The sequence below is a fragment of the Chlamydotis macqueenii genome, chromosome 3 (genome assembly GCF_036417535.1).
Source record: "Chlamydotis macqueenii isolate bChlMac1 chromosome 3, bChlMac1.mat, whole genome shotgun sequence".
NCBI lineage: Eukaryota > Metazoa > Chordata > Aves > Otidiformes > Otididae > Chlamydotis > Chlamydotis macqueenii.
In genome coordinates, this window is record NC_141558.1 from 3,081,386 (window position 1) to 3,354,058 (window position 272,673).

The 272,673-nt window shown below is 48.1% G+C and overlaps 1 protein-coding gene across 1 annotated transcript; it reads right to left on the bottom strand.

Moving 5' to 3' along the window:
• Positions 1-19,596: 19,596 nt before the first annotated feature.
• XKR6 (XK related 6) lies at positions 19,597-207,687 on the bottom strand. Its single transcript, XM_086745647.1, has 3 exons — positions 206,981-207,687; positions 44,350-44,546; positions 19,597-22,002 (listed from the first exon to the last, which is right to left on the bottom strand). The coding sequence occupies exons 1-3, from the start codon at positions 207,685-207,687 to the stop codon at positions 21,038-21,040; spliced, it is 1,869 nt and encodes a 622-aa protein (XP_086601773.1). The 3' UTR covers positions 19,597-21,037.
• Positions 207,688-272,673: the final 64,986 nt, after the last annotated feature.

Consider the following 272,673-nt stretch of genomic DNA (forward strand, 5'->3'; position numbering starts at 1 on the left):
GACAATTCTGGTGTCTATCTCACATCTCAAAAATATCACTTAAATGGAAAAGTAACAGAAATAATAACCATTCACTCATGAACACAATATCGATTCCAGTGTACAGGAAAATAGGATCCAGACAGGATTTTACAACTAAGAAGGGAACATTACAATAAAGATTATGACATTTTATGAATATTTGTGTTATAGCTTTGAGCTTTATTGCAAAGCAAAAAATATATATTTGTATATATATATATATATTTTTATCTACATATCACCTCTGACATTGTATACAACACTAAATCACAAGAAATCAAAGAAATCATAGTGAGGTAGATACAAAACAAAGGGATGTTGAAGAATCCAGCTGCTAAATTTGGCTTAACGCAACTGTTGTTAACATATGCATATCCAACACAGCAGTGAGCTTTGATTCACAGCTTAATCAATGGATCCTACTAACATTGATATTGATATCGATATTACAGCCCATTTAGAAATAATGCCATTTGGGGGCAAAAAAGGAGAAAGTAAATCAGAAGCTTTTCCTACAAACTAGTCATCTCCAAGGGAAAATTTTCCATTGATTTTTCATGATTTTTAATGTTGATAAAACAACTCGAGAAATAGCCTGTGTTCTAGGGGTACTAGTAGTGCATGAGGGCAAACAAAGGAGGAGGATTCTACAGTAGGGGAATCTACTGGGGTTGAACATAAGTAAAAGACAGATAAGCCATTTCCCCTCCCTTTTTGATGGCCACGGGAAGCAGCACACCCTGGGAACGCTTGAGGATACATTCACCAGCGTATGCTCATGTATAACAAATTGGACTTGTTGACGATGGCCAACAAAACAAGGCTTTGGTAGAAAGGCAGCCCCTTGATGGATTCTGTTGCTCTTTTCAGGCAACAGCAGATACGTGGCAAGAAAGACAGTACCAGTGAAGTGACCAGGCATTGGTGCGACCGGTGTTGGTACCTGGTGGGATCTGGCTGCTTGGTCTGCAGTCCCACAAGGAGACTTGTTAAGGCACCTGGATGACTGGGGCTCTTCAGTTAATCCTCATCAGAATAGCTGGGAGGGATTTGCAATAGCCTTGGGCTTCCTGGCTTTTAAATTTAGTCTGTCAATCCAGGACAATGTGTACCTGGTGCTTCCACAGGAGAAAAGGCATGAAGATGAGAAACAGAGGATTTAACTATAGCAAGGAGGAACCAGGTTGGATACAAGAAAATCTGTCCAATAAGATTGACCATAGGGATGGTTGGGAGAAGCTTTTCTTTGGGCCAACGGACCATCCTCATCCATGAGGTGGTATGTGCAGCAAAGGAAGGGCATGACATCCTCATATCCCAGGATGCAGGAGCCACATATTATCAGGGTTGTGAGGAGCTCTCAAGTGCTTGACATGAAGCACAGACAAAACCAAGTTTGATGCTCTGGATGAGGCAGCCCCTTTGCTGCTGCTCAAACATCTCCTGATCTTGGAAAGGATAGGAAGTGATGCGCTGGAAGGACTAAAATTTCCCGGCTGTTCTGTAAACAGTGACAATCTAAGCTTGACAATCTCATGTCATTTACAATGTCATGGCTGAATTAAAGAAAATGAGGAGAATTGGCCAGAACAGATTGATAATGAGCAGGAGAAGAAGCCAATGTGTTTGTTACCAGCTCGCTGTGTGAATCTGCTAAACAAGTCACTGTTATAGCTCAGATTTTACTCTTTGCTTTTCGCCTAGCTGAAGAATGACCTTATCCTTTAGGAAAACACACAGAAAGTTATTCCTTGTGCATTAATTTTCAAGGGTTTTTTTTTTTTGTGAACCCCTAGAGTGACTAGAAGACTGTCTCAGAAAGTTTGTATCCCTTAAGAAAACCAATTTCCTCTCTTTCTTGGGTGGTTCTGACTCTGAATTGCAGCCTGATACCCTTAGTCCTGGGAGGGGAATGTCTGATGTGGATGTGCCGCTTGGGCAGGGGCTGCTGAGCAACCACGGAGCTCTGCTGAAGGAGATAACTGGGAATGTTTGCTGGCAGAGCAGAAAGAAGACAAGTGTCATGGTAAGGCATGGTGGGAAATGGTTTGGAAGAGCGGTAAATCTTGGCCACTTTTGGTGGGATTCCACTCACCTAAATGTAACCAGCTAAAGGGCACACAACTGATCTAAACTGGAAACCAACTGGGATGAATCCCTACCTGGAGGTATCTTGAGTATGGAAGGGTCCTTGATAATTCACTGGATACCCAACTTTTCTAGCTAAATTAGAGAACTGGATCCCATACTCATAAAGCCAGTGGGCAAAGTACTTTGAACAAAAATCCCCAACCGGGGCAGGGGGTGTGTGTCAAGAAATACACTCCCTCTTAGGGACCGAAAGCTACAAGTGGCTTTATACTTGTCCACAAAGTGAACATCTCCTGCTGTTTGCCACACTCTTAAAGATTTGGTTTTTTTCATGTCACAAAAAGGCATTTTGAATTGAAACATAGGTCTGCTTTCATTTTATCTCTGATGGGTGCATTGCTTTTTTTTTTTTTTGAAGGGGCTGGGTAACCTGGAGGGGAAGAATATATTGCCAAGCATCCTCCAGGTATTTCTTTCCCTTACATAGATTTTCTTGGTGAGTCATGAAAGGAAGAAGCCTTTGCAAGTTACTCCCTTTAAGAAACTAGAGTGTATGAACTTAAAAGAGTTTAGCTGCAAGATTATAGATTGAGTCAAAGTTGCCCTCCAGGTTCTTCCATTTGCTGAATCCAGCAATTAGAAAAGTATCTTCTTCTTCTTTTTTTTTTTTTTTTTTTTGCCTTAAGGTTTTAGTATAAACTGCTAACTGGGGCAGAGGATGACTCCGCTTGGCCTCCTTAGGCAGGCACCTCTCAGCTCTGCATTTTCAGGGAAGGAAATTAGTTCTGCCTTAAAGTGAGCCAACGGGTGGAAATACTGTCTTTAATCTGTGTGTGAGATTGACCGTTAACACAACCCACAGACACCAGCATCCTAATGGCAAGTCCAAGGGACAACTACAGCTCCTTGCAAACAGCAGCCACAACCAGAGCCTAAAACCTGTCAGTGCTGGTAGATGGAAGAGCCCACGTTTGTGCAGGAAGAGCCGATAAGTAGACACTTGAGGCAATACAGCTGTTGACTTATTATAGCATCAGATAGACAATGTGTAACATGTAAGGCTGGCTGAGATGTCCTGCAATAAATTATTTAGGTGTGAATGTTGCATTCTAGAGGGCTGAGTTGCATGAAGTACTCACAGGAGCTTTCTGAGCACAGCTGGATTTACAGATCAACAAAGTGACTGCCAAGAACTGCAGCTATGAGGTTGTGCAAGACAGGAAGACTGCCCCCAGCTTTTTCACTACAGTTGTTTTCAGATAAATGTGGCTTTAACTTCATAGGAAAGCTGACATGACATTCTTGTTAAGGACTCAAGCCCAAAAGACTGGCTGAAGAAGCACCCATGCTGCCACAGAGTGATGTGGACAATTGTGTTCCCACTGACACATGGAAGAGATGCCACAAACCCATTCCCTTCATCCTTCTCACTTTTACTGGCTCCAGTAAAAGCTCTTTCTGTATCCACAGCTATGTACGATACCCAGCCCAGCTGTCCCTTGGTCACTTGGAAGAGTGTCACTAAATCAGGTGTCCACTGAGTCAGAAATGGGGTTTCATCTGCGCTACCAAAAGATACTTGAAGTCATAGAATCACAGAATATCTCAAGTTGGAAGGGAACCATAAGGATCAGGACCATCAGGTCTACATGTAGAATGTAGGGCAAGAGTGGGCTAATGGCAGCAACCCAGGGATTTACCCTTTTCCAAATTGTTTTGGTGCCTGGAGGTACCATGGCTGAGGAGAGTCTGATAAAGGGATTTGAAGAGTGTTAGTGTGGTGGACCATGGCTCTCAAGAATGAGGAAGCCTTGAGTGGAAGGAAGGAGAAGCACAACAGTGCTCATTTAAAACATAACGGTGAGGAGATGAAGGTCAAAGCATGGCCCAACGATGCAGTAGTGGCCTTCCTGAACAGAAGAGAGATGGATGACAAAGGGTAGATTGGTGAAGATCTCACCGTAAACTGGCCGGAATCACCTCCCACTGGTATCAAGGGGGACCCTGCGATATTTGCAGAGAGGGACCATGAGTGCAAAGTGCTTAAAGGCTTGGTAAGCATTAGCAACCCCGGTTTGACAGGCACAGAGAAGTGGGAGCGATGCGCTGTAAGTTGCATGGTGAGTTGGTGGTGGGTGGGGGACACGGCAGCCACATTTCATGGTCTCATCATTTCCTGAGCTCATCACTGGATGACCCTGTTTCCTCACGAACACTTTCTCCTTGTCACCTGCTGATAAACTAGGGTGGGGAAATAAAGGTTATAAAGGCAAAGCCCCCCCGGGAACCTGCACCCCCCCGGGAACCTGAACAGGGGAGGACAATTTTCTACCTTTCATCCAAGTTTACCCAGTAGAGCCAGGCTATTTATTGTAGCTTGAAAATGTTAAAGAAAGACAAAACCCTCTACTTTTATGGTATAGATGGGCATGATCATGTGTTTGGATGTGTGTATATATTATACACACCCTAACGTGGACATAGGCTATTATATATTTCTATAATATATAATACAGTATATAATACACACACACACACAGGTGAGATACTCAAACATCTTAACTCTGCTTAATCAAAACTCTCGTCTTTGAAGGTTGGGTAACACTCACTACATTTTCTATATAGACAACTTTGTACATACAAGTCGTAAAGTGCGTTAAAAAGCGCGTAAAATTTTCTGTGTAGAAAACTATATACATATAGCACACACATGTACTGAAACACTTGAAGTTAAGCCAAATTGCACCTTCATCTTCACATCCCCAATACTTACAATACAAAACCAGAATTAAAAAAAAAAGAAAAGAAATACATAAGGAAACAAATAAGAAGAAATTTTTAAAACCCAAGAGAAAGAAAAATAAACCAAGAAACAAAACCGAACCCAAAAACGATAAACAGAAGCCTGGCACATGTAGAAAACATCGATTCACTTAGAGAACACAAAGAGGGTCACATCCGAACCTCCCTTTTCTTAAAAACAAAACCAAACCAAACCCCTTTTGTTTGTCTGTTAGCTCTTATCATTTGAGAAAAGTCACAGTAGCACTCTCACCTTGAACCAGAGTTTGGAACTTTTTGTGTTTCTTTGTACAAAAGAAAAAACGGTTTAGGTTATGGAAAATAGTTGGGAAATTTGAGGTTGGAGAGAGGAGATAGAGAGAAACTGGAAGATTGCATAGTTGTGAACAGTGGCTTCTCATCAAGGTGAAAAAGTGCATCATCTGATAAAATAGCATTTGAATATTATTTTTTGTTCGGTTCCATATGTTTTTTTTTTCCTCAGTCAACTGTACATGTCACACATGAAAAGGTATATACAGCACACACACATGCTAACATTAAACGTCTGACATTGAAACAGCCATTCTTTAAATGTTCCATCAGAGTTTTTTTCCATGCAAATTTGTATTCTTTTTAAATACGTTTTTTTGCTACATCCTAATACCACAAACTTGTCTAAGCCCATCTCATGTAATTTTGATCATTAGCAACACAAAAAGGGGAAAAGCACCAGAATGGCTCGGTTTGATCACCAAACCTCTGCTTTGACTTCTTTCTTTTTAAATTTTCATTCCTTCATTCACTGCTGGTTGTTTTCTTTTTTTTTTTTTTTGTTGTCATTTGTTTGCTTTAATTTTCCAGAGATGGGAAAAAACAATTGACTTTTTTTGTAAGCGTTCTTGAGGTAAGAGTTATGCTCAGCACCTGGGGCAGGCAACAAAGCTTTCAAAAGCATTTGAGAAATGAAGTGAATCCAAACGCTGGTGCCAATCTCATAAACTAACAATAAAACAAACAAAAAAAAATTCAGATGAATATTCCAGGTTTCTGTGCTACCTAAACCTCCCACCCTCTTTCCATCCCTCTTTCCTTTGCCCAAAAATCACAAACAGAAATAAAAGGAAATAAAAGCGACTTGGCACACTCTTGCACCAGCCAAATGAAAAAAAAGACAGGTGGTGTGCATTAAAAAGGATACTTCAAAAGCTTTTCCTGCTTGCTGCCTGCCTCAAGTGCATTTTAATATATGTCTGATCATTTACATTTATATAGGAAAGTCGTATTTGTTACACTTTATACAGGATCGCTTCATTTTCGTCCTTTTTTAACCTTTTCACTTTTTTTTTTGTTTTTTTTTGGATAAAGAGTTGGTTATAACAATCTACAGTAAGGCTGCACAGGAAGAATTCTGTGTATTTTTTTTTTTCTCTAAGAACCAAAGTATATAAAATGAGGTTTGATTCTAGCACCTTTAATAGTATTATTGGTGTTGTTCCCTTTAGTAGAAAATACCTTCACTCAACATCCGTTCTATCACCAATCTATAGTTTCAGCAATACTTCAAAGGTAACGGTAAGGTGACGATTGACCCAACCCAGCAGCCCCTTGACAAAAAAAATAGTCTCCCCATGAAGTCAGGCAGAACTACTCGTGTGAGCAAAGCAAATCGCTTTCGCCAGCTTTCCTCCTCCCTGCCAGCGAGGGTTGCGGCACTCGGCTTGCTCAGAGCAGCGTGGGAAACCGAGCATCCGAAGAGGAGAAAAAAACCACCAAGTTGCTGTCTCGCTGGGGAAGCTGAGATGGAGAGGCTCGCCAGCAGATGGTTTTGCTAGTGGGGGAATAACGCTGCAACCCAGGTTGCATCGCCTCGGTGCAAAGAAAAGGCAAGGATACTGCTCCGGGATGCCACGCCGGAATGCAACCCCAGGATGCCGCCCCGCTGGCCCCATCGTCCTCCTTTCACGGCGAGGGGAGACCTCCCCATACCGTGGCAGGAGGAAGATGTCGCCTTGTGGCATAGGCTGGCGATGGGGAGAGCTATTTGGAGAAATTGCTACAGTGCGAAACAGCAGCTTTCACAGAATGCGTTTCTGGGAGCGGGGAGGAGAAGGGCTGGAGGAGAGAAGGGAGCCGGAAAAACGAATGCAGGAAAGAGAAGCTCCTTGCCAAGGTTGTAACGCTTTACAGGACGTTGAGCTGTTGGCTTCACTCGAGCAGTGTGTAATCCTGCAGAGGAATAGTCCATTCCCCTTACAGCGGCATCAGAACCTCAATTATATATATAATTATAACTATAGCAATATATCTATCTATCTATCTATATTTATATAAGTATATGTTAAAGTCTGTTACTGCACTGGCACGTAATACAGAGGAAAAGTACCGGCGTTGCTGTTTGATGCAAGTGGTTGCCTTGACTGAAGTCCTGTGAAGGGTAAGCACCACAAGAAAAGGCACCACAAGGTTTTGAAAATTGAAATGTCGCTGCCCTAACATAGCCATCGTCAAGAAACACAAAGGGCTTTTTGGAGTTAATGAGGGCAGGTGGGGCCAGACCAAATTCTGGCCTCGCTGACGGCAGAAAAACCAGGGCGTTCCCAGAAAAAAAAATAGTGGGGTTCATGTAGAGTGGCTGGTGCCTTGGTGAAATCAAGACCAGAATTTGGTCTTTTAAGGGGCACGTGGATTTTGCCAGCTCTTATCTAGCATTTTGGGCACTTTTTAACAGCCTTCCTAAATTAAAATGACCACATCTTGCCATGTTCAGCATGCTTGCACCGGTGTAAGGAAAGCAGAATTGAACTTTGAATGCTCAAAGCATAATCAAACATAAAGAGGGCACAAACTGACGTGGAATGCCTCCTGGGATGTGCTGGACGCCTTCAGCTTCCACTAAAACAGAAGTGAGTCTGATCTCATCCCTCTGCAGAGCCCTACCCTGAATATCTCAATCTGTCACTCCCTGGGAGCCCAGAGAAGAAATTGTCCTGGACACAGACAACGATCTTGATGGTTTTACCTAAGTCCTGCCGGACCAAGACGGAGATCAAAATCTGCACGTCTGGTCTTCTGAGGTCTTAGCCCATGCTTCTCATTCACTCCTTACTCAGTCAAAAAGTCCATTGCACTAAACTTTTGGGCTGGCTCTTGCTCTTTTTCTTTTGCTCATAATTTCACGCTCAAGCATACACACACACATGCACACCTTGCACTCCAAGACTTAGAAATGAGAGGAAGAGCTGGGCAATAAGAGAGGAGACGTACTCAGAGCCCTCCCATGACACCAGAAGTCAGTGCAGACACTGTCTATAAACAACAGGCTTCCCATGCGTAAGGTAATTGCTTGGTGATCGAAAAAGAAAAAGAAGAGACTCACAGGCACTCTATGCCAAGTTAATAGCACCAGTTTTGCATCGTGTTGACACCTGTCAGCCCATCCCATCTAAACCAGCCTAGCTCTTCAGACAGCTGCGGACAAGCAGCCTGCCCCTGCTCTCAGCAGCACTGCACCAAATCAAGGGCAACAGCACCACTATCAGCAGAAATGTGCTCACTGGACATGAGAAGAGGGTCAGGTTGGCCCTTGGCCACTTCTCTTGGCCAGCTCAGAGCAGGGCTTGTTGGCAGTCCTTGTATCTCCCAAGCACCACGTGTGTGGCTTGCTGGCAGAAGTTAGAAATGGTGTCGAAACACCACTGTGGAGGAGAAAAGCAGTTGCCTGTGACAGGACTTGAAATAATTTTCCTTGTTCATTCACATCTACTTTTGGGCGTCTAATACGGATCCCAGTCTCTCTAGACCCCCAGTAAGGATGACTCAGGTGCAGAAGTGACCTAGGAAAAAGTTGAACTGGCAGATCCTTGATCCTAACTTGGAGGGATGGGAATCTTCACCTGCAAGCCACTCTGCTTCAGAATGGCACTGGAAGGACAACTTCAGATGTATGACCTGGGTCCAGAATGGGCTGAGCTCAGTTAATAAGGCAAGATTCAAGGCATGGGCATGACTGAGTTTCAAGCTGAGCTAACAAAAAATGTACTTCTTACTCAAAAAGCTTAGACCATTAGGGTCTAGGGTGAGCAGACTCCTTCTTTGGAAGATTTCCAGTGAGATAGGATTTAGGGTGGGAGAATAAGACACAGGGATGTCTGTGGCATTAGCTCTTGGGAATGCACCTGATGACCCACGTGCTCTTTCCATCTCTGCTTTCTCCAACTCCATCATCCAATGGAACTATGCTAAATCCCTGGCTTCTCAGTTGGCTTCACTGAATGCTTTCCAAAGGGAGAGTAGAGCACTTCAGGGGATGGAGAAAAGCACTCCCCAAAATCTTAGTGTGGCATCTTCAATGGGTTGTGCTGAAACCCAATTTCAGATCAGCCTGCCTCTCTGTCTCTGCTGGGCTGCGTGTAGACAGGGGGAAGGTGACATGATGCATTGCGTTGACCTGATCTGCCCAACACCACCGCAGTCCTGCAGCGCTTTTGATGTTAAGATCTTGAAGCACTTCATCAACACTGATTAAATAATCCTCACATCATCCTTTTGAGGTCGGCTTTACACCTCCCATTTTACAGATGAGGAAACTGAGGCACAGAGCAGACTTGCCCAAGGTCACACAAAAAAAAAAACCTGCAGTGAAACGGAAGGCTATTTTGGGGCAGGTCCATGTCTCTCTGTGTTTTGATAAGGTGCTTAGCACAAGAGCGTCCTAAGCCTGGTTGCAGTCCTAATATGCCTACTGGAAGGCAGATGGACAACATTCAGTGGATACAGTTTATTGCACTCAAAAACATTAGAAAAAGCCAGGTGTCCTGCTTTAATAGCTTATTTTTACCATTTTGTAGTGATTGGGAAATTTGTTCTCCTTGAATAAGGTTTATCTGAGGAATCGAGTGCAAGAGTATTTTTCGGGTTTTGAATGTTAACGACGAGTTCCAGCAGTGATTAGTGAAATTTCAATGTTTATGGGAAAAGTGGCACTTCTGAAATATAAGTATTTAAATTGTGCTATTCTCTATGGCTGTGCCAATTTTCCAGTACTATCAAAATTCACTAATCAAAAATGCTCCTAGGATGAAAGCTAATTTGAGACGATATCCTGAACTTTCGGAATTCTTTTCAATCGGAAGGTACTCAAGAGCTTTGCAAGAAGTATGCATCTGGTCTGTTGCGCCAGCACTTTCATAGTGTAGACAAGGATCTTTAAACCCGTGTTGCAACACCTGGGGCAAGTATGGCAGGGCTGGAGGATGGATTGGTGGTGGGAGCCAGGCAACAGCCTGACCATTCCCGTATCACATGGCCTGGGGCACAGGCCAATGGTACTAGGGAACATATTGCATCTGCCAGCAGAGACAACCCCAAAATCCCCTTGGCTTTGCCAACCAACAGCCCATGGCAGAGATGGAGAGAGAACGTATATCTTCAGGCACCATGATTTTACCCTCCATGTACAGCAGTGCATCCAAAAATACACACACCAAAGGGATGATATTTCCTTGCAGTCAAAAAGTCTTTCAAAGCCTCCAGAATATATAGCCTTTCTGTGAAAATCCTATTTTTAGGGCAACAAGTCCATGATGGGGCATGCCATGTCAGGTTCCCAAGCACATCACAGTTAGTTTGTGATAGGAAACTCGGAGGAGACTAACGCAAGGGACTCACCACAGCTATTATCTCGTACTGGTTTCATACCATGGGTAATCACATCGGCTTTAGCGGAATAGTCTGAACTTGTCTCGATGACGTGAGTGGAAGTCACCAGACCTAGATGTGAAATAGTCCTTTCCTGAGTAATTTAATCACTTTTGAAACTACTTCCCATTCCTCATTGGAAGAAAAGGCTGGAATGGTAAAACAATGTGCAGAGTGGAAATATTAGCCAAAGTTATTGTTTTTTTTTTTTTCTCATAGGAAAATGTTGTCCACCAAAAAAAAAAGGTTTAGATCCATTCTGGGAGGGCACACATTTGGCAAACTTTGATGCTGAATGCCAAATCTCTTCCCTCTCACTCTCTCTATGTGGAGAAGATGGGGGCCAATGGATTTGGCCACTTTTTTAGAAAACATGCATCACAGCTCTCCTCCAAATGGCTGCAATTACACCCAATTTAAGGCTTATTTAATTGCTCCAGTACTACTAAGAGGTCTACAGATAAGTGCGAACCAGTCCACTTCCCCTACTACTTATCCATCGTAAATTTGTTGACTGATACCCAGCCTTCAGTAATTATTGAAAAAAAAACATTATGGTGTGAAACTGTAGTAATTTGAGGGGGTTGCCTGGGGAACACTGGGTGTATGGTTTCTCTTGCAGCAGTGTCAGCTCAGACCAAGTCCATTGAGGTCAAGTGGCTTTGACTTCAGGCTGCCGCAATTTCTGCAGGTGCGTGTCTCTGTGTGTGCTCGCGTGCCCTCAGAAACCAAAATAAAATCCTAAAGCGAACAGATTGCAGGTGTCATCAGCTGGCATTTGTCCTGGATCTTTGCTACTTGGGAAGGAACAGTGTTTGTTTTTAAGGTGGAAGAAGGGGAGGAAAAGATCAGGCCAGGATGCAGGCAGTGCTCAGCTGGGCCTGAGGGAAGGAGGCTCTGGCACTGGCAGCGAGTTTTATTGGTAAATAACAGCCAGAAAGCAAAATACAAGCTGCTTGTCCTTGTGACTGATGAACAGGAATGACATCTGGAGAGAAAACAATAATCATTCCCTTTGAGTGGCATTTGAATTCTAAAAATCTGAGTTCTTTTAATGGGATTTGGGGAGTTTAATCCCTGCAAAGGAGGGTGGGCCTAGTTTGCTGTGTGCGTGAACAGAGCTGTTTGGTGATACTGGTGGATACTGGTGGAATCTCAGCTAAGGCTGGAGATTACAAAGCCCCCATGTAGGGCCAGGGTATGCCACACTCAGATGTCTCTGCTTGGAAAGAAACTCCTGATTTTGTTGCAGTTTTGCCTGAATGTTGACAACACGGCCCAGTTTGGGCTCCCCTGGCACCAGCAGAAATGACTATTTTTATCAAAGGGAATGTCAGGAGGCACCTGGACATCGATGGAACTTTACTGATTTACACTGACACTGTGTTTGGCCCTCATTTTTGGTCTGATTTTGGCTTCCAAATTTCTTAAGAAGTGGAAGATCAACTAGCATATCATTTCCTCAGACGAACCTTAAGTTTCTGATGCTCTTTTGTCCCTGTTTTTACTTTAAAAAAAAACATACAAGGAAGATTTATTTCAACTCTGCTTGCAAATCCCAAATTGCTAGCACCTCACCCCAGAAACTACCTTCCTCATCTCAAAAAAGCCCTTTGGAATTCACAATATGTTCCTATATATTAAAACATATATACTGTTGCAGTAACATGGCATGTATGCTTTTCTATATTTCCACAGGACTGTGTATATAGACACAGACATACATGTTGATTAGTCCCTTTAATTCTGAAAATTCACAGCCACTCACTTTTCATCCGGCCTAAGATATAGTTGGAGGAGGTCTCTCTCTCCTCCCACGTTTTGACTTTTGCAGTTAAAATAGCCACTGCTGCTGAAGTGAGTCAAAGTAAAGCAACCAGGTGCAAGCACAGCCAGGTGTGTTTACTGTTGAACGGTACATTTTCAGGAAAATTAAAGGGTGATTTATTGATAAGGTGAAATTTTTGTCTTTTTTTTTTTTAAAAAATACATACATATATATATATAATGCCCTCAATACCTTATAGTTACTTCCACAAGATGGGCGACAACTAGCTTTGAAAGCAGTCTGCATTTACATCTTTTTTTTTTTATCTACTAGATACACATAAGACTTTAATTGCTTTCAAAACTGCACTTGCCCTCTCTCACCCCTCTCAGTCCATCCCTGTTCAAGACACAGATGTGTGGTGCTTCCTAGGACAAAGAGGGATATGTTGGCCAGCATTTGGTTGGGTCGAACAAAGCAGTTAGCATAGCACCGAAGGAGTTACATTGCTGTTTTGTTTCCCAGCTTCGATCTTTTTGGAACAGAAGCAGTAAAAAGAATCCAGAAGCACTGAGATGAGTGCTTAAAACAGGGCAAATAAACGGTTGGGGATAAGAATGGAGAAGGAGCAGACCCAAAGCCGATGAAGAAGAGCAGTGACCCATCTTCAAGAGCAAGGCTTCTGAATTTTCTCTGCCCCAGTGGGAAGATATGCAGCTGCCTGGTTAGTCGTGTGGAAAAGCCTGGCCCATGTAGCCAGAAGATTTTGAACTACCTCCCCATGGTGGATACAGAAAAAGGACAGGGAAGGTACGTGGCAGATCAAGACGGAGCTGGAGGAGGAGGGTTTCCTAGCTTCGGTCTTGCTTCATGCAAGGCAAGTCTTGGGTTAGAGGAGACAACAGCCGCCTGAAACGCCATCTGGTTATCCAGAACAGGCCAGATTTCACAGTCCTTACTCAGGAGAGAAAACGAGACCCAACAACAAAACCCAGGAGTTTTGCCTGAGTAAGGAGTGCATGAGTAGGCTTCAAAAAGCTTTTCTAAAAGGGAGCGGGGAGTCTTGCCTCACATTACATTTCCAAAAGAGACATAATATAATGGTCAGGACACTTCAACAACAAAAACACTTGGCTCAAAACAAAAAAAAAAAAAACCACCCAGGCTTTCTACCCCTTTTGAATTATCTGACGAAAATTATCCTGGGTTTCACCCGAGTGTCTTGGGCTTCAACCAGGGATGAATCCACCTCGATGGACACATAATCGACAGTCAAAACTCCCGTGGATGGCAAGGGAAGTTTTGCCTGTGGGAGGACGGTGAAGGCAGGCCTGGTCTAGTATCTCTGGATGTGGCTCAGATTTTTCTCCAGGAAAGTGGGTACTTTGAGAAGAGTCGCGCATGAGCAATGTTGAGTCTAGTTTATCCTTTCACAACCCACCTTGGCCCTCAGCATAAGGAAACAGTTCAAAAAAAAGCTACTGTACAACCAAGTAAGCTGCAATTATTGTGCTGTCCTAGGCAGACAAGAAACTTAAAGGCAAAAACAAAAAGAAAAAAAAGATTTTTCATGTGTTTATCAGTTGAGACTCTAGTTTTCCCATGCCTACAAGAGTCCTCAGCAAACAGCATACCAGCCTCCCAAGTAAGGTCCAGGCTATTCCAAAACAGCGTGAGCAAATTTTTCACTGTATTCAGATGGAAGCTGATGACTGAAAGATTAGTGCACATTAACCGTGGCGGATGAGAGCAACTTTTAAAGAAATTCAAGTATTCACCAGTAATCTGTTCGGTTCAGAAATACTTTTGTGATCTTTAGTTTCAAGTTTCCAGAAACAGAAAGGAAAAGGGAAAGGTCACCTGTTGTGTAAGAAAATAATATTGCAAACAGTGCCATTACATTTGACCAGGAAAGCAAGGTTATCCAGTTGGCGCACAACGATTTTCTCCATTCCTTGCTTTTGGGGAGAGAAAAGACTTAAGACTTTCTCGACACACGCTTGCACCAGCAGGTTTTCCTTCCGCGTGTTGTAAAAAACCCCTTTTCTGCTCATTCCCGATAACAGCACAAACCCAGCAAAAATGAAATTTTTACGGCGCGCTTCCAGCACCTCTAACACGCAGGTACTTAAGCCTCACAACACCCCTGTGAGGTAGGTAAATATTATTATACCCATGTACAGATGGGTAAACTGTAGGCACAGAAAGGTTAAATCACTTGCCCAAGGTTACACAGCAACTTCGTGGCACAGCTGGGGTCGAAACCCAGCAAGTACTGTCACCCAGAAATCTGCAATGAGTTTTAGACCGTGGCCACTTTCTATGCTCTCTGTAAAAGACCAGCTGACAAACACAGCGTTGCACAAATCCAAATAACTCCGCGAATTACAAAGTGCCTGGTTTTCAAACAGTTGCCTTGCTGCATGTGTCCCAAAGCGGCGGAGGGGGGGGGAAGTAAAGTTTACGCTCTCAAATAATTTTTGTCTGCTTGCAATACTTTGTTTTGTTGTGGTTTTGTTTTGGTTTGGTTTTTAGTTTTTCAAATATACAACAGGAATTGATAGTCCACATTATTTTATCAAGAACATCACTTTCCAATTGGGTTGCGAACATACATTAAGGTCCAGATGGATTATGCGGATTTATTTTAATTGTCACCGATTGCCGCCCTCCTCGTCAATGAAGAGCCAGTGGAACATATGCAGCTATTTGTCATCTCATTTTCTCATTTTTCTCATTATCCTACTGTCTGAGCTTCAAGCAAGGAACAAAGGTTGAACACAGGCAATATCTAGCACAGCAGGAAGGCTCCTAGCTTTCTTCACATCACAGCTCCACAGAAAAGAGTCACCACACCGTTGTTCCCAAGTTCAAACACAACAGAACAATGAAGCGATTCTGAACGTGCTCATGGAGAAATAAGCGGATTGCAACCATCTCTAGCGGTACCCAAAGGTCTGGAAATGCGTTCTGCACACAGTGAAAGGTTTGCCCACGTCTATTTGGGATAGCCTCAAATCTTCTCCTTCAAACCAGGCTGAGATTCTCTGCACCAGAATACACCTGAGCTCCAAGGAAAAAATAAAAACCAGCAATCATAACCCTGGGAAACTACCATCCCCAAAGCCCCAGGGCTTTAGACTACTGCCAAAATAACAACATGCAAGCTTCAGCAAGCCAAGGGTACACAACGGAGTTCACATCATCCCTACCACCTAACATCAACTACCTCAGCTTCTATGGGGATTGGCACCGACCTTATTTTGTTGTGGTTATTTGGGTTCTTGTTTTCTGGGTTTATTTTTGTATGATCGCATTTGATCTGAACAGAATCCGGAGAAAAGCTAACCGAGTAAAAGAGAAAAATATCCTAGAAAAGCCTGTCTCCACAATTTTTGGCTGACTCCAGCAGCTTCCAAATTGTCTCTTGCCCAAGCTGCCCAGCAAGCAGGCACTGAAAGGTTTTGCAAATGCACAGTAGTTAAGTTTTCCTTTTCAAAGCACCTCTGAGCTTCAATGAAACCACACCAGATGGACCTCAGACCACATTTTCTTCAGGAGGTTTACTCATGCTGCAGGTTTGTGGGTGACAGGCGTGCCATGCATTTCTGTGTAGGGGCGAGGAGCAGGGATAAATTGTGAAGTGAATCTTGTGTGTACGGAAACGTATCTGAAGAGCGCAGGATGGCTGCTCTCTGAAAGTCAATAGCAATGCTCCCCTCGTGAGCAGCGTCAGCCAGGTTTTAGCAGACCACTGACTAAAGCTAGAAATTAATTTTGTCCTGTTTCATCTGGTCAGCTTTAAATAAAAATGCGTGCGAATGACTACTGACTTTTGGCGGGCGCAGAGAAGGACAGGATGAGGCAGACAATTAGCCTCAATGCAAAACACTGAAAAAATATATATCTTTACACTCAAAATCGATGGCTTGCTTGCACTTTCCGCTGGTAATTATACAACATTTGCTCCTCTTCTGCGGGTCAGGTTGGTTATGCCTTGTCTGGGTGGCAAAGCATGACAAGGGCATGGGCAGGGACTTTGTAATTCCTGTATTTCCATTGTTGATTTGGTCTGGTCTGAATCATTCTTGTCTCCAAAATAGCTGCCTACAGATGTATAACGCTATCACACCAAGCATGCCAGCCACCTGACATGGGTGGAGGGACGGATGGATGGGTTGCCATCAGCACGGTAAAAATGACGCTGTTTGCAAAATTACCTCAGCAAAAAGAACAAAGTGAACTGAAAAATACCTTGTCCATTGAATCGGGCAGAAAAAAGAAAAATGCCAGATTTGAGCCGATGTACTCCACCAAGCCCTGAATCCTGGTCTGTGGCATATAGTTACATCTTTATTAGCAAATAAAGCACTGCCAGGATACATTCTGGTCATGAAGCCAACTGAGAAGTGCTGGCCACATCCAAACTACTAAAATCTTTCACTCTCAATCCAGGACAGCTGCATCCAATCTGCCAGTTGGGGATGGTCTCTGGCCAGCATCAATGCCTGTGTGAGCTGTGCCCGAGCCAAGGGCTTGTTGGAGTGGGTCAAAACCATGCCAAGGAAGGTTTGAACAATATAACAGTGGGGATGGCAGAGCCCTCATGCTCCAGCTTTGCCCTGGCATGACATAGTTGGCTGGTTTAGATGATCCCAGGGTAAATCCAGCAGCACAAACGTGCCAAAGAAGTTGCCCACTGATCCTCTGACGTGAATAAATATGGACTCAATCTCCTTCACGACAGTTTGAAAAACTCCTCATGCAGTATCTTCTGGTGAGAAGGTGGGACATGGTATAACTAAGCTACCAGTAAGAAACTGAGGAGTTAAAAGGCAACTGAAACCAAAACAAGTCATTGACCATCCTGCCAAAATGCACACCAAAAATCAAAGAGACCCTGGGCAAAAAAAAAAAAAATACAACAAACAACAGGAGGCGAAGACTGGACTCAGCATTGAGATTAGTACCAATAAAGAGCTGGGGATAAATTTCCTCCCCGAGCTTTTGGCTTGGCAAAAGGCGCTGTTTGGCAACAAAATCACAGATAATCCCAAAAAGAAATGGTCACCACACCAAACTGTCCACCATGAACTCGTTGGGTGTAGTGGTAGAGTACGTGCTTTACATTAAGGCTGTAATGAAGTCCTTCAAAGAGAAATAATTCTTCAGGGTTGACACGGGCTCTCACTGGAAATCTTCTGCTAAATCAAGATGCCAGTGGATATCATTCAAAGCAAGGACTAATAGCAGAGGCAGAAAGTTTATGCAACTAGGTGTAATGAAAAAGTCTTTACAAGCAGTGGAGGCACCTGTCTTCCTTGTTATCCATACTACGAGCCAAGAAGAAGGAGGACTTTGGAGCAGAGATGTGTCAAGCCCTTAGTCAAGCTGGTTTGGCTGTGAGAAATTAGCACTGCATTGAGAAGTAAGGTCACTTCTAGAGTGTTTTGCCCCTCCGCTCCGGTAATGGAATGGAGAGGACGGCTGTTGGTGTGGTGGTCTGGAGCAAAGGTCCCGTTCCTGAGGGAAGTCAGGCTGCAGATGCTCATGAGAGGCAACACTGAAGGGTCTCCTCCTTCACTCCAGATAAGTGTGCCTTGGCTCGTTGACTCATTTCACTGTCCCGGTTCAAAGCGGCAGGGTCTGGCTGTTCAGTGGGGCCAGGGAGTGGAATCATATCTCCAAATCAGACCTCACGGTTGACAGGTTTGGGGAGGGGGACCTTCTCTTGGTGCTTTTGGAAATGAGGACGTTATCTCCTGGAGGAAAGATCGCCAAGGAACAGAAGGGCTGTTTGTCATCCATTCCCTTCTCATGCTTATGCCAATGAAATGCAGATGTGTAGAGGAGAGGTCTTCGAGAATGGACCAAGGAGAGTCTTTACACAGGGTGTGAGTCTCAAAGAACTGGATCAGAGTAAATCTGTACTAGTATTAAAGGTAAGTCAAAAGAAAGTCCTAGGAGGAGAAATGCAGGCCTGTTGCTGGAGGATGGGCACGTCTGTGTTTTTATGACTCAGTGGCTGAAGACAGCAAGTTCACTTCACAAATTACCTCTTTTTATGGAGACAGCATACTGATAAGGGAAGAAACAGGGTGAAATGTTAGTAGGACACTTGAGAAGGGACTGGTTATGGGACAGAGACAACGGAGAAGGGAAATGAAAGCCTTTCACAAATATATATGTGTGTGTATATATATTTATGTGCACAGGAAACAAGGGATTGGGAATTTAGACAGGGGATGACAACACAAAATTCCTCCCTTTGTGTGAAAATGTGACCATCATATCAGTTGTAATCAGAGCCCAGAAACATTTGCCTGAAATGGAGTTTGACTGGGAATTACAGTACCAGTGACAATTTGGCTTCTTATAAATTTTGCCGTGTGTCTATCGTTTGGTGTAAATGGGTCCTGCCCTCCTTAAAAGGGACAGGCACCAGTTAAAAGTTTTCTTTACAAAACAAAATGAAACAACAGAAGAAACCCCAACGCTTTCACAGAACACTGCAAAGGATCACTGACGGAAAAAAAATGTTTCTCTTCAGGTATATTCAGGCGAAGAAAGCATTCAGCTTCTTTTAAACTGTTATATAAAATTTGTACTAATTTCTTTAAAGACTATTATAATTAAAAAAATCAACTGATTCCTCAAATTAAAAAAAAATCATAATCATAATTAAAAAATATCCCCCCCATGCTGATCTTCTTGTCAGAACAGGTCAGCATGGGAGTTTTGCACCCTAGACAGTTACAGTATTTCTGGAATAAAAAATTGCAATTGCACACAGAAAATACTACAGCATTCACTTAAAAATATGTCATTGTGTTGTTGTTGTTTTTCCCCTCCCAAGCAGAGGGATGGTGGGATTGAAAAGATGCCCTGAAATGGGAATATTCCTTTAAAGGAGCAATACTCTCGAAAAGGAAAAGGGTGTTAGATAGACGCGAACCCATGATTTAACTCGAAACAAGAGATTCCAGCACGGAAACCGAATTCGAGAGATGTGAATGTTCAGACACCGAGCGGGTTATTTGGAAATGTCAAGACAACCACACAACTCTCGGCAGGTGACCGTCTAGGCTTTGCCATCATCGGAGGTGGCAGCATCTCCTTGCGGTGAGAAGGCTAAGCTAAACCACGATGCTCTCGCTAGGCTCTTGAATTTCCTCTGGTGGTGTTTCTCGCCATGTACTTACAGTAGAGGGTGACACGAGACAGTTTTTATCAGCAGTTCCCCACATGTACCGGGTTGAAGAATTCTCAGCTAAATCACAACAACAACATCAACGAAAATACAAAGCACCAAATCATCTCAAGACATGAGTCAGTTTACAGGTTATTACCGTTTGAAGAAGATTGTTGGTTGTTTTGTTGTTGTTTGCTTTTTTTTTTTTTATCCCGATTTTCATGTTTTGTTTTCCTTCAAAACAAAACAAAACAAAACAAAAATCAAAACCCCCAAAAATCCCAAAATGGAACGAAGGATGCTTTACAATCACTTTAAGGCTCGCACTGAATGAGACATGACAGGTCTTACACGAGAATACAAATAATACATGTATGCCTTTCACAGCCTTAAAATGATACAGTAGGTCAAATTATTTTGCCAGTCACTGATCAAGTATTGTGCCTTTAAATTGACTCGCTTTTTGCTACTATGCTGAGTTTTATTATTACTGAAATAGTTATTCGATATGTGTAAATGTACTTTAGGATAACGTTTTTGGTATATCGTTTCAATGCTCGCAGATTTCTTATTTTCCAGAAATCAAGGTGGCAGGCCTTATTCTGGGCTCGGACGGTGGTTATTTAGCGTGTGCGATTGTTCAAAACAAGATCAGATGCTGTATTACCACATTAATCTGGTGCGAACCGACCGTTGCGCGTGGCCCATTTGCACCAGGAAGATGGTTACATGGTGGGACTGCGTTTATAACATGACTTGGTCAAGGCTTGCAGGCTTGGCCAAATGGCGTTATAAATGCATTGCCAAATGGAGTTACAGACCTGATTTTGTCTTTCAACCGGTGGAAAAATCAAACTCCATTGGGGGTGTCTTAGCTTTGCTTTCTTATCTTTAGACATTTGGGGTTTTTTTTTTCTGCTAAATCCAATCAGAGCAACAAGATTTTTTTTTCATACATTTCTCTCTTTTTGTTGTTGTTGTTCATTTTTCTCTTTTCTTTTTTTTTTTTTTTAGTTTAATTTTAAAGTTTACATTTCAGTTGGTTGTTTTTTTTTTCCTGGCATATAATCATCAAAGAGTTTTGCATGAGAAAGGTGACAGTACTTAATGAAACTCAGCACCTAAGGGCATAAGGCAGTTGTAGGTTTGTTTGTTTGTTTTTTTTATTTTTCAATCAGCACCAATCCCATATATAATGTTCTACACTTGGTGTACGGTATAAAACTGACGTGGAGATGCCTCCTTCTCCACCTGTGAATCCTAGGTGTGGAAGTTGAAATACTGTTTCTTGTGTGTAAAAAACAAAAGAAAAGTTTTTCTTTTTGTTTTTACTTACAAAACATAGAGAATATCTTTTTTTTTTTTTTTATACATACAGCAACCAGAAAGAAAGCTTATCTGAAGGTTTGTGTTTGTTTCATGATCTGTGTTTTACCGTAAACAAAAATAAGGTCCCCTCTTTTAACTTTTGCTTTAAGGAGCTTTTAAAGTGAAGATTCATATTGTAGCAACTCATATAAGAGAGGTCCATCTCTATACCTAATACCTACAGCTGTGGGGGTGACATACTGGAGGATGTTGATAGTTCTTCTTAACCTCCTGTCTACAAAATGAGCATCCCATGCAGGATATCTTTTTCTTGGGATGTCAATCTTAATGAGAGGCCCCTCGGGGGGGTAGGGTCGCCCAGATGGAGTAGATGGTACCATTGCTCTCACCTGGAAAACGGGCAAGCAAGTGTCAGCTGTGAGTTCCTCCTGTTGCTCCGTGACCGCTCTGGTGGGCGTAGCCTGGGCCCCCCGGTACCCAGGGGTTTGGGGTGCCATGGGCTCAACATCGGGGGGCAAAGGAATGCCCCAGAGCAGCTCGGCGCAACAGGAGCTGACAAGGATCTTAGCTCTTGGCCCCATGGGATGCAGCACACCATAATATAACAGCATCAAAGCTATCCCAGCAGCAAAGCTAAGAAAGACACAACACAGTGCTGGCACGGCATATGAGTCAGTAGTGTCAGGATCTCTGTAAAAATACCAAAGGAGCGTCAAGGCAGCGTTCTCCGTCAGGACTACCGTGTAATACGCAAACATTCTGTATCGAGTCCGCCCTTCCTTGACATTAAACCAGCAGAAAATGTACACAATCCCTACCACCATGTTGAAGAGGATCTCCTCCCACTTAGACATGCAGAAATCTGTTCCACCATGGATGATCCAGAAAGCCATGGCACACCAATGGACCACTACAAAGATCCCAAAGTAGAGCTGGAAGATGGAAGCAAAAAGAGCAAAAGAAATAACTCGGGATGAGATGGTGAAGAGGCGCCAGAAGACATGGATGAGGGCCCCTCTGTAGCTCATACTCTTCTTGTCGTCCCTAGAGTCCCGAAGAAGCTTGTGATAGGAGGCTAGCACCCAAGCCAGGGACATCAGGGAGGCCACAGAGGACACACCTGCCGGAAGACACACAGATCCACTGAGTTAGACAGGAGGTTTGGTTGAAAACATCATCTGCTCACTAAATTATTGCATCTGGGTCAGGCTCAGTAGCCCAAAGGTTCAACTCACGTCAGGTTGTCCTTATAGTCTAGAGGAGAGAAATACAGAAATATCAGTGCGCGAATTGGAAACGATGCTGTATTCAGGAGATCTCTGACATAGCCCATTATGCTTATCTTCATGAGCTGTTGGCTCTGCCACCCCATCCCACCTCTGCTCTTCTTACAGCAAAGAGCCTCCGTCCTCATTCTGAGGAGATCCACATTTGAGAACTTGAAACCCAGATCCCATCTAAATGCTCCAGCCCAAGTATGAAGGCTACGTTCTGCAGAAAGGGGTCTATCTTGGAGTGCACCCAACAGAAGAGCAGGACATCTATATTCCTTGTAACTGAATGAATCTTTTTTATTCTAAAATATTTTCATACGAGCAACATTCACATTGATTTGTACTTGATTCTGCCTTAATCAGGAATCCCCATTTGCATTCATCTTTGGGAAAAATAGATAGTTGGTCAGGTTTTTTGCCACCCTGTCATCACATGCAGATGCATATATAAATATAGGGAACATCAAGACTCATCAATACCGTCCAAATTGTCCCAAAATAAAGAGTCTGATCCCTCCAGCAACTCCCCTGCCCTGTTTCCAGGATGGAGCGAAGACCTGTATGTGAGGTAGCGTATCTCCAGTCTGGTCTCCTGAATGGACCACAGATCTGAGTTGCAGCCCTGTGTCCAGCCCTGTCTCATTCTGCTCCTGGTGTGACCCCCTGGAGCGACCTCGGATCTGGTCCATCCCCTTGCCTTATCTGACACTGCTGAGGGAGCCAGTACCAGAACTCAGCTCTGCCCCATGCACTCAGACCCTGCAGCGCTGCTCCCATTCATGAGGGCATCACCTGCCTTGGGGTCACCCTTGGTTCCCAACTCACCCCCCTGCGCCCTGGCGTGGGGCAGGCATCCCATGATATTCCAAAAGGGCCTGATCTTATTCCCCATCACAAAAAAACACTTATTTGCTCCAGTGGATAAAATAGTGCCTCATCACACTTCAGGAGCTTTTAAATTATCATTGATTATCATAGACATTGATTATCGCAAGGGTAAATTGACCAACTCATTGAGCAAAGCATCATAATAAAAATGAATTGACAGATTCCCAGGAAAAGAAAAGGCCACTGGCATCTCATTCCTTTGCTCCCACTGCTGCTCACTGGAAAACTGCTCTGCAGGTGAGGGAACAGATCATAGAATCATAAAATGGTTTGGGTGGGAAGGGACCTTCAAAGGCCATCCAGTCCAACCCCCCGGCAAGGAGCAGGGACATCTCCAACCACATCAGGTTGCTCACAGCCCCGGCCAACCTGGCCTGGAATGTTTCCAGGGATGGGTCATCCACCATCTCAGGCCACCACCCTCAGTGTAATAATTGTTTTCCTAATATCTAGTCTGAATCTACCTCCTTCTATTTTGATACCATTACCCCTTGTTTTCTTACAACAGGCCCTACTGAAGAGTTTCTCCCTGTCCTTCTTGTAGACCCCCTTTAGGTACTAAGGTCCATGTTTGGGAAGCTAAATAATTTGGTAGCTATACTTTGGGCCTTCGCCAAAGATTTCTCTGGGAGCATCACCTATAAAATCTAAAGGAAAAAGGCAGCAGTTTCAAGTAAAGCAAACAATAACAAACACCTCTCCATCTCTGATATGTAACATCCTGGAAAACAAATTCAGCTCTATTTTGCTTCTACTATTTTAAGAAAATCCAAGGAGCAGCTTGCTGCAGCTGCTGAGGATTAAAAAGCTAAAATGTCTCAAAATCCTAAATTTCTGCTGCTGCTGTTTTCTTCTCACTCTTCCCTCTGTCCACAAGGACCTGGCTCCCATGGGGATGGAAGGAAGATCTTTACGGGGATAGAAGGAAGGCTCTTCAGACCTCACTCTAGAGACTTTATCTTCTTTTTGAGGAGCCCACCCCACAGTACGGTTGGGTTAGATTTCCACCCTTCCAGCCTTGCTATGTCTGAAGGAGAGTTCATGGAAAAGGTAGCCAGGAAGGATGGCAGACCTCCATCTCTGCCCCTCATTGAAATTCACCCAGCCTGCAGGTCCACCGAAACTATGCCTTTCCGCCAGCTCTCAAGTGTCTCTCTGAATACCTTGCTTTTGGGCTCACATGTGCATTAGCATTTCAGACTGAATTTTAAAAACCAACAAACCACAAACCAGTAAGATCAGTAGACTTATCAAAGAGAGAAGCTTTAGGCCACCATATTTAAGAAAACCACCATTTTCCCTAAGTTTTAAGTCCTTAATAAGAAACACTTGCACATAAGACTTGGGGAGTCTGATGGATGGAAACTTCTGAAAATAGCCTCAGCCCTAAACAGATGTAGATTAGATTTATTTTTAACCCATCAGATGTGTTACATTTTTGGTAGACATAACAGTTTTGGAAAGCTGAGCAATGCCACACGATTTTTAAGTGATGTAAGGTAAGTGTACAAGTACTGTTTGTTGCAGTATCTTCTAGTTATTCAGTTTTAAAACTTTTCACGATTAGCAGGAAAAAAAAAAAGTCATACATTGTCTTCTTTTAGTGCTGTTATATTAGAAACTTGCATGGCATTGGATGTACCTGCATACTGAAACTCAAGCAGCGCCAAGCCACAAGAGACAGATGTGTCACACTGGCTTAAAAATGTTTCTGTTGGGTTCATTTATTCAGGAATAGAGAGAGGAATAAAGTACATCAGAAACAAAAACCCAGTGTACACATAAAGGCTTTTCCCACTGTAACGTTTTCAGTGCAGAAACCTACACTAATCACAGTCTTTGTGCGGAGCTGGCTGAGAGAATGTGTGTTGAGTCACTCATATTGCATGGTACCATGACTGCTGATAGTCATCTGAACGTCTCCTCGAGTCAATAGAGAGAGGCAGACACCCCCAGAAAGTGACTCACCCTGTCCTAAGATCCATGTGTGGGACAAGGAGGGGTTGACTCACTCCCAAAGTGTGAGTCTCCATCCCTTGACAGGGGAGTGCAGGGGCTTGCGAGCACCAGCAGTCAGGCGGGATGAGTCCTACTCTTACAAAACACTGCGTTGCCTCCTCATTTGCACGAACATCTGAGGGGGGGAATGAACTGTCTCTAGACATTTTGACACATTCCTGCCGTTGTTTAAAAATTCATGACTCTGTGGTGAATGCGAATTTTGGCATCTTAGTGACGAGCAGGATCTGAACCCAGGAGTCAAGGGGATGCGATCAGTAGGTGGATGTCAACAGGAACCATGGAGCAATATGAAGATTTCTGCAATACTTCTTACTGTGTTGCCACAGAAATTATTCCCTGGCTATTTCATACAGACTTAAATGACAAAGTATGCCTTGGCTTTTGTCATCTTGACCATGAGTTTCTTATTCCCATCCTTCCCTGTTACTTCTAGCCTGTGACATCTTCATTCAATGTACAATTCTCACAGACTGTGGGATAAACTGTTCCTTTTTGTTCCACTTCTCCAGACCTTATTCCTAAGCAACTATAGAGGTCTCTCCAATTATAACTAGAACAAAAAGTCCTGGTGAGTTGGAACACAGGGAAAGTATTTTTTTAATTTTGATTTTTACTTTTGCACATGGTGACTGACGCACCTTCATCTAGCATGAGTGGGTTTCAACTCCCTTCCAAGGTTTGTTTATCAAAGGGTTGGAGTTGGTTTAAAACTGAAGTAACTTCAAAAAACCCACTCCCACTCCTCCCACTCTGTGCTTAGTCTTGGGAGTGGAAAATACCTGCCATGCACTGCCACATCTGTGTTGAGCCAGCAGGACATCACCTACCATGGGGCTGGAAGCCCTATGGCTGCATCTCTGGGATCTGTATCCTGCCTGCCTGTAACAAGTCAGAGTGGCATATATGGGGTTATCTTCAAACTCTCTGTACCAAGCTGTATGACAGCCCTTGAACTCCTCCTGTCACCTGCTAGGAAGTAATGAGTGACTCACAGGCCATAGTCACTACCATTGAGGAGTCAAGCCCATGTGTCTTGAATGACACATCACAAGAGTTAGTCCGCCAGGTTCTTTTAGTAATGTGTCCTGAAGTCCTTATGGTGAGACATCTCCTAACAGACACTCAGCATGGTGAGGCAGAGCTCTATAATGTCCCCATTTGACAGAAGAAGCACCAAGATTTGAAGGATTATCCAAAGTCTCATATAAAAACCATGCTATAGCAGGGAATAGATCTTAACATCACAGACAGGATTCAGCTCTTGCTGTAGAGATTCACTTCAGGGTGTCCATGAGCGACTGATGTCTCTTACTTTACTCAATGGAGAATTATAACTTAGTGCAACCATCACAGATGGGAATCCAGCAACATCTGAGAAGCTCTAGGATATCGCAAACCTTCATGTGGAGCTGGCAGATGTGACAAACTTGCACACAGAAGACAAGAGCATTTTTAAGCTGGCAGCTGGAGTGAGGCAGGGTACTCAGGGCATCTCAAATGACACAAGGCAAAAGCCAGCCATATTGGTTCCTTAGTCATCATGGCCGGTGCAGCCAGAGCTGTAGGAAGGTCATTGTTTAGACCCTGTGGGTGTATTGCCTGCATCTCCACTGAATACAAGGGAAGCTTGGAGACTTTCATCAAGTGGAGACACCTCCATCAGGGACACCTTTGTTTAGGTGTCTGAATCTGGAGCTGAACTCGCCCATCATCTTGAACTGCCTTGATGCTGACTTCTTGCCTTAGTAATCCTGCCTGTCTCAGGAGGACCTACTGAACAGTCCTCAGTGGTAAACACATGTGGCACAGAGACTGAGCAACAGTAAATAGTGAAGAAAAATGAGAAAGCAGTGGGAAATAAGGGAACATGTCGCCCAGAGAGGTGGTGGATGACCCATCCCTGGAAACATTCCAGGCCAGGTTGGCTGGGGCTGTGAGCAACCTGATTTGGTTGGAGATGTCCCTGCTCCTGGCAGGGGGTTGGCCTGGATGGCCTTTAAAGGTCCCTTCCAACCCAAACCTTTCTCTGGTTCTATGATAAGGCAGCTATATAAAAGATTAAATTTTCTGAGAAGAGTGTTGGACCAAGGAATAGAGTCTATGAGAAGGGGAAACAAGAGCCATTGCTTGGGATCATGAAAACATGAGTGGACTAGACTATAATGCAGGTAGTGGTCTGATACTGGAGGACAGGGGCATGAACCACTCTGAGTTCAAGGGAAGCTCCTCAAGCCCTGCTGAAGCTCGCAGGGGCAGGCTGAATTTCAGCCTGTTTCAGTTTTCCTCCTTTAGTTTCTACGGATGGCCCAGAAAAAGAAAAGGCTACGTCAGAAATATAATGAGAGTCTTTGAAAAATCCACATCCACAAGAGAGACTCAAAACAATGACTCCCCTTAAATTGCCATTGCTGTTTTTAAAGCCCATATATGTGGAGGAATAAAAACAGCGCATGGGAAGCCATCCCAGTCTCTCTGCTCTATTCATGCTACGCGATTACACATGGGTTTACAACTAATCTAATAAAAGCTGTAGACAAATCACAGACACACACACAAAAATGAATATTTAAAATGAACAATCTATCCATTTTTCCCTTGCTTGCACTGTTGTTCGGCTGAGAGGAGAGGTTTTTCACGAGGGGTATGTACAATTTCCATCACGAACCCAGCTGCAGGTTATTGGCTGTAGGTGATTTGAATGCACTTACTGTAGGATATTCCCTAAGTATTTACTGTGGTGCCTGGCCCTTTAAAGCTGAAAAGGATGCTTAAATGGTGCTCTATTTCTTTTTGTGACATTAATTCTCCTGAAGACTCCACTAAAATAAAATGGGAAGATACCAACATTTCTCCCGGGTGAGCTGGACAGGAAATATTCAGCGCGACATGAAACCTTCCATCAACCCCCGTGCGAAGGCAGCGCTCGCTGAATGCCAATCTGTCTGGGTTCCTCCCCGTCACTCGCTGGCTGCTCAGCTCTCTGTGCTGTGAACCCTGTTATTGTGTTTTCCCCTTTGGGTGGCACGTTCCTCCCTGAAGGTCAGCGTGAACCCAAGAACGGGTTTTCATTTTGGTGCACACAGAGTGAAAATGCGTTTATATACAAAAGGGAGCGAGCCAGATTCTGCTTTTGTAACAACACTGCCTGAAATTTGCTCCCTCTTTCTTTTTAATCTGTTTTTATTTATTTGCACCAGAGTAAAAGGGGTCAGAATCAGACCCCAGGCCTGATTTGATTTGTTCCTGCTGTAATTTGATCCTTGATCTTTCTTTTTTTCTTTCCTTTCAGAGGAAGAAAAGACTTCTGTTGTCTTTCCTTCATTCTCCCTCTTTGTTTTTCACTTTGAACATGGAAGAACATGGATCATTACCATTATATAAATAATAAAGGACTGCATAGACTTTTTCGACATTCATTTTCCTTATAGGACTTCAGGACATTTCCTTAACCAGTTTCTCCAGTGTGCCATCAGTTCATTACGGTAGTTGAGGACTATTCCACCTACGGAGAACATCATTTGTAAGTCTGACCCAGGAATGGCCTGCCTACATCTATGTGCCCCCTATTTCTGCAGTCACTTAACACTCTGCAGATGCTCTGTGGGTGAAACCAAGCCCAAAAGATGAGCTGAGCAAAATTTCAGTATTTTCAACTTCTCCGTTCCTATGGAAAGGAAACTTTCCATCATTCCACTAAAGCTTTTAATGGAAAGAATGGGGTTGGCTAAAAAACCAGACCTCTCCTCTGGGGCTGACTTATCTCACACATCTCAGACAACAGAAAAAGAGGCAAGTCATGTTTATGGAGAGTTGTCTCTACCCAGTGACTACAAAGAGAGTCAACTTCATTTAGACAGTTTAAGGTAAAGTTTAAGCTGTCTAAGATGAATTCAGATGCTTAGTGAGGAGGATGGATCCCATCCTCAGGGCCCGAGAGAGCTGAGGGATTTATTCACCTTCAGGAGATGATTGATAAAGGATGGGGATTTGCTGAAACAGTTTCTGGAGATGAACTTCTCTACATTTGTTGTGGGAGTCTGAATCTATTTGGGATCTGCTTTTGGATACAGGACTGCCAGTTTACCTCCGTACTCCACTCAGAGCTGGAGCAACCAGCGATGAAAAACCAGAGGCTGACACTGGGAAGAGACATGACTTGGACACTGGATTTTCTACTGGTTACACTAGTGTCTTGTCCTTTGCTCTTTTCTTATGAAAAATGCTGTGGTTTCATTGGACAAGATGTGAGTTTCAAATCCTCAGCATCTGCTTCTTTGCTAGGGAGCTCTTCTGAGACCTTCCTCCAAGGAGCATGCACAACCCTGTTCTCCCCAAGACCTGACTCCCCCAGGACACAGCCTCACCAGTCCATAAGAAATAGAAAACTGCTGGTGACAGTTTGGGAAAGGCAGGAAGCAAAGGTAAATAACTAAAATCAGGGATCAATCTCCAAGTAGATCTGGACAACAAGAAGAGAGTCTTCTACCACTGAATCGCACTGGGACATCCTGACACGAGGCTTGCTTTGAGTTTCTATACAGGACAGTCCATATCCGAGCTAGAACAAGGAAGGGTCTTCCACATGAGACCAGAGGAACATCCATGTTCCCAAACCTTTTATTGTGATGCTGCGAAAGTCCATAGCAAGGCAACTTCAGAACGGCTTGCTCACATGGAGAGTTGCTCTCCCACCCCTTGCCAGTTAAAGGCTGGCTCGTGTCCTGAAATGTGAATGCTTCCTAAAATATTTTCTTTTTGCTCAATTAAGATGTCCTTACTGACCCCAGAAACATTGGACCTCTTTTTAGTTCCCCTCCAGCCTTCGTCTTAGCACTGCCTGGAGGAACTGAGGTCCACAGGTTCACTACGGATTGTGTTTCAAAAGGACTTGCTTCTCTCCCCTTTCATCCTGCTGCCTTTCAGTTCTCCCAAATGCCCCTTTTTCTCTACTGCTAGAAGAGGTGACCAGCCACATTTGTCTGATCTGTGCTCTCATTATCTCCACTGCTTCTGTCATGTCTCCTCCTATTCATCTCCTCTGTGGACTCGGGAGCTGCCAAACTGCCTCAGGCCCTGGGGCCATCCAGTCTTGTATCTTCTCCTGGATGCAAGCCAATGACTGATCCTTCTGTGAGAGGCACAAGCACCTTAGGCCAAGCAGAAATGGGATAATCTGCCCTCTGTTTTGGACTGTCCTTGAGTACCCTCAGCAAAGTGTCAAGTCTCCTGTTGAAAATGTTGGCTATCACCCACTAGATAAGGATTGGCAAAGCTTCCTCCTGTTTTAAAACACTCTTAATTAAAAGATCTTCCTTGCATCAAGTGCCTTGGTGTTTGTCTTACCCAAGGAGAGCTGTCTCAGACATAGGATGAGTTGCCCTCTGGAAATGCCTCTCTATCTCTCCATTGACTCTACATAGAGTGCGGATGATCAAACTGAAATGTCCAAACAAGGAGAAGTGGATAAGATGAAAAGTACTCTAGATAGCAGTGGTTTGGCATCCACCAAATCCCCACAAGAGCTCAGAGGAGAGCCCTGAGTCCCAGCAAGGTGAGCTGAGCAGAAAGGAGTCTTGGAGAAACCGTTCCTGGCTCCAAGATGAGCAGAATAGCTGGCATTGTCTTCTGCAGAGCAGAAGTTGCCAGATCCAGCATAATATGGGCAAACTTGAGTGATGCAACACAATGATTTTATACCACTGAAGATCTAGCAGGCAAAACATCCCCCCAACACCCTCGTGATGAAAGAAGGGTGCCATGACCAGTCAGAGGACATATTCAAGTTGCATTTCCCTGAACAGCCAGACAGTTATTACCATCTGAAAGAAAGTGGGAGCAGAAAGACAATATCCCCCTGCTATGTCAATGACAAGAAGACTGATCTCGACAGGCATATATAAACACAGTCCTCATAGGCATGCAAGTCCACTATTTGCTTTCCACAGTAGCCTTGCTCCTTTCCTAGGATGGTGACCGCAGGTATCTCAGTCTTTACCTATTTATGTAGGCAAAAAAGTTACTGACATCCACTCCACACCTGAAAAATTTCTGGTAGCACTCAGCTGAAATCTCAGTCCTTAGATATGCACAGATCTTCAAACAAGCCTCACCTCACTTAGCTAACCCAGATCTTTGATCTTGTGTAGTGGCTTGCCACCAGATTACGGCTCATAAAAAAAAAACCAAAACAGTAGAGAGGAGAAGGGCATATGGGAACCCAGGCCTTGAGAGAACCTGGGTCACTGTGGTAATGTCTAAACTAGCAAACAAAGCCAGGACTGTTCATTGACCCTGAGCCCAGCTGGCGTAGTCTACCATCTCCATACTATTAAGCTCGCTCAGACTCCAAAACAGAGTAGTTGTATCTAGTCTGCCTTTTGGGAATGGGCCCTGGCCTATGAGAACTCATTTTCCCATGCCTGGGAAAGCTATGGGCAAGGGCTACCTGGCCAAAACTGTACCAGGGGCCATGTTAACAGAATCACTGGAGTGCTAGTGCTTGGGCTCCGGCACTGTTTGCATTACATGTATAGATGTAAAACGTGGACAGCCCTCTGCCTATCACAGACATGGTCATATCACCTTCATCATCACTTTAAAAATAACATGGAAGACCTGTGGTTCAACTCCTGGAGATGGAGCCTCTCATATTACCAGATTTTCCAGGCTGGATTTTTTTTGGAGCCCAGGCATGGCAGCTAGAGCTTAGGTAGAGTGTAATACGGACGTGTAGACAGCTTTATGTTATTTTGGCAGTATAGGCTGATCCTTCTAGGAATCTGGTCTCAGCTATGTTCTCAAAACTACGTCTGAGGAAAATGCCTGCGTGACTATTGCTACAGCTGGATGGGCAAACTCTTACTGATGGATAAAAGCCCTCTTCTGAAGGTCTACCCATCCCTCAGGGTCTCTGATGGAAGTCTAATGGTGGAGTTAAAGGAAATTAACTTCAAAATCATACTTTTCAGGGGGAGCAAGGCATGACAGGCATCTAAGACCACTCAGGAATCTGGGATGAGTTTGGTGAATAGCTTCAGTCCTAAAGAAGCTGGAGGCAATCATGGAGTAGAGGAGAGGAAGGACACACAACCAGACTAATCTTTCCTTTGTAGTCCCTTTTGATGTGACATTAGTATGACATTATTTATGACATGTAGCTGTTTATTTTGAAATCACTCCTCCATTTTGAAACTTCCCCTAAATGTTCAGAAAAGAATTCACTGTCCCCCTCTGACCAAAAGCAAACAGTTCCACTTCAGTGGATGCTTTTTTTGGGGGGTGTTAATATAGAAAAGTTCTTTCCTTTGTGATTTTTGGCCAGTAAATGAGAAAACTCATTAATCTTACTAATAGGGTTTTTGATGTCAGTGTGGGGCTACGTTGGATGGTGTTTCCAACTAAAATAGCTGCTGTTATCACTTAAACTGGGGTTTACACAACCTGGTAACCCACATCCCCTGCAGTGAGGACTCAGGCTATCTTACACAAGTGCCAATATCTCTCCAGGATCTTCCCACCATGCCTCGGTGCATCCTTCCCCAGTGCATCCTCCAAAGGACATGCTGGGTCTCACGTGGACAGGGCTGCATCGAGGTTCATAGAGATGCTCAGCACCAACAACTATGCGCATCTCTGTCTTCTAATGCCACATCTATAGGAATGAGAGATGGTCTGATCTGAGCCTGGTCTATATTTATCCTGGTACCAAACACCTGGGCTAATTCTGTAGTGGAGATGTGCTGGGAGAGCAGCAGCCAGGATTTCCTGGGCACAGTTTAGGTTGTTTGGAAACAGAGCATGAGATCTCTTATACGTGTCTATTTTTGTCAAAGGCTGTACGAATTGCCACTCCATTCAGCGTGAGATACCCTCTGCACAGTCATCTCTGGAATTATAGACTTTAGTTAAATTCCTGTTAATCTGAATACCTTTAACTACTGTCTCAGAATCACACTGAACAAAACTCCCCACCTGAATCTCCCAAAGTGAAAAGCCACAGACAAGAGAGTGTGAAGCTCCTTGAGGGACATCAAGAAATTTCACTTGAAATGCTCCATCTGGATATCCTGACAACACCTCCAGCAAGGATAGGATTTAAATCTATGCACACAGAGCAAAATCTCTCTTTGTAGGCAATATTACAGGGCAGTAGAGTCTATCACAGAAACCTGGCTCAACCTGAAAGGAACACGGCCAGCAGAGAAGTGTACAAGTCATCTCTATATATTTCCGTTGCTTTTTCTCGGTGTACTTTCTGGTTCCTCTTGTGCTCACTTGTTTCTGACCTCAGTTCAGAAATCTGAGTAGCCTGAGCAGAGCCTTGTATGTACATGGCCATTAGCGTGGCCCAGAGGCATCCAAATCTTATGGAGAAAAGTTAACCTAAGCTGCCTTTATAGTTAATATGGAAAGCTAGGCATCACCATTAGCATGGATCTACCATGGATCCCTGGAGACTAAAGACACCCAAGTATGACTGTGCTGCTCTTGTAGCCTCTAGGTTGGATGTGCGGTGTGTGTGGTTGTTGATTGCCGAGACCTAGTTTTTTTTCCCCTCCTATTTAAAATACTCTTTCCCAGAGCAACAGGAGAAAAAACCCCAAACACATGATTACATTAATTGGGAAAAATAAGCTGGCAAAATCCAAAAAGAGTTACTCTTGGAGGAAAAATCATACTGCACATTCAACAGCTGGTTCTTTGTGAAGGACACAACTTTTAGCAGCCAGTTCTTTGTTCAGATTCTTTGAGTATATTGAATATCTTAACAGACTCCAGCAGTCACTCCCGATTTACACTCTGCAAAGATGAACGAGCCTCTTATATTGAGATTTTTCAGACCTAATGATATTTGAACACTACTGCTAGGAACTTTTAGAAGAGAAACACACCTTGTGATACTACTAGAATGCCCTGAAATGGGGAAAAAAACTTATGCTAAGGAAAAAACACACAACTTGATTTAGAGTAAAATATTTCACAGCCCATTTCTATATTCTGAGAAGGGATAGTTGGCGTGAAACAACACAACTCCGCAAACACATACAACATACTTGCATTTTAACACTGTACGTTTGATATTTCTTTCAGCATCTTTATCCTGGCATTCTTTTTTAATTCAGATGAGAACCGCAGCCATTGAGAAGAATTTAAATCTGCCTAGTACAAGCTGAAAGGATGTTGTAATCTTGCAGATGGGACTAAAATACTTTGAGAAAGAGGGGAGCACATCAACACTGGAAAGGAGAGCCCTAGGAGTTCTGCTGTTTGCTTCTGAATGTAACTTTGAGAATCTCTTTTCACTGGCAGATTTCAGGCAGCTTTTGAACCTGTGACTCTGTGCCTACAGATCAGTAACTGTGCAAAGCCTAATTCTGTTGACAGTTACATCCATTATTCTCTCTTGGCCTCCAAAACAGGGTGGCCCAATCCAGACTGCTTGTTGGGAGTCATCCTTGGCCTGTGCTAACACCTGAGCCAAGCCTGGGAATTGTTTGGGTTGGTGTGAGCTGCCGTGGGCTAAAAACATGCCAAGGACTGTGCTGATAAAAGAACCACGTGGATGACCAAGATCTGGTGGCTGTGCTCATGTTCTGATGTGTTTCAGTTTATTCGCGCAGATGAAACCCAACAAATTTGTCACCAGATTGAGAAAGCAACATCTTCTGCCAGGGCTTAGTGAAGGAACTTCCTGCTATAAATACAGCTCCCATGCCAGTTCCTTGGAGACGAGGCAGCATCAAGGCAATGTTTCAAACAGTCTGTGACGGTACCAAACATGGGTCCTGCAAACCACCTCTGGTTAACGGTTTGGCCTGGACACAGAATGAAAAATAACTTTATCCCAGTTCTGGAAGTGCTTTTGACTTGACGAGAAAGAGGAAGGAAACCCAACGTGGTTCACACTCACTGGCCAATGTAAGAGGTCTTCATTCAGTGTGTTTAGAGGAGATGTGTCAGCAGTGCACACACTTTGCTAACCTTATGGTTTGTAAATCTTTGTTATCGTGTAGGAGGCCATTGGTGGAATTGTCTTGGCATAATTGCATGTGGGGGGACTGGTGTCCTGAAAAGAAGGAGCATCTCAGCACTTCTGGAGAGTACACAGGGCTGGCATCATTAGAGTGAGTCTGGCAGAGCATTTCTGTGCGGGGGAGTGACAAAGTGATAAAAACGGATGTGGTGCAGCTGGTGCTGTCTCGCAGTGGGGTAGCTGAAGGCACCAGGGACACTGATTTCCAAGGATAACAGCAGGAACCTGTTTCTTCCTCTGCTTCCCATGTTTTGTACGCTCTGCAAAGATCTAAGTGATGTGTAGCAGGCCAGAATTCAATAACACGCCAGCATCCACCAGATAAGTCACGCTCGGGTTGGCTTGTCTCTCCTGGGTCTTTTTGCCTTCTGAGAAGTTCATGTGTGTACAAGATGGAATTGAGACTGCCTCTTCAACAGGTTAATGAACATCACCTTCCCCCAGGACAAGCTGAGATCAAACTATGCATCCATTCCCCTACTGCAAACGTCTGTTTGCACCTTAGGGTATTTCAGATATGGGCTCCTGCGATAGGGAAACGGCCGTGCCTGGTGGACATCCCCCATCAGTGAGTGTCCATGCAAAGACATGGACATACTGAGGGCACTGAGAGCATGAGGTTGGTCAAATGCCACTTAGGACAAAAGTCATTTCAGGAGATTTTCACTGACTCAGTAAATCTGCTGCACTCCCAGATTCAGCTAATAATCTGAAACAACTGATAGTTTCTGAAACACGAAAAGTTCTTTCCTTCAATATGCAGCAACTTTGAGCCAGTTGCATCAACCTGAACTGCTCCATCTACATCAGATTTAGAAACACCAGAGAAGTCCCTGCCCAGCATGCACCCTGCATCTTCCCCAGTTTTTTTGCACACCTCAGTGGCTATGTACTCTCCATTTATCCAGAGTTAGCATGCTCTTCTAGGTGCCTGGTGTGAACCCCAGAGCTACACACTAGAGCAACCTGAAGATGAAAGAGTTGAATTTCCATGGATTTTACTAGCCAATTGCACAGCAGTGTGCAGCCACCTTTTCCTACGCTCTAATCATGAATCTGCTGTGAGAGGTATGCCTCCAAGAAAGTCTGCAGCATAAAATTACCTGAAAAAGCCTTAATTTCCTGCCTGGAATCTGTTTAGCATGAACTTGCTCCCCAAGAACCTGCAGTGTAGAGATTCTCCCCAAGACCTGAGGCTACTCAAACCTCTCCGTCTGTGCCTCAGTTTCCCAGCTGGCCTGCAGCTCCTAGGAACAGCATGGGCTGATGCTTGTGTGGTGCTCTGATGATGTAACCCCCCTTCCAATGATTACCACAGTCTTAAAAAACCTAAAATTGGCAGCACTGGCTACCTGCCAGTGCTGTCCCGTGAATGGTGACTCATCTTTATTGGCTGTGGCATGTCATCTGCTTGGTGGTGGCACGTGATACGGAACAGAAGGGTTTTTATCAGCGCTCCAAAATAACGGAGCAAGAGCTATGGCAAAGTGGTGGATGGAGAAGCTGCAGGTGGGGGTAGGCTAAGAGATGACGTATCTCTTTGGGCCTGCTCCAAAGCCCATTGGAAAAAAAAAACCTGTCGCTGGCTTCAAAGGCTCCTGGACCCAGTCCTTCCCCACCGCGCTGGGACAATACGGCTGATGATAGGGCAAGCTTTCCCCATGCCGCTCACTGCCAGCATGCCTCGGGCTTGGCCTGCTCTCAGCATGCCAGAGCAAGACATTGTCAGTGCCCAGTGCCAACTGTGGAGATGGCTTTTTGATGCTGCTGGGAACTGGCCCGGGACCAGCGACTCATTTCAAGCAGGGCACCAAATTGCTATCTGTCATCCGGCTTTGGTGAGAAGGAGGGGACGGCAGGAACCGAGCCATATGCCCCAGTCTGGCAAAGCACTCGAGTCATATGAGTGGCCTCCCAGGCGAGCTGCTTATGTGTTTGGAGCTATCTGGGCGTTTTGTGAGATGCCTCCTTGGTCTGCTGATGAACATTTAAAGGGAAACTGTGGTTGAATCAGGGCAAAATTTCAACACAGATTACTCTGGTTCCTTCCTGCCAAGCCCCTTCAGCAAGCACACAACTGGTGGGGGTCGTTTTCCCTTGTCCGCAGGACAATGAGCAACTGCTTTTCTCCTCATGCCTCTTCTGTCACAAGGAACCAGGGTTGGCTGATGGATGCCTCCCATTTCTTTTACTCCCAAAGGAATGGCATGAGAGGGTGAAAGAATATGCCTTCAACCCCATAGGCAAAGTTTTAAGGTCTTTTTTCTTTATGATTTGTCTCACAGCCCAAGCCAAAGCCCAGACTGTGACTCTGATAGACCTTTCACCTATCCCAACTCCCGTTACCAAGGACTCTATGAGCCAAAGACTTTTTTAGGCGTATATTGCAGTTATCTTACTGGTTCTAATGAAAAATAGACTAGACAGAAAAGGGAGGAGGATTTCTGCTTCTGCAGGAAAAGGACTTTGCTTGGGCCTGCATCAGTGTCTCACCCATCCCAAACAGAGGGTGTAGACAACGTGTCGGTCTTTTTTGTACTGAGCCCTCTGGAATCTGACGCCTGGGTAGAAAGGGTGAATCACGGCTTATTTACTCTGGTTATGGGGCTCTGCACAAACAGGGACAGTTTTGTGTAGAGAGGTCACAGAGATTTGAAGTCGGGGTGCTGGACTCACGTTTCAGCACTGTTGGAATGTATGTATTTAGTTACACCCAAACTAAAAGATATCTGTGGAAAATAGGCAGCAACGCCCCAAAGCGAGCACTTTCCCCTACACAGGCTCTTCCATCCAGCATGGCATCTCCCACCCATAGTCCTCTGTGGCTACATCTCCACTAAGAACCAAGTATTTGCAGGGATTGTTCTCCAGCCCCGAGGCCAGCAGGCACATCCTGGCCCCATCTGTACCGCATCTCTTGCCATCCAACTGCCTGTTGGTCCTGGTCTATGTTTACTTCCAAGCAGTCCCTGGGGATTGTTTGGCTCAGAGTTAGGTGGCCCAAGCCAAAATCACATCAGGCCCAGGCCAACAGAGCAACAGTGGTGATGATGGCTGCCCGTTGCCGGTGCCTGTCCACTTGCACCTCAGAACTGCATTTCTGCTAGGCTCTCCAATGGATGTATCTGCTCGGCCCAGGCCAGCATGAAGGATCTTGCACTAACTTTTAGTGCTTCTTCAAGGTTAGCAATGCTACTTGTAGGATTAATTTTCAAACCTAATGAGTTTCTTCTCCACTTCCGGTAGATAAGGACATTATAGTCTCTCGAGTTACATTCAGGCCAGTGTTGATCACACTTGAAAATCACACCCTTGGGCAACTAAAGGCTGACGTCTCCCTTTCTAACTTGGTGAGAAGGCTCCATCTTAGAAGGTTACTTTGACCTTTGGGGCCTGAGTGGGAAGGGGATTGAGTAAGAATCAATCCATTCATTCTCTGGCCTTTAGATATGGCTTTTGTTTTAGATCTCAAACCATTCCTCGACAAGTTGTGGTGCCTTGGGATATTTCCTGCCCTATGAACATATCTAACGGGACATTTCAGACAGGATATAGTTCACAACGTATCCATTATTCACAGCACATTATTGGTTAACTATCACCCTGTCACTGGGGGAAAATTAACTGGGAAATTTATCTCCACATTAGACTTAACTCATTATCACCGACTCAGGAATCCTCTCACTCAGGTGTAGAAATGTTTAACTTGAGTTTGGCTCATCCCGAATCCACTCAGCTTGATGGGGAATACCTTCTTGGGGAGGTCAGGACAACAGCTAATGCACTTTTGCTCCTTGTCCTCCAATATCTCACAAAGACCAGTAAAATTTTCTAAACTAACTGACAGAGAAAAGCACCTTAGAGTGCCCTTGCAAAAAAAGGATGAGCCCTGATCATAAATGGCCTCCCGACATAGTACAGAGTGTGATGAACTGATAGGACTTCACTTTAGGAGGGACAACAAGATTCAGCTAGGTCATCTGCAAATGCCACCAGGATATCTCTGCAGTCAACACACACAGAATCACAGAATGGTTTGGGTTGGAAGGGACCTTCAAAGGTCATCCAGTCCAACCCCCCTGCAAGGAGCAGGGACATCTCCAACCAGATCAGGTTGCTCAGAGCCCCGGCCAACCTGGCCTGGAATGTTTCCAGGGATGGGGCATCCACCACCTCTCTGGGCAACCTGGGACAGTGCTCCAGCGCCCTCATTGTAAAAATTTTTTCCTAATATCTAATCTGAATTTAGCTCCCTCTATTTTGAAACCATCACCCCTCGTCCTGTCACAACACATCTGTAGTTGAGATGTCTAAAACCCTGTTTAGTACCCAACTTGTATCACTCTGCTTAAAAAAGTGACCCCCCCTAGACAGGCTGAAGCTAATGTTGCTTTTTCTTAAAATACACGAGCAGCTTCAGAGTACTTATTGCCGGCTGCAAAGAGTGCAGACACCTCGCAAAATCCCAGAGATTTCAACAGGACTTTGCATAATGAAGGCTTACGCTGCAAATCTCTTTCAGATCAACAGCAGGGTTATAGAGGAGACGGGGACGGCATCTGTGGATAGACAGTCCTTTTTTTTTTGTGGGGGAAAACCCTGCACTGAAAACTGCAGGCTCATGCAGGCTAATTCCCAGTGAAAGCGTTGCTTAAAGCATTCGTGACATGAGTGGAAGGTCGTTAGATGTTCTGCTAAATCTCATTAAGTCTTAAAGTAGCCACATGAAAAACATGAAGTAAAAGGAAACCTCTTTAAGAGGAGATTTATGCCGAAAATCTGGAATCCCTCTCACTTCACCAACTGCCTAGAAGTTAAGTGTCTCCTTTAAGCTGGTTCTACGTGCTCCTCTCCGTTCAGTGCAGAGGAGCAGGCACCTCTGCAGGGTGAAGTGGGTTAAGGATGGTTTGTCCTGCAAGAAGTGAGGAGGATTATCTGCTAGGAGTGATTATGAAATGAAGATTTGCCTGCTGGGCTTTTTTTGTTGTTGCCATTAGTGTTATGTTTCCCCTGACAAATGCATCATGTTATTTAAATCAGGGGAAGTCTTCTGGCCAGCGCTGTCCAGGAATCTGAGATAGATGGCCATCCTTTCATTCCATCATCCTCTAAATCTCAGAGACAATTAAGGTGAGTGAGGGACAGGGCTGTGTCCTCTTCAGAGTCCTTTCACCTTCTCTTGCCTAACTCTAAGGGTGGGTCTAAATGCATCACCTAGGTCCTGTCTAGACCTGAACATGGGCTGATCCATGTTTTGGAGGCATCCTTCCTCCCTCACCTTCTGTCAACTCTGTTGTGGATCCAGACAGCTGTGGTTGCAGCAGATGACTTGCTTGCCAAGGGCCTGCATACCAATGCCAGCTCCTTCCATGTGCGTATTCAGGAGCTGATGTTGACCGATTTGTCCCAGTAGCCACAGCACAAAAGACTCCAGCTCAGGATCTCAGCATGCGCCTTCCAGGTCAGATTTGCTCACCGGACGGAGTACACTGAGTTCTTACCTCTTTTCTCTCTGTGCTATTTTTTGCTCTTCCCAAGTCATCAAGCAATGGCAGCTAAGCTGGGTCTGGTCTGCCTTGTGCTAGGGATATGCTGAAAGACTGAATCCTGACCTTCATGAAATCCCAGGGCTGTTGTCCCAAGCTGTACCGAGGCTGGGACTTGACCTAAAATGTCAGCTCCAGCACCTCTGCTGCTGGTGGTGTCAGACCATGCAGGAGATGCTAACTCTTGGGTGAGCAGGGCACTGCTAGTGAAACTGCTCCATTCTTTGAGCACTGATGGAGCAATAAACACAGGTTCTCCCCAACCGTTTCAAACAGGTACCTCTCAGGATACAATGGTTCTTGCAAGGCATGGTGAGGCTTTTTCCCATCTTCTGCCCAACGAATAGAATCACAGAATGGTTTGGGTTGGAAGGGACCTTCAAAGGCCACCCAGCCCAACCCCCCTGCCAGGAGCAGGGACATCTCCAACCACATCAGGTTGCTCAGAGCCCCGGCCAACCTGGCCTGGAACGTTTCCAGGGATGGGGCATCCACCGCCTCTCTGGGCAACCTGGGACAGTGCTCCACCACCCTCATTGTAAAAAATTTCTTCCTAATATCTAATCTAAATCTACATCCTTCTATTTTAAAAACATTACCCCTTGTCCTATCACACCAGGCCCTGCTGAAGAGTCTCTCCCCACCTTTCCTGCAGCCCCCTTTAGGCACTGGGAGGCCGCTCTCAGGTCTCCCCGGAGCCTCCTCTTCTCCAGGCTGAACAGCCCCAGCTCTCTCAGCCTGGCCTCACAGCAGAGCTGCTCCAGCCCTCTCAGCATCTTCGTGGCCTCCTCTGGACTCCAGCTGGACCATGTCCTTCTTATGTTGGGAGCTCCAGAAGTGGACACAGTACTCCAGGTGAGGTCTCACCAGAGCGGAGTAGAAGGGGAGAATCACCTCCCTTGACCTGCTGGCCCAGGCTGCGGTTGGATTTCTGGGCTGCAAGGGCGCATTGCTGGCTCATGTTGAGCTTCTCGTCCACCAGCACTCCCAAGTCCTTCTCCTCAGGGCTGCCCTCCTTCCATTCTCCGCCCAGCCTGTATTTGTGCTTGGGATTGCCCCCACCCATGTGCAGGACCTTGCACTTGGCCTGGAAACCAGGAAATTAAACATAAGCCTGGTTGCATTCCCTTCTGCTAGTCCTTGCAGTGCTCCCCTACTCACCGCAACCACAATAGGCAAGACCAGCCCTTTCTGTCACCATGCTCCTAAACATCTCTGGAGGAGATGCTCTGGGTTTGAGTAAAGACCTCGAGAGTCTTCATCCTTCTTACCTCAACAGCCATCTTAATATGGGGACTAGGAGAAAAAAAGCCAAACTTCCTGGTAGCTATTCCTTTCTAAAGCTCCTTAAAGAGGACAAAGAGACATTAGCTGACCCACTGGGAGAAGACTGGAGCCTGGCTTGGCCTTGCAGTCTTAGGGGCAGGGAGGAGTGGGGCTTGGAGGATGGATGTATGCCATACCAAACAGTAAACTGACCTTGTTCTAGCACTAAATGAGTTTATAAGAAGCTGTGTGAACCATACAGATACAGCTGGAGTCTGGACACACCAGCATGGGCTGTACCGGGGTTTATAAGCCCTACTGTGGGTCATTTTTCTGGCGTGCATCCCTCAGCGTCGCAGCTGATGCTGTCCCTGTTCAGAGGCACAACAGGCCTCTTTCTGCACTGTGTGACAAGCCACGCTCACGTAGGCACGATGAGCCAGGAGAGGCTTGATTTGATTTTTAAACACACTGCCTTCCTAACAATATCCATCCTACTTCGGTTTCTGCCTGCTTTAAGGGAAATCTTTGATGCTGCCTTTCATAACGGCTCCTCTCAGCATTTAATTTCCTTTTACATAATTACGCGCTGGCCCGGAGGAGGAGGGAGACAGAAGCACCGAACGGGCATGGAGGAGCTCTAGGAAACCTTGCACCTAAGTCAGGGAGCTCCCAGCAAGCTCCGCCGCTTGTATCCATCATCATCGCCTGCCGCTCAGCCCCGAGATGCGTGACCGCCTCTCTGGTGCGAAGGAGGAGGAGGAGGCAGGGAGAAGGCGCGCAGGGGACCCTGAGAGCTCCGCTGCTGGAGCGTGGCAGGCAAAGAGCCCCGCAGGGCTGGGGGAGGCAGGCGGGGGGACGTGCGCGGCCTTGGAAGAGAGCGCGGCTTGCTCGGTGTGGTGGAGGAACAGAGGAACTGCATAGCTGGAGAAGGGGAGGGGTTGGAAAATGATGCAGCTTGTTCAGTGGATTAAGCAGCCATGCCTGGAAGTGGCAAACTGAAAGAGCCGCAGATCCAAAAGCCGAGAGGGATTATTCGGCTGTGTCCTCTGACTCGCAGCACAACAGAGGCCAGAAAACTTCTGCAGAGTCGAAAAACCTGCATAACACAGTGGCAAGCCTCTTTCTTAGGTTATGATTTAGACACCTTCAGTAGAATTAATAACGTCGGAAGCAGCAGGGAAAGGGTGCTGGCAACTGTGAGCAGTTCTAGCAGGAGCTCTGGAAAAGCAGGTTCATCATGTCAACACTTTGGAGGCCTGGAGAGCTGGTGGTGAGCGGTTTCAGGAAAATATGGCATAAATAGGAGAAGGGAGGCCTCTACACACAACTGTGATGGACACGCCTAAAACACGGAAGAAGGGGAGAGCAGTCTGACTTATCAATGCTCTACACAGTGGTGACCCTGGTTGGTCCAACCAGCAAAATTTAACCCTGAAGAACTACCCAGTTCCAACCCTAGCTCCAAGGAACTCCTCCAGATTGCCAGAAATGACACACCACGAACAGCCTGTCGTTGGGAAGCATCATCGGAGTGTTGCGGATTGAGCAGGGGCTGGATAAGCCAGCAGTTCATCAGCTGATACCACTGTTGGTCTGTGGAAAGGACAATTCTCCCTTGAGCTAGTGACCCTGAGGCAGCCAGCATCCCCATGGGCATGGGCTGGTAGAGTTGCTCACCCCAGGGCTGGGACAGAGCTTCTTGACTGGGGTGCTCCAGGACATGACTGCAGCAAAGGACACCAGAATTGGCAAACTCTTCTCTGTGGTTGCTTCCAAGCCGCTGCTCATCTACTTTTGCAATCTTACATGCACTACAACATCTCAGTCTCTCCACAATCCCCTCCACTACCTTACCTCCTCTCTTTTCTTAGACTTGCTGAGAACCATAGTACCAACGACTAAACCTTAGTTCCTGGGCACCCTTCAGAAAAGGTCCTACAGCATTTAGCTATTAAGAAACCCCCTTATACTAATTTTCACACCATCAGAGCATTGCACAAGCATTGAACCATTTGTCCTTGCAACACAAATTCAAATCTGGCCAATTTTATCATCTTACTTATTTAAGGAGGGAAACTGAGGCAGGGAATCATTGTGTTCGCCCAGTGCCAGGTGGCGAATGAACGGTGGCACTCGCCATAGCAGCAGAGACTGCCAGCCTCCTCCTGACAACACTTTAGACTCGACTGGATGTGGAACAGCTGAATCTGATCTTTTGACTGTTTTGGGGTTTTTTTCCCTCAGCAGAATGTGCAGAAATTTTACCCAGCGAACGCAGCGCAGAGCTGGAATGAGATTTGTCCAAAGTGGCAGCCCCTTGCACACCAGGTTGCATAGGGTGGAGGGTTAGCAAAGCATCCATTGGCAGTTGAGCAGGGGATCAGAGGGGGGAGGCCAGGAGGACAGGGATGGGGGGGACGATGGGGGCCACTTACATGGTAATGTTTCTGCACGGTTCTTTTGGATCATTATGCAGAGCTGTAGCACCAGTTGAGGGGCGCTCTCAAGGAAAGTTTCCAGGAGGCGCAACATATTTACGTCTGCATATTCGTACATCATAGCCCAGTAGAAACGCCGCTGGTGTTCCTTCCGCCGCTGGCTCTGGATCCCCAGGTACATAGTTCGGATATACCTGCAGGAAACAGGAGGGAAAGCCGAGCATGAGACTTTGGCATGAGTCAAAACCCGAGGGGGACAGGGCTGTGGGCCAGCTGTATGGGTAGAGGCAGGTTGTCTGGGTGAAATGGAGTCTGGCGTGTCTACGCAGCTCTGACACCATCTCCTGTAATATTTTGTACTGGAAACTTTTCACTTGCACCACTCGAATGTGAAGCATGGGGGTAGGAAAAGCTCATGAAACATTTGCACAAGAGAACAACTCATGTTGTTCAACAACATGACAACAACTCAACTTTGTTCTCATGATGAGGAAAGGCTCATGGACAAATGCTGGTCATGACACTTGGTGGTGGCTTGACAGATAATCTAAGCCCCTTCAGCACTCTAGTAAGGAACTTTCCTCACAAAGTCCAGAGATTTGACCCCATTTCATCACAGGTGGAGCAATGAAACACCACCTTCACTGTCAGCATGTGTGTGACCCACAAATGTAAAAGGCCACAGCTTGCCACGGGTCAGCTATTGAGTATTTGGGCAACATTGGACTAGAAGGAGGTGTCTCATGCATGGACAGGTACTGCTCTATCATGTTTCCATATCAAGCATGTGAGGAGACCTGCAAACCTCACCCTGAGGGCACAACTTCCTCTCAGGGAACACTTGGCCAACTCTTGTAAATGGAGATGATCAAGTTAGGGTATCACAAGGTGCCTAGATGTCGCAGAACTCATGGCATTTAAGAAAGGAAGCATCTCCTAACAGAGTCCTTTCTAATGCTTGCTGACAGCCTGAGTGTGGCTGTAACCTTATGCTCTGATATTTGGGATGGGACTCATTTCACCTAATGGCGACCCTGGAGTTGGTGATCTGAGCTAGTCAATGGAGAGAAATGTCCCCTCCTGGGATTGTTCATCTGTCCCACCTCAGCTGCCAGCATGACAGTGGGACGAAGTGCCTTCTGGAGGCTCTGGAAGGGGCTCAACAGCACAAACTGAGCTTTTGCCAAATCGATTAGGTCATCCCTTGCCACTCGGGGCGAGACTGCACAGCAAGGAAGAGTAGGAGGAAAGGACATAAGCCTCGAGAGCCTACGTATCTCCAAATTACACCCAAGGACAGGGAGCCGGGAGAGAAGCGGAGGTAGATCTGCAAGCCCTGCCCTTTCTCAAGCACCTTGTCCTTCCCGTTCTCAGTTCACAAGCGCAGAAGACGAAAAATCCCGAAAGAAGGCACAAAATCCCGACAAGACACAAGGACACACACAAAAAAAAATGACGCAGCAAAGCCACCAGATGGGGCTCGACACTCGAGAAAATGCTACACCAGTCACATACGACACTGGTGACAGTGGTGTGACATCCCCAGCAGAGTCCGAGTGGGGTGGAAATGTCCCAGGAGCCACTGGCTCTCCCATGGACACCAGTCCTCCTCCCACTCCCCAACTCGCCCAAGGTCACTGCCTGTACTCAGCACTTCCCTGGTTTTTGTAATATCAGCAACACAGATCGCCAAAACCCAAGGTGGCGGTGCCCATAAGGTTACTGCCCATGGGCAAAGACATCATCACCTCTGCCAAACTCTTACCAGAGGGATATTCACCGAAACCATCCTATAGTCTTGTGTGGCCTCCCCTTCCCCCGAGGCGTTCCCATTCCTGCTAGTACATGAAAACTGAACTCCTCCTCTGAAGGTAAAGCCACTAATTTCTCATCATCCCAGCCATGGACAAGGAGAATTTATTCATTTTCATCTTGCAGCAGTCTTTTTACCTGTTTGCACCTACTTACCATGTAAACCCTCAGTCTTCTTTTCTCCAGACTAAAAAAATCCAATTTCTTTCAGTCCCTTCTCACAGCTCAGATTTCCTAGACCTCTACTCTGCCATACTGCTGTCCCCACCAACAGTCTCCAGTTTTTTAGCTATTTTTAAGACTGTCTTTACTTTTCTGAGCACTCCAGGTTGGCAGAACCAAACTATAGCAATGGCATTGAGTCACTCAAAAAGATTAAGAAGAAACTAACAGAAGGGACACCACGTCCTGCACTGGTTTCTCCTTGATCTTGAGGGATTCACCACCATCGACAGAGTTTAGGTATGAATGTTTCTAACTGGCCACAGTGAGAGGACATGCCATGTATTCATGGAGGCAGCACGCATGAAAGGACATGAAAATGCACTGGATGAATGTCATGCCCTGGTCCTGTCTCCATCAATGGCTGGAATGGCAGTAACACCAAATTCCATTGGCTGTTGAGCCCACAGCCTTTTGCAAAGTTTGACTGCATTGTGCCTCTTCCATAGATGGGGAAACTGAGTCACAGAGCACCAAGAGGGCTCTACCAGAATATTCTGGCATCAGAACCCAGATCTTCTAGTGCTGTCCTTGGCCGCTAAATACCACAACACAAACCCAGGAGTGGAGTACCGCTCTGGTCCTTCATCCAGCATGGACATACTGCCTTGACACCGTAAAGTCCAGCCCTGCTCAATCTGCTCTGTGCTGGAAAATCCAGCAGGACAAATACTTCTATCTAATAATTCTATACATCTGTCTCTACCTAGCTGCCACACTGGATTGCAACCTTGGGAATCTCTTGCCATAATTTTGGCCAGCAAAAGGTCACAGGCTTCCGAACAAACAGCGCATGAGCAAAACAGCTCCAAGGACCATTTGGAGCTGAAGGGAAATGAACTTCCCTTTGTGCTCTCTTTTTGGTCCATGCAGAAACACGGTGCTCTCTCTTTAGCACCCTTCGGACCCAAATCTGACAAAGAGGGGAAAGGGGAGAGTAAAAACCCATTCCTCCTTGATGCCAGTCAACCTGAGGGGGTTTTCAGCAGAGAAAGAGTGAGAGTAACTGGGAAAAGCAGTATTTCTGCCTGGTAGGCTTTCAACAACTAATAAATATCTGTCTAATTAATCAGTATAAAAATTCACCCAGCTGTAATATTGGTGACGCTTAACCCTATTTCCAAACACAAAGGTACAGCACCGCTGCAAGAAGGTTTATTCCAGTATATATGTTTCTCTTTCATGGTACTTTACTCAGTTCTTTGAGGGCGTTTTCCTACCTTTACTAGTTAAGTGTAGACAAACCCTGAAGAAAAAAAAAATCAATGTCATTTCACCTGAAATTTGTTGTTCTCGGTCAAGCTGGTAGCAAACAGGATTCTATAATTAGACTTTCAAATCCATATTCAGGCCTGATCTTCAATCTTCAGCAACATGATGCTTCCTCTTATGTCAGTGGAGGCCATTCACTGCTCCATGCTTTTGAAAATCAGGCTAATTTATTTATTTAAGAGCTTAATTTTGGATACAGGAGCCTAACTTTGTGCTTTTATTTGTTTTTGAACACTGGCTATTTTTATATACAAGTGTCTGCATTTGTGTGTTTGTATGTATTTTTAGTTCTGAGTCCCATCATGGCTTCAAGAGATAGAATTAATTTGAGGCTCGGAGGGGGATTCGGGGCAATTTCCTTTAAATGCACAAAGGATTGGCTGTCCCCTCCATTCTGGCGGGGTTCCCAGAATTCCTGTTGGTATAAATACCCTCACGCTTATTTACTACGTATGTTGCAGTAGCGCACAAACTGCACGGAGCAAAGTCACCGCTGTCCCTGCGCCAAAGCACGTATTTAAGGAGCCAAAGCCATCGGCTCCAGAAATGTGGTCAAATAACCTTTGGAGAGAGCCCCAAGATGTCATCAGGAGGGAGAAGAGGAGATGCTTCTACTGTAAAAATCTCGCCATCCTAAGAAAAGATGCTTCGTGTGGATGACAGAAGTTGCTCAGCTGTCTCAGCAAGGACTGTAGCAGAAATGTCCAGAGACAGGATTATGGAGTCAGAAGCTCTGTCTATACCATTAAACAAAGCAGATCAAAGATCAGCCTTTGTCCTTGGCCAGCTGGCGTGACTCAACTCCACGTGGCCACGTCCACGCTTGTTGGCCTTGGCCAAAATTGCCAGAGACTGTGCTGACAATTTAGCAGGGTGAACTACTGCAGGATTGTTCCTGTGCCTTGGCACCGTTTGATTTACAGAGGTGGCTCTGAATATCACCAGCAGAAAGTGTAGGAGGATGCCTCAGGCAACAGTCTGGCTTGAAATGAAGAGAATGCTGATGTGTAAAAGGGTTGCAGGAGCACAGAAAGGCACATAAGTACAGGCCCTAGGCTATGTTTTGAGGGAAGAAGAGTCCTGATGGTCTGTTCAACGCAACCACAAGCTGACCAAGGTGAGGAATCATCTCAGACTATACAACAGTCAACAAAAGACAGGGGTCTGATCACTTTTCCTGAGGCCAGTGGGCCAAGACTGACCACAGAAATGAACTCTCTCATCCTCCAGAACCACGTAGCTGCCTTCAGGCTCAGTATTGGGAACGATCTCTGGCCCCTGTGGAGTCCTGAACCTTGCCCAGGTTATGATTACTTGGGAGAGTGCAAGTAAACCTTGACCAATCTAGTGACTATACTAAAAGTTTAGCAGCATGATGAAGTTACAGTGCCCAAGAGCAGGCCTTGAATTTGCCTAGTTTGCTAGTACAGGTATGTGAAAAGATGGAAAAGAATAGGATTTGGGGTACTCAGAGCACTTCCAACAACTCCAGGTTGGGAAACTGTTCTTGACCAAGCACAGCCAAGCCTACTACTGCTTTCCAAGAAGCAAACCCTGGCTTGAAAAGTGGGAGAGCAGGCTTGAGAAGCCGGAAACAGACCTCTAGGGAAAGGAGGAGCTCAGAAAATTACCTTTGCTGAGTAGGTTGCAACTTACACCTGCAGCACCTTTGGATGAGTAGGGTTTATCAAGACCAGGAGGGCAACAGGTACAGCACCCTTCCTAGTATCTCATTAACCTCCACTCCTCTGCAGACAACTCTGCTTTGCCATGGTTATGTCCTAGGTGTCATGGTAGCAACACACACCATATGGATGGACACCATCTCCCTCACCATCCCATGCACCAACCTCCTCCCTGGTGCTCACTCCTGGGAGAAAAGAAGTGGGATGGGGCGAGTTATTCACGCTGTCTCCTCCGCAGCACTCCTGCTAACTCTTGCAAGGGGCCATTATCCTTATGCGCTCGAGGGTGTTTACAGATTAAAAGCCCACTCCTTGGAAGGGAGGAAATGAGGACACGTGTAACGGCTCGGCTGGAAGGCTTGCAGCAGAGGCTGCCTGAACGTACCCTTAAAACGAGGTTATGTGAGGCCAGATCTCAGCTGGAGCGAGCTGGCATCCACAGGGCTCTAGCAATTTACACCAGCTGCGGCTTTGGCCCGCTTTTTTAATTTTAATGAATTATTTCCATTCTAACAGATATAAAAGGAATATAAGATGCAGCGCTCAAGCAACAGGGGAGCAGGAAAGTAAAATGCTGTCTGTTAAAAAAAATAAAAACCAAACTTGCAGTTGCCATCACAATTAACATGCTCAAGATCAACATTTGTCAGTGATTTTTTTCCTTCTCACAATGTTGCATGTTAGCGATAAGGATTCACAGATGGATAATTATTGTTCCTAGTTCGAATATCAAAGCAGCAACTTGGGGCCCCATCCAGGTGCTGATATACCACAGCTTCGTCTGGCTGCTTCCACGGCATCACACTCCTCCAGAACAAGGATGCTGCATCCAAGGTACCTCTGGGAAACGGTTCCTGGCCTGGGCTAGTCCTCGAAGGGTGTGCAGGGCTTATATACACCACTGATAGTTGTCTTGGGCCAAAACCACACTGGAGACCACAGCTAAACTGGGAAAGATTGACTCGACATCTCAGAAGCAAGCAAGGACAATTTAAATCTTCTCACAGGACTAAGCAAGCAGTGCACAAACCTTGCTTTTAATCCAGCATCCTCACAGGTCATCCCTACCACGTATGACTAAATCTCTCATCGTTTTGATGGGCCCTGATTGTCAGAATTGGGATTCTCAGAGCTTTCTGAAACCCTGCCTTTTGCCATTTCTTGATAGAGTTTATACTTAAGAATGAATAGAATGTAGCAAGAAGTGTGCTCATCAAGTATTTCAGTCTTTCTGCCTTGCAGTTTCTGTCCTCTCCTGCCTGATAAACATGCTCTAGCATACAGCTACCCTCTACTTAATTAAGTGCTTCTATCAGCTCCTATTAAGCAATTATTAATCTCCATTCCATGCCTTGTCTTGCTTATTTGAGGAGACTGTTGCTGAACACAAAACAAGCTCAGTCTATGCTTTAGAGATGCTTAAAAAGCTTAAATGTGTGGCATGATGTCATCCATAAGTTTTGTAGACTAGTAGGTCACAAAGATAGTTTCAGATTACATAGCAGGAATTTTTTTTTATGCTGAGTGTGGTAGAACCCTGTCCCAGGTTGCCCAGAGAGGTGGTGGGTGCCCCATCCCTGGAAACATTCCAGGCCAGGTTGGCCGGGGCTCTGAGCAACCTGATGTGGTTGGAGATGTCCCTGCTCCTTGCAGGGGGGTTGGACTGGGTGACCTTTGAAGGTCCCTTCCAACCCAAAACCTTCTGTGATTCTATGATTCCAAAGGACTTCATATTTATTTGGGCACAGAGTTTATCATCATCTCGGTGCCAAACCTGGAGCTCCAATATGAGACGTTATCCACCTTCTCACTTATCACAACATCACTGTGATCCAGGATCAGGCTTAGGAGTCATCCACAACAAGATTACACAACAGTGATTTCATCAAGGTTAGAAAACTGGATTACCTGGCCTATATTAAGATCTTTTTGAGTTAAAGTGTACCAGTGCCTGCTTCCATCTGTTTTCACATTTTCTAGCATCCAGACATTCCTGTTGACTTGTTATTTCCTGATGCCCGTTTCAAAACATCTCTGTGAGCGAGATTCTCAAAAGCATCAGCCAAGATCTGCTCCCTTTAAAGCCACAGGGTCAAGGCACGTCAACCCTTCTGAATACCCCTCGTTTGTAGACATGATAACCACCACTTCAGCGAAAATGCTGATCTTTATGTGAATTCAAACCCCTGTTCTTTAAATGCACTTATTTGAGAGGGGATGATACTTGAATGTCCACTGATATTAGAAAATCTTGCTTTTTGTGAAATACTATTTGAAACTGAAATATTGACTAGAAAGAATGATAGCGCCAGTCTTCTGCTGCGCAGGAGAAACTATAATAATTTTGTATTCTAAGCCAGTTTAAAGCTGTTTTAAAGCACAGATGGCTTTACTATACACCAACTATGAAAGAGGCATCTGATTTATTTTGTAAACCGTACATTGGAGAGGATCGTATCACAGCGTGATAGAATAATTCAGGTTGAAAGGAACCTCTAGAGGTCTCTGGAGCAAGCCTCCCCTCTAACTTTGACGTTGGAGAAGGTTCATCATGGCCTTGTGCAGCTGAGTTTTGAAAACCTCCAAGGATGGAGACTTTACAACCTCTCTGGGCAACCTGTTCCAGCACTTAACCGAAATCATTGCAGAAAGGGTTTTTAGCCTGAGGTAATTTTCGCTATTTAAAGAAAGTCTACAAATCAACTCCTCCTTGAAAAGAGTCAATTCTATCAAATAGTTGGAGAGAGACAACGAAATAATGATGGTGTGGGATTTTTAGGATCCAATTCCCGTAGTTTTGATTTTTGTATGCTGATTTAACTAGTGACTGATAATTTGGGGGCTCTGGTACACAAAACGGAGCTGAGATTGATAATTTTGGAGTTACATTCCCAGCTCCTCTGAAATTATTGCTTTGGTTGCAATGACAGCCAAACAGGACGTACACCTACATAATCTCCTCCGGGATATCGTTCAATTTCCAGTCTTTGTTCAATTCCTTTTTTAAGGAATTTAAATAGAATATTTGGGGTTTAAGTAGATATTTGGGGTTACGAGACCTCACGGCAGAGCTGCAGGTGTGCTGATGAGACACCATGGTCGTAACCTCCAGCATGGAGCAGAGAACTGGGGCAAGGGCATCGCTGCAGCTAAAGCTCCGCAGACCAAAAATGCATGAGCTGCCCGTACCCGTGTTCCTCAGCCTGGGGGATGTTCCTGGGATTCATCTTTGTGACTGTTCTCCTTTCCTAGCTGCTGACTCACAAACAAATCATAAGAAAGTGCCAGCCCTAAACAGCCCCACTTTTTGGCATTCATTTTCAAACTTTCCCAAATCGGGGCTGTTACTGGAATATCCACGCTTAACCAGAGCCTGGCTAGCATTTATTGATTTGGAAAAACAGCCAGGAATGTGTCCTTGGTATATTCACTACAACCTCAAATTTGCAAGCAGCTCTGCCCAGGCAGCCTCTCCTCGCCTGCGTCCCATGGGCTGTGGGACTCCCCTGGATATCCAGGCTGCAGAATTCCTATTTCCAGATCTTTGCTCAGTAAATCAATGCAGTATCACAGAATTGCTTTGGAGCAGGAGTTTTGAGCCATGCTCGTGGAAATCGCGTTTATGTTTTTACTTGTCAATTATTTTGTGAGGTCTAGAGTCCTAAAACAGAAAAAAACCACCAAAGACCTCTTTAGCACCAGAGTATCAATGCCCTTTTCTGGATTTAAATGTGGGAAGCATCTCGGTGCTGCGTAAAGGGGCAGGCAGGGTAGCAGGGGCTGCGGGAGAGGGTATCCAAGTGATGGGTGCTGCAGAGACACGTCACAGCATCTATCACGTGTGGGATGGTCTCGTGTCCTAGCACTCAGCCAAATGCCCTTTTTTTATTGCAGATTCCCCCCCAAATTAGTTATGAATACTTCATCCCCAGTCCCTCTCCTATTTTACACACACTTATTTACTTAACATATCCTCCAACACCTAGTGCTATCGCCTCCGGCAAAGCCTTCTGTTTTAAATCAAAGCTGTTAAATAGCTTTACACAGAAAGAAATAAGTTGAACTCAGACTGAATTTTTTGCTTCAAGTGTGTTTGAGGTAAGAGGGTTTAATGTCAAGGCTCTCCTTTCGAAAATAAAACTGGTCCCAGTCCAGTAAGCCCTACAGGAACAGATGCAGCCAGCCAAAGGCCTTGAAAGGAAGTGGAGATCTTTTGAATGGCTTGTCCTGGCTCCAAGCAAGGGAAGTGTCGGGGCAAATCCAGAGAAATGCCTGAGGGCTCCCAAAATGTGAGTATTCAAGGGCAAGATGCTACAGGGACACATAGGAATCGTCACCTTGCCCTTTCTGTAGGATGGTCTGCTTTATAGTACCTAACCCAGATGGTCTTGAGAGGTGATTTGGCATCACATGGATTCACCAGAGCCGCAGGATATCTCAGGAGAGAAGTTTGCGTTGCTCTGGGAGGCCAGTCAAAGACAGGGACATGTCTCCATCTCCTCATGGCTGTCTGCAAGCCTCCAAGATGCCTTGGTGGAGAACGCAGAGGAGCAGAGGGGAAAGCAATGGCTTTAACTAGCTGTGAATCCCCTGGAGATAGAGACATAATCTGATTTTCCAAGGATTTTCCACTTTCTGAGTGATTTAACAAACCAGTTTGGGGTAGCAGGCCCAAAGATCTGAACAGAAACAACAGGTTGTTTGCAGTCTAAACCTTCAAAAAGTGATGTGGATCCCAGAACCAAAGAGAAATACAACTGGGAGCTGGTCCTTGCACTCAGAGGGAAACATTTCCAACTCCCAGGCTGCTGGGGAAGACGAGGGGGCCTTTTTCTGGGAGATCAGGGAACTGATATGGGAACGGGTACGGATTCAAGAATAGTATTCATTGAATTTACAGTATTTGCTCTCCCTGGCCATCAAGGGCACTGATGCTGAAGCAGGATCTGAAATCACCGGGTAAGACTTTTCCGTACAGCAAAGCTTCTGCTAACCCCCATGGACTGACTACACGTTCAGCAGCGCATCCTTGGCGCATCTGTGCCGCAGGGGTCAAAGGCATTCCTGGAGCAAGTCTCCCGACGCGGCGGCTTCACACGAGGGTTGAGGCTGTCGCCTTCGTTCTGCCATCCGTTTGAGAAGAAGGAGCTAAAAATTGGGTGAGTGCCTGCGAAATCCTGGAAGTACAGCCTCAGATCCCGGCTATTTTTAGTTTCGCAGAAGCTGCACATACATTATCAAGGGCCTGCCTTCCTCTCCCAGTGCGCAGGGCTCTGAGAAATCACACAGCGTCTTCCCAGCCTGCCAGGAAAGAGTTTAACCCTTGTTGTCTCACCACAGTCGGCCCCATGCCACTGCACCTTGATATGGACCCCGACAGGGACCAGAAAAGGGGGTAGAAAGGTCTTCATGGCCATTTTGGCTATAGTCAGGCGGAGGAAGACAGTTCTTCCTAGGGGGGGTCTTCGCCCCATGGTCTTTGTATCATTATATCTGGCCGGAGAGCAGGGATCTTTGGTATCAGCCAGGGACTGGAAGGAAACTCCAGCACAGCAGTGTCATCTGACTCTCAGCACCATCAACTCTTGCTAGGAAAGAGCCACAATATGGGCAGGGATGAGGTCAGATCATTGGCAGGACCCAAGAGTTGAGGCCTCCACTACAATGACCTTTTGTGATGGCCATGATGGATGTCATTCATGAACCGCCACCTGTCACCTTCAATGCACCCACCATAGAATCATAGACTCACAGAATGGTTAGAGTTGGAAGGGACCTTTAAAGGTCATCCAGTCCAACCCCCCTGCAAGGAGCAGGGACATCTCCAACCAGATCAGGTTGCTCAGAGCCTCATCCAACCTGGCCTACCATGAGATGCTTAATCCGAATCTGTGATCTTTCAGCCGTGCAATCTCCTGGGAAATAAGACCTCATCAGCACATAAGCTCCTCAGATACTTGGTGTTGCATCTCCATCCTCCCACTGGCTGTGTCTCCACTGGTCCAGACACATCATGCCAGGAAAACCATTGCTTGGACCCGTAAAGGGATGTGGTATGAGATCACAAGCTCCCTGAAATGCACGATCCCTTTCAAGACGCTATTAACAGAAAATAATTGCAACGTTTATTTCTACTTTTCTTCCTTCACAAAAGGATGCAAGGTGGACGCGGACGCTCTCCGCACTTCACACCCACAGTGTGTGTCAGCTCCGGTGCCCGTGCACTTTAACATTTTGCAGCTCTTTAATATTTATTACCTCTGCCGCTTTGTATTACTCATCAGCTATTCCTGGCCAGAGGAAATGTACCGGCGGGTTCTGGAGCGTGTACGCGCGCTGTTCTTTACGGGGGCTATAAGTACAACAGCGGTCCTGCAAACACGCACACGCTGCGCTGCGTTTGGGCATCGCAGTCTCCTGGGGCTTCTGAGGCACTGGGTACAAGAGAATTAAACGAGCCAAACCATCTCCTCAGAGTGGCTTTTCAAAGGCCACAGGGATCTAGGAAGCCATCAGGAGATGAGACACAGGGTTTCTGGAAGGTACAGGAGCCCTTACCTCAGCGTATTCCTGCTGATCCCTGCAAAAAGACCCCTTTCCCCCTCGGCATGCTTAGGAAGTTCACATGAGCATCCTTCCCTGTATTTTATTTTACAAGTCTCCTCCCAGCCCCATGATTAACCACCAGCCTGCCAGCAGCTTTGCCTATTTGCAGTATTTCTTCCAGCTGCTGGGGGCTCCCAGTAAGGACATAATGCAACGAAGCCAGTTAAGCTACGCAGGAGCCTACGGGTGGCTGCACTTGCAGCTGTCTCATTTAATAGGTAACTCCTAATTAAGACTGACTCTAAATAACATGACAAAGAGGACTACTTTCTAGAGGTCATATTCAGGAGAAGAAACAGCCCAGGTACAGTATTACCCAGCATTACAGTAATTTTTCTTTTTTCTTCTTCTCCTACTCATCTAAACTGAACTTTCTGCTTGGAGTTTAATAAAAGTGAAGCCACCTGACCACGTCCTCGCTCTACCACCCTCCGGGTACAGCTGACTCTTCTCGTGCTGGCAGACAGTTTATCCAAGTGACACAAATGCAGTCGCCGGAGCTTTCTACCAGTGAATAGCATCTGGGCTGAGAGGTGTGGGATCCTGCGGCGTAGCCCAAGGGACTGATGTTCATGCACAGTTAGGTGCAGAAATGGAGGCAGAGAGGTTAAGTGACTGTCCCGGAGCTAAGGGGGGAAATCAGTGTGCGAGCTGGTGTTTTTTTAAATAGAATAGAATAGAATAGAATAGAGTAGAATAGAATAGAATATTTCAGTTGGAAGAGACCTACAATGATCATCTAGTCCAACTGCCAATTTGAGAAGTCCTTGTCTCCCTGTCTCTGCTGGACGGGCTCCTCGTCTCCTTTTGGAAGCGCAAGGTGAGCACCTAATACAAAAAAAAAATAAAGCCTTTCATTTTCACACGTGTCCTTTCGACCTCCTGCTACTCAAAATGCTTCCCCAAGCCCAACCGAATGCCTCTCGCATGCCTGACACAGCCAACGCAGCTGCCCTGCACTGCGTGGAGGATGTTGCATTAACATTGACTATCGTCAATGCCTAGACGAGATACATCCCAGAAGCACCCATAAACTGCTGAATGCCTTGATCTAGATGTGACTCAGGAGTCACCACTGAATAATCTCTTTAGGCACCTTCCTCTGGCTGAGCCCCGGCAGAGTTTCTGCTCTCATCAGCAAAGCAATAGAGATCTCTTCCATCTTGCACTTCTCCAGCTTAAATGACACGTGGGGGCTATTGATTTCTGTAACGAACGGATGGATTTTCCCCTTCTGTGCTCACACCCCCTCCCTCTCCTGTGGAATAATTCAGCGCCTCTGTCATTTACTGCCCAAACGCCTCTCCGAAGTGCAAACATGCAACCTTTCCCTGGTAGCATTGCACGCTGTCTTCAAAGTTCTGTTTTCTCCTGCCTTCTATGATCTTGCAGAGCGTTGGCTCCTGGACGGATGATTTAACCTTGTGCAGTGACACACAGATCCCAGGCAATGGAGAACATGGAAGTTTTCTTCCCAAGAAGGAAGGCGTGTGGCCAGAGCGGTTGGGTAAGCTCAGGACGTGTGTCAGATGCTGCAGAACTGGCTGGGAAAGGTGGTGCAGCTGCCTGGTGGGATGGGCCTGGAAAGAGATTCCTGCACTCTAGGGATCTCCTCTTAAACAGGAGCAGAGCTGCTGTTGTGGTCATTGAGGAGGAAATACAGCTGGGGGTTTTGCAGTTATGGGTTGAAGTAAAAAAAAAACATGTACCCTGGGGTCAGCGGAGAACCCAAGGGATGTCCTCTCCTGGCTACAAGGAGTCTCACTGCTGGCCCGAAATGTCCTTTCTTCCTGCCTCCTCCGGCTCCTCTCTGGGTAACCCGCTCCCACCAGTCCACTTCTCTCCAGCCAGGTCTCCCTAACTTATCTGAAGTGCCACCACCAGTCTCCTGCTTTTGAGACCCTGGTCTTCACATCACCCCACGTTCCGGGGAGACCTTAGAGCGGTCTTCCAGTACCTAAAGGGGCCCTACATGAAAGATGAGGAGAGACTCTTCAGCAGGGCCTGTTGGCACAGGACAAGGCATCATGGTTTCAAAATAGAAGGAGGTAGATTCAGATTAGATATTAGGAAGAAATTTTTTACGCTGAGGGTGGTGGAACACTGGCCAAGGTTGCCCAGAGAGGTGGTGGATGCCCCATCCCTGGAAATGTTCAAGATCAGGTTGGCCAGGGCTCTGAGCAACCTGATATGGTTGGAGATGTTCCCTGCTTCTTGCAGGGGGGTTGGACTGGGTGGGTCCCTTCCCACCCAAACCATTTTGTGATTCTATGATCTCAAACATCATGGGACATAGCATATGTCACCTCCTACATTTGCAGAGGCGTTGGAGACCTGCCATTAGTGACCAGTTAGAGCAGGCTCTGAGAGAGGCCCTGCTCATAAAACTGAGATCGCAGAGCTCAGTGTCCCACCTGCCATCTTAAGGAGCTGGGATTTGCCATAACCCCTCCAGTACAAACTCTGAGTCTGACTCAGGTTGCCTTTTGCCTCTGAAGTTAAGCCCTGGCTTGTTAAAAGAATGCAACTGACTCTAAGCATCTCAGTCCAGGATGTAAATCTCTCAAATCCTGATCCAAAACTTCAGGCATTTGAGTCCCCTAAGGAGGTAAGCTGCAGCAGGCAGACAGAGGAAGGCCCGTCCAATACTGGCGACAGGTCTAGACCACCAAAAATCCATAATTTCCTCTTCCATCCTCCCCTGCCTCCAACACACCATCCCACATGTTGGCCCAGTCCTCAACACCCAACTAGGAACAGTCTCTCTGCCCTCTCTTGCCACCCAGGGGAGTGCCTAGGTGGGTTCAGATCCCTTCTTATAGGTTCAAACCCCTTCTTGTGGGTTCAAACCTCATCTTGTGGGTTCAAACCCCTTCTTGTGGGTTCAAATCTCTTCTTTGCTAGATGTGAAGGAAGGGCCTGACCTTGGCCATCGAACATCACAGGCGAATCCATTAACCACCTTGAGTCAACTGAGGAGACAAAGCTCTCAGATTCTTGTGTTGGGGCTGCTGTGCAGGATATCTAACACTTAAACATCTCCCAAGACACAGCAGCATGTCAGGAAGACTCTCATCTGCTGGCCTGAAGGATGGCCCGGAGAGGATATAGCCGAGGCTCGATTCCCTGCAGCCGGAAACGCTTCCTCAGCTGCACGGGGTGGCCGGGTGCCAGCGGGCTGGGTTACGAACATGGTCTCATGTGGGTACGCTGTTGGAAAGAGGATGCTGCAGGCTTGAGTTATCTCCAGGCTATGAAGGGAACTAAGTCTCCAGCTTCTACCCCGCCTCCCTGCATGCCCAGTCTCTTGAGGTGACAGCTAAAAGCCGATACCAATCCTCTGCCTTTTAAAGCAGCTTTGTGAATGAATCCCTTTCCCCTTACTTTCCTCACACAACCTTTTTATCTGGGCTGTAAGGAATATTTTGTGTCAAATGTTTCCCCCTCTGATACCCCCAAGCCTCTGGGGTGGTCCTAGATGCAGTAGGAGTTTGCTCCAGTTGTTTGCAGCTTTTTGTTGAAGCTTAAGTTCATGTGTCTAAAAATATTTTCTGGAGCCGCAGAAGAAGACCCAGGTCTCCTTGCATGGGATTCCCTTTCTTACTTCAGCTACCCAAAAGTGGGAAAGCTAATTTCAACTCATCATCTCGGTTCCATTTTTATCAACGGAGAGAAAGAGAGAGAGATTTCCGGAAAGCCATTCATCCCATCCCAAGATAAGTGTCTCCAACACCTCCTACAGATTTCCTGTCTCCTTCCCTTGACTACAGAAGGGTCCAGACAACTAGCTGAGATCTGGCGGCTGATACCAGATGTCTCTCATCTCCTTGGCATCGCTTTCCTATCTGATGTATCTCATTTCCTTGCCATCATTTTGATAAGTCATTTTGAGGACTCACTTACGCTGGATGCACATACTTCCCCATGGAAAAGCCTTGAGGGACATGGAGACTGGGGTAGTGCCAGGGAAAGGATTTTTTCCTGTGGGAAGTAAAGTTCACACTAAAATCGAATGCATTTCCATCTGGAGTAGGAGCTCCTAAAGCTGACTGGGATATTTTTTTTTCCAGCCATTTCTTGGCCTTATTTTTCTTTGTGGAGCAAATACACAGCCTTGGGAAGATGACACATGCCACAAATAGCTCTCATCTAGAATCAACCCTGTCCCATAGCTTCCATGTCCTTCCCCAGTCAGAGGAGTAGTCCTGCTTTTCAATGAAAGCCCTCATGGAGGACAATCCCATGCATAATCCCCTAGCTGGCTTCTCCAAGGCAACCCTGAAGAAGATGGAGACCAGAGGCAAGACTCATAGGCATCTGGGACTGTTTCAGAGGGTATCAAAGATATCCAAGGACTGCTGGCAGGTAGGATACAAGGCATGCAGAAGACCTGTGCCCTTCTAGACCCACAGCCGGGAGTGCACTGGGACACCCCACAGCATCTTGAACGGTGCCGGGTGCCTGGTTTGGACAACAAAACAGAGCTCCTGGGTCTCAGCCCAGAGCGAGAATCTCCACAACAACAGGCCACCAAGCCAGGCAGGCCAGCTCCACCCTGCTACAGACAAGAAAGCAGGCTCTCCTCCTCCCCATGCTATTAATTTCTCCATCTATGGGGAACCACTAAGTTTATTTGCCTCATGCCTGGAGATCTTGCCCGTCCCTGGCCCCTGCTGCCCACTGCATGCACCGGCTGGAAGAATCCCTCGCTGTGAGACTGACAGCAGAGTCTGCATGTCCCTGCAAGCCACAACTACCAGGACCCTCTGTCTTTGCAACCTCCAGGGCTGCTAGTCCTCCTGTCACCAGCTATGCCCTTTGACAAAGATGTCACCGTTCAGTGCTTAGAAAAGAGAAGCAGCATATAAAGGAGGTTTTGGAGCTCACTCCGCAGGTTGGTAGGCAGCAGAGAGAGGTACACGGGCAGAATGCATCTCTCTAAACAGCTTTGTTTATTAAGGCAGCAAAGGGAGAAGTTTGTGAAGAGTGACGGAGCAGGATAGCAGTCATGCAGTAGAACCAAGACACTGTCCACAAAGCCTTGGCTCCGGTATTGGATCAGCCCTACGAGTAAGTGCAACCCCATTTTTTTTTCTTCCATAGGACTACTGATCAACTCTGCAAGAAGCCAAATCCAATTCATATTGGTTATTCACAACTGGTTCATAGAATCACAGAATGGTTTGGGTTGGAAGGGACCTTTAAAGGCCACCCAGCCCAACCCCCCTGCAAGGAGCAGGGACATCTCCAACCACATCAGGTTGCTCACAGCCCCGGCCAACCTGGCCTGGAATGTTTCCAGGGATGGGGCATCCACCACCTCTCTGGGCAACCTGGGACAGTGCTCCACCACCCTCAGTGCAAAAAATTTTTTTCCTAATATCTAAACTAAATCTACCTCCCTCTGTTTTAAAACCATTACCCCTTGTCCTGTCACACCAGGCCCTGCTGAAGAGTCTCTCCCCACCTTTCCTGCAGCCCCCTTTAGGCACTGGGAGGCCGCTCTCAGGTCTCCCCGGAGCCTCCTCTTCTCCAGGCTGAACAGCCCCAGCTCTCTCAGCCTGGCCTCACAGCAGAGCTGCTTCAGCCCTCTCAGCATCTGCGTGGCCTCCTCTGGACCCTCTCCACCAGCTCCACGTCCTTCTGCTGTTGGGGGCTCCAGAGCTGGACGCAGCGCTGCAGGGGGGTCTCACCAGAGCGGAGCAGAGGGGCAGAATCCCCTCCCTCGACCTGCTGGCCACGCTCCTCTTGATGCAGCCCAGGATGCCGTTGGCCTTCTGGACTGCAAGGGCACGTTGCCTGCTCATGTTGAGCTTCTCATGGTTATTCAAATCTGGCACCCCATGAAGTCCACACTATTCATAAACAGATCCTCTTTTCCTCTCCCATTCAACCAGTCCTTCTGACCACTATTTTAGAGATGCTTTACTCTAGCAAGGGGTAAAGTAACTTGTCCCTGGCTGTAGGGCAGGGTTGAGAGACCTGGGCACAGAACCCAGGAGTCCTGGCTCTCAGGTAGCACTGTTATATGATAGCAACGTTAAAAGGCTTCTGCTGAGATCAGAGTTTGATTGTTCTGAGTCCGGTTCATACACATAGTAAGAGATAGTTCTTGCCCTAAAGGATTTACAATCTAAACAGACAAGGACAGAAACGCAGCAAAGGAAAGGATGTGTTATTAACAGCAGGGAGCTGAGGCTTTGAGAGATGCAATAAACGGCCCACGGTCACAGAGGGAGCTTGTGGAAGAGCCAAAACCTGATTCTTGGTTTCCCACCCACGCTGCCTTGTCTCAGCCATCAGGGAAGGTACCCGCCGGGAATCTGGGGAAACTGGGAACTTCACTGATGGTTCAGGTGAAGCCAAGACCCCTGCCAAAACCAGAGCCCAGCAAAAATGCATTCTTACCCCTACCCCATCCTTATTTGTGTATGACTTGGGAGGGAGGAGAAAAGCCCCCTCTGATATCACCACCCCTGGTGTCATCATCATCCCCTATCAATGGCTTCAGTTCACCCAGACAGGTCCCCTCCAAGCCCTGTTGGAGGAGTCAGGGCCTGAGGCTGATAAACCAGTCCAGGTGCTTCTACAGACTGGCAAGAAAGAAAGCTGGAGCTGAAATCACTTTTCTTCAAGGGAAACCTGCCCAAAGGGTAGGCTTCAGGGGACACATGCCTAAAAGAGTGACCTCAGCAAGTTTGCTATGTTGAGCACAATACCATGCTAAGACTCTGATGAGACTTGTTGATCATTTCTGAGTCTTGTCCGGAGCTCTCAAAGCATGGCGAGATGTTCCCACCTGTCTGTGCATGTGTGTCATACAACACTCCATGTCTACATGTGTGTGAGAAAGCACATGAAGACAAATAAATTTACTTTGTCTACTTAAGGAGAGGCTGGTACTACTTCTGTAGACTTGGCCTCTGACATCAATTCCTTTTCCATTCGCCTACCAAAGCTCCTTGACTCTCAGGGATGGATTTGAACCACAGCAGTGACGCAAAGGAGATTTATACGAACAGCTATTCAGTGCAACCCCCAAATCTGAAGAGTTAAGATTAGATATGGAAGGATTTTATTTCAGTTGATAAGCACCAGTAAATTTAAGTTTTCGCCTTGTCACATCCAGCCCTATGTCTCTTGTAGCTACTCATCGTCAATCTGATCAATTTTGGCCCCAGAGTGACCCAAACTCTCTAACTGTCCAGAAATTGTAATAGTCAGGTCTGCACGGGAGAAAGATGCAAGGAAAAAGCATTGTGGGGCTGTGGACTCTTCAGGAGTGACAAATACCAATAAAAATGGCAACCAAAAAATAAAATGGTGGTGTTAGCAGTCAGAACTGGTTTTTAACAAAAATAAAAGTCAAGTCCTACCGAGACAACTTAGAATTTCAGTTGTTCAGCCACACTGCATAGGAGAGGAACCAGAAAGAGAGAAATACGTAGGGACTGTATCTGCACCTCTCATGGCTGTGCCCCAGCATCCCTGGCCTGTGCTGCGCATTTTGTGGTCATTCCCCTGGTCTCTGTTCTGAAGCCATAATCAGCAGGGGTTTGGCCCTCAGACAAGCACAATGTAGGAAAACAGGGTAATTTTCCCACAGACATACGCAGCAAAACCCATATTTCTGAGATCATCCTGCCTCCGTTTGGTCATAGCTTCATCCTGTTGTGTAACGGCTTTTCTTTCCTCGCTGCCCTAGAATCCGTGCTGGATTAGAAATGGTTATGATATCAATAAATAGCTTACTGCTGTGGGTGCTCTCAACATTTGCGTGTAAGCCCTCGTACGCAGCCACGGCGACGGGGAATTCAAATGATCTGTCTCATTTCATCTTCTCCTTGCAGCACGCCGTCGCGGGAGCAAACATTCCCATGAATTATTTGTGTCAAATCATAGAGTCCTCGCGTGCTCCTGAGTGCAAACAAGCACTTTCCTTACGCAATGTTTACGGAGCAGAAGCATTAGGTGAGGAACGAGCGGTTTTAGGGCTCATGCCATTTACCGGACCAAGAAAAGGAATTGTTTTTTACTCTGAGCTTTGCTCCAGTCTCTAGGGCTGCATATAAAGTAATGAACTAAACACTTCAGGGTCCTTCTCTTGCCCTGAGGCCAACAGGCAGAATCTGGCTGGATCCATGCTATTGAACCCTCTGAGCCTTCAGACCAGGGTGGGCACATCCAGCGTGCGTGGGGAACGGGATGAGCAGAGGGGATCCAGACGGCAGGGCAGCTACGCCGTAGCCACAACTGTGCAGCATGCTCTCATAAACCAGGAAGGACAGGATGCAATAACGCCTTACAGCGATTTATTGTAAACATTTAATATTGTCAGTCTTCTCCCATGGGAAAGCATCTCTGATACCATGAGCTTAAGCCAGTCTGAGACAGCTGTTGCCTCTACAAAGCCTAAGTCTTGCACAAGTTCCCATCCCAGGGCACTGATAGCCCGCTCGCTCCTGGACAGTCCCCTGAAGAAGGGTAAAGCCTTCAGGTTGGGACCCAACAATTCATTATTATGGCTTGAGGAGGATACTCAGCTCTAATTTTCTTCACAACACAGACTGCTTATTTGTGCATCGCACTCCCAATGCATCCCAGCATTGAAAAACACCACCCTAGCTCAAGCAGACGTTGTGTTTGAGCTAGAGCCCTTGGGCTTTGCAGTCTACCTACCTCCTTCTCCCTTGGCTTCAGCCACCCTTGGTGAAAGTTCATTTAGGATGCCACCCTTCGAGTGAAAAATGGTGTTCGTTTGGGAAGCACCAGACTGAGGATCTATGCAGAGAGGCAATCGCAAAGAAGGGTCAATCCTTGCTTTTAGGAATATGAAGGACAAGTCCCCAAGAGGCAGAGTTGTGCCTGAAACTCTTGCTGTTACATTGACCAAAGTCAGAGATCTTCTTGGTGATCTCCACAGCACCATGCCCACCAACTCATTTCAATAAAACACAAAGCAAACCAAGTTATGGCCACATGGCTTTTCTCAAGGATTGGATTGCTCTCAACCAAGGTCTCTTAAAAGCACGTTCCCTAATAATAGGACTCCACCATAATGGTCTCACCAAAGCCTGGCAATGCCACTCAAGAGCCTGTGATCTTAAACAACGTGTTTTCCTTCACAGCTGTGAAAACTGCGGTACCTTCACCCGTTCTACTCAATAATGGGAGTGTTTCTGCAAGCTTGCCATGGTAATTTAAAATCAATTTTATCTTCGTATCACATTATAACTTCTGCTATAGGAAATTAACGCTTTAGTAAAACATATAATGTCTGCAAAAACAACAAAGCGCATTAAATGGTAGTACTGCAAGATTTGGTTGGTCTGCCATGAAAAACACCAATGGATATAAGCATCATAATTTAAATATGTACTTTTGTAACACATCAGCTATGAGAAAAACATGGAAAGTAGGTGAATCTGGAATAGACCACAACATCTGCTCAGTGATGGAGAGGAATATGCCCAGTTACTTAAAAATTATTAGTGTGGTCCTGCCACAGCTGTGTGCTAGGAGAATTAGCCTTCTCCAGACAATTCCCAGGCATGGATGAGAAATTAGCCAAAACCAGAGACCATGTGCAATAAAACATCTGGGATGTTGCCACATCATTTTGGTGGCTGAGAGATTTAATTGTGCAAATGCGAGCAGACCACGCAGGTTTGTGAAACACAGCCACAAAATTTGGGCTTCAAGTCCCATGTTTTACCTCATTTTCAGTTGAAAGCCAACAGAGAGAGCTCCTCTCTAAAAGATGTGAGGTTTATTGAAACTCCATGTATGGCTCTAGAAGACCTTTCTCCATAAACCAAAGAAAGGACGTAGGGGATGGAAGCATATCTTTGGGTTGACAACCAACTTCTTTTTCAATTTTCCAGGTGGCTATGTGATACGGTCATCAGAGACTGTGGTGAGAGATGACACTGAGCCTACCTAGGTGGATTTAAAAACCCCACTAAAATCACTATGGTGCTCTTTCTACTAAATAGAGGTCTAGTGAAGCAAGTTACACACTTTTTTTTTTTTTTTTTCTGATTCACTACTGGAACCAAAGAAGAAACTAAAAGAGAGGTGATGCTGAAGGCAGCTGGTGAGAGCAGATCCTCATGGGGTAGCCCATGGTGGGTGAGGGCTGGAGTTCAGATCCCAGCTCAGGAATCAGACTGATGTGGCAGGGGTGGGTGCACGCCTTCGGGGGAGCATGGGCAGATCCAAGGTTGTCCCCAAATGAGGCCATGCCCAGCCTGCACATGTGGGTCAGGTAATGGGGCTCTGGGAGGACAGGTGCTACCTGCACTTACAAACCCTTTGGAGAAACCAGAATGGCCAAAGCATCACCCTGCTGTGCATGATGGTCATCAGCCTCATGGAGGAGGTGATAAAGCTCAGATTCAGACTAGATATTTGAAAAAATTTTTTACAATGAGGGTGGTAGAACACTGTCCCAGGTTGCCCAGAGAGGTGGTGGATACCCCATACCTGGAAACGTTCAAGGCCAGGTTGGACGGAGCTCTGAGCAACCTGATCTGGTTGGAGATGTCCCTGCTCCTTGCAGGAGGATTGGACTGGATGGCCTTTAACGGCAATCCAACCCAAACCATTCTGTGATTCTATGATAAGCTCACTTCAGCCTGCCACTCTGCAAATCATGTTGGATATAATCTGAAACCAGGTCTTCTGCTGGCTGTCAGTTGACATGATCAACTGATTACAAGGTGCGGTGGAGGACCCTATTCATTCTCCTGCATTTGGAAAATGATGCTCAGATGCTCTGGTGACACTGACGTGAAAGCCAGAGCTGTATCTTCCGTGGCAAATGAGCTGCTCCAGTGCTCCCAGACTTACAGGGCTGGTTTTCTGCCTATTTTCGCACCAGTGAGCAGAAATTGCAGAATGTATCGGTTACCTCCGTCCTTTCTATGACTACCACTTCAATAAAAAACATGCTAAAAAGAAGAAGGGAAAAAAAAATTCACCTGTCATTGAATTCCCACATTTAAATTGCTACAGCCATTCAAAAGCGAGGTGCTTCATGCTGTCCAAACCTCCAGATTACCCAGCCCAGCTCTTTAAACGCAAAGGATGAAAAAAATAAAAGAAAAGGTATTAGGCTGGGCCTTCATCTTCTTTCCTGATGATGCCTGCTTTCAGCCCTTGCTGTCAGCAGTCCCCTCCTACCATCAGAGGAATCAAAGGTGAATCTGGCTCCGACGTGACAAAGAACAAAAGCACCGGCTCCTCGCTCCCGAGCCGCGAGTCATTAGGAAGTTCCTGCCTCTCTCCCAGTTGCGCGTTAATGAGCGGAGGGAGAGCCGTGAATGGTTTTGCTCTGTGTTTGAGAGCCATCTCGGGAGATGAAACCTGCCGTTCGGTGGCTTTCACAGGAAAACTGCTCCCCTCCCAGGCTCTAAAATCCTCATCAAAACTGACAAGCGCAGCCTGATCCAAAGGATGGAGGATGAGGAGGGCTGGGGATGGCCGGCTCCTGCAGAGCCCGGTTGCAGAAAGTCCCTCTGATCGGCCCATGTGTTGCCCCTCATTTCCTCAGAGGCGTTTTGTAGATGGGGAGTGAATTTTAAGCACAAGATGACTTTGAGATTAACGCCAAGGGTGCAATCGGCAAATGGGCAAGCCAGGGTAGACTTAACAAAAAGCTCCTCAATGGTATGGAGATCCTGGATCTGTATCAGACAAGAGATCTGGTTTGCTCTCCTTAGCTTGGTCATGTTTGTAAAATGGGGGCAAGCAGGTAAAAATGTGACAGGTGGGACAGAGAGGCTATGTCTACACCGGCAAAACCTCCTCCAACCTCTTGGTCGCCCTCTTCCTCATACATGCCAGGCTACGGGAGACGCACCCCATCCCTATATGGACACGCTTAGCTACTCCAGAAGATGGGATATAGAGCCAGAAGACCATCTTGGACCCAAACTAAAACCCTTCCCGTGAAAGCTTTCCCAACACCAGTGTTTTCCCACTTAAACCAGTTGCTTTTGACAAATGGGCACTTTCCTTTGAGGAAATAGTAAGCAGCTTCACTGAAAAATGCCTTGCTTGTATTTTGCGCAGGTGCAGACATTCAGGGATCCCCACCCCTACCACGTCCGTCGGTGAAAGCACAACGATATGCTAAGAGGTCTGGGCTCTGCAAAGCCTCTTGGGAGCTGGCAGGGTGTCCTGTAGGCTTCCCAGCGTACAGTAAACCCTGAGGGATTACTCATGCAATGCCACACCATGAGGAAGTTGCATAGGCAGGCACATGGAGAAGGAAGTACAGTAAAAAATTAAACCTTCCTTACCCCATCCTCTATCATCCCAAATCAGTGAGCGGCTGCCTGCGCCTAGGGTGCAACGTCCAAGACAATCACGGCTGACAGTGCCTTCAAGGGATACTGTCAAAGAGTTTTAGGCTCACCATTCTGTGAGGGAAAGATTTCCTGACCGACTTCATGGGAATGAGCCCCTTTGCAGACATGGTGGGAGCTCAACCTGCAGCTGGTGCGGCTTAACCCCTGGTTCCCACAGCCCAACAGTGCTGCAGGATGCAGTGTGGGGTCTCCGTGGAAAGCTCTTATGAGGTGGATGGTAGCAATGTTGTGATGCAGTCTGGTGGGATGGGGCAATGCCCTTCACTTCTCCTTCTGGTCCATGCTTTTCTAGCAGTCACCAGCTTGACATGAGACATTGGCCGCCTTGGGGTTTGAGGTGAATGGATGTGCAATACGTGCTCAGGGCATCAGGCTATTCGTGTCTCCAGCTTTAGATGTCTGATGTCAACCGGGCTTCCTCTGTGGCCAAGGGAGAGCAAAGGGGCAACTGCAGAGGGTGACTCATCTCACGGAACCAGCCTCCTCCATTGAGTCATCCTCTGGAGGAACCTCTCTCTCAGACGAAGAGAGGGAGGATGAGGTGGCCACAAAACTCATGGGTGGAGGAGCAGCAGCGGCTGTCAGTACTTCCAATGGCTGCAGGGGGATGAGGCTCCTTCCAGGTGGCAGTCAGGGACCCACTACCCACACGTCCATCCACGCTGGTAATGCACAGTGCCCTTTACATTTAACAGGAAGAAAAAGTTGTGTTTTTTACACTGATGTGTTTCAGAGGCCTGCTTTAGGCTGAGATTAAGGATCAGTTTAATTATAAATTATATAGCTCATTTGGAATTATCTCCATTGCCAAAGCACCAAGGCAGGTGAAGTGAATCCCATCCTTCTGGTCCAACCACTCTCCTATTTAGAAATCGTCTACATATTCACCCCAATCCGTTTTCTGACACTAGACCAGTGCCCCACTTTCATCTTTCCTGGGATTTTGCCCACGAGTCTCTTTACGTAAGGACTCTGGAATGAATTTTTAAACAGCTTTGATTTTTTTTTTTTTAATTTATGAGCAGCACACAGGACTATGTATCCCAAGGAAAAATATACAATGAATAAATAAACCACATACACATATACATGCCCTGACACATAGATATAGGTTCATATATATGTACAAACCTACACATATATGTATCTATGGCTTATTTTTTCATTATATGTGTAAATAGACATATATATACGCACTCATAGCAGTATATGAGCTACCTGGTCTAGTGGAAGGTGGCCCTGGCCATGGCGGGGGGTGGAACTGGATGGTCTTTAAGGTCCCTTCCAACCCAAACCATTCTATGATTCTGTTCTCTATGATATATATAAATGAATGACCTAAAACTAATTCATGACCTAGATATTTATATGAAAATAAACAGTGTGTATATATTTCATATATATGACCATGTACATGTTTTTTTTTTAATTAATTTATAAATTTATACAAGCAATCCTCTACTGGTGGAATATGTCAAACCAGGAATTCCTGTCTGATGTAAATATGGAAAACTAGCTTTGAGGCCAAGCTGGAATAAATAAACGAGTATTTTAAAGATTTTGTGTAAAAGACCTTTGGAATGATTTGGGAAAGCTCTTTTTAGAAACCTAGGAAATGTCACTTCTTGGCAGAGTTGTTCTTCCAGGTTGTATTTCACTTTTTAAACTTCATATTCAGTGTATGCCATCTGTCTTGCTGGGTGGGATGACCCATTGCCATATAACACATTATCACGGTAAAATGCTATTTCAAAATAAAATAAAATAAAATAAGGGCAGATACAACTTAATAGAGATTGAATAATTGTCTTTGGAAAGGCAAAGGGTTTCTGACTGGCAATTCAAGGAAGCAGCTAGGTCTTGGTATCCCTTGTTCCAGCTAAAGATGAGGAGAAAAGTCACTTTATTGGGTTCCTACTCCACATGGAGGCATCAGGAGACCATGGCCAAGCTCTCGCTGTCCTTCCCCCATCCCCACACTCTCTGAGGCACTACATGAGCTGAACTTTGCTCATCTGGCACCTCTTTCCATCCTTTCATTACTCCCATGCCTTTCTCTGGTTTCCCTCCTGAGCCGCAGACGATGGGTCTGGACAGAGCCTCCCCGGAGCCACTGAAGCAACGCCGGCAGCACAGATCATATCGCTGCTCCTGGCTCGGGCGGGATGGAGGAGCCGGTCCTGTCGTGGCCGTGCGATGGGGACCAGCGCTCAGCCACCCCATCCCTGCATCCCTGAGCTGCATCCCCTTCCCCTCAAATAGCATCTCCCACTCTTTGTTCTGGGGGGTGTGACATCATAATTGATCTACAATTGAGGATGGAAATGAAAAAGAAACAACCAGGATACAGCCCTTTGCCTCTCCTAAAAAAATCACAAAAGCAAGGAATAGCAATTGGAGGGCTACTTGTAAACTGGGCATCTTCTCCCCTGCTAAAAGCTTTGCCTATAGCACTGAAGGAGCTGCTTGTGACAAATGTATTTTTATATATATATTAAAAATATCTGCTCTGACAAGCGTGAAGCTGGAGAGCAGAGAGGGAGGGGAGGAGGTAAGGCCGGTAGGAATCATAAATCAAAATGTGTGCTGCTTCTAATTAAATCCACCAGCCTGTTTGTAATGAAACCACTCTAGGTCAGTGGGAAGAGATGGGGACAAGAAGCCGCCACTGCCTGATGACCACGGTGGCCAACTGCTCCTTCTGTAAGCCCGAGCGTCACACGGGAATACGGTGGCCTCGGTGTCTTTATGCTGTGTTTTCAGCTTCAGAAAAACCTCCAACCATCTGCGCCAGGCAGAGAAAGCAGGAGAAGGCAGAGCAATTGCAGCTAGGCAGAGCAGAGAGGGAGAAAAGCGTTGCAGGCTGTAGAGGGAGGGCTGGAAATCTTCTCAACCTTCTCACCGCACCGTGTCCTCTCCAGCCGGACAGCTGCAATGTGCTTCTGCCAGCCCTGCAGCCACCGCGGCTGCTGCAACCCATGCAGCCCAGGAACAGGTCAGAAGAGCAATAAAAAAAAAAAGACCAAGATTCTTCAGCCCCAAAAAGGGACAACTGATGTGATAGAAGATAAGCAGGTTTAAAACAATGAGTGACTTGAAAATAATGAGTGACCTGCAAGGAAATATTTTCCTAGCAAGAGTGAGGAGCATCATATGACAGTTGTCTGATGACAGTTTAAGCCTAGCAAAAAGAAGGCTCTTTTTTTCTTATACAGCACAGCTGAACTGGGCAGCTCCTCCTCACGCTGCCAAACATTTAGAAAAAAATAATAGACAAATTCAACCACTGAGGAAAATTCCGTTATTAAATTGGCAGCACCACATGTATCTCAGGAAGACCCTTCAGGAGCATCAGGATGCAGCATTGTGTGTTCTTGCCTTGTTCTTACACCATCTTGCTGTTGCTCAACCTGCGCTTGGTGGACTTCAAAGCTGGCTGGCCCAGCACAACTGTTATTTTTTTCAACAACAAGCCACATTTCAAGTTTCTCAGCAAATTCCATCCAAAATTTGAGTTAGCATCTGCAGGGCAGCCTCCGCCGAGCCTGGTGCTTGTGACTGCAGCAAAGGTACTCAGTACTCTGAAATCTTGGGCAGGGATGGCTTTGCCCAGCTTTCCCAGGGTTCCCTCAAAAGCTGCCCCTGTTGAAGCACTTGAAGCCCCAGAGTTGATCAGGGAGAAGATGTGGGGGCTAAACTGTGATTTGTCCCCGTCTCATCTGCTGCTTGCCAATGTCATCACACGCTCATTGCGTGTTGGGACCACACCATGGCAGGAAGGTGGTGAGGGGCATTAAAGCCTTCTACTAAGGTTTCTTCACCAGGGAGTGATGAAGTTGGCCTACGACCTTCTAAACAACATATAACTCTTTCCACTTACTTGACCTTTGCTCTCTGCCGTGCGCGCTGGCTACTGAACGGATTAGGGGATCTTTATGGGAGGCTGATATTTTTCTAGCAATCGTATCGATTGCAAGTAGAAATCTGCTGAAGGAAAGAAGGAGGAGGTAAAAGAGCAAGCTCTGGAGGAACACACTGAGGTTGCTACTGCTCTTCAGTCACCAGGCAAAATAAACACCGTGAAATTTCCACAGGTTGGTTGAAGTGCTGTGTTAGTGCTAAATATTGCTGTGAAGTGGGCAAAGTGAAAGTGACAATTAAATACTTAATAAATGACTGTTTGGGTTTTTTATTCTTCACGGATGCAGAGGTGGTGTAACAGAACGGTAACGAGCGTCTGGAGTCATCGCCCTTAGCACCTGGTGTAGGGAATTGCACTTGAGAATGTCATCAGATCCCTGTTGTGGGTTTTGGCTTCCAGAAAGCTACCCAGGTTTGACTTACTCATGCAAATAATGGAAAAAAATAAATAAATCATGGTCCCTGCTGGTGATTTGTTCCCATTACTACCTACCCACACTGTTCGAAGATGTGAAACTTGTTTCAAGTTGGAATTTGACTGACATCACTTCCCAAACATGGGAACTCACTAGGCGATTTTATCTCCTACGGCAGATTTTGCCTTTCTGCGTGTGAGTAAGTAACGGTGCCCATTCAAGAAGTGGCTGTGCTTTTAGAAATCAAAAGTTCACCCACTGGGGCTGTTCTGACTCGGGAGACAGGAGCCATGGGAACCATTATTAGCATTTCACAGCAGAGTGGGTTGATATTTTTTAATCAACTTTTGCATGCTTTAACTTCACTTCTATTTTATTTTTATCCATCTCCTTTCTCCTCATATTTTCAGAGGACAAAAGGAAAGAAAGAAAGAGAACTTTTTAATTAAACTTCTGGAGAAAACTATAGTACAAAGCTGTTCTTTATATTACAGGAGATAAATCACTGCAAACATTTTGAAGAGCCATGCCTATCCTACCGTCTTTGGTGCTTTCTGTCAGTGCAATCACACCTCAAAAGTGATCTGAGATCCAAGTTTGGCTCCACTTCGAAAGGGGGCCACCAGAAGAAAAAAATTTTTACAATGAGGATGGTGAGACACAAGGACAGGTTGCTTAGAGAGGCGGTGGATGCCCCATCCCTGGAAACATTCCAGGCCAGGTTGGCCGGGGCTCTGAGCAACCTGATGTGGTTGGAGATGTCCCTGCTCCTTGCAGGGGGGGTTGGATTGAGCGGGCTTGAAAAGTCCCTTCCCACCCAAACCCTTCTGTGATTCTATGATTCTAAGAACTTAGTTGTCACTACCTGCTCATCAGGCTAAGCAACAGAGCCAAGGCAACGTGATGTTGGACGTGTCTTGGATACCTCTGGCAACCAACAAGCGTGCCACAATCATCCTGTCCTCATGAGCCACGCAAATATGCAACAAATCCTCTGTTTGGGCCCAAGATCTCCTGGACAGACAGACTACATCTGTGTTAGTAAATCAAGGTCTTAAGAATCACATTTTTTTCATCTGAAATTCTTTAGGATGATTCCTGCTATAGTTTTTGCCCATTCTTTTAAAAAAATTTGGCAAGCTTCAGGAATTAACATGGGCAGGGACAGCAGTCCCGATATGGCCACTCTGTTTTAGAGGGTAAGAGAGTTTAATAAATTGGATGTGGCCAAAAGACTCTATTTTATTTATTGAGTTTGTATGTAGCCAGAATTTCCTGACCTGCAGTTCCACGTGGCTGGCTTTCTTCTAGGAAATATTTTCCTGTAGTGACCGGTAGAAATTTGGATTATAAGAGGGACCAGGAATGGGATACACCTCTCAGCTACTAAAACCACTAAAAGTTTTGGGGTCTAATCCACATTTTTTTCAAAGGAAAATTCAACTTTGCATAAGAGAAAGATTAAAACCCCACAGGATTACAGAAATGTCATGATGGGTTTTTTCCTAGGAGCTGTGATTCAGATACTCCATATTTTCAGTCTCAGTAGGATAAGATTTCTGGGCAGACCTGCATTTCCAGGATGTGTCAGCATTCTTCCCTCCGTATGTGAAATTATGGAGATAAAATCCAGTGTCCTTTTATGAAGAAGACATGGAGACGCTTAGCATGTGCTCCTGCTCCTGGACCACCCAGACTTTGTTGTCTCTGTGCCTCCAGAAGCAACTGCCAAGACGGTCATTTGGGAGCTGACTGAAACCTTTGTGGGTAAAATGCTGGCCTTGATGCGACTCTTTGTGCAAGCAGATGGCCATGGTCTATCCCTAAGGACAATCCCACACTGTAGTCAAAGAGGGGAAAAAAAAGGAAAAATGAAGGGAATCTGCAAGAAACCCCTCAAGAGGAAGGTGTGAAGGCAAAGCGCTGCTGTGGGGTGGGAGCTAGGCTACAGCCACTGCCAATGAGAAGAAAGGTCTGACTAGCCCAACATCACAGAAACTTGCCCTGGTTTTGGGCTCCAAAACACCCTCCTGTTAGACATCTGTGAGGAGGCATCTCCCTGAGGACCTTGTGGTCTACCGCTTGAGATAGCTTTGAGGATGTCACCTAGCCACATGCTGCTGGTGCAGAAGGACATGGGGCTCCCATAGGCATCCAAGCTGCCATCCCCACATGGATGTCTCTGAGTATCTCAAGCCACCTGTTTTTATCCAAAATGCTGAAGCCGGAAAAGCAACAAGTAATGAATAACGCACCAAGATGAACTGAACCTTAGGTGACTAAAATATATGTGTCTGATTTTGAGTTAGTTGCCCCGGATCCTTTCTGTAATCAACTGAGAGAAATGCATATCTACTCCTTTAGATACTTGTTTCCCTCCATTAACCCTAAAGGGGATCGAGGTAGCAGCTCAGAAATAAGTGTCTACATTGTGAAGGCTTTCTTCTAGTTAGATGGCTCCCACTATTTATATCTTCTTGTTTTTCCCAAAATTAGACGCCCCTTTGTTCTGTTCATGCGGTTTATCCAAGAATCCCAGTTATGTTGTAGCCACCACGGCCTATATATAAAAAATACAAATGCTCTGAGTTATTATTTTAAAACACTGAGAAAAATAAAGCCTTGATCTTGTTCATAGTGGAAGGGATGGGTTCCTACACAAGACAAGAAGGTATCAGCTATTAAAAATACCTTACTCTATCACACCTCTCACTATAGAGTGTCACTGTGAAGCTCCTACTGGTTCTGCTCTGCTGTCAGCAACGGGCCAAGTCTACAGGGGCTGAATCAACACTTCCCCAGAACTGGGATAGAGAGCTATAAAGACTTTGAAGAGGGATATTTCAGGAGAAAACAAATAAAGAACAGCAACAAAAAAGAAAACCTCTGCTGCAAACTAACAGTAGGCTAATGACAAAGGCTTCGTCAAACCCTCCTCAGTTGCCTCATTAAACACCAATGAACTGACAAAACACTGGTGCCAACGAGGGTCTCGTCATGCTTCCGTGGGCTTTGGAGCAGCATTTTAGTCATCAAACCCAATTCTCCTGAGCGGTTTGGCAGCGGTAGCGTAGATAGCAGTCAGTCCAGCTAATGGGCAAGACAGGGAGGGATGCTTCCCTTGCACCCTGGCAAGAAAGATCCTTGGGTCTAATGGTTCACATCCTGGCCTGCTCCCCCTTGCACAGGAGCATTTGCCTGTCAGATTAATAATGCCGTCAATGCAGCTTGTCACCATGCATAAGGTGAGCCATGATAAGCCCGGCATCCGATAAAGCTGTCTTCAATACTGACAGCTGCTGTAATTTCCCAGACTCTTGGCAGTGAAGAAATAGAAGGACATTTAATGGGTCTCTTCCAAAGTATCTCTTGGGCTTGCTGATCCTGTCACCAGTGGGGTGAAAGCAGGGAGAGGAAGACCAGGATCAGTAACAGGGTGCAGTGCGCAATGGCAACCTGAAATCCCCACGACAAAATCTCCCCATCTGTCTTTGCTCCAACACGGGGTTTTGTTGATAAGGGTAGCCACAAAGGACTTCTGTCAAGTACTTGGCTTTGTGTCATGCGATATTCAGGTGGAAAACCAGCCCTACAGATCTCCTGTCTGGTTGAGGTTACAGAGAAACAGAGGGTAAAATCAGAATCACAGAATCACAGAATCACAGAATCATAGAATCATAGAATCACAGAATGGTTTGGGTTGGAAGGGACCTTCAAAAGTCATCTAGTCCAACCTCCCTGCAAGGAGCAGGGACATCTCCAACCAGACCAGGTTGCTCAGTACTGATTGGGTCAGTAATGGCATGGGCTAACCAGGTCTTAACAGCCTCCAAAGATGGAGATTTCTCCCACTTCCCCAAGTTCCTCTTCCAGTGCTGCACAACCTCCTGTGAAAAAGCTTCTCCTGACATTCAGCCAGAACCTCCCAACATCTTGGAGAAACAACACTTAACTGAAAAATGGCTCGAGCCAAGGGAAGTGATGCATGAATCCAGGTAACAATTTTGCATTAGAAATAAAAAGGCACCAAAGAAAGAGCAGGGAAGTATAAGAATCTGAGTCTGACATTTTAAAAATGAAGTGTTTCAATCTCCCGTGTCAGCAGTTAGCTCAAAATAAAACAGAAAAATCACCCTGAACAAAGGAACTTTTTTTTTGTTTTAATCTCTAAAAGCAGAGGGTGAGCTGCATTGGGAATGGGAGGGTCCATCTGCCAAACACGGAGCGCTCAAAATCACCTAGTAAAATCAGAGGTGGATCCCCCTTCGTTCAGTTTCCCTCCTGAATTCCCACCCCTGCTCGAGTCCACCCCAGCACCTTTAACCATCGTGTGGGTGCACCCCTACCCACGCTGCATCCCAGCAGACCCCTCCCCTGCAAACCATGAGTTCACAGACCACACCACGCATTATGTCATCCTGCGAGGAGGAGCTGGGCAATTCTGCAACGACTTCTTTCCCAGCCCTTTTACTCAGCCCCTCCTCTAACAGCGCTGCTGAAGATCCAGAAAAAAAAAAAAAAAAAAAAAAAAAAGGAAGCCTGGCCACGGGGGAAAGAGTATTACAAGGGGTATCCTATGCCAGGATATCCCGATCGGCATCCCAAAATTACAAGCGCTGCGGTGCAGGGGTGAGAGCGGTTAAGCTGCCGTACACCCGCCACGCGTAAAAGCCGGCTCGCTCGTGCTTGCAAGAAAACCCGTGTGCAGCAAAAGGTGATGTCATCCTTTCCCCGCTCCCGAAATCCAGCGCCTTGCCGAACGGGGCATTATTAACAGTCCCTTTTGACACATCCTGTGCTCTGATGATTTCTTTTTTTCTTTCTTTCTTTTTTTTTTTTTTTATTTTCCACTCCACTTTTCTCTTTTTGCTGCGCAGTGGCCAGGCTCCCGAGAATCAGGTTGATTAAATTTCTACACCTAGCAGCTTCCCTGGAGTCCACGTAATTTATGTAAATACGAGAGATAAGAAACGAAGGGGAATCACGAGAAAAATGGAGCATTAAGCTGCCAAGACCCATTAAATTCTCCATCACCCTTCTCAGAATCTCAATGCTCAGCCGTACCGCCCCCATGTTTTCCCCCCGCCACAGCAGCGTGGATCAAATTAACGCTCATCGGGCTGAGGAAATCCGCGGGATCAGTCCTACCTCCTGCCTAACGTTTGGATTCAGCCCTGCCTGCCACGATTCAGCGCACAAAACGAGCCCTATTTGTAAAACAGGTGGTGCAGCTGGTTGCAGCCTTCTTCTGTATCGCGATGCGATGCTGAGCAGCTGGAGCTCTCTCCAGGCAGAAACGACGCAGGGCACATCCCAACGTAGACAGGTATTTGCCAGTGAAGCAAGATGTGCAGAGCTTCTCTGTTTTAGGGTACTTGGGAGATCCTCTGTGCTCCTTTGGGGTGTATCCACGCTGTCAGCTAACAGAGGGTTAAGTCTGAGCTTGCTGTCATGACCAGACCTAGCAGTCCCTGACGTTTGGCCAAAACCAGCCCTTCAACCCAAAACACTGGAGAGCTGTGCTGGGAAAGAGAAGAAGGTCAACAGCTTGTTGCCCGCCCTTCATGCAGGCTCTGCCCCATCCTAAACCCTTCCTAAGGACCTTGCTGAGTTTAAACCCCTTCTCCAGCCCATTCACCACTTAGTTGTGTAGGGAGACCTTCACAGCCAGCAAACATCTCCATGAAGAAGTGCCAAGACATTGGCACCACAACTTGGTGGTCTATCCTGTTAAACTGTTCCTAGCACTGTTTTGGCCCACACTAAGAAGGAAAGGCCAAAAAACAATTCCTGAGGTTGGTTTGGGAGGTGGCCTGGATGGGGGATAGTTCCCAGTTGGTAGTCTGGATGGAAAAACTCAGTTTCGAGAATCATAGAATTGTAGAATCATAGAATGGTTTGGGTTGGAAGGGACCTTCAAAGCCCATCCGGTCCAACTCCCCTGCAAGGAGCAGGGACATCTCCAACCACATCAGGTTGCTCAGAGCCCCGGCCAACCTGGCCTGGAATGTTTCCAGGGATGGGGCATCCACCACCTCTCTGGGCAACCTGGGACAGTGTTCCACCACCCTCTCAGAATCTCATCTCAGTGTAAAAAATTTCTTCCTAATATCTAATCTTGATCTACCTCCCTCTATTTTGAAACCATGACCCCTCGTCCTGTCACAGCAGGCCCTGCTGAAGAGTCTCTCCCTGACATAACAGTAAGGGCATGGTAATACCCTTAGTAATTGCACCAGTTGGCCTCAGGGCCAGAAAGCACGTCTGGAAATCCATTCCTAACGCACACAACCACTCAGTAAGCGTCATCCCAGGCACAAGGCAGCTGTCTGTGCGCGTACACACATATCAACCACCTCTGCCCGCTTCCACGCTTGTGGATGAGAGTCACCACGGTCACAACATCCACAGTCAACAGCGGTGCTCAAACCTGTTTTCACAAACGGCAACCGAGACCACTTCCGACAGCACTGGCAGCCTCGGGGCTGGCTGTCGCCAGACCCAGACACCTCCTCTTACACACAGCCACCTGCTTCGCTGGGATTTTCAGTCCTCCACAGAAAATACAGTTGATCACAGCTCTTCAGAAATATGTTTTTTTTCCCCTCTCCAAATGGATGGCATTACTAATAATACCACAGAATTTTTATTTAAGGTTTGAGCTCACAGGCAGCACTTGAATTGCTTTTCTTAAGTGTGACAGAGAGAAGCATCCCTTTAATGGAAGCACAGACTCCAGCAACAACAGGATGCTGGAGCTTGAGGAAAAACATTACAAATCTGAGTGGTGATGAAGTCCTGGGAGCAGAAGTCACCAGCAGTCCCTCAGCCCTGTCCCTAACGTAGATGCTGAGTCTATCTTTGGCGCCTGTGCCCAGGGCACAATTAACTCCTCCAATAATCAAATATCAACTTATAGATCTTCCAATAGTCATCCAGGATCAAGATCTAATTAAGACTACAAATGAGTTAATCATGTGCAAAGTCTCCTAAGAAAATGACACCCCAGATTTACGTTCTGTCTGACCTGCAGACACTTTTGACAAAGCCCCAAAGCAGAGACTGAAATAATGAAGACTGGATGGAGTGATGAGTATGAAAAAGCAAAACTGCACAGGTTTCAAAAAAAGAAAGCTACCTATAATCTGCAGCTTGGAGTGCTGAATTATTTGAGACAAATGTGATTTGACAGATTTTCTTGAAATACCTAATAATTTCACAAATCACTCTGCCTCAGCACTCGGTGACCAGCAATCGAAAGGGATCTCTTGAGTCTCTCCCTTTGCCTGAGCAAAATACCCGGTTTGGAACTGTGGGCAAATGAAACAGACTACCAAGAGCACCCTTGATGACAGCCAAAACAGGCCAAGGAGAAGTGACAAACCGTTTGAGCTTCCAAACCAACAACGGGAACAACACGGCGCCGTCTGAAGTGCCCTGTAAATAATATGTGTGCCTGACATCTAACAGGGTTTGAAAGGTCTGTTCCTTGGCTTCATCCTGTCCCATGGATGCATCATTTGCTGTGCTATCATGCTAAAAATGACTACGGTCATTAGGAACAATTTATGCTTAGGAAAATAATTACAGTCATTAATGGCGCTGAAAGCAGACGCCATTAGGAAGCAGGAGCGGAGTTGTGACAGCCGACCGTGCATGCGATGTGATTGACGTACACGGCAATTATGGTGTTCACATGATTAGGCATCCCGACTAACTCAAGTTAAGGCTCGGAAGGGAGCCAATAAATGCTATGTCCAAGGGATGCCTGAGAAAGGCCAAAGGGATCAACAGCAAGACAAGCCACAGCAGCGTCTTGGAAAGCATGGGTGGTAGTCACCAACAGTCTCCATTAACCACGATGGTGTCTGCAGTTTTAAATCTATTAATAAAATTCAGTGAGTGATGTCAGCGGCTTCTAAATGAGGTCATGTCTGGCTATTGGACTATAACTTCACAGAAAAATGATGTCTGCAAAGAGACGTCTGAGCCAGTGGGTGAACTTTGGGCCCGCTGATGGCATAGGTAGGACTAAGCACAGGTAGCTGCACGGAAGAGATGTCTTATCCTCAGGTCTAGCTCTTCCAGTGGAAAACAGTGGTGAAATGAAATCCATAAGCATCCGATTGGGATCACATTTTCAGGACAGGTCACATGCTGTGACCCAGGAAACACTGGTCTGAGAAATTCAACGAGAATGAGAAAGTCCTGCCTGGATTTCCTCAGGCTCCGTCTTTCTGTGAAAAGCACGGGATTATTGGCAGCTGGCTAATAAAGCCCATTTGGGTTGTCTGGCCAGTCTCCTGAAGATGTAATGTATTACTTAACAAAGGAGTGAATTTGGAAAGGATACTGGTCAGCGAAATTGGGCAATGGTTGATTGATATCTACACAAGTAATACAAATAGGTACTCTTCTCACTGAGACCAACCAGGAAGGGAAGTTCAACTTGGCACACGGCTGTTCATATCTATGGCAAATGTCTTCCGTCCCCAAAACAGTAGCCTGAAATCAACCTTGCTGGGTACCACACGTACGAGTTTCAGGACATGGAAGGCCATAGTTTTGCTCCATGGAGGACAGCAGTGATGTCCCAGGAGTGACCAGACCATTGCACAAAGCCTCAAAGCCACCTTCTGGTATGATATCCAGGAACAGCCACGCTCATCCAGGTGTCATCCACTTCTTTGCTACTCCTTGGTTCAAAATGCTTTCCTCTCCTTTCATTAACTCCAAATCCACAGGTCATCTGCTCCCCTCGGTGTCCAAGTTATACTCTTGAGGACCAAATTTCCAGCTGCCTCTGTAGACAGACTGAAAAATGTCTTGTCCCTTCAGCAGGGAAACAACTTATCACGTTTGTGGGTTAAACCATGACAAAAGATGCAGTTCTGTCAAACTTCCCATTCGGTTGAATTAAGCACAGCACAAAATGAATTAACTGTTTGCCAACTGAGGATGTTTGTCTCCAAGGCATCTTGGGTGGGAAGATGTAGCCATGGCCAGCAACTCTGAGGTCCCACCATCAGTAAGTCCCTTAAGTGTCAGGAGGATAAATACATTAGGATAAATACACAAATTCAGTAGGGCCTGTTGTGACAGGACGAGGGGTCATGGTTTCAAAATAGAAGGAGGCAGATTCAGATTGAATATTAGGACAATTTTTTTTTACACTGAGGGTGGTGGAGCACTGTCCCAGGTTGCCCAGAGAGGCGGTGGATGCCCCATCCCTGGAAACATTCAAGGCCAGGTTGGCCGGAGCTCTGAGCAACCTGATGTGGTTGGAGATGTCCCTGCTCCTTGCAGGGGGGTTGGACTGGATGGGCTTTGAAGGTCCCTGCCAACACAAACCATTCTGTGATTCTATGATTAAGGATGCAAAATGCTCAGATATTGGAAAAACAAAGGTGGTGGTGCTTTGGACTGCAAGGCTGACTGGCAGGAGGGGGAATTACCATGGCTGCAGCAGGCATCACGTCAAGCAGGACACAAAGGTTAAGTGGATATTCAGGCTTCGGCGCTGCCTCTCAGGCTTCAGCATTTCTATAAACAGTTCATTTAATAAATAGATTGTTTAGTTTTGCAAGCGTGGAGTCTCTTCATACTGTATTCCAGCAGGTGGCACATGAAACATGGTGGCAGGAGGCGGCATCACCAGACTTGCAGCACGGGAAAGACTAATTAACAGGCAAACAACCCAGCATCCAGAAGGTGAATCTGAACAGGCACCATGGAGAGATTAAGGCAGCCAGGAGCACAAGCTTGCCAGGGAGAAGAGCCCCCATGCAGGCATGGGAGGAAGAACTGAGGCCAACTGCAGAGGTGGACATGGATGACAACAATAGGTAAGAAAAAAAAAATATTTTCGTCACTATGTTGTCGGAGACAAAATTGTACAAGAAGGGAACAACAGTGGTGCCAATGATAACTTCCCCAAACACAGCTATTTAATGATTTTGGGATCCAAATTAAAAATGGCCAAGTCGACTAGACAATCTCCTGAGGTCCCTTGCAAGCCCAAATACTCTGTGATTCTGTGAAGAGTCTGAGGTGGAGAAGGTTGTCTCTATGAACTGCAGTCAAACCCATGTAGTCCAAAGCCAAAGAGGAACATGGGCTCAAGGCATCACTTGCAAAGCAATGGGAAGGCCTCCTTGTTTGGAAAAAGAGCCAAAAGTCTGATAGCAAAGACAAAACGCAGAGAAATTCCACAAACTTCCTTCCCGTGGGGAATTGGACAACAGCACAAAGGCAGGCCAAGAAGCAAGACTCTTCTTCCCATCGACACTGCTTCCTTGCAACATGGCCACAGAGCATGGACAGTTCACAGAGGCAGGTAAGAGAAAGCCAAACCAGCCAGGTTTGCACTAGCAAACTCTGGCCCCTGCAAGCCAGAAATCACTTGCAACTGGAAAAATATTTTTAAAATGAAAAATATGAAAAAGGAAGGTGTAACAGCCCATGTGGAGCACAGAAGAAGTCAAGTTGTAGAAGGAGAAGGGGTCCTAAGGCTGTCTCGCCACAGCTGGGGAGCTGTGTCCACTCCTGACCACCCTGCAAAGGATGTGGTTAGAGATGAATCCTCTTCATTTTAGAAACATTAAACCTTTGGCCATGCTGGTGCTCAGGGCAGAGCAGGTGGTGGCCCTTGATCTAGGTACACTAGCAGGAGTAGGGGAAGATGGCATCTCCACAAGCCTTGCGAGCAGGAGAAGGTGGATGACTCCTTGCCTTTCCACTCTGCCTCCTGTAACGATCTAAAGAGTGGGAGGCAGAACGACCTACTTGTGTCATGCCCAGAGTGCCCCTTTTTGCTCCAGCCAAGGCATCTCAAAGCACCACTCTTTCCAAGGCTCCTGTTCAGTCTACTTGCACTGTCTAAAAGGATTGCACTCTCCCTCTCCTCCATCTCCTCCTCTCCCTCACTCGTCCCCTTGGCTCTTCTGGAGCTAGGAGGGCTGCAAAGGCACTTTGAGAGATGCAATGGGAACACATAGCAGCAGTTGGACCACTCACAGGCCTTGGCTTTGCCATGGAGGAGGAGATGTGATGGAGAAGCATCCCTTGACGTTGTGCTACCCACCAGCTTCTCACAAAATGGGGAGCCAGGTGCTCCCCTTCATCACGGATGTAAATCCATTGGTATGATTAGCGTTCCTCCAGATTTAGGGCAATATTATTGAAATCATCCTCTCCTTTCTCCTCCCAAAGAAGAGTGTGAGGAGCTGGGCTTTTGAGGACAGGGTTCTTTTTTTTGGTGGGGGTATTTATTTAATTGCCTGCTTAGCCAAACATATACGATGGATGAGCTTTTCAAAAGTTCTCAGAATCAGCAACACTCTGCTCCTTCATTGATTCCAGAGATACAACCCCTGTTGACTTCAATGGGCGCTGAGATAGCCCCGCGCTGAACTGCTTTGCAAAATCCAGCCCTAAAAGCATAAATTCCATTAATCTTTTTTTTTAAAGATTTTTACAAAAACTATTGCTGCGCACATTATCGTGGGCTTTCGGCACAGCTCCCACAAAGCCAAAGACATTTTCACTGCATCTTGTGAGACAGCCATAAAGAACCTACCGCCTGCGTTATTGAGCTCTTGTAGATATTTCTTTGTCCTTTACTCGTGGCTGTAGCCTAACAGTTGTGACAGATTTCATTTAAGGTCCTTTATTTACAGCTACGATGCGCTCTCGTTTAATCAGCCCTATCCATCCCACTTCGCACATTGTCTCTGGCTAACGGTACTCTGGCTGGTTTGCTGATCTCCCGCTAAGAAGAGGACGGGAGATACAAGGAGCAAAACCTAGAATTAGGCAGATAATGGCATTTTTTTCCTGTCCCATAGGTGAATAGTGGGCATTGTCTTCCCAAATGTTGAGCTTTCCCTGGGCGCTCAAACAGAAATTTCTGAGCAGACTGCAAGGATGGGTAGATCCCATCAGAGCAAGATGTAGTCTTGAGTCCTATTGCTAAACACATCTCTCCAGTACTGGCACCTCCCCTGTCCCTACTCCCCTAGTCAAATTGGCCAGAAGTGGTGGGATGCCTCAGACTGACCTGCAGTGGGCATCTCATTGGCAAGCATTCCTTTCTTGGTCACCGAGGATGTGAGTGGTGAACACCAGTTTCTGAACATGAAACCCTGGGATCTGCAGTCGGGTGATGTCCTGGAGCACACTGGTGCTGGCGTTGTAGTGGCATCTCACCCCCGGCTGTGCAGGAAGCCAGGTCTGGCCAGCGTGAAGCAAAAACCACCTGGATCACTCAAAATTCTCCCGAACCTGGCGGCTAGGTAACGCAGGATGCCCAAGCTAGTCTCACTCATAGGTGGCCTGACCATGATGCTGTTGACTGTGATATAGCAAAACTCCTGCACGTACTCTGAACCAAAAGGACACTTCAAGTGTTTGAACCAGGGCCTTGGGCTAAACTCTTGGTGTGGTGCAGTGCCCACAGCTTCAACCACTCGGGATTGGTGCTTGGTATTCAACATATGCCACTGATTCTGGAAGCTGCCCTGACTTAGGAAGGTGAAATGGAGATGCTGATGAAGTTTTGTCCACTTTTTGTCCACTAAGACAAGGTCCTGTCAAGCCACATGCCAGATGTGTCTGCTGTGGTAGAGGAGCCACAGCATCAGCCTCAACAGCCACCAGCTACGCTACAACTTCTCCACACTGAAGTCACCAGCTTTGAAGTTTGGCCAGTCCCACACCAGTTCATGGGACAGCAGAAAAACTGTGGCTATGGGCTGCGGAGGTGTGAGGTACAGAACTTCAGTGTAGAGGGAGTACCAGGAGAGAGACCAACATATGCAGCTCTGCTTGTGAGAGTTCACACCAAGAGATGCTAAAATGGATAGTCCTATCTGAAGGACACCCGTGAGAGGTGGGTTCCCACCACAGCAAGCTACATTTGCAGTGTGGCTCCTGAGAGAAGAGCTGTAGCCTCCTCACCAACTCAGCATGCTCCATCCTCAAACCACCACCCCTTCACTCAGCAAGCATGGCTCCTCTTCTTGCTGCAGACCTGGCTGAGAAAGCCTGGCTAGTATCTCCACATTAGCATCATCACCATAATCGTTCCCTTAGGGAGCACATCAAGAGGAAGCTAACGTGAAGAGATAGGCCTCACCATCATCTGTTCCTAAAGTGACAAAGATCTCTGGTCATTCAAAGCTCTTGAGGATTGAGTCCCACAGCCGAAGGGCAGCTATGCAAAAGGTCTGACCTCGCTGCACTCGAGAAGTTCACCCGAGGCCTTGTTAGCTCCAGTCTCCCTGGGGAGCCGAGCTGTCTCAGTTGGTCACATCACGGGGGCAGGAGACAGATGATCTTACAGAGAGTTTCCCCTCCCTGACTTCATATATTTTGTATTTCACTAATCATGGTGCCTTCCCCCTGCCCCTGTGTACCACAGCTACTGCCGTTGGTTCAGAGCAAAACCTGGATGGAGTTTCAAGCCATGAAGAAGTACTTTCCTCTTTGATCTTCCACCTTTAGAGTACCACCCTAGCACTATCCCTGCCCTGTGCTAACTCCAAAAGTGCACGTAGGAACCACTTGGGCCAACGCTATTGGCCCCAGATCATGTCCTGGCACTGCCTGATTCATCCATACAGCTGTAGTCTGCACGTGACTCACTGAAATGATGGAGCAGTTGATATCTCAAGCCACTTTTAGGCACTTTTAAGTGTCAGGTCTGATAGACCCTGGCCACGTGACTGCTGGGGTACAGCTCTTGCTTCCTTGTTAGTTTTATACCATGGTCACTGGAGGCGAGGATGCCTGAAGGAGGTCAAGGCCAGGAAGTCTGAAGACCACAGGACTAGAAGAGAACATCTGATTCACAGAGCACCTCAGGGTGGCAAAGCAAAATACCTTAAAAGGCTGCTACAACATATAAACCAGATTTTACACCATCTGGAAAGCTTGTAGGAGATTCGTGGAAGCTTTCCACCCAGCTCAAAACCAGAGGTGGGCTGCTTCATGTCTACTTGTTTTCCTATCATTGATACTCCACAGTCCCACTCTAATGGAGAAATTCTCACCTTTCCCTTTTTTTCCCCTGTCTTTTCCTGATAGTGGAGTAATTTTCTTTACACTACTGTGGAGCCAGAAACCTCTGTGCCAGAGCAGGGGGTTCTGTGCTCCAGCACTTCAGATTAATTACTGACAGGATCCCTTTTCTCCATGAAGAAATCAGGACTCTGCTTGCAGTCTGCTTGGGGACTGTTCAGAAGGCCCCTTCCTGCACTCAGGCAGGAATTTGTTTCATTCACGCCAGTGGGGACTTTTTCCAACAAACAATATCACCGTCCCATCAAGAAGCATGAAAGGGAAGACCCCCTCCCCATGGTGCCTTGGCACAATGCCTGTGATAGGTGATGGAGACCACAAGGTCTCTCTGCCAAGGTCCAAGCTGGTGCCTCACTCATCAACACAACATCTGATGCAGGGTCAGAGAAAAGAAGGGTTCAGCATTGTCCCTTCTGGTTTTGCAAGCTAAATATTCCCAAGAAAAAGTTGCTGCCCCTTGGATACCCACCCTGAGCACTGGATGTTCTGGTTTTCGACAACGATGCCTACACACAGTAGGTGAATTAGCACTAACCCAAACAATTCCCCAAGAATGGATCATTCCCGCTTAGATATCCCAGAGTGCTTTGCTCAGACAGCTTATACCAGCTGGACAACATTGCTACTAATAGCTTTAATATTTTTTTTTTTCATTTTTCACCTGGATTGGTTCTTAGGGTAAGTAGATTTGTTCATGGCACCTGGGATGAAATTTCAAATTTTAAAATTCTTCAGATATAGAGAAAAAAAAATCAGCAAAATACAGAAATACTAAATTAGTGATTCATTAACTTGTACATTAAGTGGTAAAAGAACTGGTAAATGATCAGCACTACACCCAGAATGGAGCTCTTCCAACTCCTTTTCCTAGTCAGACTACCAATCTATGAAATTTTCTCTGCAGATTTACTTTCAGGGGAAAAAAAATCACTCTGATTACAGCGGTAAGAGAGTTTAGAGTAGAAGAGCTATTCGCAGCGGTGCTGGGGGCTCTTACACTATATCACATCACCGCAACTTAAAATATTACCGCGCGTCAGCTGAGACTTGGTTATTGCTCACGTGTGTCTTTTTCACTCAGAGGCAGGTATTGCCACGTGGCTTTATCCTCCTCTCTGATCTGTGAAATTAAACTGAATTCCTTTGCATTTTCTACAGGCTTGGCTGCCTATTCAGTGAGATAGGCAAAGCTCAGCTCATTTGTGCTAATTTCTTAACCTGGTTTTGTGGCGGGGTCCCGAGTGGATTGAACTAATTTGAAATAAGGCGTGTCTGATTCTGGAATAAGAGCATCAACACAGGGAATTAATTACGAACCACTAATGTCAAGTACGTAGTCCAGAATAAGTCCTTGGATAGATGAGGCTTAAGGCTATCTCTAATTTTTCTCCAAAGCAGATTTTTTTTTTCTTGATCTTTTCTGTCAGGAAATACTCACACAGATATTTTGCCTTTGCCTCATTTCAGCCCCTGAACCCTCAACATCAGCTCTGTGAACGGCATACTCAGTGTGCAAAGTCCTTCATACACACAGGGCTTGATCTTGCCCTTCAAGTGTTAGGCTTATTTTTTCTGAAATAAGTTACTTACATCACAGTCTCCACCTAATCAGAGTTCCCCGAGCTTTCTTAAAGACTGATTGTACAGGAACACCCTGAAAAAGTGAACCAAACCAATGGAAAGTGCGATTTTCAAAGCCAGTGAATTCTTCTGCTTGCAGTGCATCCACCATCTCCCAGCATTATTTTTCCTTATTAATTTCATCTCACATCTAATGGGGGCCATTTGTTCAGAATATGCACACCTGGACTTTTAACTCATGTATCTTAGAAGACATTCAGACAGACTTTCTGCTGTGTCCCCCTGTAAATTCAACTTCTTAAGCCTCCACTAAAGTTCAACCATCTTTAATTACCCTCGTTTAATTTATACAATACAGGCTCTCCACCCCTGAAAACCCTCAAGCCCCTCTACTCAGCTCTGGTGAGACTGCACCTGCAGTACTGCCATCAGTTCTGGAGTCCCCAACAGCAGAAGGACATGGACCAGTTGGAGCAAGTCCAGAGGAAGCCATGAAGATGATGAGAGGGCTGGAGCAACTCTGCTGTGAGGCCAGGCTGGGAGAGCTGGGGCTGTTCAGCCTGGAGAAGAGGAGGCTCCGGGGAGACCTGAGAGCGGCTCCCAGTGCCCAAAGGGGGCTGCAGGAAAGGTGGGGAGAGACTCTTCAGCAGGGCCTGGTGGGACAGGACGAGGGGTCATGGTTTTAAAATAGAGGGAGATAGATTTAGATTAGATATTAGGAAAAAAAAATTTTACAGTGAGGGTTGTAGAACTGTCCCAGGTTGCCCAGAGAGGTGGTGGATGCCCCATCCCTGGAAACATTCCAGGCCAGGTTGGCCGGGGCTCTGAGCAACCTGATCTGGTTGGAGATGTCCCTGCTCCTGGCAGGGGAGTTGGACTAGATGACCTTTGAAGGTCCCTTCCAATCCTAACCGTTCTATGATTCTATGATTCCATGATTTTATAATTATGCCAAGCTGGAAAGCACCAGTAGCCTTCAACTTCAGCTGCAGCTACCCAAGTGATCTCACCAGGAGTGATGGGGACCTCTGGGGTTGTAGCTCCCCTCCCCAGCCCAGAAGGTCCCTTGGTGACCTGAACAGCTTGAGAAGATCGGTGAACTAATCACAAAGCATGGCTAATCTCTGAGCCCTCTCCCCTCCTCACCCATTCTCCAAACACAGCCGACGGTCCCCTCATCAGCGATAAGCTTTGCTCGGCTCTGGGTGCAAACACAACCTCCTGTGCTGGCCCCACTGAAGAGTTCTAGCCTTGCAGCAGTGTAAGCAGGTGAAATTTAAACCTGAGAAGCTTTCTTGACATGAGGACATTGGATTGTGAGCATGCTGGCTCACAGAAACCACCCTTTTATCCTGGAAAGTTTCAGCAACCTTGTTAGAGGCCATGATAGAGACATGGCAATTCCCTTCAGTTTGTCATTTATTTGCTCAAATTGTTTTCAGTTAGAGATGAAGGGCAATTCCTAATTGCAATATAACCATGACAAAGTGAGGATAAAGACTAAACTCAGTTTGACCGGAGTGATTTGCAGAGCCTCCATGAAGCTGTAGCACACAAATGCAGTAAACAAGTCCTTAGAAAAATCCATGTGGACAGTAGATAAAATAAGGGGACCATATCGGGCAGATCCTTTGGAGATCTCCCAGATGTAAGGTGACGTTTCTGGCCTCTGTGTCAGACTGTGCAGTCTCTGGTAAACTCAACAAAGTGAATTATTGCTTTGATTTTCACAGCGAGGAAGGGTAATTCTGTGTCTTGATTGCTGCTTGAGTAAACCTGTGAGTGCCTTTAACGGTTCTGGTGTGACTAGTCATAAATAAACCTAACAAAAGTAAGAGTTAATTGGACCGTAATGCAATCTGGTGGTCAACATCTGTCTCCGCAGATAGTCACGATGCCCCACAACAGGGCAGGATGCAGTGATTGCTGTGTCTGGGCGTGCATGAGAGGATGCTCGCTCGCCACTCTCTTCTCCTTCCAGATGTTTGACGTCCTCCATGCATGATGGACATGTCATGACCTGGGGAGGTTGAGAGAGATGCTCTGATTTCACAGCAATGGGTTGCCAGTAGCAGTGCTCAACTCTCAAGAAGTCCTACCCAGGCAGTGGACACCCAGCTCCCCTGGACTGTGTTTACTCAAAGGATGCATCTGCTCCTGAGGTGGGAAAAGTCAGAAGGTGATAGGGAAGATGGGGAAGATTTTGGGTGGATGCACTTTGCTGGAGAAGAACAACTGAAAACCGCTAGCCAATATCGACCAGAGCTTTGCCCCAGATTCAGTGGGGCTGGGATGACTCTCCACCGGCTTAGTGGTGGAGCTTGGCACTCAGAGCTCCTGGCACCTAACAGCAATGACAGATTTGGTGGTGGTCACTGCAGAGCTGCGCCAGCATGGAAAGTGCCACCCAACCCTATATGGGAAGGGGCTAAGGAGAGGGTCTTCTCCAGGAGCCATCACCTGTGCAGGGAGAAGGTTCTTCCCCCTGGGCTGAGCTCACCTGACTTCCTCAGTCCTTCCATATAGGTCATGTACGAGTAGACAGAGGCCACTCCTCTACAATGAACCCAGGGTAAGTCACCTCACTCTCTCCGTGACTCAGTTTCCCCTCATTTTCTCTAGCAACCTTCTCAATATCCATACAGAACAGACATTGTCAACAATCTGTGCAGTCTACAGTTGCTTTCCATCCAGGACCCCAAACACCTCCCAATCTCCTTCAGAAATTTCATGCCTCCAGGTGACTGCCTAGCACATATGGACTTGTTCTCAAGCTTGTGTCACCATCCCACCCCAATGCAACCCACTGGCCCCCAGTGGTTGAAGGACAATGTTCTCCTACCATAAGAACTCCGCAAACTTTGATTTCTCCTCCTTTCCGTTAACTTCCTGTCTTTTTTTAAGGACCAAAAGATTGATGGAGCTTAAAAAGACGAATTACCTGATCTGCATATTCAATGAAGCTCAAACGCTTCATAAATGCGACATGAGTTTTAACAGTATTTAATGGTATGCATTAATTAGTAATTCTTTAAAGATGTCATACATTTGTAGACTTAAAAACTTTATAACTTTCAATAAATTCAGTGGGGCTTAATGAATTCCTCTAGATTTATACAGCTTCTGAAACAAGCTCCATCTCAAACAAATTCAATAACGTATGTAATTTCAAGAGAAAGGAAGAAAGAAAAGAAGGAAGGAATAAAGAAAAACAGTGGGGGAAAAGAGACAATTTATTAAGTCTTGATTTAACAGGAAATACATGTATTAAATCACTTCAGCGTTTTATTATGTTACTTGATTGAATTTTTTTGTGCAATTCTGTGGAAGAATTCTTGATGCAATAAGGGGCGAAAAGTTCACAGGCTGGTCAAATATCCTCCGTGAAAAATTTGGGGTCACTCTTTTTAAAGTGGGTGGGGTAAAACAGTCCAAAATGGGGGTTCAGCCCTGAGGAAGCAATAGACACCTGAAATGGTCAAACTGCATCCCAGGAGGCCACGGGGCCAGAGCGGACACTGATTACACAGAGCTGACCTGCGACATTTTGGTTACCCAAAAAAAAAGGTCCAAAAGATGAAAATCCCACTTGTCAAATGATGATTCACAAAGAGAAAGGTTGTTTTGCAGAACAAATCAGTACAGGATCTCAGCTCCCTTCTCCTAGTCCAAGAAGAAAATAAGAGCTGAGATATTAACGTTTGCTCTTGGATGGAGTTTGATTTCCTACCATTTCTGGAAATTTTACTAATTCAGAAGATGGCCTCTCTTCGTCTCATTTACCAGTGCGAACATAATTATTTGTATGACAATAGCAGTTGCATTCCCCTTCTTAGAAAAGGGATAACACACCGCTGGAGTCAGTCCTCCCCAGGTGATTTCTGGTTGTTTGTTAGCAGAGGAGTTTTATTTACATCCTCCTGTAGCACAGAAGCACCAAAGATCACAGCCTAGGTCCTACAATGGGATGTCCTCCTGCTCCGATCAGGAGTGGTGCACTGCGGTGCTCGGGAAGCGATGAACCATGTGAAATGGTGTCAGACCCCAGAAGAAAATCCTATCTCCCATGTCCCAGAGCTGTGCCTCGGCCTCCAGACTGCTCCTCCTCACCAAGCTCCGAAGGTCGCTACGGCTGGTGAGGTTTCATTTTCCAACTGGCTGGCTGTCCACGGGCAAGGATTGCGTTGTTAAAATCAACTACTTCATGGAATCATAGAATCACAGAATGGGTTGGGTTGGAAGGGACCTTCAAAGGTCATCTAGTCCAACCACCCTGCAAGGAATGTTCCCATCTTCAGGAATATTTGAAATCTTTTGTAATCAGAATAGGAGACCTCCTTTTTAGAATTAGGAATATTAACTTCTAAAACATTTTTTTTTTAATTTCCAGGATGGTTTTTTTTTTATTTTTTGGAAGAAGGCGGCTGCAATAATAGCAACAAAATAGCGGTAAATAGCTGCGAAATGAGGCCTGGACATCTATTAATACGTGTATGTATATGTCTCTACATGTATGTCTCTATATACATCTACGTCTCTCTCTACATCTGTATTTGTATTTCTATCCGTATCCACACAGCCATGCGCGCGCACACACACACATATGCTCGCTCTAATATAAAATTTTTTTCTGAAGCACAGCATTTCAGAAATCCAATTCCAGAAGCATATCCTAAAGGTCAACTTCTTACCTCCGTTTGGTACAAACACAAAGTCTGGATATTCCAATTCCCTCCCACACCTTTGGTAATTACCAGTTTTGGAGAAGCTCTCCGCGCAGAGGAAAGCAAAGTGAGAGTCAGGGTTGAAGGCAGAGCAGGGGAAGGAAAGAGAACATAACTCATCGTCAGGGGAGAGACATGCGTATGAACGGACTGGGATTTGTCCTACAACAACTTCCTGAGCTCACATCGTAAGAAAGACAAGAGGGATCGTAAAACCAATGAGTTTAGAGAGGGGAATGAGCTTTTGCTCTGGCTTGTACAGGGAGTTATTGATTCTTCCATGCGTCTCATCAGCCTCCTGGTTGAGATCACTCATCCCACTCCTACAACATATTGGATACATAAATCTCAGGGGACGGTCACGGAAGCACTGTCCTTGCCTTCACAAAGGCCACTGTGCAAGGGATGAGCATGTCATGCCGCAAGAGGCTGGAGAAGGAATCACAGGGGCACACGCAGTCACTGCAGGTTTGATAGGGTTGGTGTTGCCCTTTTTTAATCATAATTCCTTCATAGTAGAAGCAAAATGGCACAAAAATCGGAGCAGAGGCTCTACAAAAAATTCTACAGTGCTAACTTAGGTCAAGGTCTTCCCACAGGGACAGGCCCGTGGTCCTTCAAGGTCTTCCCCAGTGAGGTTGCCTGCCTAGGAAGGCACGAAGAAGAACTAGCTGCATTTGCAGCACACAGTAGATCTTATGCAAAGACCAAGGGCTCACCCAAAAAGCAGCACCCCTAAGAAGGTTTAAGACGCAGTGTGTCTCTGGAGAAGTGTGTGAAGGCAGGTTTGGAAAGAGCCCATAGCAAGCTCTTGCTGGTGTTCAAGGGCTTGATTCACACCACAAGGTCCAGGACAAACTCTGTTAGAAGCGTTCAGGAGCACCCACATGAAAGCTGGGGGTTACTATAATTCCTGTGCATCTTCTTGTTCCCACTGTCCTCTGAGAGGCTCATAGAAGAGATGGCTTCAAACCAAAGGTCCATCTAGAGGTCTCTTCTCTCTACTGGTGACCTAGAAAAGGCGCCCAGGGAAACTTTAGAAGGTGACCTTCTCCCGTGACCACTAGAAACTCCAAATCAGCAGCTCAGAGACTCTCTGATGCACAGGCTGCACTGGTATCCACCAATGGATGTGTTCTCCATGGACGACTTCTCCCTGTTCAAAGAGACTTCCAGTCCCAACTGCCACAGCACCAAGTGCCACCATGCAGTAACACTCTGCACTACTTGAGGCTTGTTCCTGATCATTTCACTGATTGCCCTTGGTCCTTTCACTGTGAACCTTCACGATTTTAGAGAACAGTCTCAGGCAACTCTATTGCCTTTGTTCCTTGAAGTCATTCATCCTAAAGGGAACTGAGTCTTCAGGAGGCACCTTGTCCACAGCCACCGGCTGTGAGCCCCAAATCACACATGAATCCTAGTCCCAAATTAGCTATTGACCTTCTAAAGAGTGCTGCTTTCCTTGTGTGACCTGTACCCTTCAGGACAGTGGGTATAATGTGTGATTCTGTCTCTAAAAACGTAGTGCAGGAGGGCTCCAACCATAGCTTCTGCAAGCTGCTGTCACACAAAACAAACCCTAGCAGATACCTCTCAGGTTTACCATCCCTGGTAATGAGGAGGACACCTATGCCCTCTTTAAACAGGCACAGACCTCAATGGCTGCCACAGCCAAGTGCCCTGGAGAAGAAGGCAGCAGGTCTCACTCCTCACCCTTGATGTGACACAGCAGCACCAAAGCCATTTGCTGTGGCCACCCACTCGCCGGACCTGGCCATGCACATTAGACCTGGACTTGAACCGTTGCTGAAGAAGATCATGTCCAAGGTCAGAGCACCATGACGGATTGTTTTGGCATTGATAAATAACCATCCAAGCAATGCTATAGTTGTGCTTAGAGCTGCTGACCAAGACTGGGACAAAGAGGAGATACTCTCAAGCCAGTCTACAAGTGATGGGGGAGATCTTATAGTGGTCTTCCAGTACATAAAGGGGCCTACAGGAAGGACGGGGGAAAACTCTTCAGCAGGGTCTGTTGTGACCGGATGAGGGGTAATGGTTTCAAAATAGAGGGAGGTAGATTTAGATTGGATATTAAGAAGAAATGTTTTACGCTGAGGGAGGTGGAACCCTGTCCCATGTTACCCAGAGAAGCGGTGGATGCCCCATCCCTGGAAACATTCCAGGCCAAGTTGGCCGGGGCTCTGAGCAACCTGATGTGGTTGGAGATGTCCCTGCTCCTGGCAGGGGGGTTGGAGTGGATGGGCTTTGAAGGTCCCTTCCAACCCAAACCATTCTGTGATTCTATCATTCTATGAAATTAAGCCACAGAGCAGTGACCCAGGTGTTCCTCTGGCCTGGATGATGCTGCCCTCGAGGAAGTACCTCTACACAAGAAAGGATGGTACTTTCCCACGAAAATACAGAAGTGATGCTCCCTAGAAACACTGTGACCTTCATCTACCTCCCAGCTGGGAGCAGCTGGACACCAGACTGGCCAATTTGAGGTTGTTCATCTTGCCTACATTCAAAGGGGCCACCCCATGGAAATGCAACTGGTTGGAGGCACCTAGGAAAGGAAAACTTGGAGAGCTTTTGGGAAAGAGATTAAATTTTTCCTACAGCGCCTTCTTCTGCTGTGTTCCCAGTCCCCCTTGAAGGCTTGGGTACTCGATGTTCTGAAGCTGGGGCGATAAAAAAAAGTCTGTGGCCTTTTTGGATAATATAATAAAGACTTAGATGCTTTTCGGACGTCAGCTGCTGCTGGTAATCAGCGCTTCCCAGCTGCTGAGTCACAAATAGCTTGAGAAATATTTCCAGTCCTTGCTCTCCTGAGAGCTAATCCCAGAACGGGCAGTCTTAAAAAAAATAAATAAAAAAATCCCCAAATTACCAGAATGACCCCAGAAATCTCTTTTAAGGAGATTAGTTAGATGTCAGTTCTGGATTGTCTGTAGCTCATTGCTTTCTCCCCCATGTTCTCACCTCCTCTCTTTTCCTTGGATATCCCCACATGGTTGGAAAAGGTCATTCTTCTGTTCCTCATCCTGTCCTCATGCCGGTGACAGATGTGGCCCTAACCTCTGAGCCAGCCCCATCCCCAACCCTCGGGACCTGCTCTCCTCCTGACACGGGCTCTGCTCCCTCCTCATACCTGCACTGTCCCCTTTCAACGTCTCTCCCTGCCAGAAGATCAGATAATAAAGTGCTTCACTAAGCAACAAAGAGGGTTTTTTTTTCCTGTGGGTTTTTTTTTTTTTTTCCCATTTTTCAGGAAGAACTGAGATGTTTCTGTGTGGGGTTGTCCAGAAATTTTTTAAGTCACCCTTCAAATCAAACACAAACCCTTGGCACAGCTCTCTGCAAAAGATCTTACCCTCGTGTCCAAAGGGTTCCTCTAAATTTGTCTTAAGCTCATTCAAAATTGGTTTAGTAGTATTACTAAGAAGAAACAGAAGAAATAACCAGCTCCTTTATGACATTTTTTTAAGCGAATGCCAAGCATGCTGCAAGAGTCGTCATAATTAATTAAGCAGAAAAAAGGCCAGCTGAAGCCAACATGAGCGTGTCCATGCAGCTGTTTGCATAATTTTAAATAAATAAATAAATAAATGTATATATTTTAGAGCTCCTTATCCAGATCTGGCCCTAAAACCACTTCCACACTATCAAGTCCTCACTCAACAAAGTAAGGTGGTTGCACCTGAGCTGCCTGTTGGGGATGGCCCCTGGGCTGGGTTGGGCTAACTCCCAAACCCAATCCAGCAACCACTTGGGTTGGTCCTCTTCGGCCAGGTCAAAGCTGTGTCAGCAACCGTGACATCGTTTTAGTAGTGTGGATGACTGAGTTCCCTTGCACCTTTTAATTCGCTCATGTAGGTGAGGCTGAAGCTGATCTTCATCTTTCAGGTGGGGCAGGAGATGTCAGAAGCACTTCAGACCACCATAGCCCCATGTTGTCATGGTGGAAACCACACCTAAGCAGCTTGGTCGCAGTTAATGTCTGGTTCGACTGCATAGATTGGTGTTTCCCACGTTGGAAATGACATGCCTGGAATTTCATGGCCTCAGTTAATTTGAAGCTGCCCCAAGGCTGGGAAACTGGGAGAGGAAAACTCAACCTTTAGGTGTAGGTCCATATAACTAAACTCTGGCTGTATCCAGACCATTTGATGAGAACAGGCATGGTCCCTGCCTCACACCTGGGCATTATGTGGGTCAGTGCTTGATGGTCTTGGCCAACTGGTGTCATGATAAACAAGCAACGTAGACAGTCAAATGGCAGACCCTGCGTCAGGATCCCACTGCTGCATCTACTGGTACAGACACCCTATGGCTCTCCCTGCTTTCCTCTGGATGATCCCAGTTTTTCACTCCCTGGACATCCCCAGTTCCAGAAATCTCATTCCACTTCCCTTTGCAAGGACTCAATATTTTATGTAAACCCGGGACATGGGAAGACATGAGGCATCCATAAGGAGACAGCCTAACAACAGCAAAAGCCTCTGTAACTCAGCAGAGAACATTTTTAACATTAACAATAATAACCGGATGGCCTGGCCTACAAAATCCTGCTACAGGGCATCCATCCCAACGTGGCAACGCTCCCGAGTGGCTGCTGGGACTCTCTGAACTAAGTTTAGCCCTGAAATGAGCTCAGACCCCTCGCTGAGGTCTCTGACTCATGGTCTCTTAGCTGGGCCGGTGGAAGAGGTTGCTGCTTCCTGCTCCAGCCCGATGCCGATGACTCTCCTTTGCCATGGGTGGCTTCCTCTACGCCAGAGCAGAAGACGCAAATGCACCCATGGGACGTGGTGTGAACTTCACGTCCCTTCCGTGGCCACAGCACGAGGCTCTGCTTGTCCTGAAAGCTTCAGCTCCAAGGGATCAATGACTGCCCTTGGTTGCTCCCCGCGCTGGCTTTGGCTTTGTTTTTCTCACTGTTGCTCCCAGTTGCCTGTTGCATTTGAAAAAATAAACCCAGAGGTCAGAGCCAGACCACGTGGACGGCTTGGGGCTGGGGTTTTGCCCAGCGTCACCCACCGAGGATCACGGCAGACCCTGCCTCGGGGCTGGCAGCTGGCACCCATCCAGCAGGCAATGTCCAGGCTTTGGTGTTCCTCAGTGATGCTCCCGGGTGACATGCCAGCATCACCCCCAGCGTGGGGACTCCCACGCTGCGTTCATCACCCTGTGGCTGCCCTGACTGTGATTTTTTTTTGCCACGGAGCACCAGCTCCTCCCTATCCTTCCCCTGCTAGAAATGCGACAGTCAGAGCCGAGCTCTGCCCTCCTGCCAGCCAAGCGCCAACCTGGAGGCCTTCAAGGACATCTTTACAAAGTATGACGAGACATGGATAATAAAGAAACAAATAAGGAATAAATTGCCGGGGGGGGGACACACCCCAGGAATCTCACAGCCATCACCAGGAATACGCACAGGCGAAGGGGAAGGAGGGGCAGCGAGGAGCGAGTGTGCTATTTTAAGGACAAGCTCCAATAGTAAAGTAATCATCTTCCGAGCGATGCTATTTTCTGGATCCGTGCCCCCAAGTCAGCACGAAGCCACCGCGCTTTCTATTCCGGTCACACCAAACGCTTCTCACCAATCTATCCATCTTAATCCAAGCCCCGGCAGCCACGCAGCCCCGCCGGGGCGGAGGGCTGCCCCGGGGACAGGGGGTGCTGAGCTGGGTGCATCCGTGCCAACCTGCCCGTGGGTACACCTGGCCATCCCCGCCATCGCCTTTCCCCCCCGGGGTGGGATGCTTCTTTCATCTGCATCCTCACTGCTGCTGCTGGACAAAATGCCTCCCACGTAATCAGTTCCCAGCCTCCCTCTCCTCCTCCTCCCTCCATCCTCTCCTCTAGCGCACCGCCGCTACGGATAAAGGGACGGGTCCTGCGGCGATGGGGTCATTTCAGGATGTTTGCACGCACAAAAAATCCCGTCCTCACTGCAGCATCGAGCAACAGGACCAGCTGGCCACGGGGAGCCAAGGAGATGCTTCACCCAAGTCACGCTCCTGCATCCCTCCTTCCTGACACCCCGGCACCGTGCCTGGCTGTTTGTATGTCGTGTCCCCCATCCCATGGGGGGACGAAGAGCCCCATCTGCCACCCAAACACCCGCTCGACACGGAGACACGTGCCCGGCACGAAGCCACCTTCACCCCCTCCATGAGCATCACGTCCTCCACCACCCATTCCCACCTCCTTCCTCTCCCCCCACCCAGGGCATCCAACCCCAACCAGTGTGCAGCATCACCAAAAAAAAAAAAGCTCTTCCTCTCCCTTTTCATCGGCGGCACGAGCGCGCTGCCGGTACAATCGGGCAGGAGCCGGCACTTCACGCCGCAAGGATTTCCCCGCAACCTTCACCTTCAAAGTCCCCAAAGCCCTGAGGCACAAGGTTTCCTTCTGCTGGGCGCTAACAAGCGGGCAGGAGCTTGGGGTTTTTTGTATTGTTTCCTAAATATAACATTTCTTGGGAAGCCCCAGAGATTAAAAGCCCGGCTGACTTCTGAAAAATGATTTTTATAGGGAGCACAAAAGGATGTGGACTTTAAATAAGCGTACGTACACACACACGCGCGCGGATGCAACACGCTGCCACACAACCACGCGCTTACAGAAGGACCCTCCCGGACACAAATTAACCTGAATTTCTGGTTTTTTGGAGGAATCTTTCCCTGGGGCTGTGTGTCTCCTGCCTACCCAGACAATACCTAAATGCCAATCACTGCGATAAAAAATACACTGCACTGTAAAGCCTGACCCAGCCAGGCAATTTTGTTACCCTTTGCTCCCAGAGACTTGGATTTGAACCCCTTTTTTTTTTTTTCTATCAGAGAGCACAGAAGCCTTGAGCTCTGACACGTGCCTCCCGCCGTGCCTCAGTTTCCCCACGTGCCTTACGGGCTCACTCAAAGTCAGGTGACACTGAAGTCTGCGGCATGTCCAAGACCTGTTTCCGCTGAAACAAATCGACTGCAAACCAAAAATCAAAGCTCAGGAAAGGCTCAAGGCAGGATGGTTGGAGGACTTTTTAGGTGGAAGAAATTTTTTGAGGGTTTTTTTGAGAATTTTCTGACAAAAGATATTTAATATGATCCAAAAAAAATGGCCAGAAACCAGTCACAACAGTCACAAGAGACCTAAATTTTAAAAACATGACGTCATAATTTCTCCCAGAGCTGTGGACCAGCTCAAGTAGGGGCATTACTGAAGTTCCTTCACCAAGAGGTTTGCAGGTGACTCAGATTTGGTCTCTACGTTCATTTCCCCACTCGCATCTTTTTCCCCTCTTCCCACCCCTTTGGCCTCCAGCTCAGCAGAGCATCTAACAAAGTAAAACACAGTCCTGCTCTGGAGTCCCTCCAGGTCCCCAGGACCAAACTGGAGCAGGTCCCCAGGAATCACTTGAGCAGCAGAGAACAGACAGAGCGCTGGAAGAGCCAGCGATACGCCCTGCAGCTGGCAAAATAATAATAATAGTTGTAATAATAAGCCATGTCCAATCAGCCCTAATATCCATCACCACCATCAGGTTCAGCGCAAGATTAAGGAGTGGAAGTGAATAAATACGCCCGTGATTTCCACTGCATTTAGAGACTGATTGGAAATCCCAGCGGAGGCATGTTTGCAGCCACGGATGCATTTCAGCCGCTTCACCTCGCACTGGAGGTCGTGCTGGGCTGTAGACCAAGCTAGAGGGACAAAGCCAACCGTCTCATGCACTAACAAAATTAAGGAGTTACTCCATCCTGTCTTAGTGACTCCCACTGCCTCAGCTGGGATTTCTCTTGCCTAAATACAGGCACGTAACCGAGGGCTCAGGCTAGCATCTAATATTTAGTAGGAGAAACCAGGGCTTATCCTGGTGCTGGTGAAATACTCATCCCAAGCCCAGATTCTCTGAGTTGGCCAAGATTTTGAGTTGAGCTCACAAGTAAGACCTTGTGCTGCTCTTCGTGGAACAGCCAAGAAAAGGCAGCAGTAAATCTTCCACTGCTCAGGCACCTTCTCCTCCACATGGCCCTGTCATGGGGACTTTCAAGTCCACAGTGATACAAGAAGACCATATTCTACTCCGCTCTGGTGAGACCCCCCTGCAGCGCTGCGTCCAGCTCTGGAGCCCCCAACAGCAGAAGGACGTGGAGCTGTTGGAGAGGGTCCAGAGGAGGCCACGCAGATGCTGAGAGGGCTGGAGCAGCTCTGCTGTGAGGCCGGGCTGAGAGAGCTGGGGCTGTTCAGCCTGGAGAAGAGGAGGCTCCGGGGAGAGCTGAGAGCGGCTCCCAGTGCCCAAAGGGGGCTGCAGGAAAGGTGGGGAGAGACTCTTCAGCAGGGCCTGCTGTGACAGGACGAGGGGTCATGGTTTTAAAATAGAGGGAGGTAGATTTAGATTGGATATTAGGAAAAAAATGTTTCACAATGAGGGTGGTGGAGCACTGTCCTCGGTTGCCCAGAGAGGTGGTGGATGCCCCATCCCTGGAAACATTCCAGGCCAGGTTGGCCGGGGCTCTGAGCAACCTGATGTGGTTGGAGATGTCCCTGCTCCTTGCAGGGGGGTTGGACTGGATGGCCTTTGAAGGTCCCTTCCAACCCAAACCATTCTATGATTCTATGATGACTCTGTGATTCTAAATTCATTTCCTCATAGCAGTCTCATCAACACTCCTAACGAATGCAATTCCCTCACTTTGTTTCTCGGTAGTCAAGAGCTTTTTGCAGGTTTCAGTGTCCTGCCCCTCAAAACTCATGGAAAGCAATGGGAACGTCCTCAGCAAGGCAATGTAGGTATGGGAAGATCTGGAGAAGCTGGGCCAAGGGGTGGGATCTCACTGAGGAATGTGGCACCTACCTTTAGGTGCCTGCTCCTACACCCCAGCCATGTGGCAAGAGACATGGTCACCATGGTTCCATGGCTTCATCTAGAGCCATGAGGTAAATACTGCCATGCCACTGGGACCTGACCATCCCTACCAAAACTGCTAAAATGGGCCTTGCCAGAACTCATACTGGCCCAAACCCATCCAGGGTTCAACCTGGGAGTGAACACACACCAGAGGACTCCCCAGAGTCTTGTCCCCACGGATGCACCCATGACTGCACTGCAGCGTTCCCTCTGCAACACCCCAACATCTGCATGTGAACCCCTGCTTCCCGCTATCGTTACCCTTGAACTGCAGCAAAAGGCCAGACGTGGCCTTTGGTGGCCTCCCTGCAGTCTCCCCACGAGAAGCTGGTGAGCATTCGGATGGCAAACAGAGTTGCAGAGAAGGACAGAAAAGAGGTCATAGAATCATAGGTTGGAAAAGACCTCCAAGATCATCAAGCCCTACCATCAACCTAACACCACCATATCTACTAAACCATGTCCTGAATAATTTTTGAAACCTCCATGGCCAGATGGAGGACCCTGCACCAGGACCGTGTCCTGCCCCCCATGCCGCTGGTCCTGTACCACCTCCATGGTGTGCCACCCCTCAGAGCCGCCTGAGGAGGGGCAAGGTGGGGAGCAGCCTGTTTTCTGGGGAAGGCAGAGGAAGTGGCCACCACATTCACCTTAAAGCACTTAGGTGTTGACAGATGATCCTGTTACATTGATGGCTTCTAGTGCTTCCAGTGTCACACCACAATGCAGGAATCACGGGGATGGGGTCAGTAGGAACTCGGCATTAATCCTCCATTCACCTCTGGATTCTCTTTCTTTCCTCATCAACAGCCTCCTCTTTTTTTTTTTTTTTTCCCCTTTCTTTTCTTTATTTTTTTTTTGGTGCTACAGAGAGGAATGAGTTGACTTGGAGAAGGAACAGTGCAGACAGATCCATCAATTTCATCCTTGCCAGTGGGGAGGAGCCGAGTCGGCAAGCTGCCGAGCTCTGGCGTGGAAAGTGGCAGTGAGGTGTCTCTGCCTTGGGGGGATCTCTGCATTGAGAGATGTCAGGAGAGCCCCTCGGCCTCCCTGCCTCCTTGAATCCTCCGCACTCTCGGCATCCCCTCTCCGCCTCCGCACCAACTCTCTCGTTACCGTGACAACGGTTGGCTCACATGAGCCTCTGCGCGATGCAGCACTCACCCACCCCAGTGCAAAGCACAGCCGGTGGCGCGTGTGCATCCTGCGTGGGATTTGGTGGGGCTGCCATCAAATCAACGCCCTTGGGCTGGGTGCTTGGAGGAAGCTCCAAATTGCAGATGAATCTTGGAGCGGAAGGAAGCCTGCTAGGCTGGTGAACATCTCTTTTACCCAGCCAGGGATGATTTGGGTAAGTCTGAGTTGACCAGGGCTGAAACGGCGCTAGGGATGGTGGTGGGAGCGTAAGGGTAGAGAAGATTGAACCCCAGCCCTTGTCTCCTGACTCTGTTTCATTTACAACTTACAACAATGAATCACTCAGTCATGGCAGGGCCTGGGCAAACCTGAGCACATCTCTTGGCTGCTGGCAGAACTTTGAATTCACCGGTGCCCCAGCGGATGTCAGGGCAGGTGCCCAAAGCAGCAGTAGTGACTTTTAACAAATGAATTTAGATGGTGACTCACATAACACTCGTTCGGTTGCTTACCCTCTTCCCCAGGGGATAGATTCAAATGCCAGCTGCTTTGGCTAAATGGCCTCCAAAGACATGAAGCCACCTCTATGGCCACTGCTGGGAGTGTTTGCAGTGCGCAAGGGCTACGTCTAGGAAAGTGGCCAGATGGTGGGACCAAAGAGCAGGGAGGATTTGGGTTAGTGTAGGTGGAAACGGGACCATGAAGAAGTGCCCAGGGATAGAGTTGGGACATGAAAGTTGGCTGGAGCAACCACCAGCTCTGTGCATCCCTTGTGAACCAGGAGCGAGGGCAGGGAGGAGGGAGCAGGGAACACACTCCCCTAAATAAGCACAATTTGTTTAGTTGTATTGCTGATGATCAGGAAACTTGGCAGCCCGGTAACCTGGAGCACAAGAAGACAGTCAAAGTAACATCCCACTCTTGCAGGTCTCCTCCCAGTCCCGGTCCTTGGCACCAATGACCAGCAAGATGTAGTGAGGACTTTGCCAGCATAGTCCTTGACACAGTCTTGGCCCAGACCAACAAGCGCTGTCCCAAACTGTCCCACCATACGGGTCCTAAAGAAGACCTAGGACTAAGAGCTACACAGAGTAAATACACATAGGTTGTCCCATTTGGTCCCAATCTTACATCCCCACAAATGTCACAAAAAGTCACCAGGGTGGAAAAGAGAAAGGGAGACAGACAAATAGAGGGCACACATTTCACCCTCCTCTTCCCAAGGAAAAGACTATCCCATGTTCTTACTCCCGCAGAAGACATCAGTGAGTCAGGTTGGATGGGGTTTTGAGGGACCTGGTCTGGTGGAAGGTGTCCCTGCCCAAGGAAGAGGGGTTGGAACTGGATGGTCTTTAAGGTCCCTTCCAACCCAAACCATTCTATGATTCTATGAGTCCAAGTGGGATGGACATCCCTAAACAAGCTCCAGTTGAAATCTGGACCTTTTGGAAAACTCATTGCAGTGAGTCTGGAAAATCACACTTTCTGGTTCACTTCACTTGGCCAGAAATCTGAGACAACATTTTGAACTCTGCTACAGCGAACACAGGAATGGGAAAGGGGTAAGGGCAGAGCGTGTTGAAAGGGAGGTGACATCTATAATCAGCATAAAGACATGGGTATAGGAGAGGGTGTCCCTGCTCCTTGCAGTGAGGCTGGACTAGATGACCTTTAAAAGTCCCTTCCAACCCAAACCATTCTATGATTCTGTGATTCTATGACTTATTTTCCTCATTCTCATTAATTTGGGCAAACCTGATCTGAAGGCAAGATCCCTCTGCTTTCCAGTTAGGGCTCAGGGTTGGACATCAGCAACGAGGGAGTTATATATACTGTTGCCTGCCCTGGCCTACGGAAATAAATCAATGGAGGGGAAAACATAGCTCAGTATGAACCTTGGACCATTGGAGAGGGAGCTAATTAGCCCCCCTGCAGCTAATTATTGCCATGAGATCAAGCATTTTGTGCTCTTTGGAGAATGCCAACCATTCAATGGAAAGACAAAGAGGGGAGAAAGAAAAAAAAAGCACCACACTGTCACTGCTGGAATTTGTTTGCAAGACCACTTTATCAGTGTCAAGAGAAAAGCAGGCTGTTTTACACCGCGGGAGTCCAAATTGCTCAACTTATCAAAAGGCAGCTTGCTGGGGGGTGAGAGCCTGCTGCTACCAGCTGAGATCGCTCCTAACGGGGCCTAAAGTGATGGAGACGTTACTCATGGGCAGCCAAATTCCCAGCGCATGAAGGAAAGGACTGGCATGGGCAACTCTTCTGTATGACGTGGAGCCGTGTTTTAACACGGGCTGGGAACAGAGTCCACCTCAACACCCAGACCTTTGGCCTCGGTGGGAATATTGGCACCGGTGAAATATGGGGTTGACCTCATCGACACTGAGAAAAAGGCTCAGGTTCAGTTCGCTGCCAGAAGAAACAGTGAGGGCCTGTACTTAGCGTGAAGATACAGCAATACCTTACGTACATACACGCACACACAAAGTTGTCCCTAGCATTAAAATTTCATCACAAGGAGTCAACTAGGAATAGCCATTATCAATTATATATTACACGTTGCTTTAGTCTAAAAGAAATCCAATGGCTCGGGGGTTCTGCTGCGAGAAGGAGTCTCTCTTGCAAGATTTGAAGCTGGTTGTGTTGAGGAGCTTTGTGATTCGCCACACATCTGCCACTCGCTCAGCTCCGTATCAGTACGGTGGGGATATCCAGCCCAGGAGGTGCCTCGCTGACTGTTTCCCATGCAGGTCATGCTGGATCATGGATCCTTCCGTGGGATGTCCAGGACAGGACAGGGGCTGAGGACTGGATCTAGTGGCCTTCAGAGGAGTTATTCTGTAAAGCTCTCATCTCTCTGGATAACGACACTGCGCCATGGGTCTGCAGACCTCCATGTGGCCATTTTGCTCCCTGGCCTTCATGGACAGCCTTGCTCTTGGTTTGTCGTTGTACTGATACCAGAGCCCCTCACGAGTCACCTGCTCACCTGAGACACCAGGTGCCATGGGCACCTCCAAAGGTAGCTGTTCCTGTGTGTCTTGGACACCTCTCGTGGGTGGGATGAACGGAGGTGTCTCCACTGCTGACAGAAGGCTCTTTGGTGACCACAACCTCCTCCTTTAGATGCTTTGGTCTAAGCATGAGACAGGACCTACGTGCCAGATCTGCAGCATGTCTGTGAATTTGCTCCACACCATTTCCCTCTGAAAGCAGTGACAGCCCTACCTCCACAGTTTGCACCCACCCAAATCTCCTCTTTCCCCCAACATACCACACCTGAAGGCTGAGCGGCTTTTAAAAACCAAAACAAAAGAGACAACCTCCTCTGTTCTCAGCGAGCTCCTCATCCTCGCTCCTGCCTCCGGCCATTCAGCCCCAAGCAGCCCTTGACCTGGCTCTATTGAAAAGACCGGCCGGCTTCCACGTCTTCACGTTGAGGAATAAACATTCGCGTTGTCTGAAGGCTTTTCCAGTTAAACGATTTGCAGATCCTCCTTTGTGGAAGGCAGGCGGCGAACAATCCCAGCGTCCTGACAGATGCCCTCTAATAAAAGATAATGGCAGGGGTGCTAAGCCGCAGTGGGGCAGGGGGAGGAGCTGGCGTGCTACAGTCTTAACACTGATATTTTAATCCAATTAGTGCCCCTCTGGGCACCAAGGCAGTGGCTCTTGTGGGAACCTTGGCGTAAAGGCAGCTGAGTGGGTAACAGCCAAGCCAGGGGAGGTCTGCAGGACTTTGGCCACCCCCTTGGTGCTTTTGAGGGACGATAGAGGTGGAGAAGGAAATTAAACGGCAAAGCCAGCTAGACCTTGTTCCGTGGTTCACAGGGAAAAGGACTTGGCCAAAACATGGCTAAAAAGAAATTATTTTGTTTGTTTTGAGGCAAGTTGGGGGGGTCACTAGGTTGGTAGAGACGGTAGAGCAAGCTGGTAGAGCAAGCCCAAGCCCAGTTCAGGAAGCAGGGTAAGACAGACACCATTGCCAAGAAGCAAAATGGATCTGGCCACCCCAATGGGTGGGAGATAACAGCAACGGTGAAGGGACATTCGCTGCGTGGACATCAGCTCGGTTAATGCTGAAGCAGGTCTCACATCTCTCTGCTGCCAACAAGCCCGTTGCTGCACTTTTGAAAGCCCTTTTTTGCCTTTCCCATTCAGTAGATGACGCCTGAGAAAGTGATTTCTCAGGATGCAGATTAAAGCAGAACAGCAGAGAGCCCTCAGCACAATTATGAAAAGGAAGTAATAAAAAATAGTAATTAAAAGTCGTATTTCTGCTGGGTAAATGCCTGGGCAAGGCTGGGAGCTCTCTGAGAGAAAGATGCCTGAAAGACAGAAGATGCGGTGGAGGTAGAGCTGGGATAGAAAGGCTTTGTCTGCACCAGGGAACGAAACAGGGGGACAGGGCTTGCACCATCCCCGCTGTTACCTGGTAGCACAGCGCCTTGCATGATTTTAATCCAGCAAAATAAACCCGTCGGATCCTGGTCTGTGCTGTCACCTGTCTGTGCCTCCATTTCCTATTTTATCAGCCAGGGGTGGCAACGTGTTCATTGGGATGTCCCGTCTGTGTTGATGGTGTGGCGGTGGGACACATGGCACAACTGCTGAACTGGAGGTGGGGAAAAAGCAAAGCAACTTGGATTGGATGGAAGAGATTTCTCTCACTGAAGTGAAAAGATGGGAAGAGTTTTATTTGGTTCAACCCTGAACCAAGCATATATATGACCTCCTTGAGTAACAGCCAGGCTGTAGCCCAAGGGCATCTCAGATGGCATTCAGCACCTATGTTTGGGCAGGGGAATTACTAGTAAAAGACCTCATGTAAAGGCAACTTCTGCATAGTCAAAGATGTCCCTGCTCCTTGCAGGGGCGTTGGACTAGATGACCTTTGAAGGTCCCTTCCAACCCTAACCATTCTATGGTTCTGAGATTCTATGATATGTAAACTAACGAGACCTTCTTCTCTGAGGTCCTGAGCCCTGCTTGGGCTGCCCAAATAGGAGACACTCCTCCAGACACTGATCCAGCTCTACATGCAAGGATCTTGTACAACCCATGGTGCCTCCTGCATCTCCATGGGAGATGGGGTACTTCTGCTCACTCCCCAACCTGGCGTCAGCCCCTCAGATTTGAGCAAAAAGAGACCTCCTAGCAGAGGGGTGTGCAGGTGATTGCAGTCTCAACATGGGAACTTTAACCAAGCTCCTGCCATGGACGTACAGGCAGGAGAAGCTGCCAGTGGGATGGCTGCAATGAGACCTTCCCAGGAGAGGCTTCACGCACCATCCATCAGCCAGTTTCAGCTGCAGCCAGCCCCAAAGGTAACGGATGAGGCCTCAACCGTGACGCACCTTTCAGGAAATGCTCAAAAAAACCCCCAAAGCCAACAACTCTAAAGCCCAGTGGGGCTCTTTGCCTTCCTGCCGCTGAATCACCGGCGATGCGGGCAGCAGGAATTAAACAGAAGATGTAAGAATGGAGCAACAGTAAATGGAGATTGTAAACATGAGCCAGATTAAAAACTTAATGGGTCTAAGCAGGCACCGGGGGAAAGCAGGAGTGGGAGGGAATGGGGCTGAGAGGGAGGGGGTTGCTGGTTTTGTCTGATGGGCGGAAAGAGCTGTGGGAAAATCACGCGATCCCGCTGCACTCAAGGGAGGGGAACCAGATGCTCAGGGAGCGGGAGGTGGGAATGCAATTACTCTCCCTGACACACAGCTGCCGCTGCGCTGGGCTGGGTCTCACCCAAGAGCTCAGAAGGAGCTGCGTACAAGACAAGGTTCATGACCTCCACCATCCCACCCTTGGCTGTGGTCCCCACGTGGGTTTTGGGGCACAGACCGGTGGAGGTTGTCTGAAGGATGACGGGAAATTATGCATACGGAGGAGGAAAAGGTTTTTCAGTCCTGTGTAAATGCTCCTGGGACAAGGTGGAGATCTGCTCGTGGAAAACCACCTCTTCAGCTCTCCCCATATAAAAGGGGGATGCTCAGGCCAGCCCAGGATGAACCTGGTGGGTGAGACACGTGCCTCAGATGTGGAAGACCGAAGCTCAAATTCCTGCTGTGTTTACCTCTCAAGGTGCAGATGACCATCCTAGGTAGGACCTTTCAGAAAGTCTGCTCCAGACGAAAAGAAGCACCTCTAGGGTTTGACACATCACAATCTTACCACAGAAGAACGATATTATCAACAAATCTCCATACGGCTTTGTGCCACCAATGACTCATTCAGCAGCCGTGTTTTCTCTGGGCAGATCTGGAAGCAACATGCTCCAAAAGCGCCGTTCAATCTGCCATTTTCCAAGAATGCCCAAAAGGCCCCAGGGGTCTCAGCCACCTCACAACTGAACAGTTCTACAGCTACTGTTGGAATATTTTCTGGGCCAAATATCTGATGAATTTCCAACTCTTACACTTTTTCTTTTTCGTAAGCCATTTGGAAATCATTTTCACACCAGGGATGGGCCAGACCTAGTGGCAAGAGAGTCCTTCAGAAGATCAGATGCAAGGGTTGTGGTCCTTGTAGCTCTCCTGAAAACCCTGCAGCGTGCTAAACCCAAGACTTTCCTGGTGTGACTCTTCCCAATCCAAAATGCTATATTTCTGCTCCTTCAGTCTCTGAAAACGTATCCTTACTGGTTGAAATAAGAATCACAGAATCATAGAATCTCAAAGTTGGAAGAGATCTCCAAGATCATCAAGTCCAACCATCAAACTAACACCACCATGCCTACCAAACCATGACCTGAAGTGCCACGTCTACACGTTCTTTTAACACCTCCAGGGATGGTGACTCCACCACCTCCTTGGGCAGCCTGTTCCAGTGCCTGATGCTTATTCAGAGAGCAAACATTTTTGCCAGGATATGTGGGATTAAGAGCTGCATTGCAGGTGTTGGTTGTCCCTCACACCTGGGTTTTTGGGAGCTGATCTGAGCTTGCAGATGCCCAGCACATTGCAAGTGCTGAGCATCAGATTTAGAAGAGCTCCAGCTTGGTTCCCTCGAAGCTGCTTGACCTCAAGAAAGCTCAGAAAGCGTGACCAGATGTGCAGGCTTGGAGCCCGTAAGCTGGCTGTCTTTCTCCTGCGCTATCCGCCAGTGTAATAAAACCACGATCTTTCCTTATGAACTCCCCTTCCGTTACAATTTGTATCACCACACTTTCGGTGCTGTGCATAAATACACTTTAAGTTTCACTCTGCCGTCCACAAGAGGTGATTGAAAATGAAAGCCGCAAACAATGAAGGCAACATCAGCTTTACTATAATTACAGTCATTGGGAAATTTCAATGTTTCTGCCGCATCCCAGGGTTCAAAAAACCCCACCTTTCCCATTTGTCTCCCAAATTGTTTCTTTACATCCTCTAACATGAAATCATTACCCAACCTCTCCCTACGCTACGATGCAGCTAGGAGTGAGTAAAAGCGCAAAGCAAGGCTGATTTCCAAGGGACAGTGGATTCTCTAGTGTCCAATACAGCACAACCTCCAACAAAAGGTCCCATACCCAAGGCTATGACATTCATAATGGGTGGTTTCTCTGGAATTTAAGAGGCTGTATGCTCCTGGGCTGTTTTTTCCTTCACCGAGGATACGAACTGGTCCCTCCTCTCTATCCCTGTGCCTGGTTGTGTGAAACTCGTAGGGTTTATCCTCTGCCAAATCATTATTAAAAGATGTGAGGAGTCCTTGGCTGCTAGCAGCCACCTTCCATTGCTACGTAGGTCTTGTTTTCCTAGGAAACCAATGTAAAGTTGTGACAGTCACTCTGGTGAAAGACACTACACAAATCCAAACGTGAAACCTTTGGAAACAGATTTTTGCACCTCTCACACAAAAACGGGCATCTTAAATGTCTCTGAGGTGAGATTTGACTTGAAAATTCTCCTCCAGGCTTTAACATCTAAGAGCTGGTTGATTGCATCTACTGTTGGGACAGCGACTCTGCCAGGCGGCTCAGCACTCATCTCCCAGGTGGTGGTGACCAAGTCCTCGCCCTGCCTTGCCTGTCACCCCAACCCATCTCTGAGACCACCACGGAAAAGTCGACACGTGCTGTAGCATCGCGCAGACCTCGGCCGCATCGATTTTTTGGACATCCTCTGAGTCTGTGAGCCGCCTTCCCATGTCGTCCTCCAAGAAGAGACCACAGCTCTGCATGGCTGCCCTTGGGAAGGGGGGACACGCAGGATGCCACCTTGTCTGACCATGCACGTATGTTGAGTGTGTGTTTACATGTGCGTGCTCACGTAAACTTGAGCATGTGTACACGCATTCCGGGTGTATGTATGAAGTGTGTTCATGCATGCACGCTCATGCACAGGTGCGCGTGTGCCTGCTTTTGCACCCGCACACACGTGTCAGGATGTGCAAGCTGATTTTTGCAAGTGTGTGTACACACACACGTGGACAAACTGGAGGTGTGTCTGTGTACGCAGCCCTGTGCCCTCCAGAGCGTGCAGCGGTGCCCACACGTGTGTGCAAGGGGACGCGTGGCTGCGTGCACACGCGTGTGCAAGGGGGTCAAAGCAAACCCCTCCTGTGCAGATTCCCGAGCCGAATTGCAGCCATAGCCGGGGCAGGCTGACCTGCACCGTGCGAGGTATTAACGAACAGTAACGGGATCTCGCTGTGACTCATCATCACGGATCTGACAAACTGTTGATCCCATTGATAAAAGCCCGGAGGGTCCAGGCATCCGGCCAAATCCCTCCACTTCATTCATGGAAAGGAGGGCTGGGGAGGGAAATCGGCTGGGCTCGGGTCCAGGGAACAGAAGCGCAAGCGGCTCTGGCTATTGCACAGAGTCCTCCGATAGCCATGGATGGAGGCCAGAGGCACGGGCGGGAGCTGGGAGCCGCAGCCATCCCCACGAAGAAGGCTCCAGCCAGAAGACAGCAAGGCGGCTGCGTCCTGGGCCAGAAATTCTCCTCAGGGGTGAAAGAGGAGAAGATCTTTCATCCCTGGGAAAGGCTGTGTCCTTCTGCCCTTGCGCAAATCCCTCCCCCAGTGCTGTTAACCCAAGCAGTGCTGTTTTCCCAGTCGGATCTAGAGCCAAACTCCAGTCTGACATGCCAGCAGCAAGCGAGACCCTGTCAGTGAGATGGGCAAGGGCAAGGAAGGGGCAGCTCACGGGTGCTGGGGGATGCCCAGGCTGCAAGCATCCCTCATGCAATCCCTCATGCATTCACATCTCCGTGGGTGCCCAAGCTCTCCTAGATGTCCTCTATTGTTGGCAATTACCTGTGATATTTCCTTGCAGCTTTTCCTAATCGCTGCTGGAGAGGAAGAGGCACCTGGAGCAGCCGGCCCCTCCGCCCCTTGCAAATGAATTCCCCAAGCCCTGGCACACACGGGGACACCCATGACGGGGGGAAAACCTCAAGTAAACAGCAACCTCTAGATAAGTACGCATGCCACCAGAATATTAGTCCAGAGGAGTTCTTCCTGCTGTAGATTTTACTGAAACAAGCATGCTCCCATAAAAAGGAATTTTATTTGGCTGAGCTGGTGTTTTCCAGCAGGGAAAAGTTTGCCTTGAGAAATTCCTGGCCACCTGTCTTGCGAGACTCATGAAACAACACAGAATCATAGAATCAGTGAGGTTGAAAAAGACCTTACGATCATCGTGGGCAGGGCCACTGAAGGAATGACTTATGCCTCAGTGCTATCTGCTTGGAAAAGTGATGAAGAGGCAGAAAACCCCTCCAGCTGCTTCTGAGGGCGCTGGACACGCTGCTCGGACCCATCAGCAAGGAGCTAAGGCAGCGATACCACTTTATACACAGCTGCTCTCAATCTACTCTGTCAAAAAGGCTTAGCTTAATATGCAAAGGAGTGGGTTTAAAAAAAAACCCAGGACACGTTGAAAGACTGGCCAAGAGGTCAATCACACGCAGCAATGCTCATAGACTTGAGGAAACAATCAGTTCAATCAGGGTTGGGCTATCTTTGCCGGGGGAACCTTCTCACACCTCAGGTACAACCAGAGCAGATCACAGAATTATAGAATCACAGAATCACAGAATGGTTTGGGTTGGAAGGGACCTTCAAAGGTCATCTAGTCCAACCCCCCTGCAAGGAGCAGGGACATCTCCAACCAGATTAGGTTGCTCAGTGTGCCATCCAACCTGGCCTGGAATGTTTCCAGGGATGGGGCATCCACCACCTCTCTGGGCAACCTGGGACAGTGTTCTACCACACTCCTAATATCTAATCTAAATCTACCCCCCTCTATTTTGAAAACATTACCCCTAGTCCTATCACAACAGGCCCTACCGCAGAGTTTCTCCCCGTCTTTCCTGTAGGCCCCCTTTAGGTACTGGAAGACCGCTGTGTTCCAGGGGCTAAACGCACCATCTTACGTCAATAGCACAGAAAATTCTCAATGGGTTTCTTTTCAAGCGTCAAGTCAGGAGACCTGAAAGCCAACCCTGTAATATTTTAAGCTGTGAGGATAAGAACTGAACCACAATCCTCTCTCAGAAGGCAACGCATGGAGGACCCAGGCTTGGATAGGCTGAACACAGCCTGCTTTCACCGATAGCATCTCCAGGTCTTACAGACGAACTGCAGAGTGACAACCTGTCAAGGACAAAAGACTATTCAAAAGGAGCCCACTTGGTCTTTGATCCCTAGCCAAATCTGTTGTAAGATAGAGAGAGATGATTGCTGTTTGGCTTTAAAAGCTGCAGCGGTGGCTTAAGTCAGTCCAACCCCCAGACTAGTGCTGGATTAGTCTCACTCCACTGCTTTAATGTGTCTGTAAAGGTTAAGTGCTGATTCCTGAAGGTGTTAACCACGCAACGGGGCTGTGCTGGAAGGGAAAGTAGAAACGATAGCCTGAAAGCAAGTAAAAGGCAAATTTAAAGTGTTTATGAAGACCCTTCTGAAGAGAGAGATGTTAGTCTGTGGTGCAGTGCCCAGGATGGAAGGGGACTCAATCCCACTACCCACTTACAGAATCAAAGAATGCTTGGGGTTGGAATGGACCGTTAAAGGCCATCCAGTCCAACTCCCTTGCAAGAACCAGGGACATCTCCAACCAGATCAGGTTCCTCAGAGCCCCGTCCAACCTGGCCTTGAAAATCAGCCCCAGCTTGGGGGCTGATTTTGCCAAATCATCAATCCCATAGAAGACAACAACGTAACTTTAGAAAACATGAGTCTAATGCAAGGTAGACATGCAACAGCAAGAGCAAGACACCTACAGAGACGTCGATCCCACCACTGGACCAAAGCAACCAAATGGTTGGAGAGTGATCTACAGCATCCCCTCATATCCTCACGTTACTTCCAAGCCTTGATGCAGAATTCAGGGAAGCACCTACCTAAGCACTAGTGACTAACGACATCAAGCAGAGAGGAAAATGAATACTTTGGCTGCGTATTGTAGCATCAGTCACGAGTTTCTGTGCGTGAGGGAAGCCGATCCCTGCGTTGTGCTCTACCCACACAAGCAGTCCCATTGAGATCCGGAGTTACTCAAGCGTGGAAAGTCAAGTGAAGTGAGGATGTGTGGGTAGCTTTCACAGTGCTTTTAAGGTAACATTCAAGGTTGCCATCCAATTTTTCCTCTTAAAATTCACTGAGCAATTTTCTCCCTCTTGTAACGCCTTTTTTTTTTTTTTTTTTTAAACGAAATCCACATTACGGAGAAAAATGGCAAAAAACTGTAATTGTGGAGGAGGGGAGCGAATGCAGAGAAGGGAGAGAAAGCAGCTGTATTGACCATCTGCTATACCGCTAAAAACACCCACTTAAGTATCTGTTTACAAATCAAGTTGCCTGTGTTAGTAGAAACAGAGGCACTCGCTTCAGAAGTATCAGACGATTGGCTGCCAACATGCTGGGTTTATTAGGTAACAGACTGGGTCTTTGTGAAAAATGTGTGGTAGGAGGAATAAAACCAAAAAGCTGTTCTTAACAAGGAAATATTGAGAGGCACGCGTTAGAAAACACAGTGCCTGCAAGGAGCTGCAAAGAGTGGCCACCCCTAAGCCAGTGGCCGTTGCTAGAGGAATCCTAAGCTAAACATGATGTATATCTTAAAAAAAAATCCTAAACATGAAGAGTATCTTAAAAAAAAATATAATGATGAAAAATTTTTTACAATGAGAGTTGTAGAACACTGGCCCAGGTTGCCCAGAGAGGCGGTGGATGCCCCATCCCTGGAAACATTCCAGGCCAGGTTGGCTGGGGCTCTGAGCAACCTGATGTGGTTGGAGATGTCCCTGCTCCCTGCAGGGGGGTTGGACTGGGTGGTCTTGGAAGATCCCTTCCAACCCAAACCATTGTGTGATTCTATGATTCTACGATGAATAAACACTCAGCTCCAGCTCCAGCTTTGTCTCTCTTGTTTACTAAGGGTCATGTCCAGGAATGTTGTACTGCCAGAGACATCTCGTCGCTGGCTCACAATACCATTATTCCTTAAAAAAAACCCTGAATTTCCCAGTTACTTTAATATTTCCTTACATCACTGACTTCTTGGAGTGCTCGGAATCCCTCAGGTATGTGTTACGTACCATTCAAGCATTTATCTTAAGCAACTTCCTATGAACTATTATTAAATTAATATATTTGTGACATTTTGTGACTGTTGACATCAGACATGGTCTGATACCCAATGGTATCAAAGAAGTCTGGAAGCTTTGATTCAATTCTAGCAAGTGGGTAGATCTTCTGCGACAGAAGATCTGATGGTGATCTGAAGACTGTTGTGTGAACACTGTAAAACTGCTGGTTTCAACCTGTACTTGCAGGTAGAAGCACGTCAAGCAGTAAACTTGCCTCAGATGCTGGATCCCTTCTCCACAGATGCCACTGAAAGCACATTCCTCCATTCCATGGAGTTCCCATTAAAAGCCCTGACTCCAAAACACTTCGGTGGAGACTAACAGCAGAGCTTGACTTTGAAGGTCCCACATCACCTTTATGTGGAATCAAACCTCTGTTTTTAAGAGCACTGGAAAACTGCTGATAAGAATAATGTATATGGGGCTGCACAGGCTCCTGGGAACAGATGGGTGGAAGCATGTGGTGATGGAGACCAATCAGTACAGCCCATGGATGTTGGCATATCATCAGCCACTCTAATGTTGACGCCTAAAATAAATCAGATGAACTGAGTTCACGCAGCGCCCAGTCATGCTTGCTGCTTATAGAGCAAAAGTCTTGCCTAAAGCCTATCCAAAGAGCTTCTCTCAGATGGAAACAAACACGGACACTAGCAGCACGGTTCACTTTTTCATGCATAGCCACCTCCTGCCATTTGAGATGTCCTAAGGAATTTCCCACACTCACGCATGCCATGCCTTCCTGGAGCAACACACAGCAGCCAGATGGATCCTGGTGGCATCTCAAACCTCACCAGATACTTACTGGTGGGCAACCAAACTAATCCCCAGTGATGGGAGTCAGGTCTGGATTCAGAAACCTACACTTACGTAACAGGTGTCTCCATGTGAGCTGTGAGCCCAGGCCTTCACCGCAGTGAAGGAAGAGGGGTCAGTGACCCAGGTTGTCTCCCCTGCCTCTAGCTGCTGCTCCAGCCTGTCTGGTGGTGTATCTAACAGCCTTATGAGGATGTTCAGACAACCTGGTGTGTCTTTAATGGCACTAGTTGCCAACGTGTGGATAACCACTGCTGTCTTAGTGGCACCACAGCCAAATGCAGCACTTAGGTGAAGGACCAGAGGAGGGACTTCCTGGTGAGACCATCTAATTTTCTGTTCATGTACTGCTGTTCCCTCACAGCAGGGGAACCTGAATGCCTATCAGGTGGCATTGCTTGGAATTTCACTTCCATTTTCTACATAAATGTTAAACAAAAAGCCTCCAAATACCTTCTAGAGGTGTATTTCATCACAGCAGGGATAATGAAGCATCCCGACCCCTAAGCTGTCAGGCCATCGCACATAAACACCTAATGATGCAAACAGAGTTTTAAAGACGTGCTGCTAACTGATTCATGTTTCCATTTTCATCATTGCTTGAGAAACAGATCCATGAGGATACAGCTGCATTTTGCGAAGTTTGCACGCACAGCTGAGGTTTTGAAAATAAGGGGCTGTGCCCTTCTGACACAGCCGCTTCACAGATGATGCCCTTCAGAGAACCCAAGTTTGGTGTCTAAAGGCGACCTCACCATCCCATTCCATCCTAAAAAGGGGTTTGGGGTAACAGCAATTTTAGGGTAATCCAACAGTGATGTCCTGAAGTCAACTGAAGGAAACAAAGCTTTTCTCTGATTACAGAATTCAAGGGATAGGACTTAAAAAGCAGAGAACAGTGTAGGTAGAGTTGTCCTAAGACTAACTGCATTCAACTCTCCCAGCTCCACTTTCTGGGATTCTATAAAATAGGAGCCAGTTGCTCGCGGTGTAGGAAACTTAATCAACATGGTCAAGACGTACCAGGAGAAAGACCTTTTAGGTGCCAGTCAACGAACATTTGAAAGTATTCCCCTGACTCCCAGCTTGGCCACTGATAGCACACGTGGCAACAACTGGAAACGAGATGTAAGACTAGCATTTATCTCATGAAACAGGAGCCATTTGCCTTCTCCTGAGGTTGCTGAGCGGTACAGACATCTTTGCCTCCCATGTGGTGGCATCAAGACAGTCCCTTGGTTGCAATCTTTGACTCCAGCTTTTCACCAAAGGGACTGCACGTGCAATATCGGTCTGAGCGTTTCCACAATGGTCAATCAACCAGTGGCCGTGACGCCGATGTCCAAGGCAACCACAATTGAAAATCAAAGCTCCTCCATCAAAATGAGTCAATTTGCATTTTTTTTTTTACATCCGTGGAAGATCTGGCTTGTACCCCAGCTTAGGTCAAAGCAGGACTAGGAAAATATTGGTAGGGATACTTAGAAATGTTAAGGAAGATGGCACAGCTCCATCCTAACTCCTGCCCATGGAAAGCCCTGGCAAACTCCTCTGAAGTTCTGGCTGGCGTGTCTGCAGCGACTGCTCATTTCAGACCGTATAAAATCCCGGCCACATGCCAGGAATCTTCTTCCTGATGAACAGTCCCACCAGTAGCCCATCACGTCTCTTCAGGAAAGCCCTGCCTGGCTTTTCTCCCTTGTGCTTCCCTACACAGTAGTTTTGCTGAGGAGCCCAAGGAAGAAAAGCCTGCACAGACACACAGATTTTTAAGCTCCAACGATGGCAGCGAGGAGGCGAGCCCTCTCCTGCAGCCCATGGTAGGCTGGCAAGTCTGCACGATAGCCAGACCCAGGCAGGAACCAGCCATTCATCTCCTGCAGGAGACAACATTCCCCGTCTCTTTGAACAACTGCATTTTACGAGGGAGTGAAAAGAGCAGACACTGCCGATCAGCTGTTAACGCTCACTCCAAAGATGAAAACATTTAACATGAAATCAGATCTGAGGGGAAAGGACTTTTTTTTTTTTACTATTATTCTCTCTCTCTTTTTTCATTCCCTTCCCTTTTAATTCGCTCCTTTATCTCCCAGGACGTGACAGTGTCAAGAACTGACTGATGACTACGATGTTAAGTTGCCTCTGGTTAAATCAAACATCGCTTCAAGCAATGAGTGTCTGGCTAGGAGCAGTTCAGGAGTGATGGGGAGAAAGGGAATAGGCTGTGCTCCTTTGATGGGTGGAGGGAACCACGCTCTTGGCGAGGAAAAAATTTTTTACACTGAGAGTGGTGGAGCCCAGGTTGCCCAGAGAGGCGGTGGATGCCCCATCCCTGGAAACATTCCAGGCCAGGTTGGCCGGGGCTGTGAGCAACCTGATGTGGTTGGAGATGTCCCTGCTCCTTGCAGGGGGGTTGCACTGGGTGGCCTTTAAAGGTCCATTCCAACCCAAACCATTCTATGATTCTGTATTAAAAAAAGATCCCAACGCATCCTACCGCAATGGAGCTCTGTGCTACACAACCTCTGTCTCTGCAGGAAGAACTCAGGGGAAACGTTAGGCAGGGAACTCGTTTTGCTGAGCGGCAGCTGCCTCTTCAGGGGGCTGTTAGTGACTGAACCAGCACCACCCAGTTGTGCACATGGGTCCACACGCTATAACACCATGGCAATACCAGCGCTGAACGCGTTGCCACGACTGATGCTGAACAGCAGTGCAGCCATTTCAATTTGCTCACAGATATCCAAATCTGAGCTGAGTTTTCTTCAAGGTCGGCTCCTGCCTCTGCTCCCACCAGGTGAAGCTTCTCTGAAAAGCCAGTGTGCTCCTTCCACTCCACTTTTGTGCCACTTTAAATTAGCATCAACACCACTTAGAGCAGCAAAGTCTGGAGAAAGGGCTGATTTTAGGAGCTACGCGGTCTGCAACGCATTAGGTACCAGCCAGGCTCCCTGTAGTGCAGGCTGCATTTACATGGATGCGTCCTCGGAGATGGAGCTTGTCACCTTGGCGGCAAGGTGGACTTTCCACCACAGTTTTGGATGCTGTCGCTGGGCTATTATCAGCCCCTCGGAGCCCAGACACTTCTCCTCCCAGGGCTTTGTATGTATGCTGTGCATTATAAGCTGCCATGCGATCACAATTTAAACATTCAAGAGATGCCCAAAGTGGGGTCACAAAGCCAAGTTCCCGCGAATTGCTCAAGCTGGATCAAATCATGTAAGATCTCAGAAACTGCCATGCTGGGTCAGACTCATCCATTTTCGGTCTCCAACAACTGTCAATAACAGATTCCCAAGGAGAGCGTAAGAATTGAGTAAGATGATAGTTTCCCACAACACTCTCAATCTCCTGCCATCTCCATACTTGGTACTACCTACAGAGGTGGGTGGTTTTTTTTCAGATTTTCTAATTCCAATGACTTTTCAAGCTACACAAACCTCTAACATCCACAGCCCTCATCAGCCATGAGTTCCACAGCTTAACCTACGTGCCACATAAGGACACCCTGGTGCACAGGAGGATGCTGAAGGCAGGTGTCTGAGCTCAAATACAGTCATATTCTATATTAATACTGCTGACCACCTCCCAGATCAGGAGTGATCTGCATCTGGTAAGTCCAACGCTGGCAGGCAGATCCCCATCCACCAAGAGGGCCCTCATGAGTTCCTACACCAGAGGGGCCGGCAGGATGGGATGAGCCCTTCTGAGCCCCGACACATTATTATTTATGCAGCAACCTGGTTTCTGGCATAGGTTCTACCTTGATTTGCCGAGCCTGAACTGGTCATTCACATCCAAAAGTGGTGGTTTCCAGACTGTGGAATACCAGTAGGTCAAAGGAGTCCCATGCCTCAGTTTTTCCTGTGCTTTGACTGCAAACACTCTAAATCTGGGACTATTCCTGCCTGGGTGTATGCACAGAAAACATTGGATGTTGGAGCACAAGTTTCCCGGAGAGGGGTAGCAGTCGGTGCGGTTTAGTTTTCTCATTAACAGTCCCTAAAAATTCCAGACACCTGGCAAAAGACAGCTTTGCTTGCACAGTCTGACAACGCGGCACACAAACCCAACACCTCCAGGACATGGGTATCACGTCCCTGCTAGGAAATAAGATGGGTCACGGCCAGTTCTCTGAGGGCAGGTGGCATGGCACAGCTCACATCCATATGGCTGAACTCGCCCATCCTCCAAAACAGGTTGGCATCGTGCCGGTTGGAAAGGATCCATGCTAAACCCTCATGGTTGCCTAGATATTGTCTGGGAGAGGATAGCTGGTCTGGGTCAAAACCGTGCTTGGGACTGTGGTAACAATTCAGCGGTACAGATGATCCCAGACCAGGATTCAGCCTTGTGTCCTTCTCCTGGTTGGTTTGCTGGGGCAAATACAGAGACACAGTCCTGGTGAGCTTTCAGACTGCACACACAGACCATGCCTGCAAGGAACCACCGCCCTGGGATGGCTGGCTATCTCCACGCACATCAAACAGCAGAGGCACCTAAAATTTAGCATTCCTGACAACCGATCTCCAGTGTCCAAGTCCTGGTGGTGTTTAATGTACTCATATCCTCACCAGCTGGGTACATCCTCCGTGTGCCCACCTCCCTGCCCGCTGTTTCCCAGAACAAATCAGAGGAACCTGCACTCTTGCATCCTACAAGATGCTGAAGGCAGAAGTAACCATGTAATCCACACACGTGGGCAGGGGTAAGTCTTGCTCCAAGCTATCCCATTTCAAAAAAAAAAAAAAGGAAAAACAGGGAGAATACCCCAGGACTGAATCCATGGCAGAGCCGGAGTGTATTTGAAAGCTTGGCTTTGTTAGGCTGCTCCTACGGAAGGATGCTGATGCAGGAGGAGACCCAGTCTCTCCCTCTCCATTGCAAAACCCAATTATCTCATAGGAGAGGGGAAAGATCCTAAATGTGGTCTTCCAATGTGGTCAAGCAACATTCTTCCTTCTCCCATTGCCAAAACCAGTTAAAAAGTCTTAGCCTTCACCATCAAGCTACTGACCATTATCTACAGGGCTGTGTTATTTTGTGAATTGGGAGCAGCAAGCTCCTAAGAATAAAAACCCTGCCAACTTCTGAAGCAAAACCCTGGTATGGTCAAGCCTGCAAGCCTCAGTTGTTTCAAGAAGACCAGCGTTGCAAGGTGTGGTACTGTGGTGAGACCTTCCCTGGCTCTTACCTTGCGGGCTGAAGGCTCTTACTAGCGTAGCTGCATTAAAACAGGCTTCACCCGACTTCAACTTACACCACGAAGACGTGCCTGCAGGAATAAGTGATTCGATCCCAGAGAAATGCAAGCGGAAAAAAGTTAATTTATCTGCAGAAGGACCTACTTTGCTCAGGGTCCTTTCAAAATGATTATAATTAATGGTGGTGGATGCCACACCCCTGGAAATGTTCAAGGTCAGGTTGGCCGGGGCTCTGAGCAACCTGATCTAGTCAGGGATGTCCCTGCTCCTTGCAGGGGGGTTGGACTAGATGACCTTTGAAGGTGCTTTCCAACCCTAACCATTCTATGATTCCATGACTCTAATGCCCTTAACGTCAAGAGATTTGGAGGTTTTATTGAGGATTCAGCTTCCTGGAGGTCTGGAGCCATGCACACCTGCCTGGCAGAGGAGGGCAAGCAGAGGGCTCTGAGCTCAACGCACCCAGGGCAAACAATGACCACTGCCCAGAAATCAAAAACTTCACCAATTTATAGGTGAAAAGGATGCCTGCTTTCTACCAAGAGAAGAATTAGCTACTGGCATGATTTGTCCAGGAACACAGTAAATGCCCTGTTTCATGACGTATTTAAATGAAGATTGGATGTCCTTATGAAACCATCTTTCTTGGGCTTGGCTGGGTGTAGTTATAGTGCCTACTTTTGATTTAAAACCTTCAGAACTAGCTAATTACAGATATATAGGCAGGTACCAATCCCAGGCATAAATATAGATTGGGCGGAGAATGGATCAAGACCAGCCCTGAGGAGAAGGACTTGGGGGTGCTGGTGGATGAGAAGCTCAACGTGAGCCGGCAATGTGCGCTCACAGCCCAGAAACCAACGGCACCCTGGGCTGCACCCCCAGCAGCGTGGGCAGCAGGGCGAGGGAGGGGATTCTGCCCCTCTGCTCCGCTCTGGTGAGACCCCCCTGCAGCACTGCGTCCAGCTCTGGAGCCCCCAGCAGCAGAAGGACGTGGAGCTGTTGGAGAGGGTCCAGAGGAGGCCACGCAGATGCTGAGAGGGCTGGAGCAGCTCTGCTGTGAGGCCAGGCTGAGAGAGCTGGGGCTGTTCAGCCTGGAGAAGAGGAGGCTCCAGGGAGACCTTACAAAAACTAGGAGATGCACCATTCCCCGGTCCTGAGAGCTTGCTGCAGCTAAACCCTCTTGCCCAAAAGTAAGAGGGTTCACCCAAACCACCTCTTTGGAATGGCCTACAACTCTTCCTAACCCTCTGAGCATGGCTGGGAACTGTGCTAGCCGGCCTGGGTCAAGCTTATGTGCTTTGAGTTCACTGCTTTCCTTCCCACCTTGTTCTACGAGGCCAGGAGCAGAACAGCTCCTAGGAAACAAAGCATCACTCCGCATGCTTCATCATGCAACCTCCTGTTCACATCTTCTGTGGCTCTGCAACAAGAGCGTCAGCTGGGTGAGCGGTACAGCTTTAGTTCTGCGGTCTTCTGCCCCGGCTCCGCAACACATCTGAAAGGCTTCAGATCAATCCTGAGGGGACATTTATTATTACAGCTTTCATGTTTGTATTTTTAACCTCCTTGAAGAGCTCCCAAGGATAGCCAGAGGAGGGATACTATTTTAAGTGCACGAAGCAGATGAAAAGAACCCACAGAATTAGCACTTAGTGCATTTAGCGGACTGGCAGGGGGAGGGTTTGATATGATCCTCAGGTTGGAAAGGGTTGGATTTCCTTGTACAGAAGCTGAACAGCATCCTCCTCCCAAATAAAATTTCAGCCTCCAGCACCACCGTTTGCAGGCTGTGTTTTCAGAGGATGTTTTTAGGAGCTGGGATCACGTGCCCACCCGCTATGTTAGGTGATCACGCACACTACAAGAGTGCAATTGCACAATCCAATTAGCTTAATTACGCAGCGGTGCTAGAAAAGCCCCAGTGCATGCTGGCAAAGCATTAGCAATCCAGAATTGCAGTAGCATCCGCCTCAGGGAGCTCAGGGGCAGACAAACAACCCATGCAGAAAGGCGACGGCTGCTTTTCGCACGCGATCTTCCTCTGGCAGGGACGTGCCATCAACCCTACAGCGTTGGAAATGGCCAGAGGAGGCCAGAGGCCTCCCCCAGGACATCCGGGAGGTCTGGCACTGCGTGGGGAATTGAACGCACTCCACCAGGCATTTCTAAATCGCAGGGCACTGCCTTGTGAGCAATATAAGCTGATGAACATCTAAGTGGTGGGAAGAAACAGCCCCAGCCAAGCTACCTTACAACCTGCTGTGAAATTTCCTGTGTTTTCCTCCAATCTAACTGGTGGTGGGGAGGCTGTGACAGAGGAAGGGCTATAAGCCAGGAGAGAAGGGGAGGGTTTTTTCATATCACCCAATATAAAAATTTCCTCTTCAGGTTCCCCTAGGCAGACCCACCACGCGCCACCGACAGAGCCATTCCCTCTGCTCGGGCGTTTCGGTGCTATGCTGTGGCTTTTGGCTCCGAATTCCTGGAGACGAAGACTGCAAGCCTCCATTTCCAAAGACTTTTCTTCATTTTCAAATCAATTTTGGGGCAGATCCCAAAACGTTTCACAGGAACTATTCACACGTGCCACCAAGAAGTCCAGACCACCAGCCCAGGACTCCGCTCCAGGTTAAGGCGTCTAAATGCCGGCACCTATCTGTATGTGTCTCCATTTCCACCACAGCCCATACCGTCAGCAAGGCTCAGCTCTCCCTAAAACAGATGTCTCCTCCAGGACAGCTGGATTGCTCTCTCCAAGCTCCTCTGTGCTCCTCTTACCCACAGGGAGGCATCTAGCACCGACTGTGATGCCCCAAGGTATTTCTCCTGGCCTTCAGCTGCTGTTTCAGAGAAATGCTGCAGTCCCACAGGCTCTGTGTCACGTCTGCCAGTCCCGTACACCTTCCTATAGAAGAATAATCCTTCTGTTGGGCTGCAACATTTCTTGAGAGCAGCAATCAGCTACTAAGGATGTGCAGCACCTTCAGCACCTGGGTAATTTCAGCTGGGGCCTCCGGGTGCCATCGCAACCCCACTTCTGGGAGGGAGAGCGGGCAAAAACACGACCGTGGATCTGCACTTGCTAGGGAGCATGAAGATGATGCGTGGGATGTGCTTTCCTTTTGTTGTTCAGGTTTACTCTTCTCTCTTCAGTCATTCTTGCTCCAGCTGTGATTAATTCTGCAAACCTTTTGGGGGATGCTAGCATTTTTATTAGTGTGCTGCTAATAAGAGAGGTTAATTAGTCCCTCCTCTCTCTCTGCTGCTTGGCGGTGGTAGCTGTGCTGGTGTGGGTTTACCCACAGCGGGCTGTGAGGGAAGAGCCATTGCTGGGGTAGCAGAGCCACGGCTGGTGCCTGTGCACCGGACCTGGAGCAAGGGGAGCGCCAAACTGAACTCCTGGGTTCAACCATTCCCAGGTCTCCTTGCAAAGCCTCAGCAAAGGGAGACCCCAGGATCAGAACACAGCAGTCTCCTTGCTGGTGGCTTCACACCCTTGGGGGAAACAAGGGCTGCCTCTAGCTGGCACCCCAAAACCCTTCCACTGTCCTTCCAGCTGATGCTTTTGGGATGATCTAGGCATGCCATCTCACCACGCCCTGTCCTATGGGCCCTGCCTCTGAGCTCTGCCATAGTCCAGCCTGGACTCACCCTTGATGTGCTGGGGAGCCCAGAAATAGGTGCCATGTTCCAGCAAGGTTCCAAGATATGATGAGATCAACCTGGTCTCTACTAGATACACTTCTGATCCCCTTTCCTTCTTCCACGCTACATTTTCCACCTTGCTATCAGTTCACACTTGGGTTTCTTTCCTTCTCCTGCCATTTCCAAGACCAGTCACTGTCTCTTGGCAGAAATTGCTGTAGTGAGTCCCTGGGTGCTGGTCCATCAAGCCTATGTGCCCAACTCCACCTGTTTCATGCATCGCTCCTCACGGCCAGCCAGGCTTACCTGACAGCCCTCTGCTCGTCTCTCTACATCCACGTCACGGCAGCCCCAGTGCCAGGTCTGGAGATCAGCCTAAGGTTTGTGGGGCTAACAGAAATAATTTCATTGATCTGAATCCAAAATACACCAATTTGCCTCTGTGTGAGGATCACCCTCTCTAGCCAGCACATCCTTTTTAGCTTGTAGTACAAACGCTTTTTGGTGCCAATGCTTGTGAGAAGATGCCAAAGTAGCTTCTCTGGGAAGTGACCAGCTTCAGCAGCTCTCGTGGGATGGGGCATGTACTGGTGCCTCCGCTGCAGAATAGGGCTGGAGCCTCCTGCTCTTCATTTTGGAGGAGTCTGAACTTGTGCAGATACTTTGCATTTCATCTTCTCTCTCCCAGTGAAGCAGGAGTGTTCATCCTCCTGGAGCACACAGACTTTCTCAGAAAAAAAAAGAGACATTTTCCAAGCAAGGATCTTTAGGAAAATGAGATACTTGATGAAAAGCTATCCCTTTACCTTCCCTGCCAATTATTTTTTCAGTATTATATAGATATGAAATAAAACATTTTTATTAAAATGTCAGCAAGTAAACAGAAAAATCCAAAGAGATATTCCACAGCAAAGCCAAAATCAACTCTGAAAAATCACTAAACCAGAAGAGTTAACCCCCAGACTGTAATTTCTTTCCTAGTGAGACAGTAAAGGCTCTAGAGCCCTCTGTGCAGAGGGACGACTGCAAAGTCTGGCATTATTTGATTTTATTGTTTTCGCTTCAGAGTATTAACAGCCCTTCTCTAAGACTGAGGACTGGATTTGTCCTTTTTTGTCCTGTAGCCTCCACGTAGTGGCAAAAGGACAAACTCTGGGAGTAAACGGACAAGATCTCTGGCTTTCTGCTGGTGGAAAGTCAGGTTTTATCCAGACTACTACTCACTGTCTGTTCAAAAAGGCAAAGAAGCAGAAGAAAATGGCCACATGCTGAAAACGGAGGGATAAAGTGCTTCCTTGGGTAAACAGGAGCAGGTCAGTGCGGGATGGTCTACCACAAGAGTGGGAGTGATGGTGGACGAGAAGTTGGGAGTGCTGGTGGACGTGAAGCTCAACATGAGCCGGCAATGTGCTCTTGTGGCCCAGAAGGCCAACCGCATCCTGGGCTGCATCAAGAGGAGCGTGGCCAGCAGGTCGAGGGAGGTGATTCTGCCCCTCTGCTCTGCTCTGCTCTGGTGAGACCCCACCTGGAGTACTGTGTTCAGTTCTGGAGCCCCCAGTATAAGAAGGACATGGACCAGTTGGAGTCCAGAGGAGGCCACAAAGATGATAAAAGGGCTGGAGCCCCTCTCCTGTGAGGCCAGGCTGAGAGAGCTGGGGCTGTCCAGCCTGGAGAAGAAGAGGCTCTGGGGAGACCTTATAGTGGTCTTCCAGTACCTGAAGGGGGCCTACAAGAAAGATGGGGAAAGGCTGTTCAGTAGGGCTTGTTGTGATAGGACAAGGGGTCATGGTTTTAACATAGAGGGAGATAGATTTAGATTAGATATTAGGAAAAAAGTTTTTACACTGAGGGTGGTAGAACACTGGCCCAGGTTGCCCGGAGAGGCGGTGGAAGCCCCATCCCTGGAAACATTCCAGGCCAGGTTGGCCGGGGCTCTGAGCAACCTGATGTGGTTGGAGATGTCCCTGATCCTTGCAGGGGAGTTGGACTGGGTGGGCTTTGAAGGTCCCTTCCCACCCAAACCATTCTGTGATTCTGTGATTCTATAATTCTAAAACCCATTCCTCCACACAGTGCTAAGGTGAGGAACTGAGGTAGGGCTCCGCTGGTGGGACTGGCTCATCCCTTAACATCACTAGTGAGAAAAAACTTAATTTTGTTTTCAAACACATCTGATAAGATACCTTTCCGATGAAGCTACAAGGAAAGGGAATGAACCAGATGAAGGAAACTTATTTCAGTGTATAGGAAGCTTGAAGACCTTCCCAGACAAACCAGCAGGCCTGAAATGTCAGGCAAATCCTTCCTCAAGGAGCGCATCAGTAGGTACATCAATCAGACAAGTCTTTCTTCCAGCATGCACATGAGTGAACGAATACCTCAATTACGGCTATGTGTTTCATTGCACACTGACCTTAAGAGCCCAGTGCTTTATAGGAAGGAGTTTAATTCAATTAGCACACCCTTGGGGTTTTCAGCCAGCCTAGCAACCGACCTGCTGATGTAGGACATTTAAAGGTAGCACAGGGCACTGGAGTTCAAATGTACCATCTTCTCCTGCTTTCCATTTACAGTCAAAAAAAAAGATGTCAATGATCCCAGTAGAGCTGGTATTTGTTGCAAAAATATCACAATGTTTGTTTTTGTAGTTTTAAAGGCAAGAAGTATTGGCTGCTATTCGTCAGGCTTTCAAAGTATATTCAAGCACAGATGCACACCATTCAGAGAACAAGGGGAAAGTCAAATCCGTAGCGCACCCAATGGAAGAGTCCTGCTTTGGTATCAGAAGACAATGAGAGGCCAGATGGCCTCTTCTTTGCTTGACAGCCCACTGGAGAAGCTGCTTTCCAGGTTGTAGCAGACTTGTTCTCCCATGGGTCAAACACAGGTATTATTATTTTTTTTTTTTGTACAGGACAAAGTGTTGGACAAGGCAATGCCCACGGGATCACTCATGACCTTGACCATACCAGTTGCCCATTCTTTGCTCTGTTTCTGAAGCTACAACGTGATGTCTCAAATCTCTGCTACAAGACCAGCTTAACCCAAGCCATTAAGGAGACATCTATTCCCTGACAGGATCTGACCTTGTTCACGCAGTTTGGCCAACCTGGGAAAATTGTGGCCAGCATCCTGACATCCCACTCTGCCACCAGCTAGCTCATGTTCTTCTCGACTGTGTAAGTGCCCCTACAACCAGCTAAAACAGGGCCAAGGCATAGGCTTCACCTCTGTGAAACTGATGATCCACATTGCTAACCATTAGTAGGGTTTGCGACACAGTTTTGGCTGATGGAAACTCACATTGACCCAAACGATCCCCAGGCAGTGACCATTCCCAACAGATGACACAGACAAATCGCAGCAAGTTGCCTCCCCTCATCCAGTACAGTCTTCCATCACCAGCCCAGCCACCTTCACATTGCCTGGGAGGTGCAACACAGCCCTTCAGCTTCACCCTACAGATATGTCACTCTGGCAGGCTACAACACAGCTCTCTCACTACTCCAGACCACAAAGATGGTGATTACAGCACACCATGGCTACTATTTTGTCATAGAGGAGACCTGGAGCTTGGCTCTGTGTTGTGCAGATGCGGCCAAGTTTGTGCATTGAATTTCTGCCGGTCTTCTGGGAAGAGGGAGGAAGACCCCACAGTTGTGGGGAAATACAAATGAGGTCATTTGAGGACCAGAGCATCTGCACAAGGGACACCATCTCTCCTACCCCAACCCATCAGAGGATGACTTGAGGGACGAGGCGTCATTAATCCTAATTTGGAACACCAAATTCCACCTAATTTTAAACAAAGTGGTTTTTTTTTTTCTCAAGATGAGAAAAGAAGGTCAAACTGGAAGGTCAAAAACTTTTGAAACACCAGTGACACGACAAAATCCACAACACTGGTGGCTGTGTTCCACTCTTCCCTCAAGCAAGACATGGGTAACACTGTACCCCTTCTCCTCGGCCAGAATTTGCCAGAACAGCCATGTAAGGGGTGTCCTTTACGGTCTGCACGTGTGAGTGGCCAGCAACGCCTGTTGCACCTGAACATTTGCACCGAGATGCTGCAGTGATGGTCTGTGCTCTGGAAGGCTCTGTGCTTGCAAGACTGCAAGAAAGAGAAGGAGGCAGCAGGGAGGGGAGAAAAGATCTCAGAAAGCGCTGAGGAAATTCAAGGAGCATTGGGAACTGGTGAGGCGGATGTGAGCCGAATACCTAGAGGAACGGGCAGATGGGGAAAAAAACAGCGAAGCTTTGAAAATTGCGGGTTGGTTCCCACTGCTTTTGCTCCAAGGATAGCAGGGATGGAGCAAGGGAGTGCGCCTGGGGAAGCAGGGGGAGGCAGGGGCATCGACAGATCTCATCCCTCTCCAGGGTATCTTGAAGCTGCGGGGAAAAAAAAAAAAAGGAGAAAAACCATCCAGCGACCTCGCTGAAATTAGAAACTTAACAATGAACATGCTTCACATCCAACTTGCCCGTCTCGGTAGCCATGGAGACGGCTACAAATCTGTGTCAGCCGCAATCCGCTCTCCAGTTCCTAAAATTTAAACGAAAAAGGAGGGAGTGAGGGCTGGGAGGCAGGAGTGGGAAGAGGGAATTCCTCTGCACTGTTTGGCTTTGATGTGCATCACGTTTAAAGGCACAGGGGATTATCCGAGCCTGATGCTGGATCAAGAGGCGGCTGTGTAGCAGCTGATATGTGCTGGCCACCTTTCCCTTCAGCACAGCATCTCCCCGGCTTCCGTAACGGCCGCGTTGAAACATGGCAGTGCCAAGGATGAACCCAATGCCACGGCCTTCCCAGAAGGCTGCAAAGTATCAGCATTGTCCTGGAGGCAGCGGGCTGAGGCAGCACCTCAGAGGGGATGGAGGGACCCGGAGAGCCAGGAAATCAGCATCCGAGGACTCGGTGCAGAGCTTCAGAGGGGAAACACCCAGGAAGGAGCTTGGTGGTCTCTGCATAGCAAAAAAGGCAGAACCAGAGAGAAATTCCTGCTGCCAGGACGGCAGGAGAGAAGATGAAGCAGGGAGGAGATGGATGGGACCAGAGACTTGTTTCTCATGGGCTTAGAGGTCACAGCTGGGATTTAGGGCATGAATCACACAGCCCAGGTTAGGCAGACTGTTGGCTGGCTCTGTCTGCAGAGCAGCAAAAATACAGATGTCTACATCGCTGGACAAGACTTACAGCCTCCTGGACTTGTAAGCAGGTTCAGGAAGGAGTAGGAGTGGCACACTGAACCTGTGACTACACCGAACGATCATGGAAAGCTGTCCTCTCAGCTAGGCAAGAGCAGGGGATGTAAGGAATAACAAACAGCCACTCCCCAGACCTTCATGGAGAAATTCTCCCCCATCTGTGCAAAATACAACCAACCAACAAACCAACCAACCAACCAACCAACACCATTCCCCCTCTCATCAGTCAATCCACACCCCGGACAATTATGAGAATTTGGGTCATTTTTACCTCTTCTGCATCTCCTTTTATTTGTGCTACTTTTGGTTGGTTTGGCTCATTTTTGCTACCATGCACCTCAGTCCTACTTGTGCTGCTACATGGAGTTGAAAACAACGTATCGCATGAAGCTGAAGGGCTGCGGGAAACTCAGCAGTACAAGAAGAGGTTAGAGGAGGCCAAAACTCTTACAGCAACGAAATAATACTGAAGAATACACCATCAATGCTAATTTCATAGAAACACAGAATCACAGAATGGTTTGGGTTGGAAGGGACCTTCAAAGGTCATCCAGTCCAACCCCCCTGCAAGGAGCAGGGACATCCCCAACCACATCAGGTTGCTCAGAGCCTCATCCAACCTGGCCTTGAACGTTTCCAGGGATGGGGCATCCGCCACCTCTCTGGGCCACCTGGGACAGTGCTCTACAACCCTCATTGTAAAAAATTTTTTCCTAATATATAATTTATACAATGCTGTCCTCAAACCACCCCATGGTAAGCATGGATGATCTACAGAGTTACAAAGCAAGGAAGAGCTCAGGGCTATTCTCAACTCTACGTCTCTGAAGACTCCTTGGGGGATGCTGTAGGGCTTCCCATCAAGGTCACTAGAGAAAGTTGGAGGTGTCCACGCAAAGAGCTAAGAGACACGGACTATTCTGACCAGCTCCATTTGCTCCCATGGAATTATCCACAGGTGACCAGTGCAGAAGCAGGGTGCAAGTTGAAGCCACGATGAAGGACAAAGCAAGCTTGGTCTCTCATCAATGTTTGTGTGACTGGAGGGTGCTATTGGCCACAAATTCAGGATAATTCACCAAAACCAACCTAATTTCCCCCTACATTAATTCCCTGCTCCACCATGTTGCCACAGATTTGAGATGGATAAGCTTGAGATGCAAGAAGAAGTTATCCAGCAGAGGAAGACACTCGGAAAACCATCTCTTGGGCATGGATGCCAAAGAGAAACACACCTCACAGTGACTGTAATAACAGAGTGACCTACAACTCCTAATTCATTAATCACTTCTACGGAATAAGCCTTATTCCAACAGGGGTGAGATTACCTCGCTCACCGCAATGCACTGTCACACAAGTTAGCACTTGATTAAGGTCTGAAATGCACACGGAGGATTTATTGAAATGGTCTCACTTGCTGTAATGCAATTAATTAGAGGTACATTGCCAGCCAGGTATATTTTTAATGCTATCTGATCAGTCTTCAAAAAAGGGAAAGAGAAAAGAAGAAAAAAAAAGGACAAATTTCACTCATTTTAAATCAAGAAATTAAATGCATCAGTGTAACTCCTCTTTCTAAAGCACAGAGGTTCTGCTCCTCCTGTCTAAGAAAAGCCCTGCAGAAGGCAGTTTTGCTGAATTTTGGGTGAAGTGTAGCTGAAAGCAGCACTTGGAGTGGAAGGAAGAGAGTAATCACGAACACTCGACGTCGCCTGTTGAACAGAGATATGTGAACACCCCACCCTGACTAATTAGCAGGGATGTACTCGTTATGTGCACTGCAGTAACTTTCTAATTAATTCGTTCATGTTTGCAAAGCCATTGAAAGAGGCGAAGAATTAAATATAGATGCTAAATAAAAGCGAGTAACTAGCAACCAATGCTCAGGTCTCCAGGTTCTCAGGCCTCGTCAGCAGGGACACTCACTCACTGCCCAGAGCAGACTCCTTAACTAAGGCCCGTTAAGTGCATTATTAAATTTTCAGTAGCATCTACCAGACCTAATGAAGACTCGGTTACGCTATGCATGAGTATTCTGCCCAGAAGAGCTTTAAAATCTCCAGCCTCACAGCTGGTTAGGGTCACTGCTGACCTGCATCCTGGTCATAGGATGGTCTGGGCACAGACCAGTGTCCCCTTTGTAGTCCTGAGTCCTCCTGCTGCCCATTTTTGCGTTCCCAGGACACAGACACGGGATGAATCGGACAGCAATCACCCATCCTGCCATTCCCAACCTGGACTCTTCATTAAATGGTTTTATTTTTGACTCTTCTTGCTGCCATCGAGTAAAGACAGTTGCAGCTCCAGGAGAAAACAAGAGCCAGGGACCTTTCTACAGCTTCTGCAAAACCATCCTGGCATCTGGAATAGGGTAGTCACATTCAAACTGCCTGCTGGGAATGGTCCCTGGTCCCACCAGGCATCAAAACAAGCAGTTTGGATGTGCCGATGTATTGTCTGCTGGATTGCGTGATAGATCTCAACACATCCTGGATGGCATCTGAAGTTCTCAACTCAAGATGGTATCTAAAGATATCCAGACACCTGGATGGTATCTAAAGTTCCGGTGACCAGCAGGACCCTGCAGAGCTACTCCTCTTGATGACGGTTCTTACAAACAGTTGTTTCTGCATCACAAAGTCCTTGATCTGATCCCACTGGCACTGGTTAAAGAGAAAAAAATAATCCTGTCATGATAAGGAAAAGCTTGAACACAGGATTCAAGACCATCCCAAAGGCTCTCAGCAGGCAACAAAGGCCACCCCTACTGTGGGGACATCAGTGGAGATTTCCTCTTTCAGACTAACGTGGAGGTGCACCTCGGAGCTGGATACCTCTTGCAAAGAGCGTGCTGCCAGCCTTCATTTTTAGAGCTAAGAGGGAATTTCAGCTTGAGCGCAGGGTTCTGCGTCCGTTGCACCTATAGCAAGAAGATAGCAGTTGATAGTTTAAGACAGAAAAATCACCTCCTTCCCTTGTGAATGGCTACCTTCCACAGCAGCCCACAGTTATGGGCTGAACTCCACAGAAGGTATCAGCTTCCTGAAATCCATCCCCAGATTACCTCTCATGAAGGCCAGTGGGTTCCCAAAATTGGTCCATCCACTGCTATTTCATCACACATGATGATCAGGGGAGGCAGCATTCAAAAAATACCCTCTTTGCACGTCACCTCACGACCTCCAGGTGCTGAGGAGACAGGTTTATAATCTGTGCAGCCAGGTGGCATGTTCCCTTAGTTTAGGATTACATCAATTATCCCTATTTTTAGGCTGAAGGGTAAAGTCCTGTAGTCCTCAACAGAGGCAAACAACTCCCAAAGAAAAGGTATTAACATATCTTTATATGCTAGTCTTTGTTAAGCTCCATGAGGGATCCATCAAGAACCAGAAGCCTACTGATTTCCAAAGCCTGGAGTATTTCCAGGATTCAGTTCTGCTCCAACCCAGCTGGTTTTTTTCCCTCCTTCTTTTCCTTTCCTTGTTCTGTGTTATCCGTAGGAGTTCGCTCGCCTCAGAGTACCTCCTTGTACTTCCTTGAGCTTGTGCCATTATTATCCTCCCTGCAGAAACTCTTGTACGGGAGGTTTAAAACGCGTGATGCATTTCTTCATTTGTGGCTGCATCCCCATCGCTGTTAGCAGCCAGAAAACACATCGTATTAGAATTTTCTCTTTGGTTAAGCCTGTAAGCTAATCACTTCCTCGCTGACCTGCCCCCAAGACTTGCCCCAAGACTCCTTGGGCAGATGTCCTTATTTTTCGAGTCATTATAATTCATCTCCGCAAGTGCTGTGAACTCTGTGCCAGACACCGCACGGTAAGAGACCATCGTGATGCACAAACAGGGACACCGTTAAGTAGAGGTAGAAAACCTCTGAATGACGCTCTGGACTCCCCACGTCCTCCTTTTTGACACAGCGCTATCAAGACACAGGATTTGGGAGCGTGGCAAAGACAAGTTACGCAATTAACTTCCTAAATTCGGGTTTCAATGTCACAAGAAGCTTTCTTGTGCCTTCACCTCTCCTCTGTGACATCATTTTGCCTTTCAAGGGCAAAAAGCAAACAAAAGCGGCTTTTGAGCCATTCCACCACCTGGCTGTCCTTGCTTTGTTTCCCAAGCCTGTGTGACAGGACAGCTCACAGCAGAAACAGAACAGCAGCTGGTACAAAGTCGGCACTTCAAGTGCTTTTGGACATCCACTCTCAAATGCTGCATAGGATGGGGGACGATGACGGGCCACGAGAGCCCAGAGGCACTTTTATTTCCATTTTGAGACAAGCTGTGAAGTAGGACAGGAGAGCGGGAAGGTCAGTGGTTGGAAGTGGCCTGGGACACCTGCCTTAAGATGGGATGAATAGCTGTTCTGGTTTTATTGAATGAGGTGGGGCTGTGGTGGTAGCTTCTGGAAGAAGCTGCTAGAAGTCGCTCCCCTTTGTTCAGTGGACTCGGCCGGGCCTAGGGTGGACCCGCTGCTGGCCAAGGCCGAGCCAGTTGGTAGCAGAATGTTCCCTGATAACGCCTCTGCGATAACGTATTTAAGAAGGGGAAAACAGAAAAAAAAAAAAAAAAAAAAAAGAAGTGAAGAAGCAGAAGCGAGGGAGGAGCGAGCCTTGTGGGCCTTGCAGGCCTTACCCTCTGGCCTCCCGCTGGGCGGCCAACTGGGCCTGACTCAGCCCAGCCCGGCTGCAAGAAGTGGAGAGGAGATGAGATGTGAAGAGATCCTGAGAGGTGTCTGCCTGAGCCGGTTGTGAAGAATTTCTTGTGAGAGGAACGGCTGCAGACGCCAAGGTCAGTGAAGAAGGAGGGGGAGCAGTAATGCGGCTCCTGGCCAAGATTCCTCTGCAGCCTGTGGTGATGACCATGGTGGAGCAGGTTGTCCCCCTGCAGCCCATGGAGGCCCACGGAGGAGCAGAGATCCACCTGCAGCCCGTGGAGGACCCCACACCGGAGCAGGTGGAGGCCTGAAGGAGGCTGTGGCCCGTGGAGGGCCCGCTGGGGCAGCCGTTCTGGAGGGACTGCACCCCGTGGAAGAGATGTCTTGTTATCCTGCTTTTATTTTAGAGATAAACTAATAGTTTTCCCCAAGTTGAGTGTGTTTTGCCCGTAACAGTAACTTTAAGAATCTCTCCCTGTCCTTATCTCAAACCTCAAGCCATTTTTCTTATATTTTCTCTCCCTGTTCTCTTGGAGGGTGGGGGGAGTGAGAGAGAGACGGCGTAGCCTGGTCCCAATCAGGGCTGAACTACGGCAATAACTCTACGGAAGCCACTTTGTCTCTGCTAAATACATGTATAGGTGTGCTCACTAGTAGAGGCATAACCTAATGCAGTTTTCTTCTAGGATTGCACTCGATTGAATTCAGGACTGCAGGTTTTAAGCAAAGCCAGACTACAGGTTCTCTGGGCTGCCGGGCAGTGGTTATCCAACATCCACCTCTGTGCTTTCCAACTCCACAGCCACCGAGCACTGGAATGGAGAAGGGCTGCAGGGAATGGGTGGCACAAAACACAGCCAGGGTCAACAAATACAAGTTCTTCAACAAATACTTGCGATGATAACTTAAAACAGGGAAGTGACACTGAGATGGAGCACAACTTTTAGTGGACATGGTGGCGTCAGGTTGATGGTTGGACTTGATGATCTTGGAGGTCTCTTCCAACCTTAAAGGTTCTGTGATCCTATTCTATGATTCTAAGTTTCAGGGATCACAGCCATCTGAAATACATCTTTTTATTAAAGAAAAGGCCAACATATCATTGCAATGGGAAACAGTTTATATTATGTGAGGAAGAAAGCTTGATACCACAGCAATGAGAACTGCATAGGTAAGACAGTAAAAGAAGACAGGTAGCAACAGGTCAACCATCAAAATACGTCAACAAGACCTCTCCATGCCTGGGCCATCACACTCTTGATGTGAAGGGTCCTCAAAGCTATTCAGAAACCTACTTTCAAAGAGAGCTGGCTGCCTAAATGTCTCACCCTTCATCCTTAGATGCCCAATTCCACAAGTTCAGAGCAGTCTTCTCCCATGTCTCCAGGCAGGGCCTTCTTCTAGGAGATACTGCAACTGACGAGCCTCATCAAGAGGCTCACATGGTAAAGCATATTACATTAAGACCTCTCCTGTTATCACGGGCAGTGGTTGCTATCACTGCTCTCAGGCAGGATTCATCTAAAACACGTGTGAATGTTTCCAGCGAAGGCACCCATCACTGAAAACATCTGTGGAAATCTGCCCAACACCAGGACATCAGAGAGAGGCAGTGCTGGGGCGGATGAAGCCCACATGAGGCTGCAGAGCCACACAACATCTCTGGTATTACACGACCCTGGACATGGACAATCCACCCAGTCACACTTAAGAGGGCCAACTGCTAGCCCTTTCCCTCCTACCTCCAAAAATTTGTATATGGAGTTATTTAACAGTGCTACAAAAATAACAGCCAGACTGCCCTGCTGTGCCCGACACAGCACAAACATCTAATAGGCAACAGATCTTGTCCCCAAAAACTTAGCAGGAGGTTACCGGGTAGCTGAATGCTACATCCATATGTCCCAGGACCCAGGGAAGTATTTTATCCTCTGTGCAGTGCTAATTCTCCCAGAAATATGGAAAAATATATTTTTACACACAAACTAATGTGGCAGGAACTTCTAGACCAGGAAAGCGTAATGCCCATCCTGGGTTTTTACGCTCAGACGTGAATAATCACATATTGTACCCGAGCTTCATGAGTGACACTGTTAAATGGAAAATTAATATTAAAAAAATGCAAAGCAGCCCTTTTAGCAGAAGTAATTCCTAATGCAGAAGGAAAGCAGAGGCCACGCCGCCGCTCAGCCGTCTCTGCGCTCACAGCTCCTTTTGAATTCAGAGTTGGTAGAAAAACAGACTCCCACTCGCGGCTTGCTTCCTTCACATCTCGCCCTCGCGCGAGGCTCAGCAGCGGCTCCTGAGGCCCCAGCGGGTTTGCCCTGCACGCAGATCACGGGTTGCGCGTGGTTCTCGCAGGATGCTCCCAGCTTTGCACTGAAAACCACGTTTCAGCACTGGTTTTCCGGAGCGCATCGCTCTGCCACCTAAATCCGTCACGGGAGACGCTTTGTGGACGGGGCTCCACCAAAGCAAGCGGGTGTTAATTCCCGGGAAGGGTCGCAGCTCACCGAACCGCAGCTGTCCATGTTCAAGTCCCCTCTCCAGGCTCCTGCTGCAGCTCATGCAGATATCTGCACGCAGCCAGTCTGCTCCCTTCCCTGGAGCAGACTCCTACGTGTAGGCGGAGATGAACACAATCCCAGCCCGGCTGGCGGAGCGCCTCTTTTCTATCCTTACTCGACCCCTAAATTCACGCACTGCTCGATCTACGTAAGGTTTCCCCAGCTCATCCGCTCCTCACCTGCCCCTCCGCTCTCTGCCGTGGAGATGCCTTACTCAGGACCGTGGCACGACCTGGCTTTGCAGGAGGACAAACTCATGGCGTGCTGGTTGCGTGTGCAGCCAGGGCTTTGTCATGCGTGATGGCATTTCTTCACTGAAAATGAACATTTTGGTGTAAAAAAAAAAAAAGATGGGCACAAACAACTGAGCACAGTGAAAGCGATGGGCTCAGCAAAGGTGGGAGCGAGTTGGTGTTGAATTCCCACAGGGTCTCACTGAGTGATGGGTCTCAAATTGCATTAGCCAGCGATATTCTCCCCGGAGGCCTCAGAATCAGAAAATCCTGGGACTGAAGGGACCACAGGGACCAGAATCCACCCGGCAGCTCATCGACAGCTAGGCTTGCTCTGGCATTAGTTCTGGCTGCCGTGCATTCCTGGAAGAGCTGCTGGAGCTGAGCTCCACCTGTGCATGCTTGTGTCAATGTTCAGAACTGTGCTGAGATGAAGCACATGCTTTCTTGGGCAATGCTGATGAAAATCTCCACGCCGTTCTCACTCCAGAAGACAAAAATGTGCACACATCAGGCTGCTGGCAAAATCTGAAGTTGCCTTCTCTGCCCATCGCCTCCCATTCAACTGCAAGCTCTTATGGTGGCACAGTCTGTTATCTCCTGCAAACTCAGCAAGAGACTGCTAAGTCCTAACGTAATCCAACATCTAACGAAGGAATCTGAGATGTTTCCAAGCCGTGAGAGGACTTCGGAGCTGCTACTGCTCTCCTCCGAGAAGCTGAGCATCCCGACTCACTGCTGCCAGGCAGAGAGGAGCCCCGCTGCCGCATTTTGTCCTGCTCTTCGGCACACAAGAAGCGGTCGAGGTTTACCATGGGCAGCGCAGCTGGGTTTGACGGGCCATCCGGACAGCTGTCAGGCCTCTTCTCTCGGCTTTTTTCACCAGTTCCAAGTCCCACCTGCTCTCATGTCTTTATCTGCTTGACTACAGCCGTGGGACTGTGAATCGAAGCAGCCGCATAAGATGACACCGGGAAATTTTCCCCTCCCTGGCTGGTACTTGCTGTTAGTTCTCTTAGATACCAGAAGCCTTTGAGAGTTTCACCCCGGGAATACACGTTTATTCATTTATTTGAAAAGGCAGCACACGGACAGCCAAGCGGTGGGGAACGGCTGTCTCCACCGGGCTCTAGAAGTCCCCAAGCTGCAGCATGCATCACAAGAGGCACTTCAACCTGAGCCAAGCAGCTCCCCAAGCTGCTCTACACCCTTTGGAGCTCTTGACCACAGCCAGGTGGACTCTTATCACGGAACGGTTGGGATCCCAAAGCACTGGGAAGACCCCAGTTATCACCACAGCTAAGGAAGTAACATGAAGCTTCTTTGTCAAGCTGGATCACAGCGCTGGTGCCTTCCTGTGGTCCAGATAACTTCATGGCACCATCAGAAGGCATCACAGGTCTGTAGGCTATCTCAAAGCCCAGAAGGATTTTGCAGAGAGGAGCCTGACTGTTTTGAGGGGACAGAAATCTTCCTGCCCACACAGAAAGAAAAGTGCAGAACTGCAGAACACTTTGAAAGCTGTTAAACTTCCCTCCTGGGAATTTCTCCTCAGGTTTGAGTTTTTCCTTTTGAAAATGAAAAGCATATTTTTGTGGCCACAGAATCACACGACGGAACTGTTCACACATCAAAAGGTTTCAAAACTCACTTAAAAAAGAAGGTTCATTTAATAATCACATTTGCAGTTTGCAAAGCAACTAATTTACAGTGAATCATAGAATCACAGAAGGGTTTGGGTGGGAAGGGAGCGTTCAAGCCCATCCAGTCCAACCCCCTGCCAGGAGCAGGGACATCTCCAACCACATCAGGTTGCTCAGAGCCCCGGCCAACCTGGCCTGGAATGTTTCCAGGGATGGGGCACCCACCACCTCTCTGGGCAACATGGGACAGTGCTCCACCACCCCCAGCGTAAAAAAAAAAATCCTAATATCTAATCTAAATGTACCTCCGTCTATTTTGAAACCATTACCAGTTGTCCCATCACAACAGGCCCTGCTGAAGAGTCTCTCCCCACCTTCCCTGCAGCCCCCTTTGGGCACTGCGAGCCGCTCTCAGCTCTCCCCGGAGCCTCCTCTTCTCCAGGCTGAACAGCCCCAGCTCTCAGCCTGGCCTCACAGCAGAGCTGCTCCAGCCCTCTCAGCATCTGCGTGGCCTCCTCTGGACCCTCTCCAACAGCTCCACGTCCTTCTGATGTTGGGGGCTCCAGAACTGGACGCAGTGCTGCAGGGGGGTCTCACCAGAGCAGAGTAGAGGGGAAAGAAGAAAGGATGAGCATTTTACACAAAGCAGAAGACATCCAGAGGAGAACAAGCTTCATGCAGCAGAGGACTGGTGGACATCTACCCCTGACTTTTAACATGGGCGGGGCCATCCCACCTCTCCCTTTCGGAACACCACAACGCCACCAGCAGCTTTTTACAGGCAGAAACTCCAGCCTAGCATGTACCATCATGGTGGTACTGTGCATGCACCCAGCATGACAGCAACTGCTCCCACCACTGCTGCTCACCCTCCACAGGTCCTGCAGTCCTCCCACTGGTGCAATCAGCTCAAACCATTCTCTGCAAACTCTTAATCACTCCTCCTGCCACCAAACCTACTTGTCTCTCGAATCAATTACTCCATGCCACCAAGGATTAGGTGAGTAGACTCGTGTAGCTGAAAAAGCCTCACCGTCTTTTTGGAGTGCAAGTTGTTGCTGTAAACTTACCTTGAGCTCCTGGTGCTGTTAACTCAAGTGCTTCTTCACACAAATAATCTCTTTAGTCAAAAGTGAAGGTGGTTTTAAACCAATTTGACTGGCAGGGCTGAAGCTCGCAGAGGAACCGGGGGAAACCAGCCCATCTCTACTACAAGCTCTGCTCTGGGCTGTGGAGAAGGGAAATGTCAACCTACAGGGCCGTCTTGCAATCCATCCCACAGACATCTGCACTGCTCCCCAGCTGACATCAGTGTCCAAGCCATGGGATCTTCCAGCTGGACTAGATGATCATCGTAGGTCCCTTCTAGCTGGAACTATTCTATTGTAACTTAAAAATCCAGTTTCAGGTTACCTTGAACTGGACCAAAATTTCCACAGCTCCCTCATTCAAAGCACTGACCCAGCACAAACTCATCCTGGCTTGAATTTACGAAAAAACACCACCGCTTCATGCCAGGTCTACCATCCTCCCATGGACACACAACACTGACAAAACTACTGTACACTTGGCCAATCTGACCGGACTAGGACATTTTTACAGTGACCATCATCTCTTGAACTTGGCCAAGTGGAGAATGGCACCTCAAGCACAGATGAACCCCAACAGCTCTGCAGGAAAGCCAAGAGATACCAAGCTGACCAAGTGAGGTCAGCTATGTCCACCTCCAGGATTATGCTCCCAGCTCAGTCTCCAAGGACCCAAGTTGCAACACCACCAAGGGGCTGGTGGTATAATGCATTTTTGGCAGATTCCTACCAAACTGCAACAAGGTTTTTGGATGAGGCACTATCTCAGGAGGTGCTCAGGAGGGGTCCGAACGCCACGAGCTGAACTGAACCTTGGGAGCTCTTGCATCTCCCAGGGATCGGTGTGCTCCAGCCTCTGCTGCTGCTGTCCCTCATGCAGCACGCTCACAGACCCACCTCTTCGCCCGTTAAAGCCAAGGAGCCGAGGTCTTGCCTTTGGCAGAGGGACAGGGTACAGCACTGGGACAGTAACACCTTAAGCCACCACATCTGGATGCACCAGCCCTTGCCCTCCAGACTCAAAGAAACCGGCACGTGGATGGGCAAATTGCTGCTTATGAACATTTCCCAAATAGCCAACTTTTGTTCAGTACTGGAAGTTACCACTTTTATTGCATCTTCTTCAGGAGATTTTCATTCTCCTGAGCCACACATGTGGCTCAACACTGTACACAGGGAAAATACACAAATTTTACCAGAATCGATGAGGAAACAACCTTGTACTCAGCACCACGATCCCACAGCATCCCTGTCCTGCTCTGTGTGTCCTCATTTCATGCAGCAGATCCAGCCTGAATCTCAATGTCTTCATTGGCCAACCGCATCCTGGGCTGCACCCCCAGCAGCGTGGGCAGCAGGGCGAGGGAGGGGATTCTGCCCCTCTGACCCGCTCTGGTGAGACCCCCCTGCAGCGCTGCGTCCAGCTCTGGAGCCCCCAACAGCAGAAGGACGTGGAGCTGTTGGAGAGGGTCCAGAGGAGGCCACGCAGATGCTGAGAGGGCTGGAGCAGCTCTGCTGTGAGGCCAGGCTGAGAGAGCTGGGGCTGTTCAGCCTGGAGAAGAGGAGGCTCCGGGGAGACCTGAGAGCGGCTCCCAGTGCCCAAAGGGGGCTGCAGGAAAGGTGGGGAGAGACTCTTCAGCAGGGCCTGCTGGGACAGGACGAGGGGTCATGGTTTTAAAATAGAGGGAGGTAGATTTAGATTAGATATTAGGAAAAAATTTTTTACACTGAGGGTGGTGGAGCACTGTCCCAGGTTGCCCAGAGAGGTGGTGGATGCCCCATCCCTGGAAACATTCCAGGCCAGGTTGGCCGGGGCTCTGAGCAACCTGATGTGGTTGGAGGTGTCCCTGCTCCTGGCAGGGGGGTTGGACTGGGTGGGCTTTGAAGGTCCCTTCCCACCCAAACCATTCTGTGATTCTATATGCTTCTACAAATGCTGTGTTTCTCATATAGGGTCTGGTATATGTTGAGTCTTGCTGTAGAAATCAGGCTACGCAGCTCTAAATGGCACAGGAGCTTACGAAGGGAATGACTGCACCTTAAATGCATGTGACCAACCACGAGAGCCACTCAGTTCAGAGAAGAGGCTGGTATTTAGGCTGCAGATGAAGAAAAATTATGTCAAGAGTATGGTTCAAACCACTGCTGTTTAAATAACCTCCTTCAAGCAGCTTTGGTAAACACAATGCCATAAAGGAGCCCTTCTGCTGCCCATGGAGAGACCCTGAAGTCTGTAGATGACGGCCATTGGTCATCTGGACTCCTCTGCTCGTTCCTCTCGACCACTCCGCTCCTCTCGTCAAGGGGAGATGCTCAGAGGTAAGAGAGCCTGGCTGGTAATGTTGATCCAGAAACAGCGCTGTAAATCCCAGACAGGATTCCTCGCCAGCTCCGTGATGCCATGAATCAAGGCTCAGATCTTACGCAAAACACACAATAACCTTTGTGTGACTCCTGTCCCGTCGGTCCCTCTATTTCTCTTCCTAGCCCTTAGCAGAAGGAGCAATATCCTTGACCAGAAGCAGACCTGGATGCACGCCCTGGCCCCCATAACGCACAGCTTTGGTCTCGTTAGCTCCAGCATATCATTATTCTTTTAACTGGCCAAACTTGCGTGCCCGAAATACCTTTATTTGATTACACCTGTTCCCCCCAGCGCCAGACGTGGCAGCCCGGTTTAACGTCTCCAGCTCTGAATTTACGAGCGGCCAACGACAGCCTTAGCACCACACGGCCTTTTCCACGGCGGTCTCCCTCGCCGAAGCTGTCTGAAGAGATTTCCTGTTGGTCTGAGATTTCCTATGGTCTGGAGTGATGCCGGAGCAGGGAGATGAGGGAAAATCCTCCAGGTGAAAATGCACAGCTGATGAATTTTTTGCACGCCTACTCTGTCCTGGAGGTCTCTACCTTTCCTGCAAGCCGTCCTTCGCTAGAAAGAGCCGGCGGGGATGTGGGAGCCTCCTGAGCACAAGTCTTGCAGCGGCAACTCTTACTTGCCACGATCTTCGGAAGTCAGAGCCCAAATCGAAGCAGATTGAATCGCCTGATGCTAGGAAACAACCTCCCTGCCTCGCGCACGCCCCACGTGTGCAGCCTACGGTTGGGTGCTCAGGGCAGGGAAACCTTACCAGTGCTGAGCTGGCACCCGAGGGGACTGAAGGGGAGCTCGAGGGGGAGCGTTAGGAGTCCGCGCAGGGGGAAACACGGTTTAAAGGCCAGTAGCTTGGTCAATACGTTATTTTATGTTTTTAAAACAGAAGAGCAAAAGGGACCTCCATGCTTGCTTCTGCAAATTACAGGGAGGTAGGACCCGCTCCTGGAGGGGACGGCGCCGCAGATTCATCCTCCGTTACTCGTCGGTGACTAACGAGGCTTCAGCACCTCTTCGGAGAGCATCAGTTATCACCAGGGCTCATTTTGGGGAATATAGCAGGGCAGATATTGGACAGCATTGCACTGTTTCTGCCCCATAAAACGGCACTTGGATAAGCAAAGGCCGTTCTTCAAATCCACGCTAAGGGATGGAAATAAGAGCACCTCAATTTTTGAAAGCACTGCGGCCTCGCTGCCTTCCGTAACGGAAGTAAACAACATGGTCAGTGTCTATTTTAGAGCCTATTATTCAGTCTAAACACTTTCCAAGACTGGTTTTCTTTCTTTGCAATTGCAACTCCACCTTTGGGATTAGTGATTTGATTTTACGATGGATATTAAGAGTAGGCAGCTTTTTTTTTTTCCCCAAGCCAGTATTCAGAAGGAACGGCTTAAATCATTAAATACACACAAGCACAGGAAACATTGGGAACTCTTAGCCATTATCCTATGAAGAGAATGCCAATGCAAACACTGTAATAAAATATTCTTCACTGAAATCAACACTAATTTTCTGAGGCAATCAAACCCATCCCCGCCATCCCTCCTCCTAGGGAAAACAGCCAGCACGGCTGAATTCAGATCTATGTGGCTCCATGCTTAAACACGGCTCAGACGCGCGGCCAATCGATGACTCCAGAAAGGTTTCCTACAGAAGAACTCCCAACAGGCAAGGTTTGCTACCTACACAGCAGCAAAGAGCGTGATGCTGCATCGATCTGGAGCTCCAGGAAGGCTGAAGCTTCAAGCTACAAACTTGTTGAGGCCACCTTGACCACTCTTGGGAGATGGCTGCATGTCATTCAAGTGACCGGTCTCCAAAGAGAGCTCAGCCGCGAGGAGCACCTCCAAATGCTGATGCTCCTCCAGCAGCCCAGAAAAAGCAGCAAGTCGGTCACCACGCCTCCTCCTTCCTAGTCAGTCCACAGATATAACCCAGCTAGCATCAGAGGACCAGGAGGAGAGGACACATGTCATAGTCATGGAGTGGTTTAGGTTGGAAGGGACCTTTAAAGGCCATCCAGTCCAACCCCCCTGCAAGGAGCAGGGACATCTCCAACCAGATCAGGTTGCTCAGAGCCCCGGCCAACCTGGCCTGGAATGTTTCCAGGGATGGGGCATCCACTGCCTCTCTGGGCAACCTGTTCTAGAACTGCCCTTCCCCAGCTATCTGCATTTGTGGATTGCCTATGCCAAGGGCTGTGCTCATTTTCCATACAACACCCACTTCTGTTTCAAGAATGCTGTTGGGACCTCTCTTTGATGGCCTCTAAAACAAAAACCCAATGTTTCTGATGTTCTCTGGAAGATGCTAGAAATGCTACTTTTCTTTTCACACAATAACAGGAGTCAGGGTGTGTGTGTGTGCTTCATTATGAGAACAAAACCCAGTTTATCCTGCGTTCAGCAAATCTGAAAGGACTTCCAAAAGTAATGATTATGAGAAGCAACCACACATTCACCTGCAAGACACAGAGATACAATGGGACTTGCTCCCTCACTCTTCCAAGCGACCTCCAACACGCTTTTGGTTGGTGGCAGAGCAGCTTTGGGATACTGCAGGTATTATACGAAATGTTCAGCAGCATGGGACACCCAGGGAAGAGATCAAGGACTTCTCCCAGAAGAGACCAAGGATTTCACCCAACTTAGGGTGAAACCCTGCTTCTACTGAGGTCATTGAGATCTTTTTTTTTTGGACAGAGACATGACACTCCCCTTGAATGCCCTGTATGGAGTTCTAACCTACTGAGGACTGCAGTGTCCCATGGTGTGGGATGGAGAACAGGGCAGCACAGCCCCGTGCCCACAGCTCCAAACAACAGTACATCAGCGCTGCTCTGCTGCATGGACATAGAAGCCCCATCAGACCAGCACAGCAGCCCCTTTACTGCATTTTCAACCTACCCAGCTTTTTTCTTGACAACCCAAACCCTCACAGAACAGCGATGAGTGACGGTCTCTTGGCCGTGCGGCGAAAGCTGCATAATCGGGCTCGGAAACAGCCAAGCACCTCCCGTAAATCCTTCCCCGTGACGGAGGCTGAATCATTTCTCCTTTGTGTGTCCATGGCACAGGATCAATTAACCTTTGCCAGGGCTCCTTCCATGAATCACGTAAGAGGGGGAATAGTTAAACTGCTTCATAGGAAGTGGTTTTAAAAACGCCCTGCTCTACTCTGCGTAAGATGAGAGAGTTTGCCACAGAGAAAGGGGAAAAAAAATCTCAAGCATGTTCAGTATCTTAGGGATTAATCCTAGGCCTAGAGCCAGGATAATTACTGCCAGAAGGAATAAAAGTAACATAAATGTAGGTTAACGCACAAAGGATCCCGTTCGCAAGGTTTTACACATCACCAGCTCACAAGCGGATTTGTAAATTTAATTATAGAAAGATGATACAAACAGGTGATACCCAAAGGGTTGTAAAAGTAACTTTACTATAGTGATGAGGACAAAACAAAACAAAACAAAAATAACCCAAACATTTTAAGTTCAGTAGGGCAGCTGATAGATCTCTCGGAGACCTTCCGCGGGATTCGGGGATGCGCACACAGCATCCGGCTAAAACACCCGCCACGATCTTCCAGAAAGGAAGAAGAGATAAGTCACTCTGACAGCCTTGCAACCTTCCAATGCTGACTTACTTACAAAAACCTCAGCTTTTTAGAGGAGGTACTTTTTAGACATGGTTGGGTCATGCGATGGTTGGGTCAAAGCCATGTTAAGGTGGAAGAAGACCCTTCCAAACCCAACTTTTCCACACAAATGATGTAAAATCCCAGAATACGCTGGTTCCCGTCAGGATTAACGGCATTTCTCTGCCACAAACAGCTCTGAGGGAGGAGGACGGCTCACTAAATGTCACCAGGAGGGATCTGGGTTCTACCCTACAACTGCGTTGAGCGAGCCGATGCCGATGAATATTTAGGTTATCCATTGCCTTATCCTTTATCATCCTTCTGCTCACCCTCTCTCCCTCCTAGAAATGCCGCAGGATTTTTGCCTGGTGGTGCTGTCGGCGCTCTTTAAGAAAAATGAAATAACATTGCAAGGTGTGAATAAAGGGTGAAGGCACAGGGCAGGAACAGAGACAAGGGTTCAATTCTGCGATCTCTCTGGCTTCCCACCAAAACACAGATACTCTTAGCAACTTGACATTTTAACTCTTGACCTATGAAACACATTTTTGGTGTATAAACCGTATTTCTGACCTATCCAGTACTTCCCACTCTAGAAGGCACGTCCTGAAACGTCCCTGGGACTGATCTGGGTGCTAACCTAACACGGCTCTGAACAAGTTTTTGTCAGTCCAGCAAAACGCGCTGTCATTTTTAAACGCATCGCTTGCGCACTTAAAATAGATCGTGCGCTTAAACGCTCTGCCGGTCTGCTACCGCCATGCCCAGCGTGTGTAAGGAGAAAACGTTCAGAGCACGCTGCCGGCGCGGAATGTCTCTAAAAGGCACTTTGAAGGATCACAGACAAGTATTTAAGCCTGAAAATATACATTTATTAGAAAGAAAACTTAAGATTTTACAAATTCACCATGCATAAAGCACAGTGCATTAAAAAAAACCTCAAGAGTGACCATTTAAAACTTTTACTTTACTGGAAACCAGTTACCTGCCCCTCCTCTTTGCCTCGATTAGCGATATTTCTGCACACACAGCTCTTTTAATCTTGTTTCACACCAGCTGTTTTCACGCACGACGATCCACATCGGACGCTACAAGCCCTTTTGTAGGTAAATAATTTCAACAGTTTGAAGACCTAAACGCATCACGCGCAGTTGTGTGCAAGACTGGGATTTAAATAAATACAGTTTGACGACATGTGGAGTGAGCGTATGAAATAGCATGAGCACGATAACGATCCACACACCTTGGAAATCCATACACCACAAAGCTGCAACATCACATATATGCAGCGCTGTGTCCAGTTCTGGAGCCCCCAACATCAGAAGGACATGGACCAGTTGGAGAAGGTCCAAAGGAGGCCACGTAGATGATGAGAGGGCTGGAGCAGCTCTGCTGTGAGGCCGGGCTGGGAGAGCTGGGGCTGTTCAGCCTGGAGAAGAGGAGGCTCCGGGGAGACCTGAGAGCGGCTCCCAGTGCCCAAAGGGGGCTGCAGGAAAGGTGGGGAGAGACTCTTCAGCAGGGCCTGCTGTGACAGGACGAGTGGTAATGGTCTCAAAGTAGAGAGAGGTAGATTTAGATTAGATATTAGGAAGAAATTTTTTACACTGTGGGTGGTGGAGCACTGTCCCAGGTTGCCCAGAGAGGCGGTGGATGCCCCATCCCTGGAAACGTTCAAGGCCAGGTTGGCCGGGGCTCTGAGCAACCTGATGTGGTTGGAGATGTCCCTGCTCCTGGCAGGGGGGTTGGACTGGATGGGCTTTAAAGGTCCCTTCCCACCCAAACCCTTCTGTGATTCTATGGCACGGGATGAAATGGGATGCGGTAATGGAAATGCAAATTGAATCTCAGTATCAAGTAAACAGCTCTGAATCAGAGCCTACACCACACAACTGCTTCGCAGCTGAAGTTGTGAGAAGCCCAGTCCCCCGAGACGTGTAAAACTGGATTAGACATGAACTTCAAAACCAGTATGATGCGGAATAATCCTATGCTGGCAGAAAGGGATCAAAGCTAATTTCTCACTCTGACTCGCTTAATCTTCTGCGGAGATTTCTGAACTCCAGATACACACCAGGCTGGAAGGTAAAAGCCTCTCTCCTGTATAAGGTTCAGCACTGGCTAACCGAAAACAGAGCGAGCGAAATACTCCGGAGAGCAGAGTTATTTTTAACGGGCTTTTAGAAAGGAATCCTACAGCTGGGGACAGTAGGTCTGCAGTGAAGGAAAAGCATCGTTACACAGGTTTGTCCACCTGGCAGGATGTCATCATCCAAATCACATCACATCTGATCTCAGTCCGGAAATCTCAGGATGCTTTTATTTTTACATATATAGCTATTATTTTTTTAATTTTTAGGTTTTTTCGCCTCACCTGGCTCATGCAAGCCCCGAAACACAGCTCACAACTCTCACGCCGTCCTGGCAGAGGACTACGGGCGCCAAGGCGGGGGATTTAGCGCTCTGCTGAACAGGGACAGACCTGAGCACAGGAGGAAATTAAAAGCACGCTTCAGTTCTTTGGCCGAGGGGTGAAATCCCAGCGATACCGAAGCCAGCAGCAAAGCTCCCCGCTGCGCTGCGCGGTGTTTGGGACCTCACCTGAGGCTTCCCAACCTTTAGCATCGTGAGACTGCGCTGTTCCAGCAGATGCTAAGCATGGGAGAGAGATTTCCCTCTTCCACGTCACTCAGAGCGCAGCAGAAATCTTGCTAAACCTGGGGCTAAGGCGGGCTCCAGCTGACGCAGCGCTGCCGGTGAAGCAAATCCACGACATCCCAGTTTCTTTCGTGGAAGTTTGCCTCTCTGCTTTCTCAGCCAAAGCTTCCCCCTTCCCTCTACTGTTCTTTGTGGCAGCTCCTCCAGGTCTTATTCTGGCCCGGGATGGTTTCATCTGCTCTGGGATCTGCTAGGCTGACTTATAATTACAACTTAAAACAAACAACCAAATGACAACAAAAAAAAATCCACTCCTTCCCATCATTAAATGAAACATATTGGTTCAAGCACTGGAACATCTCACCTCCACAAAAACCTTTCAGACCTAAAAAGAAAAAAGAAAAAAGAAAAAAAAAAAGGAAGAAGAAAATAATTAAATAAATACTGATGCTCAAACATTAATTAATTAATCCATTATCAATAAAATAAAGCTGAAAGGGTGAAACAAAAATTAAAATAATGCTTTATACCTACAGGAACCAAACTACTTCACAAAAACCTGCTTCTCAGTACAACAGGATTTTTTTTCCACTTGGTGTACTCCCATGTTCCCATTTATTGGAAGAAAAAATTCACGAGAACTGGAGGAATATGGTATTTTCTTGGCAAAATAAAACTAGGGGAATTCTTGGCATCCCCACAATACTTGCAGGGGTCTGGCTTTGTATTTATATGCACTGGTTTTGAGTGGAACACAACCAAGAAGAGAGGAGCTCCAGTCAGTAAGAAACAACTCTAAGGGACAGTCCTCTCCGAAAACTGAGCTTATTTGCACCCAGAACTGACCTGTCTCTGGGGTTTGGTGAGTGGCACCTTGGGGAATCCATATCCCATCACGTGTGGCATCCCAGTGGTACCGACTCCTCTCGCTACAGCACTTCATCAAGAAGATCCATAATTCATGGAAAGCGAAGCCACCGATGAAAGTTTTTCCAGTAATTTCAGTGAAGAGAGGATTTTACCCTAAAAAAAGGGGTTTATTTTTTTTCCTTCTCTCTCCTGTAAGGCTATTGCAACAGAGTGCTCTCCTGGGGTTTCTGGACGACTGGAAACAGCATCTTGAACCATCAGCTGGCTTCAAGCATGCTCTACTCATGGCCGTCCAAGCTGATGGCAGCAACGCCACACGATACAGTCGTAGCCTCCCAGGCTCCCAGGCTCCTCGACCCTGGAAAGCCCAGGTTGTTAAAAGATGGGATATTGTGGGATATTGTAGCTTACGCACCCAGGGAAAGAAATTTCAAAGGCACTGGAGGATGAGCTACTGGGAGGCAGAGTTCATCCCACCGAACGTCAGCTGTCAGAGGTGGGTATCTAGTCAAAGCTGGAGTCAACGGAGGGACAGGATCGCAAGAGAAGGACGCACCGCGGTGTCGGTGCCATCAACATGGAGAGAGCCAAGACAAGCAGCTCACATTGGACACCTGACTTCCAGATAAATGAAGTCAGCTGGAAAAAAAAAAAAATCCCAGTACGGGATAGTAACTACCCTAAAGCCTTTAAAATAAAATATTGTACAGGCAGGTGCAAATAGATTAGTGTAACTAAACCTTATACTGGTTTATACTGGCACAGGAACGGGGATATCTAGTTTGGGATGAGACATCCTTCCACGCTGTAAGGGCACTATTAGTTGTGCCGGTGAAAGGATACTTACTGCTAATTAATAAACCCAGAAGCGCTCCAAAAGAAACGGTCTCATTTCAGGTGCAAATCAACGCTTACAGCGACACCTGAAAAACATCCCGCTGCATAAAAGGCACCAAAAAAAAAATAAGTACAAAAAGGCTAGATCACATCAAGTATTAGACTTAAGCGGATACATTCCATCACACGAATATCTCGGCTCTGTTAAATATTAATTTAAATAGACACATTTAAAACGCGTAGGCTTAGAACATGGATAAGAACTTTGTGTTAGGAAAGCATCTCCTGTTACTGAGTGAGAAAGGAACAGCTACAGAGGAGAGCGGAGTGAGGCATTGCATGCAAGGAGCAGTCCAAGAATAAGAAAAATACATAGTACAGTAACCTGGTAACATATAGTTCTCTGGTACGGACAAAAAAATTCTCATGTGCACGTACTTATACGCATTCAGCGTGGCTCTTCTAAATTAATTCCTTTTTATAGGACTTTTTTTTTTTTAATCTTGAATTGCAAGCTACCTAATAGGATCTATTGCTGTCGTCCAGAACTGTAAGATTATTCCGTTTGAAGAGATTACGCTAGCAAGCGGCGCGTAACGCTGTGCTAAAACCTCCGCTCCGCCCGAAACGAGCGCTTCCTCAGCCGTGACTCAGAGCAGACAGCGGGAGCCGCACGCGTCTGTCACTTCAAAATGTCACTTTCAAAGCTTCACGCACACCCCCTAAATATATCCTGTGCCAAAACACAGCGAATACGCTCTGTGATAAATCAGTCTGGGAGGCAATTTTTTTTTTTTTTTTCCTTCTAGCTTCGAGGAGTACTTGGGTGTACTCAGACGTGCGCTCAGCTACGAAGTGAACTACCAATTTTGTCTGATTTTCCGACAAATTTGCCACATTTGCCGATTATCTGTCTATACAGAACTTTACATCACCAAGTCACGTAGGTTTTTGCTCGCTAAAATGCTGCCTGCCCTCCCTTCTGCTCCCATTTTGGAGGAGCTACAGGATACCCGGGGCTGTAGGCAAAAGCAAACCGCGCGGAGAAGTAAAGAAAAGTCGTGTAAAGAAGCGGTAGTTGGAAACAGAATCGTAGAAAATCAAGAACGACAGCACAACAGAAGCCCTTTATTTTCCCGTTACCATTTTGCTGGAAGCTTTTCAGCGCGACGACGTCCTACAGCACCTTCTATGATGCAATCAGGTGACGTCAAAATAACCCCAGTGCCGCCTTAACGCTTCACACGTCTCTCGCTTAAGCTAAAAATAAAGACACACGTGGATGATTATGAAATGGCAGACAGAAGAAACTGAAAATTAATGCTTTGTTTCAGGATTCTGGATTACCGTGAATTGTAAAATAATTAAAAAATGAAGAAATCAAGGGATAAAAATGCTTTCTCTTAAATGATGGATGCAATATATATACATTAAAATATATATATACGTTGGAACAATAAATAGCTCATCAAAAAAACATAATGGAAATAACAGGTAAAAAAATGTATTATGTTTCTAGCATGGTAGAAATGAATAGAAATCTGCTTATAGGAAGAGAAAATTAATTTGCCCCGGCGTATTCCTGATTTAGGGTAAAGGCATCCTACCAGTTACGCAGCGGCAATGGAGATCATCGGTCACAACCGGCATCGTCGAGGGGCGATTATCAGCGGCTGATTTGTCACAGCCAATTACCTGGCGTACGCCCGCGCGGAAGCACCAGCTTGAACAAGCCAAGGAGTCGCCTCCAAGAAAAGTCACCTCTCTTTTTTTTTTCCGTCGTCCTCAATTTCACAGCCAGGCCAGCAACGGCCGCCGCACGCACGGCAGCAGCAGCCGGCAGCCCGAGGAATCCGCGCTGACACGACAAGAACTAATCCTATTATTTCCTCACCGGCGTCTGAATTGGCGTTTTCCAAGTACTGCTTCTCATTGTGCGTTTAACCCACGTGCTAATTCTCTTACGGAGATCTCAAGCTGCTTTCTCCAGAATCGGGGATTTAGGGGAATAAAATCCCTTCTATTCAATTTGGTACTTCAGAGACAAACCTTTCCAAATTAAACGGGGGCTCGCAGACTGTTTGCCTTAAAAGCATCCCTGCACTTTCCAAGGCACTGAAAAATATCTCTACAGCTCATTTTAGCACATGGGAAATATTTTTTTTACACATCTCCAGTTTAAACCTGACAGCAGTTTGGGCAGCTGCCTTTAAATAAGAACCAGGACTGCAGAAACACATCGCGGAAAAGATTTTTCTGAATGATTTTAATGACAATTCGACGAGCGACCAGCCCTTAGAGTGAATTATTTCCTATGACTGCAATTCTCCTCCAATAAACCGCAATATCCAAAGGTGATCAAGTGGGAAAAGACCGGGGCAAAACAGATTCCCCGCAGTCGCTTCCCTTGGCTGGAGAAATTTTTGAGCGCATCGCGCTCAGGGGAGTTTTCCTTTCTGTAATCAAATATTAAAATATGAAGCACAAGGAAAACAAACATCTTACTCGACACACACACACGCTTTCTGTGCTTTCCAGTAAAGCTGCTGTGGATACGCAGGAACTTACAGGTAGTATATTAAATATTGATTAAAAATAAATCCAAATAATTAGGCTTAAATTTTAATACCCGTGTACATGTCTCTCTAATTCATCACGAAGGGAATTTTATAAGGTTCCATGAAAGGCTCTGGGTTTAATTTTAATTATGCATTTATTACATAATTCACAAAATTCAGTAATGTGCAACGAGTCTCGCAGCCATTCAAGTGAGTAACGAGATTTATCAGCCCGGTTTGTCACACAACAAACAGGATTCGGAGCCGCTATAAAGGCGGGTGATGAAAGACGCACGGAGGGAGGGAAGAACCAGCAGCAGCTTTATTTCCATGTAATAATGCTAATAATATGCAAATAATTCCCCATCTTAATGAATACTTCAGATGAACGCCACGTTCAAAACGGAGATCGCAGGCTGGAAGCTCACAGCGAAAGAGGAAACACGGCGGCTCGGCTGCTGGGAGTTTTCAAAGCTCTTTTGAAGCCACGAGGTTACGGCTGCCGGTACCACTGAGCATCCCTCCATCCCCACCTGCCTGAAATGACGCTGTCACGTACCAGGAGATACCTAAGGTCTTCAACTTCCTTTTGTATTCTTTTAAAGGAGTGACAATCGTGTCCAAGCTGCCTGAAAAATGGGTGTCGTTTTCAAAACCCGCAGGGATCCACGCGCACCTCTAGGGATGGAAATCTGGCCTCTGGAGCATAGCTCTTGGGGTCCGTACAAGAGGATCTTACATGCCCAAACCTCCAGTGGATTGGGACTTGCTCTCCTAAACGCTTCTGGAGGCTTTTCAAACTTGCATTTGGAAGGTTCTCCCAAATCGCTGCAATTATTGGAAGAGTGACTCTTCCTGTCCTTTTTGTTCATGCTTACACATCTGTTTTATTCACCTTCCCGCATCCACACGTCCGTTCTTCGATTTCCAGTCTCTCTGCCTTTTCAACAAACCCTTCGGAGAAGCATGGACCCTTGGGGTGCCTCCTTCCCTCTGCTCTCCAACACCCAATTCAAGGCTCAGGCCCAATGTCAAGTACTCAAATACTACAGACACTCATGGACAATACAAACTCATGTCCTCCTTACAGCTGAGACCCTTCCTGCTCATCTTCAAGTGTCCTTCAAGGGGAAACCTTCCCCCTCGCCTTCAGTCTCCAAGCCTATCTGTGAAGCAGTCCAAATTTACTCGCCTTCTTAATACTCCAAACATGCAAACTGCTGTCACTGTAAAGTTCCTTCTGAGTTTATCAGAAACATTGGCCCTCAAGAAGTTGTTTCTTCACTCACCGTCACAATTTCAAAGGCGCTTATCATAGAATTGTAGAATGGTTGGGTTGGAAGGGACCTTCAAAGCCCACCCAGTCCAACCTCCCTGTAAGGAGGAGGCCTGTTGTGACAGGACGAGCGGTGATGGTTTCAAAATAGAGGGAGGCAGATTCAGATTAGATATTAGGAAGAAATTTTTTACGCTGAGGGTGGTGGAACCCTGTCCCAGGTTGCCCAGAGAGGCGGTGGATGCCTCATCCCTGGAAACATTCCAGGCCAGGTTGGCCGGGGCTCTGAGCAACCTGATGTGGTTGGAGATGTCCCTGCTCCTTGCAGGGTGGTTGGACTGGGTGGGCTTTAAAGGTCCCTTCCCACCCAAACCATTCTCTGATTCTATGGTTCCATATTTTACACATACCTCCCTGGGTGTCTATCCCACTTCATATTTATTCACGTAAAGTTTAATACTGACACTGCATCTCCAGTTTTAAGAGCACAACAACAACTTTTTTTTTCCCCTAGGAGTTGTATTTGCCACACTGCTGCCTGGAGGCAACTGCACAGGAAAAGAACGAGCTGGCATGTGTAAGCTTTGGTTGTCACACAGGTTGTTTTAACCTTTTAATTTGCTTTTTTATGGATAGATAACTTATCGGATGATATTGTACATATGCCACATATGACACAGCAGAAGCAATCATAGAATGGTTTGGGTTGGAAGGGACCTTTAAAGGTCATCCAGTCCAACCCCCTAGTCCAACAGCAGTGTTAAGATAATTTTTGTTTATAAAGGTTTTACAGAGATAGAATGAAGAGACCCCAAGTTCAGTTTGAACGCACCAAAGATGACACTGACGCTGAACGGAGGTGGTGGACCCTCCTCCTCTCTCATCCTTGAGGATAGATCCTAGTGTGAACCTCTCCTTTCCTGAGCACTGAAGAATCTGCACAGAAACCCTATAAACGACAGAAAAACCTTCCACAGCCCTGCAATACCCTCCTGGGGTCCAGAGCAGCCGGCCGTGAGACACGAGCCCCCGGGACGCCAGGCTTCATTAGGTCTGGCACTCACAGCACTGCTCTTGAGACGTCCAAACAGGAAGACAACAAAAAAAAAGCCTTTACCAACCCGTCTCCTCCAAAATCTTCAGCTCCAATATGACTCCACTGTGAAATGACTGGCCCTTCAAATATTTTGCTTATTTTGACCTCAAACACAGAGGGTAATCTGCTGCTTTCACTGTGAGGTGGGACCAGAAGAGATGGGATTTTTCCAACATCCAATCCAGAGCTCCTCAGTCACTGAATGCACAATAAACTTTCTGAACTAAAAAAGAAACTCATTCCTCATCTTTCACTTAAAGGATGCCTTTAGACCCCAGATGATAGCGTCCTGTTCCCAGGTATTTACTGCAAAATATGGAAGTTACTGCAGGAAAGAAGAAATCTGGAATCAGGAAAGACCCAGAGACTGTATCACTCCCACTGAAAGGCAGAATTCCCAAAATAAAGAGTACAAATTTGACTGTCCTCATAACCCAGACAGCCATCGGCCTATCTGTCAGCAGAATTACCCAGGAAAGATCATGTCTGAGTCTGAAATGCTTCACCATTTCATGTATGTCATGGGCAACGCAAGGGTGAAGCAGAGCTGCTAGCTCCAGCCGCCTCTGAAGCAGCCTGACCCGGGAAAAAACACAGCACTGCCAACTCGGACACGGCAAAATTCCTCAGGCTCCAAGTGATACTGCAGGTTTCCAGTAACTCGTGAAACCTTTGATTCTTCCCCAAATCACCGCTGAGTAGATCCAAGCACGGAAAGGAAAGCAAGCAGGAACAAGGATGACCAGAGGGCTGGAGCAGCTCTGCTGTGAGGCCAGGCTGAGAGAGCTGGGGCTGTTCAGCCTGGAGAAGAGGAGGCTCCGGGGAGACTTGAGAGCAGTTCCCAGTGCCCAAAGGGGGCTGCAGGAAAGGTGGGGAGAGACTCTTCAGCAGGGCCTGGTGGACAAGGGGTAATGGTTTTAAAACAGGAGGTAGATTTAGACTGGATATAAGGAAAAAAAAGATTTTTACCCCGAGGATGGTGGAACCCTGTCCCAGGCTGCCCATAGAGGTGATGGATGCCCCATCCCTGGAAACATTCCAGGCCAGGCTGGATGAGGCTCTGAGCAACCTGATGTGGTTGGAGATGTCCCTGCTCCTTGCAGGGGGGTTGGACTGGGTGGACTTTGAAGGTCTCTTCCCACCCAAACCCTTCTGTGATTCTAAGTCTTGCGGCAGATTTTGAAGGGACTGCTTCAACTTGCTCATTACTTACAGAACCCAAATAAAACAGAAGAAGGAAGATGGACAAATAAGCAACCAGAGCAGCACATCTAAGATACCAGGCAGGGGAACATCACTTAACAAGGCAGTTTTGTGGGCAGAACCAGAGCTGGAAACCTTTATCCTGGCCTCTTACGATCACCACTTGAAGCACTGTTGACACAACAGAACATGGCTCAATTTCAAGCACCGTTGAGGTTGAGTAATTTCAAACATCTTTTAATGTTTGTAGATAGTCCAGAGGGAAGCTGGCCGAAAAGATCTCCAAGGCAGCCACGTGAAAAGAGATATAAAGCCCTTCAAATCATTATAGTGCCAGGCAGGAGGGACAGACGGAGACTGAAGAGGGAAAGGGGGAAAAGGTGAAGATCCAGACTTCCAGCTAAACTGCTTAAAGCGTTTATGTTCAGTGCGTCCATTACAAGTTCACAGTATGCCTTGGAGAGCACTAACAGACCAATTCCTTCAAAAGGAATCTTACTTCAAAAGTAAGATTGTAAGCGTAATCCGTACTCTTCTTTCTTCTCACTGTATGAATACGCACATTAGAGGGAGGTCATTCTCCTGTTTTCTTCTGGGTAGCAAAAATCATAGAATCACAGTATGGTTTGGGTTGGAAGGGACCTTTAAAGGCCAAAGCCCATCCAGTCCAACCCCCCTGCCAGGAGCAGGGACATCTCCAACCAGATCAGGTTGCTCTCCATTTGCTCACACCCAGCAGAGGAATGGAGTGAACAGCTGACAGGTGTCACAGATTTCCTAGACAGACAGGCTGGACGTGCTGCCCTGCGGGGACACCGCGCTCCACGTCAACGGCACGTTAAGGGGATCACGATCCCAGCGCTAGCTGTGTGAGCGCTACCAATAAATAGCTATTTTTCAAGCCTGATTTCTCTAAACTCCTACCATTTCTCATTTTTGATGTGGACTCTTACCAGGAGCAAACCCACCACTGTCCAGTTAACTTTGTCCATCCAGCCCAGACACCACGTTTGTTCACACAAGACTGTCACACACGCATTTTTCCTTCAAAAAATGAGGAGTGTTGGTATTTTTGGATCGCTCTTCTGGAGCAAAAGGGATCTGTTGGTGCCTGAGACGAAGAGATGCTACCACGCAGCACAAACACCCTATGCAGCAGCTGCTCTGGCAGGAGAGCATCCTCCAAGCACCCAAAATTTCTGCCTTTGGGGAAAAAAAAAAAAGTTTACCTTGAAATCAACACACTCGAATCCATCTCTCTTGCCCCACAGAGGACTGAAGATGCCAGCAAAAACACTTCATCACATGCTCAAGTAGCCCCAGCTGTCGGCACACTTAAAATCAAGACGCGCTCGAGAGTTTTGTCGAGTCAGCGCAGGACCGAACCGAAGTCCCGGCTTTCACGGCAGGCACGGCGTTGGTGGATTACTTAACAAAAAGAAGCAGGAGCGTATTTCGTGAGAACTCCACTTCATCAGGCCACGGCGAAGCTGCAGATCGGTCTGGGAGGCGGAAAAGCGGTTTGTCAAGGCGTCGTTAGGGTCGGCATCGCTGGGAGCGCAGAAGAGGATCCCGTACGCGGTCGGGCAACATCGGGCTGTGCAGCGGCTCTCTGTTGCCTGGATGTGAAGTAGTCTCAGCTGAATTTCACTAATTCCTTCAAAGGCTCTCTTACACTCATCTCCACAGATTATGCAGTAAATACGCTTTAAGAAAGCACTCTCTCACCCCAACAAGGCTATTAAAAAAATAAAGATTAACCAGTTGACCTCTGATTATCTGCAGCATTTCCCCCATCTGTCTCCAGTACATGAATTCCAGCCTCCAACAACACCTCCTTAAAGCGTTGCAACTGGATGTTAATAATTGCAAAGCTATTCGATGCCTTAAACGAGCTGGTGGCATGAAAGCATCCAACTGTCCTAAAAAAGCTCAGCAAGGGCCACGAACGCTAGACCCCTCCTGAAAGTCCCCGTGTCCCAGGTATGCGACATTTAAGCAGTATTTCATAGAATCACAGAATGGTTTGGGCTGGAAGGGACCCTCAAAGCCCATTCAGTGCAACCCCCCTGCCAGGAGCAGGGACATCTCCAACCACATCAGGTTGCTCAGAGCCCCGGCCAACCTGGCCTGGAATGTTTCCAGGGATGGGGCATCTACTGCCTCTCTGGGCAACCTGGGACAGTGCTCCACCACCCTCAGCGTAAAAAAATTTTTCCTTATATCCAGTCTAAATCTACCTTACTTTATTTTGAAGCCATGTCCCCTCGTCCTATCACAGCAGGCCCTGCTGAAGAGTCTCTCCCCACCTTTCCTGCAGCCCCCTTTGGGCACTGGGAGCCGCTCTCAGCTCTCCCCGGAGCCTCCTCTTCTCCAGGCTGAACAGCCCCAGCTCTCCCAGCCTGGCCTCACAGCAGAGGCTCTCAAGTGCCACAGTGGATAAATGAGCACCCCCCGATCAGGATCTGGCCCACTGTGAGCAAGTCTAACACTTGCATGAGATTAGCCCAAACAAAATGAGATTAACGCAAATCCTTAAATGTTAATTAACTCCCACATGATAACTTTACTGAGAAACATTTCCAGTAACCCTGTATTTTGCAGTGACAGTGTTTACAAAATTTAGGAGCTGTGAATCCAACTGGAATTGCTCAACAGCAACTTTCATTAAATATTCATCTGCAAACTTCAGGGGTATCTCAGATCTACTGGGGTCCCGCAAACTTGTCCTTTTGCTCTTCTCTCCCAGGTTATCTTTAAGGCTCACTCAGCTTTAAATGCAGCCAGGAGTTCATTCTGCCACCAAACAAGTAAGATATAAGGACGTGGAGCTGTTGGAGAGGGTCCAGAGGAGGCCACGCAGATGCTGAGAGGGCTGGAGCAGCTCTGCTGTGAGGCCAGGCTGAGAGAGCTGGGGCTGTTCAGCCTGGAGAAGAGGAGGCTCCGGGGAGACCTGAGAGCGGCTCCCAGTGCCCAAAGGGGGCTGCAGGAAAGGTGGGGAGAGACTCTTCAGCAGGGCCTGCTGGGACAGGACGAGGGGTCATGGCTTTAAAATAGAGGGAGGCAGATTCAAACTGGACATAAGGAAGAAATTTGTATGCTGAGGGTGTTGGAGCACTGTCCCAGGTTGCCCAGAGAGGCGGTGGATGCCCCATCCCTGGAAACATTCCAGGCCAGGTTGGCCGGGGCTCTGAGCAACCTGATGTGGTTGGAGATGTCCCTGCTCCTTGCAGGGGGGTTGGACTGGGTGGCCTTTGAAGGTCCCTTCCAGCCCAAACCATTCTGTGATTCTATGATTCTATAAGAGGAGCCAGAAGCCTTTCTCAATGATAAACTTATTTCCAAGTGTTGGTTTGTGGGGAGGCCACTGCCAATACACAATCCCATTGGAAAGCACAGGCTTTCCAGACCCAGAGAGCTCTTGCAGCTGCCTCCAGCCTCTAAAAAAGGTGTTTCACCCTTTCCAGCCTGGTACACATCCTATTTTAACATCTAATTTAGACACTGTAAGCAGCTTTTGCATTTGAAGGCCTTCCACTGAGTGCAAATTACAAGTTAGGTCTCTTTAGGACAAATCGTGTGTTTGAAAGCACTCAGAGATCCTGATCCCAGCAGGGGCTGGAGATCGTTTCAATTAGAAAAGGAAAAAAAAATGCACAAATACATCTTAAAGAAAATGGAAGATGGAGCAGGAGCCTTTACCTGATGCAGCTTTGTTAGGAACAGGAAAAAACCACAGGAAGAGGAAACCACCGCACACCAATTTGGGAAACAAAAGACCTGCAAGAGGCTGATCACGGCCTTGATCAGCAAGCCCTGCTCAGGGCTGGGGCGAAGGCAGCACTGGGGAGCACAGCCATGCCCAGGAAGGGCTGAAGCAAGGTCGGTGTGCGACATTTTGCGGCTTTCCAAGAGAGGTGAGCTAGAGGGACTCTTCACAAAGCCATTACCCGCGAGGAGAGAGCGCAGAGCGTCCTCTTGCCTGTGGAAAGGAATCTTGGCTGAGGAGCCAGACAGCACCGTCAGAGTGGAGGAAGCGCCTACATCCAATTACATCGCCTTAATGAGCCTAAGAATAGATGAATATTTTATCGGGTTTCATCCTGAGTATTTAGAGGGTTTTTCATGTCAGGAGAAAAGGAGGATGCAAATTCCTAGCACAGGCACAGTGGGGCATCCAGCTCATTCAAAAAGAGCCATGGATGTCGTCTTGCACCTCTGAATCCCGATAATGTAGCTGGACCATGGTCACAGCAAACGACATGAGATGTCACCCCTCAGCCCGACGCCATCCTCTGCCACCAGCACGATAAGGTCAGCCGCAATTTTGAGATACCTTCTTTTGAGGAGGACGGAACAGAGCGGGACTGGGTGCCCTTGTAGCCATCTCCTGGGTTTACGCAGCAAAACTCTTTGTTCATGCTTATGCTCTCTCCTCCTCCTAAGAAACCAGGAGATATCACAGACGATCCACCCTTTTCTGCAGAAGGATGTAGCAGTAACGGCTCAACACGCTCCTTTGTACACCCACTGATCAGGATATTTTGCCGACAGCTCTCCCTACAGGGTAGCAGGGCACACATACCTGTCCACGGCAATCAATTTGGGGATATATAGAATCATAGAATCACAGAATGGTTTGGGTTGGAAGGGACCTTCAAAGGCCATCCAGTCCAACCCCCCTGCAAGGACCAGGGACATCTCCAACCACATCAGGTTGCTCACAGCCCCAGCCAACCTGGCCTGGAATGTTTCCAGGGATGGGGCATCCACCGCCTCTCTGGGAAACCTGGGACAGTGCTCCACCATCCTCAGTGTAAAAAATTTCTTCCTTATATCAGTCTGAATCTACCTTCCTCTATTTTAAAACCATTCCCCCTCGTCCTGTCACAGCAGGCCCTACTGAAGAGTCTCTCCCCACCTTTCCTGCAGCCCCCTTTGGGCACTGGGAGCCGCTCTCAGCTCTCCCCAGAGCCTCCTCTTCTCCAGGCTGAACAGCCCCAGCTCTCTCAGCCTGGCCTCACAGCAGAGCTGCTCCAGCCCTCTCAGCATCTGCGTGGCCTCCTCTGGACCCTCTCCACCAGCTCCACGTCCTTCTGCTGTTGGGGGCTCCAGAGCTGGACGCAGCGCTGCAGGGGGGTCTCACCAGAGCGGAGCAGAGGGGCAGAATCCCCTCCCTCGCCCTGCTGCCCACGCTGCTGGGGGTGCAGCCCAGGGTGCCGTTGGTTTCTGGGCTGTGAGCGCACATTGCTGCCTCATGCTGAGCTTCACGTCCACCAGCACTCCCAAAATATATACTGGTTTACCTGATCTCCTTGGGCAAAACTCTCTCCCTCCACATTGAATTAAATCTAAGCATGAAGCAGAAGCGGCTGCATTTGTGTAGAGATACACGAAAGTGTCTGTAAAGCATTTTAGGATCCTTCAGGAAAAATGCTAAATATCTGTTCCAGAATTCAATGTATGTTAATGTATTCACCGCAAATTTCAACTCTGCAATTGCACAGGAAGAAAAAAAAAAAGAAAATAGGTGCTTGCCAAAATGTTACGATGCCAAGGGGTGGAAACGGTCCAGGGTCTCGGAATATTCAACTCCGTTTTGTACAGGGTGCAGCGAAAGACCCCATCACAACCCAGGCACAGAGCCTGCACGGCACAGGATAAGTAGAAAATTCGGCACTCACGCACGCGGGGTTTGACCCGCGAGTGCCGACGCCGCGAGCCAGACGCCGATTCACGTTTCTGCGGTTGCCAAGATCAAAACCAAAGCTTGCCTCCGTCCTCATACTGCGAGGGCCCTGGTCCTGCTTTGTTCAAAGGGACAGGTCAAGCATTCTCCTTGCTTTTTTTTCACTGCGCCCTCTTCTAAAAAGCCGTACCCGAGGTGCTTCTATCCTCCAGCGGCTTTTGCCTGAGACGACCTCGTGAGGATGGGGTTTCAGACCACAGAGCAAGAACAGCTGCCCTCCTTTTCCAGACACACACGCCGGTAATTGCTGCTTCTTCTGGACTGTACTGTATTTTTGTTCGCTGCTTGGAGCAACTCTGAGCGCATAACTGCCCTCCATTGTTCACGCTCCCCGGCGTACGCGTGAAGAAGAGAACCGACCGCTTTTCCAAGGTGCTCAGACAGAAAGACTCTAAGCAACATCGTACCTTGACAGAGTTAGTGCTATTTTAGTACCTGCTAAATTAGGGGAGTGTTTGAAAAGCACTCGTGTAAGTAACCAGCACTCGCACACCGCCTGCTTTTACACCCTTGTCGTAGTTCAGCCCTGATCGGGACCAGACTACGCAGTCTCTCTCTCACTCCCCCCACCCTCCGAGAGAACAGGGGGAGATGATATAAGAAAAACGGCTCGAGGTTTGAGATAAGGACGGGGAGAAATCCTTAAAGTTACCATCACAGGCAAAACAGACTCGACTCGGGGAAAACTATTCATTTATTTCTAAAATTAGCAGGAGAATGAGACAGGGAACAAGATAACCTCCCCCCACCCCTCCCTCTTCCCGGGCTTAACATTATCTCTACTACCTCCCCCTCCCGAGCGGCACGGGGGAGGAAAAGGGAATGGGGGTCGCGGTCAGTTCATCACACATTGTTTTACGCCGCTGTATCATTGTCGAGGGAAGAACTCCTCGCATTCCTCCCCTGCTCCAGCGTGGGGTCCCTCCCACGGGCCACAGTCCTTCGTGAAACTGCTCTGGCGTGGGTCATCTCTTCCATGGGGTGCAGTCCCTTCAGAACGGCTGCCCCAGCGGGCCCTCCACGGGCCACAGCCTCCTTCAGGCCTCCACCTGCTCCGGCGTGGGGTCCTCCACGGGCTGCAGGTGGATCTCTGCTCCTCCGTGGACCTCCATGGGCTGCAGGGGGACAACCCGTTCCACCATGGTCTTCACCACGAGTTGCAGAGGAATCTTGGCCAGGAGCTGCGTTACTCCTCCCCCTCCTTCTTCACTGACCTTGGCGTCTGCAGCCGTTCCTCACAACAGGCTGGCAGACGCCTCTCAGGATCCTTTTTACATCTTATTCACTTCTCATCTCCTCTCCACTTCTTGCAGCCGGGCCCAGTCGGCTGCCCGGCGGGAGGCCAGAGGGTGAGGCCTGCAAGGCCCATGAGGCTCACGCCTCCCCCTCTCTGCCCCCGCTCAGCTGCTTCACATCTTCTCCTCCTTTTTTTCTTTTTTCCCCTTCTTAAATACGTTATCGCAGAGGCGTTATCACGGGACATTCTGCTACCAATTGGCTCGGCCTTGGCCAGCAGTGGGTCCGCCCTAGGCCCGGCCGAGTCCACTGAACAAAGGGGAGCAACTTCTAGCAGTTTCCTACAGAAGCTGCCACCTTAGGCCCCCCCTCACTAACAAAACCAGAACAACCCTGAATAAAAAAATCAAATCAAATCAAATCAAAATCCCTGCTGCAGCATGTTGCACAAGGAAATACTCTCCTCTACAGTCCCCCTTCAATTTTCCCCAAGTCCCTGGCAAAAAGCTCTGCAATTCGTCTTCTCTCCCAGCATCTTTGGTTTCTCAGCGACCACGTAAACACGTCACTTCTGGACCCCAGCCCTTGTTTCCAACCTCCTCCTGTTTTGCTGCCGTGCTAGCGATAATCCATCGCAGCCCGACAGCTGGAGCGCTGTCGAAGAGAACTCTTGAGTGCCTGGGCAGGAGAAGCACTTCAAAGCGGAAGTATTCTTCTCCAGCAGTGAAGTACCCGTTCTTCCCGCCTCCAGCGACAGCAACTCTTCCATTCCTTTGGTTTCTAACAATATCTTCCTCCTGCCGCGGAGTTACAAAAGGCCCGACCTGAAAATCGGCTCTTAAAACAATCGTCAGCAGTTTTTAAAGCCCAGTAAGGAGCACGCTGAAAGGAGAAGTGGAACCAACTCACCTCAGAGGCAAACTCCAGTTCATAGAATTATAGAATGGTTTGGGTGGGAAGGGACATTCAAAGGCCATCCAATCCAACCCCCCTGCAAGGAGCAGGGACATCTCCAACCAGATCAGGTTGCTCAGAGCCCCGACCGACCTGGCCTGGAATGTTTCCAGGGATGGGGCATCCACCGCCTCTCTGGGCAACCTGGGACAGGGTTCTACCACCCTTATTGTAAAAAATTTCTTCCTAATATCTAATCTAAATCTACCTCCCTCTGTTTTAAAACCACTACCCCTCATCCTGTCACAGCAGGCCCTGCTGAAGAGTCTCTCCCCACCTTTCCTGCAGCCCCCTTTGGGCACTGGGAGCCGCTCTCAGCTCTCCCCGGAGCCTCCTCTTCTCCAGGCTGAACAGCCCCAGCTCTCTCAGCCTGGCCTCACAGCAGAGCTGCTCCAGCCCTCTCAGCATCTGCGTGGCCTCCTCTGGACCCTCTCCAACTGGTCCATGTCCTTCTGATGTTGTGAGCTCCAGAACTGCACACAGTACTTCAGGTGGGGTCTCTTCAGCTTCACTTAGCCATAGAAACTAAAATATATTAAAAAATAACAAACCCAAAAACGGGTGCAGGTTGGTAAACCTGAGAGCTGGCATGGCGCAGGACGGCAAAGCACAGGGTTTGTGCACAGCACACCCTCTTCCTATGCAGCCAACAGAGAAGGGCAGAGGGTCTCCAGCTGTTTCATGGAAGGACCGTCAAAAGCCTGCTTCACCTCCCTCTGTCATGTGGGGAGAGGGAAGAAGAGGACACATCTGGTAATTACAGGGCACAACGCCACCTCTAAACCGGGCACAGTCGTCTTATCCAGCTGCGAGCCCGACCCCGGAGAGCCACACAGCCTTGCTCCCAGCGTAGCTCTAACCCTCCGGAAATCCTGGCAGATCCTCACCCGTAAAAACACCGGCAGGTGTCACAGGAACCGGATGCCATCGTTGAAAGTCTTGGAAAACGGCGCTCTCAAAGAGAAAACGCTCGACCAGCCTGAGGTAACGATGCGTATCTACAACGGGGCCGCAAAGCGTCTGCGGGGAGTGGGTATGCAAAAGCATATGCTGCATTCATTCCGCTCCGAAGAGGAGAGGGTGTCTGTAAGTGTGCCGTCGACAACGCATCCAGGATTTATTTAATTTTAATACACTCACCGGCAGGGAGCCAGTGACAGTTCTGTGACCTTCATTTTCTCGTTGCCCAAGTGTGTATTTCACAGACCGACATATTATACACCTCCAGGTAACGAAAGCACGTTTAGAACCTGATAAACCACCAACCCTAGCTGAGCTCAGATGGGGAATTTAAGAACTGTCATGTTAGCATTATTTTTTTCTTTTCAAATGAAAGATTAAACCAAGAAATCATTGCCTACTCTTTCTTTACCAAGCGCTGGTGCATGTTGCACAGGATTCAACAAGTGCAGAGTTGAGAGCTTGAGAACCCAAATTCCTGAGAAAACTGAGAAATCTGCTTAAGAAATACAGCAGGGTTACAACAAAGGGCCACGGAGATGATCAGAGGCTGGAGCAGCTCTGCTGAGAGAGCTGGGGCTGTTCAGCCTGGAGAAGAGGAGGCTCCGGGGAGACCTGAGAGTGGCTCCCAGTGCCCAAAGGGGGCTGCAGGAAAGGTGGGGAGAGACTCTTCAGCAGGGCCTGCTGGGACAGGACAAAGGGTAATGGTTTTAAAATAGAGGGAGGCAGATTCAGATTAGATATTAGGAAAAAATTTTTTACAATGAAGGTGGTGGAACAGTGACCCAGGTTGCCCAGAGTGGCGGTGGATGCCCCATCCCTGGAAACATTCCAGGCCAGGTTGGCCGGGGCTCTGAGCAACCTGATGTGCTTGGAGATGTCCCTGCTCCTTGCAGGGGGGTTGGACTGGGTGGGCTTTGAAGGTCCCTTCCAACCCAAACCATTCTCTGATTCTATAACATTTTAACATTTGGTTACTTTTCAATGCCACTCTCAGAAAATGTTGCAAAACGGCCATCCAGAACCCCATCTTTATTATCTCAATGCCATCAACGCCAAGTGGATTTTGCCTCTTAGAAAACGCTGAGTAATATTTAGATGTCTTAGAGTTTCAAGAACAGAAACCCATTTCAATGCTAAGAGCCTCAAGAAGCAATAAATCATAACATTTCAAAACAGAGTTGGGTTTGACTCGGGTATTACTGAGCTAAATTACTCCCACCGTTACAGAGAAGTAATTCCCCGTGTGAGAAACGAGCGGCAGCACTTTGGCGACAAGGATGGAGAGGTATCTGTGCTAACGAGGAAACGTAAGCTCCGTTTCGACCCGGACTCGCTGCGGCTGTAACTCCGGAGCCGTCAGCGATGGCTTTCCCTTTCTCCAGGGACCGACTCGGTATCGCTATCACAGCCTTCTCTGGAGCGATGAAAGCACATTATAGGCTGATAAAAGGCAATATCTGGTATTTCTTACAGGCCTCTGAAGGCGAGCAATTTATTAAAAAGAGCTTTTTAGGAACCTGGCAAAACCAAAAAGCTCTTCCTCAACACCTCACGCCAAGTTCATCTTGCCTTAAATAAATTCCTTGAGCTGGCGCTACGAAGTCGCTCTTCCCTAATCGCCGCTGTTTCGCGTTTGCAAATTACAAGGGGTAACGCCTCTTCGCTCGTCAGCAAAGATTTATCAACCCACGGTAAGGTCCCACCAGCAAATCCGTGTTTGAGCAGGAACCTCTCCTCTCCGTCTGAGCCGTCCCGTTGATACCGGCGCACAAAACCGGGATGACACAACACGTAACGAAATAGCCTGAATAATTAAACACAAAACTATAATTATCAAAGAACAAAGCGGCTCTGAGACGTAACGAGCCTTGCTTTTCTTATTCTCTGCTCGCTTACTCGCAACAGGTCTCCCAGGTACTCCTGTGAATTAGAGTAACGAAGAGATGCTCCAGGGTTTGGTGAAAGGCTACCGCGTCCAGCTGGGCATCCTTCGTCAGAACAAAAAGAAACCACCAGAAAACCAAGCGGCTGATTCTCACTTACAGCTCTAAACCACTTCGGCAGCGTAAACGCGAGAATAAATTAAACCCACACCTCCTCTAACGGCGGCGTAAATGAGCTGTAATGTAAACGACGATCCAGCTGAAGATTTCCAGTTAAGAACTAAAGGAAATGGAGATGCCAGGTATTTTTCTTGTCTGGCGGCTTGTGCAAACGCTGCTTTCTGTTGGTGGAGTTGAACAGCACCTGGGAGGAACCCTGCTCCTCACCGTTGGATCTTGATGCATCGCAGGTTGCACCACTTGAATTCGGGCACGTTATTCTTTGGGCTTCAGCAGGGACTCTGCAGATTGAGTGATACCTCCAGTCATCTCCAGTGTTGGTCGTCACCCAACAATTCATTCCCTGTAGCAACTTGTCATCCTCCAGAGCCCCCAACAAGAGGTGACCTAATGACAACGGATTGACGGGGGATGTAGGAGATCAGTGCAGGAGGAGAAGCCTGGCACAAGCACCTTGCCCTGATGTCTTCTCACTGGGGCTCGCTCCAGCACCTGGCTGACCTTAACTGCAGCGCTAACATCAGTTTTTCCATTTCGATATTTATTTAAAACACATAGACTTAAAATAAAAGACATATCTGTGCGGCTTAAATATGACATGTCAAGTTCAAGTCACCCTGCGATTTACTGACTCTGGGACATCTCCCGTCCGTCTGGGCCAGGACATCCTACTCCAGAAATCACCATTATGCATACACGAGACTCAATCCTATGGTCTGTAAAACTTTATTCTCCTTCTCCAAAACTTTTAAGGGATTCTAGCTCACCCCTGAGACTCCAGAATATATCATCTGAGTCTGTTACAGTGGACTGAGAGCAGAAAAATGTCAAAATGCACGTTCCAGGATTAGACTATCCAACCGGATTGGGTGGGGTCAAAATATTTCGGTAGAGAAAGATTTCAGAAGCTCATCTTTTAAATTACACTGTGGTGCTGAAAGCGAGCGGCACACAGCATTTCAGTCAAAGCCTACTTCAATTTTACTCTGACTCAAAATAAGAAAACAGCACATTCATCCCAAATCCCGTAAACACAGATTTGTAAACATTCTCCACCGTCTTCCCCACCCATGCCGTGAAGAGTTGGCCCGTGTTTTCGAAGCCTGTGTGAAAGCAGATGGTAGCCACCTAATTCGGATTCCATGCAATCTGCTGCTTGGTGGGGAAAAAAAAAATCTTGACTGCTTCTCCTAATGTAAAACCTGGGAAGTTCAACCCACTTCTTGGTTTTGTGAGCTGTTTTGTAACAGTTTTGCCAACAGACCCAGCTATGCTCGGCGAGAACACATGCTTCTTGTTCTCAGCCTTAACTCGACAGCGAAAAACTCTCCGATAATTCTGGGAATGGTTACTCGTCTGCTTGCTCAGCTCTTATTCCCAGTCTGGCTTTGCTACCTGCACGTGCACCGCTTATGGCAACACGATACAGACAGACTGATGAAGATGATGAGGAAGATGCTGAAAGGGCTGGAGCAGCTCTGCTGTGAGGCCAGGCTGAGAGAGCTGGGGCTGTTCAGCCTGGAGAAGAGGAGGCTCCGGGGAGACCTGAGAGCGGCTCCCAGTGCCCAAAGGGGGCTGCAGGAAAGGTGGGGAGAGACTCTTCAGCAGGGCCTGCTGTGACAGGACAAGGGGGAATGGTTTTAAACTAAAAGATTCAGAGTAGATATAAGGAAGAAATTTTTTACAGTGGGGATGGTGAAACACTGTCCCAGGTTGCCCAGAGAGGCGGTGGATGCCCCATCCCTGGAAACATTCCAGGCCAGGTTGGCCGGGGCTCTGAGCAACCTGATGTGGTTGGAGATGTCCCTGCTCCTTGCAGGGGGGTTGGACTGGGTGGCCTTTGAAGGTCCCTTCCAACCCAAACCATTCTGTGATTCTCTGATTCTATACAGCTTATGCAGCTCTCTTTTTATCATAGCATCTAAGATCTTATGGAAAATACAAATGCACTACAGGTAAATGCTTTTTGCCTCTGAAGAAAACCACGCTGGTGGCCTGCTGATGAACTCACTCCAGAGTGTTGAAGATTTTCTTGTGGGGTAGAAAACCGGATGCAGGATTCCGTGTACGTCGAGCAAAGATGGTCAGGTCACTCCCCGCTGTCTACTGGCTGTGCTCCTGTTTGAAGAGCCTGGGATGCTGGTGGCTTCCCCTGCTGCCAGCACCCAAGAGCGCAACCCCCAAGACCTTTTCAGCAAGCTGCTCCCCAGCCAGCTCGTCCTCAGCCTGGACTATTGCAAAGGGTTTTCCATCCCAAGCGCAGGACTTTGCACTTGTTCTTTCCAAATTTCATGAGCTTCCTGTTGGTCCATTCCCCAAGCCTATCGAGGACCCTCCAAACCGCAGCCCTGCCCTCCAGTGTAGATAATTTGTGCCATCTCCAGACTTGATGAGTATACACCATCAAGTTGACAGAGATGCTAACAGGACAGGTCCCAAGAAAAACCCTGCGGTGCTCCACTTGGACACTGTCCTCCAAGTAGAATGCAACCCTCTCAGCCAGACCACCCAACCAATTTTTTTCCATTTAGCTGTCCACTCATCTTCAGCACAGCATCCCAGCTTGGATATGGAGATACTGTGGGAGACAACGTTGAAAGCTACAGCTGAGGTAAATGGCATCCACTGTTCTGTTCTTCCCTCACCCACAAGTCCAATCATTTTAACCTATAAGACAACCAGGTTGGTTAGACATCATTACCCGTGGTAAAGTCGTACTGACTGTTCCCAACCTCTTTCTTTTCCTGCCCATGCCCAGAAAATTTGTTCCAAGAGGATTCCCTCCACGACCTTCCTAGGGATCAACGTGGGGCTGACTGGCCTGTAGCTCCTTCGGTCATCCTTGTGGTCTTAGGAAGGCAGGTGCAATATTCGCCTCTCTCCCATCATTGAGGGCCTCTCCCAGTTTCCGTGAATTTTCAGAGATAACAGAGAGCGGCCTTGCTTTAACATCAGCCACCTCTCTCAGCACCCACAGATGGAGCCCATCAGGTCTCACAGACTCGTAAGCAATCCCTGACTCAACCCTTATCCCCTGCTGATGTTCCTCTGTATCTCAAACCCCTTCGCTAATCACAGAGGCCTGGAAGACCTTGCTGGTGAAGACTAAAGCACAGAAGGCACTGAGGACCTCAGCTTTATCATGGTGCTAAATCATGCACCGTGTTCAGCAACAGGCCACAATGCAAGAGCAGGTGATCATCTTGCTGCCCTTGACATCTCCTTGCAAGCATCAACTCTAGGTGAGCTCTGGCTTTCCTAATGCAAACCCTACATGCGCGGACAATGTTCCTAACCTCCGCCCTTGTAGCCAGACCCTGCTTCTGCCTCCTGCGTACCGCTTTTCTGCATATTGAAGGCAAAATGAACCACATTGTGGCGTTGTGTCTCTAGCAGAGGTCATAACGTGGTGCCTTAAAGTGAAAAATCTCTTCAACTCCAGTCTAAACTCAAGAATTTGATGGTTTTTCTCTCCAAGAGATGAAAAACTGGTGAACGCTGCTGGAGATTAGTTAAGCCCCTTCCCAGCAGCCTGTAAATAACCCTGGCTTGACACAAATGCCAGTGGTCACAAAGCTTCAAAGTCCTTCTTCAAAACTGGCAATTTTATTTGACTGCGTTTCTCTGCGCAGGAATTAATTTTGGAGTTTGATTCTATGCGATACAATCAAGATGTCTGAGTTCCTGGAGATAAAATGACACTTCTCCTCCTACCCACAGCTATAAACTTTAGAAGCATGACACAGATTTCCTACAAACCTACAAATCTTCACTTCACTACTTCAGCAGCCTCAAAGTGCATTAACTGCATGACAAAAAAAAAATCACTAACCTGAAGCTGCAACATTTCTGTGATCCCTGATGTTTTATAAACCTTACATGAAGCTTTCCAGGAGCACATTCATATTCTCACCAGCGCAGAGCTGCCTTGCTTTGGTTTTCTCTCCCGGGGAGAAACGCAGCTCTGAATCTCCCCAGGAGTGATCGCAAGGGTAAAAGTAGAAACCAGACAACCAGCCGATGAGCCGGGCTGAGCTGGGATCTTCAGTGGAATATCGAAAAATATACCAAGACAAGAGACTGGAAAGCTCTGCTAGTCATAGAGTCACAGAATGGTTTGGGTTGGAAGGGACCTTCAAAGGCCACCCAGTCCAACCCCCCTGCCAGGAGCAGGGACATCTCCAACCACATCAGGTTGCTCACAGCCCCGGCCAACCTGGCCTGGAATGTTTCCAGGGATGGGGCATCCACCACATCTCTGGGCAACCTGGGACGGTGTTCCACCACCCTCAGTGTAAAAATTTCTTCCCAATATCTAATCTGAATCTACCTCCCTCTATTTTGAAACCACATTAATTTTTATTTCAATATTAAGTTGCTCATAAACTGTCAATATCCACCTTCAAGACTTTAATGGAACTGAAAGGAAGAAAATGATTGAGAGAATCTGCTTTTTTTCCTCTTGGAGAACTCAAAGGTTAGGCTCTAATCCTAACCCTAATTTGGGTCCCAGGTCAATCCCTTTTCACACCCCTCTTCAACATTAGTTCATTAATTGCTGGCAAGACAGTTAAATTGAAGTATATCAGACCGGTGGTCCACCTAGGCTGACGTCCTGCCTTCGTAAGGGACCAAGACTCTTCAGAAGATGGCAAAGGGACCAGTCCATCAAACCACTTCTTCCACTTTCCTCTGTAGACAATAATTACTAGAAACTGCCTGCAGCCTGGAAGAGGAGCCGGAGGAGTTTGTTACCGACTTGCTCCTGCACTAAAAGCAAAGTCACAAAGCCTTTCTAACCCATTTAGATCCATCAAATCATGTAAAGACTCCTCCTCTGCAACTGCTTGATATACTCCTGGGTGAGCAGAACAAGAACATCCTTTCTCAAGTGACGCAAGGTTTTGCATTTTCCACCTGCTCTGTGTTGGAAAAAACGTCTGTGGCTGAACTTCACCCAAATCTGCTGCTGACGAAGCGGTGACATTGTGCTACAGCCTCATTCACCACCGCTCATCCCGGATTAGGAACTTTGGGGGCAAGATCTAAGTCAGCAGGTAGCGCAGACGGGCCATGCCAACGTTTAATCGAGGAAGGGTGCTACCAGGTGATGCTGCACTGGTGCCAAACCTTGCTCTGCCAAAACCGCTCTGGAGACCGTCTGCAGCGTTAACGGCACGGAAAGAGCTGAATCAGGCTCTGTTTTCTCCTTTTGAGACGGTCTAGCTGCTTTTCTTGGTGTATAAGTCATACGTCACCACTTCAGGGACTGTCACTAGATGCTGGACTGATGCCCACCCTCAGGCTCCGTCCAAGTGCACCAGTTCAGCCCTTGGCAAACCAAACCGGCACGAAATCCAGCGCAATGCCGTCACTGCTCACACCATGCACTTGAAATTCCGGGCCAGCCCTTGACCCGTCAAGTCATCTCTTAGACAGTATCAAGATCAGAGGCTGAATTTTAATGCACTGGAGTCAAGACAGAGACTACCTTCTGTCTCTTAACGGTGTCATTTCACAGAACACACCTCTCCAGAAGTACTCTCGCTCACTTTAAAGGTTAGACGTGGTTTCACAAGGTTTATTTTCATGAAATGAGATTTGTATCCTGCTTTTTATAAATTGTCCGATCTCACAGCGTACTTCAGGTACAGTATTACGTGTACAAATTCACACGTACCCGGGCAGAAATGTTACACAAGGAACGCTCAAGAAGTGGAAAACGGTCTACAGGAACTATAAGGGATACAGAGAGATCATGGAATAGAATCATAGGATGGTTTGGGTTGGAAGGGACCATTAAAGGTCATCCAGTCCAACTGCCGTGCAAGGAGCAGGAACATCTCCAACCAGATCAGGTTGCTCAGAGCCCTGGCCAACCTGGCCTTGAACGTTTCCAAGGATGAGACATCCACCGCCTCTCTGAGCAACCTGGGCCACTGTTTCCAACCCTCTGGACCCTCTCCAACTGGTCCATGAGCATTACAGCATCTTGGTTAGCACAGAAGATAGGCACATGCCACCATCTTTCACCAACCATGTGAAAAAACTTTGAGAAGGATGAATAAATGAAAGGGATAATTAAGAAAGGGTCATTTTTGAAAAGTGATTGATAACCCAACTGCATAAAATATTGAGAAAGAAGTCAGCACTTAGCCTTGACATCTCCTTCAAGAGAGCCTTCCACTTCCAGCCTCAGAAAGAAGGAAAAAAAGAAGAATATTGGGAAGGAAACTCCTCTTGCACAAAAGGTCAGCCCAAAGAGGCAGCAGACTACTTGGACACAGTGCTTTCCTCCAAAGTGTAGATCAAGTCCCCAAATCTTTCGAAGCCAAGCAGAGCTCTCCAGGCTTACCCCATCTCCAATACATCGATCTCAAGCATGCCAAAATCAGCAGCCGTAATTATTACAGGTTTCAGAAGCAGACATTTTGTTGTAACTTGGACAGAAATTACATGTCGGTGAGCAGTAGGTAAGATACTATTGCAACCTTGACTACTTGGCCTAAATAGCAAAAAGTCTGTGTGTGTCTATAGCAAAATGGGGAAAAACACAGTTGTCTAATAAGAATGCAATCCTCTGCCTCAGAGTGCAGATTTGGCCAGATCTTAATGCTGTGGAAATTACATTTGCTTCAGCAATCAAATCTCCCTCTCATTACCTCACTGCTACCAGGCTTCTGCTATAATTGACATGATCACTCGTAACGGTTAGGAAAGTTTTGATTTTAGAGCAGCCCAATTTTGCCATCTTTTTCTGTAGTACTTCAGACTCGTCCATTTATACAATCAGACTTTTTTCCCACATTAATACTCCTTTCTAGGAAAATAAATTAAAAATAGCTCAGATTTCGCAGTAATTAAGAGCATAAATAGAGTGTAAGTCACAAAAAAAAAGAGTTTCTGAAAGGACAAAACCACTTGCTTTTTCACTGAAGAGGATCACGCTTCATGCTTATTTCCCTCTGCAGAGGAGTTTGTCCCCAGCACAGCGACACGGAGCCCCCCGAACGCTCTCACTCACACCTGGCTGGCCCCACCACCCCTCAGGGAAATGCTGCCATTCTCCCCTCTCGAGCACGGGCCAGGGACACAACAGCCCAGGCTGTGACCCATCCCTGAATTCTGGCCTCCGGAAACCCTTCTTGGTGATAAAATTACTTTTATAGAAATATTTCTGCCAGCGGTGAGAACAACGCTGCTTGTTATAAAATCCTGTCCCACTAACAAACAGTTCTGGCACAAAGCCGGATCATCCTGTGCCAGCAACTGAGGCAGATAAAACTTTCCATAGAACCACAGAATCATGGAATGGTTTGGGTGGGAAGGGACCTTCAAAGCCCACCCAGTCCAACCCCCCTGCAAGGAGCAGGGACATCTCCAACCACATCAGGTTGCTCAGAGCCCCGGCCAACCTGGCCTGGAATGTGTCCAGGGTTGGGGCATCCACCGCCTCTCTGGGCAACCTGGGCCAGCGTTCCACCACCCTCAGTGTAAAAAAATTCTTCCTTATGTCCAGTCTCTTTATATCCTTAGCTCTTCTGACTCTAGGTCCTCTGCACAAACTCCTCTTTCCTGGAACAGGGACTCTCACTCCTCCAGCAGTTACTCATTCCTCTGTGCTTGCAGGCTTACTCCTGTGCTGCTCAAAACCAGGCTGGCTGAAAAGACAGTTAAAAAAAATTTAAAACAAAGAACCTAAAGCTTATACATCTGGTATTTCCTCTTAACACCTCTTCAAGCATTCACTGTTCATTGAGCCTTTCATTTCCTTCTCAAATAACCTCCCACTGAGTTAAACCAACACAATCGAAGGAGATCTCGGTAACCAGGCCGACACAGGGAGCTCACATACATCTACAAAGCGCGTCGAGATCTGTCACACGCCCTGCCGCAGCGCCGCGCTCTGCGACGCCGCGGATGCCGTCTGTCGGAGCCGGGATTGGCAGCAGCTGCAGGAGGAAAACCAGAGCCCTGGATTCAGATTACGGATTCATTTCTGCCAAAGACTGACTTTTTTTACAAGCGATGCTTCTTGGAGGACCCCAGATCTATGAGCAGAGGGGCTGATGAAGCTCAGTGCATCATGGATGGGTATCTCCGGGTGAACTCACTCATGGACTCTCCAACACAACACGTGGCAGTTTTCACTCCACGGGGACCATAACAGGTTCTTCTCTCCCCTCCGCTTTCATGGACAACTTAGTATCTTCAAAATCTCCAGTGAAAAATCTGGCTGAAATCGGTCAAATTCAAAAGTTACTACAGGGACTGCCTCCATGTCCTCTGCACACATGGTGACCACCACAATAAGCATCAACTAAAAAAAAGACTAAAGAACATGGGGCTTATGGTGTGCTTTTTCATTTTTCCTATGCACTTTTCTTAAAAAAAAAAATAATTGTAATAGTACAACACGAAAAGAAGCTGAAGATCACTACGGAAAATGCTAATCGGGTTTTCTCTTCCCTTTTTAAGAGGTAGCACAAATGCAACCGCTGTTTCCTCTAAATATTAGTCACTCTGTTTGACAGACATTTGAGGGAAACTAAATAAAATTGACAAGGACTCGCCATACTTCTCTCCTCGTACTGGAAGAAAAACTGGCACAGCAGCGACAAAGCTCCCACCAGCTCTCACCAGCGCGCTGGGTTCATTTCACACTGTGGCTGACTGCATTTCAGTTTTTAGTTCACTTGATAGCAACACCCTCTTCTTTTCACCCCTCTGCCACGTTCCTCAGGACAGGCACTGTCTGGAATTCACCGATCCAGCGCCCAGCGCCCCACGTCTTCATCTCAGCTCCGCGATGCGTCCTTCCCCTGATCTCCAACTCGTGCACGCTTTCCCATTTACCTCCTCGGGAACGCGATGCCTTCCAAGTGCTTATTTTAAGCGACTCAGGAGCTGTACAGATCTGTGCAAAACAGCAAACCAACTCTCTTCTTAAGCTTCTGCACCAAACTGGGGCACGCCTGGGATTTGTGAAAGGAGCACTGAAGATCTCACCCCCTCCTTCATGCTCCTTCTGGCCTCCATCCTTCTCTTGCACCGCTCGCTTTCCTAAAAGCTCGCATGATCAAAGAGGACACCTGTATCCCGAGAGCGTGGTCGTCTTTCCTCTCCTGCGGTCTTCACGGAGGCAAAAGTTAAACGCCCACATTTCTGTTTCTTCCTCAGCTTTACACACTAAGCAGAAAACCACAGAAGCTGAAGAACACCAGCTGTGCCTGAGGAGCGGGTGTACCCAACTTGGGAAGGCACGATACGAGCCTGATTCCCCCTCCGCGGGGATGTTCAGTGACGCAGCACTCTCTTAAGAGCAATCAGAGTTTAGAGGTGGTGGGTTCAGAGATGTCCCGAATAACCCTACGTCAATCAACACCATATTTTGAAACGCAACGAGCTATTTTCTCCCAGAACATCAAAACCACGTACAATTTAAAAAAAATTACAGCAACTTTCCCGCTTTCCTCCCATCCCACGTATCCACTGCAGAAGACGAAGTGAAAAAATACTAAATCCACGCTAAACCAACTGCAACGAGACCCAGCTCCCATTCTACCAACACAACAACTTCATGTTTTGGCTGCGAGGTACGCAAGTCTACGGGCTCCGGACTCTGCCAAGGCGACACATGGATATCACAGGGACCCTAACAAAGGCTGACAGCAGACGCTGTCCTTCTATTCTCTGCCAGATCTCCTGTGTGCCAGAATATTCAACCGTCTCTATCCCCATCCCTGAGAAAGCACCCCCCCAGCTCTGCCTTACCCCAGTCGATGGGCAAAGTCAACTCGCAGAACATCGACCAACAGCGAGCAGCAGCTCAGGTCCTTTTTATTTCGAGGGTTGAGACGTTCTGAAGTCATACCTAACGGCTGCTGGGCAAGACCTGCAGAGTCTGGCATGACGAGCTGCGTTCCTGCTTCCTCAGAAAGCCAGCAGTTAATGGCATTCCGACTGAATCTAGAATCATGAAAACATCTTTATTAAGCATGTCAGAAAACGTAGCAAAATGCCGTGCTGAACAACCGGCCGTAGCAATGCTCCTCAGTTCTGCAGAGTGAGTCTGTATCACATCCGATGTGTTACATAAAATATATGTCAGCATCTTCCTGGCAATAACAATACAGCAGTTTCTGAAAACCTTACCAGGCTGCAAAGAAAATATTTGCAACGCATTGGAAATCGCGGTCACTGCGCGGCTCAACACACTCAGCTGTAGGCTTTTCAAGGTTTACACACACCGCTGAGTATGTATATATATCCTCATACATTTCAGGGATCAAAGAAACATATTTGTATTTAGATCTATGCATCCTGCATACAAGCGTATGCCGCCTGGAAAAAAAATAAACAGGACACGAAAGCAAGGAAGGCAGGCCAGTGCAAGGAAGAAGACACAGGCAACAAAGTTTTTTATGAGGCTTGAACATTGCTGTGATTTGTTAAGCTGAGAAAGAAATCAGAAAGATTAAGAAAAAGATCATAGAATCATAGGATCACAGAATGGTTTGGGCTGGAAGGGACCTTCAAAGGCCACCCAGCCCAACCCCCCTGCAAGGAGCAGGGACATCTCCAACCACATCAGGTTGCTCAGAGCCCCGGCCAACCTGGCCTTGAACGTTTCCAGGGATGGGGCATCCACTGCCTCTCCGGGCAACCTGGGACAGGGTTCCACCACCCTCAGTGCAAAAAATTTCTTCGTAATATCTAATCTAAATCTACCTCCCTCTGTTTTAAAACCATGACCCCTCGTCCTGTCCCAGCAGGCGCTGCTGAAGAGTCTCTCCCCACCTTTCCTGCAGCCCCCTTTGGGCACTGGGAGCCGCTCTCAGCTCTCCCCGGAGCCTCCACTTCTCCAGGCTGAGCAGCCCCAGCTCTCTCAGCCTGGCCTCACAGCAGAGCTGCTCCAGCCCTCTCAGCATCTGCGTGGCCTCCTCTGGACCCTCTCCAACAGCTCCACGTCCTCCTGATGTTGGGGGCTCCAGAGCTGGACGCAGCGCTGCAGGGGGGTCTCACCAGAGCGGAGCAGAGGGGCAGAATCCCCTCCCTCGCCCTGCTGCCCACGCTGCTGGGGGTGCAGCCCAGGATGTCGTTGGTTTCTGGGCTGCAAGATGGATGGTTCACATAAGGACAGGAGGAAAAACACGATAGCAAGGGGATGGGGAAATAAAACAAAACAAAAAAAAAAACAAGAAAGCAAACAAAGAAGCACAGAAGGAGTGACTTTTAGATGAGATATAGTATTGCCTGAGGTCAGAGGAGAGGACCAGGAGTGAGGAATGCACCCTCAGAGCTCATCAAGCATGTGATTTCTGCCTGGAAATCTGTGCACTCAGAGCTCTTGTTGCTGTCTGTTAGGAGGCTTTTTGAACGCCCACCGCCGACTGCCGAGCCCACGCACCCATCAGTAACACATCTCTGCAGCACGCCTTCACCGAAGCTGCACTTGGGTGGATGGCGAAACCTCCAACTTAACCCAAGAACCGACCAAGAGGTGGCCTCTTCTCGTGATCCAACCCTATGGGACAAATTCCAGGGTTTTTTTTTTCCAAATAAAACACCAGCACTCCCACGGACTCCAGTGGGGCCAAGATTTTCGCTGCAGAAACCTCCTCCTCTAAACACACGTCCCCATCCACCCTCGTCTCATAGAATCACAAAATCACAGAACGGTTTGGGTTGGAAGGGACCTTCAGAGGTCCTCTAGTCCAACCCCCGGCAAGGAGCAGGGACATCTCCAACCAGATCATGGCCTGAAAGCTTCTGCCACCCATCAGGTCAGTGCCCAACAGTGATGCTGCTGCGTTACCAGTAAAAATCCCTCGGGCACAGCAAAAAAAAAAAAACCCACAAGAACAAAATTCAACTTAACCCGAAAAGGACCACACTGGCCCGGAGCAACTGGCAAAGGAAGAGCTGCGTACTGGATATCCCCGGCCCCATGATGCTCACTCCCAGCAGCACCGACGAGAGCAGGTCCTGGCTGGCCGTGTTTCAGCCACCTTTGAAGAGACGGCCACCAGCAGAAACAAAGCTCTTGCATCTCTGTGAGAGCAGTCATCCCGGGAGAGCGCTTCTGAAAGGTTTAGGAAGCCTTTTGATTAGAAGGGAAATTGGAAATCCTAGCACATAATAGGCAAAAACCTGCTGTCACCAAAACTACCCATTTGATTTTTTTTTCACAGCTCTACCAGAAAATGAGTTACACAGAAAACCAGTTTAAGGAAAAGGAAGAAGAGAAAGGGCTGTTAGCGTGGTCTCGCTATCACCTCCACGGACGCTCCCTGCTTCAGGTAATTTTATCTTTGTTTAAGCCTACCACAGAGAAACCGCCGGGCTTATCTATTCTAACTGTGATTTCTCCTTAGAGGTGACAGGACCGGGTTCTGATTTTGATGCATCTCGACACCTATCAAGGCTCCTGATCTTACAAGTAGTGCAAGGTGCCTCTCCTACCCTTTCCAGCTCTGCTTCTTCCCTGAAAAACTGCATCAGACAAGGACTTCACCCTGAACTCAACAGCTTCAGTTAGTAAATCATAGAATCACAGAATGGTTTGGGTGGGAAGGGACCTTCAAAGCCCACCCAGTCCAACCCCCCTGCAAGGAGCAGGGACGTCTCCAACCAGATCAGGTTGCTCAGAGCCCCGGCCAACCTGGCCTGGAACATTTCCAGGGATGGGGCATCCACCACCTCTCTGGGCAAAGGATGGTAGCCACGCTTGGTGTTGGAGGGGTTGAACATCAGTAGTATGTTGTAATATCCTTTGCTATTGCTATAAAAGAGAAAAAAAGTAAAAAACCCACAACAAATAACTAGAAAGCTGGACCCGTCTTGAGTCAGAAGAGCCTGCGTGGCTGACCCTTCTCCCCAGGTCCTCTGTCTGCAAGGTTCTGCAGCCTGGGCCACAGCATCCACACCGCAGAGAAGCCGGCATCTTTAATAACTCGTTTGGTGCAAAGGAAGGAGTGGTTTCCAGACCTGCCTGTAGCATCCTGGGCAGAGATCCAGCTCACCCTGGGATCTGGTGGACCGGGTGAGGACAGCAATGGGCTTTAGAGGCAGAGAAAAAAAAGGCTTGAGAGGCGAAGCTTTACAGGAGCAGGAGGGTGGGGAGGTCTGGCAGGCAAACTGGACGGGCAAATTTGCTTTTCTTAGATTATTTAGGGTCTCCCCCTCGATCTTCCTTGGCCCTGCCTTGTCTAACACCGGCCCTGCCAGAGACACTAATTTTCCCTGCCCCATCTGTTTGGATTTGCTCACTTACTCATTTATACAACGCCTAGCTCCGTGGTGGCTAAGCATTTTAATCACAGTGATTAACACACTGAGCAAGAACAAAACAAAAATGGTTAATCAAAGGCTATTAGCAGTGTTTGAATGCGTAGACGCCGCTTTTCACACATGAATGCTGGTTAACGATCATCTCCCCGTAACGTTCGTGTATGGTCTCCGATTTATTCCTTCTTTTGCCAGCTCTGCAGTTTGCCACAACCACATCAAGGATTTCTGACCCATTTGGCACCGGGAGAATACAACACGCTCCTGCGGGGAAACACTCTGGCTTTTCAGTCCATCTGACGGGCTTGATGCCACGAGCAACCAGGAGAAGGAGAAAAACCTCGGGAGAACAAGCGCGTTCCGCGTCGGAGCACGGCAGCGCGCCGGAGACGCAACCTGCGCTGCGATGGGCCAACCTCCCTGTGCCTCCCACATAAAGAGGATCCTTCCTGAGTCAACGAGCAGGACAGATCTACAAGAAGAAAGGCCAAGAACTGTCGTTACTGGATGCACAATGTCCTAACTGGTGTTTATCCCAACAGGAGCATTACTTATACACGTACATAGGGAGCTTGGCAGTAACATCAGCCTAGGCTTGCTCCTACAACTACTGTTACATGAGCTGGCAGCTCATCTCCTGGGTGGAATACTCACCACCTCCCAAAATATTGCCAGCCCAGTGCCCAACTGGGAATCAGAGCCCCACTGAGAGAAGCAATGTAGAGACACAAAAAACAGGCTCCGGCTCAAGGACCACTCACAGACACCAAGCAGAGGGCACACAAAGAATCAGAGAATCACAGAATGGTTTGGGTTGGAAGGGACCACTCAAGGCCATCCAGTCCAACCACTCTGCAAGGAGCAGGGACATCTCCAACCACATCAGGTTGCTCAGAGCCCCGGCCAACCTGGCCTGGAATGTTTCCAGGGATGGGGCATCCACCACCTCTCTAGGCAGCCTGGGACAGTGTCCCACCACCCTCAGCGTAAAAAAAAAAATTCCTAATATCTAATCTAAATCTACCTCCCTCTATTTTGAAACCATTACCCCTCATCCTGTCACAGCAGGCCCTGCTGAAGAGTCTCTCCCCACCTTCCCTGCAGCCCCCTTTGGGCACTGGGAGCCGCTCTCAGCTCTCCCCGGAGCCTCCTCTTCTCCAGGCTGAACAGCCCCAGCTCTCTCAGTCTGGCCTCACAGCAGAGCTGCTCCAGCCCTCTCAGCATCTGCGTGGCCTCCTCTGGACCCTCTCCAACAGCTCCACGTCCTTCTGCTGTTGGGGGCTCAAGGGGACGCCCCAGTACCCGCACAAAATACTCGTCTGGAAAGCCTGAGCCTCTAAGAATGAGTTACCTGGACAGCGAAAGCATGTCTTATCTGTGTTTGTAAAGCCCTGTGTAAATTAACAGCCTTACACAAACAGGATTTAAAACAAAAATACAAGTGTAACTCCAGGGTTTATTGCTTTAAATACATCTCCAGTGGTTTATACTGAACACAGCGCTGAATGGCTTCATTTACGAGCCATGGCTCCTTAAGGTAAAGCACAAATGTAGGTTTGCTTGGGTTTTTTTTAGTAGTTCATACAACTAAAAGCAGCCCAAAAAGTTTGGCCACTCTTCCATGCTTTCAATTCAACCACTTTCCACCAGTCCTCCTGCCACTTCTGCCACTGACCTCCTTCTGAAGCCCCTTTGGCCGAACGATGAGTTTTCCAACAAACCACCACTTTAGGGACATTAATCATTTTATCTATATCTTGCTCCTTTAGAAGAAGTGTATGTTCACAGCAAAATAGTGGGTTTGATGTTTTTACCTCCAGGTGAAATCCTGTGCAGACACGTATCCAAAGTCACGGTGCTGGGCAACAGAGAGGAAGACGGCCATCTCGAGATGGACCTCAGTTAGCTCCATCGAGATCCATCTCCTGTCACTTAGGTCCCTTAACACAGCACTACCAGCCCCAGAAAGCAATAACCACACTGAATCTGCACATCATTAATTTAAAAAGGCTGGCTGGTAGATCCTCACATTGACCATCCCAGCTTTCCACCAGTTCTACTCCATCGTCGGTTGTTTATTTATTATTTACTATCTAGGTGTCTCTGGGACAACTAAATCCAGTAAGACAGTCTCTCATACCTCCCCTGCTAATGAATGTAATAAATAACTCCAGGAAGCATTATAATCTATATTACACTCTGCTCACATCTGGAGAACACGAGGTCCGTGGCCTGCAGTCCTGCTGGAGATGAAAAGTCTCCGCGGGATCCAGATCTGCTCAGTCCTCAGACGGAGGAGGGGAATTAGCAGCAGTGGGCCGGGGTACCAGCGGATGACCGTGCTCTCCGGAGGGCTGGAAAAGCGTCACGCAGCTGAGGGTTCCACGTTTCAGATGAGATAGGAAGCGCAGGTGCCTGCTTGCTGGCGCTTTCTGCAAGTGAACCTCGAAAGCAGGAGTAACACCATCAGCGCCCCGCGGGAAACGCAAGAGGAGGTCACTCAGAAATGTAAAATGTGACAAAAACAAAGAAGAAAGGGTGGGAAGAGACATCAAAAGTTCATGCACTGAGTAAACCTCAGCAAAGATTCCCACAGATTGAGAAAATAAATTATTTTACAAGGAAACCACTATTAACTGCGTAATACGAGGCTGGAGGTACTTGGAATTTTCCTTCCTATAAGGCAGGATCACTGAAAGCTCTCCAGTTACTGAATTCAACGGCTTTTTCTCTTTGTTTCCTGCTCTTACGAATTCAGAAGAACCCCACACAAGATTTCACGCTGCCACTTGTCGAAGCAACGATAGCCCTCAATTCATCCGCCAGCCCTTCATCTTCTTCCTTCCCCGTTCCTGCCCCGACAGCTCCAAGGCATGAGCCAAACCACGTTCTCCAGAAGCCCACCACTTGGTAGCCTCCCAGAAAGTATTTCGCCAACGTATCTTCTTGCGGTGCCCACGCTCCCTTCTCGCTGCTCGCCTGCTTCCAGGATTTTTCTTCGAACCGAGCCCTACGTCTTGCAGCCGGGATCATAACCCACTGCAGCGAAACCAGCGGGGACCCAATTCCTGCTAAACCCCGCAGCGAGTCCTCCAAAAGGCAAAACCAGAGAAAAGCAGGAGAAACCGCAGCTTAATGACTCAGCTGAGAACACATTTTTGCTGTTGAAGCCATTCCTGGTTTCACGGCAAGGCATCTCTGCGTAAAACCACCCCAGGTTCATTAGAAGGCGCATCCCAGGTGGGAGACGGCGCCTGAGCCCGAGGGGATATCACAACGCCCGTGCCTTGTTTTCAGAGCTGGGTTTCCCACCTCCTGAAAGGTGCTCGGCTCTCTTTGCAGCAGTTGTAGAGAGCAAGGGCATTTTTTAAAGCGATCTCAGCCATGAAATTCTTCACAGGAAAACACACTTCAACTGCAAAGTAACACATTCAAAAAGCAGTGTCAGCTCTTCCAGGATAACTTCCCACGTCTAAAGCTCAAGGGACTGAATGAGATCCCCATTCCACACAGGAATTTGTATTTAAAAAAACCACCTGTCGTTGTGCCATTCTCAATTTTTGTAGGAAGACGGTCTGACGCCCTCAGAATTGACGCCCTTACCTGGGAATCTCCCTAATCAAACCAGCAAGGAGGCGCCAAGTGAAGCAAAACTCTCTAAAGAGCACTGAAGAAAATTCTGACGGACTTTAAAAACCTTCAAAGGACTAAAGTATTCATCGTGGGCTATTAAACACGTCACCTCCTGCTCGGGAACCTTCGAAGTCACAAATGCCAGATGAGGACACAATAACCCTGGGGAGAAGGACGACACGCCCGCCCGGATCCAACGCCTTCTCCTAGGGCACCCGTGTTCTTTTCCGTTCGCTGCACGGCGTTTTGGCCTGAGATCTCCGAAGACACAAATCCGTCTGTTGCGCTTTCCTACGCTCCCAGGAAAGCTCTTTCAAGCGTTGCGAACTGTTTTCAGTAAATGGTAAAGAAAAAAAGAAGATATTTTATGCTCAGATCAGAACTCCATTAGAAACACCACACGTTGATGTTCTTTGTGGTTTCCTCTTCGTCACTGGAGACGACAGGGAGCTCTGCGCGATAGCTAGTTATTCCTGACAACCCCAGCCCTGACCCATTCAGGACACAGAGTTATTAAATTCACCACCGAACGACTGCACGACACCCCAGGAACGGCTCCCATCAAAGCCAACGCCGAGCAAGAAAACCTGTCGGCAAGTCGGAAAGGACAGAGGACCGAACAGCCTCATTGAGATAATCCGGCCGGTTTGATCCAAGGCGACGCAACCTTAGCAGATGACAGAACTCCTGCGGGGCGCGGGGGGGAAAGCACGGGATCATAAACTGCCAAAATCCTGAGGTTTTAGATGGATCTGACTCTTCGCATCTGCGCATCAGCCTCGTCGCTGCGGGGATGCGCAGAACGGGAAAATAACAGCTACTCCACAGAGCTGGGTAAACAGCCTCAATTAAGGCAGAAATAATAATTCTACTCATATGATTAGGACGGGTAATATACATCCTTTAATTGGCAAATAAAGCCATTTCAGCGTTACCATTAGAATCACCGAGCAAAGGACGCGTGGGCAAATTTTATGTTTGGGATGGTAAATTTTCATGGACATTCCCTGCTCCTACGAACGTGTTCCTCCGAAAGCTAACACAGTGCGTAACAGCGCTTTCAGCACAACCACCCTTCGTTTGTCAGGCTTTTACATTGCACTTTGGTTACGAACCTTCTCTTTGGTTGCTCACTTCTCAGCTGGTTCTTCATTGTGGGTAGGAAGATGACCCTAAATGACTTCTCCTGCAATTAATGCCGCTTTGACTTAAACCACTGTTAGCTTCCCTGCCTTTAACACTTTTCAAAACTTATCACCTGTAGAGTCACACTCCCCCTGTTTTGGGTTAATATTAAGGGTTCCAAGCAAGAAGGCTGCCTGCTGAAGACCCAAGTCAGGACTAGCTAAGGTGGAAAACTCAGACTACCAAGGCTAGTCATTCTGCTGGTGTTCAAGCCTCTCTTTGAAAGTTTGAAGGCTCTTTGGCTAAGAAATAACAATGATATGTTTTTCTTCCTTCGATTACCACCAGTTCTCACCCATTATGCCCAGCTGTCTCCTGGAGGAGCTGGCTGGGCTCAGATGGGCTACAGAGGTGTGGCAGCTGCCTGGCACTGCTTCTGCATTTGAGGCAAATAAGGGGAAGGTACTCAAGCTCCAGAAACTTGAAACTTCATGAGGGTCAATGCCTCGATGTAACCCCAGGGTTGCGAACAGGTAAGAGTCCAAATAAAACATTTTGACCTACTTCAGCAGTACTCCTGAAGAATCACAGAATGGTTTGGATGGGAAGGGAGCGTTCAAGGCCACCCAGTCCAACCCCCCTGCAAGGAGCAGGGACATCTCCAACCACATCAGGTTGTTCACAGCCCCGGCCAACCTGGCCTGGAATGTTTCCAGGGATGGGGCATCCACCACCTCTCTGGGCAACCCGGGACAGTGTTCCACCAATGCTTCCCCTTTTCCAGTCAGCGGGAACCTCACTGGACCGAAAAAAACAACAATACCTTGCAAGGCAAAAGCTGAATTCCCTCTCACAGAAGGAAAATGGGTAAAGAGCAGGAAACAGAAGACGGGCATTGCCAAGGGAGGAGGACATTGCTCATCTTGGAGCTCCTGACAGATACCAGAAAATCGCACTTGCTGTGCAAATACGAACGCAAACTTGTGGTTACAGTTAACAGAGATTAAGTGTCTGACTGAAATGTTTCCTCCTGGAAAAGGGATTGGAAAAAAAATAAATTTCTTAAAGATCACTCCTCTTAAAGCCTAATCAGTAAAACTCCACAGTTTTACGATGGCGAAATTGCTCCTGAGAATGCAGACTTCTATTTTGAGTGACTAACAGATGTTTTCACTGAGGATTTGGGACAGGAAGAACACAAACGCAACGATAATGGCAGCCTAATGAAGTTTAATCTTCAGTTAATTCGCACAACCAATTAATACTATACCCAGCGGAAAGCGTTACAAAGGCAAGAACTCTTTTGTTGACCATAAGGGTCAACGCCAAGCAGAACATCCAGTCCAAACACGTGCGTTTTGACTCTTTATAAGGGAAGAGGGCTGTGGTCCTTCACGAGCAGTAACTTCACAGCAGCGCATGAGAACCCGGCACTGGATCCCAACCAGAAACTGTTCATCAGTGAACACTTCAACAGCTCCTCTCCGGCATAACAGTATGATTTATGATAGATTTAGACTGGAAATTAGGAAAAAATTTTTTACAATGTGAGTTATAGAACACTGGAACAGGTTGCCCAGAAAAGTGGTGGATGCCCCATCCCTGGAAACGTTCCAGGCCAGGTTGGCCGGGGCTCTGAGCAACCTGATCTGGTTGGAGATGTCCCTGCTCCTTGCAGGGGGGTTGGACCAGATGACCTTTGAAGGTCCCTTCCAACCCTAACCATTCTATGACTCTATGATTCCATGATTTTGCCTTTCCTCTCCATTTCCCCCAAAACGCGCTTTCAGGACCGTAAAAGCAATTTATTCAAAGTAAAGAAAAGAGGTGTGACCTTCTCAGGTTTTTTTTAGACACCTTTGTTAGGAGTGCTGCTTTACAAATCCCCTAATCCCTTAAAAGAAAGAGGCAAAGAAGCCAGCAGCCACAAGAAATCAAACTTAAACCTTGAATTCAAACTCCTCGCTGTCGTTACACAGCTCCCGATAATTGCAGTAGTTTTTTTTTTTTTCTTTGAGGACACAGAAAAATATAATAGAAATAATTTGCCCTCACCGCTGAAGAAATTGGTCACTTCCCAGGAACCACAAAAAGCCGGTTCCTGGCTGAAGGAGCAGCAGGGAACGACAGCGAGATCTGTGTTCAAACACAAAATCCAGCACTCCGTCCCAGGCACGGCTTGGTCACAACACGGAAAAGTAATGAGAGCCTTTAACGAAGCTTCTAATCGTGCAACAAGCCATACCAGGGGAAAAAAAAAAAAAAAAAAAAAAAAAGGGTTTTATAAATGGGATTATTAAACTGCAGAGCAGTAAAACAAAGACTAAAAATACGCTCGGCAGAACTGGTGATGAAGCATCATTACGGTGGAGGTTCGAAGCGCACCGGTGAGGGATTATTCAGGTAAATGCGAGGTTACCCAGAGGGTTTTAGTACTAAAAAGCAGTGTTTAACCTTACTTTTGGCTCTCCTGAATTTTTGGAAGGGAAATAGTCCTTTTATTAGGGTTAATTTTTATTTTCTTATAAAATCCCTGGGTTTTTTCCACCCACCCCTGCAGAGTCTCCTGCACATTCTGAGAGGTAGATTTAGATTGGATATTAGGAAAAAACTGTTTACACTGAGGGTGGTGGAGCACTGTCCCAGGCTGCCCAGAGAGGCGGTGGATTCCCCATCCCTGGAAACATTCCAGGCCAGGTTGGCCGGGGCTCTGAGCAACCTGATCTGGTTGGAGATGTCCCTGTTCCTGGCAGGGGGGTTGGACTGGGTGGCCTTGAACAGTCCCTCCCAACCCAAACCCTTCTGGGATTCTGTGATCATCAGAAAGGACCAAGCAGTAACTCCAACCCTACGGGGTTCATTTGTCTCTCGTCTTCATCTCCTGACAAGCAGATTTCAAACCAGTGTTCGCAACCCGACCAGAGAAGCCATTTCAGTTTTAGAGTGGCTGAGGAAATGCTCGAGAACATTTGAACTTCGGGATGCCAAAACAAAACCATAGCAAATCAACCGCAACTTTTTTGCAAAATTGTTAAGTGACACCCAAAGTCCTGGCTGTATTTATCTGCTGCAGGATGATTAAGCTGAAAATCTACAATTACTTCTAATGTGAAATAAGTGATAGGTTTTTAGCACCCAACATACAGTAGCTGAGATGTGGTATCACTGAGATGTGGTATTACCAGTCAATTAAAGCTGGATCCCATCAGCTCCCACCAGGTATCAGCCACTTTCTCCATATTTCATAGAATCACAGAATGGTTTTGGTTGGAAGGGACCTTCAATGCCCATCCAGTCCAACCCCCCTGCAAGGAGCAGGGACATCTCCAACCACATCAGGTTGCTCAGAGCCCCAGCCAACCTGGCCTGGAATGTTTCCAGGGATGGGGCATCCACCGCCTCCCTGGGCAACCTGGGACAGTGTGCAACCACCCTCAGCATAAAAAATTTCTTCCTTGTATCTAATCTGAATCTCCCTCCCTCTATTTTGAAACCACGACCCCTTGTCCCATCACAACAGGGGCTGCTGAAGAGTCTCTCCCCACCTTTCCTGCAGCCCCCTTTGGGCACTGGAAGACCGCTCTCAGGTCTCCCCGGAGCCTCCTCTTCTCCAGGCTGAACAGCCCCAGCTCTCTCAGCCTGGCCTTACAGCAGAGGTGCGTTCGGTTATTCTTAGACACAGTTAAAGGAGTAAAATGAAGTGGTCTCATACTGACATTGCGATAAATACAAGATTAAATATAGAACACATTTATTACTCCCTGAAGTCCTACGGAGTGTCCTGATTTTTCCGTACCCACAACACCATAGTTTACTCGGATGTTTTATTATCCCAGCTTTAAAGCGCACAGTCGAAAAGCAAAGCGTGCGCCGGTTTCAAGACCCGACGCAGCCACGTCGGGAACGAAGTCGACACCAAACCCAACCTGCAGATCGAGACGATCGGCCCTCCAACAGCCATCGCGCCCCGCTTCCAGCGAGCGGCGGGCACGGGCGAGTGATTTGTGACGCCGAGCGCGTGCGACACGTCGCGGCACCCGCGGAGCGCCTGCGGGCTGCCAGAGGAACGTGCCTGCAGGAGACGACTTTTCCCGATACCCGGCTTTGAAGAAAGCAGCATAATCAACCCATTTCAAAATCACTGTTTTTAAGGGCTCTGAGGAGTTTTAAAGTAAATTAGCTAATTACTCAGCTTGCTTTAAAAAAAAAAATTAAACCATAAATTAAGTTCACTCTTCAGAGTGAAGATGGGTGACCTCAGTTCCCAGCTTGCTGCCCGTCCTGCGCTCCCAGGGTGGTCCCAGTGTAATCCCACCAGGTCCTCACCGCAGAAAAAAAGCACGCTTTGAGTGACCTGGTCTAATTTAAACAACCTGGTCTAGTGGAAAGTGTCCCGGAAGAAGAGCAGATATTGCCCAGAGAAGCTGTGGATGCCCCATCCCTGGAAACATTCCAGGCCAGGTTGGATGGGGCTTTGAGCAACCTGGTCTGGTGGAAGGTGTCCCTGCCCATGGCGTTGGGGTTGGACTGGATGTCTTTAAGGTCCCTTCCAACCCAAACCATTCTATGATCCTATGCTGAAGAAAGTAACAGGAGCGACAAAACACGTCCCCCCCAACCAGCATCTGAGCTGGATGGGTTCACAACGACACAAGCGTTTGGGGCCCAGCTGGATGGACATGCCTAGGCGTTTCTCCTTTCTCCATCACTCACCTGGACTTCACCCTTCAGCATTAATACTGAAGCGACACAATGAATGTAAGTCTCCCAGAGCCAATATTTACAACATAATCCAGTTTAGGGATCTGGGCTCCACTACTGGTGCACACACATGGGCCGTAAAATAAACTCCGACCCAAACAGGTAAACCATGTGGCCACGTCCAAAAGCTAGAAATGGATTTTCATAAAATCACACAGAAGGGTTTGGGTTGGAAGGGACCTTCAAAGCCCATCCAGTCCAACCCCCCTGCCAGGAGCAGGGACATCTCCAACCAGATCAGGTTGCTCAGAGCCCCGGCCAACCTGGCCTGGAATGTTTCCAGGGATGGGGCATCCACCACCTCTCTGGGCAGCCTGGAACAGTGCTCCACCATTTTGCTAGAGACTCTGACAGGCTGGACACACCTTCATCAGCTGGGAAAAAATACCCACAAATTCTCATCGGAAAATAAAAATTATCTCTAAGTAAGGGGAATGTTTTCCCTCCAAAAGTGTTACATTCTTCTGGGTTCCTTCTTATACATCAGAATGCTGCAGACTCTGCAGTTCAACCACTACAGGACTGTCCCTGGCACAATTTTGGCCGGGATCTACCAGCCCTCACCCCGGCAGCTCCCTGGCATTGCTCAGGAGCCAGCACGGACCATAAACCGCTCCCACTTGGCAGCCCGGATGCAGCCACCCTCTCTCAAAAGCCAAGAAAGCTTAACACGACAGGAACGGCCACGATACGCTGGCCCGTCTCAGGGCCAGAAGACAAATCCTGCCACCTCGCAAGCGGAGACGTGGCCATTGAGGGTGAGTTCCCAGCAGGCAAGATGAAGAAGGCTCTACACTTGATGAGCGCACAGGATTTTGTGGGTCTGTTATTAAAAGGAATAACTTGATGCAGAGGAAAGCAACGAGATGGACCCATGTTCTGGTTTTGTTAGTGAGGGGGGCCTAAGGTGGCAGCTTCTGTAGGAAACTGCTAGAAGTCGCTCCCCTTTGTTCAGTGGACTCGGCCGGGCCTAGGGCGGACCTGCTGCTGGCCAAGGCCGAGCCAATTGGTAGCAGAATGTCCCGTGATAACGCCTCTGCGATAATGTATTTAAGAAGGGGAAAATAGAAAAAAAAGGAGGAGAAGATGTGAAGCAGCTGAGCGGGGGCAGAGAGGGGGAGGCGCGAGCCTCGTGGGCCTTGCAGGCCTCACCCTCTGGCCTCCCGCCGGGCAGCCAACTGGGCCCAACTCGGCCCGGCCCGGCTGCAAGAAGTGGAGAGGAGATGAGAAGTTGAAGTGAATAAGATGTAAAAAGGATCCTGAGAGGCGTCTGCCTGCCTGTTGTGAGGAACGGCTGCAGACGCCAAGGTCAGTGAAGAAGGAGGGGGAGGAGTAATATGGCTCCTGGCCAAGATTCCTCTGCAACTCGTGGTGAAGACCATGGTGGAGCAGGTTGTCCCCCTGCAGCCCATGGAGGTCCACGGAGGGGCAGAGATCCCCCTGCAGCCCGTGGAGGACCCCACGCCGGAGCAGGTGGAGGCCTGAAGGAGGCTGTGGCCCGTGGAGGGCCCGCTGGGACAGCCGTTCTGGAGGGACTGCACCCCGTGGAAGAGATGACCCACGCCGGAGCAGTTCCACGAAGGACTGTGGCCCGTGGGAGGGACCCCACGCTGGAGCAGGGGAGGAATGTGAGGAGTTCTTCCCCCAACGATGATACAGTGGCGTAAAACAACGCGTGATGAACTGACCGCGACCCCCATTCCTTTTTTTCCCCGCCCCGTGCCGCTTGGGAGGGGAGGTAGTAGAGATAATGTTAAGCCCGGGAAGAGGGAGGGGTGGGGGGAGGTTATCTTGTTCCCTGTCTCATTCTCCTGCTAGTTTTAGAAATAAATGAATAGTTTTTCCCAAGTTAAGTCTGTTTTGCCCGTGACGGTAACTTTAAGGATTTCTCCCCGTCCTTATCTCAAATCTTGAGCCGTTTCTCTTATATCATCTCCCCCTGTTCTCTCGGAGGGTGGGGGGAGCGAGAGAGAGACTGCGTAGTCTGGTCCCGATCGGGGCTGAACTACGACAACCCACCAAGCGGCTCCTGTATCACCCAAAAGCAGGATGCACCAGATTTTGGGCCGGAGCCTTTTCCAGCGTCAGCGATACAACGCGTTTACGTCAACGTGTGACAACAGAACCAGACTAAGAAGAACTAAGGTAAGATTAGCTGCTCAGGAGACAACCACATCCTTCACAAAAAGAAGGGCGCAAAAGTCTATTGCGCTGAATTTCGACACAGCCACGTGCTGATGCAAAAGTCTCAACTCCATCTCCCTCCCCGGGTCCGATGCACACGGTTTGGCAAGGCGCCGCTGCAGCTTTCCCCAAATAAACTGTTTCTTCCTCAGCCCAGGTCTAACAAACGCTGGGGAAGCAAAGCACTAAACCAACCTCTTGCTGCATCACCAAGTCAACGTCTCAGCCCGCGTGCAATGACTTCACGTCTCCCCCGGACTTGTAGCCGTAAGTCTCCCACGAGGGAGAAACAGATGCGTTTCTGCAGCCGGTGCTTCCAGAGTTGTCAGCGCGCGCTGTTCCCAGTTATTTCCATTCCTAATTAATATTCCTAAACGAACCACAATACCGCGCCTTCCATCAGCCATTACACGCCGCCCACGCCAGATGAGAGGACAACCACAGGAGGTAAGCAGCTTATTGGATCAAAAGTCCCCTTCAGACGAGAAGACAGCTACTGCAACGGGGCAAAGCCGAGAGCATCCCACGGCGGGTGCACGCAGGAAGGACGTATCAGCAGATCTCCGTCTGTAAAGCAGAGATTCAGCGCAGAGAACGCACAACGCAATTATTATGTTAATTTATCTGCGGTTTTCTGCCTGCTTGAGGTTTGAGTTGGAGGTAGGAACTCGTGTTGGAAAAGCTGGCGTTTTGTGTCACCAAAAATGGCTTCTTGAAAATCCTCAGTCAACGCCCAATTACGCCACCAGCGATCGAAGTTTAATTTGCGTCCCTATCGTCAGCATCACTGCCCCACCGGTCTCAAATGGCTCCGGGCGAGGACCTTGCCTTCAGCTTTCGCTCTTCCCTGCCATGTACGTCTTGCTCCAGCAAGATCCAAAGGGTGCTTTTTCCCACCCTCCTCCCCAAACTTAGCCAAAATCAACAATCTTGTCTGTCCACGTAGAACGGGGATAAGAGCGGCTGCAGCTGTCAAGCATGGACGTAAAATTAATTAGAAAGACACTCAACAATCACGTCAAGCCCACGTACGGTGACGGAAAGCATTTAATCTGTAACACTGTGTTCCCCTCTCCACCGGACGGGAAACCCGAATTTCTCAGGGATAACGGCAAGACAGTGAAAAGATGTTTATTGTCCACCACCTTCCAGAGCCGTTCTGCTCCCCAGCCACGAGGGACGGAGACGGTCTGCCCAAGAAAAAGCCTATTTACACCCATGCCAGAAAGGGAAAGTATAAATATTTCCAAAGCTTTATGAAGGCTAGTACTTACAGTCAGGCTTTGAAAGGGAAAGAATAAAGCAAAATATTCAATTAGAAAAAATTACTCTAATTGCAGGTTCTATTTTATCCGTCCATTAAAGCAATAAAGTGCCTCGGAATATTGCTGAGCTGGGATACAGAGCTTAGTGCTGCTTAACATTTTAATACGCATCCAGGGGGGGTAATTTAATTTAGACCTGCGCGAGGGTCTTCTCTCCTCCCTGGCCCCTAATGGCTCCCACTACACTTCTTAAAATATGGCTGGGTATAAACGGGTGCTTCTCCCCCATGTCAAGGGGTGTATATGCAGAGCTGAGGACAGACATAAATCATGACACATGCCAGCACGCCTCCAAAGCCAAAGGGGACACTAAGCACGTACATGCTTAGCACCACACACACAGACCATAGAATCATGGAATGGTTTGGGCTGGAAGGGACCTTCAAAGGCCACCCAGTCCAACCCCCCTGCAAGGAGCAGGGACATCTCCAACCAGATCAGGTTGCTCACAGCCCCGGCCAACCTGGCCTGGAATGTTTCCAGGGATGGGGCATCCACCGCCTCTCTGGGCAACCTGGGACAGAGCTCCACCACCCTCAGTGCAAAACATTCTTTCCTAATATCTAATCTAAATCTATCTCTCTCTGTTTTAAAACCGTTACCCCTCGTCCTGTCACACCAGGCCCTGCTGAAGAGTCTCTCCCCACCTTCCCTGCAGCCCCCTTTGGGCACTGGGAGCCGCTCTCAGGTCTCCCCGGAGCCTCCTCTTCTCCAGGCTGACCAGCCCCAGCTCTCTCAGCCTGGCCTCATAGGAGATGCCCAGTTAAAAGTGTGTTTGTCTGCTCCTGAAAGCTCTGATGTTTCTTTTTTTTTTTTTTTAATTGGAGGAAAATGTCCAATTCCTACTCCCTGAACACCAAACAAAATCCTCTCGGAGACGTAAAATCACCTCGTATTGCTCTAACAGCACATTAATCCCACGGGAAGGGATTTGCTATCGAAAGTCACTGAACAAGCGACTGATGAGGCTGAAGAAGGGGGGTCTTACTCCCAGCCCTGGCTCTCGCGATCTAGTCGAAGATGTCCCTGCTCCTGGCAGGGGGGTTGGACTGGATGGGCTTTAAAGGTCCCTTCCCACCCAAACCATTCTGTGATTCTGTGATTCTCCACACTACAACGCTCCAAGCTGCGGTTTTCTGAACACAACCTCGTTTCTCCCTACGACGGAAGATAAATGAATCTTATTTTAGGGAGCCCTTCATCCTTTTAATTAAACAAATTAATATCACTTCTCCGTATCTCGTAGCCTCTATTATCTTTTGTGAACTCCTACAATTCTGTTGTAAAGATATACTGAAAAAGCACTAATTGAGATAATCTCTGGAATTCAAGAGTTGGTGTATTTTTAGCCATGTTTTAAAACTATTTTCCCTTTGTTTCTGGAATGCCTCCCATCCTTCCTCCCATGCCAGACTGTTTACATTATTTAAATGCCTTCTGCTTATACCACTCTTTACAATTTTTACTTCAACAACATCGGCCTCCGTTGCTCTTTTTTCCTTCGCTTAGACATAACTGGGATGAATTCCAATCCCAAACTCAAAACCACTCCTGGTGCTTTACTGCTGTCTTCTGTGTTTGGTACGTCAGGCAACGCACAACCGCCAGTCCCGTCATCCAGGACTGCCTGCGTTGGGGAACCAAGCACAAAGAGTTCTGGAGCACCCACCATAAGAAGGACGTGGAGCTGTTGGAGAGGGTCCAGAGGAGGCCCCGCAGATGCTGAGAGGGCTGGAGCAGCTCTGCTGCGAGGCCAGGCTGAGAGAGCTGGGGCTGTTCAGCCTGGAGAAGAGGAGGCTCCGGGGAGACCTGAGAGCGGCTCCCAGTGCCCAAAGGGGGCTGCAGGAAAGGTGGGGAGAGACTCTTCAGCAGGGCCTGCTGGGACAGGACGAGGGGGAATGGTTTCAAAACAGAGGGAGATAGATTTAATTGGATATTAGGAATAAATTTTTTACACTGAGGGTGGTGGAAGCCTGTCCCAGGTTGCCCAGAGAGGTGGTGGATGCCCCATCCCTGGAAACATTCCAGGCCAGGTTGGCCGGGGCTGTGAGCAACCTGATCTGGTTGGAGATGTCCCTGCTCCTTGCAGGGGGGTTGGACTGGGTGGGCTTTGAAGGTCCCTTCCAGCCCAAACCATTATGTGATTCATCCCCCTTCTTTAGCAGACAAGCTTAAGTCACCTCATCAAAAGGATGAGGGAAACCATCACTCCTTCATTTTTGTAGAGAGCTGTGAAATCCAAGGTCCATCATGAAAGCAGAAGCATGGCCCGGCACCCCTGCCCCACTGCTGCCCCACAGAAAACCCCGTGGAGCGAGACTCATGAGCTGAAGGAGGCTCCCACAGCCGGCCACGCTCCTCTGTTGCTTGGGTTCGATTTGCTTTTTCTGCAGGTTTAATCAGAAAGGTGATAAAGGCAGCTCCAGCTGCCAGAGCCTCTTGCGCCGCGGCTCCTGAAGAGTTTTTAATGAGACTTCTGCCAAATTGGTGGGGGTTTTACAGCAAATTTTTCCTGCATCAAAATGACCTGTAAAGGTGGAAAGGGTGTTATAACACATCCACCACCTGTCTGGGCAACCTGTGCCAGTGTTCCACCACTGTAAAAATTTTTTTTCCTTATTTTCAGTCTGAATTTACCTCCTTCTATTTTAAAACCATTAACCCCTGTCCTTATCACAACAGGTCCCACTGAAGAGTTTCTCCCCATCTTTCTTACCAGCCCCTCAACCCATCCTGTGCAAAAGAGGATCTCAGGTGAGACCCCACCTGCAGCACTGCGTCCTGCTCTGGAGCCCCCAACAGCAGAAGGACGTGGAGCTGTTGGAGAGGGTCCAGAGGAGGCCACGCAGATGATGAGAGGGCTGGAGCAGCTCTGCTGTGAGGCCAGGCTGAGAGAGCTGGGGCTGTTCAGCCTGGAGAAGAGGAGGCTCCGGGGAGAGCTGAGAGCGGCTCCCAGTGCCCAAAGGGGGCTGCAGGAAAGGTGGGGAGAGACTCTTCGGTAGGGCCTGTTGGGACAGGACGAGGGGTCATGGTTTTAAAACAGAGGGAGGTAGATTTAGATTAGATATTACGAAGAAATTTTTTGCACTGAGGGTGGTGGAACCCTGTCCCAGGTTGCCCGGAGAGGCGGTGGATGCCCCATCCCTGGAAACATTCCAGGCCAGGTTGGCCGGGGCTCTGAGCAACCTGATGTGGTTGGAGATGTCCCTGCTCCTGGCAGGGGGGTTGGACTGGATGGCCTTTGAAGGTCCCTTCCAACCCAAGCCATTCTGTGATTCTATGATTTCATTTGGGATGCAGAAATCCTCAACAGCCCCTGCAGCAGGTAAGCCAACTCATCGTAACGTGCAGCTGCGCAGGCAGAGCGGAGCAGAGGAAGAGGAGGTCCTCGCCATAAAGGCTCTGGGCTTGAATAGAGGAGGTTTCAGCGAAGCTGCCAGTTCTGCAGAAGATCTTCAGTGCAGCTGAAGTCACTTAAGGACAGAGTGTGAATATTTCATAGGTGAACCTGAGCTCGCACAGATTTCAGAGGAAAGGAGATGTGAGGGGAAGCTCAGCCTTCAGGTCCCATTATGGTTTTGGGGACACATTTAAGATTGCCTTTCGCTAGCTCTATTTTTTGTCTCTTGGCCAAGACTTTTCTCTAACAGGGTTGCTGGTTCAGCTCAGCCTTCGAGACACGGATGCGAGGAATAACACACCCAGTTACACTGAAATAACGAACGCAGACACAGACACACGCCAGCCAAGCATGTCCATACTTCAAACGGAGCGCTCAGTCCATGGGTCAGGTTTGCCCAAGGGAGGACAAACTGCAGCTCCTGAGACTCCTCCCAAGCAATGTTAAGCGGCTTCTATGCTACAACAGTTATGGGAAATACAAATTCCAGAGCAAGGGGAGTTGCAAAAAATATACAAATAAAAATGAAGCCATGGGGAGCTGAAGTGGGCTGCTACCAGCTCTCCTGGGATGCAGCCAAATGCTCAGTCCCACAACCCAGGAGATTTTCAGAGCGTCCTTGGACTGTGCGCACCACTGGTCCCCAAAGACATAGAATCACAGAATCACAGAATGGTTTGGGTTGGAAGGGACCTTCAAAGGCCACCCAGTCCAACCCCCCTGCCAGGAGCAGGGACATCTCCAGCCACATCAGGTTGCTCAGAGCCCCGGCCAACCTGGCCTGGAATGTTTCCAGGGATGGGGCATCCACCGCCTCTCTGGGCAACCTGGAATAGGGTTCTACCGCCCTCATTCTAAAAAAAATTTCCCTAATATCCAATCTAAATCTACTTCCCTCTATTTTAAAACCATGACCCCTCGTCCTGTCACAGCAGGCCCTGCTGAAGAGTCTCTCCCCACCTTTCCTGCAGCCCCCTTTTGGGCACTGGGAGCCGCTCTCGGCTCTCCCCGGAGCCTCCTCTTCTCCAGGCTGAGCAGCCCCAGCTCTCTCAGCCTGGCCTCATGGGAGGAACATGCCTGTTGATCTGCCCTGCAAAGATCATGCTGTTTTGCTCCACAGGGTTTGAAACCCAAGGTGCTCCTCCCACCTCCAGACTGCTGCTAGGTTTGAGGATTTTCCAAAGACCCTTCTTCCCAGGAAAGCTCTTTCCCCATTTTCTTGGGATCCAGTTTGGAAAAGCATCTCAGTGCTTGAAAGCAGCCATAGCAGACTAGGGGATCAATGTGAATCCCAGGACATCAGAAGACGGTGGGTAAATGAAGCAGCAATATTTGGCACATGTGCTTTGCTTATATCTTTAATTACAATTTAATTTTAGCTACAGCAGAGCATTACTCTGATTCATAGTTCCTCCTGCCTAAAAGCTTGCCGGCGTTAAAATGCTGGCTTATACTACCACTGATTTTCATGACAGTGAGGGGCTAAAAAATTGGTAGGATTCAAGGGAAATAAAGCAAAACGAAAGCACATGGAGAAGTTCCGTGAGGGATCCAGACTTCTCCACAGGCATTCCCCAAGGAAAACGACACATTTGACGTCTAATTTCTGTTCCTTGCAGCCTCAAGAGAGGGAAAGCAGCTCTCCTCCAAAGAGATGCTTTATCACCACCAGTTGTACCTCCACGCTTTTCATTAAAGGAAACGCTCCCTGAGTAACGTACTTTTGTACGGAGAGGAGAACCACCGCAAGGAACAGAGCCAGCTCGGCGCAGCTGAAAGCAAAACGGAAGCGTCTAGAAAGGTGGAAAATAAAGAGCTTGTAGTTTTAACATAAAGAAAAGGTGAGCCACCCTTCCTCCTTCCCCTGGCCCCCTGCCTTCTCTCCACCAGCAAGAGCAGCACTTTCAGATTGCTGCTGGTGTTAAAGTCGTAGGGCACCTTGGAAAAAAGGAACAACTCTTTCCTTGAGTCCAGCCTGCGCAACTGAAAAGGGACGTTCTGCTCAAAGACCACCTGGACAGCAACATTTAGGAAAGCAGCCTGCAGCCCAAGTTCAAGCCAGCCGTCGTCTTCTCTTGTTTTCAGACTCCTGGAGATGGTCTCTCAAAAATACCTAGCACCAGTGTCCTCGTCTTGAAAGCCATGGAAACGTTATGCTGGTTTCCAGAAGAACAAAGCCGGGTCACCACAGCATTTCTGCTTCCCCTTCCTCCTCCTCACATACCATGGTGGAGAGGTGATGAGCTGTTGTCACGGCAGGACCACCTTACCCACAAGGCACCTCGTGCCCACGTGGCTCTTCCTCAACAGCACCTCCACCTCCAAGAGGAAACCAAACTCCAGTTTCTCCTCCCAGTCCTGCTCTTCCATCCACCCAAGCCATGCTGCTGCCACAGAAACACTGAAAGGCATGGGAAGGCGAGTTCCCACCAGCTCAGGGCAGCAGGTTCTTCCTCCCAAGAAAGGATTTGGAGAAAACTCTGCCCTTCCAAGGCTGGCACAGTAGATCTGCTTCAACATCTGTGGTTTGACCCCCTCTAGTGGGTAGCACTCATCAAGACACGGAGCCTCGCCATCACCTCGCAACCAATGGAGACCCTACTCAAGCGATAAAGCCTTTTTTCATGATGATGATTATTATTATTATTATTTTCCCCCGCCTACCTGCCTTGCACTTCACATTCAATGTCTTTGGACCTCTACACCCACAGCTTGGCACTTAACTTACAAAGATCCTGTAGAAAAGTCTTAGAAATGGGGGCAGAGCGGGTGAGGATTTTGTAAGGGAGAACAACCTCACTGCGGGGGAAGAAAAAAAAACCACTTATACCCCAGACCTGATTTTGTAGGGAGAACATATTTATCATCCATCCCAGAAAGTCTTGCCTCTGCCAACTTGTCAAAAGCTGACAAAACTCCATACTACAAAAGCAAGCTGTTCAAACTTGGCTAAAGGGAAAAACTTAGCTGCCAGACAAGCTAACTAGAAAAAAAAAAAGCTGAAAAAAAAATACTCAAGCGTGCCAGGGCAGGCAGTAAATTTACAGAAAGGCTCTACGGCGCCGAACGTCCCAAACCCAGACCACGCGGAGGTACCAGGTCAGCAGCTTCTCGGTCGTCTGTCACTCGACAAGCAGATGTCTCCCACTTTGAGGGACCTGGACAGATATCTTCGGAGTTGTAGCTGCCTGTGTCAGTAAACTATCCGAAGTAGCACGTAGCAAACTCACAGTTCATCCCAGAACAAAGTATTTCAGTCGAGCCTAAACCCACTCACGGCGTAGTCATTAAATACCACATATCCCGTTTAAACCCATTGATTCATCCTTCCACCTCCGGGCACGCCGAAAGACGAACAGCTCACAGATTTGGTCTTTCCACTAATAAACAAGATGTCAAGTCTTCGCGTAAATTTTAGGGTTTTTTTTTTCCATCACATGCATACACAGGGTGCTTTTAACGTCAAAACAGTGACATGGGTTGTTCTGGTTGGTTTGGTTGGGTTTTTTGACAGAATGTTTTCCTTCTAAATAGTTTTTAAAACTGATTTGAATACCAAACCCCACAAACATTTACATCCCAGTCACAAAACTTACCGTTGCTGACAGTTTAACAGACGCAGAGCGGTTTCCAGCTGATCAACGTTCCTTTTAGCTCCAGCTCCTCACGGTTAATCCCACGGAATCCAATAATGTTTTCTCTAACAGCATGCCGCAACGCGAAGGATCATGCTTTAGGCTCTAAACCCTGTACTCCAGGACAGCAATCACGACCCACTAACCCACTTGGAGCAGAGGTTAAAGAAAGGTTCATCAGACACAGAACTTAATTGGCATTAACACAACTCGTGCAACTAGCCAAACTAGGAAAACCTCGAGCCAAATCCACGTCTCCTGAATTTCCACACCTGAATGGCTTCAGCGAAAGCAACAGCCCTGGCAAGCTCCGACGACCGACCGGGCTTCAGCCTATTGCCAGCAAAAAACCACAGCCCTGCAGCATCCCTCCTCAACGAAAAACCCTCCTGCAGCTCGCAGCGCAGCGGCTCGACGGCGAGGCATCCTTCACTTTTCAGATAGGCCGGCTGAATTGCTCTAGTCCTCAAGATAATCTGGGAGATGTGAGATGACGGGTGAAAACTGTAGATTTATCAAGGTAAAAAATCCCAGGAGCTGACCTTTATCAGTGGGAACGCCATTTGAAATCATACTCCAAGCAACAATTAAAAATCTATATATTCATGTACACGGATACACACATACACAACTTTTACTTTCCTTCCAGCAGCCGCTGAAAGCAGGCAGCATCAACACAGCCTGCGCTCCTCAGCTGAGGAAAAAAAAAAGGGACAAAAAAAGGGGAATATCTCCAAACTGCCCCCCCAGGACTGTCCCACTCCCACTCCCGCCTGGTCACTATTCACTCTCCGACCAGGATAACGGAGGACATGCACAGAAAACACTCCTCTGCTCAAAACCAACAAGCTACTTCTCCCACAATCCTGACAAAAAGAAGAGACAATCTTGCTAAAATAAACCAGATGTATGTTCAGATTTCTGCCATAAAATGTTATTTGTTTGTCATCTTATTGGCAAGTCTTCCCAACACTTAGGAAAACAAATCCCGACGGGAACTGCATAATCCCCCAAATCAAAACCCAGATTACCCAACGTATTCAGGACAACCCCCACCTGCCCCCTCTGTTGTCTACGACTTCGCTCCCAACCGCTGAGCAACAGCCACGGCAGCCTCCACGGAACGCGCAATCCCGCCTACGCTACACGCCGTCGCAGCGCGTTATTCGCGACGGTGCCGGAAACCAGGCTTCGGCGCGTTACGCGCTGAACTCACGTCGTCCTAGGTCTTCCTTCTCCGTCCCCGCGTACAAACTTCTTACCAGCACCAGAAGTGATTTAGCCGCGGGCAAACACCGCTAAAACAGCGCTTTCCAGGATTAGTCCCATCACCGCATTCCAGATTAATTTTAACGGCGTTTGCGACAGCTAGAGTGGGAACGCACAAAGAGACCCTCATGGAGGGCAGCCCACAGATCCCACGAAGTTAAAAATTCCTGCTCTGAAGTTAATTCTTGCTCTGGCCAGATACTGGGAGTCAGCCCCACGCCGACCGTGCAGTCCGGCGTGCCGTAAAAAGCCGGAGTCGTGCGTTAGTGGGGATTAGCGATCAACAGGAGAGGCAGCTCCCTGATTTCCCCTAACGCTGATCCGCTCTGCGGAGCTCTTTCTCGGCAGTCCCAGCCCTGCAAACATTTTTCTCTGCATTCACAAAGTCTGGGCAACTTGAGCCTTGCTTCTTCACGATACCCAAAAAAAAAACCACCCCTCCACGCCGGCATCGCTTCCGCATCCCTCTCCCCACCTTGTTCACTCAAGCGCGCCGCGCTGTTTTTCGCAAACGCCGGCTTTCGCCACGGCTAACGCACGATTATTTCTTTTCGCTTGGCTCCTAGAGGGGAAAAAAAAAAAAATCCAACTTGCCAGAGGAGCATCTGCATGGAGAACTGCTTTCGCCGATGGGATCGGCGCTCAGGAGGAGCGGGCAAGGCAGCAGGAAGGGTCGCGTACCCATTCATCATCCTCGCAGACATCTCCCTCCCACCAGCCCTCAGCCCCAGTTTCGGCTGCAAAAAATAAAAAAATAAAAAAAAAAAAAGCCCCCAAGCAGAAGTTGAGTATAAATGTGCTTTCAACGCTACACAAATGACATTGAAGATGCAGAAGAAATAAGTGTTTGCTGTTGCGCTGCACGATTTAATGGGTTTATTTCCTAGGTGTACATCAGATCCCCTCCCCTCCATCCCCTCGGCTCCTTTAAAAAAAAAAACAAAATTAAAAAATACAAATCTTTGATGTGTATATTCATTTTATCCGGAGAGAGCGGTGTCCTCAGAAGAGGTGTCAAGGCCCTCCCCTGCCTCCACCCACGCAGCCCTCCCCCAGGCTCAACCATGCTGTCTCCATCTTAACTCCAGCCACTTCTTCACGGATTTCGGGAGGCGGCAGGTTAACCCCTTCCGCTACCCAGGTGGTATTTTTGCCCCATTAATTCATCTGGAAAACGCCCACGCAAGGATACAAATCCACCCAACAAGCCCTTCTGGGGCTGCCCGCTGCTTCACCATGATGTCCCATCTTCTCCTCCCCTTAAAAAAATTCAGCATCTTCTCCTCACAGATTATCCCTACAGCCTAACCCGTTCGTGGGGTGGAGGGGCGCGTCCACCGCCCCGTGACACGACCCCCAGACTCCTCTCCACCCTCCGTCGCCCACACCTCACACCCCTCCCATCCCATTGACCCGCGTCCCAACTGGGAGGACGCTGGACCGCGCCGGGTCTCTGCAGCTGTCCTTACAACACCCCTTTGGGTCAGACCGACGTCTCTGTGGAAGTGTTGGCATCCACAGGCTTTCATCCCGGAGAATCCCTCCCTGCCTCCTCCCACGTCTCGTTTTGGGGAGGATAATGCAATTTCCAGCTCGCTCTGGAGGATGCTTTTTCTATTCCCACCGAGCCTGGGGTCACTTCCAAGACCCTTCCCCTGGCCAGGGTCTCCTCTACCCCAGGACCTCTCCCGCTGGAGTGGAACAGTCCCCATCCCTGACCTTCAGTCTCACACCGGCAACCCCAACGCCGTCCCCGCTCCCTCATCACCTGGACAAGGAGATGGTTCCTTCCTTCGTCCAGGCATCACGCTGCATTTCTCCACTCCTTCGGTGCACGGGGGGTGTCAGCGAGCCGAGGGGCCCCCCCTCCGCCGGGTGGGGAGAGGCTCTCGAGGATCGATGAGACCCTCACCCCCTCATCAGCTACCGGGGGTTCAATCAGGAGGACACCAACCCTCGATGGGCACTCAGTCCCGGCACTCAGCAGCTGGGGGTCTGCCACCCACCCCCCCACAGGCTCCCTCTGGAGCCGCCCCCCGCTTTCTGTGGGGCCTTTCCCTTGTCGGCGCGGTGGGGCGAGCCCTCCCCAAGGCCACAGGACCTCCCTCTGCAGTGCTGCCGGCGTGGGGTCACCCCCAGCCCGGGGGGATCTGCCTCCACGCTGTCACCTGTGGGGTGTCCCCCTCCACCAGCTCCAGTCGGGAAAAGCAGCTCCGGGCCCCCCACTCCATCCTGCCCCGTGTCTGTGGGGTGGCAAGAGCCCACCCCGTCCCCTGAGGCACCATCTACAGCTCCACAGAGCTAGAACCCCTTCCACCCCCCATGCTTGTGGGGGGCACCAACTCGTGTCCCCCCCAGGCTATGAGGTGACAGTAGCCCCCACTCCCCTCTCCCCAGCCCCACACACTCATTTTTGGGGCATCTCTCCTCAGTGAAGCAGGGGTGAGGCCAAATGACCACATGGGGGGCACTGACCCATATCTTGCACCAACGAACACCACTCCTCCCACAGAGACATTTTTGCGGAACTTCTCTTCCCTTTGCACGTTCCCTCAGCACAAGGGGGGCCTTAACACCTCCTCCACCAAGGGAGCCCTGACCCATGTCCACCTCAGACCATGAGGTGACACTGACCCATGTCCATCTCAGACCACGAGCTGACAACGACCCCCATCCGCCCCACCTCAGCCAGGGGACAGTGACCCCCTTCAAATCATGAGGTGACACTGACCCATGTTCAGCTCAGACCATGAGGTGATGCTGACCCATATCCATCTCAAGCCATGAGGTGGCAGTGACCCCCACCAGCCCCATCTTAGCCACAGGATAGTGATCCACCTCAAAGCATGAGGTGGCAGTGACCCCCATCTGCCCCACCTCAGCCAGGGGACAACGACCCACCATCACCTCAAACCATGAGGTGACACTGACCCATGTCCACCTCAGACCACGAGGAGAGAGCAATGTCCATTCACCCCAGCCAGGGGACAATGACCCACCTCAGACCCTGAGGTGACACTGACCCCCACTGGCCCAACCAGCCACGGGACAGCAACCCACATCCACCTCAGACCATGAGTTGACAGTGATGCCATTCTGCTCCACCTCAGGCAGGGCACAGTGTCCACCTCAAACCACGACATGACACTGAACCCACGTCCACCTTGGCCCATGAAGTGACACCAACCCATGTCCACCTTGGCCCATGAGGTGACACTGACCCACGTCCGTCTCAAACCACAAGCTGACAGTGACCCCCATCCGCTCCACCTCGGTCAAAGGACACTGACCCACCTCAAACCATGAGGTGACACGGACCCACATCCATTCTGGCCCATGAGGTGACACTGACCCGCGTTCCACCTTGGTCCATGAGATGACACTGACTCACATCCACCTCAGACAATGAGGTGACACTGACCCCCATCCACCTCACCTCGGCCAGAGGACACCGACCTCACCTCAAACCACGAGGTGACACTGAATCCATGTCCACCTTGGCCCATGAGGTGACACTGACCCACATCCATCTCAAACCATAAGCTGACAGTGAGCCCTATCTGCCGCACCTTGACCAGAGGACATTGACCCACCTCCAACCACGAGGTGACACCGACCTACGTCCACCTTGGCCCACGAAGTGGCATTGACCCACGTCCACCTCAAACCACGAGGTGACACTGCTCCACATCCACCTCAGACGATGAGGTGACACTGACCCCCATCTGCCCCACCTTGACCAGAAGACACCGACCTCCCTCAAACCATGAGGTGACACTGATCCATGTCCACCTTGGCCCACGAGGTGACACTGACCCACGTCCACCTCAGCCAAAGGACACCGACTTCCCCTCAAACCACGAGGTGACACTGACCCGCGTCCACCTTAGACGTCGAGGTGACAGTGACCCCCATCCGCCCCACCTCGGCCAGAGGACACCGACCCCCCCCCCCCCTCCAAACCATCAGGCGGCAGCGACGCCCGCCCCGCCTCAGCCCGCGGCCGACGACCCGCGCCCCGGCCGCGCCGACCCTCCGCCATCTCGGGCACCGAGCCGACGGCCACCACCACCGCCCCCCCCCCCCACCCCACGGCACCTCCAAATCCCCCCCCGGCCCCCTTACCTCCAGACCTGCCCCATCTGCAGCAGGTGGATGACGGACTGCCAGACCCAGACGGAGATCCTGCAGAGCCGCTGCGCCCCGGGGGTGGCGGGTACCCCCCGGCGACCCACGGTCCCCATCATGGGCGGCCCGCGGCTGCTGAGGCCCTGCACGGCTCCCAGCCCGCCGCCCGTGTAGTCCTGCACGAACCAGCGGAAGCTGAGGATCTGCACCAGCACCGAGGGCAGCAGCACGAAGGCCAGCGTCAGGCCGCACCAGACGTAGTCCCGCCGGCCGTAGTGGTGCAGCGCCAGCCACAGGTCCGTGCCCACGTCCCCCACCAGCACCAGCAGCGCCAGCACGATCCACAGGCAGTCCAGCCACGGCCGCTCGCCCGCCTCCACGCCCTCCGGCGCCGGCGGCGGTCCCTCGGCGGCGGGGCGGGGGGCCAGCGGCTCGGCGGCGGCGGCGGCGGCGGCGGGCGCCCGCCCGAAGAGGTTCCGCAGGCAGGCGCACCGGCAGCCCCAGTAGCACGACGACGTGTTGCAGCAGTGGCAGATGTGCAAGGAGCTGCTGCCGCCCGGCTCCTCCGCCACCTCGGCCGCCGCTGCCCCGACGCCGCCGCCGCAGACGCCTGCCGCCGCCGCCGCCGCCGCCGCCTCGTCCAGGTTGTGCAGCTGGGCGAAGCCCACGCCGCCGCCGCCGCCGCCATCCGACTTGGCCGCCATCTTGCTGCCGCCGCCGCGTCTCCGGCCCCTTCGCCGGGCGCGCTCGCTCGCTCTGCCCCCCCCCCCACCGTCCCCGCTCCCGGCACCCCCCCACCCGCCGCCCGCCCGCCTGCCCGCCCGCCGCTTCCGGGGGCGGCGCTTCCGCGCCCGCGCAGGACGGGCCGGGCCGCCTAGCGGCCGAGCGGGGCACCGGCCGGGCCGGGCCGGGGGTGCGGAGCCGGGCCGTCGCCGGGCACGGTGGTGCGCTCTGCGCCATCCCCGGTGCACCGGCACCCGGTGCTGACCTCCACCCCGCTCCCATTGAACCAGCACCCATTGCTGCCCTCTGTGCCATTCGCGTTGCACCCGCACCCGGTGCTGCCCTCTGCGCCATTCCCGTTGCACCAGCACCCACTGCTGACCTCCACCCCACTCCCATTAAACCAGCACCCATTGCTGCCCGTCGCACCAGTTCCCATTGCACCAGCACCCACTGCTGCCCTCTGCGCCATTCCCATTGAACCAGCACCCACTGCTGCCCTCTGCGCCATTCCCGTTGCACCAGCACCCATTGCTGCCCTCTGCGCCATTCCCATTGCACCAGCACCCACTGCTGCCCTCTGCGCCATTCCCATTGAACCAGCACCCATTGCTGCCCTCTGCGCCATTCCCGTTGCACCAGCACCCACTGCTGACCGCCACCCCACTCCCATTAAACCAGCACCCATTGCTGCCCGTTGCACCAGTTCCCATTGCACCGGCACCCACTGCTGCCCTCTGTGCCATTCCCATTGAACCAGCACCCATTGCTGCCCTCTGCGCCATTCCCGTTGCACCAGCACCCACTGCTGACCGCCACCCCACTCCCATCGAACCAGCACCCATTGCTGCCCTCTGCGCCATTCCCATTGCACCAGCACCCACTGCTGCCCTCTGTGCCATTCCCATTGAACCAGCACCCATTGCTGCCCTCTGCGCCATTCCCATTGCACCAGCACCCACTGCTGCCCTCTGCGCCATTCCCATTGAACCAGCACCCATTGCTGCCCTCTGCACCATTCCCATTGAACCAGCACCCATTGCTGCCCGTCGCACCAGTTCCCATTGCACCGGCACCCACTGCTGACCGCCACCCCACTCCCATTGAACCAGCACCCATTGCTGCCCGTCGCACCAGTTCCCATTGCACCGGCACCCGCTGCTGACCTCTGCGCCAATCCCATTGCAGCGGCATCCATTGCTGCCCTTCACCCCACTCCCGTTACACCGGCACCCGTTACTTCCCTTTGCCCTCTTCTTGTTGCATCAGCACCCACTGCTGACATCCACCCTGCTCCCATTGCACCAGCACCCGTTGCTCTCTGTCGCACCAGTTCCCATTGAACCAGCACCCACTGCTGCGCTCTGCCCTGTTCCTGTTGCACCAGCACCCATTGCTGCCCTCCACCATGCTCCCGTTGCATGGGCACCCATTGCTGCTCTCTGCCTTATCCCCATTGCACCAGCACCGCTGCTGCCCATTGCACCAGTTCCTGTTGCACCAGCACCCGTTGCTGCCCTCCACCGTGCTCCCGTTGCATGGGCACCCTTTGCTGCTCTCTGCCCCCTTCCCATTGCATCAGTTCCCAGTGCCCTGCTCCCTTTGCATCGCCACCCACTGCTGCCCTCTGCGCCATTCCCATTGCACCAGTACCTACTGCCACCCATTGCACCAGTTCCCATTGCCCCAGCACCCACTGTTTCCCTCTGCACTGTTCCTGTTGCAGCAGCACCCACTGCTGCCTTCTGTCCCCTTCCCGTTGCAGCAGCACCCACTGCCCTTCTCCCTGTCCCCTCTGCGTCAGCACCCACAGGATCCGTCGTGCTTCTTCCCGCAACCCCCGTGCACCGACAACAGCATCCCCCAGACCACCCTCAGCCGGGGACCCCGGTCCTGACCCCGTCCCACCCCCAAATCAGCTCCCCAGCCCATTATCTTGGCCCTCAAATCCCTCAAATCCCAGGACCCCCACTCTGCCACCAGGTTGTCCTCAGCGCACCCCGAGCTGGACTGCGTCCCCCCTTCCCACCTCCCACTTTGGAGGACCCTGCTTCACCCACCCTGTTCTTACGGGGCCACGCGAACCCACCAGCTCCCCTCCACAGGCCCAGCTCCTCGCCGGAGGAGACAAACCTCCGTCCCGCTGAGGAAGCGGCTCCCAGCTCCGGCTCTGGGATCAGCTCGGGGCTGAGCTGCACCCCGGGGAGGTGTTCCACTGGAATTTGGCTGGGGAAGCCAAATTCAAGGTCCTGCCCCCGCCCCCCGCCCGCCTCGCTTCCCTTTCTACTCGTTCACATTTGCTCGTTCGCTGTATCCCTCTCTCCTGTGCTGTCTTGTGCTGTCCTCTGTAGGTTACAATCTCCCTTCTCTTCTGTTTTTCGGTTTTTTTTTTTCCCCATTCCACAAGCGTTCTCCTTCCAGATGCCTCTTCTCCAGCTCCTTTACTCTCCCACGGGCTCTTGCTTCTGCCTCTTTCTGTGCGAGTTCGAATTCTGCCCTTGCTCTCTTTTTTTCCCTTTTTAAATTTTTTTTTTTTTTTTATCGTGGCAAAATATCAGGGCTGGTAGATTCAGGGCTGCCTGCTAAACTTGCTGCTTTGCAGAGTCTAACTGACAACAGGAAAAATAAAATAAAATAAAAGCAGGTGGAAAGGTGCATAAGTGCAGATAAAATGCTTTTTTTTTTTTTTTTTCCAGAGAGGAAAAATTAATTTAATCTTGAGATGAGTGGAAGGACTTGCGTATATTAAATAAGCTGGCTGGGATGTGTTTGGCCTTTCCGAGCGACACCGAAGGGGTTCAAAAGTTTTGCGAGGTCTGGAAGACGCCGCTGGGTTTGAAACGGTCGGACCCTCCTGCAGCAGAAAAGCAGAAGAAAAGAAACGGGAAGCGAAGCGTTGTGCGCTGCCCAGGTGAATGCGCTCCGATGCGTGCCTGCCTGCGGCCGTTTGGAGCGCACGACGCTCCGGCACGAAGTTCTTCAAAAGGAGAAAACCGGCATTATAGATGTAACGGGATCGGAGAGGACTTGGTCCCGCAGATCCGCACGACGCTGAATTCAAATGTTGCCGGTTGTCCCGTATTTTCTGCTTCCTGATGTCCAATCTAAACCTCTCCTGGTGCAGCTGTGGACCATTCCCACACATCCCATCATGGGATCCCAGGGAGAAGAGCTCAGCACCTCCCTCTCCACCTCCCCTCCTCAGGAAGCTGCAGAGAGCGACAAGGTCGCCCCTCAGCCTCTTCTTCTCCAACCTGGACAAACCCAAAAGCCCTCAGGTGCTCCTCACAGGACGTGCCTTCCAGTTCTTCAGCAGCTCTGTTGCCCTCCTCTGGACGCAGAGGATGCTGATGCTCACAGCACGAAGAAATAAGGACTCTGGGACAAATATTCTTGGGTGAAAGCCACTCATATTAAGCTTAAACTTTTGTTTTGCAGTTTTGAGATATAAATGGAAACATTCCTCATTTCTCCAAACTTTTCTCTGTAGCAAAGTTGCTACATATGATTTGAAAAGAAAAAAAAAAAAAAAAACAAACCGCAGCACAGAAGTAATAAAACAATTTGGGTTTATTATTTAAATAGAAGTGTAGGTGCACATCGCATTTCATGAGCCAATAAGGGGGCAGAAGAGTCATCTGTTTTGATACAAAAACAACCCAAACTGGTGCGATGAGACATACGGGTGGGAGAAGACAGCAGTTAAGGAATTTAGCGTTGGCACACTCAACGAGAAAAGCAGTCGCTTGGCCAATAAATGACATATGACAAAAGATGCTGTTGAGACCGCCTCTGAATTTCTTGCTGCGGTGGTGGCCACCTGTGCCCAAGAAGGGTGAATCCAGGCTGGAATACGTGCAAGGAAGAGCCAGGCGTTGATCGGAGGTCAGGACAGTCTGTCTTTCGAAAAAAAAAAACTAAAAGAATTTGGCTTCTTTAGTTTAGCAAAAATGAGAATGGAGAGGGAATGTGTTTTCTGCCTATAAATACACCCTGGAAAGGAAACGCAAGGAAAGGGAAAGGCGTTGTAACACTGAAGGGCAGCAGCAGAAGAGTAAATGAGTAGGAACTGGCCGTGAATATATTTAGTCTAGAAATCAGAAGATCCTTCCAGCAGGAGTACCAGAGACTTAAAAAAAAAGTTAAAAAAAAAAAAAAGGGAGTCGTTTTAACACAAAGCTTCGTGATTTTATAAAGGAAATTGCATGCCCATGTGAAACAATGAACAGTTGGCATGAAAGCCCCTGAAAGGTTTTCCAGCCCAACCCAGACCATCTCTCCTCGGAAAGATCTTGTCCATTTTGATGTGCGGTACGCGACGTTCCTTCCTGCACCAGGCGATGAGTCACGGATACATGACTCCGTGGGTGGCCAGAAGTGATATCTCCACTGCTTACATCTTAATTCCTGATTATCCCATGATGTTCTCCGGCTCCCGCTCACTCATTTATCACACTTCTGAGACGCGGCTGTGTTCGAAGCGCCCCGCAAACCCCTCATTTCCCTGGTACCCACAGCCACCGCTGCGCGGTCGCTTCAGCCAAGGGCGTGGGAAAGATGCTTTGCTCCTTCGATCGGGAAGAGCTGCAGTCTCTGGCCCTTGCACAGAGCTGGAAGAGTCATTAGTCAGAGCCTGTTTCTTTTATTAGCCAACACCGTGTATTTTTAAGGGTTTTTCGGAAGTTGTGAGTGTCAATCACACCCGTGTTGATATCTCTCTTAACTCATATGTTTGAGAGGAGAAGGCTTTTCTCTGTGCTAAGCGGCAAGCCATCACGCTGGAGGCATTTGTGTCCGGAGGTCCAGGCAAACCCTGGGTGACCCTTAGATCTGTGAGTATTTATAAAACATGTTTAGCAAGGGGTTTTTTTTCCCCTCGCAGCACTTAGAGCTGATCTGTCTGTGCCTGGCATTTCACTTTTTTTCCGTTCTTCAGAAGCACCGGGAAGGGGAGGCGTGTTTGGAACTCCAGCAGCACCCAGCCAACCCAGGCACGGGATCACAACCTTCTTGGGCTGGTCGGTTAAAGGCTTTTTTTTTCATCCTGATCAATACACTAATTGAACTGTGTGGTCTTCCATCTTCCAGGCATTTCTTCAGATCAGGGGAACGAACACTATATATAGAGCGATACGTAAGCCGGAATCAGAGCTGTGTAAATCTGGAACTACCTCATTTAAATAACTGGGGGGTGGATCCAGCTGAGTGCCTGGTGTATGTGGAGTACTCTGCTACCACCACAGATAATTACAATTAATGGGGATTTACTTGAAGCAAAGTAGGTCAGAAAAACGACATCTTATTGTGTCATTAGTTTCCATCAATTACTTCCGTGTTGTTTGCTCAGCTCCCAAGTCAAATGAGTGTGGGCTGACAGCCTTGCAAGCTCAACTTGGTATTGTCTCTAAAAATCAAACCGCATTATTTCTGCCTCATGCATCATCACTAACGATAAAGCATCCACCGCTGGAATATAGCAGGTGGCTTTGTTATTCATGCATGAGGCAGAAAAAAAACTCCAGCTTCCTCTGCCACGACGTTAAAGTCTCGGCAGTATTAAAAGTTGGGTGTGTTGGTGAACTTAGTAGTTACCATGTGAGCTTGACTTAGAAGATAGGCTTGGGTCAGTCCTTCTGTTGGTTAACTTCTGTGCTTTCTATTAGATTTTTTGAGTGCCACGGGTATACATTGGGGGAGGATTAACACAATGCTGGTCTTGCTGTTATTCATCTTCCAGTTCTAGCAGTTCTTTCTTATTTGAGGGCTTAATTTCCGAGCTTTCAGTGTAGCGGTGCGATCGACTGATCCGTGATATCGGTGACTGTCAATAACCATGTGTCAGTCAGTCCCTCCTGATACCTGGAAACAACTGAACGCAGTGTGTTCTCACAGCTGGACCAGGTGCTTGACTTCTGATCCCGATTCCTTACAACTCTATAATTTCATGTGCAACGGAGTAGTTTTGAACGGTTTACACATTCCAGGAAATACATTAAAGTTAAAGAATATGTTTAGGCTCCAGTAGCCCAACTAGGGGCAGGTGCTTTTCAAAGTAAACATCCCTGCGAGGCACCATGGTTTCACTCGCTGAGGTTTTAGCTGGATGGGGCTATCACAGAGGAAGACATTTCAAACAAGACTTCTCTTTCTAGCTATATTGTTGGCAAAATGGTGCCTAGAGAGGCTGTGAAGCTTGATTAACGTCCATAAAACATGTTCAGGTCCTCAGAATCATGGAATCATTTTGATTGGAAAAGACCTTTAGGATCATCAAGTCCAACCATTACCCTAGCACTGCCAAGCCCACCACTAGACCATGTCCTTAAGCATCACATCTACACATCCTTTAAATATCTCCAGGGATGGTGACTCCACCACCTCCCTGGGCAGCCTGTTCCAGTGTTGATAACCCGTTTGGTGAAGAAATTTTTCCTAATATCCAATCTAAACCTGGTGCAAGTTGAGGTCGTTTCCTCTCGTCCTATCACTTGTTACTCGGGATGTTACATGACAAAAGCTGGGTAATGATTCTCTACTAAATATGTAATTACATGAATCCCAAACTTTTCTCTATTGGACAGTAATATCACACTCAAATCACTTTACATCTCCTGACAAATTTAAGAGCTAGTATGGTCTTGGGAAGTGCGCATTAGCAAACTTCATAGTTGCTATTATCTAGATCTTACCTGCGGCGACATGGTTTATTCAGCTCTCCTCAGGCTTCCTTTAATCTCCTGAGAGCTGCAACTCTTTTCACTTTTTACTGCGCATCAAAAGGAACCTGTCTCTCTGCTTTCAGGAACCTGCCTTTGTGGGACACCTTTTAGATGCGATCAGCTGAACCAGCGACGGCGGATGCGTGGTCACGGGGTCACCCGGGGGCTGGCCCGTGCAGAAGAGGGTGACTGCAAGAAGCTTTCTGACCTGCCTGCCTTTTCTTTGCAAAGCCTGGCTGCGCTTGCAGCTTTCCTGTTAAACCGAGCACAAGCTAATCCCCTCGGTCATGCCGAGGTACCGGTTACCCGGCAGGAAGAAGCAATGTGACTTCATCCGCCAAAAAAAGGTGGTGAGCGGTGCAGGGAACCGTATGTTTCTCCCTTTGGAAAAGCATTAACAGCTAAGACCTCCAGTTTGATGGACTTGCTTGGTGCTCTTCCAAGCTGGGATTTAGGAAAGAGGCTACACAGCATTTCCTGCTTCCCCTCATGGGGCTCCAATGATTTAATTGGCTATGAAGGGCAGAGACGTATCTCATCGAGTAGCTGCTTGCTACCGTCAGCGTGCCACACTGCTCTTTGGAGCTCAGTGAAAAATAAAGTTATAAAGCGATGCTTCCCCTTCTGAACTGAGTGCACGTGAAGGTTGGCCACTGTCCCAGCAGGAACTGTATGCAGCATATAGCTTTTCTGTTCTTCCAGGTCACTGGGAAAGCCAACGCATAGTCATGGACCATGAGAGCGAGTGGAGCTGGATTTCACACCTTAACTAAGGCAAAATATATTCCCTTTCCAGACGCAGTCTCTGATGCTCATTATAATACCTTAAAATGCTGTAAATCTCCTCGAAACCCATGCATGTAACAGAATAAAGTATTTTCATGTAATTAATGCTGCCACTGCAGAGCTGTTAATTAAATGCATGACCTTTTCTATCAAACCAAACAAAGGCAGAATGTGGCACTAATCCCAACCTGCCTGGGCTTCCCCTTGGCAAACAAGGAAAAGGCTGCTGGTGGAAGCCGTTCTGGTGACTGTAGCTTCTTCCATCTCCCTTTAGTCGAAACACCAACCCAAGCATTGCCTGTTTCTGTGTGGGTTATTACACCTTAGTGTCTCTACTTCCTCTCTTTGCAGTCCTTCCTCTAGTCAAAGCACTGCAGAGAAATTGTCTTCCCCTGATTCTCCACTGAGCTTGTGAGATCCTCCATGGACCATTTTCCTAAAGCTCTGTCCGCTCCAAGTCTGCTTAGTTTTCTCTCCTTTTTCCTCCCAAGGACAGAGTTTTCATTCCCATTTTATTCCTATTATTTACGTTGGTTACATCTTTGTGACCTTTCTCTTCTCACCATGAACCACGTGGGATTTCTCACTTGCGTGTCCTTTTGCACTCAACAAATCTTTTGCCTCCTGCCTTGGCTCCACTACAACCACCATTTCTACCACTTTGGTCCTGAATAAAATGCCTTGATCTGGTAGAGTCCCTATTCTAAGTCAGCGGGAGCTGGATTCAGCTCCGAACTGAGACATCTGAGTGTCTGCATCCCTGTGTGAGTTAGGTGTCCAAGTTCCCATCTTAGTCAAGAAGGAGCTCACCAATGGCTCTGTTCAGTTGCCCACATGCACACATCTAATGGCATTTGAAAGGCCCAGGGAATCTCAGCTGACGTCCAGCTGATGCTCCAAAAAGGCTTGGGTGTCCCATACCTCCTGCATCATACCTGTCAGTCTTGGAGCAGGATGTCCAGGCCACCTCAGGGCATCTGAGGTGACAGTAGACATTGAGAAACTGCATCTAGCCCGGAGTATTCTGCCATTAGTTTTGGTAGCAGCAAGGTTAGACCTCCAGTGCACATCCACATGCACCTATTACTGGTGTTGGTTCTAGGCACGGACAAGACCTGACCTAAGAGCTGCCAGCTTCTTCTCAACGGCAGCAGAAGTAACAAGCTGGCTTCTCCAGGGATCTTCTCACCCCATGCCCCTGTCCCCTTCTGACTCCTCCTCTCTCGGCAGGAGTAGACTCTAGTTTCAGGCAGCAACAGGGACCTTTTACCTGTTTTGAAGAGAGCCGTTCATCTGTCTTTGCCACTTGGCATTAAGTGACGTAAGGAGATGGAGCATAAAAATTGTTTACTCTATACCTCAGCAAAGTTCTCTTTTGTAGGATATCAGAAACACTTTATTTCTTATTTCCTTTTATTCTTTCACCATATTAAAAGCATCACCATTTCCCTTTCTCTCTTTTTTTTTAACGCTTTTAATTAATTTGGCTTTCCCAAGGTCATTTAATATCTCAGGGGACAAATGAGATTTGCCCAGCTTGAAATGGACACTTAAGGTCTCACCTGCACGGCAAAAATAATCATGTGGCTATTTCAGACAATGCCTAAAAATGAAGTATTGCAAAGTCTTGGTTCGGGTACACACTGTGCTTTTTGATACATGCACATCACCAGTGTATCCAGCTTTGGCAAGCGTCTCGTGTTTTCTTCCATCTGCCGGCACACGCAATATTTCTGAATCTGTTAATTAAGGAACTGAAGTTTTGCCCTAAGATGCCAGAGTAACTGGTTCAGTTTCTTTGCAGCGAAAACTCCTGCTTGCCTTGTCCATAATTACCTAAATTGTTGAGAAAAATGATTCTGCTTTCATGTTGATTCACTTTTGTAATTTCATTGCCGAGGGTAAGTATGGCACCCGTTTAAATTATCTCCTACTCTCGTTTTACTCAAGACATGTTATTTGCTAACAAAGATTCAATATGGAAAAATGGGAAGGTGACGACTACCTCCTTCATCAATGCAAATGACAATAATCTCCTCTCCTCCACCATGTAAAAGTAAACATTGAATCATCCCAGACAGAAATATCCTTCTGCATTTAGAAATACGGATTTGGGAAGGCGACACCTGCTTTCATTCATGAAATCGTAAAACTCAAAGTCTATCTAGAGATTCCATGGCAAATGGAATCACTTCAGAGAGGCGGTGGATGCCCCATCCCTGGAAACACCCAAGGCCAGGTTGGACGGGGCTGTGAGCAACCTGATCTGGTTGGAGATGTCCCTGCTCCTTGCAGGGGGGTTGGACTGGGTGACCCTTGAAGGTCCCTTCCAACCCAAACCATTCTATGAAATATTTCAGGAGATCAACAGCAGAGCTGACTCAGACTGCAAGCGTCCCCAGTGTTTTTCCCAAGAGTATGGACATTCTTCAGTCTTTGGTTATACTTGCACTTGAAAATGGGAGATTAATTTTTGTTCTGGTTAAACTATTGAAATGATTTGCACTAAAAATCATCTCATACAGCAACTCTGCTATAAATTTCTGCTTTTGGTAGCTCTTTGATAATACTATTACCCTCTGTACAGCTTCTAAAGCAACATTAAACCTCCCACAAATGATTAAGTGCTGTTGGGTGTGCAGAGACCTCTGGTGAGGGTAGGCTGAGGGTGATGGTCCAGTGAGAAGACTTGTTGGACACTCAGTCATTGGGAAGAGCACACAGAAACTGTCACCTTCAGCCCTTTAGAAGTGCAGTTCCGCACAGTGAGTAGTCGTCAGTACTTGAGTTGTCCCTTTAGAAACCCTTACTTAAAGGCTTCTTCAATGGTTCTGGGATATTTTCTGTGCTTAATACAAAAAAATGCATATTCTCCAGTTGTGTTTCCTGGAAGAGTATTTTCATATGCTAGTATCGACCACAGCGATCAACGCTGTGGTTTGAAATGGAAGGACCATGTACAAGTGCATGGGTGCCTTTTGCAGAACATGGGAACATTCACTCTCAGGAACACAGAAGTTTTTTATCTCACATTTGATTAAAAAGAAATTCCCAACCTGCCACAGGAAACTACTTTCAAGATCATAAATCTTGACCGGCGCTAGACTGTGCAGTGTTTAACTGAGATAGCAAATGGGTATGTGCCTTCAAGAAGCAGGACGAGTCAATAGAGGTGTATATGTGATACTGTTGTCACCAACAGGAGGGTCTTCAAGAGGATGAAAGTTTGTGAAGAACTTGGAATTCTGCATGATAAAACACGGTGTAATTATTAGGTATGTCATAAGGGATATAACTCCAATTATCAAGTGCACATTTCTTTAATCACATGCATGCCTTTCATTCGCAATCACCTGACTTCAGATGGAGATAGACTGTTTTAAAGGAGATCATGAAAGTCGGCGACTTCCAGAGGATCAGCTAAGTGCAATGACCTCTTTGCCTCCTGTGAATCCTCTCACTGGGATTGAGCAAACGTCCCCCAAAAAAGCCAGTGTGGATTCAAGAGGGGTGCTGCAGGACCCACAGCCCCCTTGCCCTCCCTGGCAGACCCACTCTGCACAAGAGGAACATCCCCATGCCTCACAGCTTCGCTCAGCCCCACTCAGGGCTGTTGGAAGAGTCTTCATGAGTGGGCATCTTTGTGGGACCTGGGTCTGAAAGGTATTTTGGTAGACACGAAGGTCCACCTGCTGCGTAAAATGACTATGGGGAGCTGAAAGTGTTAAAACTTTGTCAAAATCCTCAAACAAAATGGGAAAACAGTGTCACAGAATCACCCTGGGATGAATTTGGCTGTGTTGTGCGATAACTGAGCACAACACAGGACAGAGGGGGATCTCCTGGAAAGTCACTCACTTTTGGAAAGGCCAAAAGCTTTTTGCATAAGAAGCTCAAAAGTAACTGCGTAAAATAACACCATGCTTCTTCTCAGAGATAATATCCATCTTAGTATAGCAAATAGTTACCTTATCTTGGAGGTTGGGGGCTTTTGTAATTTTTTTAGGTTTTAGAGGATCTGATTTTGTGGACGTGACCATAGCAGGCCAGCTGGGGACAGAGGGAGATCCTAGCACTGCTGGGTTTGCAATAGAGCTGTTGCGCGCACCAGGTCTGGGAGGCTCCTGGGGACAGGCAGCATGGGCAGAACCAGCAGCTCCTTCTGCATCGCTGCCCTTCGTCCTGGTTTCCAGCCCCATCACGAAACGTGGGACATACCGTGCCACCGGTTCCTAAACAGCGCTAATAAATAAAACCTGCACATGGCTCCGTGAAGCTTGTGCAGAAGACAAGAGTAAACTACTCCAAAGTCAATCCTTCTCTTGCCTTGCCGAAGAGACAAGTTCTTCAGGCTCTGTTGGCTCCTCTTTTGATTCCTCCTCATGCTTTGAGCCATTCTTCTCTCTCCAAGGATGGGTGTTTAGATGTTCGCCTTCTAATCAGCTGCAATTACAGCTTTTTCCAGTATCTTCTGCTGCCAAATTGGAGGGGAAAAAAAGAGAAAGGCTTTTTAAAAAAAAAAAAAAGAGAGGGAGGCTAATGCCTGAAAAGACATATGTGTTTAGTGTTGTTGGCAGATTTGTAAACTTATTAGTGCCTCCACACACCATGTAATTAAGATCTACTTGTAATTAGTCAATAGTTAAAAATAGGGGTTGGTATTGTGCTTCTGAAAACGCCTACAAAATAATGTGTTCTCTGCACTCATGATGCAGTTAGTGTCTCTAAAAAATTTTAATTTAAAAAACACGTATTTGTTTCAGAGCCAGATTTTTTAGCAAAGTAGATTTCAGCGTGTGTATGTGTGTGTGTTCAACCTATTTACCTTCCTGCATTTACGCATGTTTGTATGATGTCCAAGGAGAGTGACTGTGTATTTTGTCTTGGATAAAAATGTTAAGCTATAAAACCGCACGCTCGACACAGCCATGGAGGGAATGGGAGTTTTTCCTCATTTGTAGATTCCATCGAAATAAACCTGCTCATCAAAGGAAATTGTTCAAAAATCCACAGGAATGGCAGATGTGCAGCACCATGGGGCAGATGTCTGATGTTTGGAGAGTCGTGCATGTATTTTCTAAACATTCAGGGATTACCACAGTCTGTAGACATAATCCTTTAGTAACCTGAAATGTCGAAGACAATGGGAAAGCTCTAATGCCTTGTAGCAAACGTTTTGCCAAACTGCCCTGCAAAAGCAGGCATTCCCAAGCACATTTGAAGTCACTTGTCCTTATTCTGTGAAAGAAGACCCACAAGAGGCGATGTGGGTTTAAAACTTCTTAACTCCTGCTTTGTAACGTGGTCCGGAGCTGCATGAGAGTTGCTGGGTGATGTTCTGAAAGGACGTCTCATTTGGCTGTCATAAGCAATCTGCCGTGATTTGTTGTGCAGACAGGCATTTGTCTCGCATAATCCAAAGGGTTTATTTTGATTGCTTGATAGATCCAAGGAATGCATAGTCGAGCCAACGGAGGATTCATTTGTTACGCTCCCAAACCACTTCTAAGTCTTCCCTTATGTCATGTCAATGGATTTGTCAGGCCACCCTCAGATAGCAGCAATGCGCTGGTGGGGGAAGTTTACCCCTTGCCAAGCAGAGTTAGTTGCTATGTTTATAGACCTCTTTCTGAAGTACCGGTGGTGAATGGAATTCTGCTGCGGGAGATAAACTGGACTTTGTTTTGTGCCCTTGAGAAACACGTCTTTTGTTGCTCTTAGGAGAAAAAAAAATACTACTCCAAACCCATAGTAAAGCAGAAAAGACCAAGCCTAGAGAGTCCTTGCAAGGACCAACAAAGTTATTTCACAGGTTGTTCATGATACACACAGAATCATAGAAACATAGAATCACAGAATCATAGAATCACAGAATGGTTTGGGTTGGAAGGAACCTTCAAAGGTCATCCAGTCCAACCCTCCTGCAAGGAGCAGGGACATCCCTGACTAGATCAGGTTGCTCAGAGCCTCATCCAGCCTGGCCTTGAACGTTTCCAGGGATGGGGCTTCCACCGCCTCTCTGGGCAACCTCTTCCAGTGTTCTATAACTTGCATTGTAAAAATTTTTTTCCTAATATCCAATCTAAATCTACCCCCCTCTATTTTAAAACCATTACTCCTTGTCCTATCGCAACAGGCCTTACTGAACAGCCTCTCCCCATCTTTCTTGTAGAAGTTAACATCTAAAAGCTCTCCAAGGATGCATGCTACACAGACACCAGGTGTTGCTACCTTTGAGTTCACGGTAGGATTTCTAGTAATGTTTCTTTGATGCTGGAAATGAATTTGAATTTCATTGTATTCAACTCTGGAATTTACAGAGTGAGGTTTTTCCTTAAATACCTGAATAGCCACTGAAACTAATTTTCAAAGAGCATTTTCAGGTATGAATGTGTCCTTTTTCCAACCTATTCCAATGTCCTCTTTTCCGAGCAGAGCAACACTATATGATGATAATTAAAATGTGGATGTGTATATCGGTGATGCTGTTTGGTTTTGTCTTTGAACAAGGAGTAGGTTTAAGAATTGTAAAACAGTCGTGTGTGAGGAAAAGGCAGAAATTCATTATGAGAATAAATTAGTTTTATATCATTATGTGTTACATTCTGGTGTGATATTCCTTTTTATTTTTTAATTGAAGAACACATAACCAGAGACTCTTACAACATGGGCGATTCTTTTCTCCAGGATTACTCTTCCATTGGAAAATACTGGAAGAATAAATGAGTGCCGTGGCAGAGGGACAACTCAGGAGGCATGCTCGTGCACAGAGTTGGCCGTACTGTGCAAGAGCCCAGCAGAGGAACCAGAAGGGACCCTTCCTTCAGAGCTGTGCCTGTCATCTGTGGCCTTGACTGGGAGAAGGCATTAATAGGTTGTCTCTCCTCTCTTTGGGATCTAGTAGAAACCGGCCAAGGGATGAAGGAGTTCTTGGAGGAGGTAGGAACGATAAGGACATGGAAAACCAGAGATAGGCACTCTCAGGATGTGACCTCTCAAGCCTTGTCTGGTCAAGAAACCAGAAGGACATAAAAGCACCTTTATTCCTTTTGCTTATTTCTGCTTCACTGCTTCAAACTCTTTTATAAATAACCATCCTCAAGTCTCACTGCCCGGCTTGGGGTCACTCAGGACTCAAAGTCAACACAGCCTGCAGATTCACCTTGGGGCTGATGTACCTTTCTTTTTCAGAAAAGCTTCATTCACCAGCTGATCTGTCATCACTGGGGACCACCAGTTTATCACCGGTCATGCCAGTGCTTGGAAACAAGTCTGCAAAACTGCTGGAGCGTAAGAACCTCTGGGACACTCCGCTGTTCAGGTTGGACAGTGACAAACCTCTCCAGCGGGACTCCTGATATGTTCTGCATGGACCGACCCACAGCTCTGTGCAGCACAGACTGCAAAATCCTAGAGGACTTGAGAATTGTGAACGAGGACCCACTGCTCACGGTCTCTTCCAGAATAAGAACTAGGAAAAAAAGCCCATTGCAGGCAAATAGCAACAGGTTCTAAGGAGTCCCCTAAGCTGAAAATGACCAGCAAGTGGGAAACTAGCAAGGGTAAGTACTATATGTGCTTCCCTTGTTCTTACTTTTCTTATAGGGTGACTGACTTCTCATATAGAGACCTTGACAGGCTGGAGAGGTGGGCCCGTGGGCACGTGCCAACCTCACGAAGTTCAACCAGGCCAAGTGCAAGGTCCTGCACCTGGGTCGGGGCAATCCCAGGCACAAATACAGGCTGGGCGGAGAATGGATCGAGAGCAGCCCTGAGGAGAGGGACTTGGGAGTGATGGTGGAGGAGAAGCTCAGCATGAACCGGCAATGCGCTCTTGTGGCCCAGAAGGCCAACCGCATCCTGGGCTGCATCAAGAGGAGCGTGGGCAGCAGGTTGAGGGAGGTGATTCTCCCCCTCTACTCTGCCCTGGTGAGACCCCACCTGGAGTACTGTGTCCAGTTCTGGAGCCCCCAACATAAAAAGGACATGGACCAGTTGGAGAAGGTCCAAAGGAGGGCCACAAAGATGATAAAAGGGCTGGAGCACCTCTCTTATGAGGACAGGCTGAGAGAGCTGGGGCTGTTCAGCCTGGAGAAGAGGAGGCTCCGGGGAGACCTGAGAGCGGTCTTCCAGTACCTCAAGGGGGCTGCAGGAAAGGTGGGGAGAGACTCTTCAGCAGGGCCTGCTGGGACAGGATGAGGGGTCATGGTTTTAAAAAAGAGGGAGGTAGATTTAGATTGGATATTAGTAATTTTTTTTTACAATGCGAGTTGTAGAACACTGGCCCAGGTTGCCCAGAGAGGTGGTGGACGCCCCGTCCCTGGAAACATTCAAGGCCAGGTTGGATGAGGCTCTGAGCAACCTGATCTAGTCAGGGATGTCCCTGCTCCTTGCAGGGGGCTTGGACTGGATGACTTTTTAAGGTCCCTTCCAGCTCTAACCATTCTGTGATTCTATGATTCCTGCTAATGGCCAACACTGGGGAGAAAATGCCAGGTGAATCCTTGGTTTGAACCAGTCCAGCTGTCGTAATGCTCTTGGAGCAGACAGCTCCCTGGGAGGATGCACACCACAAGCCCATCAGTTTGGCCCACCATGAGATGAGGCTGGAGTAGCCTCCGTGCTCCTGTCTCTGCAATGTATAATCCATTGGTGTTTGCTTCACAGTGACGTCTTTTCTTCTTAGTTAGAAGTCTGGCTTTGAAAGGCAGTTCTGATGACTCTGATTTATGATGACAGCAACTTCCATGGCATTTAAAGAGACTGGAAGGAAGAAATAAATAAGCTTTAAGATTGCTTAATAAAGCAATGGAAGAATTGTTCTTCCCTATAAGATTCCTAAATACTAAACCAGGCACGAGAATTTATCTCACCTTGTCTTAGCCATCTAAAAGTTGGATGTCTTGTTCAAGCTGGTCCTTCAGAGTCTCTCTGCAGGATCTGGAGAGGATGCCAGCACATCTAGAAGGCAATTCCTCTCCCAGTTTTAGGCGTGCACTTTGGAACAGGATGAGCCATGCTCTGGAGATGCCTGTCCTCTTACTCCTGACTATGGAGAGAGTGTGGAGCACTGCACAAGAAATCCAACTTTTACAGGGCTGAAGTTAGGCAAGAGGAACCCAGACAAGACAGAGTGAGCAAAGCTGCTTTCAGAGCTGTTCCTCAACAATTCTGAATGCTTTGATTAGGTGACACTTTGAGTCTTGCTTCTTGGGTTGCCAGAGTCTGAGAACCCTGAATGGTGTGTTTGGTCTTTGGGCGAATGTCACAAAGCATTCCTTGAGGTATCTCCTGCAGGAAACCCAGCCAGTACCAGGGAAATCTACCTCCTGCTCTGCCCAGGTGATGGTCAGTGCAATACAGAAGGAAACCTGGGGAGGTTAAGCAAATGTGGAGGATAGCGAGGATTCCTCAAAGAGAAGCGTGAGGAACTCAGTTATCTGCTAGTTAGACTGATAAAATCAGGCACAGGGGATTCTGAAGCACAAATGCTCAGGTTGAATCGCTGAGAGGATAACAAGCTCTGGCATTTTTAGGGCAGAATGAAAAAAAAAAAGAAGAAAGAAGAAGCTGAAACAGCAGCAAACAATAACTCTTGATCTAAATCTTACAGATCTCCATACTTGCAATGAATCCAATGAGGCAACCGTCCAGGTAAGGACTGTAAACCTGGGCCTGTTGGATGAGACCTACCTTGACCCAAAAAGTTCTTAACTGTCCTTCTGGCTCCAGTGGAGATTGTGCAGCCTTGACTAGTCACTCTTCATCTCCTCTAGTATTTCACCTGAAGAGAAGAAAGAATTCCTGTTCCTCTGAGACGTAAAGAGAGACTTAATTCATAGACCTGCACACTAAGAGTAGTTCTGCTGATCCTTCATAAAACAGATGAGAAAATCTCACTAAGAAATCTTTACATTAGAGAAAGCGCGTTCTTCATGAGGAACGGCATTCATCGCGTTTTCAAGTAACTGCCGCTTACTGCTTGGCAAGGTGCTGTGAAGGCGCAGCGCATCTGTTGTGCTAGCTATTCACTAATTAACATTCAAGAGAGAAGCCTCCGGTTCCACTTGCGCGAGCAAGTCGCTCTCTGCGCGGTGTGCTGCGGCTCATGGCTGCCAGGAGGATTCGGTGCAAGATAGCAGCCGGGACGGATGCGAGACAGCAAAATCTTATTTTCAGGAGCCGTAGTAATGTCGTGACACACCGAGGACTGGAGCACGCAGCATTCCTCGCTCCACATTCCTCACAGGGAGTGCGATACCATCGCATCCTCGCATGTGCTTTCAGTACATAAATGCACACGGCTGTTTCCACCTCTTTGTCGACAACTCTTTTATCAGATCTTCATTAAACAAAGCATTTAAATCCTTATCCTTATCTAAGCATGTGCCTGAGACATGCTCGTGTGCCAGAATATTCAAACACTAGCTTGCAGTGCCACTTCAAAGAGCACGGACGGGCTTCAGATTAATTTTGGGTGCAGAACTTTGCTGAATCAGGACCTTGCCTTTTTCACTGCAAAGGGCAACCGTCAAGGTATAGAAAAGCGCGGTGCAAGAAGACATCCCATTTGTTGCAGGAGGTACAAGCTACCACTGTCTTTGCAGGAGCAAATGTGAGTGGAATTATAGAATCGTAGAATCACAGAATGGTTTGGGTTGGAAGGAACCTTCAAAGCCCATCCAGTCCAACCCCCCTGCAAGGAGCAGGGACATCTCCAACCAGATCAGGTTGCTCAGAGCCCCGGCCAACCTGGCCTGGAATTTTTCCAGGGATGGGGCATCCACTGCCTTTCTGGGCAACCTGGGCCAGCACCTTATCACCCTCACAGTAAAGAATTTCTTCCTTATGTCTAATCTAAACCTACCCTCTTCCAGTTTAAAGCCATTACCCCTCATCCTGTCACAGCAGGCCCTGCTGAAGAGTCTCTCCCCACCTTTCCTGCAGCCCCCTTTGGGCACTGGGAGCCGCTCTCAGGTCTCCCCGGAGCCTCCTCTTCTCCAGGCTGAACAGCCCCAGCTCTCTCAGCCTGGCCTCACAGCAGAGCTGCTCCAGCCCTCTGACCATCTTCATGGCCTCCTCTGGACTCACTCCAGAAGTCTAGGACTTCACAGGTTCCTCCTAAGCCTTCAAGACTGTCTTGGATTGGTTAATAGAGGTTATGGTAAAGGGTGACCTGGCAGTTGGGCCTCACCTGACAGTCAAAGCCATATAAAAACTCAATTTTAGGAGAGATCTCAGTGCTCTCAGTCCCAGCACACATATTATTTTCCATCCCTGTTCACTCAGCCAGGCTGTGCGTTGGGCTCTCTTTGGATTTTTCCTGACCAACAGGGCTGTATTAATCTCTGACTTTCCCATCCAAAGCACGTGAGCTTGGAACTCACCAGGTGAGTGTGTAGACTCTGCCACACACTCCCTCAAGGGCATCACCATTGGGAAACAGGGATGAGCTCTCTCCCACCCAGCCCATTACTGGTGTCTGCTGACTTCTTAGAAGTGTGTGAAGAATGTAGAACTTTGCTGTGGCTTCAGATAAGCAGAGACCTTGGTGTAGGTGCTTGCAGCTTCTTCACAGCAACAGGTACAAATAGATGAGTTCAAACTAAGGAAACATCAATGCGAGAGTCTTGAGGCTTGATGATCTCCAGATCTTCCCTTCGCTGGGTCAAGATGGATCCATTTAATGCCTCTTTGATCAAGTTCCATTTGTTGTTCAACATTCAGAAAATATTATTGAATAATCTGTGGCTTCCCAAACATTTTCCAGGACCTATCTTTTTTTTTTCTTCAGGAGAGCTTGGATACGTCAACAAAAAAAACCTTGCACTGGTGAAGGATGCTGAACTGAGTAGGCTGTGTGGGCTCTACGAACGGAAATGATTGGTGAATATCACAGCTGACTGCCAGCACTGCAGCAAAGCTTGTTTTCTTTAAAGCCGTGTGTCCTTTAACCCAGCGCTCGGCGAATCGCGAAGCCGAGTGCGTTTGACAGTGTGAAGGCAGTGTAACAGTCTGGCGGCTGGTACCCCAGTGGGAAATCCTGTGCCCGGCTCGCGTTACGTCAGGGAGCTGCAATCATGACCGGAGGTGATACCTTCATTTTCAGGTGCAACTGCTCTTTCAGCTATTTGCCTTCCAAAATCACTCTTTATTGCTACGTGTGAAAAACTTCACCACTGTGCAAAATTACCGTGTCTCAGATGGGAACGGTTTCCTGGCGCTGGTTTTCAATAGAATATTTCGCAGCTCTCTGCTTGCTGGAAAACATCCATTTCTGCTCCAGCCTGTGCTGACCCACAGAAGTTACAGGCTTTCACAGCCTCCCGATGCAGAGCTTGGGTCCTGTCATCAAAGATGCAGCCACTTGGACATTTAGGTTTGAAAAGCACTAATTCAGTGTCCTCTGTACCAGCCACAGCGGGCATTTTTGTCTGACCAGACACTACGGGATGACGCCATTTTCTGCAAGATGCTGTTTGACTGTACGATCTTCTTACCTCCAAACATCCCAGCTCTGCAGTGTCTTGTTCACATTGCAGTGTCAAAGAGTTGTCTTATTGCCACATTGCTTTTTTTTCTCTAGCATACAGTGGAAATTTTAGTTGGGATAGGCCTGCACAGGTTCTGATCTCCAAGATTTATCCCCACAAATGCATGTAGACCACATTTGACCTTCAGCATGATACCCACCAGGGCATTTTGTTTCTTTTCTGGTTTGTGGTAGTGCTAACACTGTGGCTGGTCTTTTCAGTAACATGAATACCAATGGCCTGTCACGGGACGGAGGTTCAGTGTTTTAGTGTTCACTGAGGACTGAGGACTTCTTCATTGGTCCTCATTCTTCAACTGGACAAAGTGCCGCTTGCAATCTCCAAGGATATTTCAGACTCCATTGCATAAGTGCCCTCTGGTCTTTTCTTGCTGTTTCAGACTATGGTTTGCTGTTGAGGCTATCTCCTGAACCGCATATATTTCCAAATGTGGCAGCAAAATGGCTCACTGCAGCACATTAATCACACACGTCATCTTTCGTGAGCTCCCCAGCTCCTGCACAGGAATTGCCATACCCGGTTAGACCACCAGCTCATCAAATCCTCCTTCCTGCCTCCAGCAATGGCCAAAACCTAAGGCTTCAGAGGTTACCTCCACAGCACACCAAACTAACTGCACAGTTCTGGGTGTGCGGGTGGAAAACCTCTTTCCTGACTGCCACAGAAGATCCATTTATGCTCTGAAGCATGAGATTTGATTACCTTTATTACAGGATCTTCACACGCAGAGCTACAAATGTTCATGGTCATGCAATTATCCAGTCACAGCAGTTGACTCAGTGACCTTCTTTGGCAGTGAAGCCCCTAAATTGCCTATATGCAGCAGTGGGACCTCTGATTTGCTGCACCTCCGTTGAACTTTACCCTCAACAAGTGACATCCAGTGACTTACATTATACATGGCAGGGTAAAATGGAAAGAGTTTCAGGCGTGTTTTTTTAAATATTTCTGGATTTTTGACCATTTTCTTTCATCAAACAAGATCATGCTTGTGTTGCTCTTCAGGCTCTCCCAGCACCTGGAGCAAAGGCGAATATCAGCTATGAAATATTCAACATGTCCTTTGGCTTCTCTGGGTAAAGATCTCAGGTATGTTTGGCTATCATAGTATCATAGAATGGTTAGGGTTGGAAGGGACCTTCAGAGGTCATCCAGTCCAACCCCCCTGCAAGGAGCAGGGACATCTCCAACCAGATCAGGTTGCTCAGAGCCTCATCCAACCTGGCCTTGAACGTTTCCAGGGATGGGGCATCCACCACCTTTCTGGGCAACCTGTTCCAGTGTTCTATAACTTGCATATCATACAAATGCAAGAAAGAAGGCCATCTCCCAGAGAGGTGGTGGATGCCCCATCCCTGGAAACATTCCAGGCCAGGTTGGCCGGGGCTCTGAGCAACCTGATCTGCTTGGAGATGTCCCTGCTCCTTGCAGGGGGGTTGGACTGGATGGCCTTTAAAGGTCCCTTCCAACCCAAATCGTTCTGTGATTTCAAGGGCTGACACCATCTGAGACCCAGCAGGAGATGGACAATGATAAGTGCACCCAGGTAAACTTTCAGGGGAATTTTATAGACTAGACAAAAGTCAGTGATTCAGGGTATAATTTGGCCAGAGATCATGTTTCTCAATTAAAGTACACCTGGTATTACAAGCAACAGGAGGAACAGTTATTCAGAGAGAAGGAAAAAATGTTAGTTTTAAGAGAAACAATGCCACAAAAAAAAAACATTTAGCATCTCTTCAAGCACATGCTGCTGCAGCCTTGAGTGCAAGGAGCCGTACAAGTGACTAAAGCAAGAGTCTCGAGAGCGGATTGCTCAAGTGAAAGGAAGCTGGAATGAAATGCCAGCAAGCCCCGTCGGTCCCTCATTCAACGCTGCTCAGAAACGCCTGATGCTTTCTGACTGGATAGCCAGGGCTGGAGCAATTACTTGGTTGCAGTGTTTTCACTTTTACAGCAAAAAGGAGGCTTTTCTTTGCATGAGTTACAATTTTGCCTCCTATTTTATGAGCTGACACTGTTGGTGAAGGTCTTTGCTATACGGTCTTCCTGGTTTGCTCCTGTCCTGGTCATAACGGCCACATAGCCACTGTCCCACTCTACCACACTTGAAGGTAAACTCCCTGGGGCTACATCTGTAACTGGGAATTAAACAATTTGGGGAGCAGACAGTCACCCATACTGCTAAATTGCCAGTTTCGGCCTAGGAGAACCAGTGTGGACCCAAACAACCTGGAGTTAGCATTTTTAAATTATAAATCTCTTGAGAGATTTCTAAATATCTGAGAGAATCTAGTGAGGTGCTCTTGCCCTCCACACATGGTTACGCCTGGGGTCATTGCTCACCTCAGCCCTTCTGGAGGGGTCTCTTGTGGCACCGTGAGCGATGGGAGCTGAAGGAGTGGGCTCCAATGCTACTGCCTGTGGAGGACCCCTCCTTGGGACTCCCCACACAAAGGAGGCACCCAATGTCCTAGCTGAAAAGCAGAACATATTTCTGGGCAACAGCATCACCTTGCCTCTTTTTCACCTTCCCACGCAACCCACAAGTCCTTCCCTCCTACCAGACCATGCTCTCCCAAAGGGGATCATGGTTGCCAGCCCCCACGATACTCCACAATCTGGCAGTGCTAAGGCACTCCTTGTTCCTCCGTTCCAGCCACCTCCCCCACACACTTTCCTTCCCTAATCCTCAAGGAGCCACGGCTTAGGAGCCCTGGCTTAGCATCGCATGACGTGTGCATCCCATTGTCCCCCTCTAATAGCATAAGCCCTGCATGATTCCCCTTGATTTTAGGGCACGGAGTGTTGCTGGAATTCCTTGCCTTGCTTCTAGTGCTTTCTTGTATTGAGTCTTTTCTTTCATTTCTCTGTTTTATGTTCAGAGCATGGTAACATGTATTTCTGTTTAGATTTTAGAGCAGTATTTGCTTTCAATATAGGTAACAAAGCAGGGATGCAGCAGGAGGCAGTGGTCTACATCATATGTCCTCTGGAGGCAAAATTTGGGGAACAGGTTAAAATCATCAAGATAAAAGGTTTCTTTAGAAAAAAAAAAATCCCAATTCTTACCATCTGGGCCAGATATTCCCAGCATCGGTCTGCTTGATCATCCTCCCATGCTACATTCAGTCAAACACGCCGCTGATCTGGCTTTGGGGCACCCTCACTTTTTTTTTTGCATTTGATGCTTTTTGGGGGCTAGGCTAAAGTTTTCAGAGATGACAAGGGAGGTCAGGCAACGGAGATGCAGAGCTGCCAGGCTTCTGGGGCTGGAAAATCATGGAAGCTATGGATATTCTTATCCTGATTTTTTGTGTTTTGTCAGGCTGGTTAAAAAGTGCTGTACACTCCACTGACAGATCCTAAACACTGTAGTATTGGCTTGGTAGATAAAGAGAGTATGGAATTGAGGGAAGAGACTTGCATTCGGATATCCTGGAGAGGTGGAGCAAGGTGGAAAAGGGATGCAAGCTTGCAGAGTCTCTTTGGAGTTGTGAAGCAGGCCATCTCCCTTTGTCCATGATGGGGCAAATTCTTCATTCTTCAATGCCCGTCGAAAACAGATGAGTAGACTGGCTACAAAAAAAAAAAAAAAAAAGAGAAAAGAAAACAGACGACACATCCATAAGAAACGCTTTGGTGTGGCGGCATAGCAGTGGTCCCAGCAGGGAACCGCTTGTTCTCGAAGCGCTCACAAAGGGGCTTTGCCCAAGACTTATTTAAGCAGCTTATGGCCATTAGACACATGTTTAATCTGCAGGAAAGTGGGCCATCAGGCGGGCAGGTGCTCTGATGCACTTAAGGCCATGGAGCATCTGGGCCTGTGAGACACAGCGGTGGAGAGGACCCAGGGGACAGGTTATCAGAGGAGTGTGAGACCGCGGTGGCCGGTGTTGGAGCTTACACCTCAGAGGCTGAGAGAGCAGGCATAGCAATTGCAAATGCCAAAAAAATGTTTCTGTGGAAAGGTAAAAGGAGCCCCTGAAATCACCTAACAGCAGCAGGGATAGGCAGAGAGAGCCCCAAAACTAACGCAACAAGCCTAGCTGCACCTCTTCCCCCTGTACCCTCTATGTTGCTTGGAGGATCTGAGCCAACCAGGTGGAAGGTAGCTTGAATACCGCTCTCCAGATGTGCACCTCTGTCCTTACAGATGCAGCCACTGCTGAAGGGCACGAAAGGCCAGACAGAAAATCTGCCAGATCTGATCCTAGTTTGCCCTAAATAAATATCTGGATCAGTCTGTGGGAGGCAAGAGCAGAGCAGGAATAACTTCAGTCATGGCGACAACTTGTCCTCCAAGAAAAAGACTGGAGCTGACATCTCTCTGGGGTCTGAGCACAGCATTTCCTAAGCAGGTGCCGTTATTTTGCAGCCATCCAAAAGATGGCAGCCTTCCCCAAATCTTCTTCCTGGCCAGCTGGCTGGACCCTGACCAGGAGATACGTGTCTCACCTTGGCTACTGACACTGTAGCCGGCACGGCCCGTGGGAGACAGAGCTCGAAAGCTGCAGAGAGCTGTTTAAAGCCCTGTTTCTCCTGGTATTTTGCTAGTGCCTGGAAAAGTGAGCACGTCTGCCCCTTCCTGGAAGAGAGATTTGGATTTCCTCTTGGTTGTACGTGAGCCAAGTTTCCTTTATGCTGGCAGATTGACTGGCTTGGGTTGCTCCCGCAGCATTTCCACACCATCCATGGTGCCTGGAACATCTCCTTCGGGAGGGAGTGGTTGGACTGGGAACGTGAAAGGAAAGAGGTCGTAGGAGCCAGGAATACACTGGCTTGTGGCCTCAGCTCTCTGTGCTCTCTGTTCCCAAATCGCTCTTCCTTGAAGAACGGCACAATAAGATGGTGGGATGAGCTCTACCACTTGGTGCCTTCATCGTGTGGCAGAGCACACCATGCTACCAGTCACCCATCCACAAAAGACCAGTGTGTCCCCTCACCAAATCCCCACCTCCCTTCCCAGAGCTTTCCTCTGCCTCAGTTTCTATTGCAGGTTTGGAAACAAGGTCTCCTGTATGTCCCCATCCCATGTATCTCTATTCTCCAGGCTTTGTGGAAATGGAAGATGGGAATGCAAACATAAAAGCCTTTTTTTTTCTTTTTAACACAAGCATCCCTTTTATCAGGTTACCCTTTTCTCCACATTATATTTGCAACTCATGGACATCTGCAGACAAACCAAAATACGAACCAACATCCTCAGCTCTGTTTTCTCCAACTCTGTTTCTCTGAGTTCAGCAGTCCGAGAGAAATAAGTCACGCAGTGTATTCCTGGCTCTGCTCCTGTGGCCTTGGACACACTGGAGACATCTCTTCCAGTCAATTAAACAGTGCCAGGGCTTGTTTTCTGGCCCTGAGGGCAACTGGCACTAGCTGGCCATGCCCAAACTATGACTGGTGTGTGAGCAATCCCCCACCCCTCTGCCATCCCGGTCTCTTACCGGTGAGCAGCTTTGCTGTTGTCCTCACCTGGCCCTTGCAGCCTCCCTGCCAGGCAGGAGATGTCTCTGCTGAGTAACCAGGGAGTGTTCCTCTCCTGCAGATGGACAGCGGTGGGCTTAAACCTTTGGAGATAAGTATAGCTTTTGGAAATAAAATCGTTGACTTTCTGCTGAGCTGGCTTCGGTGATCGGGTGCAGTCCCTCCAGAACAGCTGCCCCAGCGGGCCCTCCACGGGCCACAGCCTCCTTCAGGCCTCCACCTGCCCCGGCGTGGGGTCCTCCACGGGCTGCAGGTGGATCTCTGCTCCTCCGTGGACCTCCATGGGCTGCAGGGGGATCTCTGCCCCTCCGTGGGCCTCCATGGGCTGCAGGGGGACAACCCGCTCCACCATGGTCTTTACCACGAGTTGCAGAGGAATCTTGGCCAGGAGCCGCGTTACTCCTCCCACTCCTTCTGAACTGACCTTGGCGTCTGCAGCCGTTCCTCTCACAAGAAATTCTTCACAACCGGCTCAGGCAGACGCCTCTCAGGATCTCTTCACATCTCATCTCTCCACTTCTTGCAGCCGGGCCAGGCCGAGTTGGGCCCAGTCGGCCGCCCAGCGGGAGGCCAGAGATGGGGACCATTTCTAAGAGCTCTCACAGCAATAAAAGCCATGACTGCAGCAACGATCATCATGCAAACCCTCGAAATAAGCACTGACTGTGGTCAGCTGCAGCACTTGGCCTGTGTGGTGGCCAGGACGTGTGGGGAATCCTGCCAGGGTGCTTTGCACCAACACGGGTGGGCTGGAAATTGCATTTGTGAGCATCCTCAGTATTTCCTAACAGCAAAGTGAACTGGCACGTCTCCGGCTATGAGAAAAGCGCATCAATAATACCTGCGTCCAAGGCAGACCTGCAAACGACTCTGTTGACCCCTGTTGACTCCAGCCTTGCTAAAAGATGAATTAATCACTTTTCTCAGTGTATTTTGTCTTAGCTCAAGGTATGCTGGAAGCAGGACCCAGCAATGCACAAGCAGCAAGCTTTGCTCCCACTCTCAGTGCCCTGAGTAGATGTTCCTGCTCCTCCTAAAAGATCTCAGTACAGCCCCAGGAACGCAGATGGAGAACAAATGAGGACAAAAGCAAAATGGCAATGTGATGGCTGTATTACTGACATTTTTCCATAGGTATTTTTCCATACAAAGAAAAGAATTTCTTTAAATAAATGTCCCACAAGGTGAAATTGGGATTGATGGAAGACAACTGTGGAAGGGAAAATATTTGGGTTCAGTGGAAGTGTTCTCTCAGATAAAAACTGCAATAATCCATTTTTATTTTGAGCTTTTAAGTCATTGCTCTTTGCTGCACTTTAAAACTAAGTAAAACTATTTCCTTCTCTCAAAGAGAGACGGAGGAGCCTGGTTCCCTCTGTGCTTAGGAAAACTCCCCTGTGCTTTGTAGGAGGTGACACTGGAGTCCACAACTGAGGAGACTGACGGGAGTGAAAGGAAAAAAATTGACCTCAAACATCTGCAGAAGGCAGTACCCCAAGCCACAGTGAATTCCTCTCCAGGAAACCCACCCAGACTTCCCTCGAAGCCAGGTGCAGTTTCAGCATCCAGGGTACCCTGCAGCAGGGGTTCCTAAGTGCCCCTCCTGGGGACATTGCTAGAAAAGGAGAGAAAATCACAGTGATGAATGGCAGCCAGGGTCAGCAATGCATGAAACTGATTTGGGTTGCTTTACGCTTTGTCATCCAAGAAAATTGTGAGCAAAGAAGAGCCCTGGACATTTCCTTCTCGTCTAGCTTGTGTGCGCCGCTTCCCACTGCAGCACTGGCGCATGCCCCTGTTCTGCAAACCGGAGCAGGGCACGCAGTGGATTTTCTGGTTCACTGGCAAGCTCCAAGAATTGAAAGAAGATTGACTTTGATCTAAAAAGAAATGAGGTTTTTGCCTTTTCAGTTTGTCCAAAAAAAAAAAAAAAAAAAAAAAGAAAGAAGAAACAATTCCTTCGAGATCAGGCAAAATGTTTCCTTTCATGTCTGGGCATTTAAAATTCTTATTTAAATAAAAGCACAGGACAAAGAGAGGAAGGCAAGAGGCTGTGAGGAGGACTACCTGATTGATCCAGCATGGTCCCTCAGCAGCAAGGCTGGATAATTCATGGGGAACGTGTGAGACGGGAGGAAGCCCTGCTGCTTTGACATGGGAGGGAGAAGCTGAAAGTCGCTGCAGAGGACGTGCAGGGAGGCAGGTTCGAGTCATTGCATTCCCGGCACATTCCTGGTTGGATTTCTTTGGCAGGATGAGATATAAATGAGTGTCAGGAAGGCCAGTGCCTCAGGGCTGTTATTTAGCATATTGGTAACACATGCCTAACCCATGGTGAGACCTTCCAGAATTTTTCCAAATGGCCAACTTCTGGGATTTGGGATGTATTTCCCTGACTATTCCTTACATTTTCTAAGCTCTGCACTACACAAGGTAGTGACTGCACCTCTGCTCTCACCAGTGGGTCACGGATCGCCTTCACATTTGCCAGATTCTTCTCCTTCAGGTGGACCCAATGATGCTAAGAGATGGTGCCTTACCCAAGAACGAGCAGTTGGAGGGCAAATTCCCCATGCTGTCTCCTTGCGAAGAGTCACCTCATGACTCGGCGTGGAGTTGTAGGCTATTTACTCCACTGTGCAAACTCATTGAGAGCGATACCCTGTCCATTTGGGGACAACACTTAATTGCCGGTAGCAATTTGCAGATTCAGGAGATGCAGCACCATTTTTAGGCTGCACCAGCCCTAGCTAGGTCCAATCTGTTATCTGAAACGTGACAGATTGTGTCCCTCTCCTCCATCTACACAGTCCTGAGGAGCCTGCGCTTACAAAGTGCCTCCGCAGCGCAGCACGGAGCTGCTCACAAAGCAACGGTCAGTACTGTATTCCCCATCTCGTTCCAGTCCTGATCTTGCACCGTTTAAGTCAGACAGAGCTTTGCTCATGAAATATTGACTCTAGGATCAAACCCCTACCTCAGTCCAAACTGAAGGCTTTAGCAGGAAGTTGCTGCCTCTCGTTTTGAGCAAGTAGGCTCGGAGCTCCCTACGAACAAACAGTGGGGGAAGAATGGGAGGAAATATGGACACCATGGGACACAAATGCTTTAGGGAATTGGTTCCCAATGTGTTGGCAGTGCAAGGAGGTGAGGGTTTGAGCTAGGAAATCGCAGATGCCCATAAGCCTTCTCACATGTGGAAGACATCTTCTGAAGTAATCCAAAAGGACTTTGGAAACTGAAACTGTCACCTTCGTAGGATTATGTCTGGGCTGCTGGTTCAGATCGTCTCTACCAGAAGAAGAGGTAATGAAAACCTGTGTAGGGGTCTGAGGTCCTACAAGGAAAAAATGGTGTTTGCAGTGTGCTGCACACCTTGGTGATCTTAGCTTAGAGGATCAGAGCTTAGAGGACATGGCTCAGAGCTATCACTGTGGGTATGTTTGGTGATGGATGTAGTGAACATGCAAAGCCTTGGTGGTGGTCGTTGCTGACAGATCATTTCAGGCAAAGTCTGGGATGGACTTCTGGAGAACAGTTACAGGGCATACAGTGGATTTCTCTCTGATAACACCGCCCCCCCGTCTTGCGCATCCCTACAGGATTTGAACCACGCAAAGACACAACTTCACATGGACAGACTACTAAGAAACTCACACATGATTCCTGTTGTGAGGAGACTGGCATGAGAAAGTGCAGTGTCTGCATTTGACCACATCCTCTCTGTAAACATGAACTTATCTGGCCAGACTTACCAGATCTTTCCTAATCCTCCGCACACAACTCTTTGGAAGACAATGAACCACACAGCCACACTTCAGGGTGAGAACTGGTCTTTTTTAATGAGAGGAGCAAACTCCATTTCCACCAAAGAAGAAACTAATGCAAGTATCACTGTTTCCCTCCTCCTCTCAGCATCAAAAGCCTCTGCTCTACTTCTTCTTCCTGTGTGTCAGGCAGCAGTACATCCTCTTGCAGTCTTCAGTATGCTCCTCCTTCTCTCCTTTAGCACATGTCCTGGAACAATACCCACTGCAGCTCTTTTTTGACTGACTTTTGCCTGTAGCAAGAAAGAAAGAAAGAAAGAGAGCTACATCTGCGTTGGCTAATTCATCATCGTCAACAACACAGAAATCCCACCACCACACAATAAAATCTTTTCTTAAAATAAAGTGTCCACATCTACCCTGATATTCGGGAACGGACCCTGGCCACTGTCAGCCCTTGTCTCAGGAACGGTTTGAGACAATGCTGCTTAGCCAAGAGCAAAACTGAGCCAGTGACAGTGCTGAGAAGTAAATGGTTTGGAAAACTTAGTTCAAAAGTCAAGCTGACACCTCAGTCCAAGTCACACCCTGAGTATTTAGCTTGAGATGAGCTGAATTGCTCTGACTCTGTTGACAAGTGTCCAATGACTGTGATGGAGACCTCCAGATGGTGGATGTCTAAATCTAGGATGGTGTGATTCTAGAGCTGAACTCCACTCCAAAATTCTCATGAGCAGAACCCAACCAAAATCTCTATACAAGACTCATCACCCGCACCTCCTTTCCTGGAAAAGTCTTTTTTCTTTAACCTTAATTCCTTTACGGTTCAGTATTGTCTCTCATATCTGCTCCACATAACGTGCCAGCTTACCTGGGGTGGCCATCAAGGCCATTAGAAAAACAGCAAACACAACATAGATGATCTTCATAACTGGATATCCAGCAGGGTCACAGCAGGTCTGGGATACAGCCTTGCAGAGAGATCTTGAATAAATTGCTAAGAATAAGGCTGGAGATCCTGATATTTATAGACATTTCTTGACAGAGAGGACAGTGTTAAGGAGGAGTGTGACTTCGCTGTTGTCCAGGGACACATTGTTTGCTGCTTAGTGGGATATTATGTCACTCCAACCCAGTGACCATCTGACAATGAGACGTCCACTCTGTACCCGTTTGTCATCAGCTCTTTGAAGGCATCTCATGTGGCCTGTGCTCCCTTGGGAGCCAGACTCCTCTCAATCTGGCTGCCGCAGCTTTTAGCACAGACAATTGGAGCTATCAGTCCCCGGTCAGGGGACTTGGCGCTGGCTTATAGGAATGGTTGTGGTGAACAGCGTTACAGCAACAAGTTGAGATCCTTTCTTCTTCCCTTCCAAAAGAGAGATCTGAGAGGACTGGTACTACACTGGCCAATGTCACCATATGCTTTCCCAACTGTATGTCAAAACCTAGACCCTCTACTAGGAACCAAAGTGCTGTGGCAATGGACATGCAAATTCTTACAAAGTTGAAATTTGAATTTTGAAATTGACAGGACGAGGGGGAATGGTTTCAAAATAGAGGGAGGTAGATTCAGAGATTAGATAGTAGGAAGAAATTTTTTATACTGAGGGTAGTAGAACACTGTCCCAGGTTGCCCAGAGAGGTGGTGGATGCCCCATCCCTGGAAATGTTCAAGGCCAGGTTGGCCGGGGCTCTGAGCAACCTGATGTGGTTGGAGATGTCCCTGCTCCTTGCAGGGGGGTTGGACTGGATGGCCTTTAAAGGTCCCTTCCAACCCTAATGATTCTATGATTCTGTGAAATGTCCTTCCTGCAAAAAAAACTCAGGCCGTCTGAAGGTAAGGTTACCAATCTAAGCTAATCACCTAGAACTCAGTTCAGTTGCCTGAACACAGACAGCATCATTTGAGACCTCCTGACAATTCCCAAGTTTCTCCCACTCATCAACCATGTCCAAGAGATTTGGAAGCCACTTTCTGCAGATAGGATAGATAGCAACTCATTTCTAGTCTCTGAGTGTTGGATCTTGTAAACATAAATCAACAGAAGATAGCAAAGCACTACGTGCAGAGATGACCAAAGAAAAGTGGGAAGTAGCTTATGCCTCTATTGCCCACCTAAAGTCTCCTCCACCACAAGCTAGGAAGAAGTTCTAGCATTTACGTTTGTATCTGGTTGTGACTGATGTGTTTCTTCTCTCAATCCCTTCTCCCTTGAGAAGATGCAAAGAAATAGCTACCATAGCACCTGCAGTCCAAGAAGAGACTGAACCCAAGCAGAGCCACTGTAGATTGTGTTCCCTGGCAGTGAGTGAAGGTTTCAGATTGAACAATATTGGCATTGCACTGGGCCATTCCCTTCAGAGCTGCCTGAGAGCAGGCTGGGGCTACCTGCCCTGGAGAGCAAAAATTGCAGAAGCCCTCACTCCAAGTCTATCCACTCTGAGTGGAATTTGAAGATGAACACACCGATATTTTGAGTTCATATGTGGGCGTCTCCTGTTGTTCTGTCTATACTCCCTTGATAGTCAATGGAGGTCTGCCCAACACAATCCGTGGAGCTGGGAGAGTCACTTGACTTACTGACCTGGAGGTTTTTATTTAGGGTGAGTCAAACCATGCCCTAAACTTTCTCAACACTGTTGACTGGACTGACTATTCTGACATCTTACGTGTGTATTTCAGATGTCCCACCTGGTCTCCAGCTGTGTTTCTAGAGGGTAATGGTCTCCCATAGCTCCCATACCATACCTGCCAGCTACAGATACATGTCCCAGGCACTCATTTTTGCCTCATATGGCACTAGACATCTTCATTTAGGCAACTCAATCAACCACTAGCATGTCTATAGACCCTTCTATGTAAACACCTCCATTTGCCTCTTCCTAATCTCCATTTTAATCTTACCCAGAGAGTGTCAGGTGGACAAAAACATGAAAGGACTGGGATCAAGGAGATCCCTTCCACTCTGTCTTTCACATCCAACTTGGACAGCACAGCTCTAAGATGCTGAACAGGTCCCAGTCCCTCCGGTCCACTTGCAATTCTCCTTTCTGCACCAAGTATGTCCATTGCATTGCAAGGTAAGAAAAGAAACAGAGGAGAAGAGAAGGCAGAATAAGCATTAAACTGCCCCAAGTTTCTCGAGTGCATCCCTCTAGCTGTCCTCTCTCTCAAAGGGAAATGATCACTACAGTTCTTCTGGTGCTTGAATCCTCTACTAATAACAACAACAACCACTGTTCAATGATGTCTGCCATTAACTCAGAATAAATTCCTCCTGGAAAAATACCACCTGACAAACCCTCAAACAACCACTGCTGGTGGGTAATGTTGTATAGACCCCTCCTCAGGCAAGTGAGAGCAGAGCTAGTTGTAACAGCTTTTACTGGCAGAAGCTGTTTCACTGTTGGACTCTTGGCGAGGTTTTGGTAGTGGGGGCTGCAGGGGTGGCTCCTGTGACAAGACGCCAGAAGTTTCCCCTATGTCTGGTAGCGCCAACGCCAGCCGGCTCCAGGACAGACCTACTGCTGGCCAAGGCTGGCCCTTCAGCGATGGTGGTAGTGCCTGTGTGACACCATATTTAAGAAGGGGAAAGAAAACTACTGCGCAACAGCAGCTGCAAGAGAGGAGTGAGAATATGTGAGAGAATCAAGCCTGCCGACACCAAGGTCAGTGAAGAAGGAAGGGGTGGAGGTGCTGCAGGCGCTGGAGCAGAGATTCCCCTGCAGCCTGTGGTGATGACCATGGTGAGGCAGGTTGTCCCCCTGCAGCCCATGGAGGACCCCATGCCGGGGCAGGAGGATGTGTCCAATGGAAGCTGTGGCCCTGTGGGAAGCCCACACTGGAGCAGGCTCCTGGCAGGACCTGTGGAGCCATGGAGAGAGGAGCTCAGGTTGGAGCAGGTTTGCTGGCAGGGCTTGTGACCCCACGGGGTACCCACACTGGAGCAGTCTGTTCCTGGGTGACTGCACTCTGTGGATGAGACCCACGCTGGAGCAGCCTGTGAAGAACTGCACCCCGTAGGAAGGACTCACATTGGAGCAGTTCATGGAGGACTGTGTCCTGTGAGAGGGACCCTGTGCTGGGGCAGCAGATGAGTGTGAGGAGGAAGAAGCAGCAGAGACAATGTGTGATGAACTGACTCCAATCCCCATTCCCCTGCCCTGCTCAGGAAGAGTTAGAGAACAGGAGTGAAGGAGTGAAGTTGAGCCCAGGAAAGCTGTGTTTATGGCCATAGAGAAGGCAAGAGGGCAAATGAAACAGTTTCTTCCCAAATCCCTACCCCGTAAGAACACTGGCAGCTTTGCAGCTTGTCGTCAGTGGAAGTTCAGGCTTTTTGCTGCTGATGAGCATTTTGGACTGGGCTTGGAGAACCTGTCCTAATGCTTTATATGAGATCATGGGGACACAAGTAACCACACTGCACACAACAGAGTTACATCTCCTTTTTTTTCCCTTTTTAATTATTGAGAGGAGGGGACGACAATTGGGTTAGACAGTTGAGAAGCTGCTCCCAAAGCCACCACGCTGCCTCCTCTTCCCCAGCTGCTTCCTCTTCAGCTCCTACTTCTCCTTCCAGCCGGGCGGGAGGCAGCAGTAGTACTTGCAGTCGGAGGAGAAGGACCACACGTCCGCCTTGGTGCACTTGCTGGAGCAGTACCCCACCTTGGGGCAGTGCTTCCTTATCTGCCCGTAGCCTGCAAGGGAGAGACAGAGGGAGAGTGGCTGGGTCAGGATGGGTGCCTCTGTGCCCCATTGCCATGCCCTCCCATCACCTCCCTGCGCGTAGGGAGGTCCTGCTCCCTTCTCCCACACATCCACATTCCTGCCCAAACGCAGCCCCAAAGCAGGAAGGGACCTTGAAAAGGACAAGCCTGAGAAACTAGAGAGATCTCAGCCCAGAATCTGCTTTTGACTTTTATAGAAGGACCAGAGAGCCTCGGAGTCTCAAAAACGGGCATTAGCAGCAACAGCTATGTCACATCAGTAAATCAAACGTGCCCACAACTGAGCCTTGACATAGAAATTGAGTTGCATGGAAGAGTCTCCTATGGTGCTATGAAACTCTCTGAGCCTCCAAGAGAAGTAGCCACATCCAGACTCCCGTTTGGCAGTTGTCTGCCCTGCACTCACTCCCAAACTGGACACTGAAGTTTTAACCTCAGTTATTCCTACACAAATCTCTCTGAGGTAGTCCTTATTTCATGGTCTCTTGAAAGAAGTCATTAAAGTACCTGGCCAGGTTATAGCGGTCACCTCTGATGGCAATATTTTCAAGAGCTAAAGTTACTTTAAAAGAATCTCAGCTAATGTCAGCGCATCTCGCCCCATTTGCAATCTTACCTGGAGCGGCCAGGGAGACCAGTAGGAAGACAGCAAAGACAAGGTAGAGGAACCTCATGGCTGGAGTTGAGCTGGGATGTCAGCGAGGCTGGAGAGAGGAGGGCTGGAGAGTGCTCGAAGGGAGGAGGTGGTATACAGGGAGTCTGCAGCTGCCGATTTTTATAGAGCTTTTCCCTGCAGAGCGGAGGATGCTGGGGAGACATGGGAATTCATCCAAGTGCTGTTTGTGGCTGGACACGCATTTGTGGCACAAGCACCAGAATTTCCCACGTGTGCTGGCAGCCACCTCCTTCCCCCAGATCTGGTTGCCCAATATCAGATACGATTTCCCCACACTGACTTTGATGAGAGCACAAATGAATAGGGGCTGTCAATAGCAGAATTGTTAGGACCGGGCTCATGGGTCAGAGGGACCTGATGGAGATCTGCAGGCACAATGAGGGGAGAACAAGATCAGTATCACAGGGTTTCAGGCCTTTCCCAACCTCTGGCAGAGATGCAGCTGCGTGCAATGGGGCTGAACTGTGGCCATGATGCACAGATAGCTGTCCCTCCATTGTCCAGACTGGTCACCATGTGGAGCCGTTGGCTTGGAAAGGATCAATGTTCCCATCCCTACTTGTGAAGGGAACAATGTCTGCAAAATCTCTGATAAATTTATCAAATATCATGTTCGATGTAGTCTCTTTTGTTGTCCCCTCTCATGCCTCTGATGGATGGGCAGGAGCACTGGGGCTGAGAGCTCCCAGGAGCCTGGATGAGCCGACCACTTGCAGACACTTTGATCATCACCCCTTCCTCCCAAACCCTCCAGACAGCTCCGGGGTTTCAAAAGACAAGCAGAGTTTTGCAAAGGAGCTTTTCCAACCCCAGTTCACTGGGCTGTTTAATAGCTTTATAAACAAACAGCCAGAAAAAAAAAAAAAGAGGCAACTGGTGAAGGGACAGAAGATGCTGCTGATGCAAAATTACTGAATACCATCAAACCTCAACCTGCAAAAAGCAGCAGAAGGATCTTACAACACCGAGTAACGGGGCAGCAAAACATCAAATCCTGAATCGGTGTCGGTTTAAGGTTGTGAATTTGGAAAAAAAAATATAATCTCTGTACAAATGATGGTTCTGAATTACCTAAAACCAGTTAGGAAGGAGGTTTGGGAGTCCCCGAAGAGAGTGCTCTGAAAACAGCAGATAAGAACCAAAAAATGGGAAATTGTACGTTAAAGATTTTTAAGAAAGTTATTAAGACAAAAGAAAACATTGCATCACTGCAGCAGTCTGTGGGGTATCGCACCGTGGTGTCTGCACTGCTCATCTCCCCACCCCTGATGGCCTACAGCAGGGCAAGAAGGGCTTGAAAGAAAGGTGGCAAAACCAGGGGCTCATTTCCACAAAATTAAATACGCCGGCGCTCTGCAGCTCAGGGAAGAAACGCTTATTGAAGGTGTATCATGAGGCTGTAAAAATTCTAGGGTCCTCAGGAACAGTCTGGTTCTCTGACTTTAATAACCCAAGAAATAGGTGAGATGAAATGTAAGGTAAGTCATGCATTTCTTGAAAAAGTAACCAAAAAAATAAGTCCTCTTTCACACAGAGGATAGCTGAAATGTGGAGCGTGTTGCCCCAAGAGCTCAAAATGACAAATGTATTGAAAAAGAAATTGACAAATTAATGAAACAAGTACAAAATAATAAAAAAAAAAGATTAAAAAATCTTCTTGAGGAAGCCACCAAACTTCATGTTACTGGAGAGTGGGGAGTTTTACTGAGTGAAAACATGTTCTTGGACTCCTTCCCAGGCACTTGCTTCTGCCCGAACCAGGCTCTCCACTATGACTTGGCTCAGCCTTACCTGCTCTCTGTGATCTTGTTTGAGTACATAAGCTGAGTAAAAGTGAGCGTGAGGGGACTGTGCACCTCATCTGTTTCATCACCACTGTTTCTAAGAGTCGTTCTCGGTAGTTTGTCCATTTTTTTTTTTTTGTTAAGACCTTCAGCGATGGTATTTCCACGCTTCCCCTGTTCAGTCCCTTCTGCTCCTGGATAATCCTGTCATTACGAAGTTTCTCCTGTACCTCAAGTGAAGACTTCTTGCTGTGAGTGGAGTCACTGACTTCTCATCCTGGTCACCAAGAGCAGACCATTCCTCTCCAATGTATTGCCTCTTCTGGATTTGAAGACTGTCACGTCTTCCATCTTTTCTCTTTCCTGATCAACGTTATTCCACTTGCTTCAGGTTTATTCTTACAGGTCACATCTTCATGACCTCCTGTCATTTTCTGAGCTTCCTTCAGCCCTTTCACCGCTTTCTTGAAGCACGGTGTACAAAACTGGATGGATGCACTTTCCAAGGCGTGCACAGTGCAGCGGGTACGTCCTGTGTTTTACAAACTCTGGTTTTGTTTAAACTTGTAGGACAAGTTGCTGATTTCCCAACACCATGACATCACTAATTTGTGCCGACCTACGATCTACTGAAACTCAAATTTTCCCTGCAGAACTGCCACACAGTCAGAAACTCCTTGTTCTGTATTCTCCAGCTAATTATTCTTGTCTGTATGGACAAGGTAGCTTTCCCTACTGCTTAATTATATTTTTTCATTATCTCTTTAGTATGAGAAGATCCACTGGAATGCTAATCCTGTCCTCTAATGCTTTGCAGTCCCTTTCAACTTCTTATTTGTGAATTTAGTAAGCACACTCTCTAGACAACCATGATCCTAGGCAGGATATCACTGGACTCACGACAGACTTTTTGATCGGACGTGGGGTGGCAATTCATTACCTTAGCTTCATTTACATATTTGCCTACATCCTTTTTAATCAGCATCATAGTCCCTTTTGAAGGATTTCAGGTAAAATACCCAAATAGGTCTTAGGCCAAATGAACATGGAGAAAATCAGGCCAAGTGCAAGGTCCTGCACCTGGGTTGGGGCAACCCCCAGTGTCGATACAGGCTGAGGGATGAAGGGATTGGGAGCAGCCTTGCCAAGAAAGACCTGGAGGTATTAGTGGATGAAAAGCTCAACATGAGCTGACAGTGTGCCCTCAAAGCCTAGAAAGCCAACCGCATCCTGGGCTGCATCAAAAGAAGAGTGGTCAGCAGGTCGAGGGAGGGGATTCTGCCCCTCTGCTCCGCTCTGGTGAGACTCCTGCTATGGAGCCCCCAACATCAGAAGGACATGGACCTGTTGGAGCAACTCCAGAGGAGGCTACAAAGATGACCAGAGGGCTGGAGCACTTCTCCTGTGAGGCCAGGCTGAGAGAGCTGGGGCTGTTCAGCCTGGAGAAGAGGAGGCTTCGGGGAGACCTTAGAGCGGCCTCCCAGTGCCTAAAGGGGGCTGCAGGAAAGGTGGGGAGAAACTTTTTAGCAGGGTTTGTAGTGACAGGACAAGCGGTAATGGTTTTAAACTAAGAGAGAGATAGAAGGAATAAATTTTTTACACTGAGGGTGGTGGAACCCTGTCCCAGGTTGCCCAGAGAGGTGGTGGATGCCCCATCCCTGGAAACATTCCAGGCCAGGTTGGCCGGGGCTGTGAGCAACCTGATGTGGTTGGAGATGTCCCTGCTCCTTGCAGGGGGGTTGGACTGGGTGGCTTTTAAATGTCCTTCTAACCCAAACCATTCTGTGATTCTATTATTCTATGAAAATGTTGCAGAGTTTGCACTTTTGGGGGAGACCTTTGAGGAACCTCACTGCCGATGCACTAACTGGGGATAGATGCACCCTGGAAACTGTTCTCCAAGAAAGATTTGATACCCAAGTGTTGTGCATCATGTCCGTGCCTTGCAGACAGTGTCCAGTGCTGGTGCCTTGTCAGAACAGCACCCAGACTTAATTCCTGCATCTCTGGGGAGCAGCTCTGCCGTTGGCGGCCCTGGCTGGCGCTGGGTCAAGCAGAGCTCTGCCTGGCTGCTCCATACATGCTGGCAGCGGAATCCCAGCAGACGGATCTGGAGGAGGGGGAATTACCCCTGCGTGTCCGGGTTGGTGAAAGTGGCTGGCGAGCGGCGAGGAGAAGCCCACTGGAGCATGGACCTGGCTGCCAGGCGCCTTTGTGAGTAGGATCAGTGGGTCAGGGTGACATTACACACACCAGCAAGCAAGCAACACCTCTTTGGAGATGGGTTTGCTCAAGTTTCTTCTCCTGCCAGGCCGCTTGTGGTAGGAGTCCCTCTATAAAACCCAGGGCCTCCAAGGTTCCCCATCGTGGCGATCTCAGACCGACTTTGCTTCCAGTGTGCTGAGATCTCCACTGACCTGCAGCCATGAGGGTGCTCTGTGTGGTCTTTGCTGTGCTCCTGCTTTTCTCTTTGGCAACCCCAGGTAAGACACGATGGGGAGAAAGTGGGGCTGACCCTGGAGGTTGGAAGTACGGATGCTTGTCCCCTCTCCAGTCTTTGTGCCTTAGGGTGGAGGGAGGTGGTTCATCTCACCCAGCTTTGGCAGTGGAGATCAGCTGCCTGGCTCTGACTAATGATTTACCCAACCTAGCTCGCACAACCGATTCGGGATGAGACGAATGCCTGTCTCTTGTGCCCATGCGAAGGGATCTTGCCAGCAAGCTGCAGGACTGACAAACATAGAGAGGTGACCTTTAAGAATCCAGTGGTCCCCCAGCTCAATGGGGACTGAAATGGGTGCCATCCTACATGGGTTTAAACCCAGAGGTACCCTGTGCATCAGTACCCCCCCGGAGCCAGCAAGGAGGTAACTTTTGCGGCTCTGCTCTCCTACGGTGCCTGACATTTTCTCTTATAACCCATCTCTCTCTCCCTCCCATTGCAGGATACGGGCAGCTGAAGGGCGCTTGTGGCGGGTACTGCTCCCACCTGTGTGCCAAAAGGGACGAGTGGACTTTCAGCCACTCCTGCGGGAAGATGTACTGCTGCATCCCCCCACCCAAAAAAGGAAAATGATTGTGAAAGAGTCCAGCCACGGAGGAAGAGTAACACTCGCGATGGTGCTCCCAGCGCTGTATTCACGGTGTGACGGAGATGATGTTCACTGCTTTGAAGTAAAGATGGGCAGATGTGATTTCTGTGTGCTCTGTGGTTCATTTACCTCCCATTGCTTCAGAGAAGGGTGGTGGCAAAGGCTGGGAGATGACTGATTGCCCAGTATCATGTGTCCCTCCTCCACAAGTTGAATCCCGGTTTAGTTTTAGGGGACACAACAGCCCCCAATGTCCTATCAGTCCCATTCAGTCTCTGCACTGGGGACCTCAGTCCCACTGTGGGGGTAGAGACTGGAGACAAACAGCCACCGCCTTCCCCTTGTACCCCCAAAATCCCACTCCCAGGGTGTCTTTAGAGCATCCTCATCCCAGTGCATCCACTCAGTTTTCCTGGTCCCATGGCTGTCCTGGACACTTCAGCACAAAGCAAGTGACTTCTCAACATAGCCTGTGATCAGTTTATTCCCTTGGGGGTGACCATTAATGGAAGAAAAGACAAGGTGGTTTTCTCCAGTGTCCCCTTTCCCTGCCCTCTCCACTGTGTGATAAATCATTCACCCCAGGCTTTCTGCAGGGGGACAGGCAGATGGAGCAATCCGGTGCTGGGTGGCTCAGAACATCCTGGCAAAGGGCAGCCAGACAAGGTGCAGGGTGAGATGTTTCTGTCAAAAAGGGTCAATTCCTTAACTGGCTCCTGGGACAGAAAATAGCCCTGTTTCTCTGAAATCCTCGAGAAAACAGAATAAATTTCCATCCATAGGGCCTTTCAAACCCAGAAAAAGCTACTGCACTGGTATTTGTCAGACATTTAAAGGATGCTGCAGGAGAAGAGAGGAGGTATAGACCTCTCCCTTAATTTCTGCAAGGGGAAGGTCTGTGTCTCCTCTTTTCTGCAGTCAGCAGGGATCTCGGCACGACAACCAGTGCATGGAGTTGGAGGGGGGAGAGTCGTCTCTTCCTAAGGCTAATTTCTGTATTTGTTCAAAACTCCTCCAATTGCCAGAGGAGCCTGAACACACGGTGCCTGCAGAAGTGTCTCCGCTGACCGGGGTGAATCCACCCTTTGTGCAACGCAAGCTGCTCCAAGGGGCTCACTACCAACGACTGCAATTTTGGGGCAAACAGAGATAACCTACTGAGCAGCATTATGCTCCTTTATTTTATCCTTAGGACACGGGATAAATGTGAACTCTGAAATCTTTGTCAGTTTAAAGACTGACCAGGGATACGGGAATCCTAATAAAGCTGTGGGATTTCTTATGATATTTTTATTGGTAAGAGGAATGAGTCTCCTTCCAAACGAGGTGCGTACTATGAGATACCGAGCGTGAGAGGGTTAACGTCTAGCTTACAGCAGCTGAGATCAGGCAGGGATAGGCAGCAGGTAAATGTCACACTTGTCTTCAAAGCAGTAATTTGTCAAGCTTCACCTGATCCCAGACAACGGGATATGAAAGAGGGAAAATTCACCTCAAACATGCTGGTGAGAAGACTTTACAGACACACGGGGTTGAAAGTTTGATAAAGTAAAACAAATTGCAAAAGGAAACACTGAACAACAACAACAACAGCAACAAAAAACCCTTTGCTGTTTCTTTCCCATTTTTCCCTAAGAAATAAAATTAGAATTGTGTGAGGAGAGTGAAAAGAAAAGCTACGTGAAAGTGAATGAACTGCAAAATGGAGTTTTGAAGTGGTGTCTCTCGCTCTGCTGCGTCAAAATGTTTTCTGCATCTAAAGAAAGTTTCCAACACCAGTAGTTTATTTTGAATTTCTGCTGTTGGAGAATGGCTGTTCCTCCCTGTTACTGTCCCTGTCACCTGCAGCTGTGTCACCTCCTGGGGTACCTTGCTGCAGCCTCCTGGGGAGAAGAGGGACCCTCCAACTGCACTAAACAACAGGAGGGAAGGCATGGGTCCTGTTTTGGGGGCTTCAGCCTGGAATTTGACATGAGTGTAATGCAAGGAGAGGGGGGTGAGAGGCTTCCTTCATCTTCAACTCTCACCTCTTTTATGGGCAGAAGCTTGGACTTGGGATCCCCAAGAGGAACCCACTGCTCCCAGCAGTAAAGAAGCTCTCAAAGACATGGCATATGTTGGTTTTTGGGGTTTTTTTTTCTAAAAAAATAAGGCAGAGGGAAATGCCTGTCTTATTCTGTTCAGGTGCCCTGAATACTAACCCTGTGTTTCCCAGCCACAGAAGCTGCAACTTGGGTGTTCGTCCACTGTAACTGGCTCTTCTCTCCACTACCCGCAGAAGCAGGGGTGGCAGGCGGGGTGCAGATCCGCAGAACTGTTAGCACTTCGTAAGCGCACACTTTGTGCTTATATGGTTTTTGCCTTTCCCTTCTTTCAGAGCAGCCGTGCAGCCACCTAACATTTCCACGGTGAAAGGCACTTGAAGAAAAAAGAAGCTCTGTTTCCTGTGTCCTGACAGCCAGGAAATGTCCAAACCCTCACCAGGCCACTTATCTTCTCTTGTGATGGTAGAGCATCCTGCAGACGCTATCAAGTCATTTTCAGAAGAAGTGAGCGAGGAGCAGGGTGTGAGGGACGCTGGCTGCTTACGGCAAATGTTTTGGCTGCAAAAGCGTTGTCTCTGTTGAGTAGAAATGCTATTTGTCTGAGTTGTCTCTGCTAAAGGAAAGCAAAAGGCCCCTCTGTGAATGGCATCCAAGAGATTCTCACTGGCTGCCTTTGGAGGCAAGACAGGAGCTGATGGAAGCAAAAAATTGACCAGTCTCTTGTAAAGAGACATGGTTTAGGGGTGGACTTGGCAGTGTTAGGTGAACAGCTGGACTCGATGATATTAAAGGTCTTTTCCAACCTAAACGATTCGATGATTCTAAGCTGAGCACTCAAAAGAGACATGCAATCAGATATGTCATACATGGAAGATGCTTGTGGCAGTTTCAGGCTTTCAGAAGATGAACGAGCAAAAGCACAGAGTCTAAAACAGTAACCTCAGCATCACACATTTTACATCATCACACTGAAAGTGGCATGTTGGATGGTGTTTTGGGTACGGAGGTGCAAGATAAGGTTGGAAGACACAGTCCTGCCTTCCTAGAGTAGAGCTTTGGTACAGAGGATCTCAGAAACTGTGCCCAGACCTTGTCTTGGAGGGGATTAGTTGACTAGAAGTTAATTTCTTGGACAAAAGTATCCAGGTGTGAACAGATGTCCAAGAAAAAGGGAAAACATACCTTCCCTAGTGCGGTCAGTCACCATTATTGCTAAAAATATTCTCTCTCTCTAATTTCAATCTGTTCAGATTTTAAATTCTAGCTATGCCAAGAACCTGATTTATAACCTGGAAAGCACCTTTTATTGGAGAAGTAGTCGAATATTTATACATTACAAGGCCAGTACTGATAAATTACTGGATTACCAGCTTTTCAGATGTTTAAGGGGAGAAAACACCAGCTACAGGCACGCTGACCTAACAGTAGGGGACAAAGACATAGCAAGAAATTTCTCGTTGCTGCCGTTGGCGTGCTAAACGACGGAGAGACAGCACTTGGGCTTGACTAACGTACTGGGCTGGGTTCAAAGTTTTACCCCGGGAGAGCTGCTCCGCAGCACAGATCATACGGTGCTTCCACTCCCCATCTTTGCGGGAGCAACGAGGGACGCGAAGGCCACTACTTCTGTGCTTAATTTCAATAAGGGAGCTACATAAAAATGGAGAGGTTGTTAAAAAGAAGACAAAAGGGAGAGCTAGAAGAGTTAAATCTTTGCAAGTAGATTCTTTGCAAGCACCGTGGGAGCTATTTAAAGCCACTATATGGAAGACTCTGAGAAAATGTATGACACCTATTAAAAAAAAAAGAGCAAAAGGAAAAGGTCATAGCAGAACAGTGGGACAAGGGAGGTTGTTAGAAAGAAGAAGGTGAAATTGTGTCCAAATACGGAAAATAGAAAAGATAATAAACTGTGCCTGACAAAGTGTAAAACACAATAAGGCAGCTCAGCAGAGAATTTCAGGAAGAACTTACAAAAGGCAAAGAAACCGCTTAAGATAAGTCTTTTTTTTTTTTTTCCCCCAAACACATCAGAAACAGAAAGACTAATGAAGAGCGTGTAGGGCAGGAGATGGTCAGAGCGGTAAAGCTAATAAAAGCTAAGGCCACTCCATGGAAGCTGAATGAAATATTTGCAGCTGCATTCACCTGGCAAGAAAGAAGGGAGGTCTTCATGCTGAACTCTTCTTTGTGGGGACCCATCAAAGGACTTCTCTTAAATGTAAAGGAGATGGAAGAGAGGAAATAAGCAGCAACAAATCACCAGTGAGAAGATGGGGAGATGCTAGCGTTATGAAAAAAAAAGAACTTAAAAGGTTCTACAGGATTGTAAGCCAGGGTTGTACCAGTCATAAATACAATAAAATCGGAAAAAATCAGAGGAAAATCCTGTCTTAAAAACCTGTTAGAGTTCCCTGAAGAAGGCTTGAGGACTAGAGAGAATGGGATGCAGGAGGCAGGGATCAGCACCACGGGGCCAAGCTGCAGGAAAGGGAGAGCACTGCGGGAGATCGCTGTTGGGGCTACAGTGGCAAATGTCATCAAAAAAGACCTGGGGAAAGGACTGAATGGAAAGATGGCAAAATCTGCTACTGGCACTGCTTTGTTCAGGGTAATAAAGGTGATGGCTGCAAAGGATCTCACTGGTTTGGGTGGCTGGCTCGTAAACTGGCTGATGAAATTCAGTGCAGATCGATGTAGAGTGATGCACATAGGAAAAATCAAACTCAATTCATATGTCGAATGAATGGCTCTACGTTGGTTATTTCACTGCCCAGCAGAGACTGGGAATGCAAGCAATCAGGAAAGGAAGAGAGAACAGGGAACAGCATCATTACACTACATTGCTTGATAAATCTTGGGAATTTTAGCCAGGAATTTTGGCACCTTTTATTTGCTTTTTGATTTTCCCAGTTCAGGGAGAAAGTGTTTACCTCCTTTTAACAACACCTAATATCCCAGTGCAAGAAGAGGGAAGAGTTGGAGACACCAAGACTCATATGTGCCACTCGGAGAGTGAAATCCGAGATCTGGGGAGCCTCCAGCCTCCCTCTTATCAGGGAAGCATCAAGTAGAAAAAGCCCTGCCAGGTCATTGCTTTGCTATTTATACAAACCGCACTCAACCAGAAAGGTCCATGTCCCAGTGCAAAAAAAAGGCCAGCGCAGAATCTGCCCCGACCGCCGCCTGCGATTACACGTCGGTACGAGTGCCGGAGAAGCAGATGGGCATATTAACACGAATCATTGGACCAGACGTTTTCATTATGCCTGGCATTCCTCTTTCTTCCAGGGCAGATGTACTGACTGTCACTGCTAGAAAAGACAGATCTTGAAAATGTATAGCACCAGACAATCTGGTAACTCCAGATTTGTGTGGAAAGTGTATTTTACTGCTGCATGCAGCTTGTTTCCTTTAACATGTTTCTGTAGAAGTCATTATATTTCACTGAAAATGAGATACAGAGGAAAGCAGTGAGGAAAAAAAAAATATTTTACAACCAGGATCCAATCTATTATCATCCTGCAGCTTCCAGAAGCAGGGCTCGGAAAAACACCCTTTCTTTTGAACCTGAGATTTACGGCGCTGCTTTAATTGGTATTTACCATAATTTCTGAAGTTACTCTAGCTGCCAGATAAGAAGACAAGGAGTTTTTCCCCCAAATACTTGTCCTCTCAGGATGTGGAACACCATGAAAGCTTCATATGAGAGGGGTGAACAAATGACTGCATTAAATTGATGTGGTTTTAGGTGAAAAACAACAGCAATTTATGATCACTTCATTATTCCACTCCATTGTAGTCTATAAATATAAGGGCATCTCTGCTTTCTCACTGAAAATCTCACTGATTTATTTTCCAGATTTGTCTGGATTCCTGTGAACCCCAAGTCTTAAGGCGCCTCACTTTTTTTGCTTTTCTTACTAAATTCATTTGTCAAAGAAAATATATTAGAAGGGAAATACAGATGATGGCTGAGGAAGGATCCTCTGCTGAAATAGTGAGAATTTCTGCAATGACTTCACAGTGCCAAGACACATGGATGATCCAAGACTTGTAAAAAACTTGGGCTCAGATACACCTAATCAAGTCTTGGTCTGGTGACATAAAGAACATCCTAAAAGAGATTATTAACAGTGGCCTAATTTTACAACATAGAGAATTATAGTTTCTCTGGAGTTGGTGAGAAGGCATTTTGACAACACCAAAGTTCACTGGGAAGTCGGAGCTGATGCTGTCAAAGACAGGTTAGGTTCCCCAAATTGTTCCTCTTCTAGGAACGACCAAATGGAAAAACAAAACAGGCTGTTTGCGGCGCCTTTTCTAACCTGCTGCACTTTTCCATCTATGCGTTCCCCATCCAAGGTCCACAGAGGTCATTGGAAATGGTATCGGCTTTATTCAAGCTGGGTCTTGGAATAGAAGGAGGTGGAAGCTTGCCACGGGCCAGTGTGGGTTTCTGATGCTTGCAGGTATCTCCTTGAACACCTTCAACAAGTGCTGGTCATTACTGGGCGGTCTCTCAGTGCTCCCTTTTAGGTCCCTCTGTCTACGCTTTTCACTTTCACCAATCTCTGCTTTGTTTCATTGTGTTCTCTTACAATTCTGGGGTTCCTCCAGCCCTGTGGCTCTTCCTCCCTACAAGCCAAGGACACCTTCAGATGCTACAAAATTTCAGTAGAGTTGGTCAATTCCAGCACTCACAACGTCACAGCTAGGCCACAGGAACATGGAACAGGACATCATTGAAAACACAATGACCCAGTTTTTAAGGTACCTATGGTGACTCTACAGGCTGAGATAGATGAGGGTAGACATAATCATCATAGCAGAAAATGCTGCTGGAAATACCCCCTGCTAGAAGTTTCCCTTTTGTCTGGTGGACTCAGCCAGGCCTAGGGAGGATCTGCTGGGTGACCACCTGGGCCCAACTCGGCCCGGCCCGGCTGCAAGAAGTGGAGAGGAGATGAGATGTGAAGAGATTCTGAGAGGCGTCTGCCAGCCTGGTGTGAAGAATTTCTTGCGAGAGGAACGGCTGCAGACGCCAAGGGCAGTTCAGAAGGAAGGGGAGCAGTAATGCAGCTCCTGGCCAAGATTCCCCTGCAGCCCATGGTGCAGCCCATGCTGGAGCAGGTTGTCCCCCTGCAGCCCATGGAGGTCCATGGTGGAGCAGAGATCCCCCTGCAGCCTGTGGAGGACCCCACGCCGGGGCAGGTGGAGGCCTGAAGGAGGCTGTGGCCCGTGGAGGGCCCGCTGGGGCAGCCGTTCTGGAGGGACTGCACCCCATGGAAGAGATGACCCACGCCAGAGCAGTTTCACGAAGGACTGCAGCCCGTGGGAGGACTTGTTACCCAGTCATGATAACAACAGTCCTGCCAGGATCTCAGATGGATACTGATTTTTTTTTTGAGCCCCAGGACTGAACCAGGCTCCCTCCCACATGAGACCCATGGGTCTTGTTACGAGGCTCAGAGGGGAAAGGGACACCAGGGAGAGTGTTATTCCAGTCAGACCTTTTTCACCCACTATTGACTGAATTCTCTGTGGGAAATAGAGAGAAAAATTCCATAAGTTTAGCACTTTTGTTACAAATTTTGTGGAAAAATAACAATGAGATGTGCTGCTAAAGGGCTTTTTGGACTGGGCTTGGAGAACCTGTCCTAATGCTTTATATGAGATCATGGGGACACAAGTAACCACATCGCACACAACAGAGTTACATCTCCTTTTTTTTCCCTTTTTAATTATTGAGAGGAGGGGACGACAATTGGGTTAGACAGTTGAGAAGCTGCTCCCAAAGCCACCACGCTGCCTCCTCTTCCCCAGCTGCTTCCTCTTCAGCTCCTACTTCTCCTTCCAGCCAGGCGGGAGGCAGCAGTAGTACTTGCAGTCGGAGGAGAAGGACCACACGTCCGCCTTGGTGCACTTGCTGGAGCAGTACCCCACCTTGGGGCAGTGCTTCCTTATCCGCCCGTAGCCTGCAAGGGAGAGACAGAGGGAGAGTGGCTGGGTCAGGATGGGTGCCTCTGTGCCCCATTGCCATGCCCTCTCATCACCTCCAGGCATAAATGTGGCAGTGATGAGACCCTGCTGGTAGGGAGGTCCTGCTCCCTTCTCCCACATGTCCACATTCCTTCCCAAACCCAGCCCCAAAGCAGGAAGGGATCTTGAAAAGCACAAGCCTGAGAAACTCCCTGTGCATCCCTCTCCCCCCACATGCTGACTACAGGGCCAGCTGATGACACAAGCGTAATTTGGGAAAGAGATGCTCCCAAGGAGAGCAGATTCATTGCCAGCACCCCAAAAGCACCTCTCTTTAAGAGACAGGATCAGTCTTCTCAGAGCAAAACAGCAAAAACACCACCAAATTCGTTTCAAAAAATTGAGTTGGTATTCCAAAAAATATAGAAGGTTTCACAGTTCCTGTGGTAACAAGAAATCTGACCTGGATTTTTTAAAAAATATTGAAAGGCCAAACACTAGGCACCAGGGTGGGACACTGTTGGCCTAAAATACCTGGGAAATTATGCCCAGAGTGAATGGATATTGGACTGGGAACCCTTTTGACCCCCACATCTCCCTTTCGTTCATTGAAGAGCGAGGCAAGATCCAGAACTGGAGGGATATCTGTCAGGACTGCACATGAAAAACGCAAGGGAACTGGACCCTGAAGATACACTCAGAACTGGTTTGACAAAAAAGGTGACATCATCTGAGCAGAGGAAACATCTGAGAGGCTAGTGTCTCTGAAAAAGACATTCAGCACTCGCTTGGTAGTCCATGGCTAAAATAATTACACCAGGGCCCAGCTCACCTTGACCTAGAAGGTGTTAAAAATGTCTAAAACATCATGAATGGGTCTCTTACAGTATTTAAATTTATTTTTTTTCCACACATGAATGTGGCAGTAAATCACGGACTCCGTGGATGGTGTTCCGGAGACCTTTCTTGTTAGTCAGCATTAGTCTTATAGTCTAAGTTACACACAAAGTGCACGCACTTAATCATCTAATTTGATTGGTAGCCATATACGCGCTTTACGCTTCATTGGGATTGGTTATAGTTTTTTGGTTGTCTTTACTATTTTTGCCTTTGGTATTTCCTTATCTTGTTCTAGTTGCTGTTTTTTGTTATTGAGCAAGTGGTGTTCAAGGACATAGCTCAAATTCGTCAGTATCAGACAGCTGTACTGCACTCTCTGCCTCCACACATGAACATAAAGCCCCATTTAAGACAACCTGGGGCAGCCAAGTCATCTGCACATTTGCAGGAGACCAGCATCCATCTGCATACCTGAAGGACTAGACACATTTATGTGGGACACAAAATCACAGCCTTTAAAGCCAACACAGGCCACGTTTGCTCAAGCTGCCTATCAAGCGTGGCCCACTCTGACCCTCATCACCCTGCTTCTCCCACTGTTGTCCAGCTCACCTTCCAATGCAATTCACCTTCTTACCTGGGACAGCCAAGGAGACCAGTAGGAAGACAGCGAAGACAAGGTAAAGGAACCTCATGGCTGGAGTTGAGCTGGGATCTCAGCGAGGCTGGAGAGAGGAGGGTTGGAGAGAGCCTGAGCTGAACGCTGCTGAGTGGCAAGGCTGGGGATCTTCATATTTATAGTGCATTTCTGAGCAGAGAGGAGGGTTCTGGGGGAGGTCCTGTTGCTCATGGGACCTCTCATGGTTGACTGCACAGCACAACTGCCAGCCCCTCCACTCTGCACCTGTGTCTGCTGGCAAAACTCTGCTCTCCCCAGATTTGCTATCAATACCCGATTCAAATGAAACCATCAAGTGTGACAGGAGTGAACGGTGAGTAGATAGAACAGATCTGCTGGGGCAATGGGACCTCGTAGGAAACAAGATCAATATCAAAGGGCTTCAGGCCTTTCTCAACCTTTGGCAGGGATGCTACTGTATGCAATAGCGCCGAGACATGGCCATGATGCACTGATAACCCTCCCTTTGTTGTCTAGACCTGCCACCGTGAGAGCCTGGACAAGCTGAGAGGGGCCCTGGTGTGAGCAGCTTTGGCTTGGGAAGGACCTGATGTCCATGTATCACCCTCTTGGGAGCCATGACTACAAAACCCCTCTGAGAAATGTAGAAAATACCATGTTCAATGAGCCTGATCTGTTGTCCCCTCTCACTCCATTGACGGGCAGGAGCTCTGGAGCTGAGAGCCTTTTCCCAGGATGAGTCGACGACTTGCAGACACTTTGATCATCACCTCTTCCTCATGAAACCTCCAGACAGCTCTGGGGCCTCAAGCGTGCTTAATTTCTGGGATGGAGGTAGCCTGGTCCCTACGGCCAGGGGAGTTCTGATGCCAACAGAAGGTTATGCAGAGCACTGAAATGAAAGCTGACTGTAAGGAGTCTGCAAGGCAGAAGGATGTCAGCACTGAGTCGCAGAGTCAGCAGATGGCAAATGAGACTCAGTGATGGTAAAACTTACTTCCACCTTGCAGGAAAGAGGTGCTCCCAAAGAGCACTTTGAAAAAAAATGTCACCTCAGTGTCCAGGCAGTCAGAAAGGACGTTGAGTGTTAGTATTTGCTAGAACAGGCACTGAAAAACATCAGTGTCTCCCTGTAACAGTTTTCAGCGATGGTGAAAGCTGAGGACTTATTTTCAGACAGTGAGATAGTAATTATACTGGGACCCTTCCACATAGGAGTACTTGGGGATATGTGACAGCAGTGTCAAAACTGTAAGTGTCCTAATTAAGAGAGAACTATATTTTTCCATTTCTCATAACCAGAGAAGCAAGATATGATATTCAAAAGTATGATGCACTGAACAAAAAAATTTTTTTACACTGCATGCAATGGGATGGTGCAACTGTTTGCCATGGATTTTAGAATCATAGAATGGGTAGGGTTGGAAGGGACCGTTCAAGCCCATCCAGTCCAACCCCCCTGCAAGAAGCAGGGACATCTCCAACCAGATCAGGTTGCTCAGAGCCCTGTCCAACCTGGCCTTGAACGTTTCCAGGGATGGAGCATCCACCACCTCGATATCCAACTCAATAACCCCCAAACCTCAGACTACTGGAATTGGAGGGGTTTCCAAACGCACACTACTACATGTTTGCCATGTTCTTCTACTCTTCTAAGCATCAGCTGTTCACCACTGTCAGACTGAAGACACTTGGCTAGATGGGTCCCTGCTATGCAGGAAGCAATGAAGCTGGTGAGGGGTCTGGAGCACAAGTCTGATGAGGAGCAGCTGAGGGAACTGGGGTTGTTTAGCCTGGAGAAAAGGAGGCTGAGAGGAGACCTTACCGCTCTCTACAGCTACCTGAAAGGAGGGTATAGTGAGGTGTGTGTCGGTTTCTTTTCCCAAACAGCAAGTGATAGGATGAGAGGAAAACAGCCTCATGTTGCAGTGCGGGAGGTTTAGACTGGATATTAGGAAAATTTTCTTCCCTGGCAGGGTTGTCAAGCATTGGAACGGGCTTTCCAGGGAAGTGGTGGAGTCACCATTCCTGGAGATATTTGAAAGACGTGCAGATGTGGCGCTTAGGGACGTGGTTTAGTGGCGGACTTGGCAGTGCTAGATTAACAGCTGGACTCAATTATCTTAAAGGTCTTTTCCGACCTAAATGATTCTATGCTTCTGTAGCATGGTTTACTCTTCTGTGGCTGACATACTAATAAATAAACTGTGCTGAAGCCTGACGTAGCAAATTGGCTGTTCCCATTGGTAAATTTTTAGCGCAGCCCTGGCCATGCTTTTTCCAAGGCCACTTGACACTTTTGCAAACACATTTCCCCTCGCACATCATGCGTCTCCATGGGACAGGTACGATTTCCAACATGACTAGGATGTGGTCACCCTGCTTCGAGTGGAAGAGAGTTAAGTACTATGGATGCGGTCAAGGTATGCCCACTGGCCTCAGGACCATAGAGTGGGCGCTGGTACTGTTCAGTTTACCCACAAAGATGCAACCACGATGAGTTATTGTGTGTTGTTACCAAAAATGCATGGAACTGTAGATATCTTCAGAGTCACTACTCCACATTCCTGAAGTAGAGCTCCTTATAACCCTAAATCATCCCTCTCAGAAAGGTGTCAAGCCATTTTGGGATTACCACCAATAACTGGCTTCCCCCACATAATTTCCTCTCCTTCAGGACACCATTCTCCATCCCGCTAGAAATGCTATCCTTATACACAACACCGAACTGTCATCGCTGCAGTTTCAGCCCATTGTTTCTCTTCTGGACCACCCTAGTCATGGTGAACATAAAATCATAGAATGGTTTGGGTTGGAAGGGACCTTTAAAGGCCATCCAGTCCAACCCCCCTGCCAGAAGCAGGGACATCTCCAGCCAGATCAGGTTGCTCAGAGCCTCATCCAACCCGGCCTTGAATGTTTCCAGGGACAGGGCATCAATCATATTATTCCCTTCCTATGTGCTCTTTATTCCAGGTTTGTGGGGCATCATGGCTCCCACATTTTTTTTTCACATCATCATGATCTCAGTTCTTCCGTATTTTTGTTATAATTCCATTTTCTAGGTTGCTTAACTATCTCAGCTCTAGGCTCTCTCCAACTATTCTACCTCATCTTGAAGTATGTAAGCAGTAAACAGTACACTACCTGTAAATCTAGCAGTCTGGGGTAATAAATGGATGGATTTAAGTGCCTGTATTTCTTTTTAGAAAGAATGATTTCTGCCTTTTCCATAACAGGATCACACTGTAACATTACGCGCACTTTGTTGCCCACTGCAGCTCTCTCCTGCATAATTGCTGCATCGCCATATCTTGCTCATTCCACCACCTCCACCAATTGTTCCTGTCTTTTGCAAAAAAAAAATGTCCATCTCCAGTGTTTTCCAACATGCTACACTCTCTTTCAGCCTGCAATGTGCAAATTCAGTAAGTACAATCTTTATTCCATTACGCAATTTGTTAATGAAGACACCGGATAGTTCTGGACGCAAAACAGCCTTCTGAGATGTCCTTCTACCATCACCATGGTAACTGGAAATTTATTAACTACTGCTCAGAGTCCATTTTTCCTTCATTTCCTTTAGGCCATGATCGATATGGGGAAAAAAAAAAAATTGAGAAAAAATACCCAGTCAAATGAATGTGATGAAAATTGTTGTAGAGCACCATGTTTGTGGGAAACCCTTGAGGAACCTCACTGCCTGTGCACCAACTGGGGATAGATGCACCCTGAAAACTATTCCTCATGATGAGTCTGATGCCCTGATTGTCCATTGTGTTCATGCTTTGCAGATAGTGTCAAGAGCTTATCAGAAAGGTGCCCAATTCCTGCACCTCTGGGGAGCAGCTCTGCTGTTGGCAGCCTTGGCTGGCACTGGATTGAGCAGAGCTGTGCCCCGGCGGCTCCGCGCGTGCTGCTGGCAGTCCCAGCACCCGGATCTGTGGGAGGGGGAATTGCCCCTGCGTGTCCGGGTTGGTGAAAGCGGCTAGTGAGCAGTGAGGAGAAGCCCACTGGAGCATGGACCTGGCTGCCAGGTGCCTTTGTGAGTAGGATCAGCAGGTCGGGGTGACATTGTACACGCCGGCAAGCAAACAACACCTCTTTGGTGATGGGTTTGCTCAAGTTTCTCTTCCTGCCACACTGTTTGTGATAGAAGTCCATCTCTAAGCACCAATGTCTCTATCTTTGTTTTTGATGAGTATTGTTCTTTGCTCCTGGCATGCCAAGATCTCAGCTGGCATCCAGGCATGAGCATTTTCTACATTGTTTTTCTCTTGTCTTGTTTTTCTCCATGCCCACTCGGGTAACACAGAGGCTAGGAAGCTAGAGAGGACAGAGGGAGCTGGCAGGTTGAAATTTGAATTAGTCTTCTTCAGAGTCTTCTTGTCTGGGCAACCTGGAGTGGGACAATTTTGAATACAGTCTCCAATGGCCATAAATTTTGCATGTTCAGAAGGCTGAAGAGTAAACTGGAGAAAGACTCTTTTCAGTCTCTCATCTATCACCCATTTACTCTCTTTCCAGATTTCTCCATTTCTTCTCTCTTCTTTATGCTTCCTCCCAACTATTTTCCACTACGTGTTCATACCCCCCTAACCCCTTCATTCATTCCTTGCCTTTTCACTCTTCACTCTATCTTTTTCTCATTTCTCATGACCACTCCAGGGAAATAACTCTGCAAATATCTGCAATTGACCATTTATAACCTTTTAAAATAAATAATTCAATTTACCGGAATTTTCATAGAACACCGGGTTGGAAGGGACCTCAAGGATCATCTGGTCCAACCTTTCTTGGCAAAAGCACAGACTAGACAAGATGGCCCAGCACCTGTCCAGCTGAATTTTAAAAGTGTCCAATGTTGGGGAATCCCTCAGTTCCTTAAGGAGATTATTCCAATGGCTAATGGTTATCGTGAAAAATTTTCCTCTTGTGTCCAAACAGAATCTCCTCAGGAGTAACTTGTACCCATTACCCCTGGTCTTTTCCATGGGACTCCTTGTACAAAGGGAGTTTCCATCTTCTTTGTAGCCACCCTTTCAATACTGGAACATGGTGATAAGGTCTCCTCTAAGCCTTCTTTTGTCAAGGTTGAACAAACTAAATTCTCTCAGCCTTTCTTCCTATGGCAGGCTTCCCAGTCCTTTGCTCATCTTTGTGGCCCTTCTCTGGACCCTCCCCAGCCTGTCCACGTCTGTTTTGCATAGCGGGGACCAAAACTGAACACAGTATTCCAGGTGTGGCCTGATAAGCACTGAGTAGAGTGGGATGATGACTTCTTTATCTCTGCTGGTGATGCCCTTGTTGACGCAACCCAGCACCCTGCTGGCTTTCTTTGCTGCAGCAGCACACTATTCACTCATATTGAGCTTGTGGTCCACCAGGACTCCCAGGTCCCTTTCCACAGAGCTGCTCCCCAGCCTGTGCTGCACTCCTGGGTTATGTTTTCCCAGGTGCAAGACCTGTCCTTGTTGAACTTCATAAGGTTCTTGTTAGCCCACTCTTCCAGCCTATCCAGGTCTTCCCGCAGGGTGGCTCTCCCTTCCGAAGCGTCCACTTCCTCACACAGTTTGGTATCATCAGCAAACTTCATCACGGTACACTTGATCCTACCAGCCTTGAGCCCAATCTTGATCCCTGGAGGACCCTACTTGTCACAGGTTGCCGGTTTGAAAAGGAGCTATTTGCCACCACTCTCTGGGTGCAGCCTGTCAGCCCGTTTCCTACTCACTGCACCAACCACTTGTCTAGACCATAACACAGTTTCTCTAGGAGGTGGCTGTGAGGAAGCATATTGAAAACCTTGGAGAAATCCAGGTAGACAACGTCCACCACTCACCCCACATAAAACGAGTAGGATACTTTGTCATAGAAGGCTTGTCAAGCACGATTTGCCCTTGGTGAATTTGTGTTGGCTCTTCCCAGTCGCATGCTTCATTTGATTTGTGATAGCCCCCAGGAGGATTTGTTCCATAACTTTCCCAGGGACTGAAGTGAGACTGATGGGCCTGTAATTTCCTGTAAGCCCTCCTTGTAGATGGGGGTGACATGAGCCTTCTTCCAGTCTTCTGGGACATCCCGCAGTCTCCACAGCTTCTCAAAGATTATGGAAAGCAGCTTCACAATGATGTCAGCCAGCTCTCTTAACACCCTTGGGTGGACACTGTCAGGGTCCATCCATTTGTAGGGGTCAAGCTCCTGTAACAGTCCACATACCAACGCTTCCTGCACACGTCTGTGTTTGCATCAGCCTGGATTTTTGGTCCCAAGACCTGCGGCCCAAAAGTGCTGGTAAAGACAGAGATGAAGAAAGTGTTGAGAACCTCTGCCTTTTCAGCATTGTTGGTGACTAATGCACCTCTCCTGTTCAACAGCGGGCCAATATTTTCCTTCTGTTTCTGCTTGTTGCTTAGGTACCTGAGGAACTTTCTTGTATTTTTTGACATCTGTGGTCAATTCCAATTTTAGCTGAGCTTTTGCTTTTCTAACTGCATCTCTGTACACTCTGGCAATGCCCTTGTAGTTCTCAATGAGTATTCGTTCACTTTTCCACCCCTGGTATGATTCTTTTTTGGTTTTGAGCAGATTCAGAAGCTCATAATTAAGCCAAGAGGGTCTCTTGCTCCACCTACTTCCTTTACCTTTAAAGGGGATGAACTGTTTTTGTGCTTCCAGGAGAGTGTTCTTGAAAAACTCCCAACATTTGCTAGCTCCTTTACCTTACATGGAAGCTTCCCACGGAATCCCTCCCAGCTGAGCTCTGAGTAAGCTGAAATTAGCTCTTCTAAAATCAAAAACCTTTGTCTTAGTACTAACCTTCAGCGTGCTCAGCAGGAGCCCAAACTCCACGATATTGTGATCACTGCAGCCAAGGCCATCGGCACACCTCGATTTAGTGCTCAGCCACAGAATTTACAGTGCCTTCCCGACAGTTTTTTCTGCATTCAGATTTCTTTTGAGGAAAAGGAATAATTACTTTTATACTAAGCAGCTTATTTTTTTCTTGGCAAGCAACTGTTTTTTGGTGGGTTTTTTTTTTTCAGATGCAGAGTTTATTTTATAGATATTGCATGTGTATGTTCCTATAAATCAAAGGATCATAGAATAGTTTGGGTTGGAAGGGACCTTTAAAGCTCATCTAGTCCAACCCCCCAGCAAGGAGCAGGGACAACAGGGAATGTTCAACAGGGAATCTCTCATCCAAGCTATTCACATTTGAATTCAAGCAAACACCACCACTCATTTCTAATGTTGGCTCGGTACGCAGACCTGTGGTGTTTGTGTGGATTCATCTTCTCTGGATGCAAAACCAACAGCTAAAATTTTCTCCTCTGAGTTAAGACACAAGGACCAGAAAGGATGAGTGTGAATAAGTCTACAAATACATGAAAGAATCCACTGCTGGGAGATGCTGCAGCACTCTGCGGCACGGGAGTAACAGCAGAGCTGGAGGTCCTCCAGAAAAAGCAGATGCAATGGATGCTGTTGTAGAAAGTGGGTACCTTGGCAGCTTTTTAAAACCAGATGAATTATCCAGCAAATTAAATAGTGATGGTCTTTGCTGGTTTTAAGCTAGATCTCTTTTCACCTGTATTAAATTATGTTGGGCATATTTTCAAGGGAGGAGGGCAGTAAGAAAACTGCCCTGTCCTATCCCATCTCATCCCATTGTACCCTATTGCCTTTCAAGGGTATCAGACACCTACAAGAAACTTCCAGGGTAAATTTTCACCAAAGCACATAAAACAGTTTTAAAATAGAGGGAGGTAGATTACACTGGACATAGGAAAACAATTTTTATGATGAGGGTGGTGGAGCACTGTCCCAGGTTGCCCAGAGAGGTGGTGGATGCCCCATCCCTGGAAACATTCCAGGCCAGGCTGGATGAGGCTCTGAGCAACCTGATGTGGTTGGAGATGTCTCTGCTCCTTGCAGGGGGGTTGGACTGGATGGGCTTTGAAGGTCCCTTCCAACCCAAACCATTCTGTGATTCTATGTGATTCTGTGATAGTAGTCCTCACCTAGCTCTTCCAACAAGATGTGATTTGTTTCTGTGGGTTGTGGTGCCCAGAGGATCTCCCTTTTCCACTGCTCTTGGTTCATTTAACCCAGAAGAGGGAAAGACAAGGAGAGGAGCAGCTAAGAGTGAGACAGCAAAGGGAACTGAGATCCCTTGACTTCTCTCCTCTGGCTCTTTGCAGTTGAAAATTTGAAGCCAAGTCCTTGGCATGTTTAAGTCAGCTGAACCTCATGCTGTGCAGCAAGGAGATGTCAAAAAGATAACTCAGCTCAGCTGTGGAGGCAAGGATGCCCCCACCAGAGGGGGGAGATGAACCAGCGTTGGTTCATCTTGCTGTCTGCTTTTCTGCTGAGCTGCTCGAACACTTTCATTTGCTATGAACCAAACAGCATCAGGGCCTGTCTCCTGGCCCATAGACCAGCTGGCCTGGTGTGGCCATCACCATGATAAACTCTATCAGCTTCCAAAACAGTGTGGTTTTATCCAAAATGCCTATTGGGCATGGTCCTCGGTCCATGGTAACTGCTGAACTTGCACTTGGGATTTGGTGAAACGGGGGCTAGTTGTCCTGGGACACATCAGCTCCCGGGACGTGCCAACCATTTAGGAATACAGTAAGCACTGTTTAAATTAGAAGAAGGAGTAAGTATAATCAGATCTTCTGGATTTCAGAAGCCATAGAGGTACACTCTTGGTGAAAATTTTCCCTGGCGAAGAGTATCCAGTCATTAGTTGAAGATCTCCAGGAAATGAAGACATCCTCACTTCTGTTATTAATTGCACACACTTTTAAGAACTAAGCTTTCTTTCTAAGTTTAATCTGTTTAAACAAGAAGAAGCATCAGGAGGTTATCTCTTCCTCTGTTCAGTTAAAGATTTGTATTTATTTTTTGGTATATTGTCCCTGTGAAGACACTTGTACCCTGAACTGAATCACTCTCCAGCATAAAGCTTTGATAAGCCACAGGGCTTTGGCTCCTTATCCTCCATTAAGGTGACATTTCCTCCATTTTGCTATATAAATCCACATCCTTTTTCCAAAACATGTTCTTTCTACTATCATCACCAACCACAAACATTCATAGAATCACAGAATGTTTTGGGTTGAAGGGGCCCGTTAAAGCCCATCCAGTCCAACCTCCCTGCCAGGAGCAGGGACATCTCCAACCACATCAGGTTGCTCACAGCCCCGGCCAACCTGGCCTGGAATGTTTCCAGGGATGGGGCATCCACCGCCTCTCTGGGCAACCTGGGATGGTGTTCCACCACCCTCAGTGTAAAAAAAATTTTCCTAATATCTAATCTAAATCAACGTCCCTCTATTTTAAAACCGTTACTCCTAGTCCTGTCCCAGCAGGCCCTGCTGAAGAGTCTCTCCCCACCTTTCCTGCAGCCCCTTTGGGTACTGGGAGCCGCTCTCAGGTCTCCCCGGAGCCTCCTCTTCTCCAGGCTGAACAGCCCCAGCTCTCTCAGCCTGGCCTCACAGCAGAGCTGCTCCAGCCCTCTCAGCATCTGCGTGGCCTCCTCTGGACCCTCTCCAACAGCTCCACGTCCTTCTGCTGTTGGGGGCTCCAGAGCTGGACACAGTACTCCAGGTGGGGTCTCACCAGGGCAGAGCAGAGGGGCAGAATCACTCCCTTGCCCTGCTGCCCACGCTCCTCTTGATGCAGCCCAGGATGCCGTTGGTTTCTGGGCTGCAAGGGCGCATTGCTGGCTCATGTTGAGCTTCTCGTCCACCATCACTCCCAAGTCCCTCTCCTCAGGGCTGGCCTCAGTTCAATGAGAGTCAGCAGGGTACCCTTGCAGCAGTGAAGATCAACTGGATCAGCAAAAGCATGAACAGCAGGCCAAGGGAAGTGATTATTTCCCTCTGCTTGGCACTTACAAGATTGCATCTGGAGTCCTGTGTCCAGTTTTGGGCTCCACAGTACAAGAAAGATATCGCTAAAGGCATGAGCTCTGCTCAGCTTCTCTCCAGAATTTGATGTCCTCATTGAATTCGCCTTCTCCACAGCTACATCAAATTATTGGCCCAGAGCTCTGCTGTTATCAGACTAATACAGCTCTTCTTTTCACCTGTGAGAAGGTATTTGCAAGAGCAGAGTCTTAGTTTTTGTTTTCTGGCACGTGAACAACAATTTCACACCAGGAATAACTTTACACTGTGAATCTCGTGATTTTTAACACTGTGAATCTCATTTCTATAACTCTGGTCCTTACGATGCCGCAGGTCTCTCCGTGTGCTTTTTATTTTCCTGTATCAATGGCACATGCTAGATTTAGGTCCACTACATTACGTTTTCACACTTGAATTACCCTCGCAAATATTTCTTAGGAACCTCCCTCCTGCCTGAGACTCTCCCTTTCAAGGTTATACCTCAGCCAATTTTCAGTGCCTTATTAATCCCCCCCCCCACTTCATCTAAAGTAGTTTTTTTGTGAACATTTCACTAATACTCGTCATTAAGGTGCATTTGATGAGATCTGACATCTTCTCTTTACTTAGAAACCCTATTTCATCAGGTCGGTCTGTCGAAATCTATTCAGCGGAGAACTCGCGATGCATTTTCTTTTGTATTCTTGCTCGCCTGTTTGTTCTCAAAGCCTTGCATAATACCGAGATCAGATCATACTCACCTGGATGATTTTTTTTTTTTTTCATCTCCCACTGAACTGTGATACTGTGTTTGCTGTTCTCAGATTTTACAGTGGAGTCACAGAGTGAAAAGACTCCTGAGAAGTTTTTGCTATTTCATCCCGGTTTTACGTGCCACTTTTCTGAATTTAGGGAGGGATGGTATCAAATTAGGCTCTCTTCTTCTGTGCGACTGGCTTCCACTGAGGCCATTCCCAGTTATTTTACATTTTCTGACCCTACTTCTTCCTGAACACCACAGCAAAATATTAATCCGTTGGTTGTGCCGATGCTCTCCGCAGAGCCATCGTACTACAACAGCAGCTCCGCTTTGTCTCTGATCTAAAGAGACTTTCGCTCTGCTTCAGCACTGTTGGTGAGTTAGAGCACAGCGTGACTTTTTGCCACTGCTCACTTTCTCTGTGTCCCTTTTGATTTCTGAAATGACAAGTCATTGCTCTAAATTTATCCCACTGCCTACAACAAGGAGTGGAATAAAAGGCATTTCAGCTTGTAGGAGCATGTCTGACCCTACTGGGCTACCCTGTCTCTAATCTCTTTGTCACATACAAGCATGGATACTCTGGCCATTCATTCTTTATTAACTGGAACAGTTAATTGGATTCTGAAGGAAGAGATTTTCGCTTCTGAACACCCAACAGAGAGGACATTTACTCCCATGCTGGGCACCTTTTTTCCCCTGATGAGCAATGCTTCACACACAGCCTCAAGCTACTCTAGATACTCAGCCTAGCAAACTCAAAATCAGCCTGTTCATATTTGATCTTGAATACTCAGTACAACCTAAGCAGTCGCTGCTGAACTGACAACACCGGCGTGCAGTTCCAGCTCCTGACTTTTAAAACATGAAGGATTTATCAGACCCCTGTGCAGTGGCCTCGGTTGATGTTTCCTTCAGACCTCGATATTTTTTGAGCCTATGAAAAACGTGGGGTTTTTTCCTCCCTAACAATTTCTGGAAAAGCCAAACGCAGATGGTATCAGACATCATACCCTTCCCACATGGGTGGTAATGAGTGCTGGGGAAAGTTTTGGGGACAACTTGTACCCACGCAATTGTTCTCACTCACTCAGAATAATTGCACACAACTTTGATATCAAGTTGTCCCTGGTTTTGAACGCCTAGCCCTAAAGATACTCCGAGAGCGCAGAGACCTGCAGGTTTATCTGTGGTGAGTGCCTGGATAATTCCACAAGAAAGGATTTTCCCAAAATGAATAGAAAACAAACCCAGAGTTCTCTTTTCGTTGCCCAGACATTTCCCAGGTTGACAAATTAAAACTAAAAAAAAAAGCCACTTGAGATGGAAAAGATGAAAAGCTTTGCCAAAAATGTTAAATTTCTGGACATTACGCAGTGTCCCATGCTTCTTTATGACAAAGTGGGAAAGCTTCACCAGAAACTAGCTACTCCTTGAAAAAAAAAAATATATATATATATGATTTTTTTTTTCTGCTAAAAATAATTTATTATGGAAATTTAGACCCGAGGAACACTTGTGTCTGCAGTGTCGGGTACATATGTCTGCTCTACCGCATCCTGCCAGCCTCCTTCCTCCTGCAGCCTGACTTCAGACTTGCCCACTTGCCCTCTGGTTGCCAAATCCCCAGTTTGACGCTGCTGTGGTTTCAGGAGAGCTAACTGGGAGACATAAAATTTAGCACAGCCCCTGGCATGTGTTTGGTCTGGGCAAACTGGTTCCTAGGCAGAGCTCGAGAGTCAGCACAAGGACTAACACCCAGCAAGGCACCCACTGCGGATTCCTTTTCGGGAAGCCAGGAGACCTTAATATCCTGTATAAGTCTTGGCCATGCCAGCTGGCCTCATGTCTGCCTTGGATTCACCGTTACGGATGCGGTTGCTGCGATCACAGATGATTTTCAGCCACAAACATCCTTTACCTTGCGCTGGCTGCTCTTTTACTCCCATTCCTAGGAAAACATCAGAGGGTAAAGTGGCTGGGTGTTTGGATAATAACATCACAATCCATTACAGGAATGAAAACAAGCAAATAGAGAGCCCTAAAAAATAGCAGTGCTCATCCAAGAGGCAAATGGTCACGGGACTGCAGCATACGGAGGGTGATTCTCTGCTATTCTGCAGCCAATTACTTCTTGGATTGCACAGGAAAAACCCTGCTGGTGTGAGCACACATAGCAGAGGAGAGATCCCTTGCTGAAAAGCCTAAAATCATGATAATTGCCTCTGATCTGGGAGATGTGCTCTCACTGGTGAATCCAGACCAACTATGTGCAACCATGGAGAGGAACCTCTGTTCCCCAGGGTTTGCCCCGTACCCTGGGGTCCTTCAGAGAGATGTGGGAAGAGTGGCTAGAGACCCAGACATTCCTGATCCTGCTTTCCAGCCAGGAAAGGAAGATGTGGGAAGAGCCCCTTCTCCTGCCGAGGCCAGACAAGCCTCTTGGCAAACCTCTTGAGGACACGTTATTGGGCAGATGGTCCAGCGTTTAGGGGTCTGGCAGGAGGAATCTCTGGGCATTTGGCAAAGAGTCCTGGTTTAGCTGCATTTATAGAATAGAATCACAGAAGGGTTTGGGTGGGAAGGGGCCTTCAAAGCCCATCCAGTCCAACCCCTCTGCAAGGGGCAGGGACATCTCCAACCACATCAGGTTGCTCACAGCCCCGGCCAACCTGGCCTGGAATGTTTCCAGGGATGGGGCATCCACCGCCTCTCTGGGCAACCTGGGACAGGGTTCCACCACCCTCAGTGTAAAAAATTTCGAACTTACGTCCAGTCTGAATCTACCTTCTTCTATTTTAAAACCATTCCCCCTCGTCCTGTCCCAGCAGGCCCTGCTGAAGAGTCTCTCCCCACCTTTCCTGCAGCCCCCTTTGGGCACTGGGAGCCGCTCTCAGGTCTCCCCGGAGCCTCCTCTTCTCCAGGCTGAACAGCCCCAGCTCTCTCAGCCTGGCCTCACAGCAGAGCTGCTCCAGCCCTCTCAGCATCTGCGTGGCCTCCTCTGGACCCTCTCCAACAGCTCCACGTCCTTCTGATGTTGGGGGCTCCAGAGCTGGACGCAGCGCTGCAGGGGGGTCTCACCAGAGCGGAGCAGAGGGGCAGAATCCCCTCCCTCGCCCTGCTGCCCACGCTGCTGGGGTGCAGCCCAGGATGTCGTTGGTTTCTGGGCTGTGAGCGCACATTGCCAGCTCATGTTGAGCTTCTCACCCAACAGTACTCCCAAGTCCTTCTCCTCAGGGCCGCTCGCAATCTATTCTCTGCTCAGCCTGGATTTCCTTATTTCCTTCTGCTTGGACACTTTCTAGATGTACACACTACTCCTGCTTGACAGGGATGCTTTTTCTTAGGAGACTTTATCAGAGCAAGTAAGAGCTTAGAGCACATGGCAGCTGGTGAGCCCTGATTTACCCGTTCTCTGTCATTATGAACCAAATGCATCCTCACAAATACCTGTGCATGTAGAGAAGTCTGTACCCCCTTGCCATGAGGTGATATTAAAAATGTCGGCGTGCACAGCTCAGCCGGTGCGTTGGATTTTTTCTCCTTGAGTGGGGAGTGGTAGCTGTGGGTTTGGTAATGCAGGACAAGGATAATTTGTCCAGGACCAACTGAAAAAGCTGTCAGGCTAGTGGGGTTTTATTGCACAAGAGACATGTCGTACTCTTCAGGAGATTGTAGTAACATTTACTGACCGATATCAGGGTTGCACTGTATTCAGTGTTGAAATACAGGAGGGGATGGAGCCTGCTCCAAACATTACCAATCCTTATTTTACAGGATGGAAAATGAGTCCAAAAGAGCAGGATGACTCTCACTGCCATATTCAGAGGTTTCTCTGGAAGAAATGAGATTTGAACCAAGTTTTTTTTGAGTACAAGTCTTTCAGCTTTGCCACAGAGCAGTTCATTTTCCCTCAAGCACACGGCAAAAAGACAGGAAAAGGCAGGCAGTGAAACCCATCTGAGTGCCAGTCGCTCCTCTTAGGCACATTTCTAAAGCACCTCTTGCTCCTTTTTGTCAGTGCAACATCTGAAATATCCTCGATTTGGGGACTATATTGGATGCTTTTTTTTTTTCTTCTGAGCTGAGAGAGAGATGATCCACTTCCACACATCGCCTGGGGACTGCAGAGTCATCAGGACTAATGTGGGGGAAGCACTGGGTTTATAATTAGTCACAGGGTGTGCAACCACTGCCCAATTTTTCTTTTTCCTTCCTTCACTGAGGTGACAGTGTTGTTTCTCTGCTGCCCATGAGGCTGAAGCCTTTGCTTCGCTCTTCAGCCAAGTATGTCCCATCGCTGGAAACATTCCAGGCCAGGTTGGATGAGGCGCTGAGCAACCTGATGTGGTTGGAGATGTCCCTGTCCCTTGCAGGGGGGTTGGACTGGGTGGCCTTGAACAGTCCCTTCCCAGCCAAACCATTCTGTGATTCTGTTGAAGATGCTCTTAATAAATATAACTGCCCACAGCACCTTCAGTGAGATGGAGGCCACCCCACCAAGAGGGAGGGGATTCTGCCCCTCTGCTCCGCTCTGGTGAGACCCCCCTGCAGCGCTGCGTCCAGCTCTGGAGCCCCCAACAGCAGAAGGACGTGGAGCTGTTGGAGAGGGTCCAGAGGAGGCCACACAGATGCTGAGAGGGCTGGAGCAGCTCTGCTGTGAGGCCAGGCTGAGAGAGCTGGGGCTGTTCAGCCTGGAGAAGAGGAGGCTCCGGGGAGACCTGAGAGCGGCTCCCAGTGCCCAAAGGGGGCTGCAGGGAAGGTGGGGAGAGACTCTTCAGCAGGGCCTGCTGGGACAGGACGAGGGGTAAATAGAGGGAGGGAAATTTAGATTAGATATTAGGAAGAAATTTTTCACGCTGAGGATGGTGGAGCGCTGTCCCAGGTTGCCCAGAGAGGCGGTGGATGCCCCATCCCTGCAAACATTCCAGGCCAGGTTGGCCGGGGCTCTGAGCAACCTGATCTGGTTGGAGATGTCCCTGCTCCTTGCAGGGGGGCTGGGCTGGGTGGGCTTGAACGGGCCCTTCCCACGCAGACCGTCCGGTGGCTCTGGGAGGGGACTCCGGCGGTGCCCGGCGCTCTGCTCCCGCACAGCAACAGCCCCGCGAGCACCGCCCCGGCCCGCGCACAGCCCCCGCCCCCCGCCCTCCGCACCGGCTGCACGGCGCTACCGGTGCCACGGGACGCCCTGCGCCGCTTTCCCCA

Coding starts and splice junctions, on each gene's coding strand:
- XKR6 (XM_086745647.1), bottom strand. CDS start 207,687: ATGGCGGCCAAGTCGGATGGCGGCGGCGGCGGCGGCGTGGGCTTCGCC. Junction 44,547..206,980: donor CAGATGGGGCAGGTCTGGAG/GTAAGGGGGCCG, acceptor TGTTTCCTGCAG/GTATATCCGAACTATGTACC. Junction 22,003..44,349: donor CCGTGCAGAAACATTACCAT/GTAAGTGGCCCC, acceptor GTCTTCCGGCAG/GTGTGTCCTCTGTGGCCTCC.